This window comes from Simochromis diagramma, unplaced genomic scaffold (genome assembly GCF_900408965.1).
Source record: "Simochromis diagramma unplaced genomic scaffold, fSimDia1.1 OVJJ01000683.1, whole genome shotgun sequence".
Taxonomy (NCBI): Eukaryota; Metazoa; Chordata; class Actinopteri; order Cichliformes; family Cichlidae; genus Simochromis; species Simochromis diagramma.
The window spans coordinates 687876-938498 of record NW_024387158.1 but is presented as its reverse complement, the minus strand read 5'-3'; the positions used below and the strand labels follow the sequence as shown (position 1 = coordinate 938498).

The 250623-nt window shown below is 39.2% G+C and overlaps 9 protein-coding genes and 3 long non-coding RNA genes across 20 annotated transcripts; 6 read left to right on the top strand and 6 right to left on the bottom strand.

The window, feature by feature from the left end:
* The first annotated feature begins 1299 nt into the window (after window positions 1-1299).
* On the top strand, window positions 1300-3658 carry ppiab (peptidylprolyl isomerase Ab (cyclophilin A)). Its single transcript, XM_040048710.1, has 5 exons — window positions 1300-1462; window positions 2088-2118; window positions 2776-2864; window positions 2965-3137; window positions 3232-3658. Exons 1-5 carry the CDS (start codon window positions 1394-1396, stop codon window positions 3365-3367), a joined length of 498 nt encoding a protein of 165 aa, XP_039904644.1. The 5' UTR covers window positions 1300-1393; the 3' UTR covers window positions 3368-3658.
* Window positions 3659-16807: 13149 nt separating this feature from the next.
* Window positions 16808-22600, bottom strand: LOC120744351 (dual specificity protein phosphatase 26-like). 2 transcript variants are annotated; one of them, XM_040048677.1, is made up of 4 exons: window positions 22050-22600; window positions 21333-21516; window positions 20717-20928; window positions 16808-17666 (listed from the first exon to the last, which is right to left on the bottom strand). In XM_040048677.1, the coding sequence occupies exons 2-4, from the start codon at window positions 21509-21511 to the stop codon at window positions 17461-17463; spliced, it is 597 nt and encodes a 198-aa protein (XP_039904611.1). In that variant the 5' UTR covers window positions 21512-21516; window positions 22050-22600; the 3' UTR covers window positions 16808-17460. The 2 variants fall into 2 exon arrangements, with proteins under 2 accessions (XP_039904611.1, XP_039904610.1); XM_040048676.1 differs by having other exon boundaries at window positions 21820-22598.
* An 823-nt stretch (window positions 22601-23423) lies between these two features.
* ddx56 (DEAD (Asp-Glu-Ala-Asp) box helicase 56) lies at window positions 23424-39294 on the top strand. The gene is made up of 14 exons (XM_040048675.1): window positions 23424-23555; window positions 25355-25516; window positions 25774-25928; window positions 26706-26876; window positions 27431-27521; window positions 28342-28583; window positions 29636-29776; window positions 30663-30776; window positions 30857-30951; window positions 31597-31670; window positions 32872-32961; window positions 33049-33154; window positions 35942-36042; window positions 39004-39294. Exons 1-14 carry the CDS (start codon window positions 23499-23501, stop codon window positions 39085-39087), a joined length of 1683 nt encoding a protein of 560 aa, XP_039904609.1. The 5' UTR covers window positions 23424-23498; the 3' UTR covers window positions 39088-39294.
* Window positions 39295-41197: 1903 nt separating this feature from the next.
* Window positions 41198-63696, bottom strand: aebp1a (AE binding protein 1a). Of its 2 annotated transcripts, none has more exons than XM_040048690.1 (21): window positions 63039-63696; window positions 56946-57194; window positions 55212-55271; window positions 54721-54795; window positions 51386-51460; window positions 51204-51263; window positions 51035-51094; window positions 50101-50178; window positions 49758-49867; window positions 48300-48439; window positions 48117-48201; window positions 47876-48020; window positions 45478-45557; window positions 45212-45335; window positions 44707-44903; window positions 43825-43998; window positions 43562-43687; window positions 43230-43476; window positions 42591-42730; window positions 42278-42377; window positions 41198-42181 (listed from the first exon to the last, which is right to left on the bottom strand). In XM_040048690.1, exons 1-21 carry the CDS (start codon window positions 63283-63285, stop codon window positions 41613-41615), a joined length of 3141 nt encoding a protein of 1046 aa, XP_039904624.1. In that variant the 5' UTR covers window positions 63286-63696; the 3' UTR covers window positions 41198-41612. The 2 variants fall into 2 exon arrangements, with proteins under 2 accessions (XP_039904624.1, XP_039904625.1); XM_040048691.1 differs by having other exon boundaries at window positions 51386-51457.
* Window positions 63697-74017: 10321 nt separating this feature from the next.
* On the bottom strand, window positions 74018-75795 carry pnx (posterior neuron-specific homeobox). The gene is made up of 2 exons (XM_040048651.1): window positions 75379-75795; window positions 74018-75287 (listed from the first exon to the last, which is right to left on the bottom strand). Exons 1-2 carry the CDS (start codon window positions 75497-75499, stop codon window positions 74833-74835), a joined length of 576 nt encoding a protein of 191 aa, XP_039904585.1. The 5' UTR covers window positions 75500-75795; the 3' UTR covers window positions 74018-74832.
* An 8850-nt stretch (window positions 75796-84645) lies between these two features.
* ash2l (ash2 like, histone lysine methyltransferase complex subunit) lies at window positions 84646-103760 on the top strand. 3 transcript variants are annotated; one of them, XM_040048649.1, is made up of 17 exons: window positions 84646-84758; window positions 85740-85797; window positions 85879-86024; window positions 86120-86208; window positions 86314-86408; window positions 87153-87248; window positions 89893-89988; window positions 90088-90163; window positions 92019-92036; window positions 96567-96666; window positions 98356-98573; window positions 99347-99514; window positions 102003-102196; window positions 102602-102694; window positions 102788-102886; window positions 102991-103050; window positions 103136-103760. In XM_040048649.1, exons 1-17 carry the CDS (start codon window positions 84700-84702, stop codon window positions 103241-103243), a joined length of 1773 nt encoding a protein of 590 aa, XP_039904583.1. In that variant the 5' UTR covers window positions 84646-84699; the 3' UTR covers window positions 103244-103760. The 3 variants fall into 3 exon arrangements, with proteins under 3 accessions (XP_039904583.1, XP_039904582.1, XP_039904584.1); XM_040048648.1 differs by having other exon boundaries at window positions 85740-85803; XM_040048650.1 differs by lacking the exon at window positions 92019-92036 and having other exon boundaries at window positions 85740-85803.
* Window positions 103761-104114: 354 nt separating this feature from the next.
* LOC120744333 (G protein-coupled receptor kinase 5-like) lies at window positions 104115-116634 on the bottom strand. The gene is made up of 16 exons (XM_040048646.1): window positions 116370-116634; window positions 115686-115766; window positions 115479-115591; window positions 114300-114377; window positions 114058-114155; window positions 113198-113290; window positions 112986-113049; window positions 112487-112627; window positions 109930-110120; window positions 109815-109852; window positions 109229-109318; window positions 106989-107197; window positions 106569-106706; window positions 106109-106246; window positions 105898-106029; window positions 104115-105815 (listed from the first exon to the last, which is right to left on the bottom strand). The coding sequence occupies exons 1-16, from the start codon at window positions 116422-116424 to the stop codon at window positions 105660-105662; spliced, it is 1815 nt and encodes a 604-aa protein (XP_039904580.1). The 5' UTR covers window positions 116425-116634; the 3' UTR covers window positions 104115-105659.
* A 4757-nt stretch (window positions 116635-121391) lies between these two features.
* On the top strand, window positions 121392-211039 carry LOC120744324 (ras-specific guanine nucleotide-releasing factor RalGPS1-like). 2 transcript variants are annotated; one of them, XM_040048630.1, is made up of 21 exons: window positions 121392-121440; window positions 121540-121739; window positions 131087-131226; window positions 140914-141018; window positions 148418-148468; window positions 153831-153914; window positions 155996-156085; window positions 159690-159782; window positions 163650-163776; window positions 184832-184969; window positions 187639-187732; window positions 192792-192859; window positions 198764-198890; window positions 200293-200444; window positions 200538-200586; window positions 201071-201151; window positions 201577-201682; window positions 202357-202449; window positions 205239-205344; window positions 205454-205545; window positions 207836-211039. In XM_040048630.1, the coding sequence occupies exons 3-21, from the start codon at window positions 131170-131172 to the stop codon at window positions 207863-207865; spliced, it is 1743 nt and encodes a 580-aa protein (XP_039904564.1). In that variant the 5' UTR covers window positions 121392-121440; window positions 121540-121739; window positions 131087-131169; the 3' UTR covers window positions 207866-211039. The 2 variants fall into 2 exon arrangements, with proteins under 2 accessions (XP_039904564.1, XP_039904563.1); XM_040048629.1 differs by lacking the exon at window positions 121392-121440 and having other exon boundaries at window positions 121454-121739.
* LOC120744325 (angiopoietin-related protein 2-like) lies at window positions 163966-181038 on the bottom strand. 3 transcript variants are annotated; one of them, XM_040048632.1, is made up of 5 exons: window positions 180472-181038; window positions 176194-177111; window positions 170044-170237; window positions 168401-168671; window positions 163966-164640 (listed from the first exon to the last, which is right to left on the bottom strand). In XM_040048632.1, exons 2-5 carry the CDS (start codon window positions 177074-177076, stop codon window positions 164441-164443), a joined length of 1548 nt encoding a protein of 515 aa, XP_039904566.1. In that variant the 5' UTR covers window positions 177077-177111; window positions 180472-181038; the 3' UTR covers window positions 163966-164440. The 3 variants fall into 3 exon arrangements, with proteins under 3 accessions (XP_039904566.1, XP_039904567.1, XP_039904565.1); XM_040048633.1 differs by having other exon boundaries at window positions 180589-181038; XM_040048631.1 differs by lacking the exon at window positions 180472-181038 and having other exon boundaries at window positions 176194-179279.
* LOC120744326 lies at window positions 171864-173857 on the top strand. The gene is made up of 2 exons (XR_005698342.1): window positions 171864-173542; window positions 173684-173857. It is a non-coding gene; the product is annotated as an uncharacterized LOC120744326 (long non-coding RNA).
* A 15546-nt stretch (window positions 211040-226585) lies between the features above and the next one.
* On the bottom strand, window positions 226586-228899 carry LOC120744373. 2 transcript variants are annotated; one of them, XR_005698349.1, is made up of 2 exons: window positions 228685-228899; window positions 226586-228270 (listed from the first exon to the last, which is right to left on the bottom strand). It is a non-coding gene; the product is annotated as an uncharacterized LOC120744373 (long non-coding RNA). The 2 variants fall into 2 exon arrangements; XR_005698350.1 differs by having other exon boundaries at window positions 226586-228242.
* A 13641-nt stretch (window positions 228900-242540) lies between these two features.
* LOC120744369 lies at window positions 242541-245968 on the top strand. The gene is made up of 4 exons (XR_005698348.1): window positions 242541-244478; window positions 244636-244788; window positions 245074-245157; window positions 245257-245968. It is a non-coding gene; the product is annotated as an uncharacterized LOC120744369 (long non-coding RNA).
* The last annotated feature ends 4655 nt before the right edge of the window (window positions 245969-250623 follow it).

The following is a 250623-nucleotide window of genomic DNA, read 5'->3' as shown; positions in this document are numbered from 1 at the left end:
GTATGTTACAGCATTTTTGGGCTCAGAGCATAGCCTTTAGAATTAATCCTACTTCTATTAGCAGGCACATCATCAATAAACAGTAGTGGTCTGGTTCTACTGGCAACCATGCCTATGCCATAACATTGCCTCCACCATTTCTCTCTTTCTCCATACTTTTCCCTTACTAGCATGCTGTCCCAAGTTAATCTTTGATTTATCTGTTTTTTCAGTGTAATGATGGCCACCTTGACATTTCTGTGGACCTCATATTGAGAGTTCCATTGAGCAGCTACCAAATGGAAATCCAACATTTGGAATCAGCTTCAAATCTTTGATCTACTTAATTTGTCATAGACCTCTCCTGACCATGAACCATGCTTGTTAGTCAACTGTACAATTAATGCTGAACCTGAAAATGGGGGACTATGTATAAAAATTCCTAAATTTTCTGTTCAGACAGTTCATCGTGCCATCCACAAATGTTGGCTGAAGCATATGCAAAAAAGAAGCCATATGTTAAGATGATCCAGTAGTGTCACCATTGTATGTGCACCAAAGCTCATTCAAAAATGGACCAAGGCAAAGTGGAAAGTTGTTTTGGGCTCAGATGAATCATCATCTGACCCCAAATGTAACTGATGTAATGGTCTCGATGGACTTTGGTCTTGTCTTGGTCTCGCTTTCTTGGTGTTGCTGTCTCAGATCGACATAGTGGTCGGGGGAGATTTGGAGTCAACAGTACCCATGACACACAACGTAAGTTCTCTAAGAGCTTCACTTAATTTCCTTTCGCTGCTCAGCTCTCACACAGTGGCTCAGCTATGCTCCAATCCCTCCATATTGTGGCCAATCACATGCGAGCATATAGGATAATATCATTATGTGAAAAACAGAGAGGGTGAGAGACGCGACAGTCAAGTGGAGCGTGCGTCTGTCCTCTCTGTAAGTGAGTGAGACAGTAGACAGCGGGGAAGAGGGCTGTGCGAGTGCATCGCAAAAACACATAAATTTGCCTGACACCCGTAAACGAAGCAGCATCTGGCTGTAGTTTAAAGACTTTTTTGTCTCGGTCTTGTCTTGGTCTCGATACCCTCTGGTCTTGGTATTGTCTTGGTCTTGGTTTAGGTGGTCTTGACTACAAGTCTATCAAAAGGGAATAATTTAGGTCAGGCACCTAACTGTTTTGCTTCCTGCCCCGCCCTTGAGGGTTGCCGTGGAAATGTCACACGTAACCTCGATTATCTTAAATCCAATTGGTCAGCATTGGAGTCTTTGAAAGGGAACGGCTGTGATTGGCTGTGGGCCATTTACATCGCTGCCGCAAGACCCATCCAAAAATAGACCCGAGTGTCGCTGTCAGGTTCAGTACGTTATTCTCTATCACGACCGAATCGCGAGCACATTTGTGAACATGGGAAACCCCAGAGTTTTCTTTGACATCACAATTGATGGCGCTAACGCCGGCAGAATTGTAATGGAGGTAAGAGATTTCCTATTATCATTTATTTTGTCACTCCGTGTTCCAGAGCTACAGCTTCGTCATCTTCTAAGGAGTAGTCTCAATTTCATTCCCAATAGTCTGATGAGATTTAAAACCTCGCTGCTTTTTTTTTTTTTTTTTTTTTTTTTAACTTTAGTTAAAGCAATTGCATGTAGGTGTCAGTGTTATCGTCAGGTGACAATATAAACCGAGGGCAACCTAGTGCTACTGTGGTTAGCACTGTGGTTTCCAATCTAGCCTTTCTGTGTGCGGCCTATGGCTTCTTCCAGTGTCTCCGTGGATTCTCTCCGGGTACTCCAGTGTTCCAGGTTAACGGTTTTTTACATGAACTACTTATATTTGTATGTTCCAGATGTTGCATTCGCAGAATCGTCAATTCCTATGAGTAGTGCTTGGGGAAGGGTGAGGTTGCTGTCTCTAGTATAGGGTTGAGTGTCGATAAATATGCTGCTTAAAAATATATTAAAATTTAAGCAAATAAATAAAAGCAAATATCCTTTAGCAGGTCTCAAACTTGCGTGTTTTTATGACATCAATAAATTCTCAACCTTAAAACAGAATCCCCTGTTTCCTTTCCACTAATTGAAATCTCTGTGTTCTGTAGCTCCGGGCTGATGTGGTCCCAAAGACTGCAGGTAGGTGAGGTAGAAAAACATTTTCCGTGTCACTGTGCGTCCTCAGCTTCCTCACACCCAACAATCAATTTATGTTTCACTGCTGAAAAGTTTTCGTTCCCATTCAACCACAGCGGGATTTATTCTAAATATCTGTCAGGGCTATGGGTGATAGAGATTGTGAAAATAATACATGAATCAACTGACACGTGGAGATACTAACACCTATAGCTTAATACTAGAAAGAGAAGGATCTGTGTAATGCTTTACACATTTACTAGGTCACCAGCCACTAAGGTTTATGCCACAGCTGCCTAAAAGTTATATTATTGTGACATTATTTATTATGTTTCTGAGATGAATAATTCACCATAACTTACTTAATCAAAATGGTATTTCTAAAAATGTTAAAATATAATTATCATTGTTATCCATGAAGTTTCAAATTTACTGTAAAGATGATAGAACTTTATTAATCCCTCAGGTAGGTTCCTCCAGGAAATTAATTGAGTATTCAGGGTTTTTTTTTGTTTGTTTGTTTGTTTGTTTGTTTGTTTGTTTGTTGTTGTTTGTTTTTGTTTTTTTTACCAAAAGCAGAAAAATAGTTTGCTTATTATTTTTATTGACTTTAGTTGCTTTATATATTTTTAAGTAAGCAACAATATGCTAATTTTACAGAAAACTTCCGTGCTTTGTGCACTGGAGAGAGAGGTTTTGGCTACAAAGGCTCCACATTTCACCGTGTGATCCCTAAATTCATGTGCCAGGTACAGTCGAGGCTTGGAATATGTAGTGTCCTCACTTTCACCTGTATGTATGTATGTATTTATGTATGTTTACCACATGTGCTTCATTTTTTCTCTTCAGGGTGGAGACTTTACCAACCACAATGGAACAGGGGGCAAGTCCATCTATGGAGAGAAATTTCCTGATGAGAACTTTCAGTTGAAGCACACAGGCATGGGGACACTGTCCATGGCCAATGCAGGGCCCAACACAAATGGTTCCCAGTTCTTCATCTGCACAGCCTCAACTGACTGGTAAGCTCTACTTAGTAATGCTGCTGCATTCAGGTTCTATTCAGCTTATTTCAGGTGTCTTTCTCGCATACTAATACTTTCCTCTGCTCTCCAGGCTGAATGGGAAGCATGTGGTGTTTGGCAACATTGTGGAGGGTATCGATGTTGTCAAGGCAATGGAGAAGCAAGGCACAAAGAGTGGCACAACTAAAGCCAAGATTGTCATTGCCGACTGTGGCGAACTAAAATAGTGTAACTCATTCCCTTATCAGATATAGCCTTTATCATCCACGCCAGTCAGTTTTTATGGTTCAGCATATCAACAGTCAGGATGGGGAAAAACACCAGTTGACCAACTTTCTCCTTCTAAAATGTTTCTCTGCTGTGTTGTCATTTGTCGTGTTATTTTTTGTTTGTTTGTTTAAATAATTTATTTTGTTTTATTTCTTTTTACCTATAACATTATCCTTTTCATGATCACATTTGTTAACGAAATCTAGATAAAATGGTGGTGGTGTTATAAATAAACTAATTGAAAGCATGTTTTTTGTGTATGCCCTCTTTTATTTATACATTATCAGAATCAGAATCGTGTTTATTGGCCAAGTATATGTGCAGACACATACAAGGAATTTGGTTCCGGTAGATGGTGGCTCTCAAGCACAGCAATGTAAATCACACACACACACACACACACACACACATACACATACATACACAAAGCTGTGTAAACCAACTATAAATAACGAATCTAAACTTATATACATAAAATACAGAAATGAAATGAGGTGGAATGAATACTACAAAATGTACATAAGGTGCAGCTGCAGTCTGGCAGTGGGAGCAGTGTGACAGGTCAACTGTTTAGAAGGGAGATGGCGAGGGGAAAGAAACTGTTCCTATGTCGGGTGGTCCTGGTCTATAAGCTTCTGTACCGTCTGCCAGAGGGCACCAGATCAAAAAGTCTGTGTCCAGGGTGTGAGGGGTCTGTGATGATTTTCCCTGCCTGTTTCCTAGTTCTTGGCGGGTACAGATCCTGGATGGAGGGCAGGGGGGTGCCGATGATCCTTTCTGCTGCCTGTACAGTCCGCTGCAGTCTGCTCCTGTCCTGTTTAGTGGCTGCACCATACCAGACTGTGATGGAGGAGCACAGGACAGACTCAATGGCCGCAGTGTAGAACTGGATTAGCAGCTCCTGTGGAAGACTGTACTTCCCCAGTTGTCTCAGGAAGTACATCCTCTGCTGGGTCTTTTTGAGGATGGAGTTGATGTTGGTCTCTCACTTCAGGTCCTGGGAGATGGTGGTACCCAGGAACTTGAAGATCTTCACAGTCGACACAGGGCTGTCTGATATGGTGAGAGGGAGCAGAGTTGAGGGATGTCTCCTGAAGTCTACTGTCATCTCTACAGTTTTAAGAGTGTTCAGCTCCAGATTGTGCTGACTGCACCAGAGTACCAGCCGCTCAACTTCCTGCCGGTATGCAGACTCATCACCATCCTGAATGAGGCCAATGGTGTCATCTGCAAACTTTAGGAGTTTAACAGCCGAGTTCTTGGAGGTGCAGTCGTTAGTGTAGAGGGAGAACAGTAGTGGTGAGAGGACACATCCTTGAGGGAATACTGAGGGACTGAGGGACTGAGTTTCAGAGGTGATCTCCCCCAGCCTCACTTGTTGCTTTCTATCTGTCAGGAAGCTGGTGATCCACTGACAGGTAGCTGGTGACATGCTGAGCTGGGAGAGTTTGGAAGAGAGAAGTTCAGGCACGATGGTGTTAAAAGCCGAACTAAAGTCCACAAACAGGACCCTGGCATAAGTTCCCGGGCGGTTGAGGTGTTGCAGGATGTAATGCAGCCCCATGTTCACTGCATCATCCACCGACCTGTTTGCCCGGTAGGCAAACTGCAGAGGGTCCAGCTGGTGGCCTGTAATGTCCTTCAGATGGGCTAGCACCAGTCGTTCGAAGGATTTCATGACCACAGACGTCAAGGCGACAGGTCTGTAGTCATTCAGTCCTGTGATGGTGGGTTTCTTGGGAACAGGGATGATGGTGGAGTGTTTGAAGCAGGAGGGAACTTCACACAGCTCCAGGGATCTGTTGAAGATGCAAGTAAAGATGGGAGCCAGCTGTTCAGCACAGGTTTTGAGGCAGGAGGGTGAGACAACGTCTGGTCCGGGGGCTTTCCTAGGCTTCTGTTTCTGGAATAATCGGCTCACATCCTCAGTGTGTATTCTGAGTTTCAGGGAGGAGGAAAGGGGGGTGAGAGGTGTGGTGGAGGTCGTTGAGTCTGGATTGGGGAGGGTGGGGGTGGTCGTTGAGTCTTGATTGGGGAGGGTGGTGGTGGTCGTTGGGTCTGGATTGGGGAGGGGGAGGGTGAAGAGGTGGAAGGTGTGTTGGGGGTCAATGTCTGAAGCAATGTCTCTGGGGAGGGGAGGGTGAGGTGTGGGAGTCTGTCCGTCTCAAACCTGCAGTAGAATGTGTTTAACTCCTTGGCCAGGTCTTTGTTTGCTTCAATAGTGGGTGGGGGGCGTCTGTAGCTGGTGATTTCCTGCAGGCCCCTCCACACTGACGCTGGGTTGTTGGCTGAGAGCCGTTCTTCCAGCTTCTGGGAGTAGATCCTTTTAGCTGCTTTCATCTCTTTGGTCAGTGTGTTCCTAGCTTGCTTGTACAGGGCCCTGTCACCACTTCTGTAGGCGTCCTCCTTGGCCTTACGAAGATGCTGGAGTTTAGGAGTGAACCATGGGTTATTGTTGGTTCAAGAGTAATTCTCTTGTCCTGAATGAAAGGAAAACGGAGATCGTGGTGTTTGATAGTAAAATCCCCCGCGACCAACTGTGTGCTGCTCTGATGCCTTTTGCTAGCTCTCCTTCTGATTACGCCAGTAATTTGGGCATACTACTGGATAGCTCGCTTAAATTTGACAAGCAAGTGTCTGCTGTTGTGAGGTCTAGTTTTAATCAGCTGCGCCTCATTTCTAAGGCTAAGCGCTATATTCCACACATTGACCTGGAAAAACTCATTCACGCATTCATGACTTCCAGGTTGGACTACTGCAACTCTCTTTACATTGGCCTTTCCTCCACCCTTCTCGTTAGATTGCAGACTGTCCAGAATGCGGCGGCACGCCTTTTGACAGGTAGCAGGAAGTTTTCTTCCATCACTCCTATTCTTGCTGGCTTGCACTGGCTTCCAATTAAATACCATATTCAATTTAAAATATTACTTTTCACCTACAAAACCATTAATAACTTTGCGCCGAGCTACCTCAATGAGCTTCTCAAGTTACACACTCCTGTCAGAGCACTTAGATCTGCTACCCAAATTCTTCTGGAGCAACCTCGTTCTCGGCTGAAGTCTCGCGGTGACCGCGCGTTTGCTGTAGCTGCCCCGGTCTTATGGAACAACCTTCCCGTTGCTATCCGGGTGTCTGACTCTATGCCACTGTTGAAATCACGGCTGAAGACTTATTTGTTTAATCTTGCCTTTCCACCTAGTTAACACTTGGTGTGCGTTGGTTCATTTTTATCCGTTATGCTTGTGAACTACTTTTATATCTTATGATTGTCAAGGTTTTTATAATTGATACGTGCCAGGTCCTTTCTCTTTTCCCTCCCATCTCCCTTTTCCTATTTTATTTTTGTCAAGCACCTTGGTATACCCTTGGTTTTAGTGTGCTTTTAGTGTGCTTTATAAATAAAGTTTATTATTGTTGTTGTATGTGCAAAAGGTCTTTGTTGGCACACACACGTCTTCACAAAAACTGATGTATGATGTCACAGTGTCCGTGAGCTCATCTAGGTTCTCAGATGCAGCTTCAAAAACAGTCCAATCAGTGGAGTCAAAACAGTCCTGCAGTTCCTGCTTTGCTGCGTTAGTCCACTTCTTCACAGTTTTGACTACAGGCTTGGCACGTTTGAGTTTTTACCTATAAACTGGAATAAGATGGACCACGCAGTGATCAGAATGTCCCAAAGCTGCCCGGGGCACAGAGGCATCTTTTAGAGTGGTGTAACATACACACATGAACTAGGGAGCATGCAAACCCTTAAGATTAACTTAAATTCTAAAGTCATCTAGCCAGCTCTGCCACTTTTGCTGAAATCACAGAATACTTTGGTTTCAGAATTCTGTTTCCAGTGGTTTGGATTAAGCAAGTATGTATGTGGTTCTTTGTTGCATATACTCACTGGGATTGATAAGAACACAGAGCAGACAAGTGGGGCACATTTCTTGGAGCATTACATCCCATCTGTTAAAATAAGAGATTGCCAAAAGAAATAAATGTAAACTTTACTGATCAGTATGTGAAATTACTATCCAAGCCCCCTAATTCTGAAGCTAAACCTTCCCTCTATCCACTTTCACTTCCAGTTTTTTTTTTTATGGCTCCAAATCACACTTATATTGTATTATACTTTATATTGTAAAGTAAAGGTGCTACAATAATAGGAGACCCCAAAAATCAGATGACCACCTATGAGCAAGTACTTGACAAACAGTGGAAAGGAAAAAAACTCTTTTAACAGGTCATAGCGCAGGGGTGGGCTACTCCAGGCCTCGAGGGCTGGTGTCTTGCAGGTTTTAGATATCACCCTGGGTCAACACACCTGAATCACATGATTAGTTCGTTACCAAGCCTCTGGAGTTCTCCAGAGGCTTGTTGAGGAGGTAATTTAGCCATTTGAGTCAGCTGTGTTGGCTCAAGGACACATCTAAAACCTGCAGGACACTGGCCCTCAAGGCCTGGAGTTGCCCACTCCTGTCATAACCTAACCAGGTACAGGGAGGGGCCTCCATCTGTCGTGATTGGGGGTGATGGTTGACATCCATCCATCCATTTTCTTTTGCTTATCCAATTGATGGTCATAGCAGAGATGGAGCTTGTCAGTCAGTTGCAGGGATAATGCATAGTGACAGACAACAGTGCAAACTCATATTCACACCTACAACCAATTTCGAATACCAATTAACCAAAACAATAACAACTCCAATGTGGTAGAACCCAACTGAGTTATCGATGGGCTGATATATCCGCTGATATATCTGCAATCTGCTGCCCTGAGCCGCTGTTTCTGTGCTGCCCAGCTGTGGTGACAGTGGCACAACATGTCGCCCACTGATTTTTACCATCTCTGCAGAAACTCTGACATTGGCAAATTATGTATTCGGAGCAGGCGGTGGTGTGTCAACAACAGGTGGACACACTGCAAGACCAGGCAGTGCTGAGCCATTACAGGGGGGGCACATGATGAAAAGGTTTAGAGACAGAGAGAGCATGTTCTAGGTTCCTTTTTTTTAAAAAGGGATTTTCAGAACTGTTGATATATGAAGCAATCCTCATTTAAACATGGGTCAACCCTGTTTTTGGCAATTATGACAGTTTTAATAAAACCTACAAGTTCCTGCATTTATGCTGAAAAGCAAGGAAAAGTTAAATGATGCTTGTACTCAGTGTTGGGGAGTAACAGAATACATGTACCAGCGTTACGTATTTAAAATACAAAATATGAGTAACTGTATTCTGTTACAGTTACTGTTTAAAAAGATGGTATTCAGAATACAGTTACTTTGTTGAAATAAAGGGATTACACGGCGGTCTTTTCCTGTTTCATATGTTAGGCTGTCCCCTCTCTATTTTTGGTAACTGCACGCTGGTGGAAAACCCAAACAAAACACGCATTAAGAGGCTCTAATGCCTTGGTCTCAATCTCACGGCCCATGTCACCTCTACTTGCGGCCCGCATGAGTCATTTTACCCACACAGGCTTTTCTCTGGGATCTTTGCTCCAGTACGACAGTCTCACGTTTCTGTGGAGAGTAAGTCTGACTTTGATTCTGATTTTCAGGGGGATATGGGGGTCATAAATCACAGGTTTGACACAAGGTGTATATTATCACCTTATGGTATTATCATCAGCTGTTTTTACGTCTCTGAAGCGAGTCTGTGTGTTCTTCAAGTTGAATGTCCTCTTTCCTTGCATGAACATTAAAATTAAAATTATAAAATATTTGATCTGACACAACACAGTTCGTAAAAAATGAAAACAGTAAAATATCTCAGTTAGAATATTTTTATTACATTTAGTAGAGAATTTATCAAAACAAAATTAGCAATGTTCAGTGTTATTTACAATAAAAACAGACACACAAGATTAAAAACCAACTTGAAGTACACAGATTAAGGCATTAACATCTCATTTGCTAGTGTCTCCTTTAATTAACCGCACAGAAAGTGATACAAAAATAAATTTAAAACAATTCAAGTTTTTCTATAGAAAGGGCTCTATAACAAAACAATAGAGATAGAAACAGGAATTGAGAACAACATCAATCACAGCACAAAAAATTCACGGATACAAAACATGCAAATCCAATACAGCATAGGTAATACAATGGTAATACAGGTCCCATCTAGAAATTATCATATATATATATATATATATATATATATATATATATATACATATATATGCCTCTCCTGTGCTTTAACTCCGTAAAACTAAGGATGCTTTGCCAAATTTTGCAAACCATGCTCCTTTTTTTCCAGATACTAATTGACGCATTAAAGCAACATCATCATATCAATCCTATCAATCAGAATCCCATATTCTTACAATAATGTTCATAAAGTATATTCAGGGTAATAATGATCTGATCCTCTGTTGAATTTGGTTTGCTCACTTACAAAGAAATGAAGTCTCTAATTTTTATTGTAGTTGCATTTTAATGGAGAAACAGAATATCAATCAAAAATCCAGACAACTCCATTACTTAAAAGTTATAAAGTGAATAGCATATCATTTAGTGGAATAGGTAAATGATCCCCTATAACCTACAGCCAGAATTCTGGCCTCCACAGATTGGTTATGTGCCCATGTAGCACAAAGACTATATTCAGTCTATCAAACATTACAATTTCTGATCTCAAAGCCTTCAGGAAAAGCTTTGTGAGAAAGTAACGGCTGCTGGTGTGATGGAATAAAAATATAAAACGACTATCAGTCATTCTCGGTCTCCATGTAAGATCTTGCCTTAATAGGTAAGGATGATCATGACCCAAGACTACGATCTGAAGGCAGTTGGGATCACAGTCGCCAAGAACACCATTGATAACACTCTAAACTGTAATGGATTAAAATCTTGCTGAGCCCACACGACCCCCCTGGTCAAGAAAGCACATGTGCAGTTTGCACACTTCTAAATGATTCTGGGAACAGTCAGGTGAAAGTGGGGTGGCTGTAGCTCAGGAGGTAGAGCAGGTCAGCTACTAATTGGAAAGCTGGTGGTTTGATCCCTTGCTGCCCCAGTCTGCATGCTAAGTATCCCAAGCTCATATTAATGTGTGTGAATGCTTAGATGGAAAGAACTTAAAGCATAGAAGACAGTGCTTGTGTGAATGGGTGAATGTGGCTTGTTGTATTAAGCACTTTGAGTGCTCTAGGAAAGTAGAAAAGTGCTATATAAGAATCAGTCCAAGTCCAGTGGTCATATAGAACTAAAATTGAGCGTTTCAGGGAAGAAAGATGTTGACCCAAAGAATAACATCCCCACAGTCAAGCACGCAGCTGGAAACATTATGCTTTAAGGCTGTTTTTCTGCTAAGGTTACAGCATGACTTCACTGCATTAAGGAACCAATGGGCAGGCCATGTACTGTAAAATGTTGAACAAGAACATCCTTTCCCAAGCCAGAACACTGAAGGATCGTGGATGGGTCTTCCAGCATGACAAATACCCCAAACATATAGCCAAGACAACAAAGAAGTGGCTAAAAAAAGAAGCATATTAAGGTCAGGAAGTGGCCTAGCCAGTTTTCAGATGTCAGTCCTATAGAAAATCAGTGAAGGCAGCTAAAGCTTCAAGTTTCCAAAAACCTAAAGGATTTAGAAAATTTCTGGGCCATAATCACTCCTGAGATGTTTGTGTGGCGGGGTGTTGTCTTTGGCTCTGCCGTAGAGGAGGGATGGTGCAGCGGGGTAAGGGTGTAGTGTCAGGGGAGGCTGGCAGACACAGCAAGGACCTATCATCATAATCATGCATCCACTTTTTCTGCAGTAGCTGAGGAGGGCAGTAGCAAGAAGAGCGAGGGCAAGAAGCACTGCCAAGTGACCAGAAGCTGGAAAGCTGCTCACGCATGCACAAGATTACAATGCACATTGTAAATAAAGACTCTGTAATTGCACTGCCAAGCGTGGGTCACACACCTGGTGACAACTACAAAAAACATCTCACAACTACATCTACCAATAAGGGCTTCTTTACCAAGTACTAAGTTATGTTTTGTCTGAGGATCAAATACTTATTTCACTCAAACCATAATTTTCATGTTTTTTGGATTTTGGTTGATATTTTTCTCTGTCCATTAAAATGAAATTACTACTACTACTACTACAGTTCATTTGTTTTTTAAGTTAGTAAACTTACACATTTAGCAGGGGCTCAAACAATGACTTCCTCCACTATATGTATGTATATGTGCACCCTATCTCCTCCTTAAAGGATGGGCCAATCTGAATGAAAAATGTCACAAAGAGCAATTATTTTAGCATTTATTTATTCTAAATGTAAATTATTTTGATATTTCTAAACAGGACGTTCATTTCATTATCCCCCTTCGAATGCAATGTTACATCTTCTGTTTGCATTTCTTTCACTTATCACTTTTTATGTATATTGCCCTTAAGTTAATGGTCACTAAAAATTGTACCTGCGATGGAATTGGAATGACGGAACTGAAAAAGCACCACAGTCCTTGCAAAAAAACACACATAAAGTGGGTTTTTGCCAGTAGAAGTAATTTTTAATACTGCAAGGCATAGACATTAAGATGGACAACATCACAGCTCCCTATTCTTGTTAGCATAGAGGATATGAGCCTGACTAAAACATATTTTATCAAATGTAGCAAATATGTAGTCAAATTGACTTTTACTCATCACTATGATATTTTGTCACTGTTTAGTTGCTTGATTCTAAAAAAAAGGTATCTGATGACTGAAAGTGACAGGTAGCTCCTTTGAATAAATAATTAATGTAGACATGTTTTAGCATCTGTTTAGATATTGTACATAAAAACATTGGAGGACTTTTTAACATTTTTTAATAGTTTCTCTTATGGCTGATACAGCATTTTAGATATACAACAATAAACTACTGTTATCAAGTGAGCTACCATTTGGGTCAGGCACAAGTTGTGGCTACAATACTATGGTAATGTCATGCTAGTTACACTCAAAGACATGTGCTAAAAAGGCAGGAAGTGATAATGGGTATTCCATCCATCTTTATATGCTTTCTATAACAGAAAGTTATAGTCTGATGTGGCCATTTGATTATCTATTGAGCCCTAAGCACCCAGTTAAGATGCAATTAATTCCCTATAAAATGCACACAAATTGTCACTGAAAAGTCATGACAGTTGAGTTCAGATTGCTTGTTGTTCTTTTTTGCGTTCCAATACTATGGTTCAAAATACAGGTATGTATTTTGTGAAATACACCCTTTCTTGCCAAGAGCAGTGTTGCAGAGTAATGGAATACATGTACCGGCGTTACGTATTTAAAATACAAAATATGAGTAACTGTATTCCATTACAGTTACTGTTTAAAAAGGTGATAATAAGAATACAGTTACTGTGTTGAAATAAATGGATTACACTGCAGTCATTTCCTGTTTCACAGGCTGTCCCGTCTCTAATTTTGGCAATTCCACGCAAACCCAAACCTGGAAACCCAAACAAAACGCAAAATACGAGTCTCTAATGTAAGCGTCCTGTTAATGTTGGTGGCGTCAGTTACACAATGGACCTGGAGCAAGCACAACAGAGCAAGCAGTGCGTGGGCAGGAATGTATTTCTTACTTGGAGATTCTGACAACACTTCATATTTGCCAGCAACCAAGCTGCTGAGAGCAATAGTAATAGCACAGTCTGCTCATTTCCAGATTCTCATTTTTATTCTTCAACCATAATAGATTATACTATTTCTTTTATGCTGGGTGTAGGTGCAGGCACTAAGTTTATCCTCTGTCTGAAGAACAGCCAACTTTCTTTAGATTTGCTGCTCCTTGCAAACAGGTTTGAACACCATATGGGTTGGGAGACAAGAGCTGTGTGCCTGAGATGACCTTATTGGAGATATCTGTACTCACTGAGATAATAAAGAGCTAAGAGTAGAAAAAAAGCTGTGTGAAACTGTACAATGTGAAGCCAGAGGTTTTACTTGTAAATAAAAATTACTTGTAAATACACTGGCATTAGTACTTGAAACTTTAAACGTGTTTAATATGAAAATCCAATATTTTAACACTAATGCGTCTACATATATATATATATATATATATATATATATATATATATATATATATATATATATATATATATATATATATATATATATAATGAGCATAGTACACCCTCTTTAATATCCACAGACTGTACAGATCCTCATTTTGGGGGGTTATTTTTATCTCCATTTGCTGAGAGTAACAATGCTCACTTCATTCCCCCTTGTACCTCAACATGGTGATGTTACACAGCACAAATTCTACAAGCCACAAAATATGTGTTTCAAACATAATTCTTGAGGTAATCATTAGTAACACACTGGAAAGTATTTGAAATGCTGGTTAAAAGCACAGAATTGGCTCTTCTAAAGTGTTTTTTTTTACAAGCATGAGAACACAAGCCTCACTTTTAACATCAAGACAAAACAGCAGACTTTACCCGACTTGTGCACACAGCATGATTACTGTGTATGTTATCCAGGCAGTTGGTAGCTTTTGCAATGGCACATCTGTGGTATTGTCTCTCACTGCATGTCTACTCAAAATGCTTCTTGAGCTAGCATACTACATCTTCACTTTGAGTAGTACTCTGGACAGCTAACAGTCACTGTAAAGTTAAGGTGATACACTGGACTGGGAGATACTTAGAGAGCACGAATTTATTTTGATAAATTACCCCATAAAAAGGTTTACTTACACAACACCAAATTGTAAGCAACTAATTAATTAAAGATGCAACAATGGCTTGGCCAGGGACCATCTACTTGGAACAGCCTTACGCTATTCAGAGCTCAGAGCCAGCCAGAAGCTGCTCTGAAAAAAAAAAAAAAAACAGTTACAAGAAAAATTATGAAAATTTAAAAAAATGTTAAAGAAAGAGAGGTCAACATAATTTTATCTGGTAAATTTATAAACATACTGGAAATAATGCAACTACCTGATATTTGTTTTGTTATATAAATCCACCTGCTTACTTTTGGTAAGTTAAGATATGTCAGATAACAGTGGGTATATACCAACTCATTTCTGTTAATTATTTGTACCTCTTTTCACTGTTTAAAAAAGAGAAGATCCTGTTATTTAATGCAATTTTGGGGATTTAGGAAGTTTAATTATTTCTTGTTTGTTGTAAGTTATAGTTTTTAGAAAAAAAAATCAGAATCAGCAAAAAAAGGAACTTGGAAGCAAACAACCAAATTGCAATTGGTGCATTTGCTTTTGTGTTCACAAACAAATAATTACATTATATATGCTGTAATTACGCTGGAATTCTATAAGCTACATAACTTTGCTGGATTAGACCCGGGTTATAGGGCACTTCACAAATGTAAAAATGACTGGAACCACGGGGGAAAAAATCACAAAGGACATTTTTGGGGGTTGATATAACTTATTTACGCTCTATATTAACTAGAAAATACAACAAGGAACGTGTCTGCTTAGGGTCAGTTGTGATCAGTTTTTAATTACTGACACTCCTGAATCATAACAGTGACCCGTGTATTTTATCCATAAGATTCGGGCTAAAGTTGTGGAACATTTAAAGAGATTACTTTCAGCATGATGAGGGAATACATTAAATTGATATGGAGTATCACACAGGGCCTAATGTTGCTGTCACACAAACATTTAAATTTCCTAGCACAAACAATTTTCTTCTGCCAATTTTCATCATGTTTTTTTAACAGGCTGAGGTTTATTTTAATATACGATTCTATTCTACTTTTACATATTATAAGTTTTGATCATAGTAAAATACCTTTCCTTTCTGCAAAGGACCTCATAACTTCATTAACCACTTTAAAACATCTGCCAGTTTAATTTCAGGCATGAAGTGGATTCACAAATCTTTAAGACTTGTAAATCTATACAACTATTTTAAACAACAATGCCTGTTTGAATTTTAGGCTTAATGATTTGATTTTTGTAATATCACTCGCACCTTTCACTTTTCTTATCTATTTAAAAATATATTTTGTAATGCAGTTACAGCCACATAATGTTAATTCCAAATAGACAGACAAGAACATGGAGTCTGTTTTAAAATTCTTATCTTCACATAACTTTAAAGCCAAGTACCTTTGTGTTACCTTTGTGTTACCTTTGTGTAAATTCCCTCTCATTTTAACAACTGAGAGGGAATTTACACAAAACATTATAAACCTAACGTTTCAGGACTACCAGGACCAATAAACAGCATTATAAACCTTGTGATCTGAGTAGTTCAGTGTATAGTTCAGTGTGTGGTTGGTTAGCTCAAACTAAGCAGCTGAAGTTTTTTTGATATTGTTACTTCTCTCTGGGTTGAGGCAGTTTTGTTTATTTCATTTTGTTGTAATCATTAAAATACTGATATAAAACCATTCTTGAACACATACTTTCTCTTGCTAGAAAGTCAGACAACACTCAGAAAGTATGTCAAGACAACAGTAAACTCACATCTGCAACCTTGGCACAACTCATATACGAACTCTATGTGGAACTATTTCTCTACAAAGACTAGATAACAAAAAAGATTAACATCCTATTCAATATCACAGTGTCTGCTGGGGTTATTTTGTGACTCTTTGCTGGGTTCAGACCCCAGATATGTTAATCAGGTTGGCGATAACCTGCCTCAGGTTGACTATTTTCTTCTGAAATTTAAAAAAGTCAGACAGGAATCTCTGTTAGACGTGTTCTCTACAAGCTTGACTAAAAAGAAAAACAATGGATATGAGTTCGAAACTGCAGAAGCGTCCAAAAACATGTGTAGATGAATCCTGTAAAAGTTTTTGGCATAAATTTTGTGGACATCTGTGGCTGGCAAGATAACTGCAAACATGGTACCATGAATAAACATGTTAGCACTTGTCAACCATAAGAATGATTGTTTCTAGTCCTTTATACTTTTAACGTAGGTGTTTTCCCCTTGTCAGTATAGTCTGAAGCCATAATTGTGCAAAAATTGTTTACCGAGCATCGAAACTAGCTCTCAGATCAATAAATAGAAGCTAAGTTAAGGCTACGTCCACACTAATGTGTTTTCATTTGAAAACGCATAGTTTTCTCTCCGTTTTGGCCTCCCGTCCACACTGAGATGGCATTTTCCCCAAGGAAAAAACGCAGCGTTTTGAAAACGCTCTCGAAAATGCATATATTTCAAAACGGAGCTGTCCCGTCGCAGTGTGGACACTCGAAAACGCAGACTTTCTAAAACGATGATGCATTTTAGTCCTGTGATGCATTCATGTGACCAATTAAACAAAGATAGTGGAGGGCATTATACAGCAGTTGTTTTGATTGCTCTCAATTTTGACAGCCCTAAAAAAGATTAATATCAGTTTGTACATGCTCCAGATAGCTTTTCTTCAAATTCTTTAATTCTCACCCACTTTTGCGCATGCGCAGGACTGGAACGTAAGCGTTTTTGGCCGTTTCAATGTGGACGCACAGCGTGGACGCGGAGCGTTTTCAGACGAAAACGCCGTTTCCAAATCTATCCGGGCTAGTGTGGACGTAGCCTAAATTAACATAATTCAGACAGTGAGGTTACACACCAAACTCCTGTTTCACATCTGACTCAAACCCCGTGCAGCAGTTTCCTCAATTTTGGACTCGCAGTCAACTTTTGAAACCTATAAGTCAAAGGTAAGGGTTTACTACTTAACTTACATAGGTCAACTGATGTTGCTGTAAAATTTCTACCATTATGTGCGTGAATGAATCTGAAAGGCAGAGGTCAGTTACAAATTGAAAAAAACACTTTGAAGAAAATAGTGGAATTATTAATAAAAGTTTCTAATTTTTTAGAATCTTAATGTACCAGTAAACTTTGATATCTTAAGGAATATAAAATTATTTGGTGCTGCTGTTTCAGAGTCTACAGAACTACAAAGATTAAACAAACTGAGCAAATTGACTATGAAAATAATGGCATCACTTGATCTGTGGTATCACTGGCTACCATTCAGAGATGCAAAGTCAGAAATGCACAGGTTGCTCCTAGTTTGGTCCCAGAATATCTCCCAGTGTAATGGGCTGCTACCTCAGGTGGAGTGTGTCTTGACCGTATTTTCAGCTCTACGGTGATGTCTTTCGGCTCTCTCTCAGGATGCTGTCCAGGCCATTCAGCTGGCGGAGGAAACCTCGGTTAGGGATGACACCTCTGTGGTCTTTTACTGTCTTGATGGCCTCCACAAGCGTCAGATTTTGTCTGATCATCAAGTAGGCTAGCACCAGAGTAGCTGAGCGGCTCACTCCCACAGTACAGTGGACCAGAACCTTACCTGCACATACCAAAAAACATAATCACAAGTCCACGCAAATTAAACAACCTGCATAGAACTCAGTAGCCATGCACACAAAGAACCCAGCACACACACAAAACTGTTTGCTTTGTATCCACTGTGGCAGAAACATCAGCGTTGTTTTAAAATGTATTTTTTTACTATTTGAAAAATGAAGTTTGTCAACAGTTATTGTTTGCTGTGTAGCAGTGGAAATATCAACAACTGCCACTGGATTACATGAATCTTTAAAACTGGAGGATTCTAAGGCGAGCTCTGAAGCCTCAGCACTCCTGTTCCATTAGTCTTGTACAATATCAATATCTTGTACAAACAAACAAACAAACATAATGAGGCTCAGGAAAGTAAGTGTGCATTGTGATCCAGCAATTATAACTTTGGCCAAAATACAGAGATTTCATTCGCCAATAAAAAGTTGCTCAGCCTTCAGCAACACATGTAACTGCACGTATCATGACTGGATGAGTTTCAGGTTTTGCATTTTTTGCTGTATTAGAGTGAAGCCAGTGATAAATCAATACATCCACCCATGTACAGTGGAAATTACAGCTATAGTTAAAATGGCAAACTTAACTTTCAAAAAGTCAACAAATCCTGAAGACAACAAATTATTGATGTGCAGCACACATATCAAATCTTTCATAGTGATTTTGTAATTTATTCAAACTATAAACAGGCAAAATAAATAATAAGTTATGGTGTGTTTTAGCTACAGTGAATTTGTTCCAGCTCGGGTGGAGACTTTAATGAGTAAATACTTTTATAGAGATTCAAGTAGATTTTATTGCAGCACATTTATACTTTTATTTCAGTAAAATGTTATTTTTACTGAATATACATACACTATTGTATTACTTTTATATAAGTAGCAGATTTAGGACACTTCTTCCAAAGCTGTAAAATGCTGATAATCAGCATTTGATCAGAGCATTTGTTCACTGTTTATCAAAACAGTGAAGAATACTTTACTAGTAAACACAGATCTAAGTACCACCAGATTTACATAAGATGATTTACGTAAAATGATAGAAACAATCTGAACTGTTCAGATCAGACAAATGAGCTACTTATTGTTGTCAGATATTGTAAAAAGACAGTCTGTCACATACTCCTCTCTGTCCACTGCTCAGCGGACGTGTAACTTTATCTAGATGACCTATAATACTGGAACCTGAACCCGCAGTGAGTGGAACTCTGCAGCCAGAGGTGTACAGCTGTGTTTCACTGAGTGACCATTTGGCAGCAACATAAGCACTGGAGAGGCTTCCAAATTTAGTTTCCAAATTGTACACAAATACGGTTCAAAACAACGCTGATCATGGCGCCACCTTGCTTTAATGCAGTAACCTGAAATGTCCATTAAAAGTGACCAATCACATTAGAACCCCTCTTCCTTTGGGCTCTGCTCCAGACAGTCAAAATTCAGTTCATTTGCAGGAGCAAGAGTGAGAGTGTGAATCAAAGTTCTGCACGCACAGGTTGTTGAATTTATGCAGAGGAATTTAATTCTAGATTACTTTTTTTCTTGCGTGGAATTTTTGACATAAATAATTCCATAAGATTACAAAATGTTAGGTCAAAATGTTTTGCTTAAAATGATCAGTTTGTTCTACAATTGGAATTCCCACCATCTCTGGCTCCAAAAACAACATGCCAGTGGCCACAAAACTAACATTACGCCAGATTCCAGAAATCAATGGATGATGTCACAAACTTCCCTTATTTTTATACAGTCTGCAAAAGAGACATACAGAACCAGAGTGTGAGCTTGTGGATGTTTGTTTATATTACAATCTTCAGCGTGGTTTTAGGATAGCTGTGCCCCTGATCAATGCTATTAAACACAAATGGTTGCTCCCCTCATCCCAGTGCAAATTACTAGGATAAATTGATGATTTACAAAAGACTATTAGCTACCCTAAAAATATTTATACATATTTTATATAAATGAAAATAGTTTCATGTAATCAGTGTAAAGCAATATACTAAATATTTGTTAATACTTTAAAGAAAAAGCTAAATGACCAGTTAAGACAAGGGCTGTGCCCCAAATTCCTCTTTTCTTCTTCTTCTTCACTACATTAGACATTTGCATCATTATTTAGACCTGTTGAGCCACACAAGTCTAACTATATAACACAACATTTAAGTGTTTTTGAAGAAGCAACAGCATGTAGTGGGAAAATTTATAAACTAAAAACAGGGCCATTCAAATACAAATGGATGAATCTGCTAAAGCAAGGTTACATTAAGCTTTCCCAGTAGTTATATAAAACCTTTCATAGATCAAAAAGAGATTCATTTAAAATGTAGAAGATACTACAGTCTGAAAATTTCTTAGGTCTTAGGTCTTTGGGCAAGACACTTCACCCGTTGCCTACTGGTTGTGGTCAGAGGGCCCGGTGGCGCCAGTGTCCGGCAGCCTCCCCTCTGTCAGTGCGCCCCAGGGTGGCTGTGGCTACAATGTAGCTTGCCATCACCAGTGTGTGAATGGGTGGATGACAGGTTGTGTAAAGCGCTTTGGGGTCCTTAGGGACTAGAAAAGCGCTATACAAATACAGGCCATTTACCATTTACCATTTAGGTCAAAGAACAGTCTTAGGTCTTAAGTCTTAGGTCAAACAACAAATGTATTTGTTTACTCTAGTAATATAATAACTCATTTTTACTTAAAATTACTTTAGTCAATATCTATCCATCAGGCCATCAGGGTTATATGGGGTTCAGTCTTGCCCCAGGATCCTTTTTTGATATGCAGAACACAGAGCTTCTAACTGCTAGATGACCTGCTATTTGAAGTGATAATTTTCCCTCATGTTATCAATTAATAATACATTTTTCATAGGCATCTTTCAAAAGAATCAAAGATACCTTGTAAGCAATTAAATAACAAAAAACACAGCATGCAAAAAATAACAATTGGAAGAGCGCATAGATTTAAAAGTCAATAGATCATAAAATTAAAATCAAACACAGTAGAACAGAGAATCTACCCACACAGACCCCCACACACCCAGACTCAGACTAACCTCCACTGGTGAGGGCTTTGTGAATGAACTCAGAAGCAGGATAGAAGTTAACACTCATGTCAAAAGTTGGTGAGTCATGAGCCTCAATGCCATGATAGGTGATGTTCATCCCAGCATAATATTCGGCTCCCCCGCGCCACTTCGTCTGTGCGCAGTTGAGGATATGTGTAATGCCAAGTTTGGCCAATTCTCGTCGATCTGATGCAATGTCCCTGCAGAGGAGAGAAGGTATTTCCAGCTCTAGCAGTTAAACTGTTTTCACTTGACTACATAACTTGTATGATTTATGCTGACATGTAACTCTTATGTGACTCCTAAGCTTATGAATGAGACAAACAGATACTGCTGGGTGATGGAGCTAGATATAGATATTAGATAAATACGCTTGCTTTAGACTAAACAACTTTCAGCTTATATGGTGGAATGCCAGAATATTTACTTCATTAAAATTAGTTCTCATTGGGTGCTCATTACTCACTCGTAATAAGTAATGGGTATTTTTATTTCTAAGTAATACGTTACTAAGAAATTAATACTTTAAGTATTTATTCACTGTTATTAAGACACTCTGAGTATTTACTTCTTCTGCCACCGTTTAGAGGTTAGAAACACTCACTGGTCTCCGATATAGAGTCGTGGCCACACTTCGTCTGCATGGTTGCAGGCCGTTTTGCCCGTGTAAAGGAGCCTTTCTAGCTCGGAGACGGTCAGAATCGGGGAGGAACGTTCAGAGTCTTTTCGGCTCGGAGACCTGGAGCTGCTCCGGGACCGAGAGAATCGAGACATGAACGCCATTAAATCTGTGAAAACAGAGATGAAAAGAACGGGTCTTTTATTATTATTATCATTATTATTATTATTATTAAAGAAATTCACACGCGCGCGCGTTCAGAATAAAACGAATAGAATTAAAATATAAACTGGTTGTGTGTTGTAATCCTTACGTTTATTATTTGAATATGACATTTTAATAACAAATGTACCTATAGCTTTATGTAAATAATTCGTAGCATGTTAGTTTACAGTTGCGGATACAAACAAAAGCATGCAGATCATGAATTTTACGTGTTTTTTAAAAACGCGAATACCATATTTGTATTTACCTGTGTTGTTTTATTCCGTGTCTCAGTTATGTGGGGCTAGGCGCTCTGCGGCCATGTTGACTAATTTATTTGTTATGGGAGGATAACTGTGTAGACGAGACAGCTGCTATTGCATTCAGTGGGCATCTTCACCGTCTTCTCAACAAGTCTTCATTGAGGTGCGTGACTCCGAGGACATAGCTCCCGTTATAAAACGAAATTTAACGAAATTTAAAATAATGTGAGCTTACACAGTACAAAGAGCTTCTCCAGTTCTTCTCTGTGGCAATTTATAGTCGGTTGTGTTGAAATAAGCGACTTTCAGCTGCTCCTTTAGTCACATTGGTCACAAGGGGTCGCCACAGCGAGTAAGTCTGCATATTTGATTTGGAAGATTTTTACACCGACTTCTTGACACCATTGTGACTAAAGGAAGCAATTGAAGGTAGTTTATTTCCCGACGCAACCCCAAAAGGATTTGTGAGCACTCCTGGCATCGAAGAGGGATCTTTCAGTTTTTATGCGAATGTTGCTATTGCTAACTGAAATGATGGCTTTAATGGTATTATATATCATTAATGGATTTTAGTCATTGTGGTGTTTGCTACCATCTGCTGGTCAAATTGGGGTAAAGCATTAAAAATGTCAAGGTAGGAAAAAATGAATAGCAGTCTTACCACAAGGTCCATCTGCTCTGGAACTTTCCATCACACCGCTGGAGTAGTGCGGTGTTGTTCTCCTTGTATAAAGAGTGATGGAAAATTCTGTCATAAAACTGACTACGTTTTAGTTTTTCTTTAGGAAGACCCATGTGCAGAAAATAATATATGTTATGAATTACAAATTACAATTAATAAAATTAGTTTTAAATCTGATTTAATAATAACTGATTTAATAAATCATTTAAAAATATAATGAAGAAACGTTACACCCACTGAAAAAAATCTAACCATAAAAAAATCAAAATTTGGGGTTTCTACGGAAAAAAATATAGGGAAAATGAAAATTTATTTGGAATGATTGTGTGAAATAGTACAATTTCTTTCCAGCATCAGACAATAACAACATAAATAACCTTATCAGAGGCCTGTATTATGAAGCAATATTTTGGTCTTGGTGAGGTTAGTTTTCATTATTGAGGTGGTTGCTTGCCAGGGTACATCACAATGGTAACTTGCGGTAGAGTATATAGAAAAGTATACAAACCTGAAAATAGTATTACTGGTCATAAACAATATTGAGTTGAAATTTAACATAAAAATGAATATATTCAGATCATATGCCTATCTCATCCAATCTGAAGCACCGTCTTCTGCAACACCAACATACTAAAGGTCCTTCATGACATCCATGATGGTTTTCCTCTTTTCCTCCTACCTGACAGCTCCATCCACAGCATCTTTTGTCCAGTAAGCTGTCTTTCCTTTGCACTTGCTCATACCATCTAAGTCTTGTTATATATATATATATATATATATATATATATATATATATATATAAACCTTGGTTATGTATTTGAAATATGCTTCAGTTTCTTTTTTAAGAGCAAGAAAACTGTGTTTAATATTTAAAAAGTACACTTTTTAGATATAAAGTAGAGATTGACTACAAAATGTTCTTTCTTTTATTTCGGAGGTGCTTAAAAGCGACATGACGTCATAAACTTGCGACGCACGTGTGAGCTTGGTGAGAGACGAGCGATGGCTCATGAGAGGCTACAATTCCATGAAATGGGCTTAGACGACCGCCTGCTAAAGGTAACAAACTTCGAGGCTGTCGGGGAACTGTGAATTTTCAGGTGGAGAATAAAATCCTCCGAGAAGTTTGAAAATCCGACAGTTACTTCGGGAGTCGGAACTGCTCGCTCGGTGGCAGAGTTAAGTTTTTATGCAAACATGAAGTTGTGCGTAGGTGAAATTACTAGACATGGAAAAATGCTGGATTACAGAAGTAGTAGAAATCATGTCCGCTGTTTTCTAGTATAGACGCCGTTTCGCACTTTTATCAAAAGCTAATAACAGTTTGATTACCCTACATTGTTTTTGACTTTGTCCTGGTTGTAACTGCCTTCCTAGTGTCCCGTTTATCATGTATGACAAAATCCGGTTATAACGATATTTACTTAAATGGGCATTCAGTTAACCCATAAATGATGATTTCGACATAAACATGCATACACAGACGCCACATTGAGGGAGGGGGCTGACCCGTTGCTGCGACCCGTCAGCGCGTCCGCCATATTGAATTTGTCCTTCTTTTTTAGCAGTGAAACTACAAAACTACTACAAAAATTATAGATCCGTGTTTCATTGTATGCAATAAAATTTTACGGTTAGAATGTAAAACAAAAAAGGGCTAGTTCCAATTTTTGTTTTGCAAATGTAAGGTGCACTACAAATTAAATGTGTTTATTATTATTCTTGTTGTTGTTGTTGTTAATAGACAGCTGTTCTCCTCAGCTACAGAGAACAGCTGTCTGTTCTCTCCCTGTTGTCCTCTCCAGCTCTTGGCTGCTTCTGGCTTCTCTTCCTTCTAATCTTCCACACACAATTTGTCTTGGCCTATCATCAAGGGTGGAAAGTGTCTATCCTGTCACCTCTCACTTTGCAGTGTGGGTTTCTTAGTCTCTCTTGACTTTGGACACTTCAACCATGGCATTTAACAGATATTTTATAAAATGTTGCTATTTTTGTTAACTTGCAAAATGAAAACACAATTTTGACTTCGAATCCCATGGACATATTTTATATATTTTAATCAAAAGGAAAAACTAAGAAAGGTGAAATGGGACATAAAATCCTACAGAAATAATAATAATAACTTTTATTTAAAAGCACCTTTCAAGACACTCAAGGACACTAAACAATAGAGTAAAACACATAGTAGAACAATGACAAAATGAAGAACAAAAAAAACAAACACATACACACAAGATAAAATAAATAAGGTTGGGCAGATGTACAAATTTTATATGTAACAAGTTTATTCCTGGACCACTTCACTTCGACTGTCCGTCATTTTTGTTCAAAAGATTTCTTCACCAATATGCAAAGCATCTTGGGATAGGGTGGGCCTCGAAGGGGGCCGGCTCAGACTCTTTGCTGTGTGTGTGTGTAAACGAATTCCAGCTCCATGTTACACTGCTGTTGCTGTGTTGCCAGTCCTTTTGTTGAAATTTTTTTGCAGAGTTTGTTTGTTTTTGTGGACATGCTTGCTGCTTTTTCATTCATTTTCAGTCCAGCCCTGTACCTCCCTGTTTTCAGTGGGATGTTTTGTTTTGGGTTTTTTTTTTTTTTTTTGTGTGTGTGTGTGTGTGTGTTAAGCGCTTAAGTGTAGAAAAAGTGGTTGTGTGATTGAGTAAATGAGACATGTTGTATAAAGCACTCTGAGTGCTCAAGTAGATGAGAAAACTGCTCCATTTACATTTAGCACAGAGCAGTCAACCTGGGGAATGCTCTGCACCAAATATTAAACTGAGATTTGTCTGACATTTGTCTGTGTCACTATAATAATTTGTTTCACCTCTGGGTTTTTTTGTTTTTTATTCTTGACTCAGGCAGTCGCAGATCTGGGATGGTCAAAGCCCACTCTGATCCAAGAAAAGGTAATCCCTTTGGCTTTAGATGGAAAGGACCTTCTGGCTCGAGCCCGGACTGGGTCTGGGAAGACTGCCTCATATGGTATACCTGTCATACAGCGCATCCTGGCTTCCAAACAGGTGAGAAACCGCAATAACGTTTTTGGAAGCAGATTCAAATGCTGAGTTTACACACTGTAGGTTGATATTACTTTCATCTTAGATGATCTCTGCACCTTAGAGAATGTGACTCTCCAGATTTTGTTTTTTATTGTTTAGTGTATAAAATGTAAAAAACAAAATGGTGTTCCCATTGTTTAGGATGATGTTTTCTGTTCTCCAGATAATTTGTTTTACTCCAGATTTGTATATTCACTGTTTGTTCTTTCTCCTGTTAGACTGTGCGTGAGCAAGATGTGAGGGCTCTGATTGTGGTGCCAACCAAAGAACTGGGTCACCAAGTTCAGATTATGATGAGACAGTTAACAGCGTACTGCTCCAGGGACGTCCGAGTGGCCGACATCTCTAGCAAGGTTGATCTGTCAACACAGAGGTCAGCACATTTCTTTCAGTCAGAAAGCTGAAGCGGTCTGTTCAAATAAAGTCTGTGTGGGAGACACTGGTCCACGTGGTCTGAATAGTTTTTATTTATCGTTTAACTTCACGGAAAGAGTACTCCACAGAAAAAAAAAAACACAGTGACCTCAATATTGCTGTCATCAGGTTACTTTTGTTCTCACTTTGGTTCTGATTAGTGCCAACATGTATGGAACACGTCAGAAGATGGGTGCAGCTGTGTGTGGCTACAGTAATCTCTAAAACATTGTAGAGGTCTCGCCATGCTTTAGAGCTGCATTTCAGCCAGTGGTGTTTGGGATCATGTCAATACTGATGGAATTATGAATACAGTAAAGTAGAATTTGATCTATCATGGTACAGTGGTACTGTAACGTCTGTATTTGATTTCATGGTACAGTCATTTTTTTAGTATTTTATTTATTAATTAATTTCTTTTTTTTTTTTGTAAATTTGCAATCATTTTGCTAGTGAACAGCCCTCCTTGTTCTTTTGATTTTAATTGCTCTTACCCCTTCCTGTTTTATGCTTTGCTTGGGTTTATTGTTCTGTTGTGCATTTAGCAAGCTCAAAAGTCCCTGATTGTGTGATAAGCATCTAAAGACTTCAAGTGCCTGCATTTTTCCACAGTATTGCAGTTATATAATATTTTTAAATCCGCAAAGTGTAATTGTGGACTTCATAGATTAATAAAAAAGTTCGTGCTGTCAAACGAGGAGATGTATTTTAAATGATCACTTTTATGTGTGGACAGGCCCATTTTAATGGAGAAGCCGGATGTAGTTGTGGGGACGCCATCCCGTGTGCTTGCCCATCTCAACGCACAGAACCTGGTCCTGCGTTCTTCTCTTGAGATGCTGGTGGTAGACGAAGCCGACCTAATCTTCTCTTTTGGCTTTGAGTCTGACCTGAAGAACTTGTTGTGGTGAGAGTGTACAGATTTTCACCAGAGGGAACTCGCTTCATGCAAGCGTCTCCTGCTGCTGTTTGTTTTAAAATTTGCATTAGAAAGGTGGTGTTTTTGTTTGTTTTTAACGTCCGGGATTTAAATGAGAGATTCCCAGCCTTTTTTAGGTGAAAGTTGCATGAAACTTACATGTGTAGTGTTATAGGTTATAGCCTTCTTATGAATATGACACGAGCTAATAATGTTTTCAACTCATCCATTTTCCAAACTAATTTAAATGTAAGAGGCAAAGAAGAAAGAAGTCTCTTTTTTCACATCATAGATTTCTTCTGTTCTTGTTCTTAAAATCTCAAACTTGGTAAAAAAAGAAATGAAGCAAAAATCTGTTTTAGATTGGAGCATCAGTCTTTTTCAAAGACCACCAAACATACTTTTCTTCCCTGCAGCCACAAGTTGCCTGTGTTTACATTTAGTTTGGCTTCAGTTGGGTTTAGGTTAGTTATTGTAGCCTTAATGTCAAATTTAACTGTTTTTTTTTTTTTATCTTTCTTTCTTTTCTTTTTTTTAAACAGCCATTTACCAAATATCTACCAGTCTTTCCTGATGTCTGCTACATTTAATGAGGATGTCCAGAGCCTCAAGGAGCTGTTGCTGCACAATCCTGTAATGTCCCCTTAACACTCACTTGATCAAAGGTTTATTGTTTTCTATACAATTGAATGTTTAGATACATTATTAATAACATTTGAGTTACTGTTGCCTTCCTGTCAAGTCAAATCAGCCCTGCGTTTCTCCTTCAGCCTCAGGTATCAACACAGATTTCTCCCAGAGACTCCCACTTACTGAATATATTTATTCAGTATTTATTATTAGATTTACTATTATTATATTTTTTCTTCCCTTAACCCCCAACCAGTAACAGCAAACGGCCACTATATAAATTTAACAGAACACAGTAATTGCACTTGGGTTGAGAACAAAACAAAACAACCATACCGTTCATACCATAAATTTGTTAGAAACAAATTTATGGTATGAACGTGATTCAACCCAAATACTAGTAAGTTTAAGATACACACCTTCCCACCTGAGATGTGGCAGGGTATCATAGAAGCGAAGGTCAGTACAAGTTAGCAACTAGCCACCTGATTCGGACCAGAGTAAAAGAACTATAGTTGTGAAAACACTCTTAGCCTGCTGTTTCTAATTAATACCGTACAGGCTGAGACCAAGAGTTAATTTCACACAGTGTGAATTGATCATTGTTGTATTATCATTATCAGTGTTCTCTTCTGCATTGTGCAGTTAAAGACTTGCGCAAAGTAAATGAGTACAAAAAAACATAACTTTATTCTCTTGCGAAAACCTTAGTGAAGAATAAGAGTGAAGTTTAAGCTGCAGTCAGAGGTGATATGCAGGATGTGTTGATGTTTCTGGTTTTGTCTTGACCCACACATCCATTTTGGATATGGTGTTTTGTTAGGTGATACTGAAGCTTCAAGGATCCCAGCTCCCAGACAGCAGCCAGCTGCAGCAGTACAGCATTAAATGTGAGGAGGAGGACAAGTTTCTACTTGTGTACACACTGCTCAAGCTGTGCCTGGTTAAGGGGAAGACGCTATTGTTTGTGGGAACTGTGGACAGATGCTATAGACTCAAACTGTTTCTCGAACAGTTTGGCATTCCTGCCTGCGTCCTCAATTCTGAACTGCCGGTCCAGTCCAGGTGAGAGGAGAATTCACAGGACAGTGTTATATACATTTTCAGGGTTTTTTTTTTTCAACTTGGTTCTGTGTGGAAATATGAAGGTGTACAGTCACCTTATTCAGAGCACAACATTGGGCTATATACAGTGTAATTATTGAGTTTTCTCCTGATGTTGGACTGATGAACATGAACATAAGTGTTAAAAAGGCCAGAGTTCCTTTGTGACCATCTAGACTGTTGCAGTAAACTTTATTGGTCAATGACTCCCGTGAAGAGGGACAGTCAATTTCATTGATTTTATACGCAATGTGACAGTGCAGATGATTCTGTAATATTTCTTTAAATGATTAACATCAGAACCTGCATGAAACATGTGCTTTGAAAATCAGACTTTAGATCCCAAGATTGTGTAAAAAAAATTTAAAAGAATTGGGCTCAATAAGCATGCGAGTATCTGTGAGCACAGTAAAAGGAGTCCTTCAAATATTGCACTTTGCAGCCAATAGCTGCTCCAGCTCCACTAGCTTAGACTGCAGCTGATGGTCTTTGTTCTGCACCGTAGCCATGGGGAGCTCTGTGTAGCAGCACAAATCCAGTTTTGAACTCGCCACATTGTAAAATGCCCTGCATGTTTTGAAGAAAAGCTACTACTGCAGTCTAAGTTGGTGAAATTAAGGTAAATTTACCTGTGGGTTAGGGTTGGAACCTCTGTTGATAAATAGCTGGATGACTTAAAGAACAAAAACTAATCAATAATCAGTCTAGACAGCAAAGTAACAACAAAGGATCACGTTTCAAGGCACTATTAGAGAGGCTTGTGTAGTGTTACACAGAATAGTCTGTCCACAAATATAAGTATCATAGTTTTGAACTATTAATGCATCTGTTTTAAGATTTTTGTTTATTTGCTTGTTTTCTTTTTAAGCGTCTTGTTAATTTGGACCCGACACGGCACATGACACCCACAATAGTAAAAGTATACTGTAGCAGGCAGTCATCCAGTATGTATGGTGCATTATTGATTCCTTTCTCTTCTCTCTGTGTTTGTGTTTTGTATCACTCTGTTGCAGGTGTCACATCATTGCCCAGTTTAATCAGGGGTTTTATGACTACATCATCGCCTCAGATGAGCAGAGTCTGACTGATACAGCCGCTGCACCACAGACGACTGCAGGGAAAGAGAAGAAAAAGACCCAAAAGAAGGGAGGAAAGTAAGTCAGACTATTGATTAACACTCAAATAAAAAATATTAGAGAGATAATATTCTGAAGCAGCACAAGATGGGGAAAAATGCCATAAGGGGGAAAACTAATGTTAGTAGAATACATTTTATGTGACGTTTCAGTAACCAGTTGGACTTTCTCAACAGTGTAAAACTACAGTTTATATTCTTAAGTATAGACAACAGTGAAGTTTTTTGGTGCTGGTTACCAGAAATGGTGCCCAGGGTTCGTACAGGTGCTTGAAATCCTAGAAATTGCTTAAATTTTAACATTGCCCTTTCGTGGTTTGAAAAGTGCTTGAATTTTGGATGTGGTGCTTAAAACTGCTTGAAACTATAACTGTATTTCATTCACCACAAATACCTATCTGATTGGATAGTTCTTTTTTTTCTCCTTCAGATATAGAAATTAAATGAGTCACAAAGTCTAAAAGCAAAATTTCTCCGCCTGGGCTGCCATGCCACTGTTCTCCATGCCTGTCTTACTGTACATGATGTTATGAGTGCAAACACTTTAAAGGTGATAATTTAGGACTTTAACAATATTACAGACAGTAATATAGTCAAACAAAAGGCTCCAGTCTCTCTACGACCCTGATAAGGGTTAGCAGGAGAGGATGAATGGATAAATGGAAGCTTTCAGGTTGTTGGTCTTTATCAGTGGAAAAAGAGTTCGATGGTCAGTTGGATTGCTGAAGTTGAGATTTTACCATTTCAATAAATACATTTAAACCTTCTAAACAAGCTGTGTTTGCAGCCACATTGAAAAACCCACATTATGTGGCGTAACCCATGTCGTCAGATATTGGATGATAGAACCAGCCTATTAAAAATTGCATTTGGACACTGTATTGACTGTTTTGTTGTCTCTTTAGAGCTAAAGATAAAGAGTATGGAGTGTCAAGAGGTGTGGACTTCCAAAATGTTGCCAATGTAATTAACTTTGATTTCCCAAAAACTGCGGAATCGTATATTCATCGAGTTGGAAGGTATGTACAGTTTCTTTTAAAAAATGACATGATAATCTTTACTAAAAATCAAACTCTGATAGCCACTTTTATTCTTGCAGAACGGCAAGAGCAGACAACCCGGGCACCGCTCTGTCATTTGTATCTCATACCGAGCTTGGTTTGCTGTCAGAGGTGGAGGAAGCTCTCACTGGGGGTAATGAAGATATGTTTTGATCTAATTTTAGGCCTACACCTTTTACTGACTTTTTAATGTGAAAATTAAGTAAAAATGGAGTTGCAGAGAGATCCACTTGCATTAATATCATCATTATCATTATGACTGTTTCTGTGTTGATGACTGTAGCATGTTGTTTTTCATTTTACTTTAAACACAGTTAGGCTATGTTCACTTCACATGCGGAAAAGGCCCACATCTAGTTTTTTGCTGAATAAGTGAAATGGTAGACCGTTTCTCTAGTTAGTCAGCTTCACCTTCTACAGCTGCATCAGAGTTTGATGTGTCTCAGTGCTAAAATATTGAACCTCAGGGAGTAGTATACAGTGCTGTGAACAAGTACTTGCACCCTATATCTTTTTGCATATTTGTCACATTTGCATGTTTCACATTATCGAAGAAATTGATAACCAGACTAAACACAAACTGCAGTTTTTAATGTTTTGTTTTGTTGGAAACCTGGTGGAAGTATGGATTCTGCTGTCTATCAACAAGTGAAGGGAAGACAAATGTACAAAATAACTATGAAATCAGGATGGGTGCAAATACTTTTAGAGTGTAGCACGATATTTAAATGGAGTGAGATAATTTTTTGTAAGTTGTTTTTATTCTGTTTGTGTTTAGATGAGACCAATTCTCCCCTCAAACCTTATGAATTTAAAATGGAGCAGATTGAAGGCTTCAGGTACAGATGCCGGGTGAGTATCCTCCTCCTCCTTTTGGAAGCTCAATTTAATTCCAAAAATGGCAAATTCCTCAACATTTGCTGATTGTTGGCATTAGTTAAGTCTATGGCTGAACAACAAATGGAAAAAACAAACAAACTTATAATCATTTTTTCATATCAGCACAAGCCAGTATACTCTGTGCCAGTCCGTTCGCCCTTGTAAATGGGGAGCGTTCCTTCAGGAAGGGCATTTGGTGTAAAATCTTGGACAAATCAAACATACTGATCAAAAAAGATTTCCGTACCGATTGGTCAGGTTTTGACTCAACAATGACCACCTCTCTGGGCCAACAGGGTGTTAGTGTTGGCTGAAAAAAGAAATGGGAAAGGGGGAAGACATGTTAGGAGGCAACAAGAGAGAAGGAAAGGCAGGAGAAGGAGGCAGAGGATGAAGAGCGGAAAGATTTTTGGCTCAGTTGAAGGAGGGAGATGTGTGGGAGAGACAGCGGTGGACCTTCTGACCAAATTGTTTTAAAACAGTCTTGGAGAGTGAGACAGTGAGGCTAAAGAATGGAGAAAAAGTGTACTGGTAGGGATGAGACATATCACGAAGGTATGGGAACCCGTTGTTGAAGTTAGGCTAAGAAGAGAGGTGACAGTTAGTGAGCAGCAGTATTGCTTCATGCTGAGCAAGAGCACTACAGATACAATGTGTTGATGGAGTAGGTCAGAGAAGCCAGAAGCAGTTGCACTGTGTATTTGTGAATCTCGGTTAACAGATGAGGTTGGCAGGAATCCCTATGTTTGCAGATGACATTGTGATGTTAAGTGAGTGAAGTATACAGAGAAGAAGAACAAAAGTCAGTAGAAGCATGACAGAAGGCAGGTGCGTGAATGGGAGGGAGACGGGTAGAAAAATGCTAGAAATAAAAATGGTGATGAGTTCCTTGGTTGTTCATCGTTTGACCTTTGGACTGTGTCTGTTCAGTTGTCTTGTGTAGTAATGCCATTAGCTGAGTTTTCGAGCACATGATTGATTTGGTCCGGTGCTATTCTCATTGTGCCTTTTGTGTTGTCTGTCAAATTTCAAGTTCTACTTTATGTTGACAATTTCTCATATTTCTTTTGATGGAAAGACGAGGAAAGATAACCATTTTTATCGCCAAGTCCTAGCCCTTTTTCTTTTTTAAGTGTAATGTAAGGGGAATTGATTATTTTTAGTTTTTCTTTAGGACGCAATGCGCTCAGTGACAAAGCAGGCAGTGAAGGAGGCCAGACTAAAAGAGATCAAACAGGAGCTGCTCAATTCAGAAAAACTTAAGGTGAGAGATGATTTTTTTTTTTCTAAAGACAGAGGAAGGCAGAAGTGTTTGAACACGTTTTGATTGCATGCTTGTGCTCTCACTCAGACATACTTTGAGGACAACCCCAGAGATCTGCAGCTACTCCGGCATGACAAAGACCTCCATCCTGCTGTTGTCAAACCTCACCTTAAGAATGTACCTGAGTATCTCAGTAAGTGTCTGATTATATATGAATATCACCCTAACCAAAATTTTCCATTAAGATATTTTTCCTGTTTATAATGTATATTGTTTATGCTAAAAAATACTGATCTTCTACTTCCATGATGCCATGTAGGTCTTGGCTAGTAAGGAGTGATTTGTGTGAAATAATTTATTTTTTTTGTTGAAAGTTTGACTCTAAATGCAATACTGAAAGAAACTATTACCCATGAGCACATCACATTAACAATTAGGTTTACATAGTGTTAGCTCAAATTTGGATAATTTCTTCTAAAATTCTGTTAGTTCATTTTTTATTGAAGGAAATTAACATTAACAGAACGTCATTTTTTTTATTGTGAAAAATGTAATTGGGCGAGATAACTGAAAGTTGGAGTCAAGTTACAGTAGCATATTTTCAGAACTTACAGAGCTTAAGTTACACTGTGTAAAATTTCACCACTAGATTGCAAATTTCAGTCAAGTTGAGTTTTGTTTTCTTACGCCTCCCAATTCAGTTCAATAATCCTAGCCATAATGGTTGCTGTAGGACAAAAAAATTGTCAATCAGCTGTCAATATGTGGTCACATCTATTTATGCCGAAAGAATTTGATACGAATCCACGAATCAGTCTGATGACAGTGATACTGAGTTACTGAAGAGATCTAAACTTTTCTGTCAGTAAGTGCTTCTGTTTGTCCTGCTGTTAATCATTGTTTGTAAAACTTTCTTTGAGGTAGATCTGAGATTATTGGACTGTGCTACACTTAGTGAATGAACTGTCATATAATGTGAATGAGCAAACTATTCATCAGAGCAGAAAGTACATTTTTTAGGAAACTCGAACCTAACATTAGCTGGTATATTGCTAGCATATAATCAGCTATTGTTAACTGGCTTGTTGTTAGCTGTCCGGAGGTGGGATGGTCACATGTCTAATTTGCTTGACCATAAGCATTTGCGACAATATCAGGAATAAATAAGAATGTTTACATATGTTTTCGTATGTTAGAGGCCTGACTAAAGACTTCAGATGAGGAATGAGGTGAAAAGATGGCGTCTTATAATGATGCCTGTTGTGTTGTCTCTTCCCTTTGCATTTTTGCTTCTTTGGTGGAGACAGTTTCTCAAATGAAAAAAATATAAGAATGATCCTTCATATGTTGAGTGTGAAAGTCCACAGACAAATTAAAATTTGTCTCAGTGGCCTGCAAATGCCTACGTGTTTCTTCTCTTCTGCCTTTGGTGTACTGCACATGTGGATCCTTCTCTGTCCACATACATAAAACGCAGTTAACGCAAAATGGCAAATCAGCCACTGTGTTCAAGATGGCAGGGCAAGTAGGGCTGCTCAATTAATCGAATTTTAATCACGATTACGATCTGGGCTTTCAACGATCATTAAAAATGACTGAGCCGATTATTAGCCCCTCCCTCATTTATCCGCGACACCTTAAAGGCCGGTCCGTGAAAATATTGTCAGGCATAAACCGGTCCGTGGCGCAAAAAAGGTTGGAGACCGCTGATTAAGAGGACCCGAGGGAAGCTCGGAAAGCTAAGCAGAAGTTATTTGGAGAGGAGAGAGTGACTGCCTTTGGTTGAAAAGAGAGGTTAAAAAAAACTTCAGTGGTGTTGCACACTATTTTATATTATTTTTTAAAGTCATTATTCAATACATTATTATTGTTAACCCTTTAAAGTCGGTCAAAGCAGCACGCTCCGTTTTGCGTAACTATTTTTAAATCCCTGTAGAACCTGAACCACGTAAGCTAGCGCAATAATTTGTTTTGCATATGAAACCAGAGGAGTTGTACTTACATCTTGTGCCATCAGCTTGTCCTCGGTCACGGTTTCCTTCCACATAAAGCTTTGCAAAAATTGCATAAAAAGCGCTTGCAGGAACAAAAACATAATATTCCAGAAACACGCTTTGCCGATCCAATCAGCTGTTCATAACACTTCCCACAGTGAAACAGATGTCAGCGCGAACGATCGCATGTCCGCCATTTCCTGCCCGAAACCGGAAGTGACGTCATTTTCGCGGAAAATGTAGTTTTTTACTTGTAGGCCTTAAAAACCTATACTGGTCATGTTAGACTTTTCTGAATAGTTTCTGGGATGCTTAGAACTCGAATTGCACTGCTGGAAATAGTTTATTTTGATGCACGTGCTGTTTTCTTTGCAAATTTGCATCATAGGATTGTTTTTTCGTTTTTCCTGCAGTATATAAATACTGGTGTATCTCCAAAATAAAACTATGAAGACACTCAAAATAAATTTCCTGTTGTTGTAAACTATTTTTTGCAACTTTTTTGTATTTAAAGTTTTGAGGGATAAACCTCTTAAATTTCTCTAAGTAGAAATATATGTAAAAAAAACAAAAACGATTTTCAATTTTTTTTGTAGTTTATTGCACTTGTTTGCAATTAATGTAGTTACTATGGACTTAATGTATACATATTATTAAAATATGGGCTATAACAGTTGTATAGCAACTTGAAATGCTCTCACAAATGGCACTACAACATGTAAAAAAAATAATATAAGCTCTGGCGGACTTGGTTCTATAGTAGGTCTTAAAGGGTTAAATAAATATTGTCAAATAATCGTGATTATCATTTTTGCCATAATCGAGCAGCCCTAAGGGCAAGCATGGTGGCTTTCTACTCCTAAGTATGTTTCATGGATTAATTTATTTTATAAGGATGCATCAGTGTGCTGGAAGATCTAATTACAATGTATCGATGTATATTTGAGTATGCAATTTTTTTTCATTTTCATTTCACTTTCCTGCAGTTCCTGAGGCACTGAAGGGCGTGGTACATCCACTGACAAGCAGAAGAAGGCGGAGAAAAGAGATACAGAGACCAGGAGGAGTCATCAAGAGCAGTTTTAAGGTGAGATTTGGTTGGAAGGGACACCAGATCTTTGATACGCCACAGATCTGTGTAATAGTTTGAATTCTGTTCCAGGTTTCACCTTCTTGTCATATTTTTTTGTCATGTATTTTCTGTTTCACTGTGAAAACAAACTGTATATCTATTAGATTTTAGTTAAACAAAATCAGGCAATTTGAGTTGTGAGCATTTGTACTATTTTCTTACTTCTAAATTTCAGTTCACTTTTACTTATAATGTACCAAATGAGAACAGTTGCTTCAAGGCATTTTATATTGTAAGGCAAACACCCTATGATAGTACAGAAGAAAACCCCAACAGTTGAACGACCCCCTGTGTGCAAACACTTGGTGACATTGGGAAGAAGGAGCTTCCTTTTACCGGTAATAGGAAGAAACCTCTAACAGAAACAGGGAGGGGCAGACATCTACTGCAGCTGGCAGGATAAAAGACACAATCTGATAATAATGAATTATAATAGTCTAGCCTAGATGTAATAAATGCATGAACTAATTTTGAGCATCACTCTTAGATGGCACGTTTTATCAATTTTATTTATATATATATATTAGGGGTGCAACGATACACAAAATTCACGGTTCGGTTCGATACTTTGGTGTCACGGTTCGATATTTTTTCGATACAAAAAAAATGTTCATGCCTTTTTAATTTGTCATTTATTAAAATTATAAATATATATTTTAACTCAAAAGTACAGTTTTTAAATTTAACCCTAACCCTTTTGCGTGTTTTTTATTTTGACAGCGAATGCGCACCTGCGGACCACTTATGTGCAGCCCTGGTTATTTAGCTCGTCATATTGCAGCCACAGAAATTCTTTTGTCCATGAAACCATAAAGCTGCACTTTCTTTTTGCCTTATAGTCTGATTTGTCATAACTTCTCCGTTTTGTGGTAAGCTTTTCTTTGGCTGTCACTTCTTCACCCTGACCTGTCTTATTTGGCTCAGCAGAACTAAAATATATATCTGTCTGTGAAGGTTCTCAGTCATCCAGGTCATCGTAGTCAAATATATATCCTGCTGCTTTTACACACGCACTCACATAAGCTCAGCGATTCTCTGCGTGATCAACCTCTCACATGTTTAAGCTTGCTGCGGGAGATTTCACTTGTCATGTTTGCATAGTAAGCTAGCCCCAGGACGTCGGGCTAGCGATATTGCGAGCCCTGTATCTTATTGAGGAATCACTCATCTTTGGAAAAGAGAGTTTATTACAGAGAAATGTCTCTTTCCAAAATAAAAGCTATACTATCCGCTTCTTCTGGGCTATATTCTCAGCAGCATAAGGAGAGTCATGTGCTAACAGCTGTCTAAATGACTCGGCTAAAGTTAGTAGCATGCTTGTTGTTTTTGTCTTTGCACTAGGATGATGTCGGCGTAAATGTGCAGTCATATTCGTTGTGTTCCCACTAGTGCTTTCAGGTTAATCTCGTTGAAATGACCTTAACGCCACAACACGGCAAATCTCCGTTAACGAGCTACCGCCGATCGCCCCGTGCATGGGGCTAGACGGCCAACACGTTAACGAGCTAACTGCGCTAACACACTAGCTCCCACCCATGTAATTGAGCATTGCATGGCACATCCAACATACTGTTTTACTTTAGTCCATGACTCGCTTACCTTCAGGGTCATACGTCACATGAAAACCAAAATAATTCCAAACGCCAGATCTGAATGAGGGTGGGGGAGGTCCATGTGTCTTGCTAGCTTGCCCTGCGCTCTTCCTTCTGACGATGCTGTCTGTGTTGAGCCCTCAGTGGATCTGCGCTCGACAGTGCAGCCTAGGCGGAGTAGTCGAACGCAGATTCACTGAGCGCTCAACACAGACAGCATCGTCAGAAGGAAAGTTGATAAAATAAATTACAAATGTTGTATTGTTCGATACATATGCGTACCGAACCGAAAGCACTGTATCGAACGGTTCAATATCGATACGAATATCGTTGCACCCCTAATATAAATATATATATATATATATATATATATATATATATATATATATATTTATATTTATTAGGGCTGCATGATTTTGCATAAAATGAGAATCACGATTTTTTTGGCTTAGAATTGAGATCACGATTCTCTCACGATTTTCTTTTCCAATATAAATATTTATTGCACTTATTAACTGCACATCAACGTCGTAACAGTTGAGACTGAACATAAAAACAATAAATAAACATAAAAACAACAAATGTCTCACGTTTTGTTGTTGTACTGCTTGAAATTCCGTCTCCACCGTTGCTCGACACTGCGTGTATAGAGCAGGTAGTGCAACAATAGAAAAATAGTTGCGGGACGGCACTGTGTAGCGTTTGTCTAGGGTGTTGATCATTTTCCTAAATCCCTTGTTTTGCACAGTGGTGATGGGAGCCATATCTTTGGTCAGGTGATAAGTGATAGCCTCCGTAATTTCTTTGTGCCTGCGGGAGTTCGACGTGTATAGGGAAGGTTCCCGTTATTGATGTTTGGGTGGTTGACCGGGACGGATTTTCTCCAGTCACGTTCTCGTCATCCCTGACGTGCTCTCCGTTGTTTTTTCCCCTGCTAATTTTAGCATCACAGGGCACAGCTTCTGTATCACGTGGTATAAGGCTCCGCCCTTGTCATTTGTTGAGCAGGAAGAGTGAGCGCTTGTTTTCATGCAGATTACGTCCCGGATCAAAATGCGGTACAATCGTCGTCGTCGTCTTTTTTTTTTTTTTTTTTTTTTTTTAAATCGTTGTCATTTGGAAATGAGATCGCACATAAGTATGAATCGAGATCGCGATTTTCTAACGATTAATCGTGCAGCCCTAATTGATATTAGTGAGATGCCATTTTATGTCTTTTACAAAGCTCACAATATAAAATGTATATTAAAACAAAAATGTCCAGTTAGTTTGATGAAATCACCCCCTTGTTCTGAGCTAATGTGTTCCCTTTTGGTTTTGGTAGAAGAACATCCGGGGGAAGAACCCACTGAAGAGTTTCCAGTACACTGGAGGGAAAAACAGAAAAGGCAAAGCGAGCCAGTCATAGCCGTTGGAACACACCTGAATGCGTTTGAGTTGCAAATGTTATTACACTCATACACCAGTCAATAGACTGGTGTATGAGTCTATTGATATAATAATATCTCATTAGCAATATCTGTTTTATTTGATCCATTGAATAATTAACTGTATACACAGTGCATTTGCTCTGTATAATTACACGTGTTGGAATACATTTTTTTGTCAAACAATGTCTCTGTTGTGCTTCTTGGGGCTTAAGTTGTTTACGTGTAATTCTATGAGCATTAGCATGCTGATGTTTGCAAAATGACACCTAAAACAAAGGAACGTTGGTAAAGTTTAGAAAACTTTAGTTTCACTAAGTGAAATTCTAGTACTTTGTTACTTGGCAATAATTTGGTCTGTCTCGTGACTTCTCTCTTTTCTCTGTGTATTTGACTCAGAAGCCCAGAGGCTAAAACTGAGGTTTCTAACCTTTTAGACCTAGAATCTAAGTCCTTAGTAGTTGTTAATTTTGATCTGAAAATGCTTTTAGGTTAAAAGTATGGTTTATTTAAACTCTAAAGTTCATGGAGGGTAAGGATCTTGAGTGGGTCAATCTAATACTCCATAGGATTATAAGTAACTTGTAAACCAGCTATTTTCTGGGTGGTCGCTTCATCTGCCAAAACGATCACCCTTGGTGTAGAACTACATGCAGATGAGCCAAATTAAATGACTGGCCTGCACAAAGCCCTGAATTGAATCCTATTAATATTCTGTAAAACTGAAGACCAAGGTCCATGCCAGACGACTATTAAATCTGAAGGAGTTTCAGCGATTTGCCAAAAAAAAAGGATACGCAATTGAATATTTGCATTAGGGAGACATCTGTATGCACAGGAAGCTTTTTGGAAGAAATTTGGGTATAAATGATCACCGTTTATTCAGGTTTGGATGTATGTGTTTGTACAACTGTTTTATGATTAGTTTGTTTAGTATTTGTGTGTGGATTGGAGCATTGTGAGACCTCAAAAGTTACACACAAATCACCACACACATTTGCAAATCTTACTCTAGGCTTGTCATCAATCATGTTATACACATTTGTAACACTTTTGAGGCAAATTTCTCTCAAAATCTCTCTCACCAATTCCTTTTACAATGCAGCTTACAAATGAAGCTTGCAGGTGACTTCAGTAACAGTAAGAGTAAGGTTTCTATGTTTTCTACTCCTCTACATCATAACTGTTGCTCAAGGTAATTAATAAGAGAAAACCTGTTCATATCATAGAGTATTTTGCTAATTTTAGCTCTATTTCCTATCTATTTTTGCATATGTATGTAGTAATGGTAACTGATCTTGGAGCAGTAAAAGCCAAGTCAGGGGTAGCTTGTCTGGCACTCTGGTCTCCCATCAAAGACAGGTTTATTTATAAAAAAAAAACAAAAAAAAAACCAAGCAAAAAGTCTGCTGCCCTCAACACTGACAAGCTCCAACTTTTGTTAATGGGAAATGGCCCATGAAAATGACACAAACCCAGAGATTCTCGGGTCTTGGAGTCAAACTAGCTTCCGGACAGAAGTCAAACTGCCGCCAAAAGACAGAGTTTACAAGATGAATGGAAACAAGCAATGTTTACATTTTGTTAATAGGGCGACCGTGGTTCGCGTGGTTGGGAAGCTCGTCTTGTAACCGGAAGGTTGCCGGTTTGATCAGTCTGTCCTGGTCATTGTGTCCTTGGGCAAGACACTTCACCCTACCGCCTACTGGTGTTGACCAGAGGGGCCGATGGTGTGATATGGCAGCCTCGCTTCTGTCAGTCTGCCCCAGGACAGCTGTGGCTACAACTATGGTTTGCCAGTGTGTGAATGTGAGAGTGATAAATAATAATAAACTTTATTTATAAAGCACACTTAAAAACCAAGGGTATGCCAAGGTGCTTAACAAGTAACATAGAGAATAAAAGGAAGATAATAGAAGAAGAGTGAATGAATAATTGTAAAGTGCTTTGAGTGTCTAGAAAAGCACTATATAAATGCAATCCATTATTATTACATAAATAACTACGTCTACAATCTACATCTGTGGCACATTTCCCCATGAGTGAACTGTTACGGACCTTCTTTGAACTATAAATAAATACAGAATATAATAATTTAGAAAATAACGTCATTTTAATGCAATGCATTCAGCAGTACAATAAATCAGTTTAATTGAAGCCAGAAATGATTCTATGAAGCCATTAAAAAAATGAAGACAGACCTAATCCTGTCTTATTGGACATACTGTATGTTTAATTTAACATAGAGCTAATTAAACATGTGCTGTGTAGTCTTTGCTCAGCAGAGACTTCCATTTCTTCTTTATCTCTCTCCAAGAAATATTTGTTCCCAAGAATGTAACCCTCAATACACAATGCTGCCAACAAGTCTTATTTTGTCCAAGCTAAATCATTAAAGATGTTTTTTGTGGGGTTTTTTTTGTTTTGTTTTAAAGCTGTGATCTTGCAGCAGATTTGGTTAGTAAGGACTTTCTATAAGATAGATCTGGGTTTGTATGTGCAGTAATCAGTCTATAGTGTATTCAAAAGGATAGTCCTGTGTGGGCACTGAGTCAAAGACAACACTATCGAATGGGTTTTCAGTGGACCATTCATCCACAGGAAACCAAGAGTCATACCATGAGGTTGTTCTCTTGGTTTCAGGTGGTAGAGTGGTGGATGCTCTGGTGGTGGTTGTTGTCATTGTAGTCGCAGGGGTGGTTCTAAGGCTGGCTTGTAACCTCTGCAAACGCAGCCTCCGTATACGCATCAGCCGCAGCCGTCTACGTCGCGCAATGTCGTGAGTGTTGGCGGGATTTTCAAGCTCTGTATCAATGCTGGGGGCTGCCACAGTGCTGGCTGCAGTTGTTTTCACTACATTCGCTTTGGTGATGAGTCGAATGGGTCTTTTGCCGTGGAGTGCCATGATTTTCTTGATGCGATCCCAGTTGGATTTGGTTAAGGTGAAACTGCAGGGTGTTGCTCCGGAGTCATAGCCCACCATGCAGAGCCGTGTCTGAGGGGTGTAGCCATCAGCTTTGGCTGTTACCTTGTACTCCCCAGGATTTAGCAGTCGCCAGTAATCCCCGCCCACAGCTATACAATGGTTACATTAAAAAAGGTCATGTTAAAAAATGCTGTAAACGAATGACTGGATCTTCATGATCTGAAACACTATATAAAATAGTTTACCAGTTTTAACATCATGCCGTATCCCCTCAACAGATATTGTCGCGTTGGGAAGTGGATTTCCATCTATATCCCTCACAATACCCTTTATCCCGCGATGTACCTGCACAAGAAAAGTACATCCCAGTGAATCTTAAGGAAATTTCACATGTAGAAAACTGCAGACATTAATTTCCACGTTTGTCAATGACATATCAAAGCTGCTATGTACAAGACTTTTCGTGACAAAAGCTTGCGTTCAGCTAGCACTAAAGCAGATAAGCAACTGACATGAAAACATAATTTTTAACTAAATATAATGAAATAGAATTCTCACTTGTTCAATAAAGGACAACAAAGCCTCACGGTTGTTCTCCCACTCAAGAGGCAATTCACTCTCATGGGGAAACTTATCACAGCCCAAGAAGATGGAGAGCTCGAAGCAGTTTGTGTGCAGGTAGCTGAAGTCATTCATACCTGTGGAGGAGATTGTGTTTTAGAGGAAATATTCTCCTTCAGTTGTAATATCATCTGGCTATTTAGATGATTTTATTTGTCCATTTTTGGAGAAACAGAAAAATAGCCTTTTGATAACCTTGATATTTAAGGATAAATCTTGTGATAGAATTCTGGTCGACTGTTTCTGATTTGCATAAAAAATTTAATAAACAACCCTAAACATTTATAATGATTGTCATATTAATAAAGACATTTGACATGGCATTTTCACTGGTTTTTCTTACCATCACAATGATGGTAAGAAATTAGGAAAGACACATAAAAAAATGTACATTTTCCAGCAATATTGTAAAATTATAAATGGTCAAACTTTGGACCATAAACTTTTCATGCAAACAGGAGATGGTCGATCAGGAGATGTTCTAAGGTGATGATTTGAGACAGAAAGACCCCTTAATGGTCTTGACTGAAATATTTTTCATTTACGACCTTTTTGCTGTGTCATGTTAACACTTACTTCCCACCACTGGCTTCCAGGTGGCTCTGTTAGTGATCCCCTGTCCTCCAGTGATATCATCTCCATGGCAGGAACCTCGGTAGGTCTCTGTCATGGTTAGATGGCTGTGGGCATATGACATTGCCAACCACCGAAACATGGCGTCGTCGGGAGTCTCCCTCAGAGCACCCTCATTCTGGCGCTGAATGCGAGCCCAGGTGTCCTCGTTCATTTCTGCATTATTTCTCCAACGACGGTTGTCAGTTAGCTTAAACATTAAGACAGCATAGAGTTATTATATAACAGCTGCCAAAGAGTGCTTTTGTTAGGTGTTCTTAGTAAAAGAGCCATACAGAAATTGGTGGGCGCTGCATGTCAAAAGGATATGTGACCAGTTTTTCGCCTCCTTGCAAATTAGCTCCCAGAACAAAAGGGTTGCGCTCCATCCAGGAAATTACAGCTTTTGTCTCAACTGCAAGCTAAAAGAGATAAAGATTGCTAATAAATTTGTAGTAAATTAAAATACACACACACACACACACACACACACACACACACACACACACACACACACACACACACACACAATATCCCAAAGGACAGTAAACAAACTCACAGAGCCGTTCAAAAAGTTTTCTGGAAGGGGGATGTGATGATTAGGCACTATACGAGGCACCCAGCCTCTGTCTTCAGCTCCCCACAAGATGCTGTTTAGATCTGGGAAATTCTGGAAGATGTCATAACCCTCTTCAGTCCAGTGGCCCAGGGCCCAGTTTCCCATCTCTGATCCCTGCAGGAGTGAGGATGGTGTTAGGTCATTCATGCTCTCTGGGATCTCTGAATAATTTTTCTACAGTGTTTTGAAAAATCTGTCAGTTGTGGTGAAGACAAGTAGGCTCAGACATGAGACGAAGCAACAAAATTCCTTTTATAAATGCAAGATTTGTAGAAAACACCTTAATTAAAAAAACATTAAAAACTGTATTCTAAACTAATGTAACTAATTTAAGAAATTAGAAATTCTGGTATGAGATACTAAATTTGGATCAAAACTTTCATACTGATTATGGCTCTGTAAACAAAAAGATGTTTACAGCCACTGCTACTTTGAAAGGCAGACACCGGCATCATGATGTATCGTACTGGTTTGGGAAATCTTGTTGATGAAACCTTGAGCTTAGGATTTTTAAGCCTTTAGCATGTTTTTAGCAATGAAACTGGCAGATATTAGATATTCATATGGTAGTGACTTGTCAGTAAAAAGTAAGGCCTGACTTACAATGTTACCTATTTTATTGTCCTTCTGCACTAAAAATGGTATCTATAAGCTATGAGTTGATGGAACCGAGGGTTGTTCTCCACAGACTGCTCGACCTTTTTTACACCCTTGTTGAACATTAAAGTTTGTAGGTTTAAGGCACTTCTACAATTGCTTCACTTTTCTCCATATTGTTTGCGGTATGTGCCACTAAACAAAGTTTGAAGCCTTTGATTGTACCATCTCGTAGGCCAGCTCGTAAGCATCCGGGTTCAGTGAGGGCACCAAGTGTATTCTAACACCATCCACCAGGCGACGCACTCTTGGGTTGTCATCATTGTATTCTTTACATAGAAACTGCATAAGCAGCAGGAGGAGCTCTCGTCCAAGTGCCTCGTTACCATGGAGGCCAGCTGTGTAACGAAATTCTGGTTCACCTAAACAAAAAGACAACATATTAACGCAACTAACAATTTATTTTCTGGACTAAGAGCCACTTGAATGTGGTAAAACCTATTTACATTGCTCTGTAAAGATGCAAAGCGTTATACATGTACATTAAATGACAGACATCATGCAATGTCTACAAGTCAAAAAAACAAAATGTTACTTTGCCAGCAAAAAGTGTAATGACACTCAGATCTGTGTCTCACGGTGAACCATAATCTGTGTAAATTATGCAATTCTAAGATGAGTTTCAGCTGAGAGAATTACACTTAAGTAAAAATATTATAGATCTCTCTACCAGGCTCATGCTCCCCGGGGTTATCGGAGATTTCCATGGCATACATTTTCAGGCCCTGGGAGCTTTTTCCAATGTTGTAGATCCTGGTGATGTTGGGACATTCCTCATTTATTACCTTCATCATCTAGAAGAGTGAAGGAAAAACACATTTATGGATGGTTGCTGCAACATTATTGCTTTTGTAGGTTTTGGCATACTGCTAGAGAGGCAAGGTTGAAATGTTGCATTGTGGAGTAGACTGATAGTGTCCCAAGTGAGAAACAGACCTGTCTCATCTCCTTGTAGTTGTGGTGTCTGTAGTCCAGGTCATCGGATGGGTTGACCTCATTCTCACTGTGGTGGCTTCCTGAAAAAGTTGGCAAAGAGATTAGCAGAGTGGGAAGGAGATATTTTACTAAGCAGAAGTTTTTAATTTCAGTTTCAGTTTCAAGTACACTACTCCACTTTAAGTATTTGTTATGCATTTAGAATTTATTTAATTTATTTAAGGGTACCTAATATGCTTATAAACAAAAATGTTTAACAGGTCTAGTGTTGGCACAAGTAATCGTTGGGAATTAAAACACTCTGTTTTAGATCATTTCTAGTTTATTCTCACATTACGTTTTATGTGGTTAGAAATTCACTGTAGAATTTTGGATAGCCTTTTCTTCTTAGGTGAAGGACGTATGGGTCAATATGAACTGGTGTAGCCTGCTTAACTATGTTATCTGCTGACTGTATGAAAATTCCCAGGGAGGCCGGCGCCAGGTGCCTAGAGAAAGATAGTAGAAGTCGCTTCCTGCCCAGCAACAGCGGGGGTTGAGACAGGAAGCTGTTATAACTGTAGCAATGCAGGAGTTGTGTGTGAATGTATAAAAGAGAGGCTGAGACGTCCCAGTGACAGAGCTCTCATGACTGTGGAGCTGTGATGTTTGATGTGTGTTAGCTCTGCTGCATGCAGTAATTAAAAAAACTTGGCCACAGCTGATCGTGTTGCTTTATTAACAGAAAATTCCATCACAGTTAGGACCCCTGGTCTTAGATCCCAGGGTTTTGAGTTTTGGTTACTTTCGGTATGTTCATATATACGTTTTTTAGGGTTTTAGTTTTACCCATTTTGCCTCTCGAATCCTGGATACTAGGTCTAAAACCTGCCTGCTGTACAGCGCATCTTGATAAAAACACTCGTAATGGCTGAGGTATTTTGTTGCATTCTGAAGCTTTTGATGGTTTTAAATTCATACCCCATGAAGTAATCCACAGCAAACCCTCTTATTTTGACTTACCTACATGTTTAAATTTTGATCTTCAAAGTAACCTAAACCTCAGTTGTCAGATAGATAACAAAGTAAAAACCCTAATATTTCTATTTAGCTTATGAGTAAGTACCAATATTTTGCAGTCAAAACGTTCAGCTGCTGCTGAGTAGATGTTATTGTTGTGTCTTTCCTAAAGCTAGTGGCAATACAAGCAGTTATCTTGCACTTATGTAGCACACTTAAGGACCACGGTTAGGAGGTTCATGCTATGATTCTGAAACAGACTTTTGTGTATTTCCACTCTTGGGAGAAACCATTCTTACTTTGGCAAAAGAACAATTTTTTTCTTGTTTCCCCCCTTCCAGTATGAGGTGACATACTGTATTATGGAATGAAGAAAACATGACTCATAAGGTTGGAAAACTTCAAGTTTCTACAAATGAAGTGAAAAGTCTGTGAACATGTTAAGACTGATGTATTTCTGCATAAATATACCCTCAAACATTAATTTTCACGCAGCTACTAAAAGTAGATAAAAAGTTAAAAAGCTCTTTAAAGAATCAAAGATTTAGTTATTTATTTATTGAGATATTACATCCTGTGACAGGGGGAAAAGTATTTGACCCTTGAGGATTAGCAGTAAAAACAAGCCATAATTGTCACGGTTCTTGGTCATTTTGACCCAGCATTTCAAGTTTTTTGTGTTTTGGTATTATTCTTTATTATGGTTTATGTTCTGATTCACTAGTTGTGCTATTTTGATTATTATTATCATATGTTTCAGTGGAATTGTTGTTAATAGTTTAGTTCTTAGGTCTAGATTTCGTGCTCCCTCTGTTCAGTGTCTAGTCCATGCCTCTGTGCCTGTCCTGGTCCCTCATCTCTATGTTCCCTCTGTTGCCATGTCTGTCGTAGTGTTAAGCTCCCTGTCTCTGACTCCATGTCTGTGCATGCTTGTCTTATTTTCTGTTTTACTTTGATAGTCTTGTGTGCTTTGTTAGTATGTTTAGTTTTGCTTCTCTTGTCTCGTCCTACCTAATTAGTTCCAGCTGTGCGTTTCTCCTATCTCCCGTTCCCTGATTACTCCGATGAGTATTTTAATCCTCAGTCTTCCCCTCTTTCTGTTGGGTCGTACACAATCCCTTTGTGTTGTGTTTCTACCTCATGTTCTCGTTGCTCGTTTCTGGTTTAGTTTTCCTAGTTCATGTTTCCTAGTTTTACTTTCTAGAAAAAAATTTCTAGCAAATAAAGCTGAGCTTTAAGTTTATCATTCAGTCTGTGAGTCCTTCATTTGGGTCTTTCCTCCTGCCTGCCACACAGCAAATTTGACTTGACAGTAATAGAATCCAAGTTAACGCATACTAAATCTTTGTTTTGTCTGACATTTTAATTTAAAATATTACTATTTAAAAAAAATACTAACTGGGTAGCTGACAAGCTAGGATCTCGGCTCTGAGACATAGGCTGCCATTCCAGCTCTGAGGCAGAATACGGATGTAACGTGCCACCACTGGTGTAGCAAACTGACTCATCACTGGTGTTTCCTTATCCACATTGCCATAGAACAACTGCAGGAGAGAATCACAGGAGAAGGAAATGAGAAGGTGTAAAGGTGTAATTCACTGTTACGAAAACATTTTCATAATTAGTTGTGGCTCAATCACCCATTCAGCGTAGCCATCGTGTAGTAAAGTCCAGTCTCTGCTGTCGTTGCTGAAGGCCACAAAGTAGGACGACACAAAATCCTCACTAGGATTAAAACAAAAGAAATTACTGAGTACTGACTTTAATGAAACACAGCAGCACTTGTGCAAGGTTTTATTATGTGGAGATGGAGTAGGACTCACTGTAGCTCAGAGTTTCTTCCCTGGGTGATGACCCCAGTAAACTCCACCTCTCGGCGGGCATCAACTTGAAACCAGTGTTCTCGCTCCTCTGACTCTGCGCACCACGCACCACCATACAGGTCTTCATCATTGTCAGACCCCTGTACACAACCACACAGAGAGCTGAAAATACATTGTTTTCCTGATAAAATGATGGAATAACTCTTGAAAGCCTACGAGGAGCAATCATTGAAGCTCTTTTCTCAACTGAGAGGCTTCTGTCATATTTCAGGGCCTCTCATAGGACAAAATGGTTCAGTGCACATTGGAAGTTTTTGAGGGTTGTCTCTGTCCATGCAGCTACCTTTGGAAAAACCTGGAAACTATTCTAATGGTTGTCTTTATTGACTTATACTGAGGTGCAAAAATTCTTAATAAAGGGTGAGGTCATCAAATACCGTCTTTTAAGTTAAATTAGTCCCAGTGTGCACCTTTTATGTATTATTTTGCATGCTTTTTCTGTTAGTCCTGAGAATAAAAACATGATGATTCACAAAAGAATGTTTTTTTTGTTGTTTTGTTTTAACTGAAAGCATCATGCAGTTTTGTGCACTCTTTGTTTCTCCGAATCTGTGCAGCATTAGTGGAGAGTTAGGATGACACAGATAGTTTCATTAAATGAAATTAACATCCATCCATTGTCCTTATCAAGGTCATGGGGGGTGCTGGAGATTATCATAGCCACCACAGAGCAAGAAGCAGGGTACACCCTGGAGAGGTCGCCAGTCTTTCGGAGAGCTAACACAGAGTGACAGACAACCACTCACATCTATGGGCATTTTAGAATCCTCAGTTAACCTAACCCAACTAACTGTGTGTTTTAAAAATGTGGGAGGAAGCTGGAGTACCTGGAGAGAACACATGCAACCACAGGAGAACATGCACACTCCACACAGAAAAACCCCAGTCAGATGATGGAGTCAAACTCCTAACCTTTTTGCTGTAAGACAACCATCTTTACCACTGCACCACCATGCTGCCTAAAGGAAATTACACCAAAATGAAATTATCCTTTGTGTTGCACTCTGTTGCGGCATCGGGATAACAAGCGGAAATCTCCAGGTCTGGAAAATTAGGTTCCTCTAAAGACAGCTTAAAGCTAACTCCAAAAGCATGTCATTCCCCAATCCCAAGTAATGAAAAATTCCCCACAGTGCTTTAGTCAGTGGTTGACTCTTGTGCTTCAATACAGCTGCCATAAACACAGTAGCTACATATCATGTCTATTTATGATGGTAGGACAGTAACTAAAATCACTGTAACTTGTAATTTTCTACCAATTTTCAGGTGACTCGGTTTTATATTTTCATCTGAAAGGTTCTTGGTCCTTTCTGTGAAGGCCAGTGCACTTTGTGTTGATTTTTCTGAATATCAGTTGTGGGTTAATACGGATAAGGAAGTTCTGAATTTAGAGTATACCTGCATGTTAAGGCGCCCCCTCTGAGCTGAGAACCCATGATGAGACTGAGAGGAAGCTAACAGCTGGTCATCTTCTACCCGGTGAGACTCCAAGCCCAGAGGAGGACATTCTGGGAGGGAAATCAGAGCACACACCAACAAAATCTGTGTAACAAATGTTGCTGAGAGACACTAAAAAAGACACATAGTGTAAAAGAAATGTTGTAGTTCAATATAAGGCTGATTGTTTTTTTTGTTTTTTTTACAGATCTTATCATTATTATTAATATTATATTAATCTCTGTCTTTACTGTGAATGTTTAAAATTAAAAAACAAGTGAACAAAACAGAGAGACTCTCTTACTTTTTGGTTCAGCTGGCACTGAAATCTGCTTACGTCTCTCCTCTTCCTCCTCCTCCCACTTTTTCCTCAGTCTTTCGGCTTTCAGAGATTAATAAAAAAAATAGTAAATGTCAGAAAAAGGGACTTGCTCTCAAGCCCACCACCGCCACCACACAAACTATTTCCACATGTGCTCATAATATGCACCTTCATTTCCACTTGTGTTCCATTATTTGTTTTTACTTTAAAATACAGGGCATTTAAGTTTGTAATCAGGAGTAAATTTCCTTTACATTTCATTGGATTTTACAGGAAATTGTTCTGTAAAACTCTGTTATCAAACTGATCCTTTCAGTCACCCTCTTCTGCATGTCTTGATATCACCATAATATCTCCTAAATAGTCCCAGAGCTTTACATAACTATGCACAACAGGATACTGTGGCAGCTGTTGGAATTCTAGTTCATTATTTATTTTCTCATTAAAAACAAACCACTGATGGTGTAAGAATAATAGTGTCACGCTACATTTTTTTCTGCCAAGATTTCAAATAAAAAGAGCAAAACCAGCAAGATGTAAGTCATTTAAAAACACTTCAAAAACAGAGCATATCCTCTAGCTTAATCTTTAAACAGTTTAGAGTAAATGTTTTAATTTGCTCTGTTGTACAATGAAGCGGACAGTTACTTGTATCACTTTTGATGGAGTTGTTCTAATACTATTTCCATATTTTATCATGAGGCAGGTTTTATTCTTTTTATTTTTTCGTTTCTTAATTAAAAAACAAAAACAGAAGGCCGTGATGAAGTATTGTTACTATTGAACATGTAAACAGAGTGAAAGAGAAATGTATAATTTTAATATTCTTCTGGGGGTTTGTGGTAAAGGTTTACAACATGATGATGTTAAAGTTCTGATGTTTATCAATGTAAAAAAACAAACAATAAATATAAACCTTTTTCTGCCTTTTCTTTTAGAGCTCTCTCCTCCTCTTCTTCTTGTTTTTTAGCTGCCACTGTTGTCAGGGAATCAAAAAGTAAAAAATTATCTTAATGTCATGATGAAGAGCTGCAGTGTATGTTATATATTACACTTCATTAGTTATTTGTGGCAAGCAGACGTACAATCAGTGTAGTCATATTCTTCATACCAGGCTCCAATATATGGAACGGTGGTGGATTCCTCTGAAAGAGATGCAAAGATCTGATTTCAGTTGGAGTTTTTTGTTTCTGCATCACCAAATAAAAATTTTTAAAAAATGACACATTGCCATTAACACAGCCCTACACTGTATGACATTGTATACCTGGTATGTACATGATGACCTCAGGAGTTGTGACTTCTTTCTTCATATCAGGATATCTGCCAGGCACCTCATCTGCTATGAACATAGCAATCAGACATTATTGTTTGAGCTGGAAGATGATAAAAACTTTAAAACGAATGAAAACATCTTAATCAGAACAAAAGTTCCATGTTACTGTGGAAATATTAATGGAGAAAAACTCCCACCAGAATGGATTTGAACTTAACTCTAAGTTGTCTTGATGCATGCTCAGTCATGCAAAGGACTGATTGAGCATGCATCATTCTGTTCAACTGGACAGACAGAATCAACTTTTGTGGGTTATCTCTAAGTTCCCTTCTTTTAAATTCTCAAACGCCCATTCTTTATTATATCTGAACTTGAAATATGAAATATATCTTAAATGTGGTTCAGTCAAGAGACGCATGAATTCATCCATTATCACCTGGACCTAAAAATAAACTGTGTTTTATATTCCATCCATCCATTCTCTTGCTCATTTGGATAGCTGGTGCCTATCCCAGCTCTCATAGAGCAAGAGGACATGTCACAAGTCTGTTGCAGAGCTAAACATAGACCACAACCATTTGTTGGCATATTCACATCTATAGCCAATTTAGAATTACAAATTAACCTAACCTTTGAACCCATAATCTGTTTTCGGTGGGATGATAGTACCTCTCACCATTGTCATTACTTTAATGAACTAAAGTAATTTAATGAACCGTCTAGGCTGTTTTGACTGATCATTGTGGGCTGCCTGGACCAAAAATCCCAGGCTCCCAGTTTTGTTGTCCTTGTTCAGCCCTGATAGAGCTGTACAACACAATACAATACAATGCCCTGCAACATCACAATGATGTCATAATTAGCTGATGCAGTCATATTGTAATAAAAACATCATAAAGCATCAACATTTTAGCATAGACCTTGCTCTACGGGGGGTAGTGCTCTTTTTAATTATAATATATCATTATATACTGATATAAAAATTTTTTTTATTGATGGCTATCTATAGTCACATTGTAAAATAACCCAAAACAAACAAAAACTATCTATGATAGTTTCCTCCTTCACAACAATTGTAGTACGGGTAATTAAAAAAAAAACCCTCACCCATTTGGTTTTTTTTAAACTCAAAGTTAGAATTATGGGGCTTTGTTAAGTGTGCCAATGCAGGTAGCTGTAGCTGACAGTTGTCTGTTAGGCCTTTCCTCTGGTAATTTGATTCATTGAACTTTTCAGAATATTTTAATGGCATTAAGTATCAAATAATATGGCTTGCTGTACCTGTATTTTATGCACTATTTATGCTACTTTGCTAATTATCAGGTTAATAAGCAGGTACCTGTCTGTGCATTGAAGTAGTGCTGTTTATGGATGCACCTTCTACCTCATGTCTAAATATGGTCACTTCTAGTTCCGCAAAACAACACGGCTCAGGCCAAAATATAAATATTGAGATGTCAATGAATGTGTGATGTCAGAAAGGTTACAACCACAGCCATCCTTTGTCTATTTGTATACAGGGAGTGCAGAATTATTAGGCAAATGAGTATTTTGTCCACATCATCCTCTTCATGCATGTTGTCTTACTCTAAGCTGTATAGGCAGAAAGCCTACTACCAATTAAGCATATTAGGTGATGTGCATCTCTGTAATGAGAAGGGGTGTGGTCTAATGACATCAACACCCTATATCAGGTGTGCATAATTATTAGGCAACTTCCTTTCCTTTGGCAAAATGGGTCAAAAGAAGGACTTGACAGGCTCAGAAAAGTCAAAAATAGTGAGATATCTTGCAGAGGGATGCAGCAGTCTCAAAATTGCAAAGCTTCTGAAGCGTGATCATCGAACAATCAAGCGTTTCATTCAAAATAGTCAACAGGGTCGCAAGAAGCGTGTGGAAAAACCAAGGTGCAAAATAACTGCCCATGAACTGAGAAAAGTCAAGCGTGCAGCTGCCAAGATGCCACTTGCCACCAGTTTGGCCATATTTCAGAGCTGCAACATCACTGGAGTGCCCAAAAGCACAAGGTGTGCAATACTCAGAGACATGGCCAAGGTAAGAAAGGCTGAAAGACGACCACCACTGAACAAGACACACAAGCTGAAACGTCAAGACTGGGCCAAGAAATATCTCAAGACTGATTTTTCTAAGGTTTTATGGACTGATGAAATGAGAGTGAGTCTTGATGGGCCAGATGGATGGGCCCGTGGCTGGATTGGTAAAGGGCAGAGAGCTCCAGTCCGACTCAGACGCCAGCAAGGTGGAGGTGGAGTACTGGTTTGGGCTGATATCATCAAAGATGAGCTTGTGGGGCCTTTTCAGGTTGAGGATGGAGTCAAGCTCAACTCCCAGTCCTACTGCCAGATTCTGGAAGACACCTTCTTCAAGCAGTGGTACAGGAAGAAGTCTGCATCCTTCAAGAAAAACATGATTTTCATGCAGGACAATGCTCCATCACACGCGTCCAAGTACTCCACAGCAAGAAAGGGTATAAAAGAAGAAAAACTAATGACATGGCCGCCTTGTTCACCTGATCTGAACCCCATTGAGAACCTGTGGTCCATCATCAAATGTGAGATTTACAAGGAGGGAAAACAGTACACCTCTCTGAACAGTGTCTGGGAGGCTGTGGTTGCTGCTGCACGCAATGTTGATGGTGAACAGATCAAAACACTGACAGAATCCATGGATGGCAGGCTTTTGAGTGTCCTTGCAAAGAAAGGTGGCTATATTGGTCGCTGATTTGTTTTTGTTTTGTTTTTGAATGTCAGCAATGTATATTTGCGAATGTGGAGATGTTATATTGGTTTCACTGGTAGAAATAAATAATTGAAATGGGTATATATTTGTTTTTTGTTAAGTTGCCTAATAATTATGCACAGTAATAGTCACCTGCACACACAGATATCCCCCTAAAATAGCTAAAACTAAAAACAAACTAAAAACTACTTCCAAAAACACTCAGCTTTGATATTAATGAGTTTTTTGGGTTCATTGAGAACATGGTTGTTGTTCAATAATAAAATTATTCCTCAAAAATACAACTTGCCTAATAATTCTGCACTCCCTGTATTGTCTGCAGTTGGTCCCTATCCAGAAGCTCAAATAAACAAAACAACTTAACACTTCTGTAGCCATTTTTTATAATCTATGATAAGGGTTCATTTTTGATTGAATAATTCATTTGTGACAAAAACCTTTGCTGCCATTTTTTTAAATCTTTCATCTTGACAGTCATTGTATTCTCACTGGACCTTGTAAGCTTTGTCATACAAGGGTTGATTGAAAGTTCTGACCCTCAGTGAGATAATATTAATGGAACATACGTCTGGGATGCCAGTAGTCAACATCAAGCTCACTGTGGGTTTTTGTTGGAGATGTTGGCTTCTTGAACATGTCATCTGTATAGAAAAGACAAAGAGGAAGACTATTAGTAGTATAATTCTAACTTCAAGTAATAGGGCAGCTTATGTAAGAGTTTCTTACATAAGTTATCCAGCGCCAGTTGCTTCTGATCAGGCAGTTGAAAACTAGTGCCAAGATGTCCAGTATATTAGAACTGTGTGTCTAACTAATATAATTGACTTGTGTTACAAATAATACAGGTCTTTGGCAAGTCATCCATACAAAAAAAAGATTGTATGTTAACTTCTGACCACAATTAGAGATCAATTTACTGTATAAGAAATTTTAAAACTCAATATATGTATTATATGTAAACTAGTGTAAACGTTTTAATCAGGCTTTTACTTCAAGTACTTAAACAGGTGAAGGTTTTAAAATCGTAGGACCAGTTCATAACCTGTGAAAGTCTTACCCAGGTCTGGCTCAACAGGCTCTTCCCCCCTACGCTCCTTTGGGGTCACAGGTTGAATCGCTACAAACACGAAAATAAAGGGTTAAAAAGCTGCAATCTTAACAAATAATCTCCAGTGGAAGTCCCAAGTAAAGAACTTGCTCCAATATAAACTTTTATGGACCTAAAACCACTGATATTCATAACAGGTACTTAAAATGCACATAATAAGTAATTTGTTATGTACAGTTATTATAGATGATCTGCAACATCATTCACTGCCATATTCTTAAAGAAGAATTTAATTAATTATTTGCAGACCTTTAAAAACACAATTATCTATACATATATATATATTTTGTTTTTTCACTGTGGGGTGCCCTAGCATCCCTATTGATGAGCCACCACTGGTCTATTGTGTTAAATAGAGATCAGGACAAATGCGAAGCTGACAATTTACCGGTTGATATACATTCCATGTATGGCCACCTATGATAACTACGTTTGGGTAATGACTGAAAGAATGAGATTACAATGGAAATGAGTTTTCCTCAAAAGGTGGCTGGGATCATTTAGGAATAGGATGAGAAGTTCATTCATTTGGGATGGACTCAGCAGACCTACCACTCCTCTACACTGAAAAGATCTAGGTAAAGTGGTTTGGACATCTGATGCCTCCTGAGTACCTCTGGAATGAGGTTGGCCTAATGTACACTAGAGCCTTGAGGTGACATTTGATGTGATTTGGCGCTATATAAATAAAATTGAATTGAATTGAATAGAGAGATTATGTCTCTGCAGGCCTTTGAAACGCCTCAGTATTATATTAAATATAAATATTGTAAAATATAAATTGTATACCGATTCTGTTCATAATTTTTATGGACAGGATTTCTAGGTGCAGCCAAGTGGCGGAGGGCTTTCACTTCGGTGGCCTCAGAATCTCATCTCTGCTTTTCGTGGATGATGTGGTTCTGTTGGCTTCGTTGGGTGATGGCCTCCTGCTCACACTGGAACGGTTCGCAGCCGAGTGTGAAGCAGCAGGAATGAGGTTCAGCACCTCCAAATCTGAGGTCATGGTTCTCAGCCGGAAAAGGGTGGAGTGCCCACTCAGGGTCGGGGATGAGTTCCTGCCCCAAGTGGAGGAGTTCTTGTTCGCAAGTGATGGGAGAAGGGAGCCGGAGATCGACGTCCCTACCCTCACCTATGGCCACGAGCTGTGGGTAGTGACTGAAAGAACGAGATCGCGGATACAAGCGGCGGAAATGAGCTTCCTCCGAAGGGTGGCTGGCCTCTCCCTTAGAGACAGGGTGAGAAGTTCAGCCATCCGGGAGGGGCTCAGAGTAGAGCCCCTGCTCCTCCACATCGAAAGGAGCCAGCTGAGGTGGTTCGGGCATCTGACAAGGATGCCTCCTGGGCGCCTCCTGGGTGAGATGTTCCGGGCATGTCCCACCAGGAGGAGGCCCCGGGGCAGACCCAGGACATGCTGGAGAGATTATATCTCTCGGCTGGCCTGGGAATGCCTTCGTGTTCCCCCGGATAAGCTGGAGGAGGTGGCTGGGGAGAGGGAGGTCTGGGCTTCTCTGCTTAGGCTGCTGCCCCCGCGACCCGGCCCCGGATAAAGCCAAAGAAGATGGATAGATGGATGGATAAATTGTATAATATTTAACAGTAACTGAAAAAAAAAAAAAAAAACACCATTACATGTGATGTTACATTTTTAATTTCCTTTTTTTACATTTAAAATGTACATACATGTGTCCAAGCCCAGCTTAGTCAGCAGTTTCTTCTCCTCTTCCTTGTCTGGATAAGGCTGCTTGATGTCTGGCTGCACTGTGGTCGTCGTCTTTGGTTTCTTAGTGGGTCTGGGCACCTTTGGCTTCTTTGTGGGTTTCGGTGGTTTGGGTTTCTTCGTGGGTTTGGGGGGTTTGGGTTTTTTGGTGGGTTTGGGGGCTTTCTGCTTCTTTGCTTTGGCCTCCCTCTCTGCTGCCTTCTTTGCCCTGGCTTCAGAGAGATGAGTTAACATTATTACTCAACAGTTAACATTATTTTTCAAACCAATATATATATATAGCCTTACATGTAGGCTACTTTACATGCAGCAAAGAGACATAAAGCAGTGATGCTACTTCTTCTGCACAATTTTATTGTTTATAGTGTTTAGTGAATTTTTATTTGCTTATGATTCTCTTTAGTTTGTCTTTATAGTCTGCTCATATTAGTTGACAGAAAAGATCATTTTATTTTAACTGTCTCCTAGTAAAACAGTAAAACATGTTCAAGCTAAAACTCAAACACACACAACATGAGAGCTTTTACATATCTGTGGACAGGGGTAGGTTGTTACATAATCCTGGGCTAGTTCAGAAACAGAATCTGTTGAGCTCATTAGTTTCTTAGGGCTGGAGATAAAAATAAAGCACTCAGACCTGAGGCCTTGGCTGGGGGCTAAAAACATTGTCTTTTACATGTTCCTCTGAAAGTTACCACGGTTCAGTGTGCACAACAGAACAGATACATAAATGCACTCTGCAGAGGAATCGAGAGACAGTAGAAAGAGTAAATGTAAAGTAAGTAAATAAAAGTCTATTTATATAGCACTTCTCACAGACAGAGGTCACAAAGTGCTTCACAAGAGAGGTAACAAGAACACAATACAGTCATAAATACATAATTAAAAACCCTAGTCTAATTACAAGCTTTTTGAAATAAAAATGTCTTTAGCTGCTTTTTGAATGTCTCAACCGAGTCTAGACACTGCAGAAATAGAGGAAGTGCATTCCACAGTCTGGATGCAACAGCTTGGAAAGATCGGTCCCCTCGAGTTCTGAAACGAGTATGTGGGACCACTAAAAGGTTTTTATTCGATGACCTCAGGTTACGAGAAGAGGTGTGTATGCGAATCAAATGACAAAGGAACTAATATTAGAAAATCTTTTTGCAATATATAGATCCAATTCATTTCCTGTTTGACTTATTGTCTATTGTTGTTTGAACTATTTCATTAGAACAAAAATGAAGTAGTAGTTTCAGTGGTTTAAACACCAGAACTACTTGGCTAGGAAGAGAACACGGCGTGGTTTAAAACACAGCCATACACAATGTTTACCTTGCACAATGAAAAACACTCAAGCAGCCCCTTGTGGGTGAGGTTTCTAAAGTTATCATTTTGTACAACACAAAATGAAGACAAAGTAAAATAAATTACATTACAAATAATTAGTAAACAATATTTTCAGTGCTAACAATAAAATACCTGTTTGCTAAATATGAATTCTGAATGTTTATTAAAAGTGTTTTTTATCAACTTAACCTAAAGTGATAACTTATTCGAATTTGAAGTATTTTAAATTAAATTGGTGAGAACAAATAGTTATAGTAGTAATAGTTATAATTAGAAGTAGCATGTTAATTAGTGAGTGTTTGAGGTGTTAGTAGATGTCTATTTGAATATAACTTGTGTAGAGCTTCATGCTGAGTCCTTATGTTAAGCCAAACTGGCAACATATTTTCTGATAAATATTTTTTTTAATTTCATGATTTTTTTTTAGGGAAGATGGGTGCATTAATTCGAAACCAAAAATTATGTTCACTTCTAAGCACAACATGTTGTGTAACTTGATGGCTAGGATGATGTCGGAACCACCAGACTCAAACTATGTTGATCTTTACTGCACCTCTATCATGCAGAAGTGTTGAGTTCCACCCTCTAAAGTTTCTGATGACAAACTGCTTATAAACTTGAAGGTATAAAATGGATGTTTTGAAGTTGAGGTACATAAAGTCTTTTGATGAGAGGATTTTAAAGCGACATCAAGGCTGAGTGTCTAATTTTCTCTCATTACATAAGCATCATCAGACTCCAACACCGACACACAGGGTGGTTTTTTTCTGCGGCTAGACATGTTTCCTGAAGTTCCATTAGTACTTACAAACAGCCAACCCGTTACTCACCCTCAGACAACATGGCCACCACTTTTTGATCCCTGTAAAAACATTTTCCCACCATCAGTGCCTCCACTATATTGAGAGTCAGACAGTTTCTGTTGTTGCTGTCTGTTTGTCCTTTGTTTTACATCTACAGTGATTTCTACATGTGCATGCCACTATTGCATGTTATGAACTTGTGTCCAAATTCTCTCCTCTCTCTTGTAGTTTAAATCTTTTTTTGTGTTTACAGTCTCTCTGAAAGTGTCACCTGTTACAACCTTAATTCCAAAGGCAGTTCAGATTCAGTCTCAACTTTTTCCAGACACATTTCTTACAGCCCTGGTTGATTGAACAAGGAGGCCAGAATCCATATGGCAAAAACTCCTGTCTGGCCCACTGGACAGCTTTGGAAAACATGAAGGAGAACATGCATTTTAGAATTTTAACTGTATTTTAAAGTATTACCAGCCTTTAATCAAAATAAAGACCTCTTCCAAGTAATATTTACAGAATTAGAAGATAGAAAAGTTCCTGTTTTTGTCTGCAGTTTTACGCAATTTAAAAACATTGTAATGTAGCGACAACAGATAAATCTTTATCTTATCTTATCTTATCTCGTCCCCTATTGGTGTATTTTGTAAATAATCTAATTCCCTCACTGTCTATGTATCTCCTAAGCATAAAGGATGAACTACTTATTTGTTTTATATACTTTTGTTTTGTTTGAGCTTAGTTCGGGAGTTACGTTTAGCATGTATTTTTTTGTCTTTTGGTTTTATGTAGTGATTAGGTACCACTGTTCCTTGTAGGGTGGCTGGTTTGGGTTTGATACTGTGAAGGTAGCCACAATAACTTTGGTCATGAATGACTCTGCACAACATCACACCATTGATGAGTCTATTACAGCCTGAAGCTCACACTTTGGCAGTGCACATTCTGTTCCTCCTTGCACAAAGGACCAGTTACTGGTCCTCCTAATGGCTTAAGGATCGTATATTGCAATGTCCAGCTCTCCTAGAGTAAATGCCTGTCTCCTGCAATATCCTCCATGTTCTTGAAGACTGTACTCAGAGACAGTTCTAGCAATGGGATTTATTAATGGGACCTCCTGGAAGAAATGGGGCTCCTCTGCCCCCTCTGTAGGGCTAAGGTGTTGTTTTATACTACCAGTAGTGACTCTGATCCTAGGCAAACGCAAAACTAATGAAATAGTGAAAAAAAAAAGTGAGGGGGGGCTTTTGTAAAAGCATTCATGTTTTGGGAGTTGTCTCATTCTAGGGCACCAGCTGTTAATTTCACTGTTTGAATTTTGGATTCTTTTGTTGTAGTATTTTGAGTTTTGTACTATTTCACTTTTAGGCCTTAGTTGTTTAATTATCTTTATATGCTATATAGCATATTTGCTCATCTGTCTGCACACACATATGGACTTGAGTATATGGTGAAACATTAAGAGTTTGTTTCACTGGAACTAAGAGGCCAAACATAATTACTATACATCATTACTGCACAATTACATAATACAACACCACAATTACAACACCACACCAGAATGCCCCCTTCACCCAACTTTACATTTAGCACACTTCAGACAGACAAGTACTGTCTCCCAGAAACTACCAAATCCAGACTCATTCATCGGCTTGCCAGATGGAAAACACATGTCCACTACTCTAGTTTCCAGTGGTGGTGTGCTTTATACTACTACATCCAATGCTTTTCTTTGGGCTTGGTGATGTAAGGCTTGGATGCAGCTGCTCAGCTATGGTAAGCTATTCCATGAAGCTCTCTACACACTGTTTTTGAGCTCACCTGAAGGCCAAATGGAGTTTGGGGATCTATAGTGATTGACACTACAGAAAGTTGGTGACCTCTGTGCACTGTGCTGTGGGATAATACAGTCAGACAGGTATAGTTCTCGTGCCAACCATCATACCCAAACATGCCTGTCAGATTGCCAGATGGCAAAAAAACTGATGCTTTGTATTGTGCTTGATAATGCAAAGCTCAGATACAGCTACTTAGCCATAAAATTCCATCCCATGAAGCTCTATTTGCACTGTTCCTGAGCACATCTGAGGGCTACATGGAATTTGGAGGTTTGTAGTGACTGACATTACTGAAAGTTGGTGTTCTCCATGTACTACAAGCCTCAGCAACTGTTGACTCTGTTCTGTGATCTTATGTGGCCAACCATTTCGTGGCTGAGTTGCTGTCTTTCCCAATCACTTCACTTTTATAATACCACTAAAAGTTGACTGTGGAATTCACTGAGCCCCTCAGAACTTGTGAGAGATTCTTTTAGAAATGTTTGTAAAAGCAGCCTTGCCTGTCTAGGTGCTTGATTATATACACCCGAGGTTATAGAAGTGATCTGAACACCTGAATTCAGGGATTTGAATGGGTGAGCAAATACTTTACACAATTCAGTCTATTCTTAGGTCTGCTTACTTTTAGTATAGCTTTTGAATTCTTTTGTTACAGCTGAGATTTAAATCATCGAGTTTTCAGTTTTGATACCTCTCTTTTATCCTGTTTTCAAGTTTGCATGTTAGAGTCTGCTGTCTATGTCTTTACTTTGTGTTTTACCTTGTTAGTCATTAGTCTCTTGCACTTAGTGTTTACCTTTACTTCCCACATGTCTTGTTTTTCTAATTAAGTTCAGTTCCCAAGCATATCCTCTCTGCCCCAATCACCCCTTAGAGTACTTATAGTTGCCGTCTTCCCCTTTGTCTTTGTCAGAACATCTGGTCTCCTTGCCATAGTGTCTCCTAGCCCCCAATGTGTTTTAGCTTCATGTCCTAGTAGTGTATAGTTTCTGTACCCTGGTGAAGCCTATTTAAATTCTTTAGTCTTCCTAATTCCTGTGCTTGGGTGTTTCGTTTGGTTCTTGTTCTTAATGCCAAAATGCGTTAGCCCAGGTTTGAGTCCAACCTGCAGGCTTTTGCTGTGTCTCTTCCTTTGCTCTCGCCTCCTCCTTCCTGTCTACTCTTCACTGCTAAACTGTGAAATAAAGTCAGCCCTCCCCCACCACCTCAAATAAAAAAAATGGTAGCAGTGTCTCCATTCTTAGTTGCATCTGAAATTCTCTTGAGCAATTCACTTAAAAACTGGGAGTGAATGTTGAGGTTTTACTGTCAATCACAGCTGATACAGATGTGCATGCTCGACACAGATGTCTCAAGTCAAACAAAATTTGAGAAATGAAAAATCACTTTGGATTTCTGGGTTAGTTGGCCTTTTATCTAACCTAAATCAGCCACACATGAAAAAACAACTCTGCTGCTGTGCTTGTGGTTTTGCTTCATGCAGCAGAAAGTTAACATGCATCTATGCTACTGAAAATGGGTCCTCTCATAAATCCTGCCTGCTCACTTGTGGAAAATCATAGTGGAAATTTTTCTGCAGTTTGTCATGCTTTGTGTTTTTCGCAGATGTGCCTTTCTTATAGATATAATTTAAACAGGCATGCCATTCTCACAATAAAGGTTGATTTTCTGATAATTATGCTGAACAAAACACACTGTTTAACTATGTAATCCTGGCAGAAAAATTAGGTCATGTAAGCAACATTGCGGTCACACTGCCAAGAAAATGTCAGACCACCAACTGAATCACTGCAAGTTTCTGCCCCATCATTCCTTAGTCACAGAGATATTTTCATCCAAATTCCCTAGCTTATAAAGAAAGTATAGGTAAACCAAACTAAATGTTCCTTCCTCAAAGGCTGATTGCAGCCTTTCCTGTCTGTTTATCCTGAGTGTTTTGGCTGCAAGCTTTGATTGGAAACTCAAACATAGAGGCAAGGAAACAGAGGCAAGGAAAGGTCAAGAATAATCTTGTATATTGTATCCATTCAGTCATAGTTTAAAGTGAATGTTGTTCTTTGAGTGCCTGTATTTAGGGGCTTTTACATACCTGCTTCAATCTCCTCAGATGTTTTCTTTTTCTTCTTTGATTTTGTCTTTTCGTCTTCCACCACTTCAGTCAGCTTGTCTAACATTTCAGCATCCACTTCTTCTGCTTGTCTCCTATTCTTGGTCAGTGTTTGAGGTTCTCTCACCTGAACTCCAGCGAATTTGTTCTCCTTTACATCTTCTCGACCGCAGATCAGGGTGCAGCACAAAGTCAAGCCGACCCACAATATCAGCACCTCAGCCTTCATTTTTTCAATGACGGCACAGTACTAACTCGGATGAAACACACCAGACGTATTCCAGGAACAGCCCCAAATTTTTAGCTGTAGAAATAACTCACAGTGAGAAACATCTGACTTGCAGATGCAGGGAGTCGTTTATCTTGGGTCACTAGAATTTGAGGTCTTTAAGGAAACATGAAAGGGTACGGTTCTGCAGAGAACAAATGGATGAGCTGAGGGAGGACAAGAGCGTCTCCTCCTCCCTGGTGGAGAGTCAGCATGGACACAGGAAGAAAAGTTGAATACTGAAAGTTTCAAAGCAGCCTCCTGACCGTGCGGGACTGAGGAAACTGCATCTATTTGGAGTAGATTTAACCAGCAGCAGCAGAGCAACACACCTCCCAGCTTTCTCCTCCTCTAACTCCTCTCCCACATACTCAATCACATTTCTCCTTCATGGCCCTTCACCCCCTTTTTCCCCTCAACTTCTGAGCAGAGGGGAGGAGCATCTGCCACATGTGACATTCCTATGGGGAGGCAGGAGGATTGTCAGAAAGAAGTGCTTTGCATTTGTTTTCAGAGTGACAAGGGGAATAAAAATATACTAAACCCAGTGATATTAAATATCAGGAGTTTATAAACTCAAAGTGATTCAAAACAAACTGCAGCTCAAAATTCTAGAAAAAAGTATTTTTTCAAGTTTGCAATTAAGTTCAGTCTAATTCACTTTCATTTGTCACCTCTACGAACAACAAGATGCCTGAAAGCCACTATTATGTGTTTTACTTTATGAAACAGAGGTGAAAATCACATCTCCGAAATTTGACTTTGACTAGGAATACAATTGCATCATGGTACCATACATGTTCCTTCATAAAGCTCTTTCCTGTGACACACCCACAAAGAAATGCACACATGTCATCATTTCAATACACACAAATTTGCTTGCCCACATACATCTCATATGTGTGACCTTTAAGTGACCCCTGATCTCCTGGTTCAAACATGATTCTGGGGTCACTCTTATCGAGTCCACAGTCCTTACTGAAGGAATGACTATAACTGACTATAACATTCTTTCCTCCCATAAAAGATCTTTTGCACGTTTCCTGAAAGTTAGTGTAATTATTATTTTTTGCCTACTTATATCAAGATGCAACCCTAATCTCCTAATCTCTGTTTCAACACACCTTATATGAGAGTGTGGGGAGTGAGTTGGAGGGTGGGGTGGGCTGCTTTTAACTATTTAAAGCACTTTGTGCTACATTTTTTTTGTATGAAAAGTGCTTTATAAATAAAGATTGATTGATTGATTGATTGATTGATTGATTATTTGAATAATCAAAAGGGTATTAAATGTTACAGCCATCTGATAGCAAGGTCTTAATTTGAATCAAATGTTTTGGAGCAGGGAACACAATGAAGAGCTAAAACAAACAGCCACAAGGACCAAAGTTTAGAAACACTGCTTTAACAGTAAGAAAAGTAGACTAACTGCACAATGTTTTACTGAGGCAACAAATCAAAAAACACTATTTTAGTAAATATATAAAATCAAAATTTGTCAATAAATGACAAAATATACTTCTCCTGATATTAATGTACATATTTACTAATATAGTTCTTCCAATTTAAGCATGGGATGCGGTGCCAATTACTGCTAACCGGATTTGGTTTGGAATTCCACGTGAAAGACCAACACAAAGTGGTGTACACGTGAGAAGTGGAACGAAAATCATACATGATTCCAAACATTTTTTACAAATAAATAACTGCAAAGTGGGGTGTGCGTAATTATTCAGCCCCCTTTGGTCTGAGTGCAGTCAGTTGCCCATAGACATTGCCTGATGAGCGCTAATGACTAAATAGAGTGCACCTGTGTGTAATCTAATGTCAGTACTAATACAGCTGCTCTGTGACGGCCTCAGAGGTTGTCTGAGAGAATATTGGGAGCAGCAACACCATGAAGTCCAAAGAACACAACAGACAGGTCAGGGATAAAGTTATTGAGAAATTTAAAGCAAGCTTAGGCTACAAAAAGATTTCCCAAGCCTTGAACATCCCACGGAGCACTGTTCAAGCGATCATTTAGAATTGGAAGGAGTATGGCACAACTGTAAACCTACCAAGACAAGGCCGTCCACCTAAACTCACAGGCCGAACAAGGAGAGCGCTGATCAGAAATGCAGCCAAGAGGCCCATGGTGACTCTGGACGAGCTGCAGAGATCTATAGCTCAGGTGGGGGAATCTGTCCATAGGACAACTATTAGTCGTGCACTGCACAAAGTTGGCCTTTATGGAAGAGTGGCAAGAAGAAAGCCATTGTTAACAGAAAACCATAAGAAGTCCCATTTGCGGTTTGCCACAAGCCATGTGGGGGACACAGCAAACATGTGGAAGAAGCTGCTCTGGTCAGATGAGGCCAAAATGCAAAACGCTATGTGTGGCGGAAAACTAACACTGCACATCACTCTGAACACACCATCCCCACTGTCAAATATGGTGGTGGCCGCATCATGCTCTGGGGGTGCTTCTCTTCAGCAGGGACAGGGAAGCTGGTCAAAGTTGATGGGAAGATTGATGGAGCCAAATACAGGGCAATCTTGGAAGAAAACCTCTTGGAGTCTGCAAAAGACTTGAGACTGGGGCAGAGGTTCACCTTCCAGCAGGACAACGACCCTAAACATAAAGCCAGGGCAACAATGGAATTTAAAACAAAACATATCCATGTGTTAGAATGGCCCAGTCAAAGTCCAGATCTAAATCCAATCGAGAATCTGTGGCAAGATCTGAAAACTGCTGTTCACAAACGCTGTCCATCTAATCTGACTGAGCTGGAGCTGTTTTGCAAAGAAGAATGGGCAAAGATTTCAGCCTCTAGATGTGCAAAGCTGGTAGAGACCGACCCTAAAAGACTGGCAGCTGTAACTGCAGCAAAATGTGGTTCTACAAAGTATTTACTCAGGGGGCTGAATAATTACGCACACCCCACTTTTCAGTTATTTATTTGTAAAAAATGTTTGGAATCATGTATGATTTTCGTTCCACTTCTCATGTGTACACCACTTTGTGTTGGTCTTTCACGTGGAATTCCAATAAAATTGATTCATGTTTGTGGCTGTAATGTGACAAAATGTGGAAAAGTTCAAGGGGGCCGAATGCTTTTGCAAGCCACTGTGTATATATCAGAATTTCCAAAGAATGAACTTACAACTGCATTAACACTTTGTTGATAACAATATCTTAAGTTAAACTCAGTTTGGCTTCATGTCAGGTCATAATACCATAACAGCAGCTATGCCTGTAACAGATTCTATTATTAATGCCTTGGGCAGGACGCAGCATTGTAACCCATGTTTGTTGATCTATCCAAGACATTTGATTCTGCACAGTACAGATGGATCGAACTCTTTCACGCATAGTGGTCACTGCAGTGGATAGCTATTCAAAGGCTGTTTTTTTGTATTTGTGTCAGTGTTGATGGTGTACTTGCACATAAACCACACTCCATACCATACTCCATATCCATATGTCACTCCATACCCTGCCACCCACTGGTCGTTTAGGTGGAGTGGTCGCCCCATGATCGGAAGATCGGGGGTTCGAATCCACTGAAAGGTTACCCTGAGGTACCCCTGAGCAAGGTACGGTCCGTAAACACTGCTTCCCGGTGCGCCTGCTTAATGGCTGCCCATTGCTTCACTGAGTGAATGGGTCAAATGCAGAGAGAGTAATTTCCCCACAGGGATCAATAAAATATACATTATTATTTTTTATGTCAGGATTTTTTTATTCATCTTTTCAGAGATGAATAAAAATACTTAAGAAATATTGATTGAGGTTGTCATAATTCATGCATGAGAGGGTTAAGGCAAGTTTCCTGAAGATTTTAAGAGTGATCCCCCAACAATTGGGAACAAATCAGGAATAATGAGACAAGGAAAGTAAAATTGAACCTAATGCACATGAGACAAGAGACTATAACAATAGAACAGGAAACATAACTAATATTGAGGTCGCGACTAAGACACACTAACCTGATACCGACAAAAAGATAAGCATCATGGAGACATGAATGACTGGGAAAAACCACAGAGTGATGCTTGAAGCCAGCAGCTTCGACAAAATGGAACTTACTGACACTCTGGGGATGAGAACAGGCTGGGAAGTCCTGTTCTCTATTTGCAGTATTTGTACATGTGTGTAATATGCACAGAATGTCCTTCAGTGCTTCAATTTGAACTTTATTCACTAGAAGAAAATTCAGAGATCCAAATCTAACAAGTAGAGCAATTTGCAGATAAATATGTGTTTATGTAGCCAAAAATAAATAGATAAATAATACAAAAAATCACAGTTTTCAAGGCAGATACACAGATGCACAAAGCATGCTTTGTGGTGTTCATTAACCATGACTGTTCTTTTTAAAACATTTAAAGTCATTTCATGCAACAGCTTGCAACAGTTCCTAGAGCATCTAGGGCACCTCCGGTCCATGCATCCATACCAGTTCCTCAGATAGTTGGTGTCCAACCATCATATGCACCCCCTGGTCTTGAACCTAGTCCTGCTAGGCAGAGCTAGAGGTCTCTGCTCTACCGTCTCTTCCTGTACCACCTGAGCCAGAGGTCTGCGCTCCTCTATCTGGTCCTGCTCTGCTTGAGCCAGAGAGCCTCCTTCTCCTGCCTCCTTCCAAGCCTAATGAAGGTCTCCCTCTCAGTTGCCACCTACGTTGGCCACCTGCCACGCCACCTGAGGATCTTCATCGCCGGCCTTCAGATCTGCTTTTCACTGTTGACCTCCTGGTTGACCTCCAGAACTGCTCAGTCTTCATCGTCAGCCTCCCGGTTGACCTCCAAACTGCTCTGTCTTTGCTTTACTGCCAACCTCCAGATCAGCTTTGTCCCTGCTGCCTAAGCCCCTAAGTCATGCCTTAACAGGCCCCCTAAACAGGTGGAGTGGCAGGTGTTGGACTCGTGTGCTTTGATTTGGATTCTTGTGCTCCTGATTTTTCTGCAGTTTCATACTCTCATGGGTAACTATCTGTGCTTGGAGGTAATTCCTGCTGCACCGGTGCACGCCTCTGAAATTAAATGATTTGCTCAAATTATGTTTTTTCTCGTGCACCACTTTTGACAGAAAAATAATTGTGTACTTTAGAATTTCCAGACCATAAATGTTCCTTTGTATATTGGTGAGTTCATGTGAAGAAACGGCTCTGGAGACTGACAGGGCACAAACTGAAGACAAGGCAATATTTCGTTAGTATGCACAGGACAAGTTTGCAAGAGAAGAGTATAAAAGCTAGTCTGTTTAAGACACTGAGTATGCTGATAATCTGGCAAGGTCTGGATGGCTAGTCCCTTTGTACTGTGGCTGATTAGGTTGCTGAATAACAGGTGGTTCGATCAGGAAATCGAAATGCTTCAGCTCCATCCCAGAGTGGCGGAGAATCTCCTGCACACCTCCAGCTCTCAAGGAAATCAAAAACATTTATAGAGCAGTGAAGACTACTGCTATTTTTAACTTTTCCAACTTCTTTTTAGCCTTATTTTAATTTCCTAAACAAGCTTTGGCTCTTGGCAGCACACATGTCTGAATAAGAATTTATTCTAAATGCATTGTGTGGTTGAAGCAAATTTACACCATTACATTACACCATCACAACACCATTTTGTGGTATGAATTGGTATATTACACTAAAGTACAGCCCTAGTTCAACTTTGTTTGATATCTCTTTAACACCAAACTGATGTTTTTGACTAAAGTCAAAGCGGTTGTTTCGTTATATTATTTTGATAGCGTTAGTTAATTTTGAAAGGCTAGAAACAGTTTTTAAATGCATTAATTTACAAAACATACCTTTAGTGTGAAGGCAAAATGAGACAATTGTCATGGTTACATTTTATTATTTCAAAACCTTTCAGACAGTCAAGTTGTGTTATATCATGCACACCACATGGATTAGATTTCTACAAACTGCGTAATCGTTGCCCTAATCAGAACCATGTGCATGCATGCATGTGGAACAAATGTTTCCTCTTTCTCCTTTTGTCTCTTTTATTTGCTTCCATTATTCCAGTGCCTCATTGATGAATTGGATTCCAAATGTCTTTCCCTGAAAAGTTGCACTAAGAGGTATTGATTTAATATTCTGAAATTGGAAAATCTGTTGTTATATTGTTAAAAACTGTCAGAATTATGTATAACTTGCATATGTAGCTTCAAACAAAATTCTTTTTTTCTCACTGAGTTACTCCCTTTATGTATTTTAGTTTTTCTAAGTCAACCATACGATTTATTTAAACTAAATACGGTTTCTTTTCCCATAATGGTTTAACTTATTGGCAAATTCAGGAGTCCGTGACGATTGAGTATAAGAGCATGTGTTAAATTGCATACAGATGTGTTGAAGTGTGTGTGTGTGTGTGTGTGTGTGTGTGTGTGTGTAAGCAAAATGAAAAAAGATTAAAGCAGATGGATTCTTCTCATTCATATTTGGGCCTGGTTGGATATGTCTATAGTTAGGAACTGAGTTTAACTTGATCACCTTGATTGATAACTTGATCAGAAAGACACCACAAATCGCTCCTTCCTCAGTAGGTGCAGCAGCATCGGCGTAACTTTGTGCTGAACACTGGGGAGGTCAAGATCTCTGTCTAAATAAATAAATAAATCTGGGTAAATTCCCAGATGATTAAACATGCAACTATTTTGCTGGTAATACTTGAAATGAGTAAAGAAAATCAACAGCCTATTCAGAGGCGGAGCCAGACATTTGAAACACCCGGGCTTAGCCCAAAAGGGTAGTATGCATGTGGGATTTTTTTTTTTTTTTTTTTTGGGGGGGGGGGTAGAAATGACTGAAAGATTAATTGGCTCTGTTTTGAGTTTTGTTCAAAAAAGAATGACTTCATATAGGGAAAAATATATATCACATATGCAGGACACCTTAAACTAGTTTTTTAATTAAGCAGCAAGGCAGAACAAAATCAGGGCTGTATCAAGACACAGGGACTAAACCCCAATTCAACCAGACCCAGAACTGATCCAGAATTAAAACAGGACTACAACAGGTCAAAATCAGGATAACCAAGACAGAACCAGAATCAAAACTAGATGATAGTAGCACTAAAAATCATCATAGACCTGCACTACACTTATTTTTTTAATTCTACCCAAGTCCACTATTTAGACTGAGAAAAGTTTATATAATTATTTAGCCTTGTTGTGCAAACAAGCCTGCATAACTTAATAAATATAGAATTTGAAAAATAACAAACCTAAAAAGAAACACTAGGTACGAGATACATGAGGACCTGTGATACGGTGATACTTTTGGTAAACAACCATTTGACTAACATGTGTGTCTCACCTGCTCTTGTTCCATCTCTGTTCTGTCCTCGTTCTCCTCTCTCTCCCTCTCTGTTCCTCTCTCTCCCTCTTTGTGCTGACAATCAAGCCAAACACCAACATCATCAAATATACAGTTGAAACCAGATATTTACTCTTCAGATAAAAACACAAACACATGTTTTAATTGTAACATCAAATCAGACTAAATGTTTATTTTTTTTAGATTGATAAATATAAAAAACATATTTGTTAACTTTAAGAGTAAAGAGAGAAACTGTCTGTATTCCTTAATTGCAAATGGCACCAAATTGTATTCAAAATTGAGCCACACTTATGGAGCTCCACAATTCTTTTCCTGGTGTTTTGGTTGACATCTCTTGATTTTCCCATGTCACAGAAACAGGCTCTGTGTTTTGCCTTATATGCATCCACAGCTGTGCCACCAGTTTACTCACATGGACTCTACTAACCAATCAGAAGCTTCTTCAGCTCAGAATGGAATCCTCTGGAGTTTTCTTATTAATTAACAATAAACTTAGTGTACATGTACTCCTACATTTGATGAAAGTGATAAAAAACAGAAAGCTCTGTCTCTCTTTATTCTGACATTTAACTAATTCAAAATATATTTCAATATTTATCTAAAACAAAAGTTTACTCTAAATTGATGTTGTACAGTAAAAATGTTTTATGTTTTCTTCCTAAAGTGTATGTAAATATCTGGTTACAAATGTGAATATCCTGCTGTGTACTGAAATCCCTCTTGTTTTGCATAGAAATATACTGAACAACATACAAAGCATAATATATAAAATAACAGTTTTTTCTTTGAAAGAAGCCTCTAATGTCCATTCTTATGTTTCAGTACATAACTGAAACCGATTTAGTCGTGGAGGGTAAGAACTGAAAATATGAAATAAACACAAGTAAGCTAAGACTCTCTAAAAAAATAGCATTTGTTCGGCTTTTCATTTCGCCATTTGTTGATTCACTTGAAGAGCAAGTAACGTAATATTGGTCAAGTGATCAGTTTGATATCAATCTTTCGTGATACACTGTCATATTTACATTATTTGTACGGTATGAATGATTTGCTTTGGTACCTGCTCAAACTTAAGCTCTCCTTAGTATGGCTGGCTCCGTTTCTCCAACAGCGGACTCACAGGCAGCAGCTGCCCCGCCCCCTCGCTCAGTCGCTTAGTGCCTGAGCTCGGATCATACCAATATCAGGGGGGATTCACGCACAGTCATAAATTCCCACAGTGTGCACTATGTGCTTCGAATATTGTGTGTACTTTTTGTTCTATACAGTTGTCAGCCAGGCATCTAACTATGAAAAAATTACACTCCAAAAGACCCCGGGCTTCTGACAAAACAACCCGGGCTTAAGCCCAGTAAGCCACCCCCACACTCCGCCCCTGAGCCTATTTATGCAAGATAATTCATAATTTTGTTGAGGGGGTTATTTTGGTTGGGTCTGATTATTTGGGGGGTAATAACCCCCCTAACCCCCCTGGAAATTACACCCCTGTGCAGCAGCAAAAATAAAAAAGAATGAATGAGCATTATGGCTATCAGTAATGGTGTTAGCTAACTAGCTATCCAGCATAAATACATTGATTAGCGTGCTGCTGTGACATTAGCTTTAGCTCAGATATTTGACAGACAGTTCAGGTTCCAGCAGTGTCTTCTAGGGTTGCCAACTTTTTAACTATCAATTAAGGGACACTCTGAAGGGCCAGAAGCACAATGCACAGTCAACTGAGCATAGTGTATGCACTGTAAGTTCATATTCTTATAACAAAAATGTCAATACCTCATCTAAAACAATAAAGAAAGATAAATATAACATAAATTACATGGGGTTTTCCTTTGAAAAATAACCAAAAAACAAAAGATATTGTTTTTTTAAACATAAAATATTGTAAATACAGGCTTCAGTTACCCAGTTTAATATGCTACGCAGATCAAATGGCACCTTATTTTGATGAATTATGCATTACTCTTCATATCTGTGTGCCTGTACACAAAAACTAATCTGATACAATTCCTGTCAAATCAGATTTGGTATTTCGAAGAGTGTCATCTGTTGGTCAGAAAGTGGCATTGGTGGTAACGTCAATATACGGGAGGTTCAATGTAGAATAAGGGACGAACCAATTTTGCTCATTATACGAGATATCCCGGCTAAAACAGGATAGTTGGCAACCCTAATGTCTTCTCACTCAGTTTTTTTCCATTGTTGGTAGTAAAGGAGGTCCATTAGTTCATCTTTGAACTTGTCCCTCTGTCCCTCCCACTCACGAACATCAAGTAATAAAAAATAGTAATAAATGCATGAACTAGATTTTCTGCATCACTTTTGCTTTATTTGGGTCCACTTGTTGCCCTAATATAAATGGATATACTGTATGGGAGATTTACAGTTTCCACTCCCTCCAAGTTCTCAGACTCCGATGACACCATGTTGGTTTCTGCACTAATGTCCTGTGACTGAACAAAATAAAATCACTGTTAGACATACATCACTTGCCTACTTTCATTAAGACAAATAATACAATATAGCATTCAAGGTTTACATTTTAAAAATAAAAGTATGTTGACTTCTAATGACTAATTAATGTCTGCTAGTTTTTATTCTTTATCTATTGAGTTCAGGGATTTGTTATACAGTGTTGGTATGAATCTTTAATAACGTAATAGTTTGCCTACAGACTGGCCAATATGGTGTGATTGTTCTTATTACAATTGTAATAAGAGATATCAGATCTCCCATAATCTCAGGAAATAGAAAACTACTGTAAAAGCATATTGATTCCAAGACAAGTTGTTTGTCCATTTATCTAATGTCAGAGGCTGGGCTTCTCTCATTTTTCAGTTTTGTGCCTCCTTTCTCTTTCTTGAGACCCCAAAAATATCTTCCATCTTATTGGACATTTAATTTCATGGACATTTATCATTTCCTAAAATGCTTCTGAGACAGAGGAGGCACAGGTGTATGTTTTTGTAAGTGGTTTTACAATGTAGACAAGGAGCAACAAAAAGTTGGAATATACAAATCATGAGGACAATAAAGTCAGAGATTTATTGTATTCTTAAGTTTTAGCTATTTGAGGTCATTTTGAAGTGAGTGTGATAAGACGAAAAACAATAAATCTACATGCACATTAGCGCTTAGTAAGTCTATAGCAAACACTTGCAAATAAAGTTTTTCTATGAAATGTGGTTTAAGCTGTAAAAAAAATGTTTCTTTAAACTGTCCATGAGAAATAAAAATGTTTTGGAAGTATCTGCCATGTGTAGCATAATAAATTTACTGTTAGTTTGAAATAATTGAGTAACATGAGACATTAATACCTAAGAACAAATAAGAATACAAAAAAGACACAATAAACAGTAGAGCACAGTAAAAATAGTGCTTCTTTATTTGTACACCTTATATAGCTGGCACAGAGTGAAAGTGAAATTAGATAGAAGCAAGTTACCGTCCAGCAGTTCAGAGTGAAGGCTCAGGGGTAAACTAATAGGTCTCTTTTACTTGTATTAATCAGTGGCTTAATGCTGGATAGCTAGCCAGAAAACATGTTAACATACCTATAACATGGCTGGAAAACATGGGCCCATATCTCTTTCTTCTGAGAAGAGTGCTGTCACTTGTTCACAGCTAAAGTTACAGTATAGTTCTTACTGGGTCTTGTGCCAACTGATTTTCAACGTTCCATAAATGTCCCTGCACAGTTGCATCCTGAACATGATAAATCTTAGTACTTCAAAATCCCCCAATGCATCCAAATTGTAGCACAGAATTGTTTTAAAAAGCAACTGCTAACCAGTTTTGAATCCAACAGTCCGAATTCAAACAAAATTCAACAATTCAGGATTAATTTTTTTGATAGTTTGTTTTGATTCAAATCTAAATATAAACCTACCGCCTATACTAGCACTGTGTAATGAAGAAAAAGAAACTATCTGGGTAACAAATAAAAAGTAATTTGAAAAAAATAAGCTTTTACAAATTTGTTTATCGGAATAAATTATAATTACATTGGAGAACTTTAAACATTTAACCCATTTTCATTTCTAAATACATTCCATTTGTATAACTTTTACAACAATTTGATAACACTGCAATATTTTTGCAATGTAATTTTTTTCTGAAGATGCCGGTGGGCGACATTCTGGTCCAATTTTCAGTCACTCCGTGCGTACTTTACGCCTTATGTGTAATAATGACAGATGTGCACCAAGGGCAGTGATGCAAACAACTGGAGCGGAGGGTGCTGCTGGCGGAAAAGAGAACTGTAGTACAGAGAAGAGCAGAGCTCAGGATGGGAGGACAGACCGTATTTTTCATCTTCGCCCTCCTTCGCCTGCAGACGCTCTTTCTTCCACTTTGTGCGCCTGTTTTGAAACCAGATCTTTACCTGAGTCTCGGACAAGCGCATGGCTGAGGCGATGGTGTGTCGCTCCAGCACCGACAGGTAGTGGCACTTCTGAAAGCTTTGCTCCAGAACCTGCAGTTGCTCCAGGGTGAATGCGGTACGGACCCGACAGCTTTTTTCTTCCGAGCTCTGAAGCTGCGTAGCACACAGAGCTCTGGCCATAGGGCTGTTGTTTTCACTTGAGGTGCGATTGTGCAGCTTTCTGGATTTATTTCTGGAAGCATGACTTCCTGAAAGAGAACGATAAATTATTATTTCACTTGTGAATACATTATTACATTTAAAGTTAAATTCTCAGGCCTCAGAGAGTTTTATTCTCACCCGGAGCTCCTGTGTCTCCATTACGTATTTTTTCCCCAGTAAACTTCGTTGGGTCCAAAATATCTTCCACGGAAAACGATGTTTTGTGGATGAGCGGCAATTTGGCTTCAGCTGGCTGCATTTCAGCTTGCAGTGGTCCGCTAAGGGCACAAGTAATCAGTGTTGGTGTCCGTGCTTATATGTACTACCTCTTCGAACACCACCGGGGCGCTTTGAAATTTACATGTCATTCAAAAAGATACCCAAATGAAGCAATGCGTCTTCCAGAAACAATTGCACCCAGCGCCCTCCATGTGAGGACGATCTGTGGGACCCTCGGGTACTTCAAAATGTAAATGTGAGGCCCCAGGGATTGGTGTGTGTGGTGTGGTGTGGTGGGGCAGTTATTTATTGCTCCGGATCCGGTTAAAATGTGCCTTCTTTCTTTCAGCTCGTGTTCCTTATCGTTGCTTGGCAAGTTATTGTTTGCAAATAGGGGATTTTCCGCTGTTAGGACACGTACATGGTGGTTGTTATGCTAATTTATTGAGTCATCAAAGGGAAAGTTTCAGCCTTTTCCTTCCTTGTATTCCACTTTTCAGGGTTCCATTTGTCTTTTAGAGCTTATGTTTTATTAGCTTGTGGGTTTAATTAGAAGGCACAGACAACTTTATGACAGCCATCGGATCATCGCAGACTGATCATGTGCAGCCCTTCTCGTTAGAAAGACTGTTAAGTTGTGAAGATAGATAAGTTTTCCATCACTCTTTCTGTTAATTATTTTATGTATTTGGTGTTAAAATGCTTATTAAATCTTAAAAAAAATCTAATGTTATATCTATCTATCTATCTATCTATCTATCTACCTATCTATCTATCTATCTTGTGAGTTACTCACAAAACAGAAAGAATTCAACATTTTTTAAACTGAACTGACTAAACTGTTGATGACTTCACTAAACAGGTAACCCTAAATATCAATATATGCACATGATGCTGAGTGTAAAAAATGGCTTATCTTCATTATCAAAACGCTCTTGTGCCTTTCCTACCTATATTTCTACACTTAGTTATTCAAATTAACTAGATATCTTGTATGTACAAATAGAAAGAAGTTAACCTTAAACGCAAATGTCAGTAATTGATCACCTTAAAAAATTTATATTGTACTACCAGTGTACTTTTTTGGTGTTGTTTAAGATACTCAAGGCACTCATGTTTAACTGTACCATCAGACTTAAAATATTAACTCTGATGTACTCTTGACTTAATAAAGACTAATCACTTACTATTTTAAACATCTAATGAAAGTTCCTGCAACATATAATTTCTTAAATTATGTTTACTTGAACAGAAACCTTGTTTATGCAAACAATTACCTTATAAAAAAACAACAAATCTTACTCACACTATTTCTGATATGTCGTGCCATTAAGGCCAATACATGATTAAGCTCATATGCACACCCAAGGCAGACAGCGTTTATCATTTCAAACCTTTTCTTTTCCACAAGGAGAGAGGAGAGTGTGATTGGTCACATAGCATAGAAGTTGGAGGACCTCACGACTGAAGGATACATCAAGGAGTCTCCTTGGCGGAAGACCAAACAAGAAATCAATGAACCACCCGCTTTCATATACAGTGGAGTAGATGGACTTTCTGTTTATGTAGTCTCTTCCACATATGTGTGGCCTCTGCACCCTTATTGGCAATCATCAACCGCATCTGTCACACAGCTGAGACACCAAGAGATGGACAGCAGCAGCAGCGGATATGACTTTCTCACAGCTGTTTGGCCAGGAGATAAAGGTACTGGCCCTGTGTACACATGGTGCTCAGTACTTTTAATATGCTACTGCGTGTTGATGACTATGAGATATAAAACTTGTCTAAGATCTCCCGGAAGCTATTTTGGTTGGCCATGTACCACAGGAACATCAACACCTTCTTTGTCACAGGAACTCTCGCGACAGCTCTTAACTGGGTTCTTTTTGTAAGCTCTTCTCCTGCAGCTTTGTAAGGAGGTATTCAAACTGTGGCTTGGTGACTCAGAAGCGACGTGCAAAGGTTTTGCTATCCATGTCAAGCATGAGCTGCTACTCTGTCCCAGTGTTCAAGAGGAAACATTGTGTGAACCTCTAGTGTTGTCTTTATAAACAAAAAATTAAGAAGAGAAAAACAAAAGTAGAGAGAAATTGTTAACAACATGTGTGTGCTTTTTGAATGAAACAATCCATCTGCCATTTTGCTGATAGAAAAGCTACTTTAAAAAAACTGCAGCTAACAAGACATCAGCGAGTATTAAGTAAATTGATTTGTTTGTTTTTTTATATTCTTTGCTACATTTTTATATACAAAAATGTTTCCTTTCTATGAAATTTTGATCACTAGCAGCCCTCAACTCACGCATTCATCCTCTCACGAACCCACAAATGGTGTGCTACAATGAAATGAAAAGTATGTTTTCTGCTGGAAATATAAAAAGAAGCAACATATGTGACCTCTGTGTAATGTCTCCTCGGGTTCTTTAGATGAATGGATGGGGTCAGGTCAGTTTTGCAGCAACAGCCCCTTTTTTCAGCATTTACATTTATGACAAACAGCAACAAAGTAGCTGTTTCTCATGGACAACCAGCGCAAGCCCTCTGTTATTCTGAGGATTACCCACGATTTGTTTTCCTTACTGTATATATTAACATTCTGTTGAAAACAGTCTAGTTTTCCTTTTCCCCCCACTAAGTTATATGTCACTATAGCTAATACTAACTAATGTAAGTTGATTACAGCAACCAACCAACCAACCCAGTGATATCACATTCTGTACAAACAGAAAATGGTGCCAAACATGTTCTAAAAACTTAATCTGTAAACAGTTATGTCTTAAATCCAGCTTCACGGATGGTGTTAAATCTATGGCAGTTTTTTAGTGAAGGTGTTCGTGTTGTAAATTTGCCTTACATGTGGTGTTTCATGTCCACTTTCAACAATTAAAATACATTTAGACCACAAAAGAGAACAATTGCCCATATTTCAACATTCTTTGTGACAAAGTTGTTGTAAGAATGTTGATGACAAAAATTATGTGCAATTTTGAATAATTTGTTTTACAAATCAAAGTGTTCTGTGCCAAGAATCTTTATAAACAAAACAGAATGAAAATGAGCAATTAAACCAACGGTACCTTAAACTTAACTCACACTGAAAAGCAGGTCCACTTTTTGTTGCAGACACCTCAAGAAGGTTGGCCAGTTGTAGACAGAAAAACTGTGTTTCAGTCCAGATATAGTTGACAACAGGTAGTGCTCAGATTCACAGCGAAATAGAAGGAAACAGTTGCCTACACCAAAAGAAAAGTGGCCAAAGACCATTTCTCTCTCTTTATTCCTTCTGATTTTTCTCTAGTTTTGATTACAGTACATACAGCCCATTTAGGTTGCGCAGCTAGTCCAGGATGACGCATTCATGCAATGCCATAGGAAGAAGGCTTGCTGTGTCTCTCAGCACAGTCTCAAGAATTTGCTAGTGACAGGCTAACAAGGAGAGCTCAACAGAGCTGTAAATGGTATCAGCTAAGCTGCAGCACTAGTATCTGCTCTTTTGTGTCTAGAGGTTGGGAAGCGCATCTGTAACCGGAAGGTTGCCGGTTCGATCCCCGGGCTCTCTGTCCTGGTCGTTGTGTCCTTGGGCAAGACACTTTACCCTACCGCCTACTGGTGTTGGCCAGAGGGGCTGATGGCGCGATATGGCAGCCTCGCTTCTGTCAGTCTGCCCCAGGGCAGCTGTGGCTACAACTGTAGCTGCCTCCACCAGTGTGTGAATGCGAGAGTGAATGAATAGTGGCATTGTAAAGCGCTTTGGGTGCCTTGAAAAGCGCTATATAAATCCAATCCATTATTATTATTATTAACACATTTTTTGTTATCAGGGAAATACTGACCTCTACCTCTTGTTGGAAAATCCCCCCCGTTTTGATCCTTTGAGATTTGTCTTGAAAATGCATCTATGAAATTAAATACAAAAACATTCTATAACCAGTGATTAAATGTGGACTCCTCTGTGACACTTGTTGAAAATGCATTAACCATAAAATTAGAAAAACAGTTGGAATTTGAAAATAGCATGTTTGTGGTGCCATTTCTTAGGGTTTATGGGTCTTTATTTCATTATACCTGAACCAGTTTCTTTTGGTGTTTTTTCATGCCTTTAGTTCTGAGCTATGTTCAAGCTCCTGGCATGCAATTGTCACGGTTCTGGGTCAGTTCTGACCCAGCATTTTGGGTTTTCATGTTTTGGTTTGATTTTGTATTTTTGTTTATTTTCTTGATCTATTGTCAGGCTATGAGGATGATGATGATGATGATGTTTAGTATGTTCCAGCTTATTCTGGTTTAGGTTTAGTTCTGCCCATGTAAAGTCCGTGTTTCTTAGTCTGCATCTTTGTGTATTGTTTCCTGTTTTATTTTGAAGGTTTACGTCTTATGTCAGTATGTCTAACTTCGCTCCCCCTGTCTCGTTAGCCCTAATCTCTCCCAGTTGTGTCTCCCTCCTGTTTTCCATTCTCTGATTACTCCCCTGTGTATATAAGCCCTGTGTTTGCCTTTGCTCAGTGTTGTGTCATACCCTCAGACTTGCTTGTGTGTTTCAGTTTCCAGTGATTCAGTGTCAGTTTGTGTTTTGCTTTCTCACCAGCAATAAAGCTGAGGTTTTTGAGTTTCAATTCAGTGTTCGAGTCCTGCATTTGGATCCTCCTCTCCATCCCTCCGCACACAGAGCCCTAACAGCAATGGTTTTAAGCTCAGCATTAATTATGCTTTGGGTTCCTTGTGTTTGTCAGTTGTGCTTATAAGTTTCTTATACATTTGCTCTACTCTGCTCCCTATTAATTCCCCATTGTATTATTTTGTTTCTAGTTTAGTCATAAATTACCTTACATTTATTTGTTCCACTCCTGTTCTCTCTCTGTGTTTCATCCTTGTTTATTTACTTTTTGTCTAGGTGTCAGTATCTGTTTAAGTGTTTATGCTTCCTGTTTTATTTTGATGGTTCCTTTTCTTGCATATATTATGTTCAGTTTTGCTTCCAATGTCTCATTATGCCTAATTTGTTCCTGCTGTGTCTTGTTCTCCCAAGCGGTCTTTACTTGCCCCAATCACCCTCCTGTGTATATTAGACTTGTAGTCAAGACCGCCTAAACCAAGCCCAAGACAATACCAAGACCAGAGGGTATTGAGACCAAGAGCAAGACAGACCGAGTCAAGACCAAGACAAAGTCGAGACGAGACTGAGATAAAAAAGTCTTTAAACTGCAGCCAGATGCTGCTTCGTTTACGGGTGTCAGGCATATTTATGTGTTTTTGCGATGCACTCTCACAGCCCTCCTCACCGCTGTCTACTGTTTCACTCACTTACTGAGAGGACAGACACACGCTCCACTTGACTGTCGCATCTCTCATCCTCTCCGTTTTTCACATAATGACATTATCCAATATCCTTGCATGTGATTGGCCACAATATGGAGCGATTGGAGCATAGCTGAGCCACTGTGTGAGAGCTGAGCAGCAAAAGGAAATTAAATGAGGAGCTGGCTCTCGCTCAGTGGGAGTCGACTCTTCGGATTCACTACAAAGCACTCTCTAAGCACGGCTCTTAGAGCTGATGCTTTTGTGCATGACACATTATCGAAAGTTACGTTGTGTGTCATGGATACTGTTGACTCCAAATCTCCCGACCACTATGTCGATCTGAGACAGCAATTCCAAGACAAGACCGAGATCAAAGTCCGTCGAGACCAAGTCAAGACCAAGACCACGTAAAAGTGGTCTCGAGACCAAGACCGGTGAATCCTGAGCCAGAACAGCTGCAGTCCCTGCCTCCAGAAGGGTTGGCTGTATGCTCTACAAGCAGCCCCAGCCTCTGGCATCTCCAGACCACCCTGTGTTGTGTGGGTTTGGGGTTATGGTTTGTTTGTTTTTTGCCTTCCCAGAATATCCTGTGAGTCTTCTCAGTCGGCCCCACTCTCCTGTTAAACCACTGGTGGGTTCTAGTCACTGTCACTGGTCCCCAGCCAGGCCACCAGACGGTCTCCACCTTCAGTTCCACTGGCAGGCTCCAGATAGTTTCCTCCTTCAATGCCATTGCGGGCCTCATCCCCAACCATCAGCTGGGCTCCACCTCACCTGTTGACCTCATTCCCTATCTCGTCACTTTTGCTTCCTCCATTCGTTCTTCCACAGGGTAATGTAGGGTGACCAACCATCCTCTTTTTTTGCACTTGTTGACTTGTAAAAGCTTATATGACATTTTTTATTTCACCATTCATTAACCGCACAGAGAACATCGTTTAAGTATGTTAAAATTTTCTTTAAACAAACAGTATTATTAAAGTTCTTCAAGACTGGGCCGAGGGTCCTCTTTTTTGGAAGTCTAAATATGGTCACCCTAGGTAATGTCATCTTTGTTGCCAGTCGATTGGGAATAAGCCAATTCTGAATTTTTGGTTAATTTTGCTGAGAAAAACAAGTCTGTGAGCACAAGGAACACTCAAAATCCAAAGAAACATATGTAATGAATGTCAACTATTGTATGCAGGTAGCTAAAAAGATAACTAATATTATCTCAATAAAAAAAAGAAAGAAAGAAAGATACAAAATCTGATTGCCACCAGTCCAAAATTTAAGATCTTTGGTTCCACCCACCATGTCTTTGTCCGACTGAGAAAATGTAAATGGATGGTTTCTACATGCATGGTTCCCATCGTGAATCATAGAGGAAGAGGTGTGATGAGGTGTGTGTGGATGCTTTGCTGGTGACATTGTGAAGGGACACTGAACCAGTATAGCTACCACAGCATCCTGCATTGACATGCCATCCCATCCAGTTTGCGTTTAGTTGAACCAGTTTGACCAAGAAGGAGAGTAATGCTGTGCCAGATGGCCTGGCCTCCACAATCAACTGCACAGCAAATCCAGCATGTCCAAATTAACACTGTCGGATTTGATTTCAACACTATTAAAGTGTCTATATGGGTCCACACCAGAGAGTGTTAATTTAACTCTTTTTGGAGAGTTGGTACGTTAACTCTGATTTAGTGTTAAACACCAAATCTGTCTGGAGTTGATAATTTAACACTTGGTGTTAAGAGTTTATATATTAACTCTCAAAGAGTATTTTAGTTTAACTACGTAAGAGTTATCTTCTAATTCATTCTAAAAGCGGGAATTTTACTGTTCTGAACTTCTAGAAATTTCTTTTGGAAATAAACATTTACTAAAAAGGCGCAATGGTTTTTGAAAAACATTTATTCTGAACTGTGCACCACAATTTCAAAACATTTTCTGAAAGATGTAACAGTATACATGTTCTCACTTTCATTAGAATTTTGTTTATCAAAAGGTCTGACATGGTAAATGCAAATAACAGCATTCTCAACACTTATTTCTTCAATACAATATGCTTGTCCTTCATTCATCCCTTTGTGGAACTTCAACGCACTTCTGCTCTCCCCCATATTCCATCTTCACAAACATATCCTGTGCAGAGATTGAATAAAAATTAGTTGACACTAATTAATGGCACAAATAATCCAGTAAACAATTGCAGCACAGTTAAAAAAAAAAAAAAAAAAAAAAAAAAAAAAAAAAAAAAAAGGGAATCCTCTTTGAGCCATTACTTGTGTAAAGTATTTTCCCAAAAGACAAGGACACGGGCAACAGGTAATACTGAACTAAATATAAAACCTCAACCTTTTTCATTTTTACCTAAACCGTGTGCACAAAACTCTGGAGGGATCTATGCTAACGTAGAATCCAGTCAGGACGTCTGCTACTGCCTTTTGCTCGTTTTTTTTTAGTTTTTTTTTTTATGGGCGATCGTTTTCAGGCTTCAAGTAGCACCATTATACCAACATTTCACATTCTAGACATTGTTTTAGGTGTATTTGACCAAAAGTTTGACTGAAAATTCACATGCAAGCTTTTTTCAAGGCTGTGGTATTTGCCCGCAAACAATACCTTTCAGCTAGCTAAAACAGAATATTATGCTATCACCGAGCAACACGGCTAATGCCTTTCACACAGCTTTGTCTCAACTCCAAAGAGCCACAGAAGTAAAAGCTAATATAAATAATTGAAACAATCTTTGAAAAAAATGACTTACCAAGCATGGCAAACAACTCAAATATATAGAGCAAAATGTTCTGAAACGGCTTCACTTCAGCTTCGATTGGAGCCGTGCTGGGGGCGGAGTCTGTGAATTCACTCTATTGGTGTCATGGCCCCTGTAGGAGTTAAGAGGTCAAGAGTTAATGTTTCCATTGTAACACCTCCAGATTTGACAGAGAAACACTCATTTTTAACACTCGATTTTAACTACTATCATTTTACACCTCAGAGTTACATTAAAAGAATGTGACTCTACTTAGAGTAAAATTAACTTTTGCAAGAAGACTATTAACACCAAAACATTTAACACTTTTGAATTTGCTGTGTGATCTAAACCCAATCAAGATGGTTTGGGATGAGATGGACCACAGAGTAAAGGCAAAAGGGCCAAAAAGGGCTGAGCATCTCTGGGAACTCCTTCAAGTATCTACCTCATGAAGCTCATTGAGAGAATGCCAGGTGTGGGCAGTAATCAAGCAATCTATTTTGAAGAATCTAAAATATAAAACATGTTTTGAGTTATTTCAAACGTTTTTCTTTACTATATAATTCCATATGCATTCATTCATAGTTTTGATGCCTTCAGTGAGAATCTGCGATGTAAATACTCATGAAAGTAAAGAAAAACAATGAGGTGTGTCCAAACTTTTGACTGGTAGTAAATTTCATTTAAGACGTAAAGACTATTTTTAAACTTGTTGAATTAGATCAGATACCCACAATTAGAAAACTAAAATATTTCAACTCCTCCTAACATGGATTTTACAATTTACATTTTAAAATTTTAAATGAAAATTTTCCAATTAATGATTTTATTAGGCTGAGACTTGAAGTTGATTCAAATGGTTTTACTGTTATAGTGAAAGTAAAAAATAAATAAATAAATAGAGAGAATAATCACGATTCGACTGTTTCTAATGAATAGAGAACAAAAAAACAAACAAAAGCAAAAAAAACCCAACTTTAACCTAACATGATTGTTTATGCTGCCCTTTAAAATGTACAGCTGGATGTAATTTGTGCTTTTGATTGAGAATGGTTTGCCTTTGTTTGTTTGTTTTTTTGGTAATTTTGTGTATACAAGTTGAGTACAACTTCACAAATTTGAATTCCTGTGGCGCTGATTCACTAACCGGAAGCTGTCATCTTCTCGCGATGTTTTTTGTTGTTATTGATTCGAAACATGGCGTCCGAGGTAGAGGCGGGCATTGCTACTGCAGCCGAACCTGAGTCCGGAGGAGGGTATGTGCGCCTGATGCAACAGTTTTATTGTTTGTGTAGATTGTATAGAATTTTTAGGTTATATTGCGGATTATATGTGTACATATAACCCGCATTAATTAGCATTAACGTTCTGTTTTTATCAGAAACAATGTTAGCAAACTGGCTAAACTTGCTAACTAGCGTTAGCTTTTCTTAAACTTACAGCTTAAACGCTAATGTTAGAGTTTAAGCTGGATTTATGGTCCCGCAAATGTGTCCATCCGCGTACACGTTTCCCAGCATCTGCATCTGCAGGTCCATAATTTCCACTGTAGTACAAGCGTGTACAACACCGGAATAGAGCTTACCGGGGACCATTAAACCGTGCCAAAACCCAAATATCAAAAATTATAGTACGAGTAGCACAGAGTGTGGTTGCAGTGACACTTTTTTTTTTATTGTTTTATGCATTCGATTTCTATTCAGGTTTAACTTCGCTTTTCTCCGTCGCTAGCTAACGGACCAACAACAACACATGCGAGAGTGTCTCATAGACCGGTTGTAAGACATTGCACACCGCCTCCATCTGACAGCATAGCTCAATGCTCAGCGGCCATAAATTCTGCTTAAATTCCTGACCTACCGAAAAGCGTACGCAGACGGACACATAAAGCCAGTTTGAAAGAGAAAGCAGCTGTACACCAACAGACCCTACACTGCGTGGTCTGCTGACAAACACGTAAAATCTGGAAATTATAACTGAAGACCTTTATGTGGAAAATAGCAATTTTCTTTAGCAGTATGCTTTTGATTAAAATAAAAACTAACAAAGGGAAAACAAGTGAGCATGTACTAGCTGAAATAAGATCCCTTCATGGATGGGTAAACTTTGGTTTTCCTTTAAAAAAATAGACATTTATATCATAAATTTAATAGAAATGTTGTTATTGCACTTCTCTTATGGCTGCTTTTGCATGTATAATAATTGTTGGATCATCTGATTTGTCCATTGATGTTCAGGGAAACTGCATTTGGAGTGCTACCGACCATGGAGACTGAATCATCTAATGGCAAAGAGGTAATGGTACTGAGTTATATAACTGCTAAGGCTTTGTTTTGTAAATTCTTGCTTTTAATTATCTGAGTTTGATTATTTCAGGAGGCAGCTGGTGAAGGCTCAGAGGCTGCTGACGCTCTCACTGGATCAGGAGATGAGGAAAGTGGCAGGCAGCTGGGAGAGGTGGAGCTGCAATGTGCTTTGTGCATGAAGTGGTTCACCGCTGACACATTTGGCATCGGCACAGAGTAAAGCTATTATTCGGTAGCTCGTCAGCACAATATCAGCAGCTGTGTAACGGTCCTGACAGCTTTCATGCTCCAGTCTTTCTCCTCCTCTACAGGACCTGTCTGCCCTTTATGACCAATTATGTGTTTCACTGCAACGTGTGCCATCACAGTGGTAACACATATTTTCTCAGGAAACAAGCAAGTATGTGTGCCATGTGCTTTAACCAGCTAATAACCTTTCTGAAGCTTTAAGATCGTAACTTACTCTGTGTTTTGAATGACTGACAAAGCGCTTTTTGTTTCTCAGACCTGAAAGAGATGTGTCTCACAGCTCTTGCTAACCTGACATGGAGATCCAGAACACAAGACGAGCATCCAAAGACCATGTTCTCTAAAGACAAGGTGCGTGTAACTGTTTTTGGCTTTTCCAATGATATTACACTTATAGGATAGCCATTAGTCTTATAAGTAGGTGTATCAAACTGTTGCCTTCCTATCCCAGACATAGTAGATGTTCATGGAACAGTTTTAAATTCTGAGTAATGCTAATCTTTACTTAAATTACTGTTGTTGAGTTCGTTTCCTGACGCGCACTGAGTATATGAAAACTGTGGGTCAGGCAGTAAAGCAGGTCATCTACCACCTAAAAGAGCCATCTCTAGCTCCTTCAATATTCCTAAGGGTTAAAGGATAGACTATAGAACTGTATTAAAGTGGGTGTGAATGGGTGAATGAGGTTTGTGTTATACAAATTCCAGTCCCGTTAATTTCCTAAATCATAATGGGAAATGAGCACAAACATGTATAAACACACACTGGTGGATGGTCATCTCAGACGAGCCATGGGAGGTCAGACGGTAGTGTACCTTTTGTACCAGTTTTAAGCTGGGAAACATGTGGCCAGTTGCATCAGAAGGGGAGCTGAATGTAAAATCCTTTACAAATAAATTAAGTGACTAAATTAAGTGGGAGGCAGATGATCCGCTGTGGTGACAACCTGTTAAAAGGGAGCAGGGGGAAGAATTCAAGCTTATGGACATTTATGTGAAATAATTATTGTTTACCTTTTTTTTAACTTGTTGAAGCCCTCCTAAATTGTAGGATTAATTAATTTTCAATTTTCTTTTTTATTTTCTTTTGTTACAGGATATCATCCCATTTATTGACAAGTACTGGGAGTGCATGACAACTCGACAGAGACCCGGGAAGCTCACCTGGCCAAACAATATAGTGAAGACGATGGTACAGTGACTGCTACAGTCCATTACACAGAAAATATAGGCAGTTATGCTTTAAATTCTCTTTTTTTATTAACAAAACAAAAGACAAACATGTCCATGTGAAGACAGCACAGTTAGGAAAAGAATCAGAATACTTTAATAATCCGTAAGGGAGTGATGTGGGTTACAGTTGCTTCAAGACAATAACAGTAACAGACTAAATTAATTAAATAGTACAATATATTACAAAGTTTACAAATGTAAGAAATATCACTTAAATATACAAATAGCTCAATTTAAATATCAAGAATATTACAGAGGTGAAATATATATGATTGACATTTACCTTTAACCTGTTAAACGTTGTCATTTGTTATTTTACTGTAGCGCATGTGCAAAAGGGTGTAACTGTTGCAGTGTGCACTGTACATTAGATGGAGGAGTTGTACAGAGAGAGAGCCACATGGAAGGAATGATTTTCTGTGTCATTCAGTGGTGCATTTTGATAATCTCACTGTCTTACTGAACATGCTCCTGTGACTGGCCAGCCTCTCTGGCACCAACCTAAGGAAGTCCAGCTCCGTCCCCACAACATTAATGGCCTTGTGGATGACCTTATTGAGTCTGTTGGCATCTGCGACCCTCAACCTGCTGCCCCAGCATGCAACGTCATAGAGGATGGCACTGGTCACAACAGACTCGAAAAAGTCCTGAGCATTGTCCACCAGATGTTGAAAGACCTCAGCCGCCTCAGAAAATAGTGTAGAGTGCAGTGATGTTTTTAACCCAGTCCAGTTTATTATCTATGTGTACTCTGAGGTATTTATAGAAATGTTGTTTAACCATTCTTATAACTATCCACCCTGCTGCACTGCTATATCATGACCAGGTATCCTTATATAAATAAATATGTAATGATTATTGAAATGTTGTAGTATTAGTATTGAGTAGAGTCAAAGGAGCTTGCAAAGAAAAGCGTCTGGACTTCTTTAAGTTGCTTGAAGACGTTTCACCTCTCATCCGAGAAGCTTCTTCAGTTCTAAGGTCAAATGGTGGAGAGTCCCAGATATAAACCTAGTGGGAGTGACCCCCCACAGAGGGACAAAAGGACCCCCTGATGATCCTCTAATCGCCTGAGCCAAGGTGGGAAACTGGGCGTGGGTCCCAATCAGCCAGGGTTTCGGGTGAGCTCATTGTGAAACCTGGCCCCACCTTATCATGCGAATTCCTGAGGTCAGATGGCCCAGGATGTGAGTGGGCGTTAAGGCGTCTGGGAAGGGATCTCAAAACTGGATTATAGATGGCAGAGAGTTGGTGTCGTAAACCCCCGCCTCTGTTCAAAGATGGTCGCTCACAGTGGACATAGATGGCTTCTTTCACTCCTCTTTCAAACCATCTGTCCTCTCTGTCCAAAATGTGAACATTGGCATCCTCGAAAGAGTGTCCTTTATCCTTAAGATGCAGATGGACTGCTGAGTCTTGTCCTGTGGAGGTGGCTCTTCTATGTTGTGCCATGCGCTTGTGAAGTGGCTGTTTGGTCTCTCCAATGTAGAGGTCTGGGCATTCCTCGCTGCACTGTACAGCATACACCACATTGTTAAGTTTGTGTTTTGGCGTTTTGTCTTTCGGGTGAACCAGTTTCTGTCTGAGCGTGTTGCTGGGTCTGAAATACACTGGGATGTCATGCTTGGAGAAAACTCTCCTGAGTTTTTCTGATACACCGGCTACATAGGGGATGACAATGTTGTTGCGTCTGTCCTTCTTATCCTCCCTCGCTGGTGTCTGGTCTTCTTTTCTGTGCCTCTTTGCTGACTTTAAGAACGCCCATTTAGGATAGCCGCACGTTTTGAGTGCTTCCTTTACATGTGTGTGTTCCTTCTTTTTCCCTTCAGGCTTAGAGGGAACATGTTCTGCCCGGTGGTGTAGGGTCACAGACAAAACGCCAAAACACAAACTTAACAATGTGGGGTATGCTGTACAGTGCAGCGAGGAATGCCCAGACCTCTACATTGGAGAGACCAAACAGCCACTTCACAAGCGCATGGCACAACACAGAAGAGCCACCTCCACAGGACAAGACTCAGCAGTCCATCTGCATCTTAAGGATAAAGGACACTCTTTCGAGGATGCCAATGTTCACATTTTGGACAGAGAGGACAGATGGTTTGAAAGAGGAGTGAAAGAAGCCATCTATGTCCACTGTGAGCGACCATCTTTGAACAGAGGCGGGGGTTTACGACACCAACTCTCTGCCATCTATAATCCAGTTTTGAGATCCCTTCCCAGACGCCTTAACACCCACTCACATCCTGGGCCATCTGACCTCAGGAATTCGCATGATAAGGTGGGGCCAGGATTCACAATGAGCTCACCCGAAACCCTGGCTGATTGGGACCCACGCCCAGTTTCCCACCTTGGCTCAGGCGATTAGAGGATCATCAGGGGGTCCTTTTGTCCCTCTGTGGGGGGTTACTCCCACTAGGTTTATATCTGGGACTCTCCACCATTTGACCTTAGAACTGAAGAAGCTTCTCGGATGAGAGGTGAAACGTCTTCAAGCAACTTAAAGAAGTCCAGACGCTTTTCTTTGCAAGCTCCTTTGACTACGATGACCTGGATGACTGAGAACCTTCACAGAAGTATTGAGTAGAACTTTTATTTTCCAGTGCAAAGAGCGCGATGTTTTCCTGGTGAAGGAACACCCTGATCCAGGCAGTAAAGATCCTGAAGAGGAGTACCCTAAATTTGGCCTTTTGGACCAGGTATTTTATTCTGTTATTCGTTGCACACTGGAGGGGCATTTGTTTCATTAAAAAAAAAAAAAAAAAATACAGTGTGTAAAAATTGTATTTCTTGTGTAGGACCTGGGAAACATTGGACCCTCATATGACACACAGAAACAGACTACTGGTACTCCCATGGCTGGTGGGCTCAATGGTAAGGGTGCAAAACAATATTCCAAACTGTAATAATGATAAGCACAGATTAGTCCTGTTATATAACATTGTGTGTTAAAGAAAAAGAGGCTAAAATATTTGCAGGTGGTTTCACACCCACAGTTTGATTCGTTTTTTGTTCACTTGACATTATTATAAAATAAACAGACATTTTGGATAGATTTAACAGCTGTCATCCTGCATGCAGCAACAACTCTCACAGTTGCACATGTAAAGATAACATTTCGGAGATGTCACAGCAGATGATGGTGCACTTTATCAAATTTGACATGTTTATCATCATTGACAAGAAACTTATTGCAGGCATTATAATCTGGCTCTGGCTCAGCCAGCACATAATGTTTATAACTCTGTAGCAATCAGAATTATTGTCTGAAGGCCATGAGAAATGCCCAACAGATTTCCTTTTCAAAGTGGATCATTACGGCTGAAGAGGTTCAGTGTTTTTAGTGCGTATGCCCAACAGGGTTGGATGTATAGTTATATCCATATATAAGTCACACTCAAGAGAAAAGAACATAATCAGGAGTAAATAATTTCATTTCAAGGGCACAAGTATTCATTGTTATTTGCACAAATAAATTCTTCACTAGTAAATTCAACAGGCTGCAGGTGTAGAACTCTGCAGCCAAACACACAAAGATCTACCACACATGTGAGAATATCTTTTTGCGAACTCTGCAGAGAATTCATGCTTTTGCAGCTCAATTCTCTCACGAATCAGAAGGAAAAGATATGATCACACAGGTGGTCCATTAATGTTGTGAAGGAGGTCATGCTGAACATTGAAGTGTCAGAGGAGGATGTTAGGGATGGGGTGAGATGAAGGCAGGTGATTTGCTATGGCGCTGGGAGCAGCTGAAAGAGAAGATATATTCATTAAATTGTTAAGAGGTCACTGTTATACTAACTGGGCAAAATGTGCAGAAGCATGTAATAGCAACTTTTCTTTTGCTAAAAAATTAAAGCTTTTGCTCAGTTATTCCACTGTTTGTGGATTCATTTATTGGTTAGGTGTAATGTTTTCAGGTTTGGGGCTAGAGATTTTTTTTTTTTTTTTAGCAAGTTAACCACCTTATCTTGATTGACTGTCATCCCTCTTGGTCACATCAGTGACAAAAAAGCCTAGCTTTTGAAATGACTTCTTGCTTTCCTGTGCTCTCTCTCTCCCTCAGATTTTCATTGGTCGTACAAGCACTGAGGTCTCAGTGAAGGAGAGTGATGTACAGTGCGTTAGAGCAAGCTTGTGTTGATTAAAACTTTCTCTGCTGCAGTCACTCTAACATAAATGGTTTTTATTTTGATTGGGCTTTTTTTCACCATAGAACTGGATAAAATTCCCTTGGATACATGCCAAGGCCCTCCTTTTCAGGCAGAGTTGGTTAGGTTTCATTTGCACCAGAGTTTGACAGCTTTCACAAACTGCTGGCATCTATCATAGTAAACCCTTGATTACAATTTCCATGTCCTCCAGGGTTTGCTAGGGTCCAAGTGATATAAATTTTGCCATCAGATGGTGAGTGTGAGGGCAGGGCCGACCTTGATGTGCCTGCCTATTGATTTTTGTTTGTCTTCTCCCCCCTTTTGCTACCTGACTTGTCCACAGAGAAGTGAACATCAATCTGAGTGTAACAGGAATGACTACTTGGCCATTGTGTCTCTACCTTTCCATGTCCACAACAGAGTATAATCAAGGCGTAAGAGTGTGACTAAACTGAACCAAATGGGTTGGGTGTGAAATCAGCCTTACATGAATAATGAGCTGTAAACTCCCCAAACTCAATCAAATGGTGTGATATGTGATTCCCATAGTGATTCTGTGCATTATGTTCCAGGTGGATCTTCTTTCTCAGGTGAATATGTGGTGTGTTGGCATCTGGAGTAATTAGTGTGGGGTTTGTGTGTGTGTGTGTGTGTCATAACTTCTCTGGATAGAAGTTGGCCCAAATGTTCCAATCAGACTTTCCTGTGTAGCACAAACCAACCCAAACTGATCCCCAAAAAGCATCTTGAGGGCAACTTCATCCACATCCAGTTGTAACCTCCCTGTTTGCTCTCTGCATCTGTTTGGTCTCCCACCCACCTTCTAAAAAGCTTTTACCCTCATTTGTGAATCTTTCTTGTCTCTGGCTTGCTGCTAATGAGCTCTGAAATCCTTCAAAATCTCCCAACTGTAATGGCACTCTGCCCTTCCAAAGTGCAATGGCTGCAAGAATAGATTTTCATTTTTGATTTGCTATTGGCTTTTACCCAATGCTTATTAGCCTCATCCTCTTCAATTGCCTCCATCTCAAGTTTTGTGTCACAGGTCTGGAGCCATAAAATTACCTTAAAAAGATAAGCTTGACAGCAAAGGAAAAAAAAACCCCAAAATGACAGGTTTTAGACATTTCTAGAAACAATCTATACAAAAATATCCTACAGTAGTGTGAAAAATTAATTATTTTCTCGCATTTTATTTACCGAACAATTGTGTTCAATAAATAAAATGGAAATTGTGAAAATAATATCTAGATTAGAATCTTTAATGTTTGTAGTTTGTGATGATCAAATATTTTAACATCACAATGAATTTTAAAAATTAGTTGTTGTTGGCATTAAGCTGTACTTGCAATGGGATGTTTATAATATGCATTTATTACTTCAGCTCACACCTACATTCAGTGGTTAAACCTGTAGTTCACAAATAGCCTTTTTCCATTAGTACCTACTTGGGTTGGCTTGACATGGCTCGACTCGGTTTGTAGGGTTTCCAATATAAATGGTACCAGGTATTTTCTTTAGTACCACCTCTGCTGGGGTTCCAAGCAATCGGAGGCAAAAATCTGACGTCAGCATACTTCGTGCCAATGATGAGAGTGTCTCTCCTTCGTGAAAATCAACACCAATTTTGAAACCCGGCAATGAGGGGGCAAAAAAATAAGAACACTGTGGTCCCAGAATCTGACAAAAAGCCATACACTGAGCAGCAGGTATACCGTTGACTCAGCGTCCTCCTTTGTTGTGGGGTTTGTGTTGCATGCAAATGAGTCACGGGACCTTCGACTATGTTGCTATAATGACCCCATGTACCTTTGGTGGTATTCGGTTGTAATGAAAATGACCAAAACTGCAGATATGTGATTAGGTACTAGTGGAAAAGACCTATAATTTAGTTAAAAGTAAAGTCAGGTAAAGTAAAAGATGTCCAGATGTATATTGAACAACTGAGTAGCACTTTAGAATTGGAGACAAAAATTTGACTTAAAAATTAGAAAAATAAGAACTGAGTTATGTGCAGCTACTGAGAAGCCATCACTTGGATCACTAAACTTATTGGTAAGTGGGCATGTTTGGTTAGTTCTTATTTACCTTAGAGTACTTAATTCTGACTTTCTATTTGTGTTTGGAGGAATGAGTTGAATCAAATGAGTAGGTCTTGTTCCATTTAATTTACATTTTGCCAGACAGATGTGGCAAGGGCACATCAAAGAGGCATTAGAGGCTCATAGTATTTGGAAAATGCCACATAACTCATGGACTAATTCCTGCCTTTTTGTGTCTGCTGTCCTTCCTGTGTACTCCAGATGCTGAATAAGCTGCTTTCTCCATTTGTGTGTGTATTCTTAGTGGTGGTTTTGGCAATATTATTATAAATAAAAAAGAAAAGAAAGAAACAATAGTTGTATATCAAATAGTAATATTGAGCAGCAAACATTTGTCTTTAAAGTCATTTACACATATTTATTGCAACTTGTTTTCAATGGCTGTCTGTCCACAAATTCACTGCTGCTTTATCTGTACTCTGGCCTTTGGGTTCAGTTACACCAACAGCACTTGAGCTAAGTCAGTCATAACTTACTGTAACTTCTTGTGTAGCCCCGGTTCTCAAAGCAGCACATGTTAGATGTTTCACTTGGAGATGTACATTGCTGGGTATTCTTCAGAAGCATGATACCAGTCCTGATCTGCTGATGATCACAACAACTGTTGGGCTGAACCACTCGCCCTTATATAGCTTGCTCTATTGCACAGTCTGGACAAAAGTGAGGAGGGAGGACCAGCATGTTGTGGCACAGATGTCCCTTAAACAGGGCTCAGGATGCTGCTAGACAACAAGTAAAGTGAGCTTGCAGACCAACTGGCACCTGCAGCCCCTGACTCGTATAAACACTGATAAGCCAACCCAGTAAATGAAAAGCTGAAGAACTTTGCCGAAAACTCTTTTTTTCCTGCACAAAAAAAGCATTCGAAATGCAAACAGGGCACATATTATTCTTTAGACAAAACCAAAGGAGACATGGAGAGATAAAAGGCACATATGAACCAATCACGTTAGGAAATGAATGCTCTCCCCTTGCAGAGGCCCAAATCACTGCTAAGTCTCCAGAGGCCATCTGGGGGCCCCTTTAAAATGTTTTCATTGCATCCCAAAGCATTTTAAATGGTGTTAAACCCTGTGGAAGGCCATCGGCTCTTGCACTTTTCAGCTTGTGCAACCAGTGTGAATGCAGTTCCCCCTAACATTTGAACATTTACTGATTACCCTTCCTGTAAACTGCCCCAGCTGGACAAGCTTGATTCCACAGTGACTGCTCTCTGAGACTGCACGGTGCCCACTGGGACTCCTTGCGTCAGAAAAGCTGGATGTCACCAATGGCATAATGCTATTGTGCATTCTACTGTTACAATTACTCTTTTCTGCTGTGCACTGGGCTAGGTCTGAGATATGACACCCAGCACTTAAAACTCCCTCCTCTATACCCAGCTGAATCAGACTACTAGGGTACCTGATGCTATAAGCCCCAGTAACAAATGCATAATCTGAAGGTACCCATTTGTGCAGGTGGTAAAGAATGAGGCACGCTCTGAATGCCTTCACTTTAGTAAAGGAAATTGAGTGTCTTTTAAACTGTCTACTTCCCATTACCCCAAACCTGTTGCCAAAGATGACTGCCCCTCCCTGAGCCTGGTTCCTCTGAAGGGTTTTTCCTCTTAAAAAGAAGTTTCTCCTTCTCACTGACACCAAGTGCTTGCTCAAAGGGGTTCATTCGATTCTTGGGATTTTCTCTTTATTGTTGTAGGGTCTTTACCTTACAATATAAAGTGAGGCAGTTTTTGTTATGATTTGGTCATATATAAATGGAATATAATTTAATTGAGTTCACGGATAACCCAGAAAAGTTATGTTGTTGACAACTTTTTCTGTGTTTATAGAAGTGCTCAGGTAGGTCAGATGTATCGTGACAGCAGTGACGCAGCCTTCTGCTCTGGACATGTGAGAAGGAGCCAGTCATCTAAAAGTATAGCTAAAAAAACTTGCCTACTGCCTCAGGACACTTTTGTTGCTGCTTCAGTGCAGTGTACAAAATCAATGGAACTAAGGGATTGGCCAAATGGCAGCACTGTGTACTTGTAACAGGCGCCTCAGATACCTGCTGTCAGGGTAAAATTATGTGTCCTATAGGCCAACAGATGTAAACCAGTTTCCCTGGTGCGTTAGACATCTCAGAGATGCATGAGTGACCATCCCAAATTTGTATGTTGTGAGTAAACTGTTCAGACCCTGCAGAACAGGGCAAATGCTGCTCTATGTTCACCAAATTTTTATAATCACCTTGATCTTTTCCCACACATGCCTTCTGTGACACTGATACCTCTTCCAGCAGCTGGGAATAACTGGTTTGCTGGTATTCTCTGTTACCACAGCAAGCCAAGTAATATTCAACCTGTAATGTAGCACATTTGCAGACGTTCTGCATATCTGTCCTAGCAGTGGGGGAGTTTGGTGCGCTGTCCTCTTTACCTCAAGGGGGAATGAAAATTTCATGCGTCATCCTCCCAGTTGGATATGAGGAGCTGTGAGATGTTCTCATAGTGATCCTCATAATCTCCAATACCTCATTCAGTGGTGCCAATGTGGCAAGGTCCATTTGTGGTTAAACTTCCACAACTCCTTGTCATCACTGTCAGTCAACATGTCAGCCCAGAGTCGACTGTTCCCTCAGGATTGCAGGAGGGCACTGTCATTTCTGCAGATTTCTGCACCAAACTAGTGAAAGAAAAGACCAACCTAGTAGTTAAGGTCAGGTTCAGTAAATACCAGTTGGTGTAATCAGACCTGAAGACTAGTGCCTGCAGTACTGCAAGTCTTTATATGTCCACCACACCTAGGTAGAGCTAAGCTAATGGAAAGCTAATTTAAAACGCCGGCCCTGCAATAAATCCTCCTTTCATGAATATTGGTTGAGATTGATGAGAGGGGAGAAAAGCTGACATAAGGAAAATTTCTTGCAGGACTGCGTGAGAAATTGGCATCTTAAGTGTATATTGCCTTTGCTACTGTCTGGCTGTTTGTGTGCCTGTGTGGGTTCATTTGAATAATCTATCTTATGTTCTTGAAGGTGCTTTGGCCCCTGGCCCAGGAAAAGGAAGAGGTGCCAAACGCAAACAACAGCAGCAACAAGAGGGGACGGCTGCAGGAGCAGCTAAGAGAACTAGGAGGTACTAACTGTCCTGTATTATGATATTGCACTGTTGTATGTTCTGTCTGTTATGTATCATGTATAACAACTGGGAGGCTTGTGTTTATTATATACTCAGTTATCACTATAACATCAGCAAAGTTTATTTAAATGTGATGAATCAACTAATGTCAAATACATATTGCATAGCTAAGTTATAGCTTTCTGGCTATATGCCTGCATGATGGCCATTACTGTTTAAAACAAATATAAAATATGCATCTTTGCTTACATTATATGATTTGGTGATGGCTAAAATCCATTTAGTTGGTGAGGTAATTTGGCAAACTGGCACTTAGCATTTCCATTCTGGTTGAAGAATTCCTCAAAGTGACAGGCATAATGTCCAGGGGAAATACTTTGGGACAAAGTCAACATAGGCTTTTTTTCTTCTTTTTTCCCCCTGATACACAGGCAATAGGTGAGCATTGATCAACCAGCTTAGTTTATGTTTGCAGTTAAAGGCAACCAAGGGAGTTTGATTTCGGAGTCTATTTAAGTTTTAAGGTTTAGGTAAGTCTATTCGGACACTGGGCCTCATTTATTAAAATTTCCGAGGAAATGTTCTTACCGTGTGCAAAAAAGTGGATTCCACACAAAATTACTGTTGAAATGATTACCTGCACATACTTGGTGCAGTTAATCATACATCTATTTTGTTCTTACCACATGCATATCATAGTAAATCAGAATCATTCAGAACCAACAGCCTTGTGCACTCTCCATACAATTTGCATGTTGCCCTGCCTCCATTTCACAATATAAGTACATACTTTTGAGTGATGTTGTTGTAAGAGAAGCCTGTACCTCTAAGGCAAAATATAAGCAAAAAACTCTGTCCCAGAAAATTTAATGGTAGTTTTGCAGGTCCACGTAGACAGCCGGAAGAAACTGCTTTCCAAAGTGTAAGTGACAGTCATTTAAAAATAATAATAATAAAAAGCAACACTTGGGCTGAAAACAGTACATGAGTGATTACGGACTTTGTGATGGATGGCGATATCATCACCCTGACTGCAGGGAATATACTTTCTTCTCACATGTTCATCACTCTTACTCTTGTCTGGATTATTACCTAGTCAGCAGCTCACTGTTGAGACACTGTTTCAGACACTTAGATACACCCAATAGCTGTCAGTGATCATGCTCCTGTGTCTTTAATACTAGTAATTAAGAAGGTCATTCTGCCAAGTAAAAACTGGAGATTTAATAAATCATTGCTTAAAGATGAAAGAGAAAGAAGAAAAGAGAAAACAAGTATTCAAGAATTGGAGGAAACCAATAAATCCTTTTCATTTCATTCATTTGGTTGATTCTCAATATGATAAACTTCTCAGATTAGCTGGCAGGAGGTCTTATCATCTTTTTGAAGATGCCCACTACTTTTGAGGAGATCACTCTGCAGGCAGGAGGATCTGCCAGAGGTGGAGGGGCTGGATGGGCCTGGACCCCATTGTCCTTGTTGGATTTTGGGGAATTTATTTAAAAAAAAAAAACAACACATAGCTTGTGGGCATTTTAGTTATGGATATATAACAAATATATAGTTATATAGATGTCATAGTTATCCCTATGCATTTTTCTAATGCAAATCTATTTTGTTCCTCATGCGACTTTAACACGTGCATGCTACCATTAAATTACAACTGGTCATTCTATCTCTTTGCAGCGACCCTCTGTTCTCTGCTCAGCGGCTGCCTCCTCATGGTTACCCACTGGAGCACCCATTTAATAAAGATGGCTACCGTTATGTCCTAGCAGAACCAGACCCGCATGCTCCAGACCCAGAGAAGCTCGAGTTGGACTGTTGGGCAGGCAAACCCATACCTGGTGATCTGTACAGAGCCTGTCTGTATGAGAGAGTGCTGCTGGCCTTACATGACAGAGGTATGGGTTTCAAGGATGTTCTGTTTTCTTCGTATGAACAATACTGCGCACAAGGCTTGAGCCACCCTTGAGTTCATTGTATTTTGTTTGAGGCAGTTTACTGAAACATGGACAACGAAAATGTAAATTCATTATATGAGGCAGAGTGTAGAATGTCAAGAAGTTTGAAAGTCGATATTTGGTATGATATCTTTTTCCTTCAAAACAGCCTGAACTCTCTTTGGCAGCTTTTTTTGTTATTCATTTTCGCAGTCCTCGGGAGTAGTTTATCAGGCATCTGATGCAAAGTTGTTACCTACAGTGAAATTGGACCCCTTCCAACCAAACATGCTGTTGAAACCACAAACATCATATTGGAAAGACAATGTGATGTTTGTGCTAAAGGTATAAGGATCACAATGTCTTTAGGGACAAAAAGTACCTAAAGATATAACTGAAAGTTGGTCCTTTGCTAAGTTTTCTGTTATGCTTAGGCACAACACTGAATCATCCCTCAACTTAGAAACTAATGAATGTTTGAATCATTCATAGGTGAGTTGCTTAACAAATTTTCCTCTGAAAATTTTCTAGTACAAAGACTGAAACTGAATCCAAAAGTAGTTAATATCTTGATGTTCAGAAAGTACAACTGTTGCTCAAAACCACTTTTAAAAAACAAATTACAAAAAAGTCTGGTTCCTTGAACACAAAATGGAGTGAGATTATAGGTGACTCAAGACTTTTCATGGCACTTTACTTTATGCTGTGTATGAATAAGTATGTTTATGTTGCAGCGCCTCAGTTGAAGATCTCTGATGACCGCCTGACAGTGACTGGGGAGAAGGGTTATTCAATGGTCCGAGCTTCCCATGGCGTCCGGAAAGGCGCCTGGTACTTTGAGGTGTCTGTTGATGACATGCCTCCAGAGACCGCAGCCAGACTTGGCTGGTCTCAACCACTTGGTCAGTAGTGCTTTGTACTCATACAAATATGATTACATTTACATCTACAATATAGTTTGTGTACAGAGTAGAAAGACATATACAATGTCATTAAAATAATATATAATTATAAAGTCTCATCAATTGACTGTAGATTAGATTAATAAGAGTTTACAAGGTTATCATAGTTCAGTAAAGCTAAACTAAAAATACAAACTTGGGTGTGGAAAGATATTTTTCTTAACTTGTATAAGAATAAAAACTAATTTAAAGAAAATTATATAGTGTATCTGAAAAATTAATTAAAAGAAATGTATATTTTGTGCATTGAGGCAGGAATGTCATCACTTTGGGTCAATATCATTTAAGTGTATTGTGATAACCAGAGCCTTCATTCTGATTTAAAAACTAAAACTATAGAAACAATTGTTTGTTACAAAAACTAACAAATTGAAAATCAAATTTTAATACAGAAAAAAATGAAATGATGGAGAGAAAAAATAATGGCTTATATTAGACCTTTAGATTTCCCTTAGTGATGACATTTTGTCACAGTAGTAATCTTGCTCAAAAGGACCACAGATTCAGGTTTGGGTCGGTCAGGTGTGTGCTCGGCTGAAGAGCAAGTGTGACACTCCGTTCATTAGACTTACAACTGAACTGCCAAGTCAGGCTCAGGCTGTTTAAAGTGAGGCTAGGGTGAGGTCTGATGATGGTTTGCAGGGTGCCAGGAAGATTTTATGGTGTTTAAGGCCCTGGGGTCTTGTCCTCTGCGCATGGTGATGTCTGGGTCTTCTGTACTCTTGAGGACCCATGCAGGGCTCAGATCTCCTGGATCTCTGGCTTCTCACTCTTATCATGATTGTTATGTAATAAATATATTAATGTGAATAGTATTTTTTTTTATTTATTTATTTATTTATTTATGTTTAAGGAAAAGAAATTGAGTAGCAGGAGAGACTTGTAGAGCTACCCTTGACAAAGCAAATGTGTTTGGCACATCAGAATTCAGTTTGCCTTTGGGCTCTCAAAGCTGTGCTCCTGAGATAGCAATTATATTGGGGCTACCTGCTGTTACTGCCGATCTAATGGTAAATGGCCTGTATTTGTATAGCGCTTTTACTACAGAGCAATTTTCAGTTTTTGGACAATAAAGATTAGTTGTATATACATTAACATGTTCAAAATGCACAACATGTACATTTAATGTTGGCTTTGGCTCAGGAGGTAGAGTAGGTTACAAGACTGGCAGGGATATTAAGATACTAACCCCAAATTGCTCTCCGTTGTTTCCATCGGCATGTGACTGTTGGATAGAAAGCACTTAAGCATAGAAAAAAAGTGGTCAGTTGATCATTAGCACCTGTTTTTATTTTTATGTGCATTAAAGTTTATATAAAAATTTAACAGTGCAAATGCTAATTCCTTGTTGACAGTTTAACCAGAAGGCATTTCCAGTGGAAATTGGGCAACATATCCTCAGCATAACCATGTATAATATCCACAATAACTTAAAAAGAGGTTATACACACAATACGGTAATATTATGTCAAAGCACAGTACGTATCACTCCACGAGGCTCCTGCCTACGATAGCCGTAAAGCTCCGACAATCCATCAGGCGGTGCGGCTACGTAGCTTAGCAAAGTCGTACTAAAACATTTGACAGATTTTCAAGCGCCGTGTATCACATAAAATCTTTTCCAGGTCAGTAAACACACCCAGAATTCATACATAAGGCACACGGGATTATAAGGGGCACTGTCGATTTTCAGAAAAATCAAAGGATTGATTTTAAGTGTGCCGTATTTTCCAAAAAACACGGTAATAACGACGGCCCGCTAGCATGCTCTACCAAAAATAGTACTTTGTTGTGTATCTGACGGATGAAAGCTAAACCAGTTCCACACTGAAGTTGCAGCATTTTTACAAACCAATTCTGGTTCATCCGTTTCATTCAACGATCCGCTTTCGTCCGCCATGCTTTTTCTGCCATGTGCCTATGAAAACAAAGGCACTGCACATGCGAGTTTTACCCATATTCTATCACGATATTTCATTTTCTTATCGTTGCCCAACATTATACCGGTATTACCATGAACTGTATGATATGACCCAGCCCTAGTGTATACTGCGTCTTATGTAGTGACTTCGGGGACAGCCTTCAGCCACCTCTGTGGCTCCTAACTAGATGGGAGGCTAAGAAATTCACAAACCTCAAAATTTTGTTTAATGAGTATCTGCCATTATTATGTATTGATATATACATCAGAACAGGTCCTCTTTTTCCTTTCAGCTTTAAGGTTTGTTTGTCCTTACTCATGTTTCAGTTAATATATATTCCCTTCAATTTAAATAATAAATTGTGTTGTCACTCTTTACCAGAGTGGATAGTGGATATCATTTTTTGGCATAATCTGGCAGCCCTAATATAGAGTTAGATACTCAGCTGCTTTGACAAAATGTTAATACCACAATATGTAACATGTTGGATCTTATTTATAACTTAGGTAACCTGCAGGCGCCTCTGGGTTATGACAAGTTCAGCTACTCTTGGCGCAGTAAGAAAGGGACGCGGTTTCACCAGTCAATAGGAAAACATTATTCCTCAGGCTACAGTCAGGGAGACACACTGGGCTTCTTCATAGAGCTGCCTGAAGACACAGAGACAGCGAAGGCTCTGCCTGATACATACAAGGACAAGGTAACCGCAGCTACATCAGCTGCACTTCTGATTTCTTCTTGTGTTGAGCATTGCATTTCTGTCACATGCAGTTGTATCAAAATGGTCCCAAGAGCTTGGCTGTGTTTCATTTGTCCAACTCCTGTGTTACTTATACAAGAGAGATAAATGCCAATCAGATTTATACCACTGAATACCACTGCCAGTATTTTTAAAGGAACAGCAACTGTTGGAATGATAGATGTGTTCCTCTGAGCCAGAATTTGTGTTGTAGAAATAACACAAATTAACAGTATTATTACTAGGCTGGAGTAAATTAAAAAATAAATAAATAAATAAAATAATATAAATATATATTATTTTTCCTCATTATGTTTTCTTGTCTTTCTTGGACTAGTTGCATCTAAAACCAGTTTCTCTTTTCAGGCACTAATTAAGTTTAAGAGTTACCTGTACTTTGAGGAGAAGGACTATGTGGACAAAGCAGAGAAAAGCCTCAAGCCAATGAGTCCCAGCAGGGTTAGAACATTTTTTCAAAATTAATTCCAGTGGAGAAAACCTCCTGTCATTTTCCACTACCTACCTCTTATTGGCCCGGCTCTTGTTTTTCAGATGATTTTCTACAAAAATGGAGTGAACCAAGGTGTTGCCTTTGAAAACCTGTTTGAGGGCATCTACTTCCCTGCCATCTCACTATACAAGAGCTGCACAGTGAGTACACATGCACATTTGATGATTTATTTGATTTTAAGGTTGGAAGGGTTTTTTTTTTGTTTTTTTTGTTTTTTTTTAAGTATACCCTTACCTCTCTTCAGGTTTCTGTCAATTTTGGACCCCACTTCAAATACCCTCCAAAGGATGTTAAGTACCAGCCGGTGAGAGCTTCATACCTTTTAAGATTCCCAACTTTCTCCAAATGATCTTGAAACTTCCTCTGAGTCAATGTTTGATTACTTTCAGATGAGTGACATGGGCTGGGGAGCTGTGATCGAACACACTCTGGCTGACATGCTGTACCATGTGGAGACTGAGGTGGATGGACGACGTAGTCCTCCATGGGAGGGATGAAAACATTGAACTGACTATTCACACACCCCTGAGTCAAAAACGTTGTTCAACCTTTAGATAGCCAAAATGAAAACACTTCATGCCTGCAGTAAACTGTAGGTCAAATAAGCAGCATTTCAGCTCTTGCAATATTAAAATATCGTCAGCAGTATGGGCTGAATGAATTCTTCCTAGACATAAAACATTTAAAATGACACCGAACTGTGGGCTGCATATCATTGTTACCATAGGGAGAAGTTCCATATCAGGCTTTTCTGAATTAGTTTACTTATGGTGCTCCGGTTTCAAATGTGTATAATTTAAAGTTGTTATGCTTTAGAAAGGTTTTAGTTCAACACATTTTTGGCACCATGAAGTTGTGTGTGTTGTTGCAGCCAAACAGAGCCAATTCACCATTTCACTTATTCTCTAAATGAAAGTCTTTGTTATTGTCTCTTTTGGGTGAATTTTATTTGTTTGTGTTTTTTTTTTTTTACATTGGGTTAAATTTAATTAAAAAATTCCACATCCAAGTTGATCTGATTAATTAAATCTGTTTTTTGTTGAATGGTCTTTTTGGTTCACCCAGACTCTTTCTAAGGAGCTGCTTTACTGGTGAACTTTGAAATTATTTGTATCTATGATGTACAAAGACTAATTTATACACAGTTTCTCTCCTATACTGTGTCTGAATGAGCTGTAATGAATACCATCAGTCACCCACCAGCAAGGAAAATGTTCAATACCACTGGGAAGATTTTGACCCCATCCTGCAACAAAAGTAATGGTGAGGAATTCATGTCTTGAAAAAGGTATTTTTCCCAAATTAGAAGTCAAATTTAAGATTAAATTTATAGCTTTTATAAAGTTTTACAAAAAAATATATTGCCTTACAGAGAGTGAAGGTGAAATATATTTTATAACCTATTAACACACAGGGTACAAAAAAACAGTATAATACCTATCATCTGAACAATTTATTTATTGTAAAAGAAGAGCTTTGTGGAAAAGTTACAAATGTACTTTATCAAAAGTCACTGCCTGCATTTTAAAACTGGCCACATCAAAATAAACATTTTAAAAATTGTTGTAAAAGCAAAAAAAGTTAAAGTTGTCCACAGTCACCTGCAGCCTCTTTCTCATTCACTGGCCACACTGCTCTGTTTCAGTGTGCAGCTTTCACCACCTCTACTCTTCAGGCCTAAAACCCATTTGATTTTGCTGCGCTCCCACAGATGTCATTCATTCTTTGCTCAGATTGGTTCTCCAAGCTCTGGGTGCTGCTCAGTTTAGCTACAGTTCCCCTGCTGCTTCATGCAACCAGTAACTCGCCTGGTTGTGTGTCCATAATCCATTGCCAAACTAGTTTAAGCTGAGCATAGTTGTCTAAGCTAACCAAACACTTAGTGCTGCCTGTAGCTAATTGTGCCATTTGGAGGAAAAAAACATCAAGAGAGAGCAAAGTGGCAGCTAGTAAACTTCCACAATGATATCCCTAGTATTTGGCTTTGGTGCGGACGGCTGCAGTTCGTCCCACTCCCACTGTAGAGTAGAACAGAATAGAGTAGGCGTCCATGTGAAGCTCAGCCTGTTGTGGAAGCGAGGCCTGGTTAGCAAGCAGGCGTTTCTGGTTAACTATGCTCAGACCATTTCCCCTGCGGAGGAGTTTTTCTCACACGTCCCTGCTTGGATACGTTGGGCATTACTCTGTGAAAAGTGCTACCTAGTTAGTTGGCCTTTCTATTTTGGAGCCTTTATTGTTTCTGTTATATCTTCCCCTCTTCTTAGCAGAGATAAGGCATGCCCTTAAAGGTGCTCAAATTGTGCTGAACATGACATCTAATTAAATATCTCTTTTAAGCTCCAAGATTTTTCTAAAGGCATCCAAATAGATGCTTAGACTCTATTAAAAGTTGGATGGCTGACAATTTTCCCCAACCTAAATCTTCATTTGTGTCCCTGAAAGATACCTGAGATAACACTAGGTCCCCCTTGCCTCTTTACTTCTACCAGGAACCTTGCTTAACTGCTGACTTGGCTTTGAGTTTTTATGTTTATGTCAAATATCTGGTTCAAGCTTGCTTTTTTTAATTTAAAAATTATTACAAGTTAATGTCTTGATGCATGCTCCATCCAGGTAAAGAAATCCCAAAAGGTCTGAACACGTCTGGACGTCCAGGTGACCCATTTAATCCAGATAATTCCACATAATTTATTATTAAGATGACATTTATTATATTGGAATTGTTAAAAAAAATACTAGTACTATATACTATATATACTAGCACACTTGTTTAAAAATTCAAGTACTTTTTAAAAAGTTGGGATGGTGTAAAATTATTCATTTGTTTTACCTGAGAGAAGCAGAAAATGCTAATACAGATTAGGTGTAAGGAAGACAGTGAAAACACAAAATAAATGCCTGCTGTGCTGCGATTTAAAGGGAAGAACCCTTTGATGCTACAATGACTTGTTTTTTGGTGTCTTTGTTGTAGACTTTCCTGGGATTCAGGGCAGAGTTATGTATTCCTGATGAGCTGTAGCCCTCACTGGACAACAGGTTCTCTCTGCTTCCGTCAGAATCTGAATGATGCTGTTTGAGTGAAAAGAGGAAAGATATCTTCAGCTTTCCACAAAGGGCACACATTTTGACAGAATGTATTTTATGTCCTTACGTTTTTGCGAAAGATTCGGCGCAGCAGGCTGCGTTTGGGGCTCTCTGGGGCCTGGGACCAGTCGAGATCTGGAGATGCAGATCCCTTAGGGCCAAAAACATTCAGTTCTTCAAAACATCCCGTTTCTATTAGCTGCATGGAAGACAGAGAAGGAAGGTGAGGTTTGAAGCTCTTGTCTGGATTAACCCTGGTAATGTAACCTAGAACTTGCCTCATTTTGCCAAATTATGGAATTGCTTCCTGTGTTGAACTGGGAGTAGAAGAAGCTGTCAGTCTGGTCAAAATGGACTCCTTTCACTGTAGAAAATTCTTCTATGTCCTGTACATCAGTGCAGTACACCTGACTGGGCTAAAAATAAAAGACCACATGCAGTGAGTACAAATTTAAATGGCTTTAAGATTGTTAAAATGAACACTTCTACATTTGATCAGTTTTTATTTAAGTACTTTACATACTCTTTAAAAACCAAAGTCACTTGACAAGATATTTCTTACATCGAAAACACTACATCCAGCTAAATGGAATCCAATTTAAATACATAAATGTAATCCTGTATGTATGTATACATATTCAAAATTCAAATTCATACACACACACACACATATACATACATATCTAGATATCTGTCTCTATCAATCTATAGATATAGATATCTCATTTGGGTACTTACATCAGGTTTAAATGGAGGGTCAACGTGTCCTGCCTCCAGCATCCGAAAGTTGATCTCTTGGAAGAAAGGATGAAATTTTACATCTTTTCCCCCAGACTTCTGGGAGCCCAGCCTCTTTGTGGGGTCCTTGGTCAGCAGCTACAATAGTGGAAAGAAAGGTGTTCTCATTGCTTGAAGGATGTAATACAGCCTCTTCTGAAATTGGGGTTAGGATTTAGGCTGAAAAGCACATGTATGCGTAGTAAATCTCTAAGGTGCAAGCAACCCTGAACCTATCCTATTAGAATATGACTTGGCTTTTGGAAATTGTTGTACTGTCTTAACAATCTGACATACATCAGGGGATAAAGGTATGATGTGGATGAAAGAACATCTTCTGTGCATGCTGAAATAAAAATAGTTTCATTTTGAAGAACTCACTGAGGAGCAGATGTCTTTTGTCTCCTTGCTGAACTGGTTGCCATATTCTTCATGTTCATTCTGAATCCTTCTCTCCATTTCTGAGGATTTAGGCTGTTCTCCTTTGGCCCTGAAAGGGGGCCGACCTGCAGTCATTTCATAAATCAGACACCCGAGGCCCCACCAGTCCACACTCATTCCATAACGCTCATAGCCGATCACCTCAGGAGCTGAAATGGGAATGCAAACGAATAATCTTTTTATGCTTTGCTGCTGTTACTTATTGCCAAGGCAATATTCTTGTGTACTCTGTAAGTCTATATTTCCATGTCGTGAAAATTATTAAAAACCAAACCCTGACTAGTCTCGTAGTTCCTGCTCCTGAAAAACAACCCCAGAGAATGATGCTGCCACCACCATGCTTCCCTGTAGCAATTGCATTCGTCAGGGGATCGTTGCTGCCTAGTTTCCTCCAAACATGACACTTTAAGGATTTCAATCTTTGTTTCATCAGACCAGAGTTTTATTTCTCATTGTCTGAAAGTACTTCATGTTCCTTTTTGCAAAACTCCAGGAAGGCTGTCATGTGCCTTTTAATGACAATTGGCTTCCAACTGGCCACTCTACCATACAGGCCTGACTGGTAGAGTTCTGCAGAAATGATTATCCTTTTGGGAGGTTCTCCTCTTTCCACAGTGCAATGCTGGAGCTCTGCCAGAGTGAACATTGGCTTCTTGGTCAGTTCACTGACTAAGACCCTTCTACCCCGATTTAGATCAGATTGGCTGGAGTGCTTCCACACTTCTTCCTTTTACGTATGATGGAGACTGTTGTGCTCATTGGGAACTTAAATACCGCTGAAATCTTTCTGTACCTTTCACCAGATCTGTGCCTCAATAAAATCCTGTCTCTGAGGTCTACAGACAATTCCTTGGACATCATGGCTTCATGTCCCAGTAACTTTACCACAGGTGGAGTCCAATCAAGTCATAGAAACATCTGACCAGTGCACCAGGATGCAACTCACTTTGGAGTCTTATGGCAAAGTCTGTGGGTAGTTAAGTTACAGTTTTGTTTTGTTTTGTTTTTTTAATAAAATTGCTAAAAAAAAAAATTCAAGCTAATTTTTTCACTTTGTCAATATGTGGTATTGTGTGTAGAGGTGAAACAAATGAATTTAATCAGTTTTGGAAATAGGCTGTAACATAACAAATGTGGAACAAGTGAACCACTGTGAACATTTTCTGAAAGCACTGTAGACATAAAGTCATAATAGGTTCTTTCTTCCCATCCAGTTGACAGCATCAGGTAATTTGAAAGTTTTAAACTATTACAATACAAGAATTCAGAGATTCTACATTGGAGACACCAAACAGCCATCCTATCAATGCATGGCACAACATAGCAGGACAAGACCAGCTAAAGATCTGCACCTAAAGGTTAAAGGTCAATCTTTTGAGGATGCCAATTTTCATATTCTGAACTGAGAAGACAGATTGTTTGAAAGAGGAGTAAAAGATGCCATCTATTTTCACTGTGAATGACCATCACTGAATAGAGGGGGTGGCTTGTGACACCAACTGTCAGTCACATACAATGCAATTTTAAGATCTATTCCCAGGTGCCTCAGGTTTCTGTTAACCTCAGGTTAATAGGGTGAGCCAAGGTATCACATTAGTTTCTCTCAAAACCTCTGCTGGTCATGATCCATGCCTTTTTCTCACCTTGGCTCATGTGACACAATTAATAGTGGGTCAACAACCCTTTTAGTGACAAGCCCCACAAGGATTTAGATACCTGGGACTCATTTGGTTTTAGAACTGAAGACGTTTTCTGGATGAGAGGTGAAACATCTTCAAGAAACTTAAAGAATTCCAATTCCTTTCTTTCAAAGTTCCTTAGAAAATAGCAAAATCACCATTTGCTTTGCTTTGATTTTATTGACAGTTGTTTGATTTTTTGTTTCTGTTGTTTTTCTGATGTGTTAAAACAAACAATCAGGTCTACAAATCACCAACTCCCAGCACAATGCAAACTGCATCATAAACTTAAATTTCAATTAGTGACTTTGTGATGGATAAACTTACATAGATAAACTCTATGTAAGTACTTAAGCAGTCCATCCATCTGTGTGCAGGCCAGTAAGCACCACTGAGAGGTATGGATAAAAGTCATACAATCATAAAAATAAATTGCTTTGTTTTCCAACACACTCATATAATCTAGTGATTTATGTGGGTCTGTAGAAGTTCCATACATACCCATATAGCCTAGTGTGCCCACCCTGCCTCGTACTAGACTCCCCTCAGACATCTTCACAGCCAAACCCAGGTCAGAGATGCGGATGTGTCCTTAATGGAACAAAAAAAGTAAGATTAACTGAAATGGCATGATTGTTGAGATTATTTTTCTCACATACTTTCACTTTTGCCCTGTCAAGTTAGGCTTCACTTTTCTCCAGCTGATACAATGGGAAACTACAACTGTTGCTTTTATTCCAAGAATGAAGGAACAGGTGTGGAAGTTTCTATAAATAGATAACAGGTTTTTTTACTTCCTCAAACTACTTTTCTTTTTCTTTTTCTTTTTTTTTACCCCTGTCAAAATACAATCAACACAGATTTTTCTTGAGAGCAGGTGGATGCTTCTGATAGGCTGCGTGACCAAATGTGTGGCATTTCAAACAGTCAGATTATTTTCAGAGTTAAAAATAGCCAGAAAGTAACTGCCAGCTTTTGCTATGTGTGGATGTTGGAATGCTATCTGCTTGGATGTTACTGTAGTACATTTGAGGCTATTTATTGTACATGAATGATTAAAAAAACACTGTTTTGTAGTTGCGCATACCATTGTCATCCAAGAGAATGTTCTCTGGCTTCAAATCTCTAGAAGAAACACAGCATTTAAAAACTTCTTTCCGACTAGTAGAGATGTGATTTAATGCATGTAGAAATACACTTACCTGTATAATATTGACTTCTGGTGGAGGTGAATTAAACCACAGCAGACTTCTGCAGCGTAGAAACGTACCCTGTCTTTGGTCAGACCAGGTGACCCCATGCGATGTATGTGAAACCCTAGGTCACCGCCGTTCATCATGGTCAAAACCATACAGAGATTGTGCTTGGTCTCATAAGCATATGCCAGATTCACCTGAACAATAAAAAAATAAAACAAAAATAAGAAAACAAAACTCACTAAGGCATCAGCAATACTATAAATTCAGCTTTTACAAAATACTTGAAACAATTCAGTATAATTCAGTGTAGAACACCACTCGCTATGAAAGAAAGCCAATCATAAGGATTAAACATTATCCTTAACCTCCTAGGACCTGGCATCCACATATGTGGACATCACATTTTGGGTTATTTAGACCAAAATACTCAATTTTGCTCTATATCCACTTACGAGGACATTATACTGCTACTGTTCTATCAAAATGTTAAATGAATATCCTCATATGTGGCTCTCATTTTTCTTAGAAACAAAAATCAGGTAAAAAAAAAATAAATCTGGTAATTCTTTGTTTTTACATTCATTGGGTCCCAATCAGCCCAAATATCAAAGAGAAATTAAAAATGCATGTCATGGAAGAGTTCCGGTCTTAGGAGGTTAAAAGAAACTGCAAATACACATTTTAGAAAAATGGAGTTGTGCTCACTGATTATAAAAACTGGACATCATTCTAAAGGAAAATAAGACTATTTGATCACGAAATTCATCTGAATCAGTAGATCAGTATAAACAGAATTCTGTCTGACCGAGGTTGCTTTTGAACTTGTTCTCTCCCTGATTATTTTATACTCAGCTATATTGCTGAGACGAGGTATAGTGGCACCAAGAAAGTCCTTGGTTTGAATCCAGTCCGAGGCCTTTCTGTGTATAGTTTGCATGTTCTCTCTTCATCTGCATGAGTTCTCTTAGAGTTCTCAGACTTCCTTCCACAGCTCAAAGATGATGATGAGTCTGAATAGTTGTCTGCCTCAATGTTAGCCCTGTTAGTCCAGCCTCTCATCCTGTGATGGATGCGATAGGCTACAGCCTCAATGTAGTGGATAAAAGCAGAAGAGGATGGATGGATGGATGGATGGATGGAAGAAAATTGATGGATGGATGTGTGTCAGAACATGTATAAAACCTGTTGAATGATGTGATGAGTCTCTAATTAAGCATATATAAATAGTAGATTGACTGGTTCTTATTAAGTACTTTTCTGCCTAACTTGAGCACTCAAGGATAGGTGAGTATGCAGACAGGAGCGACCAACCTTCCAGTTAATAATTGACCTGCTCTACCTCCTGAGTCACAGCCACCTCTTCTGTGTCTTTTATAAAACATAGAGAAGAGTTCATGTCCATTATCCCTATCCCAACTGTGATAAAGTGAAAGATGGGGTATACCCTATACAGGTTTCCTATCGGTGTCACAGGATGAACTTCTCTTCACTGTAAAAATACCTTGTATAAACATTCAGTAAAGATCATTTTTGTTAAATGATTTGTTCAAACATTTGGCAGCTGGAGTTTTTAACAAGTGTCAGTTATGATGGAATTTTAAAGACTATTTTGAATTGCTTATTAATGTCTAGTTCGGTGTGAGCTTAAGCTGTCTTTTATCCCGCTGGGGCGATTGTGGCTCAAGAGTTGGGAGTTTGCCTTGTAATCGGAAGGTTGCCGGTTTGAGCCCCGGCTCCGACAGTCTCGATCGTTGTGTCCTTGGGCAAGACACTTGACCCTTTGCCCACCTACTGGTGGTGGTCAGAGGGCCCGGTGGCGCCAGAGGGCCCGGTGGCGCCCGGTGGCCCGGCAGCCTCGCCTCTATCAGTGCACCCCAGGGTGAGTGACATCAACACACTGTTGATGGCAAATCAACAGTGTGTGAATGTGTGTGTGAATGGGTGGGTGACTGGATGTGTAAAGCGCTTTGGGGTCCTTAGGGACTAGTAAAGTGCTATACAAATACAGGCCATTTACCATCTTCTTTCTCTCTCTCTCCCCAACCAGTCGCGGCAGATGGCCGCCCCTCCCTGTGCCTGCTGGAGGTTTCTTGCTGTTAAAAGGGAGTTTTTCCTTCCCAGTGTCGCCAAAGTGCTTGCTCTTAGGGGTCCATATGATTGTTGGTTTTTTCTGTGTATCTATCATTGTAGGGTCTACCTTACAATATTAAAGTGCCTTGAGGCAACTGTTGTTGTGATTTGGTGCTGTATAAATAAAATAGAATTGAATTGAATTGAATTGAATTGTAGTCACAGTGTAACTCAATAACAGTGTATATGTTTATTTTAAAGAAGAAAGAAATATCAACCATTGTAACAGTGTAGGTCATGGATTTGCTTTTTAAGAATAACCCAACTTTGCTTACACAGATAACACTGGTTAACAAACATACTGATTTAAAAAAAAAATGAACAAGGCAATGTGAAAACCATCACAATGAACAAAAACTAGTTTGACAATGTAAAAAAAATTGACAAATTAAAAAATTATGCAAATATTTGAAGAGCACAGCAGTCTCACCACAAAGCGACTGTCCAGTTCCTGTAGTATCTCTTTCTCATTGAGAGCCATGTCCTCTCTTTTCCTCTTCTTTACATGGGTTTTTTCCAGCTTTTTGCAGGCATACATCTTGCCTGTGGCTCTCACCTGACAGGCCCACACCTCAAGACAGAATAACAGGATTGTAAGACAATAACACCCTTGTGATAAATTTGTATCTAATGCTGTTGCCAGTATCAGAGCTGTTCAATATGCCAAAAAAGAATAGGTTGCTGCAAAGTGAAAGTATACTAATATATGTAAGGGAAATAAAGAGTAACAGAGATGTAGAACTGTGTTGTGAAGGTCTAAGTCCATGAATTCCCCCAAGGGAATATGTAAGTATGTATGTAAAATAAAAAATAAAAAAACTACCTTCATTTTGATACACCGTGGGTAAAGACATACCTCAAAAACATATACCATAAAGTGTCTAATATGCTAACACTGTGTCTTAGAGTAAATCCCAAAACATACATACCGCTCCAAACCCTCCTTTCCCCAGTAGTCTGTACTGTCGAAATGTTTGCTTCATGATAGGCTGCCTTGAAAGAGACAGACATGTTGTTTTCATTTGAAATATTTTTGTAAATACATTTTTTAAGAAGAACTGTAAACAGCAGCTACTTGGCTAACCACTGATCCATGAAACAATTCGTCTCATACCTTTGTTGGGCATACACATTTACTGACCTCTCCAACTGTTTCCATTGTAGAAAGCGGGCAAAGAACATGCTGTCCTGGTACTGGGTGAAGGGCTCGTTGCTGAGGTATTTATGTAGGTCTCTAATCCACAAAAGAAAGATGAACTCCATCTGCTCCATTGGTCAACAGTTTTCAACAGCATGTGCCACACTTTAGAGAACTGATTCTGAAAAGCAGTTCTTCTATTGGCTACTGGACATACTGCATATATTACTGTGTATATCCCAGTAATTTAGCAAAATTAGAAAAATAGTCATCACATCAGGCCAGCAAAACTCCAGTTAAGCCAGTAGTTAAAATTATATACAGTCAGTATAGTGCAGTGTTATGGTTAGATGCATTCAGATGTGTTTGATTTGAGGAAGATTTGGGCATGGATGTCCCAGAAAATTCACACCAAAATCTGACTGTGCAATACTCAAAGAAATTACAAAACACACAAAAAATACATCTCAGACTCTATAGGCCTCTGTTAGCATGCTAAATGTTAAAGATTTACAACAGTACAATTAGAAAAAGATCTAATAAGTGTTGCTTCCCAGGAGAAACTTGCTTCTCTCTAAGTAAAATATGGCATAGCTGAAGATAAATCTGAAACCCCTAAACCTTCTGGAACAATGTCCTTTGGACAGACAAAACCAAACTGGATACATTTGGCCACAAGGTATAATGCCAGATTGGTGAAAATAACCTTTTTCACCAATGCAACCACAGGACCTGGGCACTTTGCAGTCATTGAGTCGACTATGAATTCCTGTGTATACCAAAGTATTCTAGACTGCATTGAGTCCCCTACAAACTTGTTTTAACATGACCATCTATAAGCAGACCAGAGAGATATAACTTACTCCCTGCAGCCATGAAAGACATCACCACAGGGATTGAGCTCCAGACTCTGATTGCAGCTTCTTTCATGCCTCAGTAGGATGGACACACACTCACTGGACTGAGGGAACATGATACACTTGGATAAAGTGATGTGTAGCATGATATAAGAATTCTTGTTTCAAACTTCAGAAGAGAAAATAATGAAAGAAAAATATCCGCGGCTGTAAACTATCAACCATGTTTTCTACAAATGTTGTCACACCTGCTTCATGAGGAATCTCTGGATGATCCTGTTCCCAGACTCTTTCCTTTTGTCATCTGACTGAATGTCAAAGTTGTCCTAAAGAAGAAAATAGGTATTAAGATTTGCATATGTAGATGCAGAGTCTATATGTACAGGTTAGTTCTTCAAAGGGTTTAGACAGTAAAATCTAGTATCAGACAGAAGGTCTGATGTCAGTTTTTCTGAAGTAATTTGAGCTATTTACTGCAAAAAAGTGATCAGACATACAGATGCTCACACATGAAGCAAATCACCAGTAAATTAAATGATTTAGTTCATTCACAATCTGTAAGTCGTGCAATAAACTTAAAAAGATCTTGTGTCAATGAATAATTTATTGTTTACAAAATGTTGTGTAAACTCGGGCGGTTAAAATGTTTTAGAGAAGCACACTTCTCATCTAATTTCTCAGGTTTAATATTGCCTTTGAGACTACCTACTGTACCCTGGATGTGATTACTTGCCAGTTGAAGTAACGGTAAAAATATTAGGGTTTTTTGTTTGTTTGTTTGTTTTGAAACATTTGCCAGTGTTGCAGTGGTTAGCCACTTGATAAGGCAATCAGCTGCCGCTTAATGCTGGTGCTTTGAGTGTTTTGAGGGTCAGGCTCATTAGATACTACCTGTCCAGTAACACTTTGTTTCTGCACAGGATACAAGGTTATATGAGCTGTTGTATCTACAAGAGTCACCCTCTTGTGCACTGAAGTCCAAAATTTCTTTTTTACTCAATATGAATATACCAGAGTTAAATTTGGCTGATGTTTTTTTTCTTATCATTTAATAATGCCGCGGTGTCTCATGCATCATTATCCATCAGTAATCAAGAAAGAAAGAAAAAAATAACAGATGGAAATTCCAACATGCTATAGATTATTTTGATGTTATATTATATGTGTTATGGTGTAATTCTTCAAGTATATTTTCAGTTCTCAGTTTTCTAATGTTCTTCATGTTAGTTTCACATTTGTTTTGCTCTTAATCTCTTATCTCTCGTTTAATATTTTTAAAAAGCGCACTGCACTGCAATGTCATTACTTAAAACACACAAGAGCAATGCAACTCTAGCTTCTGAAATAATTACTGATATTTAAGTGCCATTATTTTCAATATTTTTAAGGACTCAAATTCCAGTAAAATAATTTTTCACAGTTTGTACCAAAGCATCTTGGAGTGAAATGTAGTTCTGCAGATCAGGCTGACTCCGACAGAAGAGCTGAAACAGTTTCTTGCCAATAGGCTGCTTCACACATAGACTATAGTAGTCTCGTTCTAATGGAGAAATATAAAATAAAATATATGGTGTGAAATCTCACAAAGAACCAGAACTTGTTCACACTATTGAAACACACTTGCAGATACACACCTATGTTCATGGCCAGGTCTTTGCACTGGCTAATGTGGGGAAAGCGAAGCATTTCTTTCCATTTCCAGCTCCTTCCTCCACCTACAGACAGTGAGGACACAGAAAAGGAGTTCTTTAGTGTTGTGAATATGCATACATGCCTATAACCAAAGTGCTGACATATTGAATAACTCAGACTGAGATGTCAATCAGCATGCCTAGTCCTTCAGGTTTCAGACAATAGCTTGTTCGACTACAGTGAGTGAACTATAAATAGCTCCAGGAACAAATTAAACAAAGCCTGTGGAACCACATTACTCTGCAACGTACTTTACACACTATCACTCATAGTTTGCGTCTCAATTTCCACACTCCAAATTTATTTCATGTCTCAAGTAACAGCAAGTAAATTTATGTTGCCTTCAGAGAGAATTTCACTTTATTCAGAAATGCTAAAATTGATAAACTGATTTATCCTAAACTGAACTGGTGAGTAAAAAAAACAGACTTAAAACTCATCATTGATCAGGTTTATCATACATCACTCTTCCACACTGTGACTGAAAAATCATTGTCCTGAGATAACCCATATAAGCACTACTTCTGATGGAGGTCATGTCCCAAATTGGGACATAAGTCAAAAATTGTCAGCATTTTAGCATGTCATCTTCTCATATAAACTTTCTGGATATAGAAAGTTCTTACCTTCTCTGGCTCTAACAAGAGCAGTATTTGCCGCAATGCTTTCTATGGTTTCCATGTAGCACTGTGCCTTTGCACTACAAGTTACCTTTAGTTAAGTACCGCACAGTATCCAGCTTTCATGCACAAAAGTAAAAATACAACTTCTCAGCAGGCCCAGTAAATGGCAACTATTATATTACAGGCTGCTGAAATAGCTAGTCGTGTAGTCTAACCTGCAGTACCTGTGAGTCACTAAAGAATGTGGGATACTTAATGTATGACAGTGCACTCCAAGCACAGGACACGCCCTAAGTAAGAGAGGAGGGACAAAACACAGGTGTAAAGAGCATAAAAATAAATCAAAAACTGTAGAGAGGTGATGGATTTGCAACAAAAGCAAAGCAGACAGAAAGAAAGAGTTATTAGAAAAGAGTTTCTAAATATTGACCATTCTTGATCAACAGGTAATCAGAATTTAATTGGTTTTGGACTACTTTTCAGTTCTGAAGTTACTCCCATTTCATGTCCAAAACCCTATTTTGACCAAAGTTGAACTTATCAGCTAACACTTGCAAGCTTGGTTAACAAATCGCATACATAAACTGTATGAGCATGATGCAATAACATCATAAAACTAGAAACTGAAAGATTCACTTAACACACATCTATGAAGCTAATGTTCAGTTACTTGAAGACATCCCAATCTCCATTTGTATATAACTAACTAGAATATAACTAACAGGTCATATACACAAAGTGGTAAATGGTAAATGGCCTGTAGCTCAGGTGGCAGCGCAGGTCAGCCACTAATCAGAAGGTCGGTGGTTCGATCCCAGGCTGCATCCTGGCTGCATGCCAAATATCCTTGGGCAAGATACTAACCCCATGTTTGCCTACTGGTGGTGGTCAGAGGGCCCGGTGGTGCCTGTGTCCGGCAGCCTCGCCTCTGTCAGTGCGCCCCAGGGCAGCTGTGGCTACAATGTAGCTTGCTATCGCCAGTGTGTGAATGGGTGAATGACTGAATGTAGTGTAAAGCTCTTTGGGGTCCTATGGACTAGTAAAGCGCTATACAAATGCAGGCCAGGCCATTTGTATAGCGCTTTACTAGTCCCTAAGGACCCCAAAGCGCTTTACACATTCAGTCATCCACTCATTCATGCACACATTCACACACTGGTGATGGCAAGCTACATGTAGCCACAGCCACCCTGGGGCGCAATGACAGAGGTGACACCCAGTGGCTTAATACTGGCCTCCTGAGGCACAGGGGTGGCTGTACCTCAGCATGTACAGCAGGTCCTCTACTAATTGAAAGTTTGGTGGTTTGATCCCTGGCTGCTCCAGTCTGCATGCCAAATTTTCTTGGACAAGATACTAACCCCAACTTGCATCCATTGGAGTGTGAATGTTAGACAGAAAATCAGTGCTTGTGTGAATGAAGCGTATTGTATTAAATCTTTTGAATTGTCATGTTAAATAGAAGAAGTGCTATATAAGGACCAGTGCATCTACTATGTAGTTTACATTTATCATTTTTAGAAGGACAGCACATACCACATACACCACAATGGACAAAAACAAAAACAAACAAATGGACAACTGTACCCTCATACACACAATAATAACATGGACTGAACCACTACTCACAACCACTAGCACTTTACATAGCCTCTGTAGAAATTATCCACATATTTCACTTATCTTAACTGCACTACTGTATATGCTGTATAGACAATCATTCTGTACAATACGATAATTATAATTCTACAACTGTTTACAACTGTTTATACTGCAGTGGTTTGTATCATATCTATCTAATAGACTCCAATTTGTGCATGTAAATGGAGAGTCCTCTTCACACACTGAGGTTAATTATGGAGTTCCACAGGGTTCAGTGCTAGGACCAATTCTGTTTACATTATACATGCTTCCCTTAGGCAGCATCATTAGAAGACATAGCATACATTTTCACTGCTATGCAGATGACACCCAGCTCTATCTGTCCATGAAGCCAGGTAACACACACCAATTAGTTAAACTGCAGGAATGTCTTAAAGACATAAAGACCTGGATGGCCGCTAACTTTTTGCTTCTTAATTCAGATCAAACTGAGGTTATTGTACTCGGCCCTGAAAATCTTAGAAATATGGTATCTAACCAGATTCTTACTCTGGATGGCATTACCTTGGCCTCCAGTAACGCTGTGAGGAACCTTGGAGTCATTTTTGACCAGGACATGTCCTTCAATGCACATATTAAACAAATATGTAAGACTGCGTTCTTCCATTTGCACAACATCTCTAAAATTAGAAATATCCTGTCTCAGAGTGACGCTGAAAAACTAGTTCACGCATTTATTACTTCCAGGCTGGACTACTGTAATTCATTATTATCAGGATGTCCAAAAAACTCACTGAAAAGCCTTCAGCTAATCCAAAATGCTGCAGCAAGAGTGCTGACAGGGACTAGAAAGAGGGAGCATATTTCTCCTGTTTTGGCTTCCCTTCATTGGCTTCCTGTTAAATCCAGAATTGAATTCAAAATCCTGCTCCTCACATACAAGGTCTTAAATAATCAGGCCCCATCATATCTTAATGACCTTGTAGTACCATATCACCCTATTAGAGCACTTCGCTCTCGCTCTGCAGGCCTACTTGTTGTTCCTAGAGTATTTAAAAGTAGAATGGGAGGCAGAGCCTTCAGTTTTCAGGCCCCTCTTCTGTGGAACCAGCTTCCAGTTTGGATTCGGGAGACAGACACTATCTCTACTTTTAAGATTAGGCTTAAAACTTTCCTTTTTGCTAAAGCATATAGTTAGGGCTGGACCAGGTGACCCTGAATCCTCCCTTAGTTATGCTGCAATAGACGTAGGCTGCCGGGGGATTCCCATGATGCATTGAGTTTTTCCTTTCCAGTCACCTTTCTCACTCACTATGTATTAATAGACCTCTCTGCATTGAATCATATCTGTTATTAACCTCTGTCTCTCTTCCACAGCATGTCTTTATCCTGTCTTCCTTCTCTCACCCCAACCGGTCGCAGCAGATGGCCGCCCCTCCCTGAGCCTGGTTCTGCCGGAGGTATCTTCCTGTTAAAAGGGAGTTTTTCCTTCCCACTGTCGCCAAAGTGCTTGCTCATAGGGGGTCATATGATTGTTGGGTTTTTCTCTGTATCTATGAAGCGCCTTGAGGCGACTTTTGTTGTGATTTGGCGCTATATAAATAAAATTGAATTCAATTGAATTTATAAATTGCACAGTTCAGATTTCTGTATAGTTTCATATTTCATATTTCTGTATAGTTTTCATATTTATATCATGTTCATAGCCTGCACATAGCTTGTACACCCACTACAGCATGTACATACTTATAGTTATAGCATATTCATAACATACCTTCATACCGTGTACATTGTAACATACCCATAATAGACCCATATTTTGTACCCTTATACCTATAACAGACCCATTTGTGTAATATATCTACAAATCTATATTATTGCTAATATAGATTTTGTAATATATCTATATTATGGCTAAAGCACTTCTGGATGGATGCAAACTGCATTTTGTTGCCTTGTACCTGTGACATGTGCAATGACAATAAAGTTGAATTCTATTCTATTCTATTCTATTCTATAGGCTTAAAAGAGCCTAGCTGCTCTCATTCTGCTTTATCAAACTTTCTTTGGGTTACACAACCAGAGAGATAATAGAGAAGATAATTAGACATTAGAGTGTCTTCTCTTCCTCGCTGGCTCCATGACTCTCAGTATGGTGCAGACTGGTTCGCTATGCCTTGCACAAAATCACCACCAAAAACACTACAAATTACTCCCATGATTGACTTTCTTATAAACCCCTGAATCGGGTACTGAAGCAGTAATGCACCAAATGAAGCTTTGGATGTCTCTGACCATGTGACTCTGGTCAGGTGAACCAACCCTGGACACAGTACTTCTGAAGCGCTGTGTTTTATTTATTTATTTATTTTATTTTTGGACACATGCACTTGAGCTTCAGACCATTAATATCCCGGGATAAGAATCTAATACTAACCTGCTTCACTCACCTGGTTTCTCGACACTGGCTTTCTCTACATTGTGGCTTGTGCCTGTCCTTACCTGTATTGTTCTCAGCCACCCTGCCTACCCCCCTGGACTCACCTCGTGGACCCTGGAAAAAATTAAACTGGACAGATTGACTCCAAACATCTCCACCTTGTAGCACACTTTTCTGGCAGCCTCCCACCTTGATCCATTCTTCCCTGTTTTGTTGTCCCCATCAGTGATGAGGCCAACTATTGCAGAGTCGTCAGAGAACTTCTGCAGGAAGCACTGGGTGGAGTTGTGGGAGAAGTCTGCAGTGTAGATGGTGAAGTGGAACGGTGCCAGAACCGTTCCCTGTTGGGCCCCCGTACTGCAGACAACCCTGTCCGACACACACCCCTTAGTTCTCACATACTGTGGTCGGTCGTAACATATGGAACTCATTTTTATGTTATTATGCTTCTGATCTTCCATCCATCCAGGACCAATACAAATCCAGGGTTAACAAAAACGTCTCTGAACACACATCCACACAGACATAAACTTCAGGCAGTCGCTAAAGAATTCTTTTTACAGAAAAACAGCCGCTACAAGACAGGACTTATACTTTGCATAGCTTCTTAAAAATTTCTGCAACTTGTTTTTTCTTACTTTCTGTTCACAGATATTATTTATAAATTATATTTAAAAACCTATCTCTTTTTTTGGAGGGATGCAGTGAGCAAAGTGAGCTAAATTCCTTATTTTGCCAATTAAAGATGATTCTGATTCTGATTTAAAAGTCCTACAATAAAAATCAATTGAAAATTAATTGATTAGATGTTGTGACGTAGCCGAGCCCAGCAGCACGGCATAAAAGGATACGAGCTTATATACTGCTGTTGAAGGCAACATAGATGCACCTGCGTCTTAAGGACGCTGTCTTTGATCCGTTCCCTGATTGGTCCGTTGCTCTTAGAGGCGGGAGCTGTCTGTGAAGCCAAGCACACTATTAGGCAATACACCTGGCTATCAAGATGAATGCGCCTACCTGTCACTTCCTGCTGTCGGTATTTATTCATTTTCACTTTTTTTTTAAATTCTGGGGATAATTTGGCACGTCACTGCCATATTTGAATGATTTCGTCTAATGTATCCCTTGCAGCTTGTGGATCGCGCGGACCACACGTTGCGACCTTGGCTTCATGTTCGGCTTAAAGGAGGAGTAACCCTCCTGGACACCGCTTGGAAAACACCGTTTGGATTTTAATGAGCTGCAGCTTCGGGGGTTGTTTTAATGTGGGCTCATATTGTCGTCTTTGTTTTTACAGCAGCAGGAGGAGGGAGGGACTGTGCCATGGAAAGGTAGGCACAACAGATGTGTTTGTATGCTTTTCTCTTATCGTTGGGAAGAGGTTGATACAGACTTGGCAGCAGGCCTGGCAGTGCGCGCTTAATAAATAGGCTACTAGAACGGCGTACGACGTCGCTGTCACAAGACGCCGCCTGCGGACACCCGCAAACATGCTTGCGATGCGCATGTTTTCTGTACAGGCGCGTGGATGTGTGTCTTTTTGAGGCTTTTTACATGTATTTCAGCTGCCAAAAGATGTCTGTGTGGTAAAGTGCTCGCTTCAGTGTTGAACTGGCCTAAAGCACAAAATGCCTCCCCCCCTCTAAGAAACTAACTCGTCACTACCCCCACCCCTGCCTCTGCAGGGTCATATGTAGGGACGTGGCAGCATATACAATAGAGACAACATTGTCGACACACACACACACACACAGGCTAACTGCGCTATTATTACAGTAGTATAGTGCAATACAAAAAATCTGATACTTGCTTTGATATTAAATGACGTTCCTTCTTTACTCTGACTTTCTGTTGGAGTCCAGCTGAGGTGAGTGAGGTGACCAATTGAATGCCATTTTGGTTTAATTAGTGGAAACAAACACTTCTATTGCAGTGACCTTAAACTGTCCCATAATACTGACATGCTCACACCCTGTGCATGTTTTGAGACTGCATAGTAGTAATGAGGTCCACTGTATGCTGTTTAAGTCTTATTTTGGCACATTCTCAAAAAAAACTGTTTTCAGACTATTTAGTGAAATAATCTGCTGTCTTCCCACAGTATAAACACATGAATTCTATCTATATAAATAAATACTTGAATAACATTATCAGTGTAATAATCTATTCATTATGGCACTTGTTAGTGGGTGGGGTATATTAGGAAACAAGTGAATGTTTTGCCGTCAACATTGATGTATCAGAAGCAGGAAAAATGGGCAACCATAAGGTTTTGAAGGAGTTTGCCAAGGGCTAAATTATGATGGCTAGAGGAATGGGTTAGAGCATCTCTAAAACTGCAGCTCACTGTGTGTGTTTCCAGTCTGCAGTAGTCTGTATCTGTGGTTATCAAAAGTGGTACAAGAAAGGAACAGTGGTGATCCAAGAACACAGTCATGGAGATCAAACTGCTGAAAAGGTTTATACTGGTTCTGACAGAAAAATGTGAGAATACATGGTGTATTGCAGTTTATTGTGTCTGGGGTTGCATAGGCACAGACCCATGCTGACCCCTGTCCACTACCTAAAGTGGTAACAACGGGCATCAGACCTCAACCATGGAGCAGTGCAAGAAGGGGGCCTGGTCTGATCTATTTCAATTCAATTGAATTTAATTTTATTTATATAGCGCCAAATCACAACAAAAGTCGCCTCAAGGCGCTTCATAGATACAGAGAAAAACCCAACAATCATATGACCCCCTATGAGCAAGCACTTTGGCGACAGTGGGAAGGAAAAACTCCCTTTTAACAGGAAGAAACCTCCGGCAGAACCAGGCTCAGGGAGGGGCGGCCATCTGCTGCGACCGGTTGGGGTGAGAGAAGGAAGACAGGATAAGAAGGAAGACAGGATAAGAAGGAAGACAGAATATCTGATCTGACCTTGAAAGATATTATAGTGGGTTATTTCACAGTGTTTATCAGAGTAGAGGAACAAACTGTCTCTGCAGCGGCTAGGTTTGGTAAACAGCACTGTAGGTAGGGGGTTCTCAGAGTCCACCATCATTTCTACTGTCTTGAGCGGGTTCAGCCCCAGATGGTTCTGACGGCACCAGTGGACCAGCTGACCCACCTCCCATCTATACGCTGATTCGTCATTGTTCTGAATTAGACCAATGATGATGGCGTTATCTGTGAACTTCAGGAGTTTAACAGATGGTTCTCTTGAGCTCTTTGCCAGAGGTTTCCTTAGCGTCATGCATTCTATTCATTTTACACAGCATGTCTCTGGTCCCACACACACCAAAGGACACACACTGAACCTTGTTTTTACTTAAGGTTTAAACATTGAGTTTATTTGTACTGATGACATTTTTATTTCGGACCATTGTTGTATTCTTTTTAACCTGTCTTTTCATCTGTCCCTCTCTCCTGTTCAACATGTGGTTAGCTCTCGCATCTTAAATTCCTCTACTGCTGTTAAATTTTCCGTTGCTTTTAATTTAGTTTTATCTCCTTATAATGATGTTCATCTTTTAACAAATCTTTTTAATAATCATTCTCTTTCTATTTTAGACAATGTTTGTCCTGTCAAAACTAGACTAGCTCCAGTTTCAAAGTCGTCCCCCTGGATAAATGACAGCATTCGCTTCTTAAAGTGTTGCCGCCGTAAGGTTGAGCGTTTATGGAGGAAAACTCATTTGCATGTCCATCTCCTTCATTTAAGGGACCTTTTAGTCTCTTTTAACACTTCAGTTCGAGATGCGAACTAAGTTCAGACTTTGTGTCTAAGAGCAGAGGTAACCCCAAGGTACTATTAGACACTATTAGTTAGAGCTGGGCGATATAAGATTTTTTCATATCACGATATGTTTTTTTTCATTTCAGGCGATAACGATATCTATCATGATATAAGCCAAATAACTATATTTGTAAGATTTAAATGTGCCGTTGCTCACAAGTAAAATGTGAAATAATCAGCAGCTTGTTTTTATTTAAATATTTATTTCCCATAATAAGTTCAACAGGGTAGATGTACTTAAGGAACATGAGACTTTTTCAGATAAATAAAGGCAAATATTGCAAACTACACAAAAGGCAGCCGCTAAAGCGTTTAAGTTTCAAAATAGAACAAACGAAACAGACTACTAAATTGTCAATTCCACTTAGAAACAAAATATTAATTCTAAAAATAAATCTTAGTTTGTTTTACAGAAGAACAGACAAAACTGACTAACTTTTGGCAATATCAAATAAACTGAAAACTAAAAGAAAATTCTCAATCTCTCCTTGTTGTATAGCTTAGCTTTTCAAACAGTTTTAACAGTTACTTTAGTCTGACAAAAGCCGAATGACGAATTAGCGCTTCCAGTCAGAGACTGAGGCTACGTCCACACGTACACGGGTATTTTTGAAAACGGAGATTTTCCGTTTTCGTTTTAAAAAAATAATCCCGTCCACACATAAAGGGAGAAATGAAGGAAAACGCTGCTATGAACATGCCAAAGCAGCAGGTGGAGCTAGATTCCTAACCGTGCAGAAATGTTGGCCAATCAGAAGTCTAGAAGCCTCGGTGGGAAAAAGTAAACAAAGCTGGGGCATAGAAGCAGAACCGAGTTGTATGTGTGGAGGGACAGTAACTGTGTGTGTATGTAAGCATTTAAACACTGCAGAGAGTAGAATTAACAGTAACAGTATTGTAGAAATTCATTTCACCGAAACAATAACGTGGCGCACAGTGTGACGTCAAAAAATGCGCACACCTTTGACGCTGCGTTTTCTCCGTTTTTCTAGTCCACACGTAAATGCAAAAACTGAGTTTTGAAAAATATCCACCCTGGCCGGAGTTTTTTAAAAATCTTCGTTTTCAGTGACCAAAACGCTGTTTACGTGTGGACGAAAGGTGCAAACGCATAGAAAAATCTGCGTTTTCAAAAATACCCGGGTACGTGTGGACGTAGCCTGAGCATGCACCAGTTTATTGTATTTCCAGACTTGCTTTCGGCACAATTTACAGTGCACGCTACTCTGTTTTTTGTCAGACTTGAAATAGCCGAAATACCTTCACACTACGGAACTTCTATGGCTCTTCCGTTCGACAATCTCTCCGGCATTGGAACCATCATGTTTTCTCTTCGGTAACCTTCGGTCACGCTCGGTTGATTTTTCTAGTCGGCACACTCATTTCCTCCATTACCCGGGCGGTACGGTGGCTGGCTGCTTCCCAAACAAATACACATGTGCGGCTTGGCTCTGCGCTACTTAATTTGGATTGGCTGTTTTTTTTTTTGTTTTTTTTTTGTTTTTTTAAGAGGACAAGAGCGGCGAGGTCTATCGCGATAGTTTAATTTTTCTATCGAGAAAAAGTTATATCGCGATACATATCGTTATCGTTCTATCGCCCAGCTCTACTATTAGTGATATTGTTGCTCCTGCTCCATCTGCTGTCCCAATTTCATTAAATGAAGATTTTGAAAAATTTCTTTCTTTCTTCGTTGAAAAAGTCAGTAATGTGAGGAATCTCTCCTTCTGTGTCTCTGTTGTCAGCTCCAACTCAAGCTAGGCCTGTAATTTTAGAAAGATTTTTACCTGTGTCCTTACCAGAGCTGGTCAAGTTAGTTAATTCGATGAGAGCATCCTCCTGCTCTCTTGATATTTTACCTGGATCTTTGTTTAAAAATGTCTTTCAGTCTATCGGTCACTGTGTGCTTAGAATTATCAATACCTCACTGATTTCTGGTCAGGTCCCTGTTTATTGTAAGAATGCTGTTATTCACCGACTGTTAAAAAAAAACCCTAAGCTTGACGCTTCTATTCTCTGTAGCTACAGACCAAATTCAAAATTATCGTTCATTGCTAAGATTTTAGAAAAGGTTGTGGATAAGCACCTTATTGCTGTTTTAGATGAATACAGCATTCTGGATAAATTCCAATCTGGCTTTCGTAGAGCTCACTCTACTGAAACTGCACTTAGAGTCTCCAACGACATTTTGATGAGATGTGATGCAGGAGAATGCTCCGTTTTGTTGATGTTGGACCTGACCTCCGCCTTTGATACTGTGGAACATCATATTCTTCTAGATAGGCTGAGACACTGGGTGGGTATATCAGGGGCTGCTTTGGATTGGTTTGAATCTTATTTGCATGAACGATCCTTTTCTGTGGCTACCTCTAAGTACAGTTCATCTTCTATTTTTCTTGCCTATGGTGTGCCTCAAGGTTCTGTTTTGGGGCTTTTATTGTTTTTGTTGTATTTACTTCCTCTTCAGCACATATTGAGCACTTTTAAGGACATTTCGTATCACTGCTATGCAGATGATATTCAGTTATATATCTCCTTTGAGCCCCAAGATGTTTCCAAGCTACAGATTTTTCATAGGTGCATAGACTCCATTAGAGGTTGGATGGCTGGAAACTTTCTTCAACTAAATGAGGAGAAGACTGAAGTCCTTGTTTGTGCTCCCTTTTTTTTTTTTTTTTTTCTTGCCTGTCCCGTTTGGCTCTTTTGCCATCAGAATTATTGTCTAAAGGCGAAGAAAGATGCCCAACGGATTTACTTTACCAAATGGACCATCCCAGCCTTGCCATAATGGTCTATTTGATTCACCTTTTATTGTTTATTTTATTTTATTTTCACTTGCTAAATACGGGACAGACATTACTGGGAATAGAAAGGGGAGAAAGAAAGAGGGAAAGAAAAACAGCGGACAAGAGGGACGGGGATAAAGGGCAAAAAAAACAAAAACCAACAACATAAGCAGACAAAAAATGCCAATCAATCACCTGGATCACCTGTTGAGAAAGGAAAAAAGAGAAAACAAGCAGAAGAAAAAGAGAGCAATATAATAAACAACATCACTATGATCTATGGGAATATAACAGTAAATGCTAAATATTAAACATTATTGTGCAGCACGTAAGATCGACAGCGCACAGTGTGCTTTGAGGTAGGAGCCAAAAAGGGTGTAGTTTGTGTGTGTGAGCACCTGTGTGTTCACCTGTCAGCATGAGCGCGCTTGTATTTAAAACGTTTCTTCATGTAATGATCTGCTAGAGGGTGTGGGGAGCCACAGCCCCGTCCTCCAGGGCATGAAGCAGGTATGGAGGAGATCAAAACTCCAGACATCCAGAGGCCCTCAGAACACAAGAGACCAAGGAAGACCAACAGAGGGGCAGCTGCGCCACTATCCCAGAAAGAGCTGAAGAGAGCCCCAGATGAGGGGTCACTCCACAGCCGTGGAGCAGAAGCCAGGGGGGGTTGCAGTGACATGCCAATGAGCTCCGCCGGCAGCCAGCTGTGCCAGAGTGACCGAGCCCCAGGCCGAGAGGCTGAGAGTACCCCACCCCTGAAGTGGCCCGAGCGAGCCCCAGGCTCCAGGCCCCGATAAGCAGCCACCAAGGAGTGAGCTGGTGTGTACCTGGACGCCTATCCCCGGACACAAAGAACCACCAACGCACCGATGTCTGAGGGCGTCTGCCACTGGCAGGGGGAGTGGTGGGGAGAGATCGGCCTCCATACCTTAGAGGGCCTGAGATGTCCCCAGAGAGGTGGCGTCTGATACCCAACCTGACATATGGACACAGACATACAGGGATTTGATGTTTTTTTTCTAATTCCTGAATGTTTTTGTTTTCTTCTTTCTTTTTATGTGATGAGAAAGAAATTATTTTACCTCTCATCACAGCTTTCCCTGCTTCCCATAGAACAGATGCTGGAGTTCCGGGAGCATCATTATAGTCTAAATATTCTTTTTTTAAATATTTAATAAAGTCTTCATCTTTAAGCAGTGATGTATTAAATCTCCAGTTTTTACTTGGCGTAGTATTATTCTTGTGCATTAGTGTTGAAGATACAGGAGCATGATCGCTGGCAGTTATAGGGTGAATCTCAGTATCTGAAATGTCACTCAGCAGTGAGCTGCTGACTAAAAAATAATCCAGATGAGAGTAGGAGTGATGGACATGTGAGAAAAAAGTATATTCCTTACTGTTGGGGTGAAGGGAGCGCCATGCATCGAAAAGACCAAAGTTGCTCATATACAGTTTGATTATATTTGTGGACTGCCAATTATGCAGAGTTCCTGCTGTATTGAGCCTACCCATTTCTCCATTTAGTCCAAGGTTGAGGTTCCCTCCAAGAACAAGTGTGCCATCTAAGTGTTCAGAGAGTGCACTGAAAAAACCGTGAAAGAATGAGGGATCATCAACATTTGGCCCATATATACGTACAATACATAGCTTTTATTTTTTATTAAGTATAGATAATTTAATGATTAAGAATCTGCCCTTGTTTGTGCTCCTAAAAAAATTGTACCTAGTATTATGGAAAACTTGGGTCCACTTGCTACATTTGCCAAACCTTCTATCAGGAACCTTGATGTTACTATTGACTCAGCTCTGACTTTGGACGCTCATGTTAAATCTCTGGTCTGCTCCTGTTTTTATCACTTGAGAAACATTGTTAAGCTGAGTCCCATTGTATCGCGCTCCGAATTAGAAATTGTCATTCGTGCATTTGTTTCATCTCGTCTGGGTTATTGTAATTCTTTGTTTACTTGTTTATATAAAGCCTCTTTGAAGCATCTGCAAGTTGTTCAGAATGCTGCTGCAAAGCTTCTGACCAAGTCTTCCAAGTACTCCCATGTCACACCCCTCCCGATTCAGCTGCACTGGCTCCCTATTAAATTCAGAATCCACTTTAAGGTTTTGACCTGGACTTTCAGGGCTCTGCATGGACAAGCACCAACATATATCAGTGAAATTTAACATCCATACATTCCCAGCAAGTCCCTGAGGTCATGTGATCAGGGTTTGCTGGTTGTCCAGCACACAAGGCTGAAAACAAAAGGCGACATAGCTTTTTTTTTTTTTAACTGTGGCCCTCAGACTGTGGAACTCTCTCCCTTTGAGCATGAGATCTGTGGACTCAGTGGTTGCTTTTAAAAAACAAAAAAACAAAAAAACAAAACCAGCTAAAAACTCATCTTTTTAAACTTTCTTTAGGTTGATTTTGATTTTTATGTTTTGGCTTCTGTGAAGCACTTTGTGATTTTTATCTTGAAAGGTGCTATATAAATAACATTTTACTTTACTATTTGCCCATTACGCAAACTACGGGAGATCCAGACTTGGGTCTGTGATGTCCTTCAGGTAGCTCAGCACCATACGGGGCAGAGAATATTGTGTAAAGTAAAGTGTGCGTGTTAGTCCCCATAGGGAAATAGTTCCTCTGCATTTAACCCATTCACCCAGTGAAGCAGTGGGCAGCCACCAATGCAGCGCCCGGGGAGCAGTGTGTAGGGACGGTACCTTGCTCAGGGGTACCTCAAGGTAACCGTTCAGTGGAGTCGAACCCCCGACCTTCCGATCATGGGGCCACCACTCTACCTACTGAGCTATCCCTGCCCCTGTAAATTTTATTTATATTTCCTCTAATGTAGAAGGGAAAGAAAAGGAATATGCAAACATGGCGAAATCATTTAAAATGTGATTACGTGGACCTTCATTAATCCAGCAAAAATCTATGGCAAAAATTTCAGATGCTGGCCAAGGAGAAACAGAATGACAGAACATTGTCAGAATAATATTCTCCAAACGTAACATCCCAGTGCACTTCAGACTCATCAACACCCTTTGACAAAAACTGGCTCATCACAAGGGCAAAACACCTGAGCTAAACAGTGTAGTTTTTAGGACAGACTCATACCATAAGCGGTGAAATGTCTTCATGAACTAAAAAGAAGTTTGGTTTTAGGACCATCATAAAGTATTGTATCAGAAATAGGGAAAGGTTCCCTTTCATACAACTTGTACGTCTAAATGTCCAAATGTTTCAGTCTAGCCTTGATTTAAACTTTGATTACCATGCAGCTACAGAGATAGATTAGCCCTCTTCACAGAGCGGTGTTACCTGAGTAGGATGCATCAGTCAGCAGAGTAGAAGAATGGGTTGTCCATTTATTGTATATGTGTGTGTGTGGTTCTTAGAATTCTTGCGGGGCAAATATTTTATTTTCTAAAAAGAACACAAATGACTTCTGAGCTGTTGCTATGGTGTAGAGGTAAAGAAATGTTGTTAAACACCAAACAAATGCATAGTAATAAGCCATGGTGTGGGGGAAAACTTTTGAAAGAACACCAGATCTCAATGGGGAAGAAATTATGCTCGATATCTATACTCCTATGGATTGGGTCATATGTAAGGAATGAAAGGATGCCACATTGTTTGATCGACCTACAGAGGGGTGAATTCAAAGACGCCATGAGAGTTAAAGTTCAAAAGTCAAAGCGTTTGTGGTCAGTCTGAGGATTTCATGCTCCTAATGGCAGCCAGGGTGCTTTTGTCTAATATGTAGTGGTCTGTGTCCCTCCATGGTTATGCCTTCCCAGACCATCACTTATCCACTGGCAAAGCGGTCATGCTGACACAGGGTCTTATTGGTTTTATGGTCAAGCAGAGAGTGTGTTCACTTTTCGCTCTACTCAAGGGCCTGCCCGTTGGCCTGCAGTGAACTCTATTGTCAGATTGAGGCAGTGTACAAAGTATGTGCCACCACTGGTCTGTGAGCCACTGTTGCTTGTGTCTTGTGTGGGTAGTAGAGCAGGCCAGTGGTGGACCTGGCCAACCTGGTATACAGGCATTTGAATACTGTTAAGATGGAAACAAAAACTCAAAGTTGCTTTATGTCTTCTGTTTGCAGGCATGGATGACAGGTTATGTGTGCCCCCCAGCTAAAGGCCTCAGTTGCCCTTACCTGTGCATCCATTCAATCCCTCTGTGAGCATGTATCGCAGGAACGGGCTGTCGGATGGTACTAGCATCAATTCAGTCACCTCAGAGGTAAGGACATGGTTCTACAGAGATTATTGTTTGTTTGTTTATTTTTGTTTTGTTTTTTAATAATCCCCAAGTACTGTTAAAGAGAGCAACATTTTTTTTTTAAACAAATCCAAACATGCTAGTTTTATAATGGATGCTTCCATTATTTTGCTTTGCACACAGAAACAAAATTATTTAAAAATAACCCCAAAGGCTACAAGGGTCAAAATTATTAGTGTCCCATGATGCTAATAGCCAGTTGTGTATCCTTTTTGCTAGATAACAGCCTGCAGTCTCCTAAAAGAAAATCCCAGCCCATTCTTCTTTGAGGAATCTCTTAAGCTCCTCTAGATTTGATGGTCTTCTGGCATGGACCTTGGCTTCTAATTCACCCAACAGATTTTTAATAGGATTTATGTCAGGACTTTGTCCAGGGCTAAATCAGAATTATCTATATTTGTGCACACAAACAAGGGATTTGACTCTGTCCTCTCTGCATGCAACACAAGGCTTTGTGATACCTTCTCAAGTAACAGTTCAAACCCTTGCAAAACTGTGTGTGTATATATATATATATATATATATATATATATATATATATATATATATATATTAGGGGTGCAACCATACACAAAATTCACGGTTCGGTTCGATACTTTGGTGTCACGGTTCGATATTTTTTCGATACAAAAAAATGTTCATGCATTTTTAATTTGTCATTTATTAAAATTATAAATATATATTTTAACTCAAAAGTACAGTTTTTAAATTTAACCCTAACCCTTGTGCGTGTTTTTTATTTTGACAGCGAGTGCGCACCTGCGGACCACTTATGTGCAGCCCTGGTTATTTAGCTCATCATATTGCAGCCACAGAAATTCTTTTGTCCATGAAACCATAAAGCTGTACTTTCTTTTTGCCTTATAGTCTGATTTGTCATAACTTCTCCGTTTTGTGGTAAGCTTTTCTTTGGCTGTCACTTCTTCACCCTGACCTGTCTTATTTGGCTCAGCAGAACTGAAATGCTTTTACACGCTCACTCACATAAGCTCAGCGATTCTCTGCGCGATCAACCTCTCACATGTTTAAGCTTGCTGCGGGAGATTTCACTTGTCATGTTTGCATAGTAAGCTAACGATTAATAAGACGATGTCAGAGGAATTGGTGCACAAATTATCATCACTCACAGATCAGTGCTGTCGCTCTCTATACACAGTTCGCACGATTGCAAAGTGAAAGCAAAAAAACAAGCGCAAATTCAAACGCGACTTCAATATGTCACATATTGACAGTGGCTCACCGATGCCAATGACATAATTACCCAGCTACATTTCTGAAAGAATGCAAAAGCATTGACATATATTTTTCCTACAATAGCCCGACGGGCAGGGAAGAGATAGATTTTGGTAGCCCGACTGAAAAAATCGCTAGCTCCGGGACGTCGGGCTAGCGATATTGCAAGCCCTGTATCTGATTGAGGAATCACTCATCTTTGGAAAAGAGAGTTTATTACAGAGAAATGGCTCTTTCCAAAATAAAAGCTATACTATCCGCTTCTTCTGGGCTATATTCTCAGCAGCATAAGGAGAATCATGTGCTAACAGCTGTCTAAATGACTCGGCTAAAGTTAGTAGCATGCTTGCTTTTTTTGTCTGCTTCCACTTGTCTTTGCACTAGGATGATGTCGGCGTAAATGTGCAGTCATATTCGTTGTGTTCCCACTAGTGCTTTCAGGTTAATCTCGTTGAAATGACCTTAACGCCACAACACGGCAAATCTCCGTTAACGAGCTACCGCCGATCGCTCCGTGCATGGGGCTACACGGCCAACACGTTAACGAGCTAACTGCGCTAACACACTAGTTCACACCAATGTAATTGAGCATTGCATGGCACATCCAACATACTGTTTTACTTTAGTCCATGACTCGCTTACCTTCAGGGTCATACGTCACATGAAAACCAAAATAATTCCAAACGCCAGATCTGAATGAGGTTCAATTTGCCTGTTGCAAGTAGAGCTTAACTTCTGTCTCGCTAGCTTGCCCTGCGCTCTTCCTTCTGACTATGCTGTCTGTGTTGAGCGCTCAGTGGATCTGCGCTGGACAGTGCAGCCTAGGCGGAGTAGTCGAACGCAGATTCACTGAGCGCTCAACACAGACAGCATCGTCAGAAGGAAAATTGATAAAATAAATTACAAATGTTGTATTGTTCGATACATATGCGTACCGAACCGAAAGCACTGTATCGAACGGTTCAATATCGATACGAATATCGTTGCACCCCTAATATATATATATATATATATATAATATATATATATATATATATATATATATATATATATATATATATATATATATATATATATATTTTTTTTTTAATACACACACACACACACACACACACACACACACACACACACTATATAAGTTTGTGTATATATAGTATACAAACTTGCAAAAGCTTGTATACTACATATAAATATGGAAGAAATATCTCAGATTTAACTTCATTTTTACAAGCTTTGAGCATCAAGTTAAAGCACCTCATTGCTCAGCAATGGTTTGTGTAATGGCTCAATTTCTTTTAAAAAAAGGTCAGTTTTTCAGAGGGCTTAATAATAATGACACTGGTAATTTTAGTTGGATTCCTGAAATATTTCTACTACAGGTGCAAATAGAAATAATTGGTGCTTTCTAAAGACAAATAGTATGTTTAGAATTGCTATGTTGAAAATCCCTGGTTTTGTGTAGAAAAACTTTCATAGGGGGGTTAATACACGGGATGGGAGAAAACATGATGCCCTAAACATTATCTTATGCGTGCTGTCTCTGAAATATAAAATGTATCCAACATTGTACTTTGTAGTACAAAGCTGGTGGGTTTATTTGTTTGTTTGTGTTTAATGTGAGTATTCAGTTTATATTTTGTATGTATTTTTAATTTGATATTTATATCAAAATGTCATATTATGAAATTGTTGTTATAACAATGCCATACATTTGCTGATGTGTATGAATAACAACAAAATAAGCCCGGGCATGTCTGAGAGTCAGAGGTCGACAGAGGTGCACATCCCCCTGCCAATGACTTTTGAATACCTAAAAATGGATCTACTTAAGAAAACTCCAAAGAAGCAGAATATTTTGCAAAATATAACAAACAAAAAACAAAACAAAACTGTTTCTGCTAAATGTGGAATGTGGGAAAACCAATGACTGTAGAAAACAGTCAGAAAACAGTTTTCTACAGTCATTGGAGAAAAAAAATGTGGAAAACAAATGTTTTTCACTACTTGAGGCTGTTAAGTACAACCAGGCTATGACGGACGAGATGTTAGCAGCTGGTGATGACCAACTTATATTTTAAATAAATTACTGAACTACTTGCCAGTTGTACTCCATATGACAGTAAGAATAAATAGTGGATGGAAGTTACTGATATTGTTACCTGGTAGAAAAACAGGGCATTAAGCAGCTGGTTAAAAAGCTCGACCCAAGAACGTTCCAGGTTGAAAATATTTTTCAGTTTTATTATGTGACATTATTGTGCAGTTCCTGCAAAGTTGCTTGGTTATTGTTAAAGTGTTAAGCAGTTATTTGAGATTTTTATTTAAAAAGTTTTCCAGGGAAAACTGCCTGGAAAACATTTTCGTGCCTGCATTTGGCTTGGTGTGACTGGATATAACGCCGTGTCACTACTATTGCATTATAATGCATTGCACAGCATATTAAAAGGCAGTAGGTATTATTGAATCTCTAATTCAGTTCAGTTCAATTTTCTTTCTTTTTTTTTCCTTTTTTAATTCAAATTCTGTTGTTTTCATTCAAATTCCGTTGTTTTCATTTTAATTCCGTTGTTTACATTTTAATTCTGTTGTTTGTTTTAAACTTCTGTTGTTTTCATTCAACTTCCGTTGCTTTCATTCAAATTCTGGTCTGTTCATTCTTATTCCGTTGTTTTCATTCAAATTCCGTTGTTTTCATTCAAATTCTGGTCTGTTCATTCTTATTCCGTTGTTTTCATTCAAATTGCATTTTTTGTTCTCAAATTCCGTTGTTTTCATTCAAATTCCGTTGTTTTCATTCAAATTCTACTCTTGTTATTCAAATTCTATTGTTTGTTTTAGAATTCTGTGGCTTTAATTCAAGCTCTGTTCTATACATTCTAATTCCGTTGTTTTCATTCAAATTCTTTGGTTTTTGATCAAATTCTGTTCTTCTAATATATAGCGCCAAATCACAACAACAGTTGCCTGGAGGCGCTGTTTATTGTAAGGTAAAGACCCACAACAATACAGAGAAAACCTAAACAATCATATGACCCCCCCATGATATTATATTTGATATTATACAAATATACTGACAGCTGGAAATCTGCAATTCTAATGTGATTACAACCTTTTGAATCAGTGAATACAAGTGCTCAATTGCTCAAACCGCTTACTTGCTTTTGCGACGCTTCTCTCCGGAAACATGTCGCAAAACTATAACTGTAACTAAAGGAGGGTTGGGGGGTGGTAGGAACAGGCATGAAGGCCAGCCAGCCAGTCAGGAAGCAGAAGACCAAGAGGTGTTCTTCCTTGCTGCCCTCTGGTAAGTTTCCTTCAAACCAGAGTCTTCCACAACAGATAGAGAAACACTGCTTTTATGGCTTATTGTCTATTTTCTATTATTTGACCTATTCTTATTGATAGCTTATTGATGGCTTATGTCTCATGTGACTCAGTTACATCAAGCACTGAATTTTGTTACTACACTACACTATACATGGTACACACTTCTACACCTTTATTTCTAGATAGATAGATTTTCCACAGCTTAAACAAATGTATGCATGTTTCCAAGTTCCTTTCTGGATCACTAGAAATCAAACTATCTATTTAGCCATCTTCAACCATCACTGGCTCTGTGGAAGTAGAAAAACACATTATTTTAGACACTAATTAGACACTTTGAGACCAACTTGTGGTCTTGTTGGTTCCATGTCATCTGCACTATACTAACTATAGTTTTTTGTTTCTCAGATTCTCCACCCATCTTGCTCAGCCATCTACTGACCAGTGAGACATTTATCATGCTTTATGACCAAGCACCTACCTGCTTTCCCACTGCTTTCCAAGCCCACTCCCTGTACTCTCAGCTGTTTGAACACTTTATAAATAAAACTGAATTAAGTATTTAACATACATGTGGACTTGGAGAAGGCATTCGACCGTGTCCCTCAGGGGGTCCTGTGGGGGGTACCCCGGGAGTATGGGGTGTCTGGCGTTCCCCCGGACAAGCTGGAGGAGGTGGCTGGGGAGAGGGAGGTCTGGGCTTCTCTGCTTGGGCTGCTGCCCCCGCGACCCGGCCCTGGATAAGCGGAAGAAAATGGATGGATGGATTTAACATATGTTTGTGTTGTTTATGAATACAAATAACTAAAACAAACACTAAACATATAGATATATCTGTATTATAATTTAATGTGTTACCATATTCTTTCATGGCATATTTCAAGTCCTTGGGCGCTTGGATCAGAAACACTCTGTTGGTTAATATCATGTGATTAAACTAAAAGAAGAATCACTCTTGGACACATTATTTGCTCACTTGTATTAAGGCAAATAATACAATATAATGAATAACAAATATAACAATAATGATAAACCACTGGTGATAGTCAAAGTTTTTTTTTTTTTTTTTTTTTTTAAAAACCATGTCACTTCTAATGACCAGTGTCTTTTAGTTTTGTTTTTAAAGCCTTTATCTGTTGAGTTTGGTGATGTATTATACAAGTGTTGTTATAAATGTTTAATAGTGTAAAGATGTACCCATAGACTGACCAATACTGTGTAATATTGCTGATAAGGCCAACAGGAGGAACCAAATAATCTCGTAACTGAGAACTGTAAAGATACCTTAATTCCCAGACAATTTCTGTATTCATGTCACTTTTTTCTAATTTCTCATTTAGAGGAATTTAAAAAATTTTGTGCCTCTTTTGTCTTCTGTATCTTGAGACCCAAAAATTATGTCAAACTGGCATTGTAAAGGTTTTCTCACTTCCTAATATGCATCTAGATACACAAGTACAATACTTTACTGAATTTCCTGGAGGAATCCACCCAAGGGATTAATAAAGTCCTATCTAATCTAGTTTAAGTATGTTTTTGTTTGTTTGTTTGTTTGTTTGTTTGTTTTTATTTAATTATGTGATCTAACTTTCTCCCTTTGTGTGGCAAAAAAACAATGTATATGTGTATATCATTATCGTCAAGGACCAGCCAAGGTCCAGTCAAGAATCAACCACAATGTTCCTAATTCAGTAACTGCCGGGGCCTGGAGGTTAGAGTTGTGTGGTGTGAGGAGCTGAAGGAGGTGCACAGGCAGAAGGCTGTACAAGCAGACTGTTGGGAAGAAAACACCATAAATTAACTTCTGCTTAACTTGCAAAGCTTTGGGCATCGGGTCCTTCTGTTACAGTGTATCTGCCCCACGTTCAGCCTGGTTCTGCTGGAAATTTCTTACTGTTTCAAGGGAGATTTTTCTTCCCACCACTACCAAATGCTTGTTCATAGGAGGTTGTTTCTCCCAATATTTGTAGGATCTTTATCTTGCCAGTATAAATAAAATTTAATTAGATGGAAATAGCTTTGTGGTGTCTTGTTGGGTTGTGTTTGAAACAATTCCGTAGTTGCCGTAGTAGTGTTCAATATAGTCCTCTAGTCGTTTTCTCCAGTATACGAAGTATGCATTTTGATACCTGTCAGCTGGATTCTTTATAGTAGAGTAAAAATCCAGTGTTTAAAGTGTGCCTCATTGTGCCGTGCATTATGAGTGATGCATGCTGTTGAGAATTCATGACAACTACTGCAATAAAAAATTTAAATCTACACACACGCCAATTTCATGTCAGTGGCACCTCTAAAAAATATTTAGTTAAGAAATTTGTGGCATTTTCAGTACTTATTTTACTCACTGGTTGAGAATGACCAAACGCAATAAGCCTAAGCTTAAGTGCCAAACTCCACCTTAATTTTTCATTAATATTTTAATACCCCCTGTGAATCTAGACTGTTATTCTTGTCACAATGTGGGTTTGTGTTTCTGAGCTCATTAACAAATTATTTTCTACATTTGAAGAAAGTTCTAAACTCAGAGGACATGGCCTTATTCGAAATTTCAGTGCTGCTCTTGGGTGGCTCAATAATTACAGTGGGGCAAAAAAGTATTTGGTCAGCCACCGATTGTGCAAGTTCCCCCACTTAAAATGATGACAGAGGTCAGTAATTTGCACCAGAGGTACACTTCAACTGTGAGAGACAGAATGTGAAAAAAAAATCCATGAATTCACATGGTAGGATTTGTAAAGAATTTATTCGTAAATTAGGGTGGAAAATAAGTATTTGGTCACCTCAAACAAGGAAAATCTCTGGCTCTCACAGACCTGTAACGTCTCCTGTAAGAAGCTTTTCTGTCCCCCACTCGTTACCTGTATGAATGGCACCTGTTTGAACTCATCATCTGTGTAAAAGACACCTGTCCACAGCCTCAAACAGTCAGACTCCAAACTCCGCCATGGCCAAGACCAAAGAGCTTTCGAAGGACACCAGGAAAAGTATTGTAGACCTGCACCAGACTGGGAAGAGTGAATCTACAATAGGCAAGCAGCTTGGTGTGAAAAAATCAACTGTGGGAGCAATCATCAGAAAATGGAAGACATACAATAATAATAATGGATTGGATTTATATAGCGCTTTTCTAGGCACCCAAAGCGCTTTACAATACCACTATTCAGTCGCTCTCACATTCACACACTGGTGGAGGCAAGCTACAGTTGTAGCCACAGCTGCCCTGGGGCAGACTGACAGAAGCGAGGCTGCCATATCGCGTCATCGGCCCCTCTGGCCAACACCAGTAGGCAAGTAGGGTAAAGTGTCTTGCCCAAGGACACAACGACCAGGACAGAGAGCCCAGGGATCGAACCGGCGACCTTCCGGTTACAGATGCGATTCCCAACCCCCTGAGCCACAAGACCACTGATAATCTCCCTCGATCTGGGGCTCCACGCAAGATCTCATCCTGTGGGGTCAAAATGATCATGAGAACGGTGAGCAAAGATCCCAGAACCACACGGGGGGACCTGGTGAATGACCTGCAGAGAGCTGGGACCAAAGTAACAAAGGTCACCATCAGTAACACACTACAACGGCAGGGAATCAAATCCCGCAGTGCCAGACGTGTTCCGCTGCTGAAGCCAGTGCATGTCCAGGCCCGTCTGAAGTTTGCCAGAGAGCACATGGATGATACAGCAGAGGATTGGGAGAATGTCATGTGGTCAGATGAAACCAAAGTAGAACTTTTTGGTATAAACTCAACTCGTCGTGTTTGGAGGAAGAAGAATACTGAGTTGCATCCCAAGAACACCATACCTACTGTGAAGCATGGGGGTGGAAACATCATGCTATGGGGCTGTTTTTCTGCCAAGGGGACAGGACGACTGATCCGTGTTAAGGACAGAATGAATGGGGCCATGTATCGTGAGATTTTGAGCCAAAACCTCCTTCCATCAGTGAGAACTTTGAAGATGAAACGAGGCTGGGTCTTCCAACATGACAATGATCCAAAACACACCGCCCGGGCAACAAAGGAGTGGCTCCGTAAGAAGCATTTGAAAGTCCTGGAGTGGCCTAGCCAGTCTCCAGACCTCAACCCCATAGAAAATCTGTGGCGGGAGTTGAAAGTCCGTGTTGCTCGGCGACAGCCCCAAAACATCACTGCTCTCGAGAAGATCTGCATGGAGGAATGGGCCAAAATACCAGCTACTGTGTGTGCAAACCTGGTAAAGACCTATAGTAAACGTTTGACCTCTGTTATTGCCAACAAAGGTTATGTTACAAAGTATTGAGTTGTATTTTTGTTATTGACCAAATACTTATTTTCCACCCTGATTTACGAATAAATTCTTTACAAATCCTACCATGTGGATTCATGGATTTTTTTTTTCACATTCTGTCTCTCACAGTTGAAGTGTACCTCTGGTGCAAATTACTGACCTCTGTCATCATTTTAGGTGGGGGAACTTGCACAATCGGTGGCTGACTAAATACTTTTTTGCCCCCCTGTATATAAATCACAGAGAAAAGTTTATTATTTTATTTGTTTAAGCATCAGAAGTACTTTCTTCGACAGCATCAAGTTTTACTCATCATATGATTTGTGTTGATAATACATTTGTAAATACTTCTTTAAAAAATATTAACATTAATAATATTGATATGCAAAAATGTACTACACATGTACTGTATCAGAATCAGAATACTTTATTGATCCCTATACCTGTATATATTTATAGTGGATAATTGAGGATAATTTGGGGGGCATTTCCAATGCAATCTGTGTCTACTGAAGAATGTAAAGAGCACTATTGGTATTGTTGTAAAGGAGTATTTAATCTGATGGTAATTTTGGTATCAATTATTATATATTAATTTTTGACATTCCTAACCAAAGTCACTACTTTTTTCATTCTTACTGTGAAACAGTGAAGAAACAACTTACCACACAAGTATGGCTGGCAGCAAATCACAATTGCCTAATCTGGCACAGTAAAACGTAAAATATTTTAGTTACAAATCAGAGGATTGTCTTGCATGAATTGTGACACTATTGTATCTTGAGTTATTCTGTGATAAATTGATGGTGAAATTTGTTTCTGTCAGGCCAGCAGCAGCTCTGACTCTCTGCAAGGACCTTATGTGAACTACGCCAAGAGCTACGATGCGGTCGTCTTTGATGTGCTTAAGGTGACGCCTGAGGAGTTTGCTGTAAGTATGTTGATTAAATTAGTTTATGAGGTTAATGAATAACTTCTATAAGAGAATATCATGGAATAGATATTATGGAATAGATGATAGTAAATGGCATATAAATTTAATTTAAGTACATTTTCTTTAAAAACCTTGCCATTTAACATTATTTTCAGATTTTTAGGTGGCAGCCTAAGCTAAATTGATTATACCAAAGAACATAATGATAATTTTGGATGATACTTGGTTAACATGAGTAATTAGCTCAACAATAAAATTAGCTTAGCTTAACAATAAAAATAATTTACTGTTACTTGGAATTCAAGTTGGACTTCAGATTTTTTTTTCTTTTACTACAGCAGAGCTTCTACAACTTTGAGTGTAATTTAATTGAAAAAAATTATATATAACAGAAAGAGTCATCTCTTTTGGTCATCTTGTCTTGACCTGGTCAAAAGTGGGTGGATCTGAAGGAAAGGAATACAGAATGAACAGTAAAGACTAACCCTTTTATCCTGGTTAATTTATTTTCATAATTGCTGGAAGCAAAAGTCGTTGAAATTAAAATCCAAGCCCTAAATCAAACATGATTGTGATATATTTTATTTTCCAAACTTTTTTGGTACACTGGATTTTTAAAGCATCCTGCTATGGACTAAATGATATGCTGGAAACAAAGTAGAACAGATGTGCCATGTTAACATAAATAAATTTAAAATAGGACAAAACATGCTTTTCCGTTAAAGTTTTCATTATTAATTAAGGTTTTCAAAAATAATACAAATAAATAAATGAATAAAAACATCATGTAGGTACTGTACAATTACAGGTAAAAAGCTATCCAAACCTATCTGGCACTGTGTTGAAAAAAGTAATTCCCTCCCTAAATCTCCTTGTGCCACCCTTTGGAGCAACAACTGCAGTCAGGTATTTACAATAACTGGTAAGGAGTCTTACACATTGCTGTGAAGGAATTTTAGCTCACTCGTCTTAGCAGAATTGTTATACTTTAGCCACTTTAGAAGGTTTTCAAGCATTATCAGCCCGTTTATGGTCATGCCTAAGCATCTCAACTGGATTAAACTCAGGACTTTGGCTAGGTCACTCATAAACCTCTATTTTATTTTTTTAAATTAAGTAATTCATTTTTTTGGAGCCATTCAGAGGTAGATTTAGTGATATGCTCCGAATCATTTTCTGGATGAAAATGATGCTTCAGGGTATAAACTGATAGCTGGACATTGTCTTTCAGGATGTTCTGGTAGAGAGCAGAATTCATGGTTTCATCAGTTAAGGCAAGTCATCCAACAAAGGTGCAGCAAAGCAGCCCCAGAACCATCACACTACCACCACCATGTTTTACTGTTGGTATGATGATCTTTTCATGACATGCTCTTAGTTTCATGCCAAATGTAATGGGTCACAAACCTTCCAGAAAGTTAAGCTTTTGTCTTGTTAGTCTACAGAATATTTCCCCAAAAGTCTTGGGTTTTGTCAAGATGTTTTTTAGAAAATGTGAGGCAAACTTTTGTGTTTGTGGTCACTTGTGGTTTTTCACTTTGGCGCTCTTCCATGGATGACATCTTTGCTTGGTCTCTTTGTTACTGTTTGATTCATGAAGACTGACCTTAACTGAGGCATTTGAAGCCTGCGGTTCTTTAAATGTTATTCTAGGTGCTTTGGTAACCTCTTGAATCACTAATGTGCTCTTAGAATAATTTTAGTAGGCCAACAACTGTTCCAAGATTTTTCCATTTGTGAATAAGGAATACCTCCTGTACACCCACCATCCACCTGCTGGGCGGCGGTCAAGGTTGGAAGCCCTGGGAGACTGATCCCCCCAGCTATTGAGGCTGGTAATTGGGACATGGAACGTCGCCTCTCTGGTGGGTAAGGAGCCTTAGCTAGTGCCTGAGGTCAATACCAGCTTGATATAATCAGGCTTGCCTCAATGCATGGTGAGGGCTCTGGAAGTCTTCAGGAGACTGGATGGACTCTGTTCCAGCCTGGACTTCCCCTTCGTAAGAGGTGGCAAGCTGGGGTGGGTATCCTTGTATCCCGTCGCCTTGATGCCGCTACTTTTGGTGTTTTCTCCAGTGGGCCGAGAAGGTTGTTTCCCTGTATCTTCAGGCCAAGGAATGAGTCCTGACTGTCATTTGTGCTTATGTGCAGAATGATGGTTCAGAGTATTCAGCCTTCTTGGCGTTGCTGGGTGGGGTTATTGACTGTATTCCATTTGGGAGGAATGGACTTCCTGATTTGAACCTCAGTGGTTTTCTCTTATTGGACTTTGTCAATAATGAACACAATATTTGAACATAAAGATGTCAATAAGTGCACGTGGCACTAGATCTCTGGCCATAATGTTCTGGACACTTAGATGAAGGAGGAGCTGAACTGTCAGCTGATCACCACATGTGGTGAGTTGGATCAGGTGGCAAGGGAGGACGCTGGACAGACATGGCACACCAAAACATATAGCGAAGGTGCATTGGGAACACCTGGCAGAAGCCCCTGACCACAAGATGTTCAACTCTCACCTCTGGCAGAACTTTAATAGTGTTCTGAGGGAGGCTGAGGACATTGAGTCTGAATGGCAAAGTCACTCAGGTAGTTAACAGGGTTTTAATAGTTTTGCAGTTTTCATTAGTTTTTTATTTTTATTTAGTTTTGACTTCAGATTTTCAATTTTATATCCGTTTTAATTAGTTTTTACCAATTGTTTGTTAGTTTAGTTTAGTTTTTATTTTTTTGAAAATCCTTAGTTTCAGTTTAGTTTTGATTAGTTTCAGTTATAGTTTTAGTTGTGTTTGCAATAATTAAGTGTAACAAAATCCCAGTTTCATCATATCAGTCATTCTCTTCTGCTTATCCTTGGGTATGTTGCTATTCCAGCTACCATACCCTGGACAGGTCGCCTGTCTGTCGCAGGGCTAACACGCAGAGACAGACAACTCACATTCCCACCTATGGGTTCTTTAAATAAATAAATAAAGGCAGATGAACAACCATTGATACCAGGCAACTATCAAAATGTATATCTTGGCCCCAATGAGACTATTAACTCTTGCAGCACCGGGTGTTCATAATTTTGGTTCAAGTGAATTGATAAACTTTTTGAAGGCAATTGACTCACACAGTTATGTAGATATCCCCGTCCTGTTGTCTCGGGATGCATCACGCTGCCTTGCCTGGGGTTAGCTTCTGTTTCTGGGGATGAGGGTTGAGTGTGCTCCCTTCTCAAGGTAAGCTAGGTTAGCCTTCTTGTGTGAGCTTTTCAAGTGCACTTTAAGGTTTGTGGGATTTTTTTTCCCTTTAGAAATGTCCCTCATAATTTGTCTCTTTCCACTACAAGACACTTGCTTTATCCAAAACACAGTCATATTCAAAGTAATCCCAAATTGGACTCTGGCGCTTTCTCCCGACTTTTCCTGACATGATTCTGCGCGTGGACGGAGCAGCAACACAGACGACTCGACTAACGTACTGGCCACCTGCTGGCATAATTAGACAGCAAGAAAAAAAATCTGGAAACTAAACTTCATTTTCACCCTTGACTATTGTATGACACGCACACATCAATGAAAGCTAAACACATTTTTGCTATAAATTCAGTTAATTTTAGTTAGTTTTGTGAGCACACATTACAGTTTTAGTTAGTTTTCCTTTTTTTGTTTTTATTTTTATTTCCGTTAATGAAAATGTTTTTTCACTTCTAGTTTTCGTTACTTCGTTAGTTTTCGTTAACGATAATAATCTTGGTAGTTAAACAACACCTTGGTGGCCTTGGTGAATGAAATTCACCCTAAATTCCTGAATTCTCTGGATGTTATAGGGCTGTATTGCTGGACACACCTCTGCAGCGCTTGTGGCAATCTGGGCCATTGTCTCAGGATTGGCAGACTAAGGTGGTGGTTCCAATCTTTAACAATGGTGTGTTCCTACATGTGTTTTATAGACTTGTAAAAGGAATTCGACCATATCCCTCAGGGTATCCCGTGGGGGGTGGTGCTGGAGTATACGGTGTTTGGCCCATTGTTACGAGCCATTCGGTCCCTGTACAGCTGCAGTGAGAGCTTTGTCCACATTGCTGGCAATAAGTCTAACTCATTTCTAGTGGGTATTGAACTCCACCAGAGTTGCCCTTGTTCATCAATTCTGTTTATAATTTTTATAAACAGAATATCTAGGTGTGTAGCCAACCGGTGAAAGGCATCTGCCTTGGTGACCTCAGAATCTCATCTCTGTTTTTTGCAGATGATGTAGTCCTATTCGTTTCATCAGGTCGTGGTCTCTATATTATACTGGAGCAGTTCTCAGCAGAGTGTGAAGTGGCTGGTGTGAGAATTAGAAACTCAAAGTCTGAGGCCATGGTCTTCAGCCAGAAAAGGGTGGAGTGGAGTGCCCACTCCGGGTCAGAGACATTGCTGTTCCAAGTAGAGGAGTTTAAGTAGCTTGGAGTCTTGTTCATGTGTGAAGGGAGAGATGGACTGGGGCTGAGGCTGCAGTTATGCACATGCTACACCAGTCCTAGTCCGCCACGGAGAAGAGAGACAGGAGCGTAAAAGCGAAGTTGTCGTGTTATTGGTCAACCCATGTTCACACTCTCACCAGTGGTCACAGGCTTTGGTAGTAACCTAACGAACAGGGCTGTGGATAGAAACGGTAAGCTTTCTCCTCACCCTATTTCTCCTTTAGAGATGAGGGGTTCAGCCATCAGAGAGAGGATCAAAGTAGAGATCCACATCGAAAAGTGCCACTTGAGCTGGTTTGGGCATTTGACTAGGATACTGCTTCCACTCTGCAGCTTTGCTTGCCTTATCTCAGCATTCTATTAAATAAAAGAAGCAAGACTAGACAGTTATTACTAGCAGCACCAATCAGCCCCAACTAGCACTGCCCTGAACCCACTGCATCACCCCTCGTCTGCAGCTGAAATACCTGTGTTAAAAAAATACTCCAGTTAAAGTTGAAGCATTGATTTAACCTCTTTCCTCAAGTAAAAGTGAACAAGTACAGTCTCTGTAATCTACTCAAAGTAAGAAAGTAAAAAGTATAATCTGTTTTTATGCACAGACAACTGGACATTCTGCTTTATTAATATACTTATATATAAGTATGATATTAGTACATGAGAATTCAAATGTTTTTTGAATCTAAATTCTAATTCTAATGAATGTACTCAGTTTGAATCTGTTATTTAGGAACACAAGCAGAATTAAAAAAAAAAATAAAAAAAAATAAATGCCTTCTGTTGCCTCCACTACGAAATAGAAACAGTGAACGGTTACAGTGAGATTTAGCAGGTGGGGCAAGACTAAGATCTTTTGTAGTGGCACAGCTTGGAGAAAATACGAACAGCTTACAATAATTTATATTGTGAGCTCCAATAGGTTTTCTTAGTAGAGAAGCTGTTATCAGCTGACCTGTTGCTGTTTGTGAATTTTCACAACTGAATTCAACAAGATCTAAGAAGCTGTGTGACAGCTATCTGTGCTGAGTTCCATTTCCTACACCAACAGCATACAACAACATACATAACAACATAATGAGTGAATTCAGTGAAAGAATCTAAGCGTCATCAGTTTAAATGTAAATTAATCTCTGCTACCTAACACTGACCACCACAGCCACTGTGTATCAGTCCAACAAAGTTTTTCAATGTGAATTCACTACATTAAAGCTAAGCTAATCCTGCAAAAAAGTACCCAGAATTTTAATGCAACATTACATGTAATCTTTAAATCTGCAGTTTATGTGTTAAGTGTCACTGAGGAGTCCTTACCTTTAAATGTACCCTCTCTTCTTCCCCTTCTCTCCTGTCTTTTCTTATGTTTCTCCATCTCTCAGTGTAGTTAACTCATTTTTTTTCTCTCTGGACCTTTAGCAGCTGGACCTTTAGTTAGCAAAACACTGTGACAAACTGCGCACGAACAGTCCATGTCTTTGCTGATATTTGTTGAGCTGATAGAGATGTTGTAGAAACTGTCATGTAGAAATGTTACTCTCTTTATGCCTATTCTTCTTCTGTAGCACTAGCTATACAGTTAGGTCCATAAATATTTGGACAGAGACAACTTTTTTCCTCATTTTGGTTCTCTAAATTACCACAATGAATTTTAAATGAAACATCTTCGACTCCAGTTAAACTGCCGACCTTCAGCTTTAATTCAGTGGGTTGAACAAAAAGACTGCATAAAAATGTGATGACCTAGAGCATTTTCTAACACAATTCCTTCATTTCAGGTGCTCAAAAATAATTGGACAAATTAGATAACTGAAAATAAAATGTTCATTTCTAATACTTGGTTGAAAACCCATTTGTTGCCAGTGACAGCATGAAGTATTGAACTCATGGACATCACCAGATGGTGGGTTTCCTCCTTTTTAAAGCTCCGCCTGTTTGTAGACCTTTTTGTCCGAAGTTTAGTCTTCAAAATGCATGCTCAGTTGCGTTAAGATCAGGTGACTAACTTGACCATTTAAGAATATTCCACTTCTTTGCTTTAATAAACTCCTGGGTTGCTTTGGCTGTATGTTTTGCGTCAGTATCTATCTGTATCAGGAAATGCCACCCAATCTGACTGCATTTTGCTGCAGACAGTATTTCCCTGAACAACTAAGAATTAGTTTGGCTGCTTCTGTTTTGTGTCACATCATCAATAAATGGTAGTGTCCCAGTGCCACTGGCAGCCACGCACGTCCAAACCATCACACTACCTTTGATGTGGTATGCTTTGGATCATGAGCTGCAGTCTTCTCTTTATGGTAGACTTGTATATTGATTCGTCTACCTCCTTGGCTGTTTTGAAGGGGTCTCTCTTCATTATGGAAATGATTCTCCGATCATCCACCGCTGTTGTCTTCCGTGGACGTCCAGGACGTCTTTTTGCATTGCTGAGTTCAACAGTGCTTTCCTTCTTTCTCAGGATGTACTGAGAACTGTAGATTTTTCCACTCCTAATGATGTGGCAGTTTCTCTGTTTTTTTTTTTTTTTCTTTTCTGTTTTCGCTGCTTAAGGATGGCTTGTTTTACCTGCAGGGAGAACTCCTTTGACTGCGCGTTGTCCATTCACAGCACAATCTTCCAAATCTATCAACTGCAAGCACCACTCCTCAAAACAATTACAGGGCTTTTATCTGCTTAATTGGCAATGACATAATAAAGGAATTGCCCATACCTGCCCATAAAATAGCCTTTAATGTTCAATTATTTGCAATTACTTTTGGTCTCTTTAAAAAGAGGGTGGCACATGTTAAGGAGGTCAAACTCCTAAACCCTTTATCCAGTTGAATGTGGATACCCTCAAATGAAAGCCAAGAGTCTAAACATTATGTCCATGTCCATTATATAATTTTAATCGGACTTGGTGTGTGTGTGTGTGTATATGTCTATGTAACTTTTTTTTTCTTTCAGAGTCAAATCACCCTGATGGATGCACCAGTGTTTAAAGCCATACAACCAGAGGTAAGAAATGCTTGTGATGTTAAAGTGGTGGGTAGTCTTCTAAAAATCATTTCACAGTTTCATTCTCAATGCCAACTGTGGAGTGTCATAAGCCTAATAGTTGATTATTACTGAATTCTTCAAGCAGTTTCTGATTAATTTCTATGAGCTTAGATGTATAACAGTCCCATGGAATATGAACACTGTTCTTAGGCAATATGATTATGATTGCTAAATGGTATCACCTATACAGTGGCAATAACAGTGCACTCAGTGGTGTGACTCTTGGCCAGACAAACCTTTACTGCGCTTCATTGAAAGCCATCTTTCTCTATCATTAAAAAAAAAAGGTGAAAAACCAAAATGCAGGATTCCCTTCAGAGAGCTGCTCCTCCTCATTCACTGATTACAAGTATTTCTGCTCAAGATGGTCTTCACAGCTGCTCCAGTCAGCTGAACCTGGATTGTCCTCCATGTTTGGAAATGCTGCTTAGCCTGCATTAGTCAGTAAACTTCCTTTCACTGTTCCTGGCTGAAAAATCTCGAAGCATCAGTGTCTTCAGATGCTATGTGCCAGGAGGATTACCGGGGAGAGAAATGGAAAGAAATTGAGATTTGGAATTGGCTCGGGATGAAATCCCCTAATTACGTAATTGTACACAAATCTGTTCTTCTAAAATGGCATCCCAAGTAGTTTTATCTCTAAATGTCAGTCAGAAAGTTATGACTTTGCAGCCATGAGTTTCACATCTGTCAGTGGTAGGTGTACTATAAAGCCCATCCAACATGTGTTCAGGCTTCCCCCAAATGTCACTTGAATCAGGTTCAAACAATTCATTCCTTTTTTAACCAAACAAAAGCACATATGTACTTCTGTTGTTTTTGTTGTGTTTTGTTTACCTCAATTTAATAATTTCTAACATTTGTATTATCTTGGCTTTTTAATATTGTGTTGACGGATTGAAATGCAAAAGGATTACCATGAGTGTGTGGAGCAAAGCATATGCTTTTTGTTGTAGATATTATGCATTTGTAAGATATTTGTTGATAGATTTTGACATGGCAGTAAGTTATTAAGGACTGAATATATATAAGTTTGTCATTGCTGCATAATGTATTGCTCCCTTTGGAAAAATACATTCTTGAAGGCTCTTTGCATAATTAATCACCAGTCTCTGGTATTGACTAGTTGAACTGTAGTCCTCCAGGTTTAGATCTGTTGTTTCAAATCTGGACTTTAATTAGGCTATTATATAACCCTCAAATTCTTCTTTTTGATATATTCCTTGGAGAAATTTTCTAGTGCTAGGTTAGGATCTATTTCTCTTCCAACTTCAAGTTTCAGACAGATGACGACATTATCTTGCACCACTGCTTTTGAAGTGTTACAGAATTCAAATGGAAATTAGAAACCACAAACTGCCCAATCTGTAACACAGCAAAAGCAGAACACTTCCTCCACCATGCATCTGCTTCTTCATTGAAATCTGTCTTTGGTTTGTGCCAGTTATCTCTACTATATTGGTCAGACAATTCCATCTTTGACAGAAAGTCTGGTCAGTCTTTTATGCTTTCTGGTAAACTGTAGTTTTGGATGGATGTAATTTTTGGACAACAAAGGCTTCTCTTGGGTCACCTTCTTTTTCCATAACGCATTTGGGTCTTGAGCTGAATATGGTGGGGTTCTTAACAAAGTAGTTGTCATTCGTTGTTCATTTTTCAATTATTCAGTTGCATGTGGCTGAGGTAGTACAGTGGGTAGTCTACCAATCAAATGTTAGTTTAGTCCTGAGCTCCTCAAGTTCACATGCTAAAGTTTGCTTGGAGAAAGATTTTCTGACCCCAAATTGCCCCTAGTGCATCCATCATAGTGAGTGTATGTGTGACAGAAAGTGTTAAGTCAAAGTAAAAGCTCCCTTGGAATGCTGGAATGTTAAAATCACTGGGCTCCGTTGCTGACTGTTGGTATATGGGCTGCACAACTATTGAGGCACAGTGCAAGCGGAGCAGTACACAGCCTGAAAAACAAGCCTGGGGTTAATGAAATCCAAGACTTAGAGAACTCTCCACACATGCCTCTGCCATGAGAGAAGCGAAGCAAAAATTTCAGGTTGCAACTGTTGATTCATCTGTGTTTTAAATACTTTGAGCAAAGCATTTAGGACTTTCCAGCAGTTAATCTCTACATCTGTCCACATATCCAGATCTAATTAAACATGAATCTGAATACTTGGTGAGTGGCACGTTGAGAGTGGGAGCCCGTTGCAGCAGCTTCCTTAGTTTCTTTGTATTTTTATTTTAATTTTTTTATTTTATAGTTGTGGCTTATCTTGTCTTTAAAACTTTATAGTCTTTTTTTTTTTAAATGCTTTTAATGGTAAGGGGTCATGCTGAATGGAGTGGCTCTATCATGCTATCTGACAGTGGCAATGATCCCAAGCTGCTACTGACACTTGCAGCTGCGGACCAGCAGCTACCGCTCTCCAAAAACCCATCTACTACCTAGACCAAGATCAGTCATCCTAGTGGAACTTGAGAGGAGATGTTGCGCATGCCAATCCAGACCAAGAGCCAAAGCAAGAAGGAAATATAAAATATAAACCCTTGATCCCTTTGGTGATTGTAGAGAATCTAAGTTCTCTGGCTATCAAAATGGATAACTTGTAGTTGCGAGTAAGACATCAGAAGGACTGTTGTTTTGTGAAGCCACTTATTCACAAAGCATAACAAACTGCCCTGTACAATGTATCTCATTGTACAACTGTATAGTGACAATAAAGACATTCTATTCTATTCTATGGCTGTATAAAGGATGGATGATTTGTCTCCTCCTATTGTACAAAAATGAAGAGAATGATGAGAATAAGAATATATATATCAAAAAACAATCACATGGAAATATTGTAACTTTCACTTTGTCTTTTAACCTTTTCAATAAAATTGCTGCATTTTTCACTGATAGTGTATACTATAACTTAGCCTTTGTACTTTCAGTGAGTTAATTTTAGACTTACTAGAAATCTATTAAAGTTTATTTAAATATGACCTTCTATGCAAACACCTGGAATGGTTTGATCTGACTATTGGGTTTGAGCTGCCTATTGGGTAGATCAATCCATGTCCAAGTGTTGAAGTTGTCCTACTACTGACTTGGAATGTTACTGGCCTAAACCCAAAAGATTAATAGCAGCAGGGGGGCATCCTGGACAGAGTCAGTGAAATGAATCTGTTTTTCAACAGATTTAGTATTTGAATCCCTGTTTACCCTAAACACTAAATACAGCCTTAACACGCCCTCAGCCCATTATACAGTTCTCAACACGACTGTGACAGTTGGCCAGGTAAGAAGACAGCTGGAAAGGCTGGACCAAGCCAAGGCTCAGGAATGATCGCATCATTCCAAAGCTCCTAAATTTATGTGCTACCCAGCTGCCTGGCATCCTGCAGCAACTCTTCAACTTGAGTCTTTTACAGAAAAAGGTACCAGTGCTAGACATCATGTTTTGTGCCGGTACCAAAGAAAGCGATTCCTTCTTTATAAATCTTTATCACGATGTCACATGTCATGCAGGTGTTGGAGAGACTGGTTCTTGGCTGGCTTAGCTTACATCATAGGTGTCAAACTCTGGCCCGCGGGCCAAATGTAATTAGGCTGCGGGCCAAATTTGGCCCGCGGGCCAGAGTTTGACACCTATGATGTAAGCTAAGCCAGCCAAGAACCAGTCTCTCCAACACCTGCATGACGCGAAGTAACGCAAAGCCATGCCAAATTACTATTAGAGCTGGCCTACTGGTAATATACAGCTAATATATATATCGTTTAGTATTAGGCTTTGCTTGTTCCATATTCAGTTTTTCAGCAAAACTTGTTTGAGTCCATAATAAAAGATTCATTCTTATATCTGGAGGAAGATTTTTTTTTTCAATAAATATTAATGTTAGCCGGCAACTTTGTTCCAGTTTTGAATTTTGGCCCACTGTGTATTTGAGTTTGACACCCCTGGCTTACATGATCTTGAATCTCTTCAGTTTGCTTATCATCCTCTTGTGGGGGTGAATGATGCTGTTATTTACCTATTACAGAATACTCATTCTCACCTGAATAGTGAGAAGATGAGTGAGAAGAAGCTCAGAATGGATTTCACCACTTCTAATGTTTCCTGGATTGCTGTATATATAAGTCAGATAGGCCTCAGTTGGTGCAGCTAGGGGCACCTTGTCTGACGTGGTGGTTAGTAATGCTGGCGCACCATAGAGGACAGTCGTATCTCCATTCCTGTTTACTGATGTGGATTGCAGATTTCCAGTATAGGAGTAAAACACGCCACCTGCAGAAGTTCTTTGACACTGCACTGATTGGGTGTATAAAGGGTGGAGTGGAATTGGAATACAGGGTGAGGTGAGGAGCTTTGTGGAAAGGTCCAGCAGAAATGACCTCTTTCGGAATGTAAGCAAGAAAAAGAGATGGTTGACTTCCAGAGTAACAAAAAAAGAAAAGAAAAAAAAACTTCTACAACAAGCCCGTTAACATCATGGGTCATTGCAAACATAATGATAATGAATTTGTTGAGAGATCAACATCATTAAAAGGATATAAAAATAAATTAAAAGAATCAGAATAATTTAACTGCAGAAAAGAGATTTAGGATGTGAGAGCTAACTACATGGCAAACGGGAGACGAAGACACAAGGAGAGAGAACTTAAAAAGAAAGGATGAAGTAAAAACTTCCTCAGAACAAATGCCACTCTGAAACCCAAAGTAAAAACAAGGTCCAGTATCTGTCCTTTACTATGTGTGGGGCCAGACACATATTGGGTAAAATGAAAACAATCCATGATATTGATAAAGGTCCTGGTAAAGAGGTCAGAGTCATCGCATCAACTATAACTAATCTGGACAGCTTCATAGTGGAAGATTAGAGTGTCACTTGAACTCCTTGAAAAAGCAGATGATACAAATGCACAAAATGGGAAGATTATTCTTATTCCCTGCTTCAATCAACTGTATTTGAGACAATGAAAAATGTCTAACTTTCATAGAATGACATGAGGATCTGTTTTCAAACACAGCAGCAAAGCCTCCAACTGGACCGGATGTATGAGGCTGACTAGCAATAAAAAAGCAATAACCACCTGAACAAAGTTTGATGGGGAAAAATTCAGTTAAATCTGTGTGAAAACACCCTAAATGGCAGTTTGTTATTTTGCAGCAGGGGAATCCCATATATTCCTAGTTTCACAAGTGTTGCTGACCACGAATAATGTGGTGTGATCATTCCTTGTCAGTTTAGTAAAATGCATAAATATATATAGTGTCAGCAACCACACTCCAGGTGCTATTGGTGATTCCTGAAATAATTTTTCTTCTTTCCTACTCTGCAGGAGCTGGCTAGTTGTGGATGGAGTGGGAAGGAGAAACACAGTTTAGCCCCCAATGTGGTTGCATTCACACGTCGGTTCAACCAGGTTTGTCCCATACGATTTCTAAAGCACATATTTGTTTTAGTCTTCTGGTCAGGTAGGGACATTCAAGGTTCAAATCTATTAATGCTAAGGTGTCAGACTTGACGGCCCACTTTTATTTTAGCTTTACATTGAACGCAATATTTTTGAGCATTTTAAGTTCAATATATGGAGTTAAAAAATGAAAATGAAACTAGGGAGTTTAAACTATAGTTCTTTCAACTATAAAGCTCATAATGAACATTCTTGGCTTTGATGTTAATAAAAAAAACTTGATGCTGCTCAAAGGTCATTAGTTAACCCTTTAAAGCCAGTCGGAGCGGGCATGCTCCATTTTGATCTATTTTTAAATCCCTGTAGAACCGGAACCACGTAAGCTAGCGCAATAATTTTTTTTGCATATGAAACCGGAGGAGTTGTACTTACATCTCATGCCATCAGCTTGTGCTAGGTCACAGTTTCCTTCCACATATAGCTTTGCAAAAATTGCATAAAAAGCGCTTGCAGGAACAAAAACATAATATTCCAGAAACACGCTTTGCCGAGCCAATCAGCTGTTTGTAACACTTCCTACATTGAAATAGACGTCAACGCGAACGATCGCATGTCCGCCATTACCTGCCCGAAACCGGAAGTGATGTCATTTTCGCAGAAAATGTAGTTTTTCACTTGTAGGCCTTAAAAGCCTATACTGGTGTTTTTAAAAGTCATGTTTGACTTTATGCTTTTCTGAATAGTTTCTGGGATGCTTAGAACTCAAATTGCACTGCTTTAAATAGTTTATTTTGATGCACATTTTCTTTGCAAATTTGCATTATAGGATTGTTTTTCGTTTTTTCTGCAGTATATAAAAATTGGTGTATCTCAAAAATAAAAATATGAAGACACTCAAAATAAATTTCCTGTGGTTGTAAACTATTTTTTGCAACTTTTTTGTATTTAAAGTTTTGAGGGATAAACTTCTTAAATTTCTCTAATTAGAAATATATGTAAAAAACAAAACAAAAACGATTTTAAATTTTTCTGTAGTTTATTGCAGTTTTTTGCAATTTATGTGGTTACTATGGATTTAATGCATAAATATTATTAAAATTTGGGCTATAACAGTTGTATTGATGTATAGCAACTTGAAATGCTCCCAAAAATGGCACTACAGCATGTAAAAATATAAAGTAAGCTCTGGCGGACTTAGTTCTATGGTAGGTCTTAAAGGGTTAAAACCAGGAAGATGCACTCTATCAATTATGACAAATTTCATCTTCATCATTGTTTTTGTATGAAAAGTACTGATGGATTCAATCTATGATGCATTACTGGTGAAGATAAATGCTGTTTTTTCTCTTATTTAAAACCTATAACTACATTTCACAGTCAAGTAAGCACTTTACCTTCTATATTCCCCATTTGCTAATCTTGGTAGATCTGGTGTAATTACTATTGAAATGGACTTTTCACAAGCTAGAGTCTTTCTTTCCCCTTGGAGCTCTTATTTTTTGTTTTTTAAAGGGTTTTTTTTAAAGGTTCTTTAAAATCAAGATGTATTATATTTAAAAATGTCAGCCAGCTAACTTTCACTGCACTTTTTTTCAAACATTATTGTAACTATTCTGGTTATATCTAGTTAAGTACGTTTGTTATATATATGCATATTTTGGCTCTTAATTTTCAAATTCTTCCAGGGGAGTAGGCCTCAAAATTGTAGGAAGACAGGGCAAATAGGTCTTGAAAATGAAAAGTATGCCTATATTTAACAAAATTATTTTCTTAGTTTTTATTAGAGTATCATCTAAAAAATATACACTCCAACATGAGAACTGACTAAAAATAAAATTATCTTCATTTTGATATTAGAAATTTCATGTTGTTTCATTGTATTTTACAGTACTACACTATACATCACTAGTTGTCTTCTGTCTTCAATTTGGAGAGTGTGTGTGTGTGTGTGTGTGTGTGTGTGTTAATGAGTCATTCAAAATCTGTGGGATCGTGATAATCCTAAATAAACAGACTTAATCCTCAGAAGTTTTGTGTGTATGTGTGTGTGAGCATGTGCCTGTGTTTCAAATTATATTTGTGTGTTTTAGGTGAGCTTTTGGCTGGTGAGAGAAATCTTAACTGCCCAGACGCTGAAAATCCGAGCAGAGATACTGAGTCACTTTGTCAAGATAGCAAAGGTGAGTTCAGATGATGATGACGACAACCTTTTATTTAACATATACACAGCTGCATATACACATGTACACACACATATGTATACACATTCACACAGATAAGTGCTCAAACAACATACACTATATGTCAATGACATGTAATAACCTCTCAATCATTAAGTCCGAACTGGAGTTGAAAGAAGTTTATACACACTTATTAATTCCTACCCCTGCTCAACACACTATTGATTTACCATATTCATCATTACAACCATTTCCCACTAGTACTTGTTTAGACTTACCACACAGTGTTGGGGAGGAATATATATACTGCCGTTATGTATTTAAAGTACAAAATGAGTAACTATATTCCATTACAGTTACCATTTAAATAGGCGGTAATCAGAATACAGTTACTTTATTGAAATAAATAGAATACACGGCAGTCTTTTCCGATTTAGGCTAAAGGCTAAACGCACTTGGGCGCATGGCTGAGAGCGGCCAGCCTGGGTTCGAGTATGACCTGCTGCTCTTTTTTTTTTTAACTTTTTTTTTTTTTTTTACTCAATTTCCATCTGGGATTAATACAGTTTCTCTCATTCTGACTGCTGGAAACCCAAACAAAACACACAATAAGAGGCTCTAATGTAAGTGTCCTGTTAATTTTGGTGGCATCAGTTACACAATGGACCCAGAGCCAGCACTGCACGGGCAGGAATGCATTTCTTACTTGGAAATTCCAACACTACTTCATAAGAAGAATGGGATGGGCAAAACTTCAGTATCTTTGATGTACTATTACTGTGTGATTTTTTTTAATTTATTTATTTATTTATTTATTTATTTTTTTAATTACTAAGGATTCCTGACACTGAGCTAACATTGTTAGCTGAGGTCAGTTAATAGACTGCAGGCTTTTAGGCCATTTCTAAATACTCAAGTACGGGAGTCCGTATTCGCGTTTTCGATAGCCTGGACTTTGTAAGGTCACATGGGAGTCCAGACTTCCAGACAACGCAGCGCGATTCTGCAGTGGGTGCTGTTCTCTCACAGCAACATTCTGGTAAGATGCATGCGTGTGCCTTTTTCTCCCATCGTCTGACTCCAGCAAAGGAAAAACTATGATCGGGAGTTGCTGGCCATTAGAGGTGGGAATCACCATACATCCCACGATACGATATTATCAGAATACTTAACGCACGATACGATATTATTGCAATTTTTTAAAATATTTTGCGATATTCAGATTCTGTACATAAAGGTAAACTTTATCAATATTCATTTTATCTAATATCAAAGTCTCACACTCAGTCTTTCTCTCATGTCAGTCAGTTTTATTGTTGACAAACTGAACGGTTTGTATTACAGTCTAGTCCAACTTAACTGAATGCAACCATCTGGTACAATTATAGCTATTCTGAACTATGCAATTTATGAAAACTATGCAGCCCCTTCAGCAACTGAAGAATTTGATAGTAAATTAAAACAAAATATAATTTTACATTAAATAAAAAAGTTTTAAACTTAATTAAAATAAAACATGTCTTAAATTAAAATAAGTAAACTGTCGTGTTTATTGCTGCCAAAAAGAAAGTTAAACACATTTGGACAGTGAAGGAATGTCAGGATTCTTGCTCAGAAAAAGGAGCTGATCAACATGCTCTGAAGTCAGAGCATGTTCCACTCCACAAAAACTTTTTTTGTAACAAAATATCGATTTCTGCTGTCCCTGTATCGATACATTATTAGCAAACAAAATATCACGATACTACACAGTATCGATTTTTTCCCCTACCCCTACTGGCCATAAAGTTGGCATTGGGGGAATGGAAGCATTGGCTTGTGGGCTCAGAGCATATATTTATTGTTTAGACAGATCACAAGAATATTGCCTATGTGTAAACTGCAAAAAGATTAAACTCCCATCAAGGCAGGTGGGTCAGCTCTCTACCTGCTTTAATATTTCTATAACCTACTGGCCCACTGTCAGACGCCTTGTCTAGACAATTTGCCACTTCCGACAGCTCACCTGAGGATGAGACGATTCTGTCCTCATGCTGGTTCCGTAACCTGGGAGATTAAGTCTGAGATCGTCAGTGCCCAGAAGAGGGAGCCATACCCCACTACAGGACCCCCAAATAGTCTCTATGTTCCCACAAGAGTTCAGTTTAAAAGTAATTCATTGGGCCCAGACTTCAAGATTCACCTGCCATCCTGGCCATCCTTGTCCAAGGATGTCTATGAATATGTTCCAACCCAGATGTGCTCAAAACAAAATTTCCACTTCTCTACCTGTAAGACTCCTGAAACCCCTACCCACACCTGGTCATCCGTGGTCTCACCTAGCCCTAGATTCAGCATAGACTGGTTCTCCAAAGCTGTCCATTTTGCTGCTCTTCCTAAACTCCTATCAGCTCTGGAAATCGCAGAAAAACTCACCCACCACATTTTTAAACTTATCTGCATTCCTTATGACATCATTTCTGACTGGGGCCCCCAGTTCACCCAGTTCACATGGAAGTCCCATCTAAAAATGGGTAAAGTACGTCCACAACTCCATGACCTCTGCTGCTACAGGCCTATTACCCTTTCAAGCATTGCTCAGTTATCAGCTGCCTGTCTGCCCAGCCATCAAAGGTGAGACCTACCTTCCCATCTGCAGATGCTGCTACCTTTGGAGAGCTACTTGCTCTACACTGCTAAGGACCGAGGAGGAAAACAACCTTTTGGCCATCGAACCTTGACTCCATCCTGCCAGGACAGCCAGATGGTTTGGCTATTGGCAAAAGGCATTCCTCTCCGTACGGAGTCAAAGAAATTGTCCAGATTGAGATAGACTTTATGATTAACCCTGTTGCTGCCCGGTTTAAATTGCCCTCCGCCCAGGCCCTCTCTACCCGTCTGGGTCATTGAGGTTGAGATGTGGAAGATATGCAAAGGGTATATTAAGGGGGTCAGGGCTACTTTCAAGGTCCCTCAGTTTGTGTGTGAGTCAGTATGCACATCTTATTTCCCAAAAAATACAAATTTATTTGGGAGAGAAAAAGATTTATATAGCAGGGTGTCTCGGTGGTGCAGTGATTAGCATTGTCCCCTCATGTTTCTAGTGAAAGATGAGGGGACAATGCTATAGTTATGTGAGAGTGTGTAGTTGTCTGTTTGTCACTCAGAGATAGCTTGGAGGGACTTCAGTCCCTCAGACCTTTAAACATGTACAGTGTTTTTTTAAAAGGACAAGGTGATATAACACAGTGGCTGTTAAATTTAAAATGAGCGCAAATGTTTCAAGAAGCAACTTTCTCAGTGTTCATATTTTAGTGAAGTTGTCTTTTTTGCTATTCTTAGTTGAATATAACCTTTAAATAATTTGTAATTTGTAAATAAGACTTTTTTTTTTTAAATTGTATTTTTACTCCGCATCTTGGTACTTTATCCAAGTAATAATTGGAATTTGTTTTGTTGTGGTGTGGTATTTTTTTTTCTTCATTAGTAATTAGTACCATAATTGGTAATCACTAATAATGCCTAATAAAGCCTAATAACCAGTTAAAATTAAAGGAAAACTAAGTTACTTTACGCATTCCTATCCTGTTCCTAACATGTCTTTTATAATCGCTCTTGTTTACAGAAACTGTTGGAGTTGAACAATCTCCATTCTCTGGTGTCCGTGGTTTCTGCTCTGCAGAGTGCGCCAATCTTCAGACTCAGCAAAACCTGGGCGGTAAGATTTCAGCTTTGTGCATGCCTTAAAGTCTTACTTCTGTAATTCATAGTTTTGACAAGTCATGAATATGTTGTTTTTTTGTTTGTTCTTTAAATTAGATGCTACTGTGTGCCAGTGATGACATTTACCTGTCATGGGTATCTATTTATCGTAGGTCAATTGCCGTTCTCTTTTGAACTTGTATTAAACTTAACTAACATATGGTATTACCAGTTAATGTATTTATACGACACTTTGACCCAGTGTTTTGACTTGTATTTTGTTATTTGTTGCCCGCCCATGAATCACTGCTTTATTGTGGTGGAGGGGTTTGTGTATCCCAGGGATCCCAGGGGCCATGCTGTTGGGGGGCTTTTGACCCCTGATAGGGTCACCCATGGCAAATTGGTCCTGGGTGAGGGAACAGACCCAGAGCAAATCAACCCCTAAGAGTATACAATCAAGGGAACAGTTCACCATACCTGGGATAGGGTTAGCAGAGCTGCGCCCTGGAGCCAGGCCTGGGGAGAGTGCCCGAGGGTGAGCGTCTGGTGGCCGGGCCTTAGTCCATTGGGCCAGGCCAGGCACAACCCAAAAAAGGGACATGAGCCCTTCCTTCTGTAGGCCCACTGCCTGCAGGAGGTGCCGTAGGGGTCGTGTGCAATGTGTGTTTGGCGCTAGCCAGGAGGGGAGGCCCTGGTGGGCCTCAGCTACCAAGATTAGCAATTGGGATATGGAATGTCACCTCTCTGGTGGGAAAGGAGCCTGAGTTAGTGTGTGAGGTGGAAAGGTACCGGCTAGATATAGTCGGGCTCACCTCATCGCATGGCTTGGGCTCTGGAACTAGTCTCCTGGAGAGGGGCTGGACTCTGTCCCAGTCTGGAGTTGCCCTTGGTTGAAAGGCTGCGGGCTGGGGTGGGTATCCTAGTATCCCCTCAACTTACTGCTTGTATGTTGGGGTTTCTCCCGGTGGACAAGGGGGTTTGTTCTCTGCGCCTTTGGTGCGAGGAAACGGTCCTGACTGTTGTCTGCACTTATGTGCCAAATGATGGTTCAGAGTAACTGCACCACTTGGTGGTGAGTTGGATCAGGTGGCCGGGCAGGATGCTGGACAGTTAGTCAAACCTTGGATACAGGAGGAACAATGTCGTTTTTGTCCTGGTCGTGGACCACTAGACTACCTCTTTACCCTCTTGAGGATACTTGAGGGTACATGGAAGTTTGCCCAACCAGTCTACATGTGTTTTGTGGACCTGGAGAAGGCATTCGACCGTGTCCCTTGGAGTGTCCTGTGGGAGGTGCTTCAGGAATATGGAGCATCTGGCCCAGTGCTACAGGCCATTCGATCCTTATACAACCGTTGCAAGAGCTTTGTCCCATAGCCAGCAATAAGTCAGACTCATTTATGGTGGGTGATGGACTCCGCCAGGGCTGCCCTTCAGATTGATTGGTGCTGCAGCTGCAGTGATGAGCTGAATGTAAAAGCGAAGTTCTCGATTTACCGGTTGATCTATGTTCCTACCTATGGTCATTAGCTGTGGGCAGTGAAAGAAAGAATGAGATTGCGGATACAAGCGAGGGAAATGAGCCTACTCCAAAGGGTGGCTAACCTCTCTGAGATAGGGTGAGAAGTACGGCAATCCGGGAGGAGCTCAGAGTAGAGCAGCTGCTCGTCCATATTAAAAGGAGCCAGTTGAGGTGTTTCAGGCATCTAACAAGGATGCCTCCCAGGTGAGGTGTTCCAGGCATGTCCCACCGGGAGGAGGCCCTGGGGCAGACCCAGGACACGCTGGAGAGATTATATCTCTCGGCTGACCTGGGAATGCTTTGGTGTCCCCCTGGACAAGCTGGAGATGGTGACCGGGGAAAGGGAGGACTGTCTGGGCTTCCCGCTTAGGCTGCTGCCCCCGTGACCTGGCCCCAGATAAGCGAAAGAAGATGGATGGATGTTTCTCTTGATTATAGGTTGTAGTTCACTTTTAGGATCCCTGACTGTTTCTATAGTCTTGTGTCTTTGTCTGTCTGCCCCGTCTGTGCCCTGTCTGAGTAGTCTTGTTTCCCCAGTCAGTCATGTTTCCATGTTTAGCTCTTGTCCTTGTGTCAAGTTCATGTTGCATTCTAATAGTCCATTTTACTTAGGAAGGTTCCTAACTGAGAGACGTGACCTGAAAGTATCTGTATGGCAGCCTTAATAAGAGCTGTTCCAGCTCTCCAAACACTAAGGAAAGGAGCTTCTGTGCTTCCTTTATTGCTTTCTTTAGCGTAGGATAGCATTAAATTGTGTTCCACAGACTTTGTAATTCACGTTTGCATAATTTGTTTAAATATTCTCCTCATGAAAATAAAACTTATAAATACATATGCCATAAGGTCAGCCAAAAAATACTCCTGTTCACAACTTTGTCACAGAACTGACACTGCTCCTTTTGTAAATTCAGCGGTTGTGCTGCTGCTAATGTTTGTAAATCTGGTCCTAAATGTTCCTTCTCCTCCTTTAAAATTCCAAGCTTTATAATGAAGTAATATTTTTCATAGGCTGTTCTCATTTAAATGACCTCCATACAACAACGGTGTTAGAACACTTTTGAGATGAATTAAGATTAAGATTTGAGCATTTTGTAGTCTGTCTTCTGCACATTGCAGTTTCAACACAGGTGGTCATTTATTAAGGTGAGACAAGTGTAAGGTCATTCCAATTCCACATGGTTCTTCTCTTTTTCCGAAGTCCTTGGTAATTCTTCTACCTGCCCTATTAATACATAGGGTTACAGTTAACCCTAATTCTAGCCCATGGCTCATGAGCCACAGGTTGCTGACCTCTGTCCTAAATCATGATAGTCTTTTGGAACAGTAGACAGATCTGATGACTGGGGACCTGGTTTAATGGGTGGAAGGGTTGATCGCATACAATTAGAGAGGCATAAATTACTCCAAGAAATTACTCAACCTGCTGACCAGTCAGTCACATGATTGTTTAACTTTAGCAGGGAATGTCTAACTATGTGTGACTCTTTTGCCAAAAGTATTTGCTTGTCTGCCTTCACACACATATGAACTTGAGTGACATCCCATTATTAATCCATGGGTTAATCTCATTATTAATCTGTGACCAATAGAAACGAAGCCTAGAGCTGCATTAAGTTAAACCACACAATGAAGGAAAACATTCCGTGTGTATCTGAGTTCATTGAACTTTTTGACACAGGTTTACGTGCATATACAGGGACCTCCAGAGCCTTTAATTCATTCCTTTCAATGGCTCTGAAGATCTCGGGAGGAAATCAGTGTTGTTGAAACTACACTCTCTTCACTAGTCGGGATAGTTCCAAAGCTTTCTTCTTTATGAAAGATCATAAACATGTTTATGCTCTATCTATTTGATTGTGATAACAGACCAGGAAACTTGTCGAACCAGAGAACCTTTTTTAATTGTCTAGTTTTTGGTGAGCCTATGCCCATCTGTCCCTTTATTGCAGCCTCAGGTTCATTTTCTTAGCTTAGGGAGAAGAACTACATGTGAGCTCAGAGCTCTTCTGCATACCTTGATTTGAACAGCTGGACAATTGCCTTACAAAAGAATTAGTCATTTTTCTCTTCACCAAAATTTTTTTTGTAATGTTGATATGGAGTATTACTGCCAAAAAATTGACATTGTGCTTGGGAAAATGTTTGGGTCTCATTTTGACATTAAAAAAGCCAGATTTTGTCATATGTGTCTGGATCAGTCAGGATGACCAATAGAAACAACTGAGTTCATAATATCAATAAACCTGTTGGTTTTTAGAAAGCATTCCAGTCTGTCAATGCTTCTGTTCCCACTTAAGTAAAAGGTTGTACATGAAAATAGAAAATTATGTATGTGTTATTGTTTCCTGTCTGTTGTAGCTGATCAGTCGGAAAGACAAGGCCACGTTTGAGAAGCTAAACTATCTGACATCCAAGGAAGAGAATTACACCCGCATGAGGGAATATATTCGCTCCCTGAAGATGGTGCCCTGTATTCCTTACCTTGGTGAGTCTGCTATCTGTGTCTCAGCATTAGTTTAACACAATCTGCTTTAGATTCTTTTATTTTCTTTTAAGTAAGTTTTAGATTTCCAAGCCCGGCCTCCATTCCAGACTTATATGTATACTTTTTCTTTTTGTTCAAAACAGTTCAAATTCCGCTGGGCACATCGGAAGAATCAAAGAAAACATTATGTCAAAGAGCACATATTTTTTTATACTTAACGAGTATTACAAATGCCATGAATATTGAGAAGTACAAGTTTTTTTTGCCAGCAATCAAGAAATTAACATTTCTGGATGTCAATTTCTTGGTTCTTTTTCACTGATATGTAACTGTGGATTTTGTTCTGATGGGGAAAAAAGCCTTTAAACACTACATCGTTAACAGCCTGCATTGAGAAAGGAATGCAGGCATCATCTTACATTCATTACATGCAAGGTTGTAATCTTTTTATTTGTGTGCAGTATAACTTTATGAGCACAAGAACATGAATAAAAGCATTACATGTAGGACAAATGAAATGAACAAGTTCTGCCACGTCTTGGCATTGTGAATGTATAACAACCAAAAGAAGCTTTGAAAATCAACCAATGGTGCCTGGTCTTGTGATACAGAATCCCTTTGGTGGAAACATCTTGTTAAATATAAGTTTCAACATACTGAGCAATTATTGGAAGGTATTTCCATTGGGTCTTATCATCATGGTCACTTTTTTCAGAGAATAAGCTCCTCCTCTGAACTCAGCCCAGTAGACCCCATCCTGATAGCGGCTGCGGTAATGCCCACCTTTGTACCACACACCGTTCAGATTGGAATGAGCACAGGCATTATACCACCATCCTCCCTTCTGATAGTGGGCACAATTCCCTGGAAACACAAATAACACAAGCAAATAAGACCAATTGGTATGTACACTAAATAAAACAGCTAGCAGCCTAACGGCTTTAAATATGATAAAGAAAATTAAGACAGTTTCAATTTTGTCCATCAGTAGACCTGATATACGAGAAAGACTGCAGCATTAGCGTTGAAAGCAAACTGATGATTCCCTGCACTATTAAGTTCTTGGTTTTCCTCCATTTGGAATCCATAGCTTGAAGATCTAAAGATGAGCCATTTGTGTGTATATTTCAATTCCATCCACCACAATTAAAGTAAAAATTAAAATATTTCTTTTTTTCAAATTGTGAACAGAAAAACAGGAACACATACACAGGAAAAGAAGAAACAAGTGATCATGGGACAATTATCGACAGATTAAAATTTAATAATGATTATTGCACAAAAAGTTAAAATCCAAGACATTGGATTACTGATACCTCATTCAAAAAAGTTTGAATAGATACAAGACCAGAATATGTTTAGATGTTTTTTTTAGATTATAAAATTAGATTATAAAGAAGCAATTTATGTTTTTCCAACAAAAGTCTTTGTAAGTCCAGGAATTTCTAGATGATGGCTGTACTTTCCAGACAGATTGCCAATATCCAGTTCCTTTTCCCATCGTTCTTTGAATATCTATAAAATTCCAGTTATTTTCAAGCGGTATGTTTGAAATAAGGTTTTAAAATCGCAGTTCCCAGTGTTTAAGGAGCTTACATATATGGAGGTAATCTCTAAAGAAAACCACTGGTAGAACCTGCTGTCTTGTACTGCTGGTGCAAAGTCAGATTTATATGTTGGCTGCCTAAACAATTTTGCCTCATCCTAAAGTTAACAGGTTTTTCTTCCCATATTTACCCATTGCTTGGATGCCTTAATTTCTTTATCAACACAAACAGACATTGACTGTAATGGTTGGCTACATTAATTGGCTACATAATATGGATTACACAAACATAAAGTGACAGTAACTGAGCAGGTAAGTAATAAAGGCAGAGCCTTACCCCCATCTCCTCAGAAACAGGGTAGAGAATTTCACTTTTGGTTTCTTATTATTCCAAATGAATTGTGAGATATTTTTATTCCAGGCTCTACATTGGTGTTTAGGTTTATTTCTGTTTATGGGTAATACTGAGAAAAGAAAAGAATAATTTGGGGAGAATATTAATTTTAAGTCATATAATTCAGCTGCCAAAGTCCAAAGGGAGCAGGATACCTTCTTTGGATACCATCCAAGTTGTAGGTGGCTTTTTGTGTGTATCATGATCAAGATACAACCACTTGTTTTGGACCATTATCTTCTTAGTCTGAGCTGCATGGAGGATTCTATTCTTTGACTACATATCTGTCAGAGGTTGTGTGTGGAGGCGAAGAAGAGATGACCCAAACGCAGGGCTCACGGTGCAGGATGATGATATTTTATTGGAGCGAATGAACGAACAGCGCAGGAACAAAAGGACTGACTGACTGAAAGACTGAATGGCTGGCTGAACAACTGAACACTGGCGGGAACGACAACATAACATCTACAATGACACAACAATGAACTGGTGGAAACTGAGGACTTAAATATACGCTGGATGATGAGTGATTAGAAACTGGTGAGTACACAGCTGAACTTAGTCTGACTAATGATTAGGGCTGCCACGATTAGTCGACTAGTCACGATTACGTCGACTATCAAAATCGTCGACGACTGATTTAATAGTCAACGCGTCGTTTGAAGCTTTGTAAGATCCCAAAAGATGCAGGAATAAGTAGTAGGATTTAAGAGTGTAATAACGGACTGAAACAGAAGATGGCAGCACTGCATGTACAAGGATGCCAGCTGCTGTTAAAACCCCGAAGAAGAAGAAGTAGCAGCTCTGTCCCAGAATTCATAGCGCAGCCCAGCTCAGTTTCCAACAATGGCGGCAGCTAGTTAGTTTTAATATTACTCTTATTATTCTTTCTGGGTCACAAAATAAACGTTTAACATATTTTCAGGTGAGAATGTAGCTGTGTAAACCTCAAATATCTGCTCAGTTTATCAAGACACCACATATTTTCAAAAGCGCTCCGACGTTTTCAGAGACGTCTGTTACCCACTAGCTCGATAGCTAGCTGGGGGCAAGGCTCACTAGAGCCCGTGAGAACACCAGACTCCGGGCAAATCATTTTCAAACCCACCGCCGTCTTTCGCTACTCGGGTTAAACATACATAAGTCACTTAGATAACTTAAAAATGTTATTGTTTGGCTTTTTTTAGTATTTTATTTGTTCCTGAGTAAATCGGTTTGGTAGAGATTAAAGTTATAGTTTTTACACAGCTGAATAAACGTCAAGCAGACAACTGATTATCAGAAGTGTGAGATACTCGAGAATATACTCCAGTGTCCTGTTATATTTTAGATAGCAAGGAGTTTATTAAACTTCACCGAAACAATCTGCAAATTTCATTAAAATTTAATAAACTATCATCTTGTCTTTATTTTTAGTTAGCACATACCTTAAACACTTGTTAAATGATAGTTATATAAGAGCAGATGCATGCTGGTGCAATAAGCTGTACGTTTTACGTCCAATGGATGCATGATCTGATTAGTCGACTAATCGCAAAAATAATCGGTGACTAGTCGACTATCAAAATAATCGTTTGTGGCAGCCCTACTAATGATACATGGAAATCAGTGGAACACAATACAAAGGCAACATGCTGGCACAGAAAACAGGAAGTGAAAACCATGAGTGTGAAGAATAAACTGAACGTGTCAAAACTGAAAGCACTGGGTCAACGACCCAGGAACCCTGACAATATCGAATAAACTGGACCACTACAGAGCAAGGAGGTGTGCTTGGAGGCCCTGTGCGAGGACCCCTTGTACTCGTTCTATTCCTAGGTCCCACTCTCAGTTTAGCATGCTGTTTTCAACCAGCTCTGACTTAATTAGATTTTCAACAAAAGTTACAGTGGCAGTGCAATCTGCAACCTCTGGAATATCGTGATCATATTACATCAGGAACCATCTTCGAGGTCAGACATTTTGCTCATCTTTATATTTGGCTTCTGAGAAGCCGTGAGAGAGCATTCCAACATTCCACCGCTCCGTCCACGTCCCCCTCTATTTCTCCAATTTGTTTTTCAGTTACTTCCATATGATGCGCATTTTCTTGTACTTTCCGGTTAAACTCTGCTGTGAGTTCCTCCTTTTTTTTTTTTTTTTTTTTTACATCTTCACATAACTTAATGAGGAATTCAACAGGGTCTTTCCACACAGTCACAGCTTCCTTCAACTTTCCTTGAATTGTAAGTAGAGTGTCGCTTTCTTTAAGACTGCCATGTTGGGCTTCCCATTTAAAATTTTGTACATGACACTGGAAGTCCATAAAATGACATCTTTCATATTCATTAATTTTCATATTCCTTTTTTTTCTCACAGAGAGGCTCTGGAGATGGGAAAAAGAGGTACAGGTCTGAAATTCCTGTTCTAGAAATACCACCATAGAAAAATTGTGTACACAAGACAAGCCTGTGGTTTGGGGAAAGAGAGATCAGATCCTAATTGAAGTGTATAACAAAGCAATAAGCAAAAAGCAATTGTTGTATCCAGTATTTTTGGATAAGTGAATGTCCCTGCAAACCAATCTACAAGAGTGTAGAAACTATTAAGACATGTTAGTAACTACTAATAACAACTGTAGAGTGTGTGAAAGAGAAATCTACCAGAAGGTGTGATCACCTTGTCTTTTACGGGAACCCACTTACCTGCGTAGACATCATGGTCCCTATCCAGTGTGGTAAAGTGCTTTCCATTGTGCCAGGTTAGAGAGTCTCCAGCATTGCCGTGGTATTGGCCCAGTCGTAGCCTGTAGAAATCTGCTTCTGACTCTACACGAAAGCTAGCATATTCTGCGAAGGTCTTCCGTCCAGTCCAGTCTTCCAGCGTCACTAAAAGCTTGTAGATGCCCTGGTTTGTCAGCCAAAAGATGTTGTCTAGGCCCAACCAGTATTCACCATCAATGTTTCCAAAACCTTGCTGTGGAAGGAGAGAGACACTGAATTGATCAGGTATAAAGTACATGAACGAGAACATGGATTAAGTCAGAAGAGAGGCCTCTTCTCTCCAACTGTGAGCATCTAAAAAAGTGCTTTGTTGACTCATCAATGTTGCATTAGAGGAATTGTTGGCTTGGAAATAGTAAATGGTAAATGGCCTGTATTTGTATAGCGCTTTTCTAGTCCCTAAGGACCCCAAAGCACTTTACACATCCAGTCATCCACACACACATTCACACACTGGCAAGCTACATTGTAGCCACAGCCACCCTGGGGCACACTGACAGAGGCAAGGCTGCCGGACACTGGCGCCACCGGGCCCTCTGACCACCACCAGGGGGTGAAGTGTCTTGCCCAAGGACACAACGACCGAGACTGTCCAAGCCGGGGCTCGAACCGGCAACCTTCCGATTACAAGGCGAACTCCCAACTCTTGAGCCACGATCGCCCTTTATCTTGAGACTGAGAAGAGAACTCGGCTGACTTTAGGTCACAAGATGACTTTAGGTCACAAGATGTTTGGCAATAAGGGCTTCTACCTTATGCATTTATATTTGTGTATTATCGAGCACCATTCGTGACTACATGGAAACACAGTATGCTTATAACATTCTTGGATCACTGTGTTGGCAGCAACACTGAGAATTTTGAGACCACTGGAACTGATTTCTTCTCTGCTGTTGTGATCTCATATACTGTATTTCATTTTACTGAGTTTTTCTTACAATTAGTCATGTTACACAATGAGATGGGTTTGCCTAACAGCTTGTTTTCTTAAAGTCCAATTTTAGGTGTGACCCTTGAATCTCAGTTTAATAATATGTTATGAGTTCTCTCAAATGTCACACAATGCAAGCGTTGCATAACATTACTGAAAATTTTTATTTATTACAAAAAGCTATAAACCCCCTGCCCTTCCCTCTCAAGCTAGTTGCTGTATGCTACACTGCCAAAAATGAGATTCCTCTGAAAAATGTCTTGTATCTGACTGCTGACTATATGAACAGTTAGAGTCAGATTATCCTTAATCTCAGAACACAGTGATTTATAAAGTGGAGTTCAGCTGAGAGCTACTTTTTTCTCTACATGTTTATTTTTAATTATACACTAAGAATACCCAGACTCATATATGGTGTTGGGCAGACATTCTTTACATTAGCAACAGCACTACTATAGTTCTGTATTTATTTCCCATTTTAAGAAAGACTGAGGTTTCAATTATTAAAATGCAATGCTCCATCGATATTTAATGCATTTGCGGCTAACAGTTTTGCTTCGTAGTATCTTCAGTGTATCTAGACAGCACATACAACCTCATAAGTACAATCTTGGGTGCTACTATAACTTATTACCTTGTAAGTGTCCCAGTTCCTAAAAAAGTTGACAGAGCCATCCTGACGTCTCTGAATAACGATCCAGCCACCAGGGTCTTGTCTCTGGTCACACCAGACCTGCATAAGTTGATTGCTTTTGTCTGGTTTTAAGAGGTACATTCCACTGGTGGTATATCCACTCTCCAGAGCCTCCAGACAATCTCTGAAATGTCCTGTAGAAGGCAGAGAATGAAGGGTAATACAATTGCATCTGGTGTGTGATCATCATAGGCTCATTTTTAGTGACATGCTGGCTTCATCATTATTATAGTTTTAACAACCTGTGCACACAACACACATGGAGACATGAAGTGCAATAGAAAAATATACAGATGGAGGGTTCCTGGAAAAGTGAGTCACTCCTGATCACGTGTTGTCTCTACGAAATATGACAAATACTTTCCAGTCTGTTTGCTGCTGGCAAGAATAAACAGTACTGTGGGCAAAACCTTCTTTGTAGTCACAGCGCACACATGGGAACACAGCTATTCTTAAATTATATCTCACTTTTTGCCCTCTGTAGAATGATAGAAGGTATTACACAAAATTAGTGGAATTCTCTTTATTCTATTAAAGACAGAACCTAAAAGAGCCAGTGATCTATGAGCAACCACTTGTCAACCATCCATCCATTCTCTTCTGCTTATCCAATACTTGGGTTGCAGTCACGTGGTTCTGATGACGTGCGGAGGCAGCGCGATTTTTGAGTGGAGGGCGGAAGTAAACATGGAGGACACTGTGGAGAGTCAGGAGAGCAGCTATTGTGCAACTTTAGACCCCGTTTCTCGGGAGAGATATAAACAGATAGTTAAAAAATATATCGGACGTGATCCGTATTCTTTGAAAATGTCCGAATACACCACAGAAGTAAAGGATTTGCCTACTATCGACGCTGTGGATATCACCAACTACTTGGTCCTCCAGACTTCTTACTACACTAGGCAGCAAATGAAAGCTTTCAAGAGTCTGGAGGCGTACAATTTTTTTGTCAGCGGGTGGGTCCACAACCTTGGAACAAAACGTCTCCGTGATGGATACAGTTTGGTGTTTGCAAGGGTGAGTGTTTGTTCTTATATTGCTTTATCTTAAACACGCTAACAGTTAGCGTTAGCGGCTTTAACGTCAACAAACATGCCAAATCCTTAGGACTTCGTTAGAGTGACAGTTGTTTGTTTCAAGGTAAACCATTCTCAGAGGTCTAACGAGACACCTCTGAAGACTTGGGTAATTGCAAGCTTAATTAAGCTTCATTCTTTTATCTCGTTTGAGAACTGATTCCGATCTGGGTTTTCGTTCGTAGCCGAGATTGACCGTCGGAGCCCAGTCCTCCGACTCTTCGTCATCCAAAGCACTTGGGCAGCCTATAGTCCCAATCAAGTCAATATTAGACTACTAACTTAAAAGCACTAAGTAAACGAGAATTTAACGACAACATAATGCTAATAAGTTCGTTTGCAAACATAACATTACCTCTGACGAAGTGGTCGCTGCAGACACGGGCATTGGCAGACTCTGCTCCTCCCGACTGTAAACGTAAATTTAAAATCCATTTTTCCCTACGTTTTTCGGTTAGAATTTTCCATTTTTCTCCTCTTCGTTGGGCTATTTTTGGTACCCTAAAATACCGTTTATCAGTTTCTCGGGTCGACCTACTGGAGCATCCGTAAACACAACAGGACAAAGGCATTTTGCGTACTGTCTGTCTGTGATTTTGCGCTGATCTTTTTCACTTCCGCCCTCCAGTCAAATTTCGCGCTTTACGTCGACGTCACGTCTACGTCAAATGAAACCCAGCTATTCAGGGTCACAGGGTGGCTGGGACCTATCTGAGCTGTCTTAGGGCGAGAAGCAGGATACACCCTGAACAGATCGCCAGTCTGTTGCAGAGCTAACACATAGACAGACAAGTATTTACATTTACAACTATGGTCAATTTACAATTATCAATTAACCTAACCCCACTAACTACATGTCTTTGGACTGTGGGCTGAAGCTGGAGAACCCGTGGCAACCGTGGTTCATGGGGTTGGGAAGCTCATCTTGTAACTGGAAGGTTGCCAGCTCTGTCTGTCTTGGTTGTTGTGTCCTTGGGCAAGACACTTCACCTACCGCCTACTGGTGATGGCCAGAGGAAAACCCTTACTTTTACACGGGATTCACCCTCCAACAGAACTCACTTTAGGTAGGGCAACTCCTGCCACCCATTGGGGGCAAAAGAAGAGAGGGGAAAATAACTGCAGAAAATTGTCAGTTGGGAATAAACACTGAGTAGAGTAGGGTGGCTGTATCTGAAAATCAATGAGAGGTAAGATTTGCTCAGTCAAATGCAGTTTAGACCTGTCACCCACTAAAAACATTTAGCATATTATGAAATGAAGTCCTACATTAAGTGAGAATGGGAAACATTCTTCTTTAAAATTACAGCAACTGGTTTCTTTAGTTCCCATACACTTTAGAGAGTATTAAAAGAAGAAGTCATATTACACACATTACATTTTTTTCTTTACATTTTACACAGCATCGTAACTTGTATATAAACCATTGACCATAGAAAATGTGAACAACCTAACATCTCCCCAACAATGAAGCCAAAATTTGTCTGTTATCCCCCTGGCCTCCATATTAGTGGATGGGACTATTCTTAAAAAAAAAAAGGGTTTTCCCAAAGATGCGTTCTGCCATTATTAGTAGTCTTCATCACCGATTTGTATTGAAGCATTTTTTTCTCATAAGTTCTATTCTAATTACCAACTACATGATGTGAATTTGGGGTGCAACATCATCATAATAGCTTTGATGGTAGCTGCTTTCTTGGAGAAACTTGCGTATCTCTGTTTGGGAATGGCAGATAGACGGGAATGCTGTGAGGAGATTCAGTGTTGATTTTCCATAACCACAAGTGAATATTTTAAACTGACGTCGTGAGGTGTTCTGGAATAACCTGGACTAACTAAGAGAAGTACCCAAGGCCCTGGCACACTTTTTCAGTAAGTTAAATGTGTTTGTAAGCTAATCTGTAATCAATGTCCTTAGCTAGCTAGCTAAGATGAGCAATCAGCTGTTGGGGAAAGCCATGTTTAGTAGCTAAATCTGTGCACACGAATAAATTTACCCTCTGAACCTGAAGGTCACACTTAATTGAAGGATGTTCAGACCAGTAGCTGAAGATGAGGCACTGAAACAGTTTATATGAGAAACAGAACAGGAATACCACATTTTTTAAAAAGCTAATTTTTCAGCACAACTCTATATATTTATTTATTTTTTTTACAGAGTTTGTTTCAAATATTGAGGTTAAAAAATTATCTGAATTAATCCTGAATGTACATCTTGCATCCTTTGAGAGAAATAATATAGAGAGCGTTAATATATGTTGTCCAGTGCTCAGGCAGTAGCTTAAAAACTGCATACCTCTATATGTTTCTCTATTTTCTTGCAGGTGACCAGGACTGGAAACCTGCTCATCTCATCTTTGCAGGTCTCCTTTTAAAAAGCACAAACAACTTAAATATAAAAATGATACTGGATAATCTGGATATAAGGCTTTGTTTTATTTAATATTTGAGGGATAAACTTCAAATTTCACAGTGTGTGATGATTCTGTTCTTTGTGATTACAGGAGCTGCCCTCAGATTCAGACCTCAGCACCACCCAGTGACAACAGACAAATCATCCTATATATCCGTCCTTTGTAGTAACTCCAAAATTAACTGATGAAAAAAGTACAAAGGCTAAAGTACCTTATGAAACACTGTCAGTGAAAACTGCAGCTGTATTATTGATAAAGTTAAAGTCAAAAAGTCAAAGGGATTCATGATCCATGTAACTGGTGTCACTATATAAGAGCATAAACAGTAACTCATTTTGGTGTTTAAGGTGGTGCTGATCTCAGACCTGCACAACTTCTGCTTTTAACACTGAATGTAGTTAGCTGCACGAAGAGAACATGATATTTTCTCTGATGGCATTAACTATAACCTGATGAAGGTCAAACATCTTCACTTGTATGTTGAACTAAAAATTTTAATCTAGAATTCTTTCACACTGTGTTTTGCTAATAGTGTGTTATTTACTAAAATATATTCAGTCATTCATACCAGAGTAAGGAGAAAGAATAATATATATTTTAAATATTCAGTCCTGTGGAAAGTTCAATATAATATCATTATGTAAAAGTCCAGAGTCTCTGTTCTTTATCTTAGGATGATGTGAGTGCTTTTAACATTACAGAAAGCAAAGAGTCACTATCATACTGTTCATGAAATGATGTTTTTTTTATATGGGGGGGGGGGGGGTGAGGAAGATTTCTATTTAGGATTTCTGAATGATAAATAATTAAATTGCACAATACTGTAAAACAATCATGTAGAATGCTTTTTAACATTAAATTTGTGGTCCCCAAAATGACAAAAATGCCATTTTGATTCAGCTTTAATGCTGGATTGAGAAAATATGAGTAGTTGTACCACAAAAATATAAAAGGTTGTCCTTTCCAAATGGAACAAAGCATTGGAGTTTGATAACTTTGCTAGAAATGATTATAACACTAATGTCAAATCATCAATTTTTTTTAGAATGTTTTCTGCTCCACCATCTTCAAATACATACATTTGTATGTTTATACAGTTTATAAAGTGATTGCTGTATAGGCAATTATATTTTTGATGGTAAGATTCCAGTTAATACTTGTACAGCTGCTGTTATTGTGTGTGTGTGTGTGTGTGTTGTGTATATATATATATATTTATATATATTTCTTCATACATTCTTATATAGTTCTATACTGTGTAATACTGTGTATTGTGTATTTTGTTGTACAATTATTTTATTTTCAACTTTAATTTATATATTTTATCTTATTCTTTCCCAGTTAAATTTACCCTTCATTCTAATTTGTGTTGTACAGTTATTTCATTTTTAACCTTAATTTTTTATATTTTATTCCTTCCTAGTTAAATTTACACTTTTTAATTTTTCATATTTATTTTCATAGCCTTTTCCTTTTTTTTTCTTTAGGTCACGAGCAGTTGTCTAAGCATTTCACTGTATATCGTACTGTGTATGACTGTGTACGTGACAAATAAAAATTTGAATTTGAAATTTGAAAATGGACTGGTTCTTATAAAGCGCTTTTCTACTCTGAGCACTCAGAGCCTTTTACACAACTTCCCTCGTTCACCCATTCACATAAGCACTTTTCTCTGTGCTGTTTCTAATATTCACATCCCTCATCAGAGAGCAACATGGGGTTAGTATCTTGCCCAAGGATGTTTGGCATGCAGACCTGAGCAGACTGGGATCAAACCACCAACCTTCCAGTTTGTAGCTGATCTGCTCTGATCTACCTGAGCTAGTAATGATGTTGGTACAGTTTGAGATATTTGCACAATCCAGCATGAGATTTGAATAAAAATTGCATTTCCTTCTTGTTGTGACTAAGAATAAACTCAAGTATGTAGTTCTATTTGGAATATACTATCTAATGATATTTTTGCTCAACCCAGCATGAAAGTTGCAGGCATGCTCAGCTTTTTTTCCCCACATTTTAACTAGCCAATATCCAAACATTTTTTGATGTCTTAAATTACAGATTGTGATTTGGGTTACAGATTGTAATATTGTAGGGTTTTTGCCTTACAATATAAAGCATCTTGAGACAACTGCTATTGCAGTTTGGCATTATATAAATAAAATTGTATTGAATTACATTGAATTCATATTGATGACCTGACTTTCACCTGTAATAGAATTTGAGATATTTATTATCAAACATTCCCCCAGACTGCAAAAAAAGAGTTCAAAAGCGGGGATTGACAGACCATTTTTCAAAAAAAAAAATATCTGTGTTATATGATGCTAAAATTTAATAGCAACCATTATATATGTTGAAATGTGCTACCATAAAACCTTTATGCATATCATTCGAACAGAAGATGTTCTACAAATTGGCTAATATAAGATGAAATTACCCTATAGTAACCTAAACTATCTGACATTTTTGATAAAAGAACATTCAGTTATTCAATAAATATGTCTCTGTTGGTATATTCTCAGTGAATGCAGGACTGCAAGTGTTTGTTCAGTTAGAGACTTCAAAGGAAGATACAAACATTTCTTACCAGTACTTACCAGAGGGCTCATTTGTGAAGCTGTATGTTGCGGCTGGCATTGTGGGCAGTGCTCTGGCTTTCTGGTCATTTTGGATCTCATTATTCATGGGGTAGTTGGTGTAACGAGTGTAAGTGGGTGGATGGAAAGGTCTGTAGCCACCAGGAGACAATTCAGGTGTTTGTAAAGGAGGCTGGGAGATTGCAGGAGATTGTGGCTGGAGACGACGGCTGGGCTCTTGAACCTTTCTGTAAAAGTATCCTCCGTGCTTACACTGCTCTTCAAGCTGCTCCAGGAGAGCACTCTGGCTGCTTGCGAGGGCTGATAGATGCTGGTACTTATGATCCAGGTCTCGGTACCGTCCAGCTAGCCTCCCCATCTCATTTGTGTGGTTGAGCACACGGGTCTCCAGCTGTGACACCTCCAGAGCATTGTCTCGTTTGCGAATAATCTCATGCAGCAGCTGCATGTAGAGCTGAGTAACTCTGGAGTTCATGTTGCGGCTCTCTTTACGCAATAGCTTGACTTCATTAATCACACCCCCATCAAGCTCTATCAGCAGTTGCAGTGCCTCAATCTGCTTTCGCTGCTTTTGCAACTCACTGTTGAGCAGCTCCAGTTCCTGCTTATTAATACGGTTTTGCAGCAAGGTCTCTGGCTCCTTGGAGTTCACACATATTGCCCCATTGTTTTTCTGCTGAGGGACAATGAAGGTATAAGAACATTTGTCTGTTTGGTAGGCACTGTAGTCAGCAACAGCCCTTTTTTGACGTTTTGGTACGTAGATAAATTCTCTCTCTAGGATGTCATTGCTGTTGTCAATTTCTAGAGTGTCTTCTTGGAGACCTGACTCTGGTCCAGAGAGCAACAGGAGACTCACCATTACCACCACAGGGAGAATCATAGCACAGTTCAGCTGCTCCCAGACTACGACAATTTCTGAAAGAGATGAAGCGGAGATGCTTAGCAAGGGTCTGTTTTCTCTCATCAGTTATTGACCTGGTGTTAGTCGTTGAAGGCAATTACTTTATCACCACCTCTGTGTGCTCAGAAGCTCATATGTATATACATACAGGCAGTGTATGTATTTTCACAGCTCTGTCCCAGAAAGTTGCTGCCTATAATGTAGCAAGGTAATGCCATCCAGAGTTAGATACCATATTTCTAAGATCTTTATGGCTGAGTTCAATAACATGAGTTTTATCTGTTATTTTAAGCATAAAATTAGAGGTCATCCAGGTCGTTATGCTGTTAAGAAATTCCTGCAAAATTGGTGTATTTTATTTGGCTTCATGGATAGAAAAATCTGGTAATCAATCTGCATAGTAGTGAAATGTATAGTATGCCTTCTATTTGTAGTGCTTAGGGGAAGTGTATGTAATATAAACACAACTGACCCTAGCACAGAACCCTGTGGAACTCCATAGTTAACCTTTATGTGTGAAGAAGACTTCCCATTTACATAGCCACACTGAAGTCTGTTAGATACATGTAGTTCAACCCATTACAGCGCAATACTTTTAATACCTACAGCATGCTCTTATCCGTGTAATAAAATATATAGTCAGCATTATAGTCTAGCAGGACAAGCACGGAGATGAGTCCACTGTCAGAGGCCAAAAGAAGATCATTTGTAGCCTTCACTACCACCATTTCTGTACTGTGATGGGTTCTGAAACCTGACTTAAAATCTTCAAATAAACCTTTTCTCTCTGAAGATGAGGAGGTAGCTGTTATACAACTACTCTTTGAAAAATTTTTCAAAATAATAAAATAATAATTACGGCCGGTAACTTGCAAATCAACTAATATCTACTTAATTACACAGCAAGTCTTGCAGCCAGTCTATGCTAGGGTAAAATCAGAGAGGAACGAGCAGGTTTATAAGGATGAATCGGTATAAGAATCAGTATTTATATGTTAAGTTTGCCAGAACAACAACCAGCTTCAGTCACTGCCTGCTGTTTTTGCATGTACATATTTCATGGTCTACGTTATGAACAAAAGATATTCACTAAATATTAAGTATCTCTTAAGTATCTCTAAATATTAAGGCTCAAAGTTGCCTTTTTGCCTTATTATGAAATAGTGAAAACATTGCTGCTCATTTTAACAATATTTGACCAGTTACACTTTAGTAGTTTAGTGAAAGATGTTCCCTGTATCCAGTCTAGGCTCCAACCTCATATAATAGAATATTGTGTTTTCTTGTTTCTCTTGCTTTTTGTGATGAAAAATACTGTCACAGCTTTGGAATGTTCAATAACACAACATGAAAAGTGGAGCCTCCCCTGACAGTTACACAAGACCATGTTATCTTGGACTTTAGGATATGGTAGTTACTACATCATCTATCTTTTTCATTTTTCTTTTTTTAAATGTCGCCTCAGCCAGGTCAGTTCTGACATTGGTCAGCTGTTTTTCCCCATACAACAGAGGCCATAAGTACTGTTACTTGGCCAAGTTGACCTCAAGTAAGTTCAACATGTGAGTGGTCATAAATTTATTGCTGTATAGTTTTTGCACTCTGTCTGGCTACAAGCATAATATAAAAACTCTTTTGGAGTTATTAGGTTTTTCGAGGCAGCTTCCTCTGTCATTCAACCCAGTACTTGTACCTGACCATTTTAAGAGATGGGGTTATTTTATTTTGTTTTATTGTGTTTGTTAGGCCACTTAACACTGACCTGTGAGTCGTTTAATCGTGGAAAACACCTAACCAGAGTTGGATCAATGTTGTCTGCACAAAACACACAACTTATAAAAGAACTAGTTCTTAAATTGTAACTTATTGTGACTGAGAAGCTGATGTATACAGAAGCAGACACTTATCCGAGTCTGTCATGCAAATCCACAAATGGTGACATGTTTGAACACACTTAAGTGTGTTAGACATCAGAATCATTCGGCTGTATTATATGTGTTTAGAAATAAATTTGTTAAAATAGGATCTTAAATATCACATTACAGTTTGCATTCCAATGAAGCTTTACATTTGAGCTTTGTATTTCACATGTGCCTTTCTTTTTGACCTCAAAGTATGTTATATCTTTAAAGCAAGTATTGTCAGGAGCAAGAAAATGAGCTGCCCAGTTAGTTTTATATAAATTCATTAATTATACTGTAGTATATATAATAAGCTAAAGTTATTTGTTTCCAGTTATTTACAAGTCAATATTTATTATTCATTAATTACACAAAGATTATGTAGAAGAAGATAAAGTCATCGTCATAAACATTATACCCTTATAGACGTCACAAATAGACATTATCAGGATAGTTAAAGGCATTCAAAACCTTGGGGATTCAGCCATCCAGTGTGAAGCTACAGCCTATAGCTTGCACAGCTTGTCACATATTATCAGTATTGTTTAAGGCACTCATGAGGAAAAAACTTTTTCACTTGAAATTTAACACTAAGCAAATTTTACTGAACAATGAAATGAATTCTGCACCTGTACTTTATTCACATAAAAATGAAAAAAAGTACTCAAAATGATGTCAAGTATATTAAAGTCGGTTTAAACAGGACAAATAGCAAAAGTCTGCATTTTGAACCTGTATTTACTGCAACATCTTAAACGCCTCAAATTGTGTTAAAAAGAAGAAATAAAATAAACTAAATATTAACAATAATTTAATAGTAATAAATAATTTAATACTATTATAAGTAAAAACCTGCACAGAGAATGAATTGTCTTGGCTCTTGGAGTGCTTCTTATAATATTTAACACAAACATTTTTAAAGGCAGTTCATGGATTGAAAGTCTGAGTTAAATGCTTGAGGTTCAAGATAATTCTTTAGTATAAAAGCTGAATGACTTCCAGGCTCCCTGAACCACAATGTGAAGTGATTGCACACACTTTCTGCAAAGCAAGCCTTTATTAAATATTTTTCCACATGTGATCATATGCGCCTGAGACCCAGCATATTCTTTTATGTCCTCTGTAGTGGATGCACAAATCACAAAACAGTTAAACTGAAAGATTTTTATCTTCAGTTCTCAGGAGTATATGGAATGTGAACTAGCAGTTATGTGACAAAACATTTCAAACAAACATTATAGAGTAATGCAAAGTAATGTCATGAACTGTGTAACATCTCTACTTTTTAGAGATGTATTAGAGTTGAAGTAATGCATTATTTTTAAATAAAGCAGGAAATAACTTTAACATACATATAGTTAATAAAAAGGCAGAAGGGAAAGTAAACTCTGTTTTAAGTGTAAAATAAGGTTGAGCCACTTATTCAGTGTGTGTTGCATATAAAATGAAAATTGAGAGAATTTCCTGACTTACTTCCACTTGTTTATGTCTCTTTCTCTCTTGCTTTTGTTTAAGATTTGACTCCAGCTCCTCAGAAGTCATTCACGTTTCCTCTGTTATTCAGTAGAAGTTCTTCATATCATTTCTTACCTTCTGTCAGAATCAGATTTAAAGTTCACAAAGACAGTGGTCCACTTGTGGTGATGTGATGATCTGTACAGCGGCAACAAAGCCTTCCTTTCTAATTTCATGTGTTGCAGTGAAGGGATGAGTCTCAAACTCAAAGTTCGTGCCTGCTCTGCAGACAAAATCTGTTTCTCTTCCTACTTCGTGTCTCATATGTAATGGAAGGAAGACAGTGTTGCTTGGAGTAATTAAGCTGTGAGGCATAGCGACTCCTCCTTCCCCTCCCCTTTGCAGCAAAAACATCATCGGGACACGAGACAGGCTCCAAAAACCCTTTAATTCCTTATCCTCAGTAAGCCCCGCTGTCATCCCTTTTTCCACTGTTCTCCAGTGATTGTGGAATTCCATCTGACTGGGAGATCATTCACAAATAACAATTCAACTTAACATGCATGTCTTTGGACTGTGGGCAGAAGCCCTCGCAGGCACAGGGAGAACACAGAGTGAGATGATAGTAAACCTTCAAGAGCTCCTTCAAAAATAGTGTATTCTGTCCTTCTGTCTTTAAATGGGGGATATCTGTAAAACCAAGCAGTGACTGTCCATTCAAACAATTTGCCTGGAGGAGAGGTGGAAGCGTCTGGATACAGTTTGTTATGTTGTCATAGTAATTACTGGTTGCATAACATGTGAGAAACTTTCAACAAATAGTCAGTGACTCAGTGATTTTTTTAATTGCACAACATGCTCACAAACTTGTGCTGTAAGACATACTTTTATCTTTCCCTCAGAGACATCTGATTGAGATGTTTTTTTATTTAATTTGGTGAAACTCTAGAAGCTTTTGATTGTGCTTTTTGTTTATTTCCAAATCTTTACAGGGACATTCTCAGTGGCTTTGTATCATAATTGCATCTTCAGCTGTAACATTTCTCATTGTGGAGGTGGAGTCCTGTTTGAGAATGACAGCAAAGATCCTAAGAGGCATTATGGTACAACAGCAATATTATTCCTATTATTATTTTACATTTTTTGCTTTTAACACTACATTTATCTTGAAGAAAGGTAACAAATATGGACATGGCAAAGAAATGTAGTAAAATAATGTAATCATTAAAAACAACTTCCTGAATTTAAATTGGCTTCATCTGTTATGAACAGTAGCATTATATCCTGAGTGGCAGCTGCCCAACTACTGACCCAATGTGTTTGAATTCGCCAATGAGTGCTGGATGCTTTGACTAGGCTTTGCTGTGAGACAGGAAACAAGGCTGCACAGCTTTTTTAGACTGAGCACAGCTGAAACGCATTAAACTCTACTATCAGTATGACATCATAGGCAAATATTTGTTAATCGTTTTGGTTGTTTTGTGCAGCTGTAATATTAGCAGTTGAACTGTCAGAACAGCTGATATCATGTAGAGCCAGTGCATCTCAGTGGGGTTAGGCTGTAGCACTAAGAAAAATGGAAACCCAGAGAATTGTTTTTAACCCATTATATTCTTGTTTGGACTTGTATTTGTCTTCTTCGTGTCCTTGAAGAAGTTACTACTTTTGATTGTTCCATCCAACACTGATATGAGCTGCAAAGGATTCAGAGCCAGTACTGAGGCTTCATTCTATTAATTTCTTTCGTCATTACATGAGGAGATAAAATGCTAAAACACTGCCTGAGGTGTTACTCAGTATTTCCAGTAGATTCCATGATCCTCTTCCATGTGCACACATCTTGTCAACTTGGTGTGTAATTGTTAGTAATAGTTCTTCCTCATCCATTTTAGTAGCCTGCAACAACAGGCCCACTACCCTACACTCTGAAAGTACCCCTACAGGACAAAGGGATGCAGCTGAATACCTTCTCCAAGTCCCGTAACCACATGTAGACTAGTTGAGCAAATGTGGAGTTGAGAAGATGGTGACATGTAATAGCAACAATATTTACATAGATGCACACAAAAAAAGGAAAAAAACTACAAACCACTCAACTAACAACGAGCTGATAACAGAAGGAAAAAAAAGGTACATTTATGTATATTTATATATTTTCATATACAAAGTAGGCATCAACATTTCATGGCATCACATGCCAGCAACGCCCCTTTCTTTCAGCAGCATCACATCATATCCTGTATCACTTTATGGGATATTATGTGACTATCAGTTACGATAACTTCAGGGGTGGAAGGAATAGTAACTTCAGGTCGTCTGTTACTATACCTAATATCTAGAGTACTGGGATCTGTAATGGCTGTATTCCGAGTATTTCAGTGAGAAACAATCATTATTTTTCCATAGATTCTATTTCTTTTGGTATTCGTATAGCATGTGTATTAGTGTGTCTCTACTCTTGTCACACCCCAGCACATATCTGATTCCCTCAGTTTTAATTTTGCAATCTTATGGGGAGTCCAGTACCTCCTATGAATGATCCTATATGTCATTTTACCCAACAGAGAGAGCCCTAAATTGGCCCAACTTTGTAAGGCGCTCTCAATTTTCTGAATAAGTAGAGGAAGGTTTTCTTTGTTTATGTCTTTTAAACCAGTGCTAAGTTTGTTGCCTAATTATACAAGACTTGAAGGAAGCTATTTAAACCCCCAAATCTTCCTAATATTTGACGGGCTAGACGATGACTTTGCCTCTGATTTCTATACTCACTCAAATTTATTCAACAACCAGTTTACCATTTATTAGGATCATATAATAAAATGTTACTGTGAACTTTCTTTAGTACTGTTGTATTTAGTATGGTTGGCAGTTAGCATACAAGTTTAGCACATTATCACTTCCTTCTGTACTGAATTAAAGCTGACCTTGGCTTGCATGTTTGGAAAAACAAAACCATATTTGTGGCCTAACAGCTGACACTGATTTATGTAACTGTGTATGGAACACTTGGGTCATGAGTATAGGACACTACAGTGGAATGGAATGTGGCCATGGCTATTTATCAATTTTTTTGTGTACACTGAATAATAATTGAGAGGGAAACAGAAAGGTATCTACATGGGGTAAATTTCCAACCACTATGCCACTGTGTTGTTGCTTTTACTTAATAAAAACGTGTTTTTTTTGCTGTTTACCGTGGTGGTTTGGCATGCTCTATGGATGTAACCTTAATACAGTCTTTGAACTCAGGTTTTATCAGCTACAGAAGGAAGTATTAGCTAAATAACTGAACATATACCTCTTTGAAAAGGTAATGTGTTTGTTTGATATTTTCACCATAATCGCTTGACCAAAAAGCATCTCACTGTTTATAGAACAATATCTTTATACAATTTCCATCTATTAGTCCCTGGTCTGCAGATTACATATTGTACATTATACAAACACAAAGCTGCACAAATATTGCAGGCACTTTAACACAACACCAGTACTTCTGTGTACACTTGTACACAGTTTTTCTCGGATGAAGGTTGTACCAGCAGTTATTGTTCTTCTTCTTTAATTGAAGATAGTTTTTTGTGACTTTCTCTGGATGTCTGGAGACATTGCAGAATGAATTTAGATCAGACACCTTTTTGATCATATTATGTGGATATAAAGTTAAATATAAAGTGCAGAAAATGTTCTACATTATTGTATGCGTAGTTATTTTTCTAAAGTACACTGCAGGATAAGGGAGTTTCTGTTCATGCTCAGGGTATGTTTCCGCCCCACTATTTTGTAACACTTGAGAAGTTAAAATAAATTGTTGGAAAGTTGGTGACTCAGCAGCTGTTTTCCAGATCACTTGTGACAGAGCTGATGTGATTATTTAAATTGCTTTTACTACAGTTTTTTCTTAAATTTTAGTAATTATATTATTCTCCTGAGGTTTGTAACTACCAAAGTCCACTATTCATAACCAAAATCCACAAAATAATTCATGTATTCCAGTTGTAAATAATATGTCCACATCCTTTATAAATGAGTAAAAACATTGCAATGACCAATAAAAGCCTAATGCCCATTTTCACTAGAATCTGTAGTGAACAAGATTAACAGTGTTTATCAATGTTTCCATATAACACATTTGTGTTAATGACTTCCAGGGGAAATCTTCTGGCAGCTCCTCTAGCTCTCACAATATCTCTCGCTGACATTATGAGACATTGTGAGAAAGACTAAAAAGAACCAAATACAGAAAACACTGATGCTTCCACACATTAAAGCTTTCATTGAAGTAATAAATTCTTCTGTTGAAATCACTGGGTATGCTTTCAAACCCATCATTATTCCTGTTGTTAGAAGAGTTTAACTAGCTTTTTTGTGCCTTCTACAGGGATCTACCTGTTGGACATTATCTACATTGACTCGGCTTATCCTGCATCAGACAGCATCATAGAGACAGAGCAGAGGACAAATCAGATGAACAATCTTCTGAGAGTTATTTCAGACCTGCAGATGTCATGTAACTATGGTAAGACACAATTACATCAGTAGTTGCAGTAGGAACAGTATAGTGTCTGTTTCCTAATCATGTATATATTGATGATCTTCTGACATCAGAGTTATGGTTGTACAGTACTGTGAAAATGTAATTCCTTTCCTTAATAAAAAAAAAAGCATTTAGTTTTAAAACAGCACTTTGTATTTACAAAGCTTAAGTTTGTTTAATATTTAAATTGTTTGATCTGAAACATGTGACAAATATGAAAAAACCTAAACATTTTTCACAGCCCTGTATGTCATAAATCTTTAATATGGATGAAGCCAAAATATGTATGTGTTCATAATAACCCAAGTAGATCACCACTGCAGGATGCTAAAGAAATATGGTCTTTTTAGCTTTTATATGTAAGTTTGGGTTTTTGTATAAAGTTCTAATGGCTTGGCTCTGCTTTAGTTACCCGAGCCTTTATTGCTCTGCTTTGCTTAAGTTACTTTCACTGACGAGTTCAGGAAAATTTTCAAGTGTCTGCCAGTCGAACTAAGTTTATTCAAGTCCTTAATTGTTTTGGCTAGCATGTGGTGTTTCCAGTGTGCTTTGTGTGGGGAGCTGCTGAGTAATAAAAATGTTCAAGATACCTGCATGAAATGTTGCCCCAGGCGGAGGGGCGAGTAGGGGTGAATTTCTGCAATAAATATAAATCCTCTATTACTATTCTGAAGCCTTTTAAATGCTTTATTGAAAAAATCTGGAGATCTTAATTAGTTTAAATATGTTTACCTTTCACTATCTGCAAGTGACTAAAAGTTAGAATTACTCAAATTGTAACTCTAAGCAGGGGAATCATTGAATAAATGAGTGAGTCATTGTAAAGCTTTTGTTTCAAGGAAGTCACTTTTGTGTTTTATCATTTCTGTTCCCAAAAATAAGCTTGGCTTGCTGTACCTACATTTTAATGTTATTTTTAAAATGTCACTGCAAAAAAATGGGCAACACTATAATACGCTCAGCTACTAGGGGTAAGTAACTACTGTGTAGTAAAATGTAATTACAAGTAATTGATTTGAAATCATGAGTATTTTTACAGGAAAGAAGACAGGCATTGTACTGTAAGCAATTTTAAGCAGAGTAATTAATTTTAAGTATAAGAACAGAGACTCAAATTTTATAAATTTGCCTTTATTGGATAATGGCTCTGGATAATAACAGTGAAGAGGACAGGAAGCAGGGAGGTGAGAGGCGAAGACATGCAGCAAAGGGCCACGGGTCAGACTCAAACCCCGACTCCTGCTCTTTGGCCATGTGGCATGTGGTCACCTGCTCACACACTGTGCTAAACCGGTGAAATTTAATAAACATGATGAAAATGTATTTTTAAAAGATATTATATTAATACATATAATTCAGATCATTTTAAACTGACAAAATAAGTTCCTAGTCTTCTATAGATGGTAAATCAGTGGGTTGATTCTGTAATTGCTTTGCTGTCATCCTTGTGCGTTATTGAGTGCTAGCGTTATATAAAATATTGTTGTCCAGATAAAAAATGTACTTCTATGTTTTGCTGTGCATTTACACAGGCGTAAATGCAAGTCCAAGATAAAATTGCTGTCAAGGTGATGAAGAAAGTATACAGGACTACCAGGAGTCGAGGTGCAAGGCCAAGATAGTGGTGGCAAAAGCAAAGGAAAAGGCTTATAATTAGTTGCACGCATAGCTAGACACTAGGGAAGGATAACCTACATGGAATGCAGACAGTTGGTTAGAAAGACAGATTGAGCTCAAAAGAGTGTGCGCAGATTAGTGTGATGAAAGATAGAAATGTAAATGTTCTGACACTTGTAGCTTATGTTGAGAAGGTGGAAGTGTGAGGTGTGAACAGCAGTATGGCTTCATACTGTGATGTTTGTTTTGATACTGTTGAGAAGTATAGTGAAGATCAAAAGAAGTTGCACTGTGTCTTTGTGGATCTAGAGAAAGGCTGGTGCAGTACATGTATGAGGACTGCCAGACAGTGATAAGGTGTGCAGTAGGAGTCATTGATGGAAACAAGGTGGACTGCATTAAGGATCAACTCTAAGCCCCTTCTTGTTTGCAGTAGTGGTGAACGGGTTGGCAGATAAGGTCAGGCAGGAGTCTCTATTGACTATGATATTTACAGACGACATTATTATCTAAAGTGAGAATAGGGAGCAGATGGATGGTAGAGAGCCTAGAGAGGTGAAAGTATAAGAGAAGAGAAATGAAAGACAGATTACACGTGGGTGGATGAGAGGTATACAGGTAATAGTATGACTGAAAAAGTTATATAGTTTATAGTTTTACTACTGTTTATGTTCAGTACTGCCATGTTGGATTGTTAACTCTGCTCTGAGTTTCTGAGTGGGAAAGGAGGCTTTCCACAAACATTTTCTGACTGGGAACTCTGAATTTCTGACCTCCAACTTACTCGGGACCGTTCCAAAAGTTAGAGAGCTAAGGCTTAAAATTGTTTGGGTGGTGCAGAAGAGGAATAGTGGATATATTGGATAAAGGATGCTAAAACTGGAACTACCAGTCAAGAGGAAAAGAGAAAGACCACTGAGAAAATTCATGGATGTACTGAAGGAGAACATAGACAAGAGAAGTAACTTTATTTAAAGTTAATTCTCTACCAAGAGTTGTGTTGAAGGTAATTTGCTTTTTCTTTTGTCCATTAGATCACTTGGTGACCCTGCCGCATGTTCAGAAGTATCTGTTGTCAGTTCGCTACATAGAGGAACTCCAGAAGTTTGTAGAGGACGATAACTTCAAGTAAGTGTTTTCAATGTGAATGGCATGGGATTGTGAAATTAAGTTTGGGAATGAAGATGGCAAGTATCTGTTTATTTTGTTAGAAACTCTGATAAATAATCTGGAGTCTGGTCGTTTAGTATTTTTAAACTAATCCTAAAATGTATGGGGAGCCAATGTAAAAAGCATAAAATGAGTGATGTGAACTTGTGTTAATAGTCGGGCCATTTCATTTTGTATAGTTTGGAGATGTGAAAGACATGATTTGTTCAAGCCAGTAAACAGGCCATTACAGTAATATAAGTGTGATGTCACAAATTCTTTGAATATTTGCTTGAGTTCAGCTGAGGAGACTATATGTCACAATTAGGAAATATTCCTTAAAGGAAAGAAACAGGAACGTGACAGATTTTACATGCTAACTGACTTCTGCAATTTTGTTAGCAAATTATTCGAAAAATGGCAATTTTGAAATAGGCAAAAAAATGCCATATAGAGCTGGCATCAAGATTAGATTTGCTCTAGTAAAGATGTTACCTTGGTATGTTTAAAGTAGATTGAATGCAGCCTTGCCTCAGTTAGCTGTTAATAATAGCAATGATGGACCAATCCTGGTGAGAGTCCAGATAGCACTGATGGAGGTAATATCTCTAAGGAGCATCTAGCCTATTAATGTAGTTAAGCTATTAAGTGTAATTAGAGAAAAAGCAGTAAATGTCTTAGGACAACAAGGACCATCTTAATATGTATAATAATATCTTTTCTTTGTCACAGAGACAGACACTGGTGAATGATCACTGATAGTGATAGGATGAATCTGAGTGTCTTTAATATAAAAGTAGGGAAGAGGAACAACTTTATTGCCTGACTGATGGGTTTCGGCTTGTGGCCTTCATCAGGCAATAAAGTTGCTCCTCTTCCCTTCAAGTGTTGCTGGATTGTGACTTTTTCATCCTCTTCACACATCTTGGGAGTAGGTTAAATTGTGCCAGAAATTTTTGCTTTAATATAAAAGTAGCCTAAGTGAGAATGTGAGTGGTGTCCTAGTGAAAAGATAGACAGTCCCTGTAGGGACATATGAATGCAGAGCATTGCAAAGACCAGAATAATTCATTGTTTAAGAATGTCTGTAGCCTGCAGTTCCTTTGAGCTAGTCCTGTACTGAGCCTATAATTTTTTTGGATTAAATGGCTGGTTGAAGTCTCCCCCTATTATGAGTACCTTAGTACCTTGAGACGGCTGTTGTTGTGACAGCAACAACGCTACATAAATAAAATTGAATGGTGAAGTTTATCTTTCTCTTAATGAATATGGCTACAACTCTTTGTTCTGAGTTTTAGCAGGCTGTGCATGTGTGAGAGAACTATAGAGAGGTGAGTGTGTCAAGGTGGAAGGAATCTTGAAGAAAGAAGGCTATGTGACAATTCTGAAAGAAACTCTCAAGTATTTGCAGCAAAACTGGGTCTGGGTTGACAACCCAAAACATGTGTCGCTTCTGCTAAAGAAATAACTCCATCACCAAAGTGAATGTTATTGACTGGTGTGCACAAAAACTTGACTTCAGTCCCATTGGAAATCTGTAGGGTGAACAGAAGACCAAGATCCACAGATTCACCAAAGAAGAACAAGCTGGGATTGCTTGGGAGACATGTGAGGTTTCTTGAAAACTATAACAAATGACTTCAGCAAAACAAAATAGACAAATCCGCTATTAGTATCAGGAGGTCTATTTTGACCATGATAGTTTTTGGTTTTGTATAATAATTTTGTTTCTAACAAGATTGGGCTGGTGCAGCACAGTGGGGCAGTGGTTAGCACTGACGCATCAAACAAGAAAGCCCTGGTTTTGAATCCACCATCTGGCCAGGGCCTTTCTGTCTGGGGTGTGCATGTTCTCTTGGCTTCCTCCTATAGTCCAAATACATGCAGTTTGTGTGGTTATATTAATTGATGATTATAAATTGCCCATAGGTGTCCGTGTTGAATGTGAATGGTTTTCTGTCTCTCTGTGTTAGCCTTGTGTGTACCCCATCTCTCGCCTTCTCCAGCTTGGCTCATTTGATGAGGCATGTGATTAATAGTGGGTCAGTGACTACCTCCTAAGAGACAACTCAGAAATAAATACCTGAAGAAGGCTCTTGAATGTAAGGTGAAAAATCTACAAAAATTTTTTAAAGTCCAGTAACTTTCTTTTTAAACTCTCAAGATGTTCATGATGGACACAAATTCACCTGGGTGAGATTTCCTGAACAAGTACTAAGACACCCAAAAACCACCCTGTGTAGGATGAGCTTGCATGTACAGAAGATGCTTCTTATTCAATAAAGTTGACTCATAGGTCATAGACGGTTATTTAGTGGCAAACTGGGCAGGAACACGTGACATGTCTTTTCTTGGCTCTCAAAAAAGTTAATAAATGTAAAGCCTCCATAATATAATTGGTAATCGTTGTGTTGTAAAGGTTTGCTGCTAGTAGTTGTAGCGAGACACAGTGAAAGATACAGTGATCTACCAGTCATTTCTTTGTTATGCTAGGAAAGTGTTCAGTAGGCGCACTGATTAATGGAAACATGTGAACATGCATGTAAATGCAGCATATAACGCAAAAACAGTTTGTATATTTCTCATGAACTTTAAAGTCAGTATTTGGTATTGCCATCTTTATTGTTCAAAACAGCTTTAACTCTTTTAGGAAATCTTTTTTGTAATTTCTTTAAGTAGTCTTCAGGAATAGTTTTCCGGGCTTTTAAAGAACATTCCAAACCTCTTCTTTGGATGTTGGCTGAATGGAACTGTTTCAATAATACTAAGGTCCAATCTCTGAGGAGGCTAATCTAAGGCTGATTGTGTCCTCTTCCCTACATCTTATCAAGGCATTTTATGGCATGAATTTAATATTAAAGTTTTAATCCGTATTTCCAAAGAAATTACAATACTGCATAGTATTGTATACTGCATATTAAATCCAGCAGCAAAAGGCAGATCAAAATAAGACTGGTCTAAAAAGAAACTTTCAGTTAACAGGCCGATACCGATATGAATCCGATATAGTGTTTTTTAATTAATAAAACTGTTTTTTTTAATATCTTGTTGCATTTTGTATAAGTTCATACTCAAGTTTAAATAAACAACAACACTAAAGCTATTCTGTTATACCTGTATGTAAAAAATACACTGCACCCAAAATATTTCATAGTTCAGCAATACTGATCAATCTAATGAACTTAAACCTTCTCCATCCTTCCTATTCTGGTATTTTAAAGAGCACTTAGCAGAAATATTAAGCAACCTAACTAATAGGGTTGCAAACTCCCAGCAAAAAAAAATAGGGAACCACCCCCCACCTCATGATGCTTAATCAACGTAATCAACTTTAATTTGATGCAGTGTGGGAAAAAAAATGCACAGAAATAAATTATTTTTCAAGAACAATTAAATAGATTCCACATCTTTCTTCAACAGAACTGCAGACTGCACAGATGGTATCTTTCCAAAGGAAAAAGTAGTATAGCTTACTAGGGTATATTAAACTTAACAGTTACTATATACAATCATGGACTTCTATACATTTTACATCAGATTAAATCTTTGGGTGTAAGATTCAGATAATTATTTATTAAAAGCTAGACATTTTAAATGAGAATAAGAAAGTATGTCTTTGTGCCCCCTTTTCCCTGTTAATGCCCTATCGCCCCCCCCTGGCTAAACTTTGCTAGATCCGCCCCTGCACAGTTACCAGCCGTCAGCTACGTAGAAAAGGATCCTGGTCTAGAAAGTAATATTAAATAAATTCTAACAAAAGCTTATCAAGGTTAAACGTGCTGCTGTTGTTCAGCCGCTGGTTTCCTCTTTCTGGTGCAAAGTGGGCCAAAAACAAAGAAGAGAGACGGACTCGACAGAAAAGCCGATCAGCTGATCATTAAGCAGTTTCACGACTGAAGTACCAGCAGGAGGGGGAGGGAGAGAGAGGCAGTTGCTCCATATATCGGTTGTTAAGCTTAACGTGGGAATGCTTTACAAACATTCAGAGATGAACTTACACACTTGCTTTACTTCTCTCTGGGATAACTTCCTCGGAGATGAAATGCCACCGGTTCGGTAGCGAGGCTACAAATACACACAGCCGCTCTATCACGTGATGCATACTGCTCAGAGTGGTACGGTTATGAGCTGAGTTACGCCGTGTCGCAAGTTTTGTGAGGTGCTTTTTTTGATATTTAATGGATCAGATTACATTTTTTATTTCTCTCCGATATCCGATCCAGTAATTTACATCAGTATCGGACCGATACGATACGTAATATCGGATCGGTCCATCTCTAATTACAAGGCTTGTGTTTTTCATTAAAAAGACATGAATAATAACTAATGATTAAATACTGAGTTGTTTATAAGCACATAGTGAGTGAAAAAGCTGAGTGAACAAGAAACAGTGCATCATGGGACGCCCCCAGCAGTCTAGGCCTATAGCAGCATAAATAAGGATTCAGGAGGATTCAGGGTCACCAGATCCAATCTTAACTATATAATTTATCAAAAAAGACAGTCCTACATATTTGTTTAATATGCACAGGACATATCCAGGTCAAAAACTAGTCCAAGACTCCTAACAATATTACTGCTGGCCAAGGTAATCCTATCCAGACTAAGTATGTGTTTAGACTATGTTAAAAAATGAGGAGTGGCAGCAGTAAATCTATCTTTCCTCATTTTTACATTTAAAAAAATGTTGCTTAATGCTGTCTGTCTCAGCCCCAGTAAAACTGCATATGCTGTAAGAAATTTGTGGTGATGTGGCAAACAGAGACCAAAGAAAGTGATTGATATTTTGCGAGTATTATGGGCGACGTAACTGCTTGACCTAAGACTTGAGATATAAAAGAAAGTGTGAGTGAGACGGCTTCTATGTAGAAGTAACACAATGTTAATTAAAAGAATTTTCTTCATCAGCAGATGATGTGACATCGCCTTACTCAGTTGCGTAATGTTTAGTGTGTTTAGTAAAATCTGAAACTACCTTTTAACTGACAAACACAACAGCACTGAGCTCTTTTATCTAATGGAAACATTTGTGTTACAGGCTTTCTCTAAAGATTGAACCTGGCAACAGTTCCCCTCGCATTGCTTCTTCTAAAGAAGACCTGGCAGGTAAGTCACACATGGTTGAACTGCACTGATAAAAAGCCCTGCAGATATCCACCACTTCCACCAAGTTGTACTCAAAACATAAATAATTAGCTTTTTCTGTCAAGTCTGCAAGGCGAGGTTATTATAGTTACCTGAAACTGAACTAAAAAGTTCAACTAAATGTGAAAAAACATTTTAGTTAACTGAAATAAAAATAAAAACTAGACTTAAAAAAAATTTTAAAGTAACTGAACTGATTTTTGTGGAGGAAATTTGCTTTGTTTTTAGTATCTATTAGTTTGGTTAAAAAAAGAATTGCAACTTGCCTGATGACTCATTGATAGACACGTTTATTGTGTGTTTATTGTAATACCTGTGCTAATTTTCCAAGCCCTCCATGCAGTAATAAATTTAAAAGATATAACTGTGAAACTAATGAAAACTAAAGTAAAACTAAACATTTTAGAACAATAAAAACTAAACTGAAATAAGAAAATCCAAAAACCTGAAATGGAAAAAGGAAATAAAAATAAAACCTAATTAGAAAATACAAAACTATAATAACTCTGCTGCATGTTCATGACCGTTGAGTTTTCATAAAAAGTATATGTAAAGTACACTATGTGAAGTGCCCTGATGACAGTTGTTTTGCTTTGGTGCTATGTAAATTTACCTGGGCTCTGATAATTCAATTCTGAATTGAACTGAATTGAAATGAACACTAGCATTTAGCATCAGTATGAACATTTACTTTACACTAAAAACAGAAAAAAAAATGGGTGTGTTAAAAAGAATAATCAGAGATAAACACAACTGTTCCTGTGGTGAAACAGATCACGCACACACATATACTTTTCTGTAGCCCTGTAGTTCCCACAGGTACTCCTACTGTTCATATTTTCACCATTTCAGTAACCAAGTGAAAGCTATCAGTAGCTAACAACATGAACAAAGAAGCCATCCTCTTTCTGTTTCCGTTGTAAATTAAACCTTCATTTTTTACAGTATCGTGTACCTGGTGGTTTAGACTCTAATGGTGTATTAGTTTATAGTCATTACATGCGGGTGTAACCAACATTTACTTCATAATGTCACATGCTGTGCTTTGGTGCACTGCACTGATAGAAACATTTACCATTTAAGTGATGGTGTTCATTTATTAGTGTAGCATGATGAAGACTACATTCAGGGTTATTTTCTACCCATCTCTACCAGGAAGTAATGTCAGCATCATACAGCCAGACTCAATTGAACTACAGATACCTAAAAAATTGTATGTTATTTCCCACCCGTTGCCTTGTAAATACTATATGATACTGGTTCTTATATAGCACTTTTCTACTCTTCTGAGCACTCAAAGTGCTTTACACAACTTGCGCATTCACCCATTCACACCCATTCGCACAAGCACATTGTTCTAAGTGCTTTCTAAGAGTCTAATCTGTTTAGCTAGCTAGCTTGATTGAAATAGAAACAAACAAACAAACAATAAAACACACACAAATGTAATGAAATTCAGTTATTAAACATAAACTAAATTGCCAAACACACATATGAATTTGAGTGGCATCCCATATGGTATGTGGCCGACACCATATTAAAGCATACATAGCCTTTAATATGGTGTCGTCCCACTGTTTGCAGCAATAACAACAGCTTCAACTCTTGTGGGAATGGTTTTCACAAGGTTTAGGAATGTCTTTATAGACATTTTTTAGGATTCTTCTGGAAGTGCAGGTCAGACAATGCTGTTGAATGAGAAGGCCTGGATTTATATCATCCCAAAGGTGTTATATCAGATTAAAGGAAAGACTCCTGGTAACCACTAAAACAAAACTCATCAGTCAAATTGCCGGACAGATACGCCTACCTCCTGGAGAGTGTTGTTCACTTAATTGGCTGTTGTGAAGGGTTTCTCTTCACCATGGTAATGATTCTGTGATCATCCACCACTATTTTCTTCTGTCTGCTATTCCTAATGTAGCAATTTCTTGGATGTTCTCCCCACCCCCAACCCTCAACAAAAAACATTTGCAGCTCAAGGATGGCTTGTTTCACCTGCATGGAGACCTCGTGTGACCGCATGTTGTCTTTTCTCAAAATGTAAATGACCCCCCTTATTGTTTTCATTGAATGGAAAACAGGTATTTTATATACTTTAAGTATTTCACGCATTTCATCCACGGTCTGTTTAGAATCACAAATAAACCTGACATCTCTCTTTGGACAAATTTGTGTGTATAGGCGTTTTTCTTTCAAGGCGGCTCCATAGTGTAGTAGTTTACATGTCTACTTAACAAGTAAAAGATCTTTGTTTGATCCCTAGCAAAGACACATATACTTTTGGAGTTGCGTCAGAAAGCGTATCTAATGTAAACAATCTGCCAACTTAAAGATGCAAAGTTCTCTGCTTTGGAGTAATGTGTTTTAATTTAAAAAAATGCTTTGATGAGGCAAAACATTCTAATCAACCTCATATAAAGTGAATAGCGCTAATTATATTGTGACGGAGTCAGAAGCATGAGAAACTCAGATCTTTTGCTTTTTATTTCGTTTTTATTTATCAGGAACCATGCACAGTGGCACTTATCTCATATGCAAAAACGTACTTTGTATCAGATTTAACTACTAGTTCATTTTAATTTGCAAATTCTGGGCAGGTGAATATAATGAAAATAAATCTCCAAGTGAGCATGTTGGATGTAAGAGAAATGGTGTAAAGCTCATGTGATATCCAAGACTCACTGGTACTTCTTTAGTGCTTTTTTTACTCTAGTTGAGACTTCATTGAAGCGTAAGCGCTTCATTCTCACGACAACATTCGCAGAAACACTCCCTCTCCAATTAATATATGGGGCATCTCAGGGCTCAGTATCTTTCCCAAAGATACTTTGACATGTAGACTGGAGGAGCTGGGGACTGAGGCATCTGGGCATTCTCCTGAATTACAATGCTCTGCTCTCATCCAGCTGGCTAAGTAGATAAGAGCAACTAGAACCTGCAATTTAATTGTGCAGTGCTAGTGTAACATAGCCGCAACCTTTTTGTTAAAGCAGTTTTAGATTAGGCACCAGTGGAAAAGATGTTGTAGACATCCAGATTTTGGAGGCGTGGTTTCAGTTTAAAAAAACAACAACAAAAAACTAATGTAGGGGTGAACACAATGTTTTGGCTAACTAAGGGATTACCTGATTTTCTGTCAGCAGGCTGTCTCATACTGTAAGTGCATGATAGCATCTAATGGTACTCTCCTCTTGTTGCTTTGATGAAGATTTGCAGTTACATAACATGGCAGAAAAGGGGTGTTCTGGCTGTGTCCACTGTCTTGTTGGCTCAGTCAGTATAAACAAGTCCCATGCACTTCACACAATGCCAAACAGAAGAATTTGGTTTGCTCACTCTCTTTGTGTAAGACTGAGAAAATGTGGTGGACTGAACTGATCAGTTTCACCATCACTGTGTCTGACAAGGTGAAACCGTCTAAATGTTGCTGCTCTGTGTGACGTTAGCACCCTTACAATTTTCCATTCTCATTTTAATAATTGTCCTTGTAAGCCTGTGACTGAATTCTTCGTGACAGAGACTCCTCACTGTGGTTAATTTCATCCAATCTGTTTTGTAATGTCTGAGCAGCAGATCAAAAAGCTAAACAAGCCTGTATGTGTGCTTGCCACACAATCACTGGGAATGACTGTTCAAAGAACTGTTGTAAGGTAACAGCATAATTTTACTGCTGCGGCCAACCTGCCAGGCCTGCTTTGTATGAATTGCTTCTCCCGTTGGCTGTCTGAGAAAAACTAAAGGACTGGTTTTAATTTAAATTATAATCTTTTCATCACACAAAACTAATATCTTTTAATCTTTACAGCATACAGACAGAGTATAAGCAGCATGTATTAACTTCAGTAACAACAAGAAGAGGCAGTCCTCCAGCAGCAGAACCCTTATCTCAACATCATGGAGTTACTCTGAGATTACGAAAACAGGCAAAAAGCACTAAAACAATATGTTTGCTAAGTACCTTCAAAACTGCTTATATCAAGAAACAATGCTATTTAAAGACAAAAGCAGCAAACAAGAGTAGATTTGATTTTTGTGTGTTTTTGTGCTTCTCAATATTGTAAAAGTCATTTTAGTTTGAGTCACTCTCAATCTAATTTGATCTAAAAGTGAACTAAACCAGTTAACCTGTCTCATAATAACCTAAAAACAGATCCAACATTTTCTAGCGCATTCTGAAAATGCACTTTTCAGCACAGTGTGTCTCAGTTTTTCTTTTTTCCTCCACATCATTCTACTCTTATTATGAAGAAATGCTGCAGTCATATATTAAGGACTCTTGTCAGCATATCATTTTGGCTTAACTGTTGTTCTTTGGTGAGGTATGGGAGGCAATGGATAATGTTTTATTTCTTAAAAAAGGCTGAAAAACACACAATGATTCCCACCTCTTGCTGATGAAACTAACCGCCAATAAAACCACTCTCACTTAGAATAGTTACAATCATGTGGTAAATTAAAGAAAATACTTTTGGCAATTAAAGAAATGAAAATTAGAGTTTTCATTAGACTTATTCTGCTGAGTGTGAATGTTTCCAGAACAAGCAACAATAATCCAAACCAGCAGGAGCTTTTGTCAGCTGATAATTAAGCCATATTAAGAACGTTCTTTCCTGGAAAAATCACTTTATTCCCAGTTTCGGGAAAAGAAACTGCCTTAATGTGTGTTATATTCCTTCAATTTACCTTTACTGCACTGCAATACTGATTGCTAATAGAGCTCTAAATCTATTCCTCCTGCTGGTAGAACGATTCTGATTTCAACAAATTCCACATTACATCATGACTGGGAATGCATCTGCTTTCCCAACAACCCCACCAATAGACACAATCATATACAGCTGCTTGTATGTCTTTTGTTCAGCTCTATATGCTCCATATGAGATCAAAAGAGCCTGCTATACTAAAAAATCTTAAAAAAAAAATAACTTCATGCAAATCTAAAGTGTTCAAAGCTGAACATGCTGAACACAGACTGGCCTTATGGGTCCCAAATGGTCAAAATGACTGGCCCCCAGTGGGTTTCCAGTGAGAGGGAACGCACAGTGACTCAGAGGTTCCACTGGCGCAGAAAGCACATAGGAACAGTGGATCAATTTACTAGTCCATCAGCAGTGCTGCCAGAAACTGTGACTGGACTGATGATAAATTTATGTAGGCACTTACACGGGATGACTGCACTGATTAATTATGTTAACAAAGGCTTTTATGTGGTCAGTTTGCACCTTACCAGTGCCCTCTAGTGGCTGTGGTGTTGAGTTGTTGTTTTTTTTTAATACACCCTGAGGTCTCAGAGTGTGGCCAGCAGGCCAGTGGAAGCCCTTGGTACCTTTTTATGTGCATTTATAAGGAATGCACTCTTACTTCTAAGCCCTTTGAAATGAGAATAAGCATATGCATGTATGTGTTTCATTTGTAGCATCCCATTAAATGTAAACCCTGTTTAAATTCAAGTCTGAAAAGATTTGTGATCGGCCAGAGGTCCTCTGTCATAAACTATATTTTATTTTAGTGAATTCGTTTCACACACTAATTGAATTACAATATGATTATGGGTTTTGTTGATTTTTGGCCAGTGATTTCACAAAATCCTGCTTTAATGCTCCATAAGCCTTAATTCTCTGCATTGTTAATAATTGATCTAGTTTCTAATATCAGAAGTGTTCTTTGTGCCTTAATATATTATTTAAGGTCTCACACAGACTAGTAACCAATAAGCGGCACATAACCTGAAAGTCTCAATACCAGGCAAATAAAGGACACATGAGTTTCAAGTAACCAAAGTAGCCTACTATAAGTCAATTTAAAAGAGTTGCACATAAGTAAATTGCACATAAGTACTATTAATGACCTTTTATGTTTCAGGTCTGTGTGAGGTATCAGCCTCTATGAGGTATAACCGACGACCTACTTGCCCTGATGCGTCTGTGGGGGTTCACATTCCCACCCCCCCTCCCTCTCACCACAGGAAGAGTCACAGTCTGGGAAACAAGTAAGCAGAACAAGCTATTACCAATTTTAATAGTAGTAATAATATTAAAACGATATTATTAAAATAATTCATCCTCATGGCATGTTCTTGTTTAACATTTTGGAGCACAAGCCTTTATTAGGGAATTAAACAGACTTCACTGAAAGCAACACAGAAAAATACAGTGTACTGAATACAAATAATATGAGTGCTCATAGAAGGACAAACTAATGCTTTTTTAAAAGCAGTAAAATCCAAGTCATTCTTGGCCTATAATGTATAAATCCAAAATGTTTCCAAAAAGCTTTCATTGACTGGTATGGAAAGGAATGGTTTGAAAAGGAATGGTTGTAATATGGACAGTGCACTGTTATGGGGGTGTAGGTAGTCCCATAGTCCAATTCATGGTCTGCAGTGTACAATGACTGATCCATGGTTGCCCATTGTTTCTGTATCTGTATTCTCCAGCTGTTTGATCGTTTTGTACACATCAGTATTGTCCTCAACAAAAGCAGAGTAATGAGTTATAAACGAATCTGACTTGGAAAAAAAAATCTGTGTAATATAATAACTCTGTAAGGTTGTCATTGCCTAGCTGGTGTTTGGAATTCCCATACTGCTCTTTCCATATGAAGGGGTGACAAACAAAGGAGAGTTACCCAACAGGAAGCCATTAAGGACATTAAATAACCTGCCTTAAATGAAGACTTACTGTCTTTCTATAAACTGTTTACACCATTTGAGATGCATTCATGTTATTGTAATTAGTAGTATGGTGTGTTGGTTATGGAATATTGGTTTATATTTGACAAATATCATAGACTTTACATGCATTCAAAATATTATTTAAAAATAGAGGACTAATGTAATGTTGGCCGTTTCCAACAGAGCGTGATAAAATGGTAGAAAGATGGGAACAAAAGAAAGAAAACACATGCAACATGTTAGGCACACTTGTCGAACTCCAGGCCTTGAGGACCGGTGTCCTGCAGGTTTTAGATGTGTCCTTGATTCAACACAGCTGATTTAAATGGTTAAATTACCTCATCAAGATTTCTTGAAGTTCTCCAGAGGCCTGGTAATGAACTAATCATTTGATTCAGGTGTGTCGACCCAGGGTGAGATCTAAAACCTGCAGGACACCAGCCATTGAGGCCTGGAGTTCGACACCCCCGTGTTAAATGAATGAATTCTTGTCCAGAAAATAATATTGTCTTTTATTCTTGTTCACAGTTATAGAACAAGAATAGAACAAACAGAAAAAAGGATGATAGATTCAAAGTGAACTTCAAGGCCATGAAATGCTTCTGTTACCTACAATCAATGTTCAGGATTTCTATACCTGAGCCATGACATGACACATAAAATGTACAACCAGCATCTCTGTTTCATTGATTGTCTGATGGTTGATCTCTGTCCACAGTGTGATGTGTCAGTATGGCATGTCAGAAAGCAGGAGTGCCACATTTCCTATAGAGAAAACACGACACCTGCTGGATGACAGCTTCTTAGAATCTCAGAGCCCAGTCAGAAATGATCCGCACAGTACATCTGTGTCCAATGGCCTGTCATTAGGTATGTGTGATGAAAATATTCCCAAGTATTCAATTTATTAGCAAAACCAAATCTTTAGACTTTTACATTTGTTTTTCTTTTTTCCTATGATAGGCAGTAGTGAAAGTTCCTTTTGGGAGGAGCTATCACCCGCAGTGGAGAGGTGAGAGACAATTATAATTGTAACAATTTTGAAATAAGAATTTTTTTTAAATGACAGTTTTTTTCCCCCCCACAAATTTTCACATTAACGGGAAAAAAGAACTTTGTTTTAGAACCACTAATAGGTTGTAGTACAATGAGATGAAAAGACTATTATCAACAGTATTTTGGTCAGTCCCTTTAGAATTTATCACCCCGCTGTCCTTATACTGAAGCTATGATAAATTCATTTTAAAATTTTCAATGAGGCTTAAAGTTATTAGAACAGCAGTTCTCTGTAGTTAACAGATATTCCAAAAAGAGGAAATGCAATTTTGCAAATGAGGTAGATTATTTTCTGTGTAGAGGCTGGGAGTGGACAATATGACATGTTTAGTCATATATTACTGTAAAGTGTTGACTTTGGTTTACACTTCGGGTTCGATGATGTTGAGCACTGACCTATCCAACCACGAAGGCTGACTATGATCATTTATGACAAACAGGGGCCGCATGTATGCAACACTGGGCCCGAACTGGAGGGTCCCTCTTCGCAACTCTCCCCGGAGCCGAAGCTATGTTTACAGGTACAGTGAATCAACAAAGTAAGAAATCAGTATTATAGTCTTACAAGAGAATGAAGTCATTATTTGTATTTGACACACATGTTTGATGTTTTAACTCCCTTCATTTCCTGACTGCTTGGATGTTAGAATTATGTTGCTTTGCTTTCCACTTAATTAAAAAGAGATTTTCTAGTTATAGAAACACTGACTGTATTTTGTGATATGGTCATTGTTTAAGTCTCTAAAGTGTCCATTTACCAAATTAAGTAGGAAAACACCACACAGTGACGTTCATGGTTTGCCAGCAGCTATTTTTAGAAACAATTATGGATGTTCCTTTTGTTTAAAGAGTCTCTTAAAGGTAGCTTTAACTGCACTCACTGAGCTCTGAATACTGTTTTAGTTGCTTACAGTGTTAAATGTTCTTTACTACCCAACATCCTTAGCTACTCTGCTACCAACTCCTGCTATGGATGCAGTGAAGCTGGTAGTGTGACCATTGAAGGACCACTGCGAAGGAAAACACTGCTGAAGGAGGGACGAAAGCCCAAGGTATGGGTTTAACTGTTAAGAGATATACTCTAAAACACTTCTTCAGTAGAGACTCAGAGAAGAGAAACACACAGAACTTCTTGCTAGCAAGGGCAGCCTCCAGAACTGAGACTCGCACTGAGGACTGCCCTGGTCTTTATTTATATGCTTCAGTGAGCGTTTGTTCCTTACATTGGAATGTGGAGGTATACGTGTGTGTGTGGGGTCAGAGTGTGGCCCCATAAACGACTTCCCTTAACCTGCTGGTCTGGAAAGTCCAACAGTTCATCTATATGTAAAAAAGCACTTAGACTAAAACTGACATAGCTACGTTAATCCTACCGTAAAAGAATAAGACAAGGTACAACCTCTCCCATGCTCCTAGGATGTGGGGCTGAACGCCAGAACACCCTGGAATGTTACAGACCTCCTAGGATGAGACATTCTTTCAATATGCCACCAACTATATACTTCTAAACACAAATGATTACATGCAGTATTCTACCATATGCAAACTTATATCATTAAAAGATTATACTGACTACTAAGTACAATTTTCCATTGACATGAACTTTCATTGTTGTTTAAGTTAGTTATTTTGCATTCAGTCTAGTACTGAATATCAGCAACTTAAAAAAAAACTGTGAGCTGACAGTGAGCTGTTTTCAGCCTCTCTATATATTTCTCTCTAACAGTTGTCCTCGTGGACCAGATTTTGGATCATTTTGTCTGGATCAACACTGACGTTCTATGGAGCGAAAGCACTGAGGGACTCTGAGAGGAAGCATGTAAGTGTGATGCCTTGGAAACATGAGTCTACACCTAAAGTCATGTGAAAAAGAAAAGTTGTAAGGTTTTATGTATGAGCACATAATTACAAAAAAGTCTGTTCTTTACTGTGTTTAAACTTTATTTAAATAAAAGCTCAAATGAAAAACAAAACGAGACAACTGAAAAATGAAGGAGTGTGTGAAAAACTAAATACACCTAATTAGGGCTGCAATTAGCAATTCCTAGTTATTGAGTATTATGTTGATTAATCGAGTAATTGGATAAGAAATGCTTTTGTCTTATTAATGAAGACTAATAAATATTCAAAATAGAAAAAACACAGGTCTGAACTGCTCATTGGTTTGCATTTCAGAAATTGCAAGGTTTTAAGTTTAACTGCATACAACATCTGTCAAAAAATGTTTTGATTGTATTTAACCCATATAAAATTTTATGTTTTTAAAGAAAACATTTTCTTAAATGCATAACTAACTAAATAATCTCAAGTACAGTCAAAGCTCAAAGTAAAATAAAATAATGCATAAAATAAAACTGCCTATACTCTGCTTTTATGGAATGCTTTCTTAGGGCCCCAATATATCATTTTGTCATTTTAGTTGGCTTTTGGGACAAAAGCAGATAGTGTGACAATGATAAAATAATAATAAAAGCATTAGGAATTATTTGAAATTAACCTTGTCCTTAATTTGGTTGTACTAGATCATGGCAAGAGAAACAAACATGAAACTCTTTAGAACAGAGGCTCCAAATTTGATCTTATTACTGAAAATATATTATTATTGTTATTATAATTATTAGTGTGACTACTAGACGTTGGCGGCCCTTTTGTTTGGCTCTCTGTTAGTGTTCTATTGTGTGTTTTTCTTTCCGGGTATGCTTTCAGTGCATTGGCAGTGTGTTTGGTATCATTGTCATGATCTTCACAATTAGATGCACTATTTTTATTTCTTAAGAACTTGACTTTCAGACACTGTTCATGTGGTGTAGGTTTTTTTTTTTTGTTTGTTTGTTTGTTATTTTATAACTGTCACTTCTTCATTTGTACTTCACATGTCTGGAAATACACACTGCATTGAGCTGACAAATGCCAAGTTTTCAGTAACAGCTCTTTGAAAAGCAACTTGTTGAAGAAAAAGTATGCTTCTATGCCTGTCAAACTGTGTTATTTGTGGCACTTTAGTAGATTCAGCTAACACAATGTGATCAAATGATGTGTTTTTGTGACAGCCATCTAGTAACAAAATAACAAAGTTTTTATGTTCGAACGATTGTGTAAGTGGGTTATTAAACAAAAAAATCATTCCACTGAAAATGGTCAGGTAGTAAGGACTGGTCTTTAAATGAGTAAAAAAGCAGCCAATGCCTAACGAACAATCTTGAAATGCCTTCAGAAAACCTGGAGAACTGTTGCTCAAGACCACTTTTAAAAAAATACAAGGAAGTCTGACTCCCTGGGGTGCTGTGTAAAATGTCATCAGAAACAGAATGTGATTATTTTCCAAACTAACTAATTAACCCATCTTTTATTCAGAACAGAGCATAGGAAACATATCAAATATTTAAAATTAGAAAATAATGTTATAAAGAGTTTGCGCAAACCAAGTTTATTGTAATTCTTTATTAATTTTCAATATCTGCAGCAGTGAATAGGGAAATTTTTGTGACTACTGGATGTAATAATTTCAGATTTCTGCAGTCATATGATGTGAAAATGATCACAGATGTACCTGAGGACATATTTTATTTTATGTGGTGTTTGCAGAAAAATATTTGTGTTCCAATTTTTATATATTTTTTATATCTGCTCATGCAGGAGAGAATGGGATAATATAGTGATTTAAAAATTTAAAATGCTCCCACCATAAACCTTGAAAATCTTCATAGCTCCACTTGAAGATAGCTTGAACAAGAATATAGAGTTAATAAAAAAAACTTGATAACAGCTTGGTTATATTCTTAGATATACTCCATTGTACAGCAGGACCTTGAGGCAAATTTGCTGCAATGTCCATTCCCGGAAAGATTGACAAATGTCTGAAGTGTTTTCCACCTTGTTGCTTTAGAATTATGGGCTTTAAATTGTTTGGAACTGTGCTTATTACACTTCCTAGATTAATTGCTGATGTCTTTTATAGAGGTAGTCACAGGTTACTTAATTCCTATGAAAGCAGATAAGGCTTTCCGTTACAAATTTGCACAGTGGTGCCTCTTTATTCTATTATGTTTTCTTTCCTGTTCATAGAAGAAATGAATGAATTGGTCGTCATGCATCAAATGCTGAAAATGAGAAGTTTATTTTTCCTAAAGCCTCTCCTCATTTTGAACAACACATTTGAAAAATGATGGAAAGGAACGTGTTGAACCCGTGTCGCAAAACTCTCAAAGTTAGAACTCATCTCTCCACATCACATTTTTGTCTTTTTCTAGTCTAGAACACACTAAGCTTGTGCTCTGCTGTAAAGTTGTAAGGAACTTTGATCTAACCCAAATGGTTAGTACTGGACAACTGGTCAAAATTTCTTGTGGCAAGCTTTAGTGAACAGTGATGACAATTGTCCAAGATATGGCGGGGCATTTGGAAACTACACACTACACTACTACACATAAAGATCTGCTGCTAATGTCTTGACACTTTCAGAGAAACTATGTCCACATTTTGGCTTTAAGTGTGTATTGCACAGCCACATAAAGTTGTATTTAAGGTGAAGGTTTTCCCCTGATAAGTGCAGAATTGTACAGTGAGGGCAAGTGGATAAATTCATTTTGTGCTCTGTGTTTGCCACAGTACAAGTCAAGGCCTTGTAAAAAAGTTTGTGTGACTGGCTGGATGGTGGTACTGCCAGATGACCCAGCCCGACCCAACATCTTCCAGCTCAGTGACCCAGAAAAAGGTCAGCCTCCCACCATCAGCAAAACTTGCCTATTTTATTTGTCTTTTTTGTCTTTATTCATGTGACTATTTTAGATACTCACATGAAGACCATTTATGTCACTTTACAGGCAATGTTTACAAGTTCCAGACGGGGTCCAGGTTTTCAGCAATCATCTGGCACAAAAACCTAGAGGAGGCTTGTAGAAAAAGTAGACCTCAGGTAAGCTAAGCACACACAACATATCGTTTGGCTCGCTCGTCTGGTTTGGTCAGATTAAACGGTCCTTTTTCATTAAAACATGATTTAAACAAATTTCATTTTATTTTATTAAAGCAGTATTCCTTCTTGTGTTGTATTTGCAGCACTGGTTGAGATCAACTAGGTCCTGTTGATTTTTGAGGAGTAGCAGCTCTACTCTGAACCACTCTTAAATGACTGAACTCCTCATCCTGTCTCTGAGAGGCCAGTCAACCTTTAGAGAAGGTTTGCTTAAACCACTAGCATCTGCTAGCTTATTCTTTCAGTCACTACCTAAAGCTCATGACCATAAGTGAAGGTAGGGACATAATAAATAAATAAAACTACAGCTTTGCTAGGGATCAATCAGCTGATTTCAGTTCGTGTGTCAGAGGAGAAAAATAGTGGTGCAGTCTCCATCGTGGATATGGACATTACTTTTATTTTTATTGCACAAAAGGATGAAAGCGCGATGGTAAAGTGGAGACTTTTCAAGGACAGAAACAACTGCATTATACTGTTAACACAGTTTTGGAACTTTGCAAGCACCTGCAAAGGAAGCATGCTTAACACTAAGCTAGCCAAAAATCTAGAGTGATATTAAAGCTGAGTAAATGCTCACTCCAGCCCAGCACCATGATAAAGTGAGCTGCTGCTGAACTTCAACAGGTAACAAACTGATGAGCAGTCAGGCTGCAGGCTCTGTTTCTACCGGTTCAAGTTTCTAAAGTAGAATCACTGTGGCAGTTGCTTTAAAGCAGGAGTGTCAAACTCCAGTCCTCGATGGCCAGCATCCTGCTTGCTTTTGAGATATCCCTGCCCTACCTGCTGCTGATTACCTGGATCAGGTGTGCTTTGCCAATAAGAAGCTACAAGGGCAGGTTAGTTGGAAAACAAGCAGCACAGCAGCCCTCGAGGTCTGGAGTTCAACACCTGTGCTTTAAAGTCTCTTTGTGCTGGTTTCCATCTCTGATTTGTCCTGGTGTGTGGGGGCTGTAGGTTGTAGGTTTATATTGTTAAATAGTAATTATGAGACTGTGTGTTTCAGATCATTTTACAGAGTAAAATGAAAATAACATAACAAGTAGTATAACCAAAGTCTGTCTTCTGGGTTAATTAAGTAACTTACTGTATTAATTTTAAGAAAAATTGTTCTGTGTAATATGTGCAATGATTAATTTTGAGTAATGACCCCAACACTCATCACAACAAAGAGAAGAAATGCCTCCAACATGCACAAACATTTGACCATGCAGCATGTAATTAATTTTCATGAATCAAAGTGGAGCCAAGAGTGATATCAATAATGTAATTGGAATTGCTAAATTCTTATCAATCCCTAGTCATCATTCTCTTCGCCACAACAGACTGGTACAGGATCTGCCTCACTGAAGTCACAGTCCCAATCTGTGTGTCAATATTCTGCTTTTCTCACTCATGAACAACATCTCAAAGACTCCTCCACTTGGGGCAGCAGCTTGTCCCTAATGAGTACTGTGCACTCCGCCCTTTTCCAGCTGAGGACCATGGCCTCGTTCCTCATTCTTAATCTTTTATAGAATCATCAGACAGATGATGTTGTTTTGTGTTTAGTGAATCAAAAAAAAGGAACTGAAACAGCTATACAAATAGGAATGTGGTGTTTGTTAGTTTCAAAGTGTAAGCAAAAAACACACGTTTGCACATATAGATGCACAGAAATGTTTGTATTCAGTCCTTTAGCTGGTCACCTTCAGCACTTCTGGTCTCCAGCCTGTCACTTACTGTGCATTCCTAGTTTTGCCAAATTATTTTTAAAAAATTATTTTAGTGAGTCAAGGTAAACTGAGGAGCATCTACATATTTGCAGTGCTGTTTCTCTAAACTAACTTGTATTACAGAGTGGTATATGTGATGCATACAGTTGTTTAGAGTTGCTATGAAAAGAATGTAAATTCAATGCTACAATTCAATTCAAGTTAGTTAACGTCAGTGCTAGCAACTTTCACAAGTTAGTTGTCAGCCATTAGGATTATCAAGGACTCAGAAAATAGCGTCATATAAGACATTTTGGCTATTTTTGTGAACCGCATTGTAGAGATGGATGTTCCTTACTGTTGACAGTTGAAAGTGACCAATCACAGGAGAAGACACTAAACATTAAAGGACTGTCTGGGTACACAGTCTAGAAATTCTTCATCATATACCACATTCCCTCTTATTCAACCTACTAGTTGCTTGCTGTAATTTTTTCCATCACTTGTGCTGAATATCTGCTCTGTTCTCTCAACAGATACCTGCAAACCTTATGTCATTTGAATGAGAGCAGCCTTTATTGAGCAGGATATTATCGTGCCAAACTGTTGTTTGAGAATTACAGACTGAATAAGGAATTTGATAATGCTGACATCAGCATTAGAGTCAAGAAGCATATGACACTGTCGAAGAAGCTCTGTGATGCTGGATGTGTGACTGTCGTGCCAGTGCACCTGCTTTGATCTTCACCAGAACAAGTCTTATATGATCTCTATAAAAATCCAATCAATGGAAGACTTTTGCGGGGTTGGATTCGTTCCCTAAGTTTCCATGTTCTCTGTTATTTGTTACGCTGCTATAATGTGTGCATGAACACGTTGGTTTTTGGCCCATGTTGGGCTTATAATTGGGTGAAAAGATGCATCAGTGTATAAATGTGGATGACAGTGTTAGATGACTGTTAGATTTAGTTTAGTCTGAGTGTCATCGTCATAAGGAAGTGGAAGGTGGGAAGTGCACATCCCCACTCATAAACTTTTATTCACCAGAAAAAATGTGACATCATCTCAAGGCCTCGTTATTTTAATGAAGGATCAGTACTGTAGCAAAAATGACAGAAGCTGAGTCTTCATTACCTTCAGCCCTGTGACTTACAGTTTGACTGAATCTAATCCAGAATAGAAGATTTGTACATACAAACGCAGGAATTAACCTTAAAGGTTGTTTTATGATTAAGATTCGATGCTCTTGTGGGGATGAAGCCCTGGATCTGTGTTTACCCCTGCTACCTCAGTTGGTAGTCCTTGTGTAAAATGTGCTTGCAAATGTATGTAACAAGATTTACAAACAATTAATATTTTCTACAGAACAAATGAAAAATAGTAAGATACCATGGAAACAATACTGAACAAAGAGGTGATTCCAGTTAATAAGCAGAAGACAGCCAGTTGTTGTCTACACCAGTATGCTGAGGCAGCTAGTTGAGTAAAATTAAAGTGAATTCCAATGAAATACCAAGTTTTCATTAATCAAATGTGTGTAAATACTGTATTTATGTATAAAAAGAGTTTATTTTTGACAATTGGCTGTAGAAGGGAAAAGGATATGATGGATTGTTGTTGATTCACCAGCTGCTGTGGGATTCTGCTCTTCAGAGACACTGTTGGTAAGCCCACCGTAAAACTTGGATGGACTCCTGTTCTCCAACTGAAGGACATCAGGATAAAACTCCATTAGCAATGGCATTAATTAATGATCTGCATCAAAATCAAAATATTATGTTGATTTTAAATACTAATTCTGTTTTATTGGATGGGACTTGTTTTTTTGTAAATTTTACCAATAACTGAATCAGTGGTCAGAGGTGGCAAAAGTACAGCTGTGTGACAGTCAGCGAAGCTAGCCAGCTAGCTGGCTGGCTTAAATGGGTTTTCAAGTGAGAAGAACCATTTACTTTACTTAGGTAGATGTACAAATACTTTTTAGTAAAAAAATACTCCAGTAAAAGTTAAAGTACTGATTCAACTTCTTTACTCGAGTGAAAAAGTACAGGCTCCTAAATATATATCCAAAGTAAGAAAAGTAGGTCTTTGAAGGACCTTTCCAAGCACGACTGTTTTGTGCAAAGCTAACTGAACCTCTTTCTACAGTGATATAATAGTGGTATATGGGAATACCAACTTTTTTGACTTTGCATCCACACCTAAACAGAAAAATTAGTACAGTCAGGAGTTAACTTGAAATTTAGCAGGTGGGGGAACGATAAGATCAGTTGCAGTGACTCAACATGGGGAAAAGAATTACAACTCAATAATTTCTATTGTAAGCTATAGTAGATTTTCTTTGTGTACATGCTGTTATCAGCTAACCTGTGTGGAGCTGCTTTGAGGTTTATTGCTGTTTGTGGATTTGCACAACTGAATTCAACAACATGTAACCCAAGTTTTCATGAGTTATCTTGGCTTTCCGTCCCTTACACATACAGAATACTGTTTATATTGTCTTTACTGAGTGAGTTTAAGCATTGTCAGCTTAAATGCAAATTCATCTCTGCTACACTTGCTGTAACCTAACACTGACCATGAACACCACAGCCAGTGTTCCCCTGTGAAAAACAATGTTTCATCACAGTACAACAAGCTAACCTGTTTATCCTGCATTAAACTGCCAAGTATTTCAATAACACAAAATTAGTATACTTAGTTTGTTTTGCAGGACATTTCACAATATGAAAAACATAACTTCATATCATATACAGGTACAATTTAAATTAAAATGAGGACATACGTTTGCTTTAAATTCCCAGTTTATCAAATGTCACTGAGTAGTCCTCTTCTTTAAATAAATAAATCCTGTTTAAATCCTGTCTGTCTTACATCTGTGTTCATCTTTGAGTGAAGTTTTTGTTCTCCCTGCTAAATACAGCTACTGAGCCATTTGCACACAGACTCACTGTGTAACAAACTGCACACAAACAGTTTGTGTGGTTGGTGATATTGTTAACGTGATATGACACGTTAGAAACATCGAATTTTAAATCACCTGCCTGTTGTTGTTTTTTTTTTAAGATATACATTTGGCATACTTTTTTTTCCCTCTTTCCTCCCTTTGTATGTGATAAGCAACGATGTTGATATCCCAATAGAATTGTTGGTTGATTGATTGCTTGATGTGCGAAGGTGTGTAGTGATGTAAAATAATATCTTACCTCAAATGCGTTACCTCAAAAGTAACAAAGTATATTTGTGTTAAATATTTGTAGAGAGTATAAGTAAAAAGTTGTCAGAAAAATACTCAAGTAGAGTGCAGATACCTGAAAATTATTCTTTAGTGCAATTCTTTCACTTCTGTTAGTAATATGGGAATGACAGAGTTAAAAGAGTTTACCTTTCTTTAAGTCTGCTAACCAGTGAGCCAAATGAAGTTATGTCAAGCTTCTTCATTATCAGTTTATTAAAGTCTCCTGTGATTATAAGTTCAGCATTATAGCCCATAAAGTGATATGGCAGGTAAAAGACTCCAAGTAAGTTTGCTTGGAAATGTCTTTGACCTTATCGAAGCAACAACATCCTAATCCTAACAAGAAAGCATCATTAGGATTTGGCTAAACTAGATTATATCATGTGCAGGTAGAGCGCATGATAGAGCAGGTCACCTACTGATCAGAAGGTTGGTGGTTCAATCCACCAACCCTCCTCCAGTCTGCATTTCAAGTATCCTTGGGCTAGATGCTAACCCCAAGTTGCTCTCCAGTGCATGCATGTGCATGGGAGTATGAATGTGTGTGAATGTACGTAGTTAGAAAGCACTAAGTATAGAGAAAGTGCTTGTGAGAATGGGTGGTACTGGGTGAATGTGGCATGTTGTATACAGCGCTTTGAGTACTCCAGGACAGTAAAAAAAAAAGCGCTATATAAGAATCAGTCCATTTACCATTTGCATGTGCAACTACATTAGAAGGTGAAATTATTGGTATGACTAGAATGACAACACTAGAAAACAGAGTGAAAAGTAATCATAGAGAGAGAGAGAGAGATCAGCCATGATATATTTTTAAAAAGGGATAACACCTTTTTAAGTCATCTCTTCTAGAAAAAATGAATAATACATAAATAAGAACAGAAGTAATTTAGTAACAAAAAATCTATATGGTAGGAAATCTGAACGCTGGAATCATCCTATTGGCATCCGTTTGTCTCGTGAGACGATGGTGTAGTGCTATGAGTTGGATGTGGACATCCTAGAGTGGCTGTGGAGTCCCACTCTGGAGGGACAGTCTCTTGTACACTGGCTGCAAACAAAGGTGAAGGTGAAAGATGGCGCTGTAGCAGTGTATGAGCTTGCTGTCCTCTTGGGTCTCCTGTCAGCCAGCTTGATATTTCTTGTGTTCTCTACCCTCTCAACTCCCTCCTTGATAGTACTATAGCTCTTCAGGCCTCTCGATAATCTGCTAGCTTTCCCAGGTAGGTGTAGGTTGATATCTGTGAGCTTCATGTCACATTTGCAGACACCTTTGAAGCAGAGTTTGGATTGGCCGACAGGGTGTGAGTCTTCGCACCGTACATTCAGTGTCAACGTACATTCACCGTACAGATTGTCCTTGGAGATGCGACCCGCGTGTGTGGAGAACATGGCCCAACCATCTAAGTTGTCTCTAATTGAGCAGTGCAGGAAGGCTTACTACTGACTTGCTGTACTACTTCGGTGTTTGGTACTGTGTCCTGCCACTCGATGCACAGAACACATCTAAGACAAAGAAGGTGGAAGGTGTTCAGCCTTCTCTTCTAGTTGGCATTAATGGTCCAGTACTCACTGCCGGAGAGTAGTGTGTCAAGTACACAAGCTTGATAGATGATCTGATATCATGCCTGGTGTTCTCAGTCAGCTCGCCACTTAGCAAAGTCTTGGGGCATAGACACTCAGAAGGTTAATGGTGCCTGATGATGCTGGAACACAGAGAATGAGGATTTGCTCTGTTCCACCGGTTTGTGTTTCAATGGCTGCAGTAAGCTAGATTGTCACAGCAAAGTTGAAACCATGCTGTCTGGGGACATCCTGTGACAGACCCTGGCAGAAGAAGGTCTAATTGGACTCTCTGATGTCAGCTAAGCATGTCTCCTGTAAGCAAGCCATGTAAGCATTTAGTCTTGCAGATGCTTGTCAATGATTATAGTTTTGCAAGCATTATTGATCTGCTGGAGATTGTTGGTGAGTCCAGGCCACATGGTCCGCACTTTCCTGCTTGTGAAGAGCTGAAGTTTTCACATTCTTAATTCTATTGTTTTTTCCTAGTGCAACATTACAGCTTCCTTGTCATGGTCAATGACCCCTAAGCCTAACGCACCCAGGGGAGCAGGCAAGCTGTGGCGAGACGATACCTAGCTTGTGGCAGGTGGCAGCTGTCCAGTGAGAAACAATGGTCTCTCCCACCATCGAAAATGGTCCCATGCACTCCTTTCCTATGCCAATCAGACTAAGCTTTTTACTGATAACTGCCACTTCCCCCTTGTTGTACCATTGTCCCAAGACAACGGTGCCCAGGAGTGTGCTCTCCAGGGCACTATGAGCCTGAGTGAGATATATGGAGACCTTGAGCTGCCTTGACGTCAAGGTCCTTCCCTTGGCATTGCCATTGGCAGGATCAAAGGGAAATGTTAGACGAATACAGTTTAGTACCATCAGTTGCTGGAGAGTGACAGTGAATAGACATAGGCAAAACATACTTTCCATGAATTATACACACCCTGTTTGTATCATCATCAGTCATTAGAGTCATTTTTAGCCATTTGAAGTTGCTGAATGTTGTTGAATTTTTTGTTGCACCTAATTGCCACTTCCTTTGTGGGCATAGCTATCTCCCACCTGCCAAATCTTTAACTCCTAATTTTATAGTGAATAATTTGGCATTTGTTTCGGTTGACATTGACATATTCACAACTTCAGCTCATTGGAGATACTTCTGTATTCGAGTAACTGTATACAAAAAATAAAAGAAGGAAATAATACAAAAATGTCATTAATATGGTTTGCGGTAATTTGGAAACACTATGAAGCTTAAAATCCATGTTAGTTCTATAGTTTTGTTAGTCCATTTTGATTGGCCCATGAATAGGCAGTACATTGTGTAGACATCAGAATGAATTGTAGCACTTTTTGGCACATGAAGAATAGTCTCCCTGCCCACTTCAATATACAACCTTTCCACTAAAACCAAAGACCTTATATGCTGGTTACATTTATTGTAAGGTGGATGTAGCTTCTTGGTCTGATAAAGGCAGTCAGTGCAGACGTGCCTTAAACATGCATTTTTCTAATGGTCAGAAGTGGGCAGTGACTCATTTTGCAAAAAGCCCTGCAATTGTATAGAAGACCATGGGAAAACAGCCCTTGGCTTCAGCATGTTTATTTTGAAATTGTGTTCCAGTGAGTGTTAGGAATTAATATAAACCAGAGTATGCTCATTGACTAACTATTATAAATTACAGTTTGTACTGTACCCCTGTTTCACAATCAGATCTACCCCACAAGCATGACATACCAGTTTCCAAAAGCTATACTGGTAAAGGTGAAAACACCTGGAGCTTCAAAGCATGCCTTAACCAATGGGTAATGCCAAGGTGGTTATGTCCATCTTTGTATACAGTCCATTGCTAGTTACAGTGGGGCAAAAAAGTATTTAGTCAGCCACCGATTGTGCAAGTTCCCCCACCTAAAATGATGACAGAGGTCAGTAATTTGCACCAGAGGTACACTTCAACTGTGAGAGACAGAATGTGAAAAAAAAAAAATCCATGAATCCACATGGTAGGATTTGTAAAGAATTTATTCGTAAATCAGGGTGGAAAATAAGTATTTGGTCAATAACAAAAATACAACTCAATACTTTGTAACATAACCTTTGTTGGCAATAACAGAGGTCAAACGTTTACTATAGGTCTTTACCAGGTTTGCACACACAGTAGCTGGTATTTTGGCCCATTCCTCCGTGCAGATCTTCTCGAGAGCAGTGATGTTTTGGGGCTGTCGCCGAGCAACACGGACTTTCAACTCCCGCCACAGATTTTCTATGGGGTTGAGGTCTAGAGACTGGCTAGGCCACTCCAGGACTTTCAAATGCTTCTTACGGAGCCACTCCTTTGTTGCCCGGGCGGTGTGTTTTGGATCATTGTCATGTTGGAAGACCCAGCCTCGTTTCATCTTCAAAGTTCTCACTGATGGAAGGAGGTTTTGGCTCAAAATCTCACGATACATGGCCCCATTCATTCTGTCCTTAACACGGATCAGTCGTCCTGTCCCCTTGGCAGAAAAACAGCCCCATAGCATGATGTTTCCACCCCCATGCTTCACAGTAGGTATGGTGTTCTTGGGATGCAACTCAGTATTCTTCTTCCTCCAAACACGACGAGTTGAGTTTATACCAAAAAGTTCTACTTTGGTTTCATCTGACCACATGACATTCTCCCAATCCTCTGCTGTATCATCCATGTGCTCTCTGGCAAACTTCAGACGGGCCTGGACATGCACTGGCTTCAGCAGCGGAACACGTCTGGCACTGCGGGATTTGATTCCCTGCCGTTGTAGTGTGTTACTGATGGTGACCTTTGTTACTTTGGTCCCAGCTCTCTGCAGGTCATTCACCAGGTCCCCCCGTGTGGTTCTGGGATCTTTGCTCACCGTTCTCATGATCATTTTGACCCCACGGGATGAGATCTTGCGTGGAGCCCCAGATCGAGGGAGATTATCAGTGGTCTTGTATGTCTTCCATTGTCTGATGATTGCTCCCACAGTTGATTTTTTTCACACCAAGCTGCTTGCCTATTGTAGATTCACTCTTCCCAGTCTGGTGCAGGTCTACAATACTTTTCCTGGTGTCCTTCGAAAGCTCTTTGGTCTTGGCCATGGCGGAGTTTGGAGTCTGACTGTTTGAGGCTGTGGACAGGTGTCTTTTATACAGATGATGAGTTCAAACAGGTGCCATTCATACAGGTAACGAGTGGGGGACAGAAAAGCTTCTTACAGAAGATGTTACAGGTCTGTGAGAGCCAGAGATTTTCCTTGTTTGAGGTGACCAAATACTTATTTTCCACCCTAATTTATGAATAAATTCTTTACAAATCCTACCATGTGAATTCATGGATTTTTTTTTCACATTCTGTCTCTCACAGTTGAAGTGTACCTCTGGTGCAAATTACTGACCTCTGTCATCATTTTAAGTGGGGGAACTTGCACAATCGGTGGCTGACTAAATACTTTTTTGCCCCACTGTGTATCCTGATATTTGCTATACTTATGTAAACTTTATATATGTATATATTTCTTCTTCTTTTTTAAAGAAACACTCATTTAAAGGAGTACCAAGAAAGCACTTCAGAACGTAATGAGAAAAACATGATGATGGATATCTATACTGAGATGGACTGGGTAATTGTTAGGAATGAAATAAAATGATCCGGCAGGCTAGTCTATTTCACCAAAATTTCATTGCAGCAACTCAAAATGGCAGTCAGTACTTTGCATGGCCTATCTGCTTCTATGCATGCCTGAAAACATAATGTCATGCTCCTCATGAGATAGCACAAAGTGTCCTGGAAGATCTCATTCCAGATCTGGACCAGGGCATCACTGAGCTCCTGGGCAGTCTCAGATGCAACCTAACAGCGTTGGATGGATTGAAACATAAGGTCCCAGAGGTGTTCTATTAACTTTAGGTCAGCCAAACATGGGGCAAGTCAGTGGTATCAGTTCCTTCATCCTTCAGGAACTGCCGGCATATTCTCGCCAGACGTGCTGTGAACCAGGAGGAAGCCGGGACTCACTGCACCTGTGTAGCGCCTGACAATAGGTCCAAGGATTTCATCCCGATACCTAATAGCAGTCAGAATGCCATTGTATAGCCTGTGGAGGTCTACGCGTTACACCATAAATATGCCTTCCCAGACCATCACTGACCCACAACCAAAACCAGTTAGGTTGAGTAATATTACAGGCAGTATAAAGTTCTCCATCGCTTCTCCAGGCCCTTTCACATCTCTCATATGTGCTCAGGGTGAACATGCTCTCATCTGTAAAAAGCACAGGGCACCAATGCTAATCAAACCCCACGGTGCCAGGCAGTGAGCACAGGGCCAACTAGAACACACTAGACCTGGGCCACCATTGTGAAGTCTGTTTCTGATTGATTGGTCAGAGAAATTCACACCAGTGGCCTGCTGGAGGTCATTTTATAGGGCTCTGGCAGTGCTCATCCTGCTCCTCCATGCACAAAGGATACCCATCAGCAGGATTGGCCCTCTATGGCCCTCTGCTATACATATATGTATGTATGTGTATATATATATATTAGGGCTGCACGATTTTGCATAAAATGAGAATCACGATTTTTTGGCTTAGAATTGAGATCACAATTCTCTCACGATTTTCTTTTCCAATAAAAATATTTATTGCACTTATTAACTGCACATCAACTTCGTAACAGTTGAGACTGAACATAAAAACAATAAATAAACATAAAAACAACAAATGTCTCACGTTTTGTGGTTGCCGCAAAATGTTGTACTGCTTGAAATTCCGTCTCCACCGTTGCTCGACACTGCGTGTACAGAGCAGGTAGTGCAACAATAGAAAAATAGTTGCGGGACGGCACTGTGTAGCGTTTGTCTAGGGCATAGGTGTCAAACTCTGGCCCGCAGCCTAATTACATTTGGCCCGCGAAGCCATACCAAATTACTATTAGAGCTGGCCTACTGGTATTATACAGCTAATATATATATTGTTTAGTATTAAGCTTTGCTTGTTCCATATTCAGTTTTCCAGCAAAACTTATTTGAGTCCATGAGAAAAGATTCATTCTTATATCTGGAGGAAGATTTTTTTTCTCAATAAATATTAATGTTAGCCCGCGACTTTGTTCCAGTTTTGAATTTTGGCCCACTGTGTATTTGAGTTTGACACCCCTGGTTTAGGGTGTTGATCGTTTTCCTAAATCCCTCGTTTTGCACAGTGTTGATGGGAGCCATATCTTTGGTCAGGTGATAATAGCCTCCGTAATTTCTTTGTGCCTGCGGGAGTTCGATGGGTATAGGGAAGCGCTGTATAAGGTTCCCGTTATTGATGTTTGGGTGGTTGACCGGGACGGATTTTCTCCAGTCACGTTTCTCCAGGCACCTCATCCCTGACGTGCTCTCCGTTGTTTTTTCCCTGCTAATTTTAGCACCACAGGCACAGCTTCTGTATCACGTGGTATAAGGCTCCGCCCTTGTCATTTGTTGAGCAGGAAGAGTGAGCGCTTGTTTTCATGCAGATTACGTCCCGGATCAAAATGCGGTACAATCGTCGTCATCTTTTTTTTTTTTTTTTTTTAAATCGTTGTCATTTGGAAATGAGATCGCACATAAGTATGAATCCAGATCGCGATTTTCTAACGATTAATCGTGCAGCCCTAATATATACATATATATATATGTGTGTGTGTGTGTGTGTGTGTGTATATACATATATACATGTATGTATATACTAGGGGTGCAACGATACACAAAATTCACGGTTCGGTTCGGTTCGATACTTTGGTGTCACGGTTCGATATTTTTTCGATACAAAAAAAATGTTCATGCCTTTTTAATTTGTCATTTATTAAAATTATAAATATATATTTTAACTCAAAAGTACAGTTTTTAAATTTAACCCTAACCCTTGTGCGTGTTTTTTATTTTGACAGCGAATGCGCACCTGCGGACCACTTATGTGCAGCCCTGGTTATTTAGCTCGTCATATTGCAGTCACAGAAATTCTTTTGTCCATGAAACCATAAAGCTGCACTTTCTTTTTGCCTTATAGTCTGATTTGTCATAACTTTTCCGTTTTGTGGTAAGCTTTTCTTTGGCTGTCACTTCTTCACCCTGACCTGTCTTATTTGGCTCAGCAGAACTAAAATATATATCTGTCTGTGAAGGTTCTCAGTCATCCAGGTCATCGTAGTCAAATATATATCCTGCTGCTTTTACACACGCACTCACATAAGCTCAGCGATTCTCTGCGCGATCAACCTCTCACATGTTTAAGCTTGCTGCGGGAGATTTCACTTGTCATGTTTGCATAGTAAGCTAACGATTAATAAGACGATGTCAGAGGAATTGGTGCACAAATTATCATCACTCACAGATCAGTGCTGTCGCTCTCTATACACAGTTCACGTGATTGCAAAGTGAAAGCAAAAAAACAAGCGCAAATTCAAACGCGATTGCAATATGTCACATATTGACAGTGGCTCACCGATGCCAATGACATAATTACCCAGCTACATTTCTGAAAGAATGCAAAAGCATTGACATATATTTTTCCTTCCTACAATAGCCCGACGGGCAGGGCAGAGATAGATTTTGGTAAACCGACTGAAAAAAATCGCTAGCCCCAGGACGTCAGGCTAGCGATATTGCGAGCCCTGTATCTGATTGAGGAATCACTCATCTTTGTAAAAGAGAGTTTATTACAGAGAAATGTCTCTTTCCAAAATATAAGCTATACTATCCGCTTCTTCTGGGCTATATTCTCAGCAGCATATTAAACATATAAGGAGAATCATGTGCTAACAGCTGTCTAAATGACTCGGCTAAAGTTAGTAGCATGCTTGCTTGTTTTTTTTCTGCTTCTACTTGTCTTTGCACTAGGATGATGTCGGCGTAAATGTGCAGTCATATTCGTTGTGTTCCCACTAGTGCTTTCAGGTTAATCTTGTTGAAATGACCTCAACGCCACAACACGGCAAATCTCCGTTAACGAGCTACCGCCGATCGCCCCGTGCATGGGGCTAGACGGCCAACACGTTAACGAGCTAACTGCGCTAACACACTAGTTCCCACCCATGTAATTGAGCATTGCGTGGCACATCCAACATACTGTTTTACTTTAGTCCATGACTCGCTTACCTTCAGGGTCATACGTCACATGAAAACCAAAATAATTCCAAACGCCAGATCTGAATGAGGGTGGGGGAGGTCCATGTTACAAGGATAGCTTAACTTCTGTCTCGCTAGCTTGCCCTGCGCTCTTCCTTCTGACGATGCTGTCTGTGTTGAGCGCTCAGTGAATCTGCGTTCGACTACTCCGCCTAGGCTCGACAGTGCAGCCTAGGCAGAGTAGTCGAACGCAGATTCACTGAGCGCTCAACACAGACAGCATCGTCAGAAGGAAAGTTGATAAAAGGAAAGTTGATAAAATTGAAAGTTGATAAAATAAATTACAAATTTTGTATTGTTCGATACATATGCGTACCGAACCGAAAGCACTGTATCGAACGGTTCAATATCGATACGAATATCGTTGCACCCCACTAGGGATCTGGCGTTTGGAATTATTTTGGTTTTCATGTGACGTATGACCCTGAAGGTAAGCGAGTCATGGACTAAAGTAAAACAGTATGTTGGATGTGCCATGCAATGCTCAATTACATGGGTGGGAACTAGTGTGTTAGCGCAGTTAGCTCGTTAACGTGTTGGCCGTCTAGCCCCATGCACGGGGCGATCGGCGGTAGCTCGTTAACGGAGATTTGCCGTGTTGTGGTGTTAAGGTCATTTCAACAAGATTAACCTGAAAGCACTAGTGGGAACACAACGAATATGACTGCACATTTACGCCGACATCATCCTAGTGCAAAGACAAAAACAACAAGCATGCTACTAACTTTAGCCGAGTCATTTAGACAGCTGTTAGCACATGACTCTCCTTATGCTGCTGAGAATATAGCCCAGAAGAAGCGGATAGTATAGCTTTTATTTTGGAAAGAGACATTTCTCTGTAATAAACTCTCTTTTCCAAAGATGAGTGATTCCTCAATCAGATACAGGGCTCGCAATATCGCTAGCCCGACGTCCCGGGGCTAGCGATTTTTTTTCAGTCGGGCTACCAAAATCTATCTCTTCCCTGCCCGTCGGGCTATTGTAGGAAGGAAAAATATATGTCAATGCTTTTGCATTCTTTCAGAAATGTAGCTGGGTAATTATGTCATTGGCATCGGTGAGCCACTGTCAATATGTGACATATTGAAATCGCGTTTGAATTTGCGCTTGTTTTTTTGCTTTCCCTTTGCAATCGTGTGAACTGTGTATAGAGAGCGACAGCACTGATCTGTGAGTGATGATAATTTGTGCACCAATTCCTCTGACATCGTCTTATTAATCGTTAGCTTACTATGCAAACATGACAAGTGAAATCTCCCGCAGCAAGCTTAAACATGTGAGAGGTTGATCGTGCAGAGAATCGCTGAGCTTATGTGAGTGCGTGTGTAAAAGCAGCAGGATATATATTTGACTACGATGACCTGGATGACTGAGAACCTTCACAGACAGATATATATTTTAGTTCTGCTGAGCCAAATAAGACAGGTCAGGGTGAAGAAGTGACAGCCAAAGAAAAGCTTACCACAAAACGGAGAACTTATGACAAATCAGACTATAAGGCAAAAAGAAAGTGCAGCTTTATGGTTTCATGGACAAAAGAATTTCTGTGGCTGCAATATGACGAGCTAAATAACCAGGGCTGCACATAAGTGGTCCGCAGGTGCGCATTCGCTGTCAAAATAAAAAACACGCACAAGGGTTAGGGTTAAATTTAAAAACTGTACTTTTGAGTTAAAATATATATTTATAATTTTAATAAATGACAAATTAAAAAGGCATGAACATTTTTTTTGTATCGAAAAAATATCGAACCGTGACACCAAAGTATCGAACCGAACCGAACCGAACCGTGAATTTTGTGTATCGTTGCACCCCTAGTATATACATACATGTATATATGTATATACATATATGTATATACATATATACAGTGTTGGGGAGTAACGAAGTACATGTACCACGGTTACGTATTTAAAATACAAAATATGAGTAACTGTATTATTCAGAATTACAGTTACTTTGTTGAAATAAAGGGATTACATGGCGGTCTTTTCCTGTTTCATATGTTAGGCTATGCTCTCTCTATTTTTGGTAATTCCACGCCGGTGGAAACCCATACAAAACAGGCATTAAGAGGCTCTAATGCCTGTGTCTCAATCTCGCAGCTCATAATGACGTGAAGAAATATTTTGATTTAATATGATTTAATATGAAGGCAATAGGCAGAGTGTTACAGGCATCGCCCTAAAGAATGTAGCCTCATGGTCAGTGTAGTCCGTGCTGCAGGGAGAATGGACTGTCATACCCGTTATGTGTGAGCGAGGGAGGGAGAAAAAGGAGAAAAGTACGAGCTGTCACAGAGCAGAAACGGGAGATGGAAGCATGTAAATATAATAACCACTGCAGCCAAAAAGAGTGCCTGATGAGCCCAGTTGTAAGTAACCTATAAGGACTCGACTGTACACTGTGTTCGTGTTTCCCTCCGAAACAATAAGATCCATTGGAGCAGCCTTTCAACGCCTCTCTCTGTCTCTCGCTAGCAAAGTTGACCCACACAACAAAGTAAAGCTGGTTTTCGGAGCCTGACACGGAACCCGACATATTAGCCAGAGGTCCCTTTACTTCGGTTCAGTGCCGCGGACCTGTTTTATATACGCGCGGAATAGTTTTCTATACGAGATCGCTGCAAAAAAGTGCAGCCTTACCTAATGTCCACCCTACGGTTACTCATTTTATATTAAGATTTAAACATCTGGTATGGCGAGTAACCCTCAATAAATCACACAGCAATAGTACATTCATGTAGTTGTAAAAAGCATGATAATATATTAAGTAATCCAAAGTATTCAGAATACGTTACTGTCATTGAGTAACGTAATGGAATACGTTACAAAATACATTTTTGGGCATGTATTCTGTAATCTGTAGTGGAATACATTTTAAAAGTAACCTTCCCAACACTGTGTATGTGTGTGTGTGTGTGTATATATATATATATATATAATATACACAATCTGTGATTTGGATGCTGCCAAGATGTTGTCACACAAAGGTAGTCTGTCATTCCTTAGTGGAGCTTTTCATCCATCTTTGTAAACAGTGTCTCTCAAATATTGACTTGACAACCAGAAGAGTACTTATAGAATATATTTCTTCCACATTGCCAGTTTTCTTTCCTTTACCGTGATTATTAACATACATACGAAACAAATATATTGTATGTTAGCTTCAGCTTATATGATTCTTTAATGCACCATAATTAAATGAAAAATGTATATGCTGTTTTTAGTTATTTTATGATTTTGATGAATTCCTTTGAGGAAATACCACTTGTGTTCTGAACAGACATGCATGCATTTTTTTGTGTTCTAAAACTTTTTGTGTTTTCTGTAATTGTGAATAACATAACCACTGGCTTGTGATTATCAGTCTGTGACTTTTTTTGCCAAGTTATTTCCCACCATTGAATTGCTATATGTTGTTCTATCACTGAACAGGGAATAAACGTTCTGTACAGATGCGTTTGCTTTGTGACTTTATGAGGTGCATCTGTATCTCTTTGTGTGTGACTGTGAAGATTGTATATAAATGTGTCCCTCCCTCATCTGGAATATTATTTCCATTGTTATAATGAACAGCTCACAATGGGAAGAGGAAAGACAAACTAGAGCCCCTACAAACTTCATCATCACTTATTCTTTAAATTAAAATAATTATATGGAATTAGACAAAAAGTTGGAGAATTCAATCCAGTTTCTTATACAGCAATTTAAGACCAGACAAATTTGAATACCCGTTCTGATATACAACTTTATCTGGGGTATTTGTCTTATTGAATAGTTAACTGCATCTGCATGTGTTCCTGGTTGTTGTTTTATCTGCTCATTGACTGGAGATAGAAATTGCTTGGTTGCTGGGTCTAGTGCAGTGCATTTTTTCTTTAGGGATATTAATTTCAGATAGTGTTCATGTAATTCTAAATAATTTTAGCTGGGATGATTGGCTTATTGCATTGACTTATCAGCTACATTTTTATATATTTTATGTATTTCTATTTGTTATTTGACCTGCTCAGGGAGCGCAAATGGAAGTTAGCTAGTAGTTAAATCTGATACACTGCTGTCACGATCTGCGGGAGCAGACCTTATGAAGTGTGTGTGAAGGACCCAGGTGCAGACACAGGTGAGGAGACAGAATTAATTTTAAAAAAAGCGAGCCTTTATTTCAGCTGAAATAAGTGGAACATAAATCAAAGAGAAAAACAAACTAGACTGTGAAACTATGACTTAACAAAGAAAACTATGAATCAACTAAGACACTATGACAACTATGAACTGACTATGATTTCTATGATGACGGGAAGATACACAGATGACGTGACGAGGAGCGAATGGAAACACAGGCTGTATCCCAATTCAGGGTCTGCAGCCTTAAAGTACGCAGCCTTAACGGTCCTCAAGGTCCGCGTACTCAAAGACCGAAGTGCGAGGCTTGTAGGTTTGTGAAATGGGACGGTCTAGCCTCCGTAGCGCTGCCAGGTTGCCTAGCAACCATGATACTAACAGCCTGAAACGTTTCCTACAGCTTTGTTTGACAGAAATGAAGGAGAACATATGTTGTTCATTTGTATGTGAGGCTGAGACCACAGGACTGTAAAACATAATTGCTGGGCTTCATTTCTTTACTGAACAGTCATTTTAAGATTAGCTAGTAAATAACAATTAGCTAATGTTCATGAGACTAAAGTCATCTCTCCCCATGGGGACTAACACGCACACTTTACACTTTACACTTTACTTTACACTCACTTTGGTAATGTAAATATAATATGGCCAATATTATAGTTATTATATTAATCATTATTAGTTATTACAGCAGTGAGTTTGAACACCATGTAAAATACTGAGCTTCAGTAAAGATTCAAGTTGCATTTATTTATATTGCCTATCACCTTAAATCTTCACTCAAAGACAAGTATCTTTGACAGTATATATATATAGATGTATTATATATAAGAGACAAATATTGTTCTTTTAATGTTTATATGTAATAGGCATTAGAGCAGGGCAATATGACGAAAAATATTTATCACAACATATATTTGAAAATTTGCGATAACACATAACTCACGATATAATTGACACTAGACAAAATACTTTACAAATCCACAACTTTAGTAGTGCAAAAAAAAAACCCTATCAATGTATTTTCACTTAAATAAGCAGCTGTTTTTTACGTGCATTAAAGTTATATAAAAATTTAACAGTGCAAATGCAAATTCCTTGCTGAAAGTTTAACCAGAAGGCATATCCAGTGGAAATTGGCCGACATATCCTTAGCAGTGTTGGTCAAGTTACTTGAAAAAGGTAATCAGTAACTAATTACTGATTACTTCCCCAAAAAAGTAATCCAGTTACTTTACTGATTACTTATTTTCAAAAGTAATTAATTACTTAGTTACTTAGTTACTTTTTAAAAACACGATTTACAACCTGAATAGGTGATAAAGCGATAGATCTTTCAGCCCAATTCTACTTTTTTTGCATAATCCATCATACAAAATGTAATCAAATGGAAACGTCTCTTTTTAAAACTTGTTTTATTAGTTTTAATCTTTTAACTTTATGCATCAAGCAAAAATTTAATTATGTGCAACATTCTCTGACTGGAAGAAATTTGTTTAATATTTAAACCTATTTTCTGCACATTCCAGAACATAAAATAAAATATTTTTTTGTGTTTACACTCACTCTTTCAAATAGATGCAAGTAAAACACAGCAGAAAATAAATAACATCAAAGACTAGCGGTCCTTTGGCACTATTTTCACCTGTAAAGCAGGAGTGTGGTAGGCGGAGGTTTACCCTGGTGCAGGTGTGCCGCAGCGGTCAGTGGAAGAATCCGCGAGTTTCTCTGTGAATTTCCCATTACGTGGTAGCGCACTCATGCTTGCTTGGAAGTTTAGGGGTTTTTTTCGCTGTAAAAAGAAGTTTTCTTCCCACGCACAACGGACCCTAATGTTTTTGTCACTTTTTATGGAATCAAACTTAAAGTAAGGTCAGTACTTCCACGCTTTAAACGCTGCACGCTCATACTCTCTCCCGCACTCAATATATTATCCATTGTTGATCTGCACACAGCTGTTGTCAAGAACGTGGCACTTGCTTACGTCACTGTCATGACATGACATGACATTCTCGCAAAAAAATCACAGTTTTAGTAACGCAGTAAGGCAGCGTTCCTACGGGAAAGTAACAGTAATCTAATTACTGTTTTTGCAAGGGTAATCCCTTACTTTACTCGTTACTTGAAAAAAGTAATCAGATTACAGTAACGCGTTACTGCCCATCTCTGTTTATAAGTTACACTTGTGTTTGAATCCTGCAGCTTATCACACATTTGATTTCCATGTGTGACGACTGCAAGTGTCCAGAGTGAGGACAGACTGAGGGACCCACTGCTGCACATCATCTGTGAAGCTTTGCACCCCTGATGATCCACCAGGACAAACTCAGCAGTGTGTGAGGAAGAGGAGGAGGAAGAGCCAGCAGCAGCTGACAGATGAAGAGAATAGACAGACTGTTCCCTGTTTGTGAAGGACTGCTAGAAAAGTTTAACATAACTAATTGTCTGTCCTGAATCACACTGAAAAAAATATGTTGTTGGATTTACTTAATTCAATGGTGGACATTTGTTGCACACAGATGTTTTGCTTTGGCAGCAACTTAAACAACTGAGTTAAATTAACACAATTTATTCATGTTCAATAAACCTGTGCAATTTGTGTTGATAAAATGTGACTTAAACATGTTTTGATGAAGTAATTTGAGCTCTTGGAATATTTTAATCCTTCACAATTTTCTCACGTTATCCCAACACGATTCAATAACTTTTACCCAATACTACTTGGTCACTTAAATACTACATGTTATCTTCAAATTACATTTTGCTATTATATTCTAGTATCAAATACACAATTTTCAAATGGAGGCCTTATAACAGATTGTATTGTTCTCTTCCAAGATGGTTGCTGGCATCCACCAGTAACCTTTCAAAACAAAATGTCTAATTTCACTGCAGTAGGTAAAGAATTAAACTGACATTACTCCTCTACTGAATCTATATAAATCAACAGTTAAATAATGTCAGTTCTTCCGTGTTCTCTGGAATCAATCACAGCAAAGAAATTAGACTGTTTCTTTTGAAAAATGTTGGAAAAGAACAATACAAAACATTCTATTTAAGGCCTCTGACATCAAGATTCAGTTAAACAACAATTATAACTAAACAATTTGAGGTAATGTTAGTTTCCATTAACATTAAATTAGGTTACTGAATTGGCAAACACCTTCCTATTAACACTACCCATTTTACCCCAATAACTAAAGAAATTAGCACTTGCAGGTCAAAAACTTTATTCAAGAGACGCAAAAATAACATTGATACAGTGACTGTCAAAAATTACAGCACTGATCATACTGTGACATCTTGGTTCAAAACAGCACACTTAGAAATATTCAACGTTCTTTACTTCAACTGAATGAAACTGAAAATACCATTTCACACGACCCATATGGGATATTTAGACTGTATAACTGTTCACGCTACATCTCTTCACTAGTAAAAGAAAGAAAAAATACAAAGAGAAATTTAAAAATGCTGCCAAACAGACAAACAGAACTTGTACAGAGCAAAAGGAAAAACAAACAACAAAAAAAACGGCTTGTCCTCATGGCAGTTGCAGAGTATATAAAAATGAACCCTGCGATCCGTTCCTGGAATTGAGCTTCAAAAATGCAGCAGAACAAGTGTGAGATTTAAATGTCCTCTCACCTAGAGCTGGTCACCTCACATGCATAACAGTGAGCTTCGTTGCAGGAGCAGTTTTGTCTTAGTTGTGAGCTTTTCTTGAGAGCTGAGTTGCATCCAACTCCATTACCACCCTTTGAATCACCTCAAAAGTGTAGCAGAGCTGTGATGGGTAACTCATGTTGAAGGAATAAAAAAGGTCCAAACAGCATGGCTACTGCAAAGGTCACGTTATCCAGATCTTGAAGAACAACATCAGAAAAGTCATTGCCTGGCGCATCTCTGGAGACAGATGTTCATTGTGGTTTTCTCAATCTGTGCAGTGGCCTCAGTCAAGTCCTGGTTAAACACAAAACATTTCTTTAAGATTCCTTTTTAAACTCATCTCTTTTGAATCTACCAGTTCTAATGTTAGAGTAATTTAAACCAATGCAAGCAACATAGTAAATAGCTATAGCCAAAGAGTGGCCTGCCATGCTGCCATTCATGGTCTAACAGAGTTTCTAAGAGAGAGTGAAAAACATAATAATTTCAAATGCTTTACATTAGTTTTTGTTAGAAAGACACCGGCCCATCAGAAATCCAGGTTATGTCACTCAGAAGATGTTAGAATTTAGACTTTCAGCCCCACAATTTGGTTAGCTGTTGGTCAGTTGGTCTTTTTTTTTTTTTCAAACAAAAGCTAATGTAAATATTGGGGGGATTTTCCTTTGTTCATTAGAATGACAAATTTAAAGTTTTTTCACACTGATGTGACCCCTAATACAGGGGTGGGGGTGGGGCCTCAAGGGCCGGCGGCCGAGTTCACTACCAGGCCTCATGTGAACTTCAAATTATTAAAGAGGACTACTGGTCCTAACCAGTCCAATGAGGATCAAGTGGATAACTAAATGCATTTTTAAATGTTGCAAAGCCACAATCTACTCATAAAACACTCACCATGAACTCCTGATTAAAAAAAAATCCAAAGATGTTTGTTTCTGATTTGCAACCCAACAACCCACAAGTTACAACCTCATTTCAGTTCAAGTGTGCATTAATGCGAGTCCAGTAATCACCTTTCTGGCAATACATACAGGTATAAGTTAAACCTATGGCAGATTTTGGATTTCTCAGTTGTATTAATAGGGTGAGTATGCATGCACCTAATAATTATAAAAAACCTATTATAATTAAGTTACAGAAACGAAAATAGAATATACTTTCTTACCATAACACCTTGAACCCACAATCCATCAGCTGACTCCTGGTGAAATGCAGAATAGAGGTCGTCTCTCAATGTGCAGCAAAAAAAAACAAAAACAAAAACAAAAGGACAGCAGGTGAGGGCAGGAGGGGTAGGGATGTAAGCTAGCATAATGCCGCTGATGATATTAGCTAAAGCTGTTCAATGTCCAAAATCTCACTAACACCACGGTGCAGTAAATGTAACTGAAGAGTCAGTTGGCAAATCTATTCACACAGAAAACCAAATTATGTTAGGAGTGCCTCGTAATTAGGTTTAATGTGATATTACGGCTCTTGTGCCAAAGACAAATTCAAATGAAAAAGCGCCAATTCTTTGACAACAGATAAAACAGCAAATAAGCTAACGGCTCTTTTTTAGCATGTTACATGGCGACACTCTAGACGTTTAACTACATTTGGCTGAAATATGGTAAAAATTAATTCAAAAAATCAAGACATACCAAAAACGTAGAGTTGGCTGCTCGACTTGACTGAGATGGATGCCTTTTTTAAACCACGATCCAAAGCCCGCGAGATGAAATCACGCGTGGTTTCACGAGATTTAACGTTGCTATCTTATTGACTTACTTCACCTGAACATGATATGAACAATTTAATACACCCTTTCTGCATATCATGTAGTTTTTACACTATATAGTTACATTTAACTTTAAAACATGAGGCAATTGTGTTAAATACATGCAAGATGCTTACATAAATCCAAGAGATGGCCAGTCCCTTTTTTTCAGTGCATGGGAAAAAGTACTCAGGGCCTTCAAGTTAAAAACAATGAAAGGCAGATGCAAGTTTAATATTCAGAAACCTGAAGTATGTATCAGCAGCAGAATGGGGCTAAAAATAAATGTCCATGTTTGTTTAAGTTCTATGAAACTTTGAGTATTTTGGATTAGTAGTACTGCTGTGTTTGTTGCATCATATTGCTGAAATTGTTTATACAGGGAGTGCAGAATTATTAGGCAAATGAGTATTTTGTCCACATCATCCTCTTCATGCATGTTGTCTTACTCCAAGCTGTATAGGCTCGAAAGTCTACTACCAATTAAGCATATTAGGTGATGTGCATCTCTGTAATGAGAAGGGGTGTGGTCTAATGACATCAACACCCTATATCAGGTGTGCATAATTATTAGGCAACTTCCTTTCCTTTGGCAAAATGGGTCAAAAGAAGGACTTGACAGGCTCAGAAAAGTCAAAAATAGTGAGATATCTTGCAGAGGGATGCAGCAGTCTCAAAATTGCAAAGCTTCTGAAGCGTGATCATCGAACAATCAAGCGTTTCATTCAAAATAGTCAACAGGGTCGTAAGAAGCGTGTGGAAAAACCAAGGCGCAAAATAACTGCCCATGAACTGAGAAAAGTCAAGCGTGCAGCTGCCAAGATGCCACTTGCCACCAGTTTGGCCATATTTCAGAGCTGCAACATCACTGGAGTGCCCAAAAGCACAAGGTGTGCAATACTCAGAGACATGGCCAAGGTAAGAAAGGCTGAAAGACGACCACCACTGAACAAGACACACAAGCTGAAACGTCAAGACTGGGCCAAGAAATATCTCAAGACTGGTTTTTCTAAGGTTTTATGGACTGATGAAATGAGAGTGAGTCTTGATGGGCCAGATGGATGGGCCCGTGGCTGGATTGGTAAAGGGCAGAGAGCTCCAGTCCGACTCAGACGCCAGCAAGGTGGAGGTGGAGTACTGGTTTGGGCTGGTATCATCAAAGATGAGCTTGTGGGGCCTTTTCGGGTTGAGGATGGAGTCAAGCTCAACTCCCAGTCCTACTGCCAGTTTCTGGAAGACACCTTCTTCAAGCAGTGGTACAGGAAGAAGTCTGCATCCTTCAAGAAAAATGTGATTTTCATGCAGGACAATGCTCCATCACACGCGTCCAAGTACTCCACAGCATGGCTGGCAAGAAAGGGTATAAAAGAAGAAAAACTAATGACATGGCCACCTTGTTCACCTGATCTGAACCCCATTGAGAACCTGTGGTCCATCATCAAATGTGAGATTTACAAGGAGGGAAAACAGTACACCTCTCTGAACAGTGTCTGGGAGGCTGTGGTTGCTGCTGCACGCAATGTTGATGGTGAACAGATCAAAACACTGACAAGAACCCATGGATGGCAGGCTTTTGAGTGTCCTTGCAAAGAAAGGTGGCTATATTGGTCGCTGATTTGTTTTTGTTTTGTTTTTGAATGTCAGCAATGTATATTTGTGAATGTGGAGATGTTATATTGGTGTCACTGGTAAAAATAAATAATTGAAATGGATATATATTTGTTTTTTGTTAAGTTGCCTAATAATTATGCACAGTAATAGTCACCTGCACACACAGATATCCCCCTAAAATAGCTAAAACTAAAAACAAACTAAAAACTACTTCCAACAACATTCAGCTTTGATATTAATGAGTTTTTTGGGTTCATTGAGAACATGGTTGTTGTTCAATAATAAAATTATTCCTCAAAAATACAACTTGCCTAATAATTCTGCACTCCCTGTATGCTTTATATATTCTGAGGTAAGTTGATCTATAGTGTTACATCATATTCTATGATTCCTACGATAGCCGTAATGCTCCTGACAATCCATCAAGCGGTGCGGGTTCATAGCTTAGCGAAGTCATACTAAAACATTTGACAGATTTTCGAGCGCCGTGTGCCACATAAAATCATTTCGAGGTCAGTAAACACAACCAGAATTCATACATAAGGCATACGGGATTATGAGGGGCATTGTCGATTTTCAGAAAAATCAAAGGACTGATTTTAAGTGTGCCGTATTTTCCCAAAAACATGGTAATAACGACGGCCTGCTAGCATGCTCTAGCAAAAATAATGCTTTGTTGTGTATCTGACAGATGAAAGCTAAACCAGTTCCACACTGAAGTTGCAGCATTTTTACAAACCAATTCTGGTTCATCTGTTTCATTTAACGATCCGCTTTCGCCCTTCTTATTCTCCGTCGCCACCATGCTTTTTCCGCCATGTGCGTATGAAAACAAAGGCACTGTGCATGCGCATTTTACCCATATTCTATCACGATATTTCATTTTCTTATTGTTGCCCAACATTATACCGGTATTACCGTGAACGGTATGATATGACCCAGCCCTAGTTGGCATTACTAAATTTGGCTCAATGCTTACATGTATGTGGAAAAAACAAATGTACGAGCTGTAATAACTGTTTCTGATAGAATGACCGATATATTAAATATTCCTTTATTGGGTGAGAAAATCATACCATGTCATAACTGCTTTAAGTCATACAGAATAGATATCAGGGCCTTAAACAGGCTGGCTTCTGCTAAATGAGTCAAACTGGGCAGAAAGTAAACAAACACATAACATCCTTATAGAATATGATGTAACACTATAGATCAACTTACCTCAGAATATATAAAGCATATACACAATTTCAGCAATATGATGCAACAAACACAGCAGTACTACTAATCCAAAATACTCAAAGCTTCATAGAACTTAAACAAACATGGACATTTATTTTTAGCTCCATTCTGCTGCTGATACATACTTCAGGTTTCTGAATATTAAACTTGTATCTGCCTTTCATTGTTTTTAACTTGAAGGCCCTGAGTACTTTCTCCCACACTGAAAACACTGGGATGATAAAATTATTTGAACATTACCTAATAAGACTGATTCAGGACAGACAATTGGTTATGTTAAACTTTTCTAGCAGTCCTTCACAAACAGGGAACAGTCTGTCTATTCTCTTCATCTGTCAGCTGCTGCTGGCTCTTCCTCCTCCTCTTCCTCACACACTGCTGAGTTTGTCCTGGTGGATCATCAGGGGTGCAAAGCTTCACAGATGATGTGCAGCAGTGGGTCCCTCAGTCTGTCCTCACTCTGGACACTTGCAGTCGTCACACATGGAAATCAAATGTGTGATAAGCTGCAGGATTCAAACACAAGTGTAACTTATAAACAGAGATGGGCAGTAACGCGTTACTGTAATCTGATTACTTTTTTCAAGTAATGAGTAAAGTAAGGGATTACCCTTGCAAAAACAGTAATTAGATTACTGTTACTTTCCCGTAGGAACGCTGCCTTACTGCGTTACTAAAACTGTGATTTTTTTGCGAGAATGTCATGTCATGTCATGACAGTGACGTAAGCAAGTGCCACGTTCTTGACAACAGCTGTGTGCAGATCAGCACTGGATAATATATTGAGTGCGGGAGAGAGTATGAGCGTGCAGCGTTTAAAGCGTGGAAGTACTGACCTTACTTTAAGTTTGATTCCATAAAAAGTGACAAAAACATTAGGGTCCGTTGTGCGTGGGAAGAAAACTTCTTTTTACAGCGAAAAAAACCCCTAAACTTCCAAGCAAGCACGAGTGCGCTACCACGTAATGGGAAATTCACAGAGAAACTCGCGGATTCTTCCACTGACCGCTGCGGCACACCTGCACCAGGGTAAACCTCCGCCTACCACACTCCTGCTTTACAGGTGAAAATAGTGCCAAAGGACCGCTAGTCTTTGATGTTATTTATTTTCTGCTGTGTTTTACTTGCATCTATTTGAAAGAGTGAGTGTAAACACAAAAAAATATTTTATTTTATGTTCTGGAATGTGCAGAAAATAGGTTTAAATATTAAACAAATTTCTTCCAGTCAGAGAATGTTGCACATAATTAAATTTTTGCTTGATGCATAAAGTTAAAAGATTAAAACTAATAAAACAAGTTTTAAAAAGAGACTTTTCCATTTGATTACATTTTGTATGATGGATTATGCAGAAAAAGTAGAATTGGGCTGAAAGATCTATCGCTTTATCACCTATTCAGGTTGTAAATCGTGTTTTTAAAAAGTAACTAAGTAACTAAGTAATTAATTACTTTTGAAAATAAGTAATCAGTAAAGTAACTGGATTACTTTTTTGGGGAAGTAATCAGTAATTAGTTACTGATTACCTTTTTCAAGTAACTTGACCAACACTGCTTATAAATACATGTTCATACTTTTATTCCACAATCAGAGAGAAAGAAAAGGAGAGAGAGTGCACGACAGACAGACAGGTGACAGTCTCAGGTGTATACACTGCTACAAAACAGCACAAGAGCAGGAGTATTTAGTGTTTGTGTTATTACGAGTGCTAAACAAGAAGAGTTCCCAGATGGTACAGCGGACACATTTGTGACTCCTGTGATTAAAGCATCTTTCTTTCAGCTTAACGAGTGAACCGTCAGCTCATTCAAACAAACGTTAAAGTCCGTTTGGCTCGACACCACCGAACAGAGTCAGAGGTGTGGACTCGAGTCACATGACTTGGACTCGAGTCAGACTCGAGTCATTAATTTTATGACTTTAGACTTGACTTGAAAAAATGTTCTAAGACTTGTGACTTGACTTGGACTTTTACACCAATGACTTGGGACTTGAATTGGACTTGAACCGGTTTACTTGAAAAGACTTGATATTTTACCCCAAATATAAAATTTAACATGCATATTATATAGAGATTGAAAATATGACGTCATTCACGGGTAGAACCGCAAAGGATTCTGGGAACTCGTGGCAAGCGGTACTAGCGCACGCAGGCTTTCAATTGAAATCAGTTATACAGCGATAAAAAGAAACACAAAAATGTCAAGAAGCTGTTGTATTATTAACTGCAATAGCCGGTCGCATGACAGCCACGGGAAGCCGACGGGTAAAGAGATCGGTTGTTATCGGATTACGTCGTTGAAGAGAAATTGTTCGAGCCATGTTTCCGAAGTAACAAAGAGGCGACTGGATTGCAGCCATTCAAAGACCAAATATAACGTCCCAGAACACTCCAGCTCACAGGTTAGTCTGCTCCAAGCATTTACACGAAGGTCAGTCTGCTGTTGTAGTTAATACGTCATTTTCATAACATAATTAGTGATATAGGTTATAAGCAAGTCTGGCGCTGAACAGAAATTGTCGCGCTATGCTCCTTTGTTTATTGTGCATAAATAGTGAATTGTCCTGACACAATATTGCGTTTCGCTTCTGTTATTATGGTACAGTGACAAAAACATACTTTTATTCACAGGGTAAAACAGTTGTTTTGTATCACCAATTGCCCAGTACGATTACAGCATACAATATTATTGTCACTGCTACATTTCTGTGATGCGTACCAGAAATTATTTCCACTGCTAATTAATTACCGTTGAGCTCAAAGGTCCTATTAATAAACGGTTAACGAATGTGTATTTATGACGACAATTTGTGAGACTGGTAAACTTATGATACGTACGATGGTCTTTCGTTCTACACGGTGCATTTCAAGGTCCTGCACCCATCCGTCGGTAAACTGTACCTGGGCTTGTTGCAGTGACCTGAAGTTACTAAACTTCATGAGTGTGTGCACTCACTCCAAGAACCGTATGATTATAAATATGCATATAAATATGCTAAGATGAGATAGCTGACTTCATCTAACTAGCAAATGTTGTCCAGGCTACGTTGGTGATGCAGTTTTTTTAATGTGTATGATATTTTTGTCATGCAATTTTAAAGCTGGTCCTACAACCGCATCCAAGAATAACATGCAGCTTATCTCAGAACTGTCGGTGAAAATTATTCTTGGAGCTAGGTTTAATTGAGCTGCATTTTAAAGAGGTGCAATTTCACAATTTGTGTATATTTTCTAAGTTCACTATTTTGTCATGTGTTGAGAAAAACACAGATTTTAAAATTACATGGTCTAATATTTACATTTAGCATATAACTGCAACATGCTTTTTTCGTTTTTTTTTTTTTTTTTTAAAGACTCGAAAGGACTTGAAATTCAAAGTTTCAGACTTGTGACTTGACTCGGACTTTTACACCAGTGACTTGAGACTCGACTCTGACTTGCCTGACATTACTTGAGACTTGACTTGAGACTTGAGGATAAAGACTTGAGACTTACTTGAGACTTGCAAAACAATGACTTGGTCCCACCTCTGAGAGGCAGCAATATAACATAGCTAACATTAACAGTGTAGTGAATCCTGCTTGTGCCGTGATATTCAGGACTGCAAACCAAGCAGCATTCACTGACTTTCAGCTTGTTGTGTTTGTGGATATATGACTGACTTTAATTATCCATAAAATCATCACATTCTCTGTAAGATTATGGTCAACTAATGAACGGCGTATATTTTAAAGTAAAGGCTTTAAAACCAAGTAAACGCTGAAAGTACAAACATCGCTAATGTCACATAACTTTGCTGACATGTGGCCAACAGTAATGTTTTAATGTTCTTCATTATTAAACATTTGCACATAAATAGGTTACATAATATTCAGTACTTACTTTTAAAAGTTTACTCTTCAGCCGCTCCGCTTCCACCGTTTTTTTCGGCAAAATTATCCACACCCACCGCCACGCAATGAAGTCTGGGATATGTTGTGCCACGAAGTCTACACCACCACATCCTTAAAATTCAGGGTAATGAAGGACGCATTTGAGGGCCGCATTTCGAGCAGCCTTCGAATTGGGACAGCCTTCGTCGCGTCGCTGTGACGTAATCGGCCTTTAAATGCGGCCTTTAAGGCTGCAGACCCTGAATTGGGATACAGCCTGGCTGTGTCCCAATTTAGAGACCGCACGCTTGGAGTACGCATTTTGAGTGCAATTACGTCACCGCCACGCGACGACAGCTGTCCCAATTCGAAGTGTACTTCAAATGCATACTTCAAATGCGCCGTCGATTTCCCCAAATATCAAGCGTGGTCCGGTGCACGCTTCGTGGTCCCATATATCCCACAATGCATAGCGTGACGCAGCCAGGTTAGTGCGTAATGATGGCATCAGCTGTGGAGGAGGTTGAAACGGCGGCGGAGGACAGCAACACTCACAAATGTAAGATATGTGTAAAGGAGCGAAACAAATGCCACGATGTAAAAGTTAATGGAAGGTTAATAGTAAATGTCAAGGCGAATCATGTGACACCTGTCGGACCCACTTGACCGTAAATGCACAGACCCGCAAAGCTGTGACGCCTGTACCAGACGGAGGGCAGTATGAATAGAAGTATCACCACTACAAGTGCAATCAACTGTACTAATATGACCCTTCCTGGGCCGCAAACAGAAATGTCAACATATACCAGGCAGGAATGTAGCCGTGTCCGCAGCACATCATATATACATTTGCAACGGTTATCACACCTGCCATGTCAAATATTTTAAAGGGGATATTTTAAAGCACCCTGAGACGGCTTTTGTTGTGATTTAGCGCTATCTAAATAAAATTTAATTGCAATTGAATGTAATTAAAATTATGACAGAGAACCCCCTGACCCCAACCTAGGGCCTGATAAAATAAATGTTTTGCCCCAGTCAGTGCTGCCCCCATCCCGCAATAAACCGTTTTGCCTGACATTGCAGTGTGTATGTCCCACACAGCTGTATATGCTGAACAGATGGCAAACGGAGAACTGCTAAAACAGAAGTGCAGGATGGTGGGGAATGTAATCCAATGTCATGCTGCATTACAGGGACCAATGAGCAGACGGCGGACCTCATCCGACTCTGCCGTGACAATGAGCACCTGTTCACGGGTGCGAAATACTCAGCCGCAGAGCGTTGGAGGTACAGCAACAGTATGAGGTTTACAATTATCGAGGCACAAGGGACAGTGAACTGTCTGCCCTGTGGTCCCAATCCAGTACATCCTGCTGTGGATGCCATAAACAGAATGACTTGATATACATGTTCTCTCATATTTCGTCTGTCAGAGAAATCGTGGAGAAGATGGATCTGGCGGGGAAAATCTCCAGGCCAAACGCAAATGGGAGAACCTGAAGAGGAAATACAAAGTATGTACAGTGGTAGTGACAGATGTAACTCCACATGGAACACTGAAAAGTCACCTATGTAAACCTGCAATGTTGCTGTTGTAGCCAACTGCCACTTGTGATATACTCTGCCCTCAGGAGAGCAAGTATCCAGCGACGGGCGAGGGTGCAAGTGGGAAGCCCAACATGGCCTTGGTTTGGTGCCATGGATGAGGTGCTAGGACAGAGGCCCTCCACCAAGCCACCTGTCCTAATCTCCTCCATCCAGGAGGACACACCAGGGCCCAGTGCAGCAGTGGACAACCCACTCCCACACCAGGAGGAGCAGGAGGATGAGGAGCCGCCTGAGGCACGGGTGGCGAAAAGGAGGAGGGATGGGGAGGATGAGCTCATTGCCCTAATAAAAGAGGACATGGCTCAGCAACGCCAAATGGAGCAACGGAGAGCCGAGAGGATGGACAGGCTGATAGGTGTCCTCGAAAAGCTAGTGGAGCAGAAAAAGGACTGAGACATGTCCAAAGACAGCCACTGTACATAGTTGCACTTTATTTATGCTGGCGCCCCAACCTTTGTTTTGTACAAACATGATTATTTCAGTTGTGTAAATAAAACAGCCAGATCATCCCAACTGTGAGTGCATATCTGTCACAAACTACATAACACAATTTCGGGGGGCCTGACCTATTGCACATGCCAAATTGTGAAAATAAAAACAGTGCAACGTAAAACAACATGATTGTGGGAAATGCACTGCCCACTGTGGTCCAGGATAAACCTGAGTGTCCCAGCATGCACATACATCATCAACCAGGCCTGACATTTGCCTGAGCAGGGAGTCACGGGCAGTGCTGCTTGGTCCGCTGGACCAGGACCAGAGAGATGAGGGAGGTGCCACAGGTAAGACCCCCGGTTCGCATAGCCAGATACTGAGTGGAGCATCCCAAATAGGCGTCCCCAGATGTTGCTCAGGCATGCTCATTCCCACTGTCCACCGCATCATCCTCCACTTGGGTCTGCAGGGCTGGTGAAACTGACAGCTGCCATGTCACTGGATTGTAATCATGGCGGTGGGAAAACGACATAACAACAAGCATGTTAATACAGATCTGTCACGTGAAATCCCAGCACTGTGCAGATGCACCACTAAGGGCTACTTGCCTGATGACAATAATCGTGGTCTGGGGGTACCTCCTCCGGGGCAGACACCTCAGCAGATAGCTGGTCCCACCAGTGTGCACCACTGACTGCCTCCACACCAGTCTCCCCCTCATCTTGGGCATCATCCTCGGGCTCCTCATCTGGGGCCACAATGTCACCAGCACCGATGCAGATGTTGTGCAGCATGGCACATGCTGTTATGACCTGCGACAGATGTTTAATCTTGTAAGTACAGTGTACATGCCAGATTATACACTACAGTTGCCATTATGATTCGACAAACAACAATGATGCTCTTATTAGCGTGAAGTACATGTGGCACGAAGGTGTGGTGCACCTCCAGCGCTTGCAGGAAGATGACACGGAACCTCGTCTTCATCATTCCAAAGGCACGCTCTATGACAGAGCGTGCCCTGGAGTGGATGTTGGAGACATGGGTACCCTCCATCTGCAAGGATGAAATGACCTGGGGGAGGGTAGCGGGCCTGTCGGTACAGTGGGCTGTGGCGGAGGACCCTGGAGTCATGCACTGACCCTGGCCAGCCCACATGTGTATCGACAAAGCGGCCCTGATGGTCACATACCGCCTGCAGGATTATGGACGGGAACAACTTCCTGTTCCTGTAGCACTGACCGGCTTGATGCGGACATGGCAGCAGTCAATTGCACTAGCAGCCTTCACAAAGGCCCCGTGGCCTGCCAGCTGTGCAAACCCATTGGACATGGCATCTAGGTCTTCTGGGGTCCATGGGAAGTGGATGACCTGGTGGCGCGTGGCCACCACCTCCTCTATGACCCTGTGCACAATGCGGTGGACAGTGGAACGGGGTATTGCGAACACCCTGGCCACGACCCTGTAAGCTGCTCCACTCGCCAGCCAGAAGAGGAACACAAGGGCCTCGATCGGGGCACCCCACCCATGTCTCCGTTCCTGGTTCAGTAGATTCAGCAGCGCTGTCACAGACTCCCTGCTGAGGCGGAAATCAGACCCGGTGTCCTCATTATTGAAGAATCTGTCCAGGACTGGGACACTCAGGTTAATCCTGCAGTACAGGGGTCTGGTCTGGTGAAAGTAAATACAGGACATGACAGATGTTCTTTTATTCTAGTTATTATTCTGACTGTTGCTGTTCTTATTTTCGCAGGCAGTGGACACTGTGCTTGTGGTGACATTATTTGGGTTTTTGGTTAATTGCACGTGTGTGGCATGTCCTGGGCTGTGCTGCTGCAGTGTGCTGGCTGTGGGCGCACACACTCCTATTTGGGACTCACATCTACAGTGGCATATATCAGGGTGTTACGCTAGTACACGGGTACACACGTCAAATATCTCAGGGGGGAGGAATGTCGCCATGTATTTATCACTGTACCTGCACGTGGTTGTCCCGTAGTCACAACAGCATCATTCGTCTGTGACGGGTGGGTTGTTGGGGCTCTTCCATTAGCAGGAAAATTACACACGCAAGGACGTGGTCTGTGTCCATGTTGCCGATCGGGAGGGGTGGTACGGGCAGGCACAGCTGGTGACGCGAATTCAAAGGGTAGACCATCCCATTTCACGAGCCTCTAACTTCCGCACTTCCCGTACTTATAGTACGCACCGTCCGTAGTACGTATACTGAGCGTACTTCAAGCGTGCGGTCTCTAAATTGGGACACAGCCCCTGTGTTCCTCCACCACTGCCTCGTTTGAGTTTTGGAAGAAATGGATTCTGGGGTATTGCATTTTGTCATTTTGAGCTGATTGGAGACCAAAACAGCCAATCAGATTTTTTGCATCGAAGTCTGTGATTGGCTGGTTTTGTGGCACAAATATAACGGTGTACAGAAAGAGTTGAACGTGCACGGGCAGAAATGTTGAGAGCGCAAGCAACACAAGCGCAAATGCAAAAACTGAGTGACAGGGGCTGCTATTGTGTGTGTGTGTATGGATAATAGCAAACACTGAAATACATTTTTTGCACACAGCAATGATTTTTGTTCACTCAAATTTAGCTTTTCTTCGCTCAAAATAAATTTCTCCTCAAAATGCAACGCTTGCACCTGCAAATTTTTTTTTACGTATGCTCAGAATAGTGGCACAAAAATAACGCCATACCTTTCGGTGTAGTTTCAGGGTGGGACTGTCATCAGTCTGGTAAAGTTTGGGGTTGAAGAGTCACCTCAAATTTCCTGTAATTTCCGGTTTCTGCTCAGTGGTGCTGTGACCATTGTTATATATTCTAACTGAAATTTCTTCAGGGGTGGACATTTCAAAAGTGATTTGATAATAGCTGTGTCCAAATTCAGGGGCTCCATCCTTCGGAAGACCTGGCCTTTGCGGTCTATGACGGTCTAGTCATCAGATTTGCGTCACCAAGCTGTCTCAGTGGAGTTTAATAAACTCAGTTGCTGTCTAAAATATAACACGACATTAGCGTAAATTCTCTACCATCTCACACGCTTGTTTAATCGGTTTTCTGTTTGACTTTTATTCAGCTGTAATCTCAGCCAAACCGATTTCTGTGGTTTGGCTGATACTGAAAAAAGCCAAACAATAATATTTTTACGTTATCTAAGTGACTTATATATCATGTTTAACCTGAGTAGCAAAAGACAGCGGGGGGTTTGAAAACGATGTGCCGGGAGTTCACTGTTCTCGCTGGCTCTAGTGAGCCTTGACCTCCCGGTTAGATATCGAACTGGTGGGTAACAGACGTCTCCGTAAACATCGGAGCACTTTCGCAAATATATGATATCTCTCTTTTTTTAAATTATATTTTTATTGAAAAAAGGACTTGTTACAATAAAGTGCACTGATATTATTTAGTAAAAAAAAAAGACTTTTTCTTAGTCCTTTTGTTTTACATTCAGATAGCGAAAAGTGAACTCGGTGGCTTGACAGTGTATACATAATGCAGCATGTTTAACTTATTTACATAAGAGTACATCAGATACATATTATGAAGTAGAGGGTCAACCTGACATTGTACAATACATGGGAGATACACCAATTCAGGGCTGGTCTTATCTAAATTCAGGGCGGATGGGGGACACAAAGCTAATCCATTTATTCCATATTTTGTAGAATTGGTCTTTTCGAATTTTTTAAAAAGAATGTCAATTTTTCCATTTTAAATATTTCAAAAACCACAATAAACCAATCCTCAAGTGTTGGCGGAGTTGGATTTAGCCACTTTCTGGTTATTGATTTTTTGCTGGCCACTAATAACACTTGTGTCCCCTCCCCGGACCGAGCCAGCAACCAGGCCCAAGTACAAATTTACAAAATTAACATCAAATTTTATCTTAAAAACCTCACACAGAGTTTTATGAATTCCCAGCCAGTATTTTTTTAAGTTAGGGCAGTCCCAAAAGATATGGTAATGATGTGCCTCTTCTGATCCACATCTTCTCCAGCATTCCACTGTCCCATTTTTATATTTAGTTTGATGAGGGGTTTTGAAAAATCTAATAATGTTCTTCCAGCAGTGGTCTCTCCAAGATAATGAATTTGTTGAGTACCAATGAAAATTACAAATCCTCTCCCAGTTCTCGTTTGTTATACCCATCCCTGATTCCAATTCCCATTTGATCTTAATGTTTTGAGTAGTATCCTTCCTTGCTTGAAGAAGCACATCATTTAGTTTGGAGATTGCCTTTCTCAGAGAACTATCATATGCTAATTTAACTATCTTAAAAATTTCTGACTCAACCGAGTTTGGGTTTGGGATATTGCAGTGCTTATTAAAATAATCCCACATTTGAAGAAACCTGAAGAAATCTACTTATTTTAGGCCATTTCTTATTTGTAAAGATTGGGAACTCTGTTGTGACTTTATGTGTTAAGGAATGGAATGTTGTCAGTCCACTCTCTATCCAGGACTGAAATCTTTTATCACTTTCATTTGGTTTAAAATCTGTGTCATAAGCACACCATCTAAATTCTTTTAGTATTCGTTCAATACCACATATTTTAATCACTTTATTCCATATTTTTAGAGTGTGGCGTATCCATGGTCCTTTACCTTCTAAACGGTCTGCCAATTTTTTATCCGCAATTGAGACTTGTACACTGAAAAAATGGGAATTGGCAGGCTTTTGAATTTGCACAAATGAATTTAGTTAATGCTACACAAGCCTCTCATGTTTCTCTTATTTACATGATTAAATAAAGTACCATTTACTTGATTATAAACAATACTGAGACTACTCATTTTTCTTGCATTGATTTAAAGTGACTAAATTAGAATACTAAAACCACTGTAATCATGTTTGACCACAACCGGAAATGATGCAATATATTCAAAGACAACAACTAAATATGATTGGATAATAAGACCTACCTTATCCAATAAGACAACAACATAACTTAAGGAGAGCGCAATTGACCGCCAGATTCTGGAAGACTGTTCAGCCACATGCAACCTTTGGCACTGAGTCAGGCATAGTGAGAAGGTAAGTAATTTAAATACATTTGTTTTAGTTGGGTACGTTTTCACAGAATTGTTGTAGTGCATGCTATATGAAACGTAATCTGTAATGCATCTACATGTTGTTTTTACAGTGCTAGCTAAAGTTGGTATTAGCTTTGTGGCTAAAGCTGAAAAATATTAACAAATTGCACATAGTCGGGAGAAAGCAGCTGTTGTCGGTCAGATATGGAATTTATGCATGTGACAGAGAGCACTGACGTTTTTGATGGCTTAGCAAGTTAAAACGTCACTGAGAGAGCAATAGTGTTTGTGTTACTCGTGCTAGCTATGGCTACATTGGCTAATTAGTCTGGCTGTAACCGTCAGAGTTTCAGAAGCTGGGAGCCCCACAGTGCCATACCTTAATTCTTGCTGATGACATGCACTCAAGTTATAATAGGCATCCTGCCACCTTAGACGTGGGTTTGAGAACCTGTGCCCATAAATGCCAAATCATTTTTCCATTTAGTCATTGTTTTAGGTGAAGTGTCACTTTCTTGACTATTCTATCGGTCATGCCCAAATAATACAGCAGATATCTACAAGGAGATAAGTTTGTTCAACAGACTATGTCTTATTAAGTGATGTATTGTGAATTTTCCAACATCGGCCCAAAACAAATTAGGACCCTTTCCCCCCTCTTTTTTTCTACTTTGTGTAGAACATATGTGAGCTGCTTCTCAAAACATTATGTATAAATGAGGGAAAGATTGGTACTTTAAAGAAACCATTGATGCTCTTCTGGACTGGAATACCTTTTTTCAATTAAAATTAATGTTTTTTGTGATGGTGGAATTTTTACCTTTATGATTACAGAAGTCAAAACATCAGATGATGATAGCTTACCATCTAAACTCCCCATCTCTTGGCAAGTCTGAATTAGAGGGCTCAGCTGTATCGGCCTTTCTAGTGGATTTGCTTAAAGAGGAGATAGCTTAAGTCATTAGGTACATATTCCCTGACATTCTAGAGGTCAGCCTTGCACAGTGTGTGACATTAAAGGGCATAACGTATAGAAATGGAATGGTACTGGCCCAAAGGACAGCAGGTGGACTGCCAGAATACTGAAAAACCATATCTGCATTGTACCACAGCATATTCTACATTGTCAGAGAGCTTGGTGGCTGGTACAGAGAGCACGACAGAGCTTTTGAGCTCAGCCCAGTATCCACAAGAATATTCACTCTCGTTTCACTCTGTGAACTCCTTGATACTTATCCATTGGTTGACTATGAGATTGGATCAGTCCACATTGTGACTTTAAAATGGCATATAGAAATAAAAGGTGTTCATATAAGTGTAATAGGTTCAGTCGCATGTATTTCATTAGATAAATTCTTCTTTTTTATGTCTGATCTTTATAACTTTGACTATTGGGTATGGATAGCTTTATGAAAATTAAACTGAAATGATTATTTCTGAATATGTAATTCTTTTTTGCCTACAGAGTCCTATGGGGAGTCCTGTGGTCCTAAAGACTGTTTTGGCTGACGGAACCTGTCGAAGGCTCACTCTCTAATTGAGCGCCTGAATCAACTGAGGATCTCATCGTTGAAGTCAAGAGACAGTGTTGTCTTCAGGGCAGTTTCAGACTTCAGTTTATGGATTCCTTGTTTGGGAATGAGTTTCTTAACCTTACCTCAGTTTCAGAAGTAGCAGACAAGGGGACTCTTAAAGCTATTGACATGTCAAAGCCCACCACATGGACATAAAAAAAGAGTAACAGAGTTGGTGAAACTCAAGATGGAAAAGACTTTTTCATACAGAAGACATGAAGTTGTTCGTGATGCACCAATGGTGGAGGCTTTCATGGCAAGATGGCCTGCTCTATTTGATTTCCATGAGGTAAGGTTTGTCTCATACACGGTGTTCTTTAGGTATTAGCCTAAAATGGTTAAGGCACAGTTGTTATTTGACAGCCCATTTCTTCAGCATGAGTGATTGCGGCCTTCTTCCAGGTATTAAACCTTTGAAGCTCATTTCTCTGTGCTCATGTTTTCAGATCAACGCTGAGTTTAAGAGAATTGCCACCATCCCCCCTCAAACAAAGTTCCTGGCTCAGCTGGATCTCCACTTGGACAACCTGGTGAAGTTGGTCAACAGAAGAGGAGAGCTTGGACTAATACTGAAAAGAATTGTGGCATAAATGGATAATGTAAGTGATAAAGCCTCAACATTCACTTAACATGACCCTCTTTGGATGAAATTTTATAATTGTGGAAGATTTCAAATGTTTCCATGATAAATTCTCTCATTTTGTATTTTTACATCTGCTTGTTTTTTTTAACCTTCACTTTGTCAAGTTATTATTAATTGCCAGTAAACCTATTATTAATTTGTGTGCCTTTACTTTAAAAACATTCATGTAAAGTACACTATTAAAACTTAAATGAAGGACAAGGGCTGAATGAAGATGCTAATTACATACATTTCATTTCAGTGTGAAGATGTTGATGCTGAGTGTGTCAAGGAAGTGTGTATCTACATGGGTGAAGACCCTGGCATGCTTATCCAGGAGTATGTGGTATGTACTTGTCTTTTTTTTTTTTTTTTTTTTTTCGGACTTTCCACAGTGTGTCATATTACTTACTTGGAAATGACTAACATGGCTTCTTTTTTACAGGGCATGGAAGAACATGCCATCAGTGAGACTGTTGAAGACACCACTGTTTGAATTTATCTTCTTAAAGAGCAAGCTTCAGCAGATGAACAAGAGTTGTCCTTGCAGGCATCAGGGTGGCGAAGACTTTGGATAATGTTGCATTTGCTGTGATAATGCTATTTGGACTCATGTATGCATTAAACCTTGCCTACCCTGCTGACCTTCGCTACAACTTTGATGTTTTCCAGAAGGCTTTCATGGAACTGGATGGAGCTAAACTCTCTAAAGTTCTTGCTTTCAAAAACCATCAGTTTCATTGAGAAGTCAAAGACTGCACTTCTGCAATTCTTTGCAGTTTTTCATTTTGTGTTCAGTAACGTTATACTGCTTATGTTTTTATTGTTTTCCCCTCATGTGACTGCAATGCAGGATGATTTTTCCTTTTGGTATCATGTTGTAAGAAATTTTTACTAACGATTTTTAGCAATATGTTCTAAGTCAACCTTAATGTCCTGCTTACATGTGTAAAATGAAGATTAAAATTCATGTAGGTGTTTGGTATTAGTTATGTAACAATGTCATTTAAGGCTCAACTTAATTGAAATCTTGTACAGGTAAATACATGTACAGAAGCTGAAACTGTTGTCAAATAACACACAAGTTATATTTGTGTAAATCTGTTTATTCATAAAAGCGTGTTGCTTTTTTTCAGGTAGTCTTAATTTAGTTTACATTTTCAATTGTGTAATTAATACAAATGTTATATTTAAGAGATGACAGGATCATCTATAAGCACTTTCTTTTATTTGCTGCTAAGCTCAGTTTTTTGTGAAATATTTGCAAATATATTCTCAAACTAACTTTTTCTTTTAGTTATTTCTGCAGGCTATCTTTAAAAATGTGTTAACAAGTTTATATGGATGCGATTTTGGACTTGTTCATGGCAGAATTGCTGCTTTCACTGCTGTTACAGTTTAATAAAGGTGAATTGTTCAGTAGCACTCACAGTCTTTGCCTTTTTTGTCAATAATGATCAGTTAATATTTCAATTGAAAAAATTAAGTAGGATTTAAAGCCATAATTTGTGTTGCAGGAACATAATTGCAATGTGTTTACATTACATAATATCATTGCGTACCACTGGCAAATAAAAATAAGTTGGTGTTAAACATTAAAATATATTGACATTATGCAATACATTGATATTATGATAATAGATTAATATTAGTACATCAAACATGATTTTTTAAAGTAATCTGATGTAAATAAAATACTTTGATCTGACAAGCATTAATTACTTGAGGGAAAGTGGAAAATTAAGTCAGTCATACTTATTCATATTATGTGGGACAGATGTACACAATAAAATCAAGTAAATTGAAAGAACTTTTTTTTTCAGTGTAGTTGAAATTTAGGGATTGTATTGAATTCTATGAATTTCCACTTAGCTTTCAAATTAAGGTTACACCATTGCAGCAGGGGGATGACCTGAGATGCATAATAGTAATATTGTAAACATGGGAGCATTGCCCCACCTTTTGCCTTGCTTAACTGTAAAATACTAAATTTAATTCTTGTTTTTTTCCCCTGCCAAATAAAGAGTGAAATCCATTTGTCCCATTCCCCCAAACTGTGTTTGACTTACTTCAACAGGCAAAGTTCTAAATAAATAGAGGAGTCTTGGGAGTATGTTCATTTTCACTGCTGTTATCCTTGAATTTAAATTTAAGAAAGGCACCAGATTCCACCTATCTAAATCAGATTTCATGGCCTGTCACAAGGGACCATAATTTACTTGTGATAGATTAGAAGTATTCTTAGTTAGAATTATTCCCAAGTATTTAAGTGTTTCAGCTTCATATTCATATTCAGATATATGATATCTCGATAAATCGAGCAGATATTTGAATTTTACACAGCTACATTCTCGCCTGAAAATATCTTAAAAGTTTATTTTGTGACCCAGAAAGAGTAATAAGAGTAATCTTAAAACTAAGTAACTGCCACCATTGTTGGAAACTGGAATTGGCTGGGCCACACTATGAATTCTGGGATAGGTTGGGCCACTAAGGATACACCCAACCCATCCTTTAAATCTGGGGAAAAGGAGGATGCATTTGTCTGCTGCAATTGGAGGAGTCTTCCCATTTTTTGATAGCCTTCGTCGCGCCGCTGTGACGTAATCGGCCTACAGATGCAGTTTTAGGAGGATACAGCCTCTGAATTTGGACACAGCTGATGTATGTCTGAATGATAGCACAGTAACACAACACACAACGCAACCTTGGCTGTGAATAAAGAGCAGATAGTTCATAGCTCTACTGAAGCTACTCTGCTCGACTGAAGAGTTGGTGAAAAAAAGAAACATAGTCCAAATTCCTATAAACTCTTCCTTTGACAAATGGAGCAATCAGGTCAGACATTCCAAAGGAAAGCATTCCACAAGAATTATGTGCCAGGTTGTTTTAGTGGGAGGTTTGCCATTTATCCAAGAGATAACAATGTTTTTTTTTTCTTGCAGCATGTGCAAGGATATCATAAAGTCTATTCAACCTCGCATTAGCAAGATTTTTCACACTCAAAAGCAGAGATACCGCTTCCGTTTTCAAAGACACTCCAAGTATTTTTTTCTATATTCTGCAAGATGTGTATCTAATAGGACTGGCTTTTCTGGCAAACAGAGTGTGTGTAGGTTCCTACTGAAGTCTTAAACTTCAGACATAAAGGTAAAAGTTGGTGGTTCCTCTGGTGCCTTTTCATTGGGGAGATTTGCACATGATGCAGGATTTTAAATAGCAACGATCTTAAGAAAGACCGTGTGATTACACACATAGATTTTTTTTGTTTGTATGGTCCCAAAGTACATTACATTCCTCTTCACTTTTTTTTTTTTTTTTTTTTTTTTTTTTTTTTTTTGCCTGTCCCGTTTGGCTCTTTTGCCATCAGAATTATTGTCTAAAGGCAAAGAAAGATGCCCAACGGATTTACTTTACTAAATTGACCATCCCAGCCTTGCCGTAATGGTCCATTTGATTCACCTTTTATTGTTTATTTTATTTTCACTTGCTGAATACAGGACAGACTTGACTGGGGGAAAGAAGGGGAGAAAGAAAGAGGGAAAGAGAAACAGCTGAGAAGAGGGACGGGGGAGAAGGGCAAAAAACAAAAACCAACAGAATGAGCAGAAAAAAAAAAAAAAAAAAAAAATGCATATATCAATCACCTGGATCACCTGCTGAGAAAGAAAAAAGAAAACAAGCAGAAGAGAACAAGAGTAATAGAATAAACAACATCACAATGATATATGGGAATATGACAGTAAATACTAAATATTAAACATTATTGTGCAGCACATAAGATCAACAGAACACAGTGTGCTTTGAGGTAGGAGCCAAAAAGGGTGTAGTTTGTGGGTGTGATCACCCGTGTGTACACCTGTGAGCATGGACGCGCTTGTTTTTTTAAAAGGTTCCTTCATGTAATGATCTGCTAGAGGGTGTGGGGGGGCCACTGCCCCGTCCTCCAGGGCATGAAGCAGGTATGGAGGAGATCAAAACTCCAGACATCCAGAGGCCCCCAGAACACAAGAGACCAAGGAAGACCAACAGAGGGGCAGCCGCGCCACTGTCCCAGAAAGAGCTGAGGAGAGTCCCAGATGAGGGGTCACTCAGCAGCCGCGGAGCTGAAGCCAGGGGGGGTTGCAGTGACATGCCCATGAGCTCCGCCGGCAGCCAGCTGTGCCAGAGTGACCGAGCCCCAGGCCGAGAGGCTGAGAGTACCCCACCCCTGAAGTGGCCCGAGCGAGCCCCAGGCTCCAGGCCCCGATAAGCGGCCGCCAAGGAGTGAGCCGGTGTGTACCTGGACGCCCATCCCCAGACACAAAGAACCACCAACGCAAGTGGGGGGAGATAGGCCTCCAAACCTTGGAGGGCCTGAGATGTCCCCAGAGAGGTGGCGTCTGATACCCAACCTGACATATAGACACAGACATACAGGCACACACAGACACAAACATCCATTCCATTCCACACCCTCATGCTCTTATATGCACTTACTCCACACTCAACCAACGTGGAGACAAACATAAAGAGACGCTGTACACACGATCACACTCCCCAAGCGTACTCTACGAACCGGGTCTAGGTACCCTTGCCCCTGGAGGGGGGAACTGCACCCAGACCCAGGTGGTGTTACCCTTTTCCCTGCGGTGGGGAAAGGCAGACCCCCCGACTCCGCAGCAGCAGGGAGGCCCCACACTCCAGACCGCAGTCGGACGGCCAACTCCTCTTCCTAGCCCCCCCGCTCCAGCAGGCCGCAGAGAATGGGGGTGAGAGAAGACTCCAAACCTCCCTCCACCCGCTCATTGTAGTGTTGATGCATGTGTGTTCTAAGGTGCATTTAAAACCCAGGAGGGCATGGAGCTACCTGCCAGAGAGCAGCAGGTAAGCGCATGGTCCCTCCTGCTAGCCCTCAATGTCTGCGTGTATTTAAAATTGAGAGGTGGGCAACAACGCCAGGGGTGAGGTGTACACCCTGATGGTAATTTGGATTCCGTGTAGCGTGCCCACCCCCAAGATCCTATATGTATGTGTAATGAGAGTGTGAGTAATGTAAATGTATAAGTGGTGGGATAAAATTGAGGCAGAGGCAGCCAGAAGGGGACAGAGGGGGGGGTAGCCTCCTCTGCACCCTGGTGACATACCCCTACTCCAAGGCCCTGCATGTGTGGGTGGTTGTGGTGGAGCGGGAAGAGGGAGGCAGCTGGAGATGGGGAGGGAAGGAAGGGAGGGGCAAGTGACCCCTCCCTGGGGCCAGCTCCCCCGCTGACCCCAGTAGGCACCCCCATACTCCGCGACCCGCCAGGGAAAGGGGGCCCAGGCCCATCCAGACCGGGGCCCAGTGCAGCAGCGCCTCCCGGCCCCACAGAGCCCGGGACAGTCCACCCAACCCCACCACAGAGAAAACTGCACCCACCCCACCATCCACTCATCTTTCAGACTACATAAGACAATAGACGCCCAGGCTGAGATCTCCCTCCACCTCTCCTGTATCTCCCCCTCCTGCAGAGAGAGTTCCTGAAGAGAGGAAAGCTCCTGCAAGATGTGACAATCTCCCCCACCAGTTGAAGAGCCCCCCCAGGTGGCTCGACGCACCGGCGGCACCCTGCGCCAGGGCTGGGCCCCCATGCACCCACCCGCCCACAACCCCGGCAACACACCAACCAGGACCCAAGCCCCCGAGGCCCGGCCCGGGCCCCAGCCCAGAGACGGAGCGCCCCCAGAACCTCACGCCCATCCCGGACCCACCCAGGGGCAGCCAGGCTACCAGGTCAGTAACCCACGTCCGTCAGCACAGACCCTCCCCTAGCCCCGCTGCACGCAGCCACGA

What these genes read in the sequence shown, in the direction of transcription:
- ppiab (XM_040048710.1), top strand. Translation starts at nt 1,394, where the DNA reads ATGGGAAACCCCAGAGTTTTCTTTGACATCACAATTGATGGCGCTAAC. An exon ending in TGTGGTCCCAAAGACTGCAG is followed by an intron (nt 2,119 to 2,775) that starts GTAGGTGAGGTA and finishes CTAATTTTACAG; the next exon opens with AAAACTTCCGTGCTTTGTGC. An exon ending in TCCCTAAATTCATGTGCCAG is followed by an intron (nt 2,865 to 2,964) that starts GTACAGTCGAGG and finishes TTTTCTCTTCAG; the next exon opens with GGTGGAGACTTTACCAACCA.
- LOC120744351 (XM_040048677.1), bottom strand. Translation starts at nt 21,511, where the DNA reads ATGGCGTTCATGTCTCGATTCTCTCGGTCCCGGAGCAGCTCCAGGTCT. An exon ending in CGACTCTATATCGGAGACCA is followed by an intron (nt 20,929 to 21,332) that starts GTGAGTGTTTCT and finishes TCTCCTCTGCAG; the next exon opens with GGACATTGCATCAGATCGAC. An exon ending in CAAAGCCCTCACCAGTGGAG is followed by an intron (nt 17,667 to 20,716) that starts GTTAGTCTGAGT and finishes TGGTATGTGCAG; the next exon opens with GTAAGGTTCTGGTCCACTGT.
- ddx56 (XM_040048675.1), top strand. Translation starts at nt 23,499, where the DNA reads ATGGCTCATGAGAGGCTACAATTCCATGAAATGGGCTTAGACGACCGC. An exon ending in GACCTGAAGAACTTGTTGTG is followed by an intron (nt 26,877 to 27,430) that starts GTGAGAGTGTAC and finishes TTTTTTAAACAG; the next exon opens with CCATTTACCAAATATCTACC. An exon ending in ACCCAAAAGAAGGGAGGAAA is followed by an intron (nt 29,777 to 30,662) that starts GTAAGTCAGACT and finishes TTGTCTCTTTAG; the next exon opens with AGCTAAAGATAAAGAGTATG.
- aebp1a (XM_040048690.1), bottom strand. Translation starts at nt 63,285, where the DNA reads ATGAAGGCTGAGGTGCTGATATTGTGGGTCGGCTTGACTTTGTGCTGC. An exon ending in TGACTACTGGCATCCCAGAC is followed by an intron (nt 51,461 to 54,720) that starts GTATGTTCCATT and finishes CTATGTTCATAG; the next exon opens with CAGATGAGGTGCCTGGCAGA. An exon ending in CCCCGGGGAGCATGAGCCTG is followed by an intron (nt 44,904 to 45,211) that starts GTAGAGAGATCT and finishes CTTTTTGTTTAG; the next exon opens with GTGAACCAGAATTTCGTTAC.
- pnx (XM_040048651.1), bottom strand. Translation starts at nt 75,499, where the DNA reads ATGCAGCCAGCTGAAGCCAAATTGCCGCTCATCCACAAAACATCGTTT. An exon ending in TGGAGACACAGGAGCTCCGG is followed by an intron (nt 75,288 to 75,378) that starts GTGAGAATAAAA and finishes GTTCTCTTTCAG; the next exon opens with GAAGTCATGCTTCCAGAAAT.
- ash2l (XM_040048648.1), top strand. Translation starts at nt 84,700, where the DNA reads ATGGCGTCCGAGGTAGAGGCGGGCATTGCTACTGCAGCCGAACCTGAG. An exon ending in AATTTGGCCTTTTGGACCAG is followed by an intron (nt 89,989 to 90,087) that starts GTATTTTATTCT and finishes TTTCTTGTGTAG; the next exon opens with GACCTGGGAAACATTGGACC. An exon ending in CACTATACAAGAGCTGCACA is followed by an intron (nt 102,887 to 102,990) that starts GTGAGTACACAT and finishes ACCTCTCTTCAG; the next exon opens with GTTTCTGTCAATTTTGGACC.
- LOC120744333 (XM_040048646.1), bottom strand. Translation starts at nt 116,424, where the DNA reads ATGGAAACCATAGAAAGCATTGCGGCAAATACTGCTCTTGTTAGAGCC. An exon ending in CAGAAGTCAATATTATACAG is followed by an intron (nt 109,853 to 109,929) that starts GTAAGTGTATTT and finishes TGTTTCTTCTAG; the next exon opens with AGATTTGAAGCCAGAGAACA. An exon ending in CATTCTCTTGGATGACAATG is followed by an intron (nt 109,319 to 109,814) that starts GTATGCGCAACT and finishes TGTTCCATTAAG; the next exon opens with GACACATCCGCATCTCTGAC.
- LOC120744324 (XM_040048630.1), top strand. Translation starts at nt 131,170, where the DNA reads ATGTATCGCAGGAACGGGCTGTCGGATGGTACTAGCATCAATTCAGTC. An exon ending in ACTTTGTCAAGATAGCAAAG is followed by an intron (nt 156,086 to 159,689) that starts GTGAGTTCAGAT and finishes TCTTGTTTACAG; the next exon opens with AAACTGTTGGAGTTGAACAA. An exon ending in CTATCACCCGCAGTGGAGAG is followed by an intron (nt 200,587 to 201,070) that starts GTGAGAGACAAT and finishes TATGACAAACAG; the next exon opens with GGGCCGCATGTATGCAACAC.
- LOC120744325 (XM_040048631.1), bottom strand. Translation starts at nt 177,160, where the DNA reads ATGAGAGAAAACAGACCCTTGCTAAGCATCTCCGCTTCATCTCTTTCA. An exon ending in CTTCACAAATGAGCCCTCTG is followed by an intron (nt 170,238 to 176,193) that starts GTAAGTACTGGT and finishes TGCCTTCTACAG; the next exon opens with GACATTTCAGAGATTGTCTG. An exon ending in GGACCATGATGTCTACGCAG is followed by an intron (nt 164,641 to 168,400) that starts GTAAGTGGGTTC and finishes TTGTGTTTCCAG; the next exon opens with GGAATTGTGCCCACTATCAG.